The 288,358-nt window shown below is 39.5% G+C and overlaps 11 protein-coding genes and 2 long non-coding RNA genes across 18 annotated transcripts in view; 4 read left to right on the top strand and 9 right to left on the bottom strand.

Moving 5' to 3' along the window:
• Nucleotides 1-4,263, bottom strand: part of LOC119908532 (serine/threonine-protein phosphatase PP1-beta catalytic subunit-like) — a 7,803-nt gene extending 3,540 nt beyond the window's left edge. Inside the window, exons 1-5 of the mRNA XM_038726282.1 lie at nucleotides 4,107-4,263; nucleotides 1,810-1,941; nucleotides 1,322-1,552; nucleotides 917-1,021; nucleotide 1 (exon numbers count right to left, since the gene is read on the bottom strand). The exon at nucleotide 1 is cut by the window's left edge and continues 71 nt beyond it. Coding sequence (XP_038582210.1) covers nucleotide 1; nucleotides 917-1,021; nucleotides 1,322-1,552; nucleotides 1,810-1,941; nucleotides 4,107-4,158 — 521 coding nt within the window. The 5' untranslated portion in view covers nucleotides 4,159-4,263. The remainder of the gene's footprint in view (nucleotides 2-916; nucleotides 1,022-1,321; nucleotides 1,553-1,809; nucleotides 1,942-4,106) is intronic.
• A 3,104-nt stretch (nucleotides 4,264-7,367) lies between these two features.
• On the bottom strand, nucleotides 7,368-34,337 carry LOC119908530 (phospholipase B1, membrane-associated-like). Its single transcript, XM_038726278.1, has 42 exons — nucleotides 34,244-34,337; nucleotides 33,949-34,002; nucleotides 30,223-30,283; nucleotides 30,098-30,132; nucleotides 29,302-29,386; nucleotides 29,156-29,207; nucleotides 28,969-29,049; nucleotides 28,400-28,465; nucleotides 28,239-28,300; nucleotides 27,244-27,319; nucleotides 26,989-27,096; nucleotides 26,139-26,213; nucleotides 25,957-26,028; nucleotides 25,707-25,781; nucleotides 25,168-25,228; nucleotides 24,514-24,572; nucleotides 23,573-23,646; nucleotides 23,365-23,408; nucleotides 23,124-23,232; nucleotides 22,635-22,686; nucleotides 22,356-22,436; nucleotides 22,204-22,269; nucleotides 22,023-22,123; nucleotides 21,814-21,895; nucleotides 21,615-21,719; nucleotides 20,665-20,760; nucleotides 17,441-17,512; nucleotides 17,192-17,269; nucleotides 15,096-15,156; nucleotides 14,621-14,679; nucleotides 14,116-14,183; nucleotides 13,983-14,026; nucleotides 13,083-13,182; nucleotides 12,932-12,983; nucleotides 12,760-12,840; nucleotides 12,599-12,664; nucleotides 12,404-12,498; nucleotides 11,444-11,525; nucleotides 11,251-11,355; nucleotides 11,079-11,174; nucleotides 10,907-10,981; nucleotides 7,368-9,432 (listed from the first exon to the last, which is right to left on the bottom strand). Exons 1-42 carry the CDS (start codon nucleotides 34,326-34,328, stop codon nucleotides 9,175-9,177), a joined length of 3,309 nt encoding a protein of 1,102 aa, XP_038582206.1. The 5' UTR covers nucleotides 34,329-34,337; the 3' UTR covers nucleotides 7,368-9,174.
• Nucleotides 20,227-24,119, top strand: LOC119908533. The gene is made up of 3 exons (XR_005445304.1): nucleotides 20,227-20,349; nucleotides 20,678-20,771; nucleotides 23,602-24,119. It is a non-coding gene; the product is annotated as an uncharacterized LOC119908533 (long non-coding RNA).
• A 1,027-nt stretch (nucleotides 34,338-35,364) lies between the features above and the next one.
• On the bottom strand, nucleotides 35,365-38,795 carry LOC119909153. The gene is made up of 2 exons (XR_005445388.1): nucleotides 38,401-38,795; nucleotides 35,365-37,387 (listed from the first exon to the last, which is right to left on the bottom strand). It is a non-coding gene; the product is annotated as an uncharacterized LOC119909153 (long non-coding RNA).
• On the top strand, nucleotides 37,752-42,669 carry LOC119909152 (protein yippee-like 5). 2 transcript variants are annotated; one of them, XM_038727234.1, is made up of 3 exons: nucleotides 37,752-37,898; nucleotides 40,142-40,295; nucleotides 41,439-42,669. In XM_038727234.1, exons 1-3 carry the CDS (start codon nucleotides 37,882-37,884, stop codon nucleotides 41,658-41,660), a joined length of 393 nt encoding a protein of 130 aa, XP_038583162.1. In that variant the 5' UTR covers nucleotides 37,752-37,881; the 3' UTR covers nucleotides 41,661-42,669. The 2 variants fall into 2 exon arrangements, with proteins under 2 accessions (XP_038583162.1, XP_038583163.1); XM_038727235.1 differs by lacking the exon at nucleotides 37,752-37,898 and adding an exon at nucleotides 38,941-39,110.
• Nucleotides 42,670-43,915: 1,246 nt separating this feature from the next.
• On the top strand, nucleotides 43,916-54,955 carry slc35a1 (solute carrier family 35 member A1). Its single transcript, XM_038726686.1, has 8 exons — nucleotides 43,916-44,110; nucleotides 45,125-45,305; nucleotides 49,289-49,448; nucleotides 51,794-51,946; nucleotides 52,115-52,181; nucleotides 52,493-52,669; nucleotides 52,758-52,892; nucleotides 53,727-54,955. The coding sequence occupies exons 1-8, from the start codon at nucleotides 44,101-44,103 to the stop codon at nucleotides 53,858-53,860; spliced, it is 1,017 nt and encodes a 338-aa protein (XP_038582614.1). The 5' UTR covers nucleotides 43,916-44,100; the 3' UTR covers nucleotides 53,861-54,955.
• A 545-nt stretch (nucleotides 54,956-55,500) lies between these two features.
• Nucleotides 55,501-67,690, bottom strand: rars2 (arginyl-tRNA synthetase 2, mitochondrial). The gene is made up of 20 exons (XM_038726684.1): nucleotides 67,532-67,690; nucleotides 67,269-67,342; nucleotides 67,071-67,173; nucleotides 65,728-65,811; nucleotides 65,541-65,641; nucleotides 65,392-65,447; nucleotides 65,027-65,110; nucleotides 64,865-64,941; nucleotides 64,416-64,574; nucleotides 64,202-64,308; nucleotides 63,379-63,474; nucleotides 63,042-63,102; nucleotides 60,360-60,436; nucleotides 59,457-59,581; nucleotides 58,384-58,451; nucleotides 58,167-58,276; nucleotides 56,961-57,056; nucleotides 56,776-56,850; nucleotides 56,555-56,618; nucleotides 55,501-55,730 (listed from the first exon to the last, which is right to left on the bottom strand). Exons 1-20 carry the CDS (start codon nucleotides 67,565-67,567, stop codon nucleotides 55,644-55,646), a joined length of 1,740 nt encoding a protein of 579 aa, XP_038582612.1. The 5' UTR covers nucleotides 67,568-67,690; the 3' UTR covers nucleotides 55,501-55,643.
• Nucleotides 67,691-73,092: 5,402 nt separating this feature from the next.
• Nucleotides 73,093-79,849, bottom strand: akirin2 (akirin 2). The gene is made up of 5 exons (XM_038727150.1): nucleotides 79,356-79,849; nucleotides 77,930-78,064; nucleotides 76,737-76,886; nucleotides 76,579-76,650; nucleotides 73,093-73,740 (listed from the first exon to the last, which is right to left on the bottom strand). The coding sequence occupies exons 1-5, from the start codon at nucleotides 79,525-79,527 to the stop codon at nucleotides 73,730-73,732; spliced, it is 540 nt and encodes a 179-aa protein (XP_038583078.1). The 5' UTR covers nucleotides 79,528-79,849; the 3' UTR covers nucleotides 73,093-73,729.
• Nucleotides 79,850-81,736: 1,887 nt separating this feature from the next.
• cnr1 (cannabinoid receptor 1) lies at nucleotides 81,737-85,994 on the bottom strand. Of its 2 annotated transcripts, none has more exons than XM_038727221.1 (2): nucleotides 85,714-85,994; nucleotides 81,737-84,833 (listed from the first exon to the last, which is right to left on the bottom strand). In XM_038727221.1, exon 2 carries the CDS (start codon nucleotides 84,786-84,788, stop codon nucleotides 83,379-83,381), a length of 1,410 nt encoding a protein of 469 aa, XP_038583149.1. In that variant the 5' UTR covers nucleotides 84,789-84,833; nucleotides 85,714-85,994; the 3' UTR covers nucleotides 81,737-83,378. The 2 variants fall into 2 exon arrangements, with proteins under 2 accessions (XP_038583149.1, XP_038583150.1); XM_038727222.1 differs by having other exon boundaries at nucleotides 85,719-85,994.
• Nucleotides 85,995-125,026: 39,032 nt separating this feature from the next.
• Nucleotides 125,027-225,779, bottom strand: rngtt (RNA guanylyltransferase and 5'-phosphatase). The gene is made up of 16 exons (XM_038727869.1): nucleotides 225,369-225,779; nucleotides 223,644-223,753; nucleotides 223,450-223,553; nucleotides 223,276-223,364; nucleotides 219,247-219,322; nucleotides 217,752-218,001; nucleotides 213,997-214,106; nucleotides 213,144-213,245; nucleotides 199,563-199,698; nucleotides 190,803-190,874; nucleotides 182,790-182,954; nucleotides 161,383-161,451; nucleotides 144,968-145,068; nucleotides 138,994-139,060; nucleotides 128,967-129,090; nucleotides 125,027-125,615 (listed from the first exon to the last, which is right to left on the bottom strand). The coding sequence occupies exons 1-16, from the start codon at nucleotides 225,430-225,432 to the stop codon at nucleotides 125,455-125,457; spliced, it is 1,800 nt and encodes a 599-aa protein (XP_038583797.1). The 5' UTR covers nucleotides 225,433-225,779; the 3' UTR covers nucleotides 125,027-125,454.
• Nucleotides 225,780-226,436: 657 nt separating this feature from the next.
• LOC119909596 (interleukin-31 receptor subunit alpha-like) lies at nucleotides 226,437-240,953 on the bottom strand. The gene is made up of 16 exons (XM_038727867.1): nucleotides 239,674-240,953; nucleotides 235,456-235,725; nucleotides 235,241-235,370; nucleotides 234,983-235,137; nucleotides 234,760-234,875; nucleotides 233,860-233,883; nucleotides 233,486-233,645; nucleotides 232,256-232,338; nucleotides 231,884-232,100; nucleotides 231,567-231,728; nucleotides 230,329-230,430; nucleotides 230,109-230,252; nucleotides 229,877-230,017; nucleotides 228,883-228,967; nucleotides 228,640-228,721; nucleotides 226,437-227,816 (listed from the first exon to the last, which is right to left on the bottom strand). Exons 1-16 carry the CDS (start codon nucleotides 239,726-239,728, stop codon nucleotides 227,433-227,435), a joined length of 2,310 nt encoding a protein of 769 aa, XP_038583795.1. The 5' UTR covers nucleotides 239,729-240,953; the 3' UTR covers nucleotides 226,437-227,432.
• A 226-nt stretch (nucleotides 240,954-241,179) lies between these two features.
• On the top strand, nucleotides 241,180-244,223 carry rdh14b (retinol dehydrogenase 14b). The gene is made up of 2 exons (XM_038727870.1): nucleotides 241,180-241,685; nucleotides 243,187-244,223. The coding sequence occupies exons 1-2, from the start codon at nucleotides 241,332-241,334 to the stop codon at nucleotides 243,802-243,804; spliced, it is 972 nt and encodes a 323-aa protein (XP_038583798.1). The 5' UTR covers nucleotides 241,180-241,331; the 3' UTR covers nucleotides 243,805-244,223.
• Nucleotides 244,224-252,287: 8,064 nt separating this feature from the next.
• On the bottom strand, nucleotides 252,288-277,138 carry si:dkey-174m14.3 (uncharacterized protein LOC563117 homolog). 4 transcript variants are annotated; one of them, XM_038727446.1, is made up of 8 exons: nucleotides 277,027-277,138; nucleotides 276,443-276,571; nucleotides 267,942-268,146; nucleotides 264,664-264,825; nucleotides 260,875-260,941; nucleotides 259,278-259,385; nucleotides 257,992-258,072; nucleotides 252,288-254,619 (listed from the first exon to the last, which is right to left on the bottom strand). In XM_038727446.1, exons 3-8 carry the CDS (start codon nucleotides 268,037-268,039, stop codon nucleotides 253,207-253,209), a joined length of 1,929 nt encoding a protein of 642 aa, XP_038583374.1. In that variant the 5' UTR covers nucleotides 268,040-268,146; nucleotides 276,443-276,571; nucleotides 277,027-277,138; the 3' UTR covers nucleotides 252,288-253,206. The 4 variants fall into 4 exon arrangements, with proteins under 4 accessions (XP_038583374.1, XP_038583377.1, XP_038583375.1 ...); XM_038727449.1 differs by lacking the exon at nucleotides 267,942-268,146 and having other exon boundaries at nucleotides 277,027-277,135; XM_038727447.1 differs by lacking the exon at nucleotides 277,027-277,138 and having other exon boundaries at nucleotides 276,443-276,575.
• Between the last annotated feature and the right edge of the window lie 11,220 nt (nucleotides 277,139-288,358).

The raw sequence follows: 288,358 nt of genomic DNA, 5'->3' as shown, positions 1-288,358 counted from the left end.
CCTGAGGAGAACAGATGATTGTATTGTAAGTGAGACACACACACTGCATTAAATCCTATGTAAATCAGAATGCACATGAAAAAAATAAATAAATAGTTGACTTTTATTCATCCTGAAGAAAAATGACAATGTGTTGACTTAAGGCGGGTTCACAACAACCCTGTTTAGTCTGGTTGAACGGAGCCCTGGAGCATTTACCCCCTTGATGCAGTGCGTTTGGGTTGGTTTGAAAGCTGGACTCGAACTCTGGTGCGGACAAAACAACCACCTCGAAGGAGTGGGTTCGGAGCACGATCAAGTGAACTCTGGAGTGGTTAATTTCTGGTGTGAACGCCATTCAATCCAATAACAGGACGTGTGCTATTGTGTCATTTTAAATGTCATTTCATTGGTTAAAAAAACTTTTCTCTTCCTGATTTGGTGCCTGGTGAACTAGTAGCGCATTTGCTACCAAAATTTCAACTAGCAGGGGACAAACCTGGACTCACGACGAACTGAGATGACTCTTGAATTTTTCGGCAAAAGAAAATGTTTCTCAGTTACTACAGAAGGTGCAGAAGACACTTGGTATTCAAAATATTCAGTGAAAAATGAAGGAGAATGGATTCCAATGAACAGCTGATCAGCATCGTGTGAAAGTAAAAAAAACTGCATCAAGAGTACATCAAAGTACTGTACAAAGGACCAGTTGGAAAATTTAAACCATGTATCATCCTAGCGTTGGTTTGATTCAGGAACCACCTTTAGTTGTGAACCCGCCCTTACAGGTAATGTACTTGCACATTTTTTATAGCGCCATAATCACAATTAACACCTGTAGTTACTTTACACATATTAACTAATTACATAATGTAACAGTAATATAGAGATTACATTCTAATCAATCCTTTAAAATATACCATTCAAAATCACAAACCTCCATGGCAGCAGAAAATCTTCTCATCAATAATCGCAGCAATGGGCAGACAATTAAAACAGTCTGTGAAGGTCTTCCAGAGCTTTATGTTGAACCTGCGCTTGCCTAAGGAAAAGATAAAACAAAGAACAAATCAGACAAGGAACAATAGTAAATGAGGCTTTTAATTAAACATTCGAATTAGATATTTCTGTCATCTAAATGAACTTTACGATTAACTCTGCAAACATAGTTAAACTAAATGCTGTAAATATAAATCATCAGAGTCTTGAATCGCAGTTTTATAGCTCTCCTTTACCAAATACAAAACATTAAGTAGGCCAACTCACAATTAGCACAACATACAGTGAACTGTATGCACATGTAGCCAGTGCACAACAAAAAGGGTTGTGTTTTCCAACTTACACTCGTCATAGAAGCCGTAGATGCGGTTGATGGAAGCACACTCGTGGTTCCCCCTGAGCAAGAAGAAGTTTTCTGGGTATTTGATCTTGTAGGCGAGCAGCAGGCAGATGGTCTCCAAAGACTGCTTCCCTCTGTCTACGTAATCCCCCAAGAACAGATAGTTGGCCTCTGGAGGGAAGCCTCCATACTCAAATAGCCTCAGCAAGTCAGTATACTGTCCGTGGATATCACCTGGAAGGATATGTTCATCCGTATCAAATGTCGCAATTAACATGAAAATCTCAATAATGTGAAATGAGTGAAAAGTTTATACAAAACACTTATTTTAAGCACCTTACAGTACATTGACTGTGTGTGTTTTTACGATGTTGTGAAAACTGTGAACCCTAGCAAATAGTAAGGGACCTACTCTGGTGGCCTCACAGATAGCCTCCACTGTGTATGTAAACAAAATGAAAGGGGTGGCTGTTGATAGGTGCTGTTCTCACCGCAGATTTTGAGTGGAGCCTCCAGTTCGAGCAGGATCGGCTGACTGAGAAAAATCTCTCTGGACTTGATGCAGAGCCCCCGCACCTCAGCCTCTGTCATCTGTACCACCTTCCCTGGACGACATCCTCGCACTGCAAGTCAAGAGTACAAAGAGGTCAACAGTAAACATGGGCTGATCCTTAAACACGGTCGAGTAAGTATTAGAAACCATACATTAGGACAATGAAGCATCAAGTAACGAATAGGCATCAAATTAAACATAATGATAATTTCAAATAGTAGGCTAAATCAGGACTATTGTGACCATAACCTATAATCTATTGTCAGTACATTCATATATATAAGTAAAGAGTCTGGGTTATAGCTAAAAATTTACATTTTAGGCCCGTTTCACACTGATGCTTACAAATGTATTTTTTTTTAAATTACAAAATACTTTAGTTATAGTTATTATTAATTATAAGTATTAAAATGCCTAACAATTACTGTGAGAGAGATGGCACGTTTCAGTCACGTGCTTTTCTTTCGGCAGTGGGGTTTGCTGTCCTTTTGTTTACATTCACATCAGGTGGGCCATTAAAGACAGCTGACCAGTGCATTTGCTTTGCTACTGCTCAGACATGCCATTTATTCCAGTCAACATGGGTTGTTATGAACTGGCAAGTACAGGAATGAACAGCTTGTTGGCTCAGCTGGAAGTGAGTGAGTGAGGGTGGTGTGATCCAAGCAGACAAAGTCTAGAGGGCAGCTTCATGTATAAAGAACAAACAACATGCTTGTTTAGTAATGTCGTAGCGTTGGCTGTAACCGCATATTGGTGGCTAAAGTAGCTCAAAGTAGCATTGCAGTATCAACATGACAGACCTTTGGCAGGTGTATGAGTAGCAAAAAAAACAACAAAACAAACATTCAAGAAGAAAATTAATAATAAATAAATTAAATTAAATACAACTAAACAATATTGTTTATATATAACGTTCTTTCCTTTAAGCCACTGGTTCCAGTATAGATAGCTGGGAGTGAAAACAGAAAAAGAAATGTGTTTCATGGTTTTAATATCTGTTTTAAGAACAAACTTAAGCACCAAACCTGAATTGTATTCTAAGAAATTTGCAGGTTGTGCATCTGGGTGGGAAATTGGCACTAGCCAAATGCGGGTTAAATATCTGAATGTGCCGGGGAGATTTCAGACACAAAATAAAGATTTAATTTTGGGTGTAGGTCTGGGCGATGACGACCAATGTGTCCCTAAGCAAGACACTTAACCCCTAGTTGCTCCAAAGGTGTGCGGCCTCTGAGACACAGCAATTCTAAGTCGCTTTGGATAAAAGCGTCAGCTAAATGACTAATAATTATTATTATTATAATCACAATAAATGTTAAATAATTATGTCTTTCAAGTTTAAAGGCTGATTTTTGCTCCTGAGTGAAAGTTGAAGAAACCAGATGGTTAATTGTGGTTTTAAACTATTCTTTAGGGTTAGAAACACTGATGTCAAACAGTGGATTACTTAACAAATCAGAGGTAAAACATGAAAAAAAAAAAAAAAAAGATAATTTTTTTCCCAACAAAATTAAAAATCTTTTTTAGTCCCTTTTTCTCAACAAAATATCATTATTGTTTTATTACTACCCCTAACTGGGTGGCTGGTAACTGTTAACGTTAGATGTTTACATTTAAAAAATAAATTCTCACATTTAAGGGTACATATGGATGAATCTAAGGAAAAACGTCTCTGAGTTCTGCAGGCTTAAGTGATTTCCTACGTTCAGTGGGGGTGTGTCAGGGAGGTAGCCGACTTGCTAGCTAACGTTATCTGCCTTGCCACCGACAACAGTTAACGTTACTTAGCAAACACAGCGTTCAATTGTTCATTCCACCTTAAGCATTAATGGGAAAACACTAAAACGTTACTTGTCCGTACTCTGCCACACAGCTGGTTTAGCTGTTAACACGTTAAGTTATATCACTAGTTAGCTCTCTATCAGGCAGCAGCGAGCTGAATTGTTACGCCTCTCTCCCCTTTTACTCAGAGCAACGTTAACTAACAACCCAACATTAGCCAACAGTTAGCTACCCAGGACTGTGACAACATATTTACGTTTATTACTGGATCGGAGAGCTTTTAACGGTTAGCTTACGGGTTATCGATGAACAACACAATAGCTCAGGCTGCAAGATGCTGAAATTATTTTCAACATATCGCGAAGTTACTGGTTACAAAAAAGAACGTACAGTTCAGTTACCTTCTTGTTTAAGGAAGCAGAAAGGCAAAATATCACAATGCTAACCTACCTTCCAGCAACCGAGAGATTATGCTGTCAACGTTCAACTCGCTTTCCGCCATGTTTCTAATACCAACACGGGCAGTTGGCCCTAAACACTGACTTGTAGGCTCAAAACAGGCGAGCCTTCCCAGGCACGCACACAGAAGGTGATATTATCGATCACCCAAGTTATCAGCAGCAGTGTTGGACATTTACCCAAGTATTGCACTTAAGTGGGGCAGGGCAATTCAACAATAATAAATCATAGTATTTTTCCTAAATAACAAATGTTCGATTTACCTTAAAAAAAAAATTATTTATGCATATTTGTTGAAAAAAAAGATTATCAAAATTTGTTTGAATGTTTTACCTCAAATATGTAAAGTGATCCTCTATTTGGCATATTTCTGTTATATTCTGACCATTATACATTTATATACAGCAAATAACATAAAATATGAAATTACACCAGAAGATATCGCAACTAATATCAGAGTTGTGTTGGAATATTGAATTAAAGTGAGGTTTCCATTCAACAGATTCATTAGTACAAGGTACAATAAGTTTATTTATCATTATACAACACAAAGTTGTACAACGAAAAGAGGGTTTTGAAGTCCCTAGTGCTACACACACAGAACTCAACAGATAATTAAATGTACTGTCTATTGAAGTATGGTAATATAAGGAATCCCTAAGGTAAGGTATATTAAGGTAAGGTATATTATAAAATAAAACAAAACAATATACTACAGTTATTTATATACTTATATACATAAACTACTAATATACATATATTATAGGGAATATGCACAACAACCAAAAACCTTTCTAAGTAGAAATACAGGGAGAGAGAAGAGTAATAGAGCACTATTTTTCTGAACTCAGTAATAGAGCACTATTTTTCTGAACTCATTACTACACATAAACACAATCCCAGGTTTCTGTTTAAGACTGTGGATCAGCTGGTAAACCCAACCCCTCCTTGTGCCTCAGCTGGAAGTAATGATGACTGTGAATTGTTTTTATCTTATTTTACCAATAAGGTGGTGTCAATCAGAGCCTCTATTACCCCCACTGCCTCTTACTCAGAGGTTCCTCACCAGCAACAAGAGAGTTTAAACCAGTTTTATCCCATCGACTTGTCTGAGCTTTTAAAAACAGTATCACAAATGAGAGTGTCCTCCAGCCCACTTGATGTAATACCTACAAAGTTTTTACTGAAAGTAATAGATTCTGTTGGGCCCCATTTGATCTCTGTTTTCAACAGCTCCCTATCTACTGGTTGTGTCCCTGATTATTTTAAAATGGCTTGTGTGAACCCACTTTTAAAGAAACCTGGTTTAGATCCCTCCCTCCCACATAATTTTAGACCAATTTCAAAACTGCCTTTTATTGCAAAGATTCTAGAAAGAATTGTGTCCAAACAGCTGCTCACTGTACTGGAAAATAACAAAATATTTGAAAAGTTTCAGTCTGGTTTTAGGAAGTACCACAGCACTGAGACTGCCCTGCTTAAAGTCACCAATGACCTTTTAATGTCTGCTGATGAAGGCATGTGCTCAGTCCTGGTACTCCTGGACCTTAGCGCTGCTTTTGACACCATTGATCATAACATCATGTTAGACAGACTGAGACACTGGGTGGGGATCTCTGGTACTGCCCTAGAATGGTTTTCATCCTACCTGTCAAATAGGAAGTTTTGAGTGTCTGTAAACAACTATGTCTCTTCGTTCTGTCCAGATAAATATGGTGTGCCTCAGGGGTCGGTCTTAGGACCCATTTTGTTTTCCTTGTATCTGCTTCCCCTTGGACATATTATCCATAAACATGGCATTTCTTTTCATATTTATGCTGATGACACACAAATATACTTGCCCGTCAGATCCACAGACCCTGGAATGCTGAGTTCACTTAACAACTGCCTTTGTGAAGTTAAAAAATGGATGTCAAATAATTTCCTCCAGCTGAACTCAGACAAAACAGAAATCCTGGTCATCGGGTCCCAGCAGATGGCAAATCAAATACTGCCATCTGCTGGTTCCCTAGTAAATCACATTAAGCCTGTGGCAAAGAACCTTGGTGTTTGGTTTGATAGTAATTTAAATTTTGAGCAGCACACCACAAAGCTTGTTCAATCATGTTTTTATCAACTTAGAAATATAGCTAAAATTTGATCTATGTTAACTTTTAAGGACACCGAGACCATTTTACACGCCTTCATCTCATCACGCCTGGATTATTGCAACAGCCTTTTCACCTGTTTAACCCAAAAATCTATTGATCGACTCCAGACTGTCCAGAACTCAGCTGCCAGGCTTTTAACCAGAACGAAGAAATATGACCACATTACTCCTATTTTAGCTTCATTACACTGGCTCCCAGTATGTTTTAAAATTTACTTTAAAATTCTATTGATCACTTTTAAAGCTCTTCATGGCCTCTCGCCTTGTTATATTTCTGACCTTTTAGTCCCATACACACCAGCACGTACCTTGAGATCCTCAGGCAGAGGTCTGCTGTCTGTTCCAGAGTCTCGACTGAAAACTAAAGGGGACAGAGTGTTTGCTGTCAGGGCCCCGAGGCTCTGGAACAGCCTGCCTGAGGAAATCAGGTCAGCTGAGTCAGTGAACTCTTTTAAGTCCCTTCTTAAAACATACTTTTATAGGAGAGCTTTTCCCGATCTTATTTGACTGTATTTTATCCCTTTTATTTTATTGTATTTTACTAATTTTATATTAATTTTTCATGCTCTTATCTTGTTTTTTTTGTATTATTCTTTACACTTGTTAAAGCACTTTGTAACTTGTTTTTGAAAAGTGCTCTACAAATAAGGATTATTATTATTATTATAATATGTTGTTTTTAAAGAATGCTGACTGAGCAATTTGAAACACCTCTTTAATCCAAGATGCCAACATGACAAAATCTATTCATTTGTAATGTTATTCTTTTCAATTCAGTCATTATTTTACTGTCCATAATTTACTGGGAAAAAAAATTCCTAGAAGCTGACTTGGCAGAATTCTGTAATTTGGTAATTATTATGGAAATTGATACAGTTTTCAATTAGTACTTGCACTTCAAGGAAATGAATTCCAATTTATTACTGTAACCCTGAGAGTATGTTCATTAAAGCACAGCAGGTCAGCTGAACATGCAAAATTGTTTACAGGCAGGCATACAATTCAACATATGGAGGAACTTCTATTCTCCTTTATGTGAAAGCACATTATGGATGCAATACATTCTTGTCAAGATTGTGAATGCTGCACTCCTTGACCAGGTGGAAGGCCGAAGCCACCAACAGACTGTGTATTCCCTGGCTGGAGGGCAACTGCGTGGACAACATCTTCCAGAAAGGCCAGATCCCCAACTTTGCCACATACCTCCCTGCTTGAATGTTGCCCCATGTAGTGAAGGCCAAGAGAATCAAGGTAATTTAGAAAGAATTAATTTATAGTATTGTCACTGCTGCTGTCATCCAAATAGTCCCTTGGCTAATGTACACAAATAATAATTATGTGTGGTTACAATCTGTCAATCAAGCAAGCAAACATAGCTCTATTTAAGCCATTTTAAACAGCAGTATATAAATGCGAAGAAATTAAAATAATTACTGAGATCCAAACATCTTCAGAAAAAAATATTGAAGTCTGAGTTTTCTCAGTTTTATTCTTATTGCAGCCAGTAGCCTATGTAGTGGCCAAATGATTTACTGCCACTGTTGACTAAAGCTGATGATACACGGAGCAACTTTTAGAGCAATATTGTTGGGCAATCTTGCTGGTGGCAAGTCTGACTTTTGAATGGATAAGTGGAGGAGTAGTGGGGGAAGGGGATTACGGTAGTAATCTTTACTCATTACCATTGACGGGAACATTGCCCAGCACCATTGCTCTAAAAGTTGCTCCGTGTATCATCAGCTTAATAGTTGTTCGATATTATATTGCCAAACATCTGATCATTTATTTCTTGCAAATAAGAGCACATTCTACATTCACGACTAATCATGTTTAGTGTTGTACATTCCTTGTATCGAAGCAGGGAATATTTCAGCAAAACACATATGTCAAAACTAACATAGGTTAAAAGCTGACGCTGCGAGGAAGGTTAGGCAATTTGAATTAATCTGGCATCTTTCTTTCAGGACTTCCCCAGATGGCATTAGTAGGTTTAGGTGTTACATTTTTATTGTACTATTGTAACTGTGCACACGTGTGAATATTAGACTGACTTCTGTACACCAAATAGTGTTCATAAACATTTTAAAAATCCACTTCCACACCTTGTTTGCTTTTGGAAGCAATCACTCCAATAGTTTAACTTTTCACTCAAAAACACAAATGTCAACGCCATGGTGGCGCTATAAGAAAAGTCAGGGGATCACCAAAGTCATTAGGATTCATTGTGTGGGAACCACAAATGTCTGAAAACAATGTCATTGAAAGCCATCACTTTGCTGCTAGAATAGCAAAAAAAAAAATTTAATCACCAAGATAATCAGGAAACACCTGATAGCGCAGGACTTCTGATCATTTCAGTGCCTGGAACTATTGTTTGCAAAGTACCATCAAACCATGACTCAGATGTTGTGGCAATCTTATTTTATCAATAAATAAAGTAAAGAGAAATTTACAAACTTCTGGATTAGACATTTACATATAGAATATTTCATTATTTCTGTGTAGTATAAAAATTACAAATATATTACATACTTTCTGCACCATTAAGTAAGTAAAAAGAGTAGACATTTAATCACTTTAGTCTCTAGAACATGAACAGGCTGCTAGTATTGTCATCCCAACGGAAGATCTGAATCTCAATCTACAACTATATGCAGCTTTCGGTTAAGCTCATTGTTTTGACGGTTTGTTCTTTGAGCGACATGATTTTGTCGAGAGCTGAGTTTCAAAAGCTCACACTGACACCGCTTACTTACTGTTTACTACCTGCCTCAAGTGAAACAGCAGAATTAGCAGCAAAAGTTTGATCTGAAGTCTACTGTCTTTCTGCCCTCTAGTGGCCAACATTTGCTTGATGCTGCTTTAAGACTTAAATATACTGTTGACAATAATTTGATACAAACAGCTGCATTAAAAACCAGTTCCTCTCATTTCTACTGTTTTCTCCACTTTGTTTTTCCGACGCTGACTGCGAGAGAGAATTAGCCAGGCAGCAGTAATGCCAACCAGTAAACTGACAATTCCCACAATCACTGGCACCCACACTGGCATAGAGGAGGGACACTTGGGCACAGGGATGGTTGGTGCAGGACTGGAGCTGATGGTGGGGGTGGGGGTCACAGCTGGGCTTCGTAGGCTGTTGATCTTAGTGAAGATGAAGGGACTGGCCTATAGAAAACAAACAACAGCTCGTTATAAATTGTGTCAAAGAATCTTTTTGCAGTTGTGCCCGAATATACTTAAGATTCAACCACAGAGACCTACACTTCAATTCAGGGATTATGGTGATGCTGATGAGTTGAGAAAAATGGAGACACAAAATTTTCAATATGAAATATATAAAACGTTATGAAATAGATGCTGTTTTGACTAAAATATACATAATATAAAACCATAAAATTGTTGAATAATTAAGCTCATTATTTATGAAATGTCATTTCATCCTGCTTTTTTCCAATAACAGAGTGAAGTAATTTCTGTTTAACTTCTGCTGCTATTGTGAAAAGAAAGCAGTTATGATATCGTAGAATGGTTTAGTTTTATCTTTTTCCACATATTCAAAAATAAAACAAACCTTAAACGGCACATAAAATTAAAAAAGTGAGACACAAGATTTACTTAAAGTTCAAATAACTTATTTCCATAATGGTCCTATTATAGTTTATGATATTTCACCTGAGTTTTAAAAATGTTATGTTAATGGTTATATAACAATTTTTGTCTGTCATAATAACTTTATTATGAAGTCAGCTCAGACTTCTTGGGAAGGTCAAGCCTTACCTGCCCCATAGCCAACTGGAAAAAGTTGTGCATGCCCTGATCACAAATCGCCTGGACTATTGTAACTCATTGTACTATGGCCTTGATCAGTCTTCAGTTCGCCGATTACAAGTAGTTCAGAATGCGGCTGCACGCCTGCTGACAGGGAAAAGGCGCAGTGATCACATCACCCCTCTACTGTCATCTCTCCACTGGCTGCGTGTCGTTTTTAAAATCCATTTTAAGAGCTTATTGTTTGTTTTCAAATCTCTTAATGGGCTGGCACCATCATATTTATCTGATATGCTGATTTTGCACACTCCAGTCAGAGCACTCAGGTCCACTGACCAGCTGCTTTTAGACTGAAAACCAGAGGCGACAGAGCTTTTTCAGTAGCAGGTCCTAAGCTCTGGAACTCTCTTCCTCTCAACATTAGAGCAGCTACCTCTATTGAGAGCTTTAAATCACTTTTAAAAACACATCTTTTTGCACTGGCTTTTAACACATGCTGAGCTGTGACATTTTATTGTTGTTATTGTTTTTAAGTATAATTTTTATCTGTTGTCTGTTTTTATTGTTTTTGGCATGTTCTGTTTTAGAAGGGTTTTATTCGGCTATTTATTATGCTTTTTATCTTATGCTGTTCTCTGTATCTGTACAGCAGTAGTGACTGTTTATATACGTGCTATATAAATAAACTTTGACCTTGACCTTGACTTATTTATTTATTTTATATTCAACAACTTTGGTGACTGAACAATAAGATGATGTTAAAACTCAACTCTAATTGATAAATAATTAGATCCAGTTTTGTAAATCAATCAAAACATGAGTTGTGAGCAGTGGGATTTCATCCCCAGGCTTCAGAAATCTCGGCACATACCTCAGAGGGACAATGAATCTTGGAGCGGTCATATGTGAAGTTGTTGTAGGCCTGCTTTCTGCCTACAGGCTCAAGCTGTCAACACAGGAAGAAAAAATCTGTAAAACCTAAAAAACTCTTGCAAACACTGATCACAGTGCTGCAGTTTGGTCCATTGCTGCGCCATGCTCACCATGTTATTCCACAGGGCAATGGCCATCTCAGCATGAGCTCGTTCGCTGATGTGGAAACAGTCCACAGAGAAGAAACTCGGGTCAGCCTCACCTGCCTGGTGAAAAGATTCGATTTTCATTATTTGTCTGTGGATACCTGCTTGGATACATTTGTATGTCTCTGTAACTTACTCCAATATGAGGGATGAAGAGATTTTGTAAAAATGGTTGGAGGACAACAGCAAAGTCTTCTCTGTCGTCGTAGCGATTTCCAGAAATAAGATGCTGGGTCTCAGCCTGGGAACAAAAAACGAAATTGGAGGTATTAGAGGAAACCCCCTTTTTTGAAAATATTTAAATGATTAAAAGAGGTCTTTGCTTTTACCTGATACTCGTGATTGATTCTTTTAATCTCTTCTAGCTCTGGGGAATTTTCAGCTGGGTTGATAACACAGGGACAACTGGTTCTGTAAAAAACAGCTTCCTGTTTATTCTCCTTTTGCAAAAAAAAAAAAGAGGAAGGATCTTTGCACAGATTCTTTGATTTGGGATCTTCCTTTTTGGTCTTCCTTTTTCATGCCAAACTCCTTGAATTCCAAATTAAATCCTTGACTGATCACGGTTCTATAGTTTGCAGTAACAAGAACTGTAAGAAATAATTGTCTGTGTCTCATAACAACTGAAGCAGATATATTTGCAACATCTCAAATGTTCCCAGAAACCGGGGGTATCTGCTTGGAAGGATGTGTGTATGTGTTATCTTCAAGTGGAAATGAAAACTTTTAGGCTATAATATTGTGTTAACTGCAAATTAATCATAACGTCTACCAAGAGATCAACACAAATATTGAATACCTATAATCTAATCGATAGCGCTTTACTAACTTCTGTTTTACCAATTCGGAAAGCTTGTCTCAGCTTGAAAAAATCTTCATATTTCTGACATGCTCGATAAATAACCTTTGTCTTGACTAGATTTTAATCTTTAAGGGGAAACCACACCAGTATTATTTTTTGGAGGTTTAAACCTGCATCCACTGATTGTTTCCTTTTTACCACTCAAGGGCAGCATAAGCTTTAAACACAGCGCTGGCACATTTTAAGTTGATATTGCAAACCTGTTGCTTATTTAAACATCCAGCAGATACAGACCAACATAACGATCTATTTGGAGTTACAATATGCTGAAAGATGCTAAAACAAAAAAGTCTGTAGAGCTGAGGGGAACCACGAGCAACACCTTTTGCATTACACACACTCATGTGATTGTTAATGTGAAAATATGGATTATATATTTAAAATCAAGTCACCTTAAATGTTCTACATGAAAAACAACAAAACAAACCTCTGCATAAGGGAACAGCCAAGTGTGTTCCTCTTAACTGATTTTAGTGGATCTATCTGCAAGAGCTCCACAACATTAACCAACAGCCTTGGCACCTAAACATACAGAGAGAGAAGAGGGGAGCAGAAAAAACATTACCCACATGTACTGACGAGGACAGCAGATGACAATAACTTGTAGCGTGTAATATCTCACCTCTTTGTATAACATGTCCAAACTCAGCATAAGATTGTGGCTATAGTTTTTGGGTGATAGATTATTCTGCAGAGATACGCAAAGCATGTTTTTTACTGCAGTTCTATAACATACACACACGTGTATTTATGTATAATGCATGCATTTTAAGGAACACTTACTTGGTCTATGCAGTAATTGCAAAGATCATTTCCGCCGACAAATATTGTCACAAGTTTCCAGTCTCTTTCAAAATCCACCTCCTGTGTGGCATATGTACAGAAACAGAACAGAGACTTAAAGAGGTAAACACTACAGCCATTTTTAAATGACTTAGTTTTGGGGAAGTCTTACCTTATTTTCTCTCATTGCCTTGATGAGATCTTGGACTTGCAGTGGGATCTCTCTGGAACAGAACAAATACAGTCAGCAGGCCCTTCAGAGATGACAATGGGTCTTTCAAAAGCTTTACTCAGGCGGAGGTAGTAAACAAATATGCACATACGAGGTCTTAGCTCCAGCTACAGCCATGTTGAAGCCCTTCTGTCTTGATCCCTGGCCTTTGGAGAAGCCCTTTAAAGAGGGGTTGAACTTCCTCAAGATGTCTGAGGTGATACAGAAGAAAAATGATTGAGCACCAGCTGAGAAGTAGTGTACAGCTAGTTTCTTTCAGTCTAGCAGTAAAAGCCTGCTACATTACAGCTCTTCAGCTGGTCAACTGACAACCAGTGAAGGCTGTTATGCTCCCAGTTACTGTGTTATGTTTGTCTAAGAAACAGCAGTCATCGGGCCTCATCCAAGAAATTTTTATTCTTATCTAAAACATCTGCTTGTGTTCCAAATCGGATTCACCAAACGCTCAACTGTACAAATGTTTTTAGCAATAATTGCTTATTTTAAACTGATAAATGCCACCTGAACATCAGTAGGTGCAGTGATTGTGAGATTTAAGCATTAGCAAATGAGTGCCCTAATATTGCTTTATGTTCCGCTCAATTTGTGGGCAAGTGTCCTGATAGATGAATCCATCTGCTGAAAACCAAAATTAGAAGTCATATTAGAGGAACCGAAAAAAAATGGAAAATGTTATTAATTAACAGCTTAATTAATTATTAATTATTAAGTCTAACAAGTCGCCCCCCCCCCCGCCGTGGAGAAAGGCACACTATCTGTACATGACTCACATGACTGATGTGGACCTAAAAAAAATCCTATATATGAGGAACACAACAGATTCTGTTAAATCACACTTACCTGTACATTAAGCACAAAATGGTTTGTGTCATTTAGTAACTGCTCCATATTAAGGCAAAAAATGTCTGATAGATTTTCAATACTAGAAATATCCCTGTCAGATATAGTGACTCAGAAACTATGGTTTGCTTAACAAGTGGCATAAACTCACTTGGTAGTGTTGTGACAGTCTCCAGAGTCTGATCCCCTCCAATGCTGCAAGAAAAAAACCACAAACATCAGCGCAGTTCATAAAAATAAAATGTGATGGTTAATGTAAACCTCACACACAAGGCTTGTCGTACCTCCATGATACTCCTTTATACTCTTTATTGAGGTTCAACAGGTTATTTGCTTTGGCGCCAGTGCCTGCCTGTGAACAGAGGACAAAGAAACCACGTATAAAGACTCAGAAAAATAAAGTCTAAATGCTGCAGAGGACAGTGAGGAAAGTGAAACGCTGACAAAGATAAGTCTTCCATCAAAGACTAAACACCTGAACATAAAAGGGATGATCATCACTGGTGCAAGCTATCTGGCTGATAACAAACTGATTAGCAAGTTCATAGTTCAATGACATTGTATAGTTGATACCAACAGGTTCATGGTTGGTGCTAAATTGCAATTGAATATTTCACCTTCAATTCCATATTATATAACAAAAAACAAATGCCTATGAAGTGCTTATTATCTGTTGCTGCTCAAGTTAGGTAAAATATGTGTGATTTTCTAATATATTAATGATATATTTTATTTATTTATTATTGAAAAGAATATATATAATAAGAATCACTGTGTTACAACACTAACCGTTGAGGAGTCTCCCAGTGCTGCCACCACCTTGATGTCTGCTGGTCTCAGTGTATGAACTACAGATAAAATACATAAAAGAGATTCAGCCCACTGACATCAAGATGAACCATAAAAATGATCCCTATGCAAAACAATACTAAGCACTAAACCAGCTCCTATTTTCAGCATTTGAAGAACTTTGTCTCTGCTTCCTGAAACCATTTTCCCTCAGTTTAAAGCCACTATGTGTGTAATTTAAATATGATTATATTACATTTAATTTATCTTAACAGCAAACGTTTATAAACGTAGCAAATTGAAACAATCCAGGTGACAACTGTTCAATTAGTTTATTTCAGCCCTTTCATTATCAGTGTCACTGGTGGTGCATATTTGTACACCACACTATCTGTGTTCGTATCTTGTTAACTGTAGATAAAAGAGGACACTGAATCTCATATCAACTGTCTGCAGAGACGACTGTCCGTCTCACCTGAAGTTGGCACAGTGTCAGAGGGAGCAAGGTCCACACAGGAAAAGTCACTTCCCCAGTTCTGAGAAAAAGGAAAAGTCAAAATGTGTAAAATGACTTCCTGAAATGTTTTTTTGTTTAACCTTGTCAAATGGCTTTATCTGTTCTTTAGCCTTTCAACAGAATATCCAGAAGCAACCTTTTTTGTTTCTTTCAGATAAGAAATTATATGAAGAAAAAAAAGTCTTTATTAACTGATTTCATGTCTGAAATTGAAAAGCAGATATTTTGTACAGTAAATACATCGATCAGTGTCTAATACAACATTCTGGGGGACTATCCTGCCATTGTTTTTTGGGAGCTGAGACTGACCTAGGAGAGAGAACTGGGTGTAGAGATTACAGAACATATGTGGGAAGAGATCTGGAACAATACAAAAAAATTGCAATCAACAAAATACTATTCGGAGTACTATTTATCGCCTCTCCAAATCTAAGCTCACCATCTCTTTATTGTGCCTTAAATGCAAAACAAATACTGGCAGCCTTACACAGTGTCTTTGAACCTGTTCCAAATGACAAACTGTCCAGAAATGCAGAACATTTTGGGAACTGTGCATGAACTGGATCCAGTATCTCTTCCCATGTACATCATAGAAAATAGTTTAACATCTTGACATTCTGTGCAAAGAAATACTACCTTAATGGATTTCATGTAAGGCTCCCACAATCTATGGTTGGTGTAGGACAATAATGGAGCATATTTCGCTAGACCTCTTGACTTGTCTTATACAATCCAAGACTGCTAACTTAAAAAAATGCGGAAAACCTTTGTTGAAAATGTAAATGTGAATGAATCTGGCATTTTAACAAGAGCTTTTATATGAAGTACCTATATAAGATGCTGAGGCCTACCCAGCTATGGTGGTTATTGTTGGGATTCTGTGATAACTGACTCAAAATGATGTGCAATCTTTGACAGATGTGCCTTTAGAGAATCATGTATTTTGTGTTATTCTTTCTTTTCTTTTTCTTTTCCTTTATTGTCTGTACGGAGCTGAACAGTGTTATGTTTGCAATTGTTTTAGATGGAAAATGGAAAACTTAAACACATTGAGAAAAACAAGTTCCCAGAGAGATGTTTTTATACTGTGTGCTTATTTTGTGCAACCAAAAATCCCAAACCCAAACATGTCCAATTTTTATAATCGTATGAAAGAGAGAATGAGAATGGCCTTTTTCCTTGATAAATTACTTTAACATCATTACACTTGCAAAACTTTTGTTTTCCTTTCTGGCAGTGAGAATAATTATACAAACACTGTTGTCGTGTGTTTATGATGTATGCCTGCAGGTGAGAGCAGTTCAGTAAATGTAGTAGCTACATAGCCTGCTCCAAATATTTTACAAATACCAACCTACAGTAAAAAGCTACACCAATAGTTTGTCCTCGCTGTTCATTGCTTTCCTTTTTCCTTCCTCTGAATGCCAAATTTCTTTTTTATCTGGAGCATCAGAAACTTCATGGACACTTCTTAGATTTTTCCGCCATAGGCTCTGCCATATTCCTAGTTACCTACCCTGTCTCTACAGTTATTCCAGAGCCCTGTAGAGACACAGTTGCATGGCTTGACTGCAGACAACAACATTGCCAAAGAATATTAACACAAACTACTTTATTTTACAGCAATGGCAGATCATGGAGCGCAACAGGGCTCTGGGTTGCTCCCCCCTTGATTACCGGAAAACGAATAAAACGTGCCCGCTTAGGAATGTCTCTACAGAGACCAGATTTAAATGCTCTGGTATGAAATACAGAGATTTACCTGGTGGTGATAGGCTTCATCACCATTATGTAAACTCGTTTAGCAAGGGCTTGAATGTAACAGATGTTTATTTTTATGTAAAAATACTGCACTCCAAAATATCAAATATCAAATTTCTTTACTATCAAGAAACCTAGCAATTAGTCTAATTGCTTAAACACAACTTTAATTCCTGTGAAATGTTAACTTAATTCAGGTCTTTAGTTTTGTTAGACATTACATTACATTACATTTTATTTGTAGCCTACTACCAGTCACTTATCAGCCTCTCAGATAGAGATTACACACTTACTGTGATAGGTCCAGGTGTTGGAGAGGGACCAGCATATTTGTAATTGCTGTTGTTATATGTCCGGATGTATGGTGAAGTCTGTAGACAAAGGAAAGAACTTACATTACATGATGGCAGTCAGTGAATTTGCAGTTTCAAAATATAGAAATGATGACATGTACATTCAAAAACATTAGGCTATATACATTTAACACAGAATTTCCAAAAAACACATTCACCAGCATTTATAGCAATGACACACTTCCCTACCTTGGTAGGACATTTTAGATTTATGTCTGCAGTAAAATCCTGTGTGAAAGTCTTATTGCCCAGAGGTTCCAGCTGGAAAAACAAGAGAAAAGTGACAGCTAAGTATTTTAATTTGAAATACATTGTTACATTAAATGTCATATCATAATGAAAGCACTTTATCATGTTAATAGTCGCTGTATTTTAAGGTAGTGGTGTGCTGAATGTTCAGCTGAAATCAACTGCCACCAGCAGTCAAGCTAGTCATTATACTTTACTGTCCTTTTACTGTCATTACTGTACTTCTTATGGAAACTTAATGTAATGAACAATATTCATGTGAAATAAGGTGGCTGGTAAAAAAACTAAGTCTAGAAAGATTGCCATGTTAATGACTTGCGAACGTTCAGTTCATCAAGATGGTTGTATAGAGTTGGTTGAGCAATACTGTGCATTGACAAAATAACACCATATGCATTAAATTTGGGTTTAATTACACTGAACAACAGTCTTTGGCATCCATATTTTTGGTTTTCAGGCACCTTTGTGTTAATAAGTGCCAAGTTGGATATAGGCAGAGTTTCCTAGACGCGGTTACGTCTTGGAAGGTAACGTGAACGCTATTTACAAGTCAGAAACGTGTTACTAGACCAGTTCATCTTTACAATGCCTATGTCTAAGCCTTGCCAATGGCCTTTACTGAATTGTAACTCTATCATGTAATTTGTTGTCCATTACTGTTTGCACAGTTTCACAATTATTTTCCACTGAACACAAAGTCCAACTCCTGTCTACAACATGAATTAGAAATGTGTTGTGCTTACTGTATTATAGTGCAACTACACACATAGTGAGGGCAAAGAACAACACTTGTAGAGCCATGTGAAAAGTAATCTATAACTAATATGTATATTCACATTATTATGATGCAGAACAATATACCCTGGGAGATCGTCTCGGGTTACATATGTAACCCTTGTTCCCCGAGAAGGGGAATGAGACACTGCATCGGTGCTGACACTATGGGAACGCATCTGGGCGTGGCAGGGCTGAAATCATAAATGAAACTACTCCAATCCTATTGGTGTTGCTAGAACGGTAGCGTGTGACGGCTTAACTGGAGGCATATATAAGCACGCTGGCACACCGGACACATCAGCTCTTTGCTATGAAGCAAGGCACTCCAGGCGGGGTGAGGTGTGGTGGACTGACGCAGTGTCTCGTTCCCCTTCTAGGGGAACAAGGGTTACATACGTAACCCGAGACGTTCCCCTTCGAGGGAACTCGAACTGCGTCGGTGACGACACTATGGGAACGAGATACCCACTAGGCCACGCTGAAACACCCGGCTGCCCCCAGCGTGCAGTAACCGGTCGGCACGACAAAATGGAGAGCGCACGGGTGCCGGGTGCAGAAGGAAGGTCCAGACTTTAAAACCGGATGAAAGTGTGAGGAGTGGCCCAGCCAGCTGCCTCACACAAATCCTGGAGCGAAGTCCCTGCGAGGAGGGCCCTAGAGGTCGCCATGCCTCGAGTAGAGTGCGCCCTTACGGCCATAGGTGAAGGTAACCCGCGCACCTGATAGGCCAGGGAAATAGTCTGAACGATCCAGTTGCTGATCGTGTGTTTGGAAGCGGGGAGCCCAGCCTTGGGGGACCCGAAACTGCTTTCCTCCACCAGGAAGACCTCAGAGTGTAAATACTCAGCGCTCTGACAGGGCAGAGCAGATGAAGTCTCCCGTCCTCCGCTGTCACATGAGGTGGGGGATGAAACGCCTGCAGCACCGTGGACCCTGCCAAACTGGACGGAACCTTAGGGACATAGCCTGGACAGGGGTGCAGGATGGCTCTGACCCTCCCCAGGGCAAACACCAGGCATCAAGGAGAAACCGAAAGTGCCTGGAGATCCCCCACCCTCCTCAGAGACGTGATAGCGAGGAGAAAGGCCATCTTAAGGGTCAGGTGCTTGGCCTCAGCCGACTCCAGGGGTTCGAAGGGGGCCTCAGCCAGCACTTCGAGAACCACTGCCAGGTCCCAAGTGGGAACCCTGGAACGAGTGACGGGTCTCATCCTCCGGGCTCCACGGAGGAAGCGCACGACCAGTGGAAGCCTCCCAGAGGCACTTGAGGCACTGGGGCATCGTCCCACAGCCGAAACCCTTAACCCCTGCAACATCGCTGTAAACCCGGAGCGGGGGAGTAGTCAGACGTGCTGAGAAGGGCTTGCCCCAGGATTTGCATGACTTGTCGTGCAAATCTGGGAAGAAAGGCAGAGACTGGCGCGGAGGTGGCGCCGCAGGAAACGCTCATCCAGCTTACTCGCAGCATGTATGTCTGGCACAGCCTGCGGCCAATCGAGCTGGAGCTTGCCAACTGCCCGTGTCACCACCTCCAAGAGCTCATCATAGCTGGGTGCTGACTGATGACGTTGGTCCAGCTCCCAGAAGTCTTCCTCCTCCATAATGCTGAGCACATCCAGTTCCTCAGAACCAGACAACCGCAGCCTCTCCAGGCTCACACCTGGAGCGGGAGAAGCCGAGAAGCAGGCTCCCGAACGGGGAAGAGGGGAGTCGGAGCCAGCAGACGAGGAAATGGGAAAAGCCTTGGCAGTCCCGATGCCCTCGGAGATGTCGCGCTGGGAGCCCCATGACCGAAGCCGCCGCGCCGCCTCAGCGACCGCAGGGCACGAGCCACGGGGAGAGCGCATCCGGCCGTCTTCGGAGAAAAGAGCCGCACGGGACCTCAGCACCCTCAGGGGCAGGGCCTCGCAATGACTGCAAGCAGCCCCCTCGAGAGCTGCCTGGGCATGCAGCATCCCCAGACAAGACACACACAGGTCATGAGTGTCCCCAGCCGTGATGTAGCGCGGGAAGGGGAAAACCCCACTGCCTGAACTGCTCACAAGCTATCTCCTCTGCCAGACTTCCTTCAAGGTAAGAAAATTCCTCTCGTAGTTGTACTTTTCTCTTCGTAGTCTCAAACATGCCAGAGTGCCTGATGAATAGAAAAAAGCTGATGTGTCCGGTACGCTACCGTTCTAGCAACGCCAATAGGATTGGAGTAGTTTCATTCATGATTTCAGCCCTGCCACGCCCAGAGGCGTTCCCATAGTGTCGTCACCGACGCAGTTTGAATTCCCTCGAAGGGGAACTTAATTTACTGACACTACAATTAGTTAAATGAATCCACAAAAAAATTAAATATGCACAAAATACTGTAAAATCTTTTTCTTGATCTCAGATATTTACCATGTTGTTCCAGAGGGAGCGAGCCATCTGCGTCTGGGCCTTCTGGCTGAGATGGAAGCAGTCAGCACTGAAGAAGGAGCGATCCGCGCGGCCATCCTGTTGAAACGGTATGGTAAATATATGAACCTTAAGGACTATTTTTTATCAATCAGACCAGTAAACTGCAGGGCTACACAGGGGAGAAGTTTGGCGAATGCAATATAGTGCAGGCTACAGCGTAGAGGCTGACCCACGAAAAGTCTTTAAATGCATGGACACAATTTTTCATGAGTAGTTAGGCTCATAAATTTAACTTCTTTTGTTTATATTGACTAGTTAATGCCAAAGGAATAGATCAACATTTTTGTAAATACAGAAATAATATATCTGCCTTTTTGTCAAGAGTTAGCTAAGAGGGTTGATATGGCTGTATGTAAATTTAAAACTACCCCCAGCACCTGGTTAGCTTAGCATAACAACTGGAAACACAAGGAAACTCTGCTGATCAACACACCTGTAAATCTCACTTAATAATATGTTACATCTTGTTAAATACAAATGTAACCAGTACCGTTGAACAGAGCCTGGCTAGTGGTTTCCTGTAGCTTGATATTTAGAGTATTTCTCAAAATGTTGAACGAATCCTTGCTGTCTAAATCTTCCAGGGTTGTTTAGAGACATGCTAAAACAAGAGGCTACGTGTAGTGTCCCTTGTTTCACACTGAAAGTGAACTCAATGTTCATCACAAGTAATGATAAAAACAGAATACCAACAAATAGCAGTTTTTGTTCATTTTAACCGCCTACAGTAAGTTTATATGCTTTATGCTGACACACTGCAAAACATTGTACAATGTAGCAGAAATATTGTCATGGTTCTGGTGCTAAAGCTGTGGTTAGATATTGGATAAGTTGACTGATGGACCAAACTCCCATAAAGTCTGTGTAGTCCTCATGTGAGTGACACTGACCGGCAATCTGGGGACAACGATTTCTCTGAAGAAAGGCTGGATGACCACAGTGAAGTCTGGGCGAGTGTCATAGCGGCTTGACTCCACAACCTCATGCAGTAAACGCTTAAAGAAAGAAAGACAAAGTGTCAGTGCCCGAGGATGAACTGGACTCTTACTTTAACTTTAATCATAGTACAGTTTCTTTGGTCTTTCCTACCTGATAGCTTCTGTTGAGGTCCTCCAACATTTGAAGAGCTTTAGAGTTGGCCTTTGGTAAGATAACGCAAGGACACAGAATACTGGCAAAGGAAAGACAACACGGTGTTTATTATAGTTATATTATTCATATTTATTAAATGATAATTGGTGTCAAAATGGGTGCACATGAGCTTGAATCAAAGACAAACAGAGAAAAGTGGTACTCACTTTACCAGCCAAGTTGGGCATTTAAGGGAAGCATCCATGTGCATTTCTCTCAGTGGGGTTATATGAAGAGGTTCTAGTAAGTTCACCAGAGCCCGAGGCACCTGACAGAGACAAGCTCAATTAATGCTAACAAACAATCAACCAGACCAACATATACCTGGAAAATGTCTGTAGATTTTACCTCTTTGTGGAGATAATCCAGGCTGTCGCGAATATTACGAACATAATTCTCTACAGAGTAGAGAAGCTGTAAAGAGAAGGAACACTTTAATGTGTGACTTTAGGCCCCTCCAAGAAATGATGTGTGAATTTTTACTCCATCTTAATACTCACAGAGTTGTAACAGTGCTCACAGATGTCATTTCCACCAACAAAAATGGTGATCACCTTCCAGTCGGATTTAAAATTGATTCTCTGTACGGGAAATAAGAATGTGAGGGATCGTAGGCAGTATGAAGTGGTGTTTTTTGTGCTAGTCTATGTAACTTCTTTTAAAAAGCGAAAATTTGTTTGCTATTGTTTTATTTAAAGTAGACATAACATTTAAGGTCATTTTATAGTGGAGTTGGCAAGTTTAATAGGTCAAAAATAAACATCTATTTATAAACTTACAGAGTCATTCTTCATCCTTGCCACCAGGGCTCGCACCTGTGATGGGATGTGCCTTAAAACACAAAAAAAATATCACAATTAAATGACAAATATTTATTAAATTATTTATAGATAATTTTCTTCCTTTCAGCTTTAGGATTAATTGTGATTCCAAATTCAAGAATTAACATTGAAATGTATATACAGTTTTTTACAATAATTTTATATTGCTCTTTTATCCTTTTTATGTTAAAGCAAATACTTATATATATATAGATATGTTAAAATTGCAGAAATAATGCATTGTTAACATATGGAAATTTCTCTTGCAATTAACTACAAAAACAGAATGAAGTTTCACACTCAATTAGTTGTATTCTTCTTCCATGAGATTATAAGGTGAGTTTAATCATTTTACTAAGCTTTATTTAATAGTACAAGTTTTCAAGCTTAAGTCAGCTTACAACATAAGCAGGTATTCTGCGATTAAAAACCTCTGATGAGACTCACCTGCTCTTAGCTCCTGCTACAGCCTGGTTGAGGAAAGACTGAGGAGTCTCCTCCTTGCCCGTGCCAACAGAGTAGCCCGTCAGGTTTTGGTTAAAATGTTTTAAGATGTCTGTTATAACAAAGGAATAATAGTAAAAAATTAAGGATTTCATTGTGAACAGTGGCAATGACCATCCCAGAGCAACAAAAATTAATGTTAACATGTTATTTGAACCCTTTATAAGTGATCAGGAAGACTCACTGGGCAGCGTGGTGACGGTTGTGAGGTTTTCATCTCCACCAATACTGCAAATAAACACATAATATTGTGTTGGTGAAATGATTATATAAAACAACTTTCCAACTGAAGAAATATATGGCTACAGAATCTCATTTATATCAACACACATATAACATAAGCATTATGCTGCAATGTTGTGTGATAGTTATGTTGAAAAGTGTTGACTTACCTCCAGGACAAACCTCTGTACTGTCGCAGGACGTCCAGGATGTTGCTCTGGCTGGATGCAAGACCGTTCCCTGCCTGACAGATAGAACAGGACCATGTTTCAGTAACATGATGAAATAAAACAGAAGTTCTCAAAATTTATTGTGTATGTCCTTCCCTGAATAAACAGCAGTATATCAGGGTCTTCCACTGCTGAAGAATAGATATTAAAAATATGATTTCATTATACTGTTATACTACTGTCCTCTGTTCATCTTTCCATTCCTCTAATGTCATTATCTTATGGAGATCTTTGGACTGTTCATAGAGAAGGCAAAGAGTTACTGTTATGTAATTAAGTTTGATTTTTTTATTGATTAATGGGGTCCGTCACTGTATGCCTATAGTGCATATTTAGTTTATGTAAGACTGAAAAAGATTATGGTCCTACATTTAGGATCTATTCTTTCTGTTCAGCTTTATTATGTTGAATTCTATATTATATTTAAGGTATCATGGCTTGTATACTGAACAAAATTACAAACGCAACACTTTTTGCCCCTATTCATCATGAGCTGAACTCAAAGATCTAAGACTTTCTCTATGTACAAAAAAGGCCTATTTCTCTCAAAAATTGTTCACAAATCTGGTAGTGAGCACTTCTCCTTTGCCATCTTAAGGCACACCTGTGCAATACCCATGCTGTCTGATCAGCAGCTTGATATGCCACACCTCTGAGGTGGATGGATTATCTCGGCAAAGGAGAAGTGCTCACTAACACAGATTTTGACAGATTTGTGAACAATATTTGAGAGAAATATGCCTTTTGTGTACATAGAGAAAGTTTTAGATCTTTGAGTTCAGGTCATGATGAATGGGGGCAAAAGAAAAAGTGTTGTGTTTATAATTTTGTTCAGTGTATTATGTTCTAATATTTCTCTTTTTTTTGACAAAATGACTCACTGTCAGAGAGTCGCCCACAGCAGCCACTACTTTGATATCTCCAGGCCTGAGTTCATGGACTGGGAAAATACAGAAGACACAAAACCAAATTAATTACACAGCACAGGACTTTCAGAGAGAAATTCTACAATATGTGTAATTATAATAATATTGCAATAAAACTAGATAGAAATATTGTGGAATTACTATTAAAGTATAAGGAAATGAAGACATTACATTATTAGAAGCAGTTTTATAAAAATAAAGATGACATAAGAGGTAGGCATAAGACTAAAAATGATTAATCAAATAATAAATTGCTATAATATATATATATATATATATATATATATATATATATATATATATATATATATATATATATATATAATAGATTAGTGTCAAATGAAATAAAAACAGTGTTTGTTTTTTTGCTCAAGTCTGTACAATATCAGATTAAATATTTTGTATGTCAGTGTGACACTGCTTAATTATGCTGGTTTTAAAAACAATCTATACATGAAACGTGAAACATGAATACCGTATAAACAGATAAAATCTACCTGACTACATTAATGTCCCAGAAAAAAATAATTTAACTATTTCTAGTCAACTGAAAGTCACCCTGGTGCCTGATAGGTGCCTAACATGTACTGTAGGTGTAAACCATCTTACCTGATGTGGGTGTGGAGGGCGAGGGGCTGAGGTCCTCGCAGGGCATCTCTGTGCCTGTAAACTGACCGGACACACAGAGCACATGCACAGTTAGAATTAAACAGGAGGCGTACAATGCTGCCACAACTTTCCAGCTGAAAAAATGGCTATGGGCAAATCAAAATTGCACAGATTAATGGGTATGCTGTATCTTATTTAATTTTATTTATTTATTTATTTTTTCTTTCGTTTTGTTTCGTTAATTGTATATGGATGGGTGTTTGTGAACTGAATGAATTTTTAAGTTTTATGTGAATATTGTATATAGGACTTTTAATAATTTAATGATAAATCATGCAGATGTAAATTTTATTCTGTAATGTTTTATGACCTTTGTGATCTTAGCCCGTGGGACTACGGATGGAAATTAGCTTGTAGCTACGATCCGACATATTTACATGCATGTATTCCATGTTTGTTCATTAACATGTACTGTCCCAATCAAATAAATAAATAAATGAATAAACTGCCATCTGTCTCAGCTTACAGATAGTACTCACTGGGTGAATGAGAGGAGAGGCATTACTGTGGTCATATGAAGGAGAGTTTCCCTCTGTCCTCAGGAAGGGCCGGTCCTTGGAGAGGGAGCCAGATAGCCGGAGAGAGGAGGAGGAACAAGGAAAAAGAGGTGTGTTAGGAAAGAAGAAGGATAGAACATTAGTATGGCACACTGAAACCTATTTTCAAGACAGTACGTCTAATGACACACGTTAACATGCATGTGTGTGAGTTTTTAGCACAGTTACACACCTCAGTTGGACATGGCAATGCGATGATCTTTACATTGTCTTCCGTGTCTTGTTGGCCACTTGTGGGCTGGAGCTGAAAGACATCATTGTCTTCATGTTTGCGACATAGAGAACAACGACTCTGTATGTTTGTTTGTGTGTGTGTGTGTGTGTCTGTGTGTCTGTGTGTCTTTTAGGCCTCACCAGGTTAGTCCACATCTGCACCATCAGTTTGTCAGTTTGTTGTGATGCTTGTGACTCAGAGAGAGGCTTCCCACTCTGTTCAAAAAGACAATGTGCTATGTGTTAGATCCAGACATGGACTGTCATTATCTCAGAAGATAGGGACTTTTGGTCTTCATTAGAATTTGACATCTAGGCTTTGTTTCCAGAGGGGGACCTTGTTACTGGTAGCAACAGGATGAGCACTAATGGGTGATACAGGATGTTGTCAAAATTTGAGGCTATTACTGATGTTTGTGTAAAGCACTGGGACTCCTAATCTGCTACAGAGAACATAGATGTCCAACAAGGTTCCATGAGGGATCCCATTTTCCAAACTACCTTTTACTTTACTTTACTTTACTTTACTTTACTTTACTTTACTATACTTTATTTTACTTTACTCCAAAGATGCTACCCGTTCTACTTTAGCTTTAGCTTTCCAATAGGACGTTTTCACGGATGACATTTTAACATTTCACAGTAGGAAAAGGGTTTGAAAATTATGACAATTAGAATGGCTGACTTCCATTTAGCTGCTTTAGACAATGTTATTAGTGACACCTGTGCTTTCCTGCTGTAAATCTATAATCATTCTCACCATAAAAACTGAATGTGTCCCCTAATAAACATAAATCAGGAGTCAAGGGGTTGATGAAGCAAACTATCTACCCAGGATCTCCAAAACCTTGTCTCTAAAGTCCATTGTGAAAAATTAAAACGGCGGCACTGGCCTCAGAACCAGTAAGGATTAACAAGAGATGCAAAATGGTGCAAGTGAAAGAGATTATACGATTCAGGGGTTGAGGGAAAGTAACCGCCTGTAACTTACAGCGACAGATGAAGGGTCTGTGATGAAAGGTGCATCCTGCAGAATGACACTAAAGTCATCTCTGTCACTGTACCAGCGCTTCTTTACCATGAGCTCACCCAAGGACTCCTGCTCGTTGAAACAGAGTTGAGAAGAAAATGTTACCAAAAGGGCACTTACTATACACTCACTTGTATCAACTCAGCTCTACAAAGTTTCACAGCTGCTAAAACATCCAAGTACTAGCAGATATTTTGGGATGAATAATGGACAAACCTGCAGAGCTTGACTCCGCATGACCTTTAGAAGTCTGACTTCGCCTTCACTGTATGTCTCCATGCACGGGCACATCCTGTGAGCCAAACAGATTTACTAATTAAAACCTAATGATTACGGAGACGTTCTGTACTGTCATGCTGCTTCATCGTCACTTCAGCAGTTAAAAACACAGTTGGCATATTAGGTCCATTGTAGATTTTAAAAAATGTATTAAAAAACTCCCAATTTCCGGGTTTAAAGCATATGTGATAAAAAAAAGAAAACTCTATATAGAAATTTTTAGATGTGCTTGTTTTATTATAGGCTCTGAACTCTATTAAAAGCAAGGTATATAAACAGCCATAACATTTAAGCTACTTTCACCAGTATTGTGAGAGACTTCCTTCTGTTCAAAGAGATTTGGGGAAGAACTGCAGACATTTATAAATGACTAAGTTGTGACACATGCTTTCAAGTGGCTTAGATGCAGTCCCTCATACCTGCCTGTCTGAACGCTCAAGTCCTCTTATGTCTGCACCTACTCTTGTAACATTAATAAATGAAAAACAAAGTTATTCTCTCGTAAATTTACGACTTTAATCTCAGTTAATTCTCAAAATATAATTCCCCCTCCTCAGGGTCTGTATTTATTAAATCTACGATGGCCCTAATACAGTGTATCACTAAATCAAATAGAATTCTATTGGCAAGAATAAATAATCATGTCATGATATTGATCTATAAAGCTCACCTCAAAATTATTTTCTCATTTAAATGTTGTAACTCAGTTCACAGTCAAATAACTTTTTCACCTTCAACATCCCATATGCTGCGCAGAATAAATTAAATGGATTAAATTACTAAACTAGAGCCATTTTGTAAAACATCTGTTCAGATGTCACAAGATAAAAGTCTTGATGTGGTGTGATACATATAACTAACATACTTTAATAAAGCAGAGATGAGGAAACAATGTTTCACCAGAAATAGTGTAATTTTACATGTGAACTTACTTGTTGTGGAAACTATCATTCTCTACATCCCACAGTGCAACACTGACGATGGTCCGCGTCAGCTGTAACACATTGAGGTGATACAAAATGTAAAACCTGTGAATATTGCAAATACAGCAATAGAGACTGAATGAAAATACTATGTATAATCTGAAATATACCTGAGAGTGCAGCAACTGCAGAGCATCATCCACCTCTTCAATCACTGCTTTGATGACAGACTGAACCTGCAAACAAATACGACATAACTTTTTATCCATCTCTCAAACGTCTCACATGTTTTTTTATAAGTGTCTTGGCAATACTGCTAATTGTTGTGAGGTACTATGGGTGCTCATGGTTCTGACACAACATGGTTCCGTGTCAGGTAATAATTTGTGCACAAGTGAGAAAATATAAGGAAGCAGTCAGTTATAAGGAAGCATTTTTTCATTAATTATTTCCCTGCCTCTGCATGGTTGTTTTAGCTGTTTTGGGCCTTTTAGAAGATGTTGTTGTAATTATATAAACCAAATTACAGTAAATGGTAAATATGTGAAATAAAATACAAGATAGAACGTAACTTTTTAACGACTTAACACTGATAGGAATTAAAAACTTGGACTCTGTAACTTCAGTATTTGAGGCAACAAAGTTTAAAGAAACAAGTGATTTGGCGTCTTAGCTTCTAGCACATTATACATGTAGTTTTTCCGTAACAATAATTTCATCAATAATGATTGGTGTTTACCTGCTGCTGCTCACAGGCACAGAGCTCATTCACCTGAACAAATAGAAGGACTAGCTTCCAATCTCTGTCAACATTAATGACCTATAGGAGAAACACAAATAACATCAACTTCTCATAGATGTAAAAGAGGCCGAGCTGAGAAGATAAGTATCATTTAACATGGGAGTGCAGCCGCTGGAGCACCTACCTGATTGTTTTGGAGATAGAGGGACAGTTCATTTGCCTGCTCCACTAGTGTGCTACAAACCAAATAAAACAAGGAGACGACGTCTTCAAATCACTGGAAGAGTCAAAGTTAGCATATTTCTCATGCGTCACAAGTGCTGTCTGTACCTGTGTTGATCAAACTGAGGGGCGTACAAGTTGGGTTCTTCTGAGATAGGACTGATCAGTTCAGGATTGAAGAGGGACATCAACTCTGAAGGAAGGACATTAACACAAGTTTCACGACAAAACCCGGAGCTTGTTTTCCAATTAAACAAATAGTTGAATCAGAAAATTAATCTATAACAGTTTTGGTATTTGATTAATTGTTTAATTAACTGATTACTTGAAAACATTACTGGGTTACAGTGATAGAAGGGCTGCAAATTCACTTTAATCAGAAGAAATTCAATGTTAAAGCACACTTCGATCAACAAATGTGACCTTTCCGCTTTGTGCCACTCAGTATTTTATCTCTATGAAGTACCGGCAGTACTTTTTATTTCATGAATGGCTTTCAAACAAGATAACAGACCACAGACCAAGTGAATGACAAGTGTATTGGGGTTCACTGTTTCTAATTATCACAGTAAGTGTAGATATCAGTGTAGTAAAGATAGCACACAGTAGTGTAATAGAAGCTCGTATCAACCTCTTCAGATGAATTACACTGTCTAGTTAGACTGCAGGCCAATTCTAGTGAAAGTCACATTTTTATTTATTTATTTATTTAGCACCGGCAAAGATACTGAAGTTTTCCCATCAAGCAGCGGAAAAGAAATTAAGAGTAAAGAGTGAGGCATTCATGGACATCCCAAGAGGGCAGTAATTAACTTTTTAAAAGATTTAAGTAAATTATTTAAGACACATTTTGTATTAGGCCTCATAAACACTACAATCAACAAAATAAAACTTTGAATCTTACCTCTGAGTCTTGATACCACCGTGAACAGCTCAGTGCTGTAGGAAAAGAAAAGACCACAGTGTGATTATGTCTCCTCACTGTTGACCTTGTGGTGCAAATATCACTTGATTGAGACCGGTGCTCACCTATTCACATCAAGTCCAATGGAGGACAGCACAGCCACATCTGAGGGCTTAACGCTGTTAACTGAAGAGAAAAATAATAATAATTTGAATCAAATCTCAGCACAAAGATACAGGAGCATTATGCTTTGTTGCAAATCAGAAATAGCGCTTTGAGGGGAGGCTGATATTTACTGTATGAATGGATCAGTGGTGGAAGAAGTATTCCCATTGTTTACTTAAGTAAAAGCAGCGACGCATCACTAAAAAATACTCCATTAAAAGTAAAATTCCCGCATTCATAATTTAACTTAAGTAAAGGTACAGCAGCATTATCAGTCCTGTACTTAGTAGTATCAAAAGTAGAAGTATGCATTTTGCAGAACAGCCTTTTGATTCATTATTAATATTATATTAAAGGATTTGTATTACTTAACATGTAAGTAGCATTTTAATGATGGTGCTGGATTTAACTTCTTTTTATATAGGCGTGTTGTTTGATCTATAATAATGCATCATATTTTATAAGCTTTTGATCATATGTTTTAAAGAAAGGTTTAATAATAATAATAATAATAATAATAATCTTAGTTGGAGAGCACTTTTCTTCACTTTTCAAGTTACAAAGTGCTATAACAAGTGTAAAGACAATAATACCCAAAAGACAATAATACAAAAACAATACAAGATAAAGAAAAGAAAAGACTAAAATACACATTTAAGATAAATATAAAATAAGTAATATAGAATAAAATAAAAGGGATAAAATAAAGTCAAATAAGATCGGCAAAGGCTCTCCTGTAAAAGTATGTTTTAAGAAGGGACTTAAAAGAGTTCACTGACTCAGCCGACCTGATTTCCTCGGGCCGGCTGTTCCAGAGCCTCGGGGCCCTGACAGCAAACGCTCTGTCCCCTTTAGTTTTCAGTCAAGACTCTGGAACAGACAACAGACCTCTGCCCGAGGATCTCAAGGTACGTGCTGGTGTGTATGGGACTAAAAGTTCAGAAATATAACAAGGCGAGAGGCCATGAAGAGCTTTAAAAGTGATCAATAAAATTTTAAAGTCAATTCTAAAACATACTGGGAGCCAGTGTAATGAAGCTAAAACAGGAGTAATGTGGTCATATTTCTTTGTTCTGGTTAAAAGCCTGGCAGCTGAGTTCTGGACAGTCTGGAGTCGATCAGTAGATTTTTGGGTTAAACAGGTGAAAAGGCTGTTGCAATAATCCAGGCGTGATGAGATGAAGGCGTTTAAAATGGTCTTGGTGTCCTTAAAAGTTAACATAGATTGAATTTTAGCTATATTTCAAAGTTGATAAAAACATGATTGAACAAGCTTTGTGGTGTGACGGTGAAATACATTTGTGTGTCATCAGCATAAATATGAAAAGAAATACCATGTTTATGGATAATATGTCCAAGGGGAAGCAGACACAGTGAAAACAAAATGGGTCCTAAGACCGACCCCTGAGGCACACCATATTTAACTGGACAGAACGAAGAGACATAGTTGTTTACAGACACGCAAAACTTCCTATTTGACAGGTAGGATGAAAACCATTCTAGGGCAGTACCAGAGATCCCCACCCAGTGCCTCAGTCTGTCTAACATGATGTTGTGATCAGTGGTGTCAAAAGCAGCGCTAAGGTCCAGGAGTACCAGGACTGAGCACATACCTTCATCAGCAGACATTAAAAGGTCATTGGTGACTTTAAGCAGGGCAGTGCTGTGGTACTTGCTGAAACCAGACTGAAACTTTTCAAATATTTTGTTATTTTCCAGTACAGTGAGCAGCTGTTTGGACACAATTCATTGTAAAATCTTTGCAATAAAAGGCAGTTTTGAAATTGGTCTAAAATTTTGTGGGAAGGAATGATCTAAACCAGGTTTCTTTAAAAGTGGGTTTACGCAAGCCGTTTTAAAAACAATCAGGGACACAACCAGTAGATAGGGAGCTGTTGAAAACAGAGATCAAATGGAGCCCAACAGAATCTATTACTTTCAGAAAATATTTGTCGGTATTACATCAAGTGGGCTGGAGGACACTCTCATTTGTGATACTGTTTTTAAAAGCTCGGACAAGTCGATGAGATAAAACTGGTTAAAACTCTCTTGTTGCTGGTGAGGGACCTCTGAGTAAGAGGCAGTGGGGGTAATAGAGGCTCTGATTGACACCACCTTATTGGTAAAATAAGATAAAAACTATTCACAGTCATGATTACTTCCAGCTGAGGCACAAGGAGGGGTTGGGTTTACCAGCTGATCCACAGTCTTAAACAGAAACCTGGGGTTGTGTTTATGTGTAGTAATGAGTTCAGAAAAATAGTGTGTTCTCGCATCCTTAACCATGTTATTGTAGTTACTTAATAAATCCTTCAGACTGAGGTAATGGACTTGGAGACTGGATATTTTCCATCTGCGCTCTGCTTTCCTGCATTCTGTTTTGAGGCTGCAAATGCTGTCATTTATCCAGGGTTGCTTACTAGCTTTAGACGTAGGCCTAACCTTTAGATGAGCAGTAATATTTAGTGACGACAAGCAGATATGATTGAAGTGATCGACCTGATTGTTGGTGTTGGAATCAGACAGGTGTTGGCTTTGGCTCTGAAAGAATGTGCAAAACTTTGAAACACTTTGTTCATTAAAGATGCGAGAACACACAGAGCTTGGTGAGGCGGCATGAGTAACAGGCGAATCGCAGCTAAAAACAATACATCTGTGGTCAGATATGGTCATGTCCACTAATTCCACAGAGGAAATGCTGACACCCAGGGTAAAAACCAAGTCCAGTGTATGACCACGGTTATGTGTTTGCCCTTTGACATGTTGTTTGAAGTTAAAAGAAGTGGCCATATTTAAAAAGTCAGTTGCATTAACATTGGTGGGGTCATCAACATGAATATTAAAAGCGCCACAAAGAACAATTCTGTCATAATTTAAAACCAGAGTAGATAAAAATTCAGGAAGTGAGTTTGTTATGGGTGCTGGAGTTGGTGCAGTTGTCCTAATCCTTATAAGATTACTATTATTTCTGTGTGGGATGTGCACATTTCGGTTTACTGGTCTATGCGTGATGATGACAGGAATAGAAGTCTTTGGAACAGCGCTGGGAGCAGACGGCTTTACATGCCAGCAGGTGGAGACAGTTGTTTGTGGCAGTGAGGAAGAGTTCTGTTCAGTGACCGGTGGTGAGTCCAGGTGTGCTGCATGAATGATTAGTCATTCACGTAGGCCTAAGTCCTGAGGGGAGGACCGTACCACATGCTGTATGTGAGCAGCTAACATTTCTGAACCCCGTTTGTTTGGGTGAAGTCTGTCTGTCTTAAAAAGAGACATTCTTTGCCAGAAAATATTAAAGTTATCGACATAACACACACCGTGAGCCTACAAGGTAACTAGTAACCAGAGTAAAAAGTAAAATGTTTTCCTCTGAAATGTAGTCCAGTAGAAGTGGTGTGAAAAGGAAATACTTAAGTACAAGTAGCAAACATTAGTACCTTAAAATTAAATTAAGTGCAGTATGTATATGTATTACAAGTTACATTCCACCACTGATATTCACTGATGATACTGGAATAATAAGTATCCAACTGAAGATTCACCCTCAAAATCAATAATGAACAATTTGTAAATCAAATATTGCAAAGTTTTTCTACTTTGTACACATTCCTATCCACAGTAACAGGGAAATCAATTGAACTTGTGGCCATTAGTCAGGATCTAATAAACTTGGTCTCTATCCGACTCACCATTTAAAGGGGCTGGTTGAGAGGGCAACATCCAAGTGCAAGGCAGTCCGGTCGCTGAAACCAGAAATAGATCAAATTATACATATATACATATATATATATATATATATATATATATATATATACAGACACAATGCACAATCCAAAAAACTGATGACTGTCAAACATTCAGCTTCATTCCCCAAAATGATGATCCTTTACAAGTTTACCACAAGATTCATAATCTTTATATCTATTGCAATGAGTAAAAACGGCAGCATCAACAAGAGTGACAAGAGTCTTAAATGAAGCAAACCTGTCGTCCACGGGAGCCCTAGGACTGTGATCACAACCAGCTGTGAAAGAATCATCTCTCTGATTCTCTCTGATTTTGTCCACATGGATCTTTTCTGCAGCCTTCTTTCCTTTCTGCTCTCTCTGTTCAGTGGTCAGTCTTCTTGCTTTGTGATTATCAGTTATACCTGTCCAGTAAACTATACATATCATAAATATGCAGGGGGGGGGGGGGGGGGCGGGCTTACTTGTCCAAAGGACACTACCATTAGAATATCATAAAATAATGACACTGATAATGAAGCTTTTATTGAAATAATTAGTGAATTTCAAGGTGTTAATGTCATTCTATTTCTGGACTATCTAAGGGTTTTTGCCAAAGTTACTTTCGCTTTATACTTAACGATATTGTTCATTTTGTTACTATAAATATCTAATATCTAAGATAAAACATCTAACAACTAAAGACAACCTGCAGCTAGACTGGAATATACTACTACTACTGCTACTGGACTGTGCTGACATTCAATATTCAAGACATTTAGAGTTGCAAAAGGAAGTAACTTAAAGCTTCCAGCATTTTCCCAATAAAAGAGCAATTCATTATCTGTTCTGCAGATAAGAGAAGAGGCTAAGGTCTTTCACTGTTGGTTTTACAAGCTACAAAAAACACAGTCTCACTATTAATCTGATCTGTAGTCATGATAAAACTACACATCTGCATCTACACAGCATGATTTCAGTTATATAAGCTTCTGTGTCAAAACTGTGTAATTGCATGTGACAATGATTTTATTCTCACTTTTTTTTTAAATCAAGAGGCCGTGCATCTAGTCTGTTCTATGGATGCTTGAACAGGGTCATCAGCTATGGATGCTCAACATATCAGCATCTTGAAGGCGGACAGATGTTACAAAGTCACCCTGCTGCCATCTTAACCAGAACACCTACACATTGTGATTGATGCTTTGATGCCAAGTTAAGCATCAAATGCAGTGTAGACTGAAAACAGGGGAAACAGAAAATCCCTCACCAGTGTATTTTTTGTTACCACCAGATCAGAACTGAAGTTGTTTTATGTGTGGTTATAAATTTTTTGAGATTATTTTATCCTGCTGGTCAAACAACAAGGTGACAAGAAGATACAATAATACAATAATTGCTTTATTTTTGTTGCACTTTTCAATACAGGTAACAAAATTCTTTACAGCAATTAATGTAAAACATAGACAAGTCAAATAAAAACTTGTATCACACACAGTGGTGTACAACAAAGAATATACAAAACATAAAACATAAAAGTCGGTGTATAATTAAAAAAGGAAGTTGCTGTAAAGGTGCTGGTGGCTTGTATGCACGTTTTGTTTCCTTTGGAAAGAGACAGGCTAGCTGTATGCAAAGCTATTCCTTTAACACTTAATACAAGTCCTTGGCATGACCTTGACCTCTCCACTACAACATAAGGGAACAACAGATATACAGTATGGTGTGATAGGGCAAAACACCGCCTGTGCAAGGGGGAAAAGATTATCTTGGTTATTAGCATAAATAAGATCAGCTATTTATTATCTACATAGATTTTATGAGTACAATGAGAGAAAACAATAGTTTTTCCCTCAACCGTGCTCCATGTTGGATTCATGTCAGATGAGTTACATACACTTCCACAACAAGTGGACTAAAGTTTCTTCACACACTTTGATGTTTTAAGTGACAGGGTTAGAAAAAACATTTGGTGTCATTTTGGGAACAAAGTTGAGTTTATGAGTACAGTATATTTCAGAATAGAGAGGAAAGTAGGTGTCCAGTGAGTTACTTGTGTGACACTACAACTCCCCTCTGGACCTTCTGGGGCTTTTTGTCCCATAATTCAATGATACATTTGTATTTACATCCACCTAATGACAGTGGACAGTACCTGAAAAACTTCTGCTCAAAGTCATTTTCTTTTAAATCGTACTGTGCACAAAGATGATTTGCTTACTTAAGATCTTTATGTTGTAATCGCGACAACACAGCCAGAGAAATATGTTCTTTTTTACACAACAATAATGCTCCAGTCCAAAGCTTGACTATCTCTTATCTCTCCTCTGTTTAAAGAGGTGAGGATTGCAAGAAGGAAGGGCAAAGAAGTTAAGAAAACAACTAACCATATTGTTTTTACTACTTATGTCCTTATGTCATAAACCACAGATATAAATACTGCCTCTAATCCTGCCTGCATTAGTACTGTATCAAATCACTTGGACAGTTGTATGCACACCCATAGAAACACACACTGTACACATTTAGAGGACTCAGCTGAGGTTCGGTCTGTTCTGAGATATGTAGAGTCATGATTTCTCATTGTCTCCTTCCAGCAGGTCATGATTACCATAATCCAGATATAAGGTCAAACTTCCTTTACAGTCTGTTATCTTCCCTGAAGGACATTAACTCTGCTGAAGCATGGCTTTTATCTCCCTGATCTATGCTAATCTTTGAACTGACTTAGTTGGGCTGAACAGTTTGTCCTGTAGTTACACTCTGCATATTCAGCAGCACCATGACAGTCATCCTCACTGTCTGTGCAAACAATTAAAAACATTTTGTTTTGCATCTTATGCATCATCACTGTCTTGTGTGATACTAAATTCTTCAGTTTACTTTTCTTTTTGGTTGCTTTTCAGCAAATGTCCTTTTAATTTAGTCCCTATTTTTATATATACTATAAATATTGATATATTAAGGATTTAACAAAACTAAAATTTTACATATGATTTTGCAATGATGAGCAGATCCAACTGGAAAAAGTAATCCTCTGATTTAACATTACATTTCTGTAACATTGTCGGAATCACAAAGGACAGATTTTTTTTAAATCGATACAGAAATTACATTACATTACCCACAATGCAACTTGACTGCTGGAAGGTCGGTCTTACATTCAGGTGTGTTGGTGTTGGGTATTTTAGCTTTGCGCTGCTAGCCTAAAGCAGAGATGAGAAGTTACAGAGGTCTCTGGTAACACCAGATTTTTGCAGTCTTCAGCCCCAACTGACGCTGACTCCAGTGACATCATTTGAGGCAATTTATCAGGTTCGTGCATCATCCTCTGGAGCTACAAAAGGCTTAATATAACTTTTTCTTAAATCAACTGGCAGCTTTGACGAGAGCAGGAAGTCTTCTGGAAAATAGAAGAAAAAAGAAAGAGTTGGCATAGCTTTCTACAAAGATTGACTGAGAGTCATTGCTTATTCAGTCTTTATAGCCCCTATTTATAAAAGTGAAGAATTAAAGGAGGGAAAGGGTGTAGGGAGACAGCACTGCCTTCATATCCCACCAACTGGAGCAAGATACCACCAGATGGATGTATTTGATGCTCAGAGTGCACAAACATAATTTGGCACCAGATGCATTCAGGAGGAGACAGATCTCTATGTGGTATTTTGGGACATTGCTAATGCCTTTGGCTCACTGTCACATAGCGTAAGGTGGGAGGTCTGGTGAAGACATATGAAATGCCATGGGAGGATACAGTGCATGAGGTATTCAGAATGAAGGCAGAAAGCTTACTGAGCTGGTAGAGTTGGAGCAGGACAGTATGTGAGTTTGGATTAAAAGGGTTTGCGGTCAAGCCTGTTGGATTTTCTATTACACCTGTCTTTTTTATTTGGATGTATGCCACATATTACCAGGTAAATCATATAGTCTTGATTTTGTTAATCTTAGCTGTAAAGTTAATCTAGTACTTGATTGTAGGATTTTTTTTATAGTACATGATGATAAGTACTTGGCTACATATTGATGTCTGGGTAGCATACCTGAAAGTGTGACCTGTGGTAGCCTTGATCAATGCTAAATTGCTCTATATTATTCGATAAGAGCACACAATGTGCACTTTCTCCTGCTTTCTTTCTCTTCTTCCCAACAAGCTGATGAATCTGGAGAAGTCACCATGGCTGTAATATATTTACCTTTCGGCAACATTAAATTAATTAAACTAAAATGAATATTTGACATCTGACAAACCAGGGACTGATCTTAAAGGATAAGGCAATAAAAAGAACAATACTAACAATGTGTAAGACCATCTCTCAGTTCTTTCTGACATCCAAAACTTTCTTTTTTTTTCTTTAGGTTGGATCCTTAGTGACATCTCAGTCAACAGGTTAATTCATTTAAACTCAATTTACTTACTTATTTTATCAAGAAAATCCACTCAGTATCACGATTGCTGTCAAGGGAGTGCAGATGAGGGTATCTTGGAATGAATTTCACCATACAGGTGCATTATTGGTAACCATTCTGGTGAATTATCAAGCCACCATATTTTAGTTCAACAATGTTTAAAAAAAAAACGTAGCACAAAGTTATTGCAAGTTATTGCAACATCCAGTCCTATGGTTCAAGTCCATGATGTGTGTGCGGACGTGATCTGCTGCTCCCTTGTGGTCACTATTCAGAGCTGTGTTAAGTTACCAGATGTACACGAAAAACACTGCATTCAAAATAAGAGTATAGATTTTGTAATTGCTGGTTACAAGCATCGAGACGTGGATACTGGTACTTTAGTATGAACTACTATAAAATAAAAATGACACATATTATGATTATGATGTTTATAATTAGGTTGTTACAATTTAAAAAGGCCATGACTCAATTTATGTTTGTAGCGGGAATTTACTTTGAAGGTTTTGAGCGGAAGATCTAGTTGTGATTGTCGCTAACTTGATTAAAACAAACGCCATTGATTGGACCCGACTGCATCGGAGTTTGACAACAACAGAGGAAACGGGGGGTCACTTTAATCACCAGTAAAGACACACTGGTGAATAAACACTCTTCGACGAGAAAAGTCTTCCAACTGCTATTCCGCTGTCTAGTTAGCTTGCTAACGGTTTTACGAGGTGAGAAATTTGGCGTTGACTTAACGTTAACCGTTGTTTGGCCTATTAACGTGAGCTGTTATCTGGATGCCTTTTGACATTTTTTCCTTACAGGGCTTTTGTTCTCCGACCCCTTACTAAGTAGACCTTATTCCTGCTGATTTCCTAAAACAAGCATCTTTTGCTAGTTTATGATATGAAGCTAAACCACAGAGACATTGTTCCTTGTCTTTTACTATCATACTTGGCCTATGTTAATGATGCCTTCAGTGAGCGTCGTAAATAGTATGATTTCCTTTACAGCGAGTAAGCTCACAATTAACCTTAAACTGTAGTTAGTTTGTGTTGCAGGAGCAATAAAAAGGGGACAGTTGACCTCAGAGGTACGGTACTGAACAGATATTAACTTTTGATTAAACAGCACGTTACCCTAAATTTTATTATTTAGAGTTACATATAATGCAAAATGATAATAGGCTACATTACTTTGAATATGCATTTTTTACAGGCTGACATGGTCTATCCCTTTTTTCCATCAGGACTGCTTGAATGTCACATTTTTTAGAAATTGGGTGATAATGTAAATATGGACAAAATCCTCTGTCACAGTGTGTTTAATTTTATGTCACGATATCGATATTGGGAATTAGTCAACTTTCTGGAAAATCAATTGAGATTTTGATAATGTAAAATGAGGCCTAAAATGTCTTTGGCAGATAAGATACCTGAGAAATCAAGGTATTTTATCGCAATGATTCAAATTCAATATTGCCATGAATCAGTCCTGGTTATTGATTTTGCAATATGGCTCAAAATGACCAATACAACCAGAGATTTTTAAGTGACAGTTACAACAGTATAAATTATACAGCAAAGTCTCTGACGTCTCACAGTATTCATCATCATATTGCTCTCCCATAAAAAGAAAATACAAATTTCTTTTGTTGTATTTACTTGGTCGGGCCGTGCAGTGCCTTCAGCTGCTACATGTATGTGTGTTACATCATCTAACAAGGCTACTTTCTTTGTTTGTTTATGTTTTTACCTGCCAGTGGTCAAGACAAAATGGGGCGAATCTTCTTGGATCACATCGGTGGGACTCGCCTCTTCTCCTGTGCCAACTGTGACACCATCCTGACCAACCGAGCTGAACTCATCTCCACACGCTTCACTGGAGCCACCGGCCGAGCTTTCCTGTTTAACAAGGTACCTGCACATCACTTCCTTGGCCTGGATCACAGATAACAGCAGAGTTGCACTTGTTAGTTTATTGATTGGACCATGGTTAAAAGACATACATCTCAGTAATGTAAAGAATCACCCAGCATCAGATAGTAATTTCCACTGTAGTTCTTTGTGGTGACACTGTGATATATGTATAGCTCTGTTGATATACACGTACGATCAGCTACTCATTAACAGATAGTAAAACGTTTTCTTATTTGCTTTTCTGTGCTAGTAAGCATTTCAAAATCAAGTGTGATGCACCAATAGTCAATTAATTGATTGTTTATGGAATTTAAGAATTAGCATAAACATAACTTTGGAAATGGTTTTTAACAAAATAAGAGATAAATGGGTCCTAATTTCAATAATACAAAAAGCTTAAATGATGACTGTGAACGTCATTAGAGCTGATACAGTTCACAGTTCAGATAGTAGTTCACTGATTATTTTGATAGTTAATTTGTAGTAATTTTCCAAACAAAAAGCCAAAAGTATTGTTTCCAGCTTCTCAAATGTGAGGATTTTCACTGTTTGATATCATTGTAAATTTAATGTCTTTGGGTGAAACAATAACAATTTTTTTTTTAAAGACATCAGCTCGGGCTGTGCGATATGGCCAAAAATATACAAGACAAGTTTAAAGGCAGAGTTTTGCTCCTGAGTGAAAGTTAAAGAAATCTGTTAACTGTGATTTTAAGCTATTCTTTATATTCAAGGAATGACAAACAGTGGATCATTTAACAAATCTGTTTGTCAACAAATATGCATGAGTAAAATATGCATGAGTAAAATTAAGTAAAATATTTTTTAAATCAAAAAGATTAAGTGCTTATTCATTCGGGATTCAAATTAATTAAATCAAACATTAATTGAACATTTGTTATATTGTTATTAAGAAAAATTATTTCACTATAATTAATAATAATTGCCCAGCTCTGTATTAATTCTAGTTGGCCTAAAACATAATTTAGATTTATTTATTTTGCAATTAAATCTGATCCTTACTTATCAGACTTTGAAATGGGCAAAAACTGGCTGAAATTTCCTTGAAAAACCAAACCAGTCCTCTGTAGAAAAGCAACTAACTGTTACAGTGACATATGTCTGACTGCTGCCCTCCAGGTTGTGAATCTGCAGCACAGCGAGGTGCAAGACAGAGTCATGCTGACGGGAAGACATATGGTGCGGGACGTCAGCTGCAAGAACTGCAACAGCAAGCTAGGCTGGATGTATGAGTTTGCCACTGAGGAAAGCCAGCGCTACAAGGAGGGCCGTGTCATCCTGGAGAGGGCGCTGGTGAGGGAGAGCGAAGGCTTTGAGCATGTTCCCTCTGACAACTCCTGAGTTCACTTCTGTTGCCTTTACAATGCTCAACACGTGCATACTACAGCTTTTCCTCTAGCAGCAGTGCATGTACTTGCATGGACAGTGTGCCATTTGTGAGTAGAGCTACACCAAAATAAAATCGCAGGATGGGTCTTTGTGGGAAGTTTAAACAAGAAGTGGTGGACATTTTTCCCCCATTACTTTAAACATCTAAGAATTTCTGATCCGAAGGGTGTTGCTCCTCTACCCGTTTAAAATCGCCTGCAGATTCAATAGGTGTTCAACAAGCTGTGATGTGTTCATGTGCTGGGATTTTGGCTGCTCTCAGAGGGAGAGGATTCACTCCTGCTGCCTGACAAGAAGCTCAGACAGATTGACAGATTCTTATGTAGACGTTTGAATATCCATTAACGGCATTGGTGAATTCTGACTCTTAACAGTCAATTAGACCAGTTTACTTAATGAAATCTGTTTGCATAAGGAGTTTGTCACTTACCAAAATCCTTTCCTGGCAAGTGTTCAGTGTGACATATGCCAGACTTTTTTTTCACTTAAATTATTGTTTATTTTGAAGTTACCTTTCTTTAATATAACCTACAGATTATACCTTACAATACTAGAACATTATCAAATTACCTTAATTTTAAAATGTGAAAACCCTGTAATATTAATTTTTACCAGCTGGATCATATTCTCTGTGTTAATAGTACACTGAACCAGGTGTCAGTTTTGACCTGTAAAGAGTTCAGATATCCCCAGTTTATTTTATGTTATGATAAAAGGTGATCAGAACGTGTTCTTACAGTGATGGAAGAGAGGCAACTTTTGTCTTTTGCATTTCAATACACTTTTGATGCCAACATTCCTGCCATGTGCTGTTCATTTTTAGATATTTCATTTAACAGTTTCACAGTGACAGTGACAATTATTCCAATATTGAAATTGACTGGTGGCAATTTATTTGAATAAAACATAGAACATGTTTATTAGTTTTTTTGTGAAACTAAATAAATACATTCAAACTGTGTTTATTCATTGAATCTGTGTTGTCTTATAAGCCTGTCCATACTGAGATTTGAATATTGTGTCCTGCCTAAACTACTTCAAAATATTTATTAGTTGGTTTTTCAGTGCAAATTAAAGTAATTTGTGATCTGATCATTCTGTCCCATTGCCATGCCACTCACCAGTGTTTTTATTAAGCCTAAGCCTTAGTATATCATGGAGTTCATTTATTTCCGTAATTTAAGTCAAAAAGTGAAACTTCAAAAAGTGAAATATTTTTTTTCACAATATCCTAATTTTCTGAGATGCACCTGTATATTTGTTGGTACTACTGTGTTTTTTGAAAAGACTTGTATCATGAAGGTTACCTAAGCTACACATGTGTTCAGACTAAATACTTGCAATTTTTGTGATGACACTAGTTGAATACAAAAGTGGTGTGTAAATATCTGCCAAAAATGGCATCCAATAAAATCCTTAAACTTGCCAGAAACATACAGCTACTACCTTACCGTTAACTGTTCCTGTCCAGAGCAAAGAGCAAAACTTAAGACACCTTACTTTATAAAGCAATTCAGTACAACACCACAAACAACCGCCTTAAAATGACACTTTGAGCTGATCTAATCTAATCTAATAAACCTGTCTGATTCATCAAAATTGTCTGACAAAGCCCCCCAAAATAAGTCATATTCTTATTCTAAATTCTTTATTGGCTTTTTGGTCATCTTAAATAAACAAAATAACAGTCAGGAAATCCCTTCCCTCCACCTCTCAACAAACAAACTTGGGAAGAAAACTCCACAAAATTTTTTTTGCACTAAATATATCAGTTAAGTATAACAAGTAAAGCAAACAAGAAGAAAATGCCCTGTTACTTGTGATTCAGTAGGGGATTACGTCATAAAGGGTATTTTTAGAGATACAAAAAAATCCAGATGTGGATTGTCCTGGCGGGAATGTGCCGCTCCCTTTTTATATACAGTCTATAGCCGCTCCGCGCTGTTATTCTCAACTTCAAACGTTTGGTTTCGGCCCAGGCCAAACATTTTATCATTCCGGATCAACAGTAAATATCTGTGGGAGTAGTTTAATATATTTTAAGATTCTACTGATATCAAGTAAAAAAAACGATGTTTTGATTCTTCACCTAAAGTTTGTGTGGGGGAAATACCGGGAAATAAATAGAGACCGAATGTCAGATAAATGTGAAGGCGTTAAAAACAAACACACCCTACATTACAGTCTACTGGCGCGCTGCATTCTGGGAAATGCAGGAAGTAGGAATCACTGCTGGAACATCTAAACCGGAGTCATCATTTCATCTGTTGTTTTGCTGGTCGGGCTGCGTTCCTCAAATCACACTGGATTAGTGTGTTAGTTTTAATGACATGTAACAAGAGCAGGACAGTTGACTTCTTTGCCACTCGGACGGACACAAAGCAGAGCAGCGATGGGCGGCGGTGAGTTTGTAACCAGTGAACACAGGCTAGCTGAAAAGGCTAATGTTGGTTGTCAAGGACCCTGGTTAGAGGACCACCAGTAACGTTAGGTGGAAGGAGCACAACACCAAACTGAGATCATTTAAACACTAGTAATGTGTCAGTTATTGTTCCGTTTTCACTCAGAATCTAATACGCATTAAAAAATCTCCCAGTTACATTTTAAAAGTCAGATTTGTAAAACGATTCAGACTTACTTTAGCTGTCTTGATAGAATATAAGAAATTGCATGACATTTGATTGTGCCTTAAATTCAATGATATTTTCTCGTCTGTCCTATGGTTTAGCTACCAGGTCTCAGGCCAACAAGTCAGTAATTAAATCTTTAAGCTGTCTTTACAATAGGACCTTGACAAGCTTTGACAAAAAGCAAGTTAGATTTTAAGTTTTTCTTGAACTTTATTGATTGATTTCATTGTGTAAATCTTGAGTTTAAATGTTTAAATGGACTTGCTCCTCAGTCTTTATGAAAAGCCATCAAGAGCAGCTTCAAGTGGCAACTGTAAAGTTTCATTTTGCAAACATCTTTTGCTCAGACTGCCTTTGCTGTGAAAGGAGCAAAGTCTTGTAACTCACTACCTCAACACTTTACAGTCACTGCTGCTAATGTCACCACCTTTTAAGAGAGATGTTAAGCAACAAACTTGTACTAAAACGTACGAATTTGACCTCCTTTAATCTTGTGTTCTTCTGCTAACTTATTGTTCTTGTTTCTTTTTCTCTCACTGTTTTAATGTTTTATTTTTTTAAAAGCCCTTCTAGGGACAGGTGTTGCGAATTAGCAGCTGCTAAAAACGCTATGATACATGCATTTGATTGCTGTTTTCAGTTTATCTATGCAAGCTGTTTCAGTCTCTGCTAAAATAAACCATTAATAAATATCTGTTGTGTGGCGTTATACTTATAGACTTGTAAGGTAATGACTGTTAGCTACATTAAGTTATTGGCACTATTTTCTCCCTTTTCTCTCCTCAGAAAATGTGAGTGTGATCTTCAAAGTGTACTGTCTGACAGTGATGACACTGGTGGCAGCTGCATACACAGTGGCACTACGGTACACAAGGACCATATCAACAGGAGATCTGTACTTCTCCACGACTGCAGTGTGCATCACCGAGATCATTAAATTAATACTGAGTCTGGGGATGTTGTCAAAGTAAGTGTTTGTCGTCGTTAAATGCTCTAGTGTGTACTTGTATATTTTACCCTGAACATGAAAACATGTTTTTGTTATTCCCTTGTAAGTGAAAAAGTGACCAGTTTAGTTGAAAAACAAAGTGACATCTCTAAATTGCTTGTATTGTTCAGACTGACAGCCCCAAAAAGGTAAACCCGAAACATTCAGTTTACTACCGCATAAGAAAAACAGCAAATCCTCACAATTAAGAAATTAGAAGTACTACTAATTAGGTTTTGTATTTCTGCCTGAAAACTTGAAACTCAAAGCAAGTACTATTGGTCAGGTGGCATGTAACAACAGTCAAAAAACTTTATTATCCCACCAGTGGAAATTTGGCTACAGGCAGGTATACCAACACATTCAATCTAGACAGATCACATCAAGGACAGATTACTTCAAATGAAGACAAAAAACATCTGAATGCCGAATGACATGAAGTGCTCAGGTGCAGCAATAACGTGCAAATTCAGGCTACTAATTGCTCAACAAACAAAAGAGGCTTTGTATCTTTTTGTCCAACGAGCAGGAACTTTGAATGGCCTGAATGTAGGAACTCAAACTACCTCCGCAGGGGGTGATCAGGACAGTCCAATATGGCTTGGGCCTTCTTTAGTAGAGGTCAGAGAGCTCTCCCTGATAACTTTAGTGGCCACTTTGGCAAGCTGGCAAAGCCTCTCTTCTTATTGGTCACATTCAGGTTCCCAAACAATGCCACAATACAAAAAGACATAAAAGACTCAGTGGAACCTCCATAGAACAGAGTCATTATTATAGCGTAAACATTAAAATAGTTCATTATTCCCAAGAAGTACAGACAGGGGAGGACGTTTTTATAAATTGCATCTGCATTTGGTTGGAAGCTCAACTTGTTCTCAAACACAGTAACCAACTACTCCACAAGGTCAATTGCATTCCCCTCAATATCTGTCAGTTTTGGTTTGGGTGCCGACTCCCCAACCACGTCCTTGGTTTTAGACACATTTAACTCAGGAAAAGATTTGACACAAAGTCATCAACTACTGGCGCATGACACGGTTTCTCTTCCTACAGGAGGCTTAGTACAGTGTGTTTGTTCTGGTATTGACTTTGGCAGCGGTTTGTGTAAAGAATATAAAAGAGGGAAGACTTGAACACTTCCTTATGGTGAAACAGTGGATAAGTGATGCTTGTCTAAAAGTCTATAATCCGTCCAGTGACAGAAAAGTCCAGGTTAAAGTTGAAAAGAAGTTTCTCTGCCAGCAAATATTGCTGAATAGTATTAAAAGCAGACAAGAAAGTCTACAAACTGAAGCTTAGTGTGAGTCAGTCATTGTATTAGGTAGTTTAGCAAGGTGAGGCATCCTCCGCACTTCTGCCAGCCCTATAAGCAAACTATGGAGGGTCAAGTAAACTCTGGAACAGCTGTAGAACAGCCTTTATAATGTTTTCCTAACTAAAGGGCCAGAGGCCTGAAGTCATTTTAGATCTTTAGGGATCATTTTGGTCAATATTGAGATTACGATTATTTAACATGATTTCTCATTGACTTAGGAAACATCATGTATTTATTGAATTTAAAGTTGAATATATCTTTAAAAACGATTATACATGCATTACCTTAAAAATCCCAAATAGCCCATGAAATAAAACATGGTAAACAGTATTAACTTAAACTTAGACCGCTTTGGTAGGGGCGGATGGGCTCAGAGGGGCTCTATGTGTTAGCGCATACACACAGATTGAGAGGAGCAGAGGAGAGACAGGTGAACTGTAACGTTACATTACCTAACGCTGAAATTCCGCTTGCAGTGTAAAGTGCTGTTGGCTTACATTAAAAATGGTGGCCAACAAGTTATAGTTATAATTCATCTTGGCTTGAGCTGAACTAAACATGACTGAAAAGGGTATCAGCAGCTGTTTTGACACCTATACATATATATTAGAGCCTGACCCATAAATCAGCGTGCCGACATTATCTGTCGAGATGAGCTACAGTCCCCTCCAAAAGTATTGGAACGGTAAGGCAAATTCCTTTTGGTTTTGTTGTTCACTGAAGACATTTGGGTTTAAGATCAAAAGATGAGTAAGAGACGAGTTCAGAATTTCAGCTCTCATTTCCTGGTATTCACATCTAGATGTGTTAAACAACTCAGGACATATCACCGTCTGTTTGAACCCACCCATTTTTGAAGTGAGCCAAACTATTGGAACATGTGACTGACAGATGTGTCTTGTTGCCCAGGTGTTGCCTTTTAGGTTGATTGTCCAAACATTAAATAGCTCTGCATGACTAGTTTTCATCCTTGGTTCAAACCTATAAAGACTGCAATTCCTGTTAAAGAGGATAAACCAACATGAAGTCCAGAGGGGTGTCTGTGGGAGAAAAGCAAGCCATTGTCAAGCTGAGAAAAGAAGGAAAATCGACCAGAGCCATTGGACAAACATTGGGCATAGCAAGCACAACAATCTGGAAAGTCCTGAAAAAGAAAGAAACTACTGGTGTACTGAGCAACAGCCGTCGAACAGGTCGGCCAAGGAAAACAACAGCAGTTGATGACAGAAATATTGTGACAGCTGGGAAGAAACCACCCAAAACATCAGTAAGTGACATGACCCAACAGTGCAGGGGTGAAGGTATCACAATCCACTGTTGGAAGAAGACTCAGAGAAGAAATATAGAGGCCACACCACAAGATGCAAACCACTCATCAGCAGGAAGAATCAGAAGGCCAGATTGAAATTTACAAAGAAGTACAGAGATGAGCTGCAAAAGTTCTGCAACACAATCTTAAGGACTGATGAGACCGAGATTAATCTCTACCAAAGTGATGGAAAGGCCAAAGTGTGGAGAAAGAAAGGAACTGCTTATGATCCGAAGCATATAAGCTCATCTGTGAAGCATGGTGGAGGTAATGTCATGGAACAGGCTCATTAATATTTATTGATGATGTAACTGATGATGGTAGCAGCAGAATGAATAAAAGTGGACAGAAACATTTTGTCTGCCAATTTACGTAGAAATGCATTGAAACTAATCGGGAGGAAGTTTATCATGCAGCAGGACAATGACCCAAAGCACACTGCCAACAAAACATCAGGGGGGAAAAGTAGAAGGTTTTAGACTGGCCAAATCAATCACCTGACCTTAACCCAATAGAGCATGCACTTCACCTCCTTAAGAGGAGACTGAAGGGAGAAACACCCCGAAACAAACAAGAACTGAAAGAAGCTGCAGTAAAAGCCTGGAATAGCATCACAAATGAAGAACGCAACAGTTTGGTGATGTCGATGGGTCGCAGGCTTGAGGCAGTTATTGCAAGCAAGTGTTATGCCACCAAATATAAAATGTTATTTACTTTAAGATTATTTGTTCCATTACTTTTGCTCACCTAAGAATGCTGTGGTCTAATACAAAGGGTGGTATGTCCTGAGTTGTTTAACACATCTAGATGTGAATACCAGGAAATAAAAGCTGAAATTCTGAACTCTTGTCTCTTACTCCTCTTTTGATCTTAAACCCAAATGTCTTGAACTACAAAAACAAAGGAATTTGCCTTACCGTTCCAATACTTTTGTAGGGGACTGTAACTGCAGATAAAGCGTTATCATGTTTATAACAGCCAATAAATGACCATTTAAAAAAGAAACTGAGACAAATACTTCATTTTACGAGTGTTGTAGTTGCATAGTTTGACCAGCAGAGGGCACTGTGCAAGGCTACAAATCCACCACAAAACACAGCAATCAGCTGTACTTTTGTACTATTTATGATAATAAAAATTAAACTGCATTATGTCATGTTATCTTGGTGAGGTCTTGTAACTGTACATAACAAATTTTAGTGATAATCTGTGTTTATGTTATGTGTTCTTGAAAAGACCGACCAATATATTGCATTATCGGATTTTAAAATCCTCAAATGTCAAATTCGGTATCTGTCTTAAAAATCCCATATATATTTTTGATCCTTCCTCTTTCAGAGAAACAGGAAGCCCCGTCAGACTGAAGAACGCCATAGTGGAACATGTTTTCTGCAGCCCAAAAGAACTGCTGAAGCTGAGCGTGCCATCAATAGTGTATGCAGTTCAAAATAATATGGCCTTTCTTGCTTTGAGTAACCTCGATGCAGCAGTTTATCAGGTATGAATTTCAATCTGTTTTCTTCCTGTGTTCCAACAATGGCTGCGTGTGGATCCATTGGTGAATGTGTCTGTGCCCAATAATGTCACAGCTAAATTATCAATTAATCATTTAACCTGTAAAATGTCGGATATGTTGGAATATTTCACACAATTTCTGTCCAAAAAACAGAGATTCAGTTTATTGTTCCCAACCTAAGTTTTAAATTAATGGATTGTACATTTTATTACATTGAAGCAATTCCAAGTTTGAAAATTCCCATGTGTGACAGCGTCCTGATACTATATATTGGCATTTGGCAGAGACAGATGAGTGGCTCATTTCATAGGAGCGTTTGCTGAGTCTGACATGTCACACTCGAAAGAGCCCACTGTATGGAGGGAAAAAAAAGAGCATCTTAATATAAGAATATGAAAATATTCTTACAGGAGCCCCAATGTTTGGAGTTTTGTGATGAAATGATTCATTATCAAAATGGTTGCTGATTCGTCTTGTCTGTCACTCGACTAATCATTGCAGCTCTAGCAAACAAAACTGTTTAAGAGCTTTTTTACTATTGTCTTTTAATACTGTTCTTTCCATTGTGGAAATGAGTTGGTTTAGAGAATTTTATGACTTACTATGTCAAATAAAGCACATTGGCACACTCGTTGCAAAAGATATGCCACGTTGATAGCTGGACAAATAACATCATGCTTATGCTCATGTAATCTTCGGACATGGGGAAAGTAAGTTATGTCAAAGTTTTTCCATGCTCTGATCTTACTGAAATGATGAGGTTGGATACATGACAAAGTGTAGTTTGGCATTTAGCTTAATCCCCCACGACCCTGTACGCAGGATAAACGGTTGACGAAGGATGGAAATGCAACTCCACAGCTGAAGTCTTGAGACTAAAGCCTTTTCAATGAACCACTTTAAAGTTTTGATATTTTTTCTCCTCTAGGCAGCAACAAACAGCTTTTTCTTTATTGACTAATCTGTTGATTGCGGGTTTTTTTTTAATAATTGCCTTAAAGGTTTTAAAGGTTCAGTGTGTAAGTTTTAATGAACAGTGGGTCACGGTGCATTCACGTGCTCCTCAGATGGTCACACACTTTGGTGTGTGATCATGCGCTCTTAAGTCGTAATGTGGAATCAACATGGACGCTCCTACAATGATGTGTTGGATTAGCATCATCAGAGCGTATAAACAACACGCAGATATCTAGTTCACTCTACATGGACAGTAAACAGTTAACACCATATTACAGATTACATGTTTGCAAAATATGTCCTATGTACACTTTATTTCTCTCTTTGCAATTAGGGCTGGGCAATATGTTATCACGACAAAAACATTTCATATTTTTCATTATTTTTGCTCCATAAAGAAACCAGATGGTTAATTATGTGGTTAAACTTTTTTTTTTATGACCAGAATGGGACAAACGCTTGATGCCAAACAGTGGATCACTTAACAAATCTGAGGGAGAACATTCAAAACTATTATGATAAAAAATATTTAACAAATATGATTTAGTAAATCTTTTTTCAGTCCCTTTTCCTCAACAAATTTTTTGTATTTTTTTTGTGATTCAAATGAATTAAAACAAATATTTATTGACGATATATTGAACGTTTATTATATTGATGTGGAGGAAAATTATATTGCGATAATATCATTATTGTTTTATTGAAATAACTCATTCTAAGGTAATAAAAATATAACAGTTCAATAAGGTCTTTATACACTACTGAAAAGATAGTTATGGATATTACATTTCATTTCTGTCTAATAGACCCTCCTAAATATTAAACACTGGACCTTTTTAAATAGTGAAAATGTCTGTTATATGTTTATGTTCCCAGATGCCATGGTGACCTCTTTAAAGTTGTCTAACCAACAGCGAAAAAACCCCACAGATATTATAAAATCCAGATAAATCAATTTCTGACATATGAAAAGCTGGAACCAGTGAATGTTGGACATTTTTTGCTTAATAAATGACTCTCACAATTGATCAGTTATCTGTATAGTTAGATATACACACATTTTCAGTAATTTGACTAATCATTTCAGTACTAGTGGACACATGTGCGCACACAAGACGAAGCTGACAGCCGACTTGGCATTTGGTTTTAGGGTAGAATGCTAACAACGTTAAGCACATTTACAGAAACTAAACTTCCAATACAGAAACATTGACCACTCCAGTGTGCAAAGTTCATGGTTAAATCAAATAGTTGCCCAGTGTTTAATAGTAGTAAACAATAGTTATTCTCAGCAGTTCCCACAACTGTATGTTTGGAGCTGTATCGGTGTGAAAGGAAACGATCAGCCTGACTTGTGTTTTCCTGTGTAGGTGACCTATCAGCTGAAGATCCCGTGCACGGCCTTGTGTACAGTCTTCATGCTGAGCCGCTCTCTCAGCCAGCTGCAGTGGTTCTCTGTTTTCACGCTCTGCGGGGGCGTAACACTCGTCCAATGGAAGCCTGCAGAGGCCACTAAAGTTCAGGTGGGGGTGTTAAAATGTAAATGTTCCAACCATCCTGGTGACTCAGTGATTTATAATCCATGTGCTGTGACTCACACTATCATGGAATCGGCTTTTTTATTACCTGCACTCCTCTGCAGGTGCTTTTTACCATCAGTGTGGTGGCTCATGTCATTTCCTTTTTTACAGATTGAGCAAAATCCTTATGTTGGGTTCGTGGCCATCGCTATTGCTGTCCTTTGCTCTGGATTTGCAGGTAAAATTGGGACCGGATTCTGTGGAAAAGACTGGGTGGCTTCACCTTTTTGTCCTGTGATTGATTAAGCTACCACACATAATACAAATACTTCCAGTAACCAAAACCACTGTGATAAGTGAAGACGTTGTGTGTAATCAAACACAAAACTGATGTCTCTTGCTTAAAGTAAATTATTTTATTTGCATTGCTGGTGTCGTGGAGGATTCTGTCATCTTGTTTTAAACGTATTGTAATTTGAAATATCCAACATTAAATATTTGTGAATATTTACTTGCATCTCACAGCTTTGTGTCTACTTTCTGATTAAGGTGTGTACTTTGAGAAGGTGTTGAAGAGCTCAAACACGTCTCTGTGGGTGAGAAACATCCAGATGTACCTCTCCGGCATTGTGGTCACCCTGATCGGTGTGTACATGAACGATGGCGATAAAATCCTGGAGAAAGGCTTCTTCTACGGTTATACACCCTGGGTGTGCTTTGTAGTATGTAAGTTTGACTAAACCTCAGTGCATTTTCTATTTGATTGCACATTATTTCACAGTATTTAAGCTGACATTGCTCTTCGTGCTTCCAGTCTTGGCCAGTGTGGGTGGTCTATACACGTCGGTGGTGGTGAAGTATACAGACAACATCATGAAGGGCTTCTCTGCTGCAGCCGCCATTGTTCTCTCAACTGTGGCATCTGTCATCTTGTTTGGGCTACAGATAAGTATGTTACTTTGTCGTTGTTGTACTGATTGAGAAATGGATTTTATTAGCTTTTGCGGCCCGTTCTGGTTCATCAGGAAGGTTGTGTGTTTTGTGCCTGCATGGTTGTGGATATTTGCACATTTTTAATAAAGGAAGCCAGCTGCATAACATTTAGCATAGTAGTAAGTAGCATAACTGAAAGTTCTTTCTTTTTAAGATATTTTTGGGCATTTTTAAGCCTTTATTTGACAGGACAGTGGATAGAGCGAGGAAATGAGGGAGAGAGATTATGGGCGACACGCAGCAAAGGGCCACAGGCCAGACTCTAACCCGGGCAGCTGCAGTAAGGAGTCAGCGTTGTACATGGGGCGCGTGCTAAACTAAACGAGCCCGCTGAAAGCCCCCTCTTTCTAATATTTCTACAAAGGGCAGAGCAAATTGGTACTTATTATAGGGGAAATGGAAACCGCCTTCAATTGATACACTTTCAATTAATTATTGGTATATCATGTAAAATGTGCCTACTAGGAAACGATACAACAAATATGGACAATAGAGTTTCCAATAATGACTGTATGAATATTTATTTTGGGGGGGGGGGTTTAAAATGAGCTTTTCCTTGCCGCAAACAACTGCAATAACTTTGTCTCTATTTCCCCTAAAATTATGACCAAATCACATAGTTCTTTCCGCGAAACACAGAAAATGACCTGAATTATTAGGAAATTACAGAACAGTGTCTTTCAAAGCAGACTCATACACACAAGACCACAGATTATTTTATACAATACTGTCTGAAACTTTTGTAAATTGACAAATGTCCCAATTAGCTTTTCTTTCCCCTCTTGTGTAGCGACCTCGTTTGCCTCTGGAGCAATCCTGGTGTGTGTTTCCATCTACTTATACGGACTTCCGAAGCAAGACACATCCACGCTGAGCCGGGAAGACACAGACAGGGAATCCAAACAGAGACTGATCAACGTGTGAGTGGATGACCTGCAGCAGAGGAGTCTCTCTCGCTGGTGGAACACGTCTGTGATGGGCCAAGTCACGTTTTCTGGGGACCTAAATGAGTTCCTGCAGCGGGGAGATTAGGGAGCCACTCCCGATAAAACAAACACCCAGTTCAGTTGACTATGTTCAGTTCATCACATAGACCACAGCTTGTGTGGCACTTAAATTTAGGTCTGTGTCCTCAATCCAGTCCAGTTTCACTCATATGGGACTGGTTACAGTACTATGACTTTCAGTATAATTTGTAATGTTTATAATGTTAAATGTTCTTAATGCCAGATTCAAGCCTTTCAGTTGATTTAAAAAAGACTTTTTTTTTTTTTTTTTTATACTAAAGTATACTTATCACTCCAGCATGGCTTAAAATTAATTACAAAATCCAATGTAGGATTGCTTGGGATTATTTACGAATTGTATGTTGTAATTATAATAGCTATGATGGAGTATTCGGGCCACATTGGGGGGGGGGAATTATCGAGAATAAATTTCAAGTGCCATTTTGAGAATAAAATTGAAATGATGAGAATAAAATTAACTCCATCAAATCACGTTAGACTGTCCACCACACCAGCTGCCGTGTAGGCTACATCATAGACAGCTTTTGCTTTCAGTTAATACAGTTGCACCTCTTCAGAAACTCCCCTTTCCACTCCAAGGATGTTACCATATGTCTATGATGCATTCAAAAAATGCAACATAAATTTAAAAAATCTTCATCCTCAATTATCCTTCCCCTTAACGTGGCCCTAATACTCCTTCGTAGCTAGCTGCTTTTAAAGTTTGTAAATCTGAAGCATTTGGCGAAGTCCTGTATTTATAAGTCCTGAATTTTCAGCCATGCTGGAGTGATAAGTCGTAACAGGACATTGTTGCTTTTTTATGCCTCCATATCGGCTCCTCATCAGTATTACATCTCAAAGTATACACATTAAACAGGATTATGTTTTATACTGTGCAATGTTAGTATCATATGTCCACAGTGTTGATACAGAGTGTTCCCACCTCACATGAAAACTTGGGTGAAGGATGATAATGAATTGCATATGTGATTATACATTTATATCATCTCTCCAGTGTCTTGTAATATTTTAGGCTTTGTGTTCCTCCATATGCTGAAGCAGGGCATATGGGGCTGCAGCAAGAGTGATACTCACACGTTTGGATGGTGACTTTTTTTTTAATCCTTTAGTCTTTTACCACAATATCATGTCACACAACCTAAAAACTAATGCGAATACAATAATCATGCAGTTAATTGTTGAAACTGTTTCAGAGGTGTTCATTCGACTTCATGGTAATTTTGGAGGCTGCAGTTGGTCTTGAACTGTGTTATGTTATACTGACAAGTGTTTTTATTAATGTGCCTGCTAGATTCCATTCAACATTTTACAGTAAACTGGTAAAACTCAGCTGAACCTGTTGTACCAGTCTTACATTAAGTTTCCTATTGACGACATCAGTGAGTCAGCTGTGAGTATAAAAGTTATTTCACTCAACTGATTTAACACATTTCAAAATGGTCAAAAGTGAAACTGACAAGCAACTTTTCCCAGATCACAAGCTGTGCGAGTGTAAAACAACAGAGACAATAACAGGAAAAGCTCATTCTTCTGTGGGTGAAACGGAGTTCAGTTGTTAATACTATTATATATTTTTATTTAAAAATATAATGCATTTAATTTACAGTACAAATTAACTATAGCGGTAGGATACATACAGCTCTGAATTAACCTTAAGTAACAACAACCTTTGAGTTTCACATTTTATCAACCGGTGTGATGCCCAGGATCCTCATCCCGTTGGCCAGGACCGAGCAGGCTCCGCTGAACAGTCTTAACCTTGCCTGTTGACATTCAGCAATATGCGATTAACACTTACATGTACACGTCTTTAATTTGAGATATTAAGAGCATTTTCATTTGTTGGAACCAGTTCATTAACATCAGGGTTCAGGCGTTTTTCTCTGCATTATGTGGCTGATTTTCTGTGCAATGAAGCAGACGTTGGGATGAACAACAAGCACCTGCATCATCTGATCAGATTATTTTCTTGTAGAAGTCTGTACGTAAAGTATGTTTTTTTTATTCTTGGTACACAGATAATGTGTATTACTGTATGTTTAAAGCAAGACTCTCTAACCTTTGAAAAAAAGAGAATCCTTTTCTTACAAATCAAAAGTAGAATTCATAAGCAATGAAACACATCATTTATATTCACTAAAGGGGTTTTGGCAACACCCGTCTTGATCTGGTGTGACCAATAGCTTATGGTGGCTAATGTTAGCAGACATTAGATATTTATTGCAGTGTGAGTCAATTTCCTTGCTTGATGACTCTTCTGTACTTGTACAGCAGTTAATGTTTAGCTTTACCACCACCAATGCAGAACTAGAGTTTAATTGTTACGAACATAATCACAATTTGCAACCTTTTGCAGAAACATAGTATACTGGAAATCTCCATTTGTACCACAAAATAATCTATGCATGTCATAATGTGTGGCAAAAAAAAGTTTCACTGCTGAGGCTGATAACCACATTGGTGATTTTGAGGTTTATTTAAAGTAATTTGTGCCCAATGTCCTTAGGGTGAAAATGATTTTCTGATCGTCTGATGGGGCCTTTAAAGCAAAAACCATGGCTATGTGCAGAAGTGATTTTCTCTCTACCTGTGCGACATCCTCGGAACTTCCTTTCACCGGCAGCTCTCTGTGTGCTGAGGCGATCAGGTGGCTAGAAGAGATTGGAGTGTAAGAAAACGAGTACAAAGTTTAATTTCCACACCACCTTTTTCTTGTTACACTGGCTGTAATGAACCAGGTACACATGGAGCAGCAAAAGTTTTCAGCACCATGACCAAACCCCTGAGGGCTAACATCCTATTCCTTACCACAGCTTCAATAAAAAGTTGACAAGGTGCTTGGGTTGCAGATCCTGGGCCGACCGGTACAACACCTCATCATAACTATAAACAAACGAGTTAAGCAAATATTGACACAACATTGACTGCTTCTTTCATTATCTCATATTTGACGACGTGCAGAGGAATTAAGTGATGAGAAGTAGTTTGCTTACCGAAGGAGGTGCTGCAGGATGGTGATGCTCGTCTCCTCAAGTAGAAGGGATGAATCAAAGATGCCTGCCTCTAAACCTTCATTCCTCCGGATTAAACTGTAGTAAGAACACAGCAATAAATGGGCAACTGTATAAATCAGTATCTTGTATCTCGTTTTTCTGGGAATGTTTGTAGGGTGTTTGTATCCAAAACCATATGGATATTGCTAAATATCGATAGATAAATATCTTGTTTTGTGCGTTTTTAAGACTAAATTCCAAGAATGACTGTAGTAAATTAACTTTTGTATTTTATATTGCAAGCAAACAATTCATTAGAGGAGAACAGAAATTGGCTAGTTTTGTGTTTAAAAAAGAAAAACAGGCAGAATTTTGGTTCTTGGTGGTGCAAGTGTTGAGCAGTGTTAATAAGGAGGTACTTTTACTTGAGTATTTCTATTTTATGCCACTTATATTTCTCTACATTTCAGAGGCAAATTTACTTTTTACGCCTACACTACAGTCATCTTGAGCTGCAGTTCATTGTTACTTTGCAGATTTCACACTCAAAACATACGATTCGTTTTATGTTATCAATTAAATCCAGCAGCATAAAATGAATTATTGATTAAATAGATCACTATAAGCCGATGATTACTATAACTGAATTATTTTTTCTTTTTATTTATTTCTTATGCAGATTACCATCTAATTGACATTGTATATTTATTAACTTGATATAAAGTAATTAAACGTACAGCTTTGCTATTTGACAGTTTCAAAATACAGTGCAGCTGTTTCAAACATGTTTCAAATTACTGTACAAATTAAATCTCTGAACTGTGAAAAATTGAGCCGTTTACAAATACAGTAAATAGTGCAAATAGGCAACTAAGCCGCAGCTTGCTGGTGGTTTCAGTGCATTTCTGAATCTAAATTTAAAAAACAGGTCTGCAAATAAACTGTAGGCTATCACTGTAGAACTGGTAACAGTTTGAAAACAAATGCATAAAATATTCAGATTTTTTTTCCCCCCATATGTTTTTAATGTTTGAATAAAATGAACACTGTAAGCCGACTACTTTATTTAAACAGCATCTGCATAGGAATGAATCTTTCCCAAGTTTTTGATCCATATAAGAGAGGTTGATCACTGTAACCGTTTTCCACTGTACTAGAATTCCTAAAATAGAGTTTCTGTATTTTCAGCTGCTGGTGAGTACAGACCTGCAGAGTCGAGCATGCGAGTACTGGAGGAAGACTCCTGTGTCTCCCTGAGCCTGCAGCATCCTGTCCCAGTCAAACGTGTAGTCGGACTGCAGTGGACCTTTGAAATCCTGAAATAATGCCAATGAATGCAAACAAACTAAGAAATGAAACGGGTAGTAGTCTAATATTTGACTGAATAGTGGAGCCTAGGTGGTGAGGTTTAAAACCGAATTACCTGGACTATTAGTGCACCGATTCCAACTTTCTCTGCTGTGTCCTCCGGATCTTCCATTTCCTTTGTTGCTGTGGAAAGAGCCAAATACAGGTTCATTATTCCCACATTGGGCAGTTTTTCTTAGTACCATCATGCACATTTGCCATTTAAAGAGACTGAGATGGGTAATGTTGGTTTGCTTCTCTTACTAGGACAATCACGGTAGTTCAATATCCCAGCTGAATGAATTTCTAATGTGCCATCACTAAAATGATTCTGATATAATGGAAAAACTAGTTATCCTAAATTACACGGTGGTTGAGACATCTGGAAGCATCCGTGTTGAGCTGTAGGTCTTTGTATGAAAGAGTACTATATACTAATCTAATCTACTACTAATCCTTATAGTGTGATATACTGAATTTGCAGTTGGAGGAGAACATATATGAAGAATATAGAAATGAAGACTTGCACCGCCGCCTGTGAGGCCTCAATCCAACTGTGTATGTGTTCTTTTATTTTTATGAGTTTTGTTACCACAATCCATGATTAGTTTTAATTTCTTCCAGCTGTGAGCAGTTCCTCCATTTTTTTGTGCACTGCATTGTGGGTGAATGGCATCTGTCACCAGCACACTTAAAAAATGTTTTTTTTTTTAGTATACAAAATGAATAATTGTTACTTTTCCAGTGTGAATGCACATAGAATGAGTTTGTAGTGTGTACTTGGGGCACAGATCAAATGTCCCAACACTACTGGAAGAAATTGGAAGAACAGTGCCATCATCCTGTTGTGTGACGCAATCAGAAAACAGCAGAATTCACACCAAATAAGAGTGTGTCTGAGGGAAACTCTGTAAAATGAAGTGTAGAGATGTGTAGACTGCCAGTGCTCACAGGGAGGGTCTCATTCCTAGAAGATGATCTTACAAATGTGTGTAAAACAAATTAATTTGCATTTCAATACCACAATGTGTCCACACTGCATGCGCCAGTGGTTTGAGCAAGGAAGTATTGCACGCAAATGTACTTTTGGAAAAGAGTCATGTGTGCTCTGCATTGCCAAACAACTGCCTAATGTATGACAGGCTTTACTTTTTGATTGGCTCATGTTGTGTAGCATCCTGGCCCGAGCTTCCTCCAGCACATCCTCCAGAAACACCACATCGCCGCTCCGGGTCTTCATGCCCCGTACCAGGCCAAAAGGCACATGCTGACACCTGCAACCAGTGGTGTTATTAATATCCTTTACTTCAGCAAAAGCTATGTGCACCATAAAAATGTTACAAAGTAAAATTCTTCAAAATGTTGCTTAAGTAAAAATGCAGTATTATCAGCAAAAATGTACTTAAAGTCTTAAAAGTAAAAGAAATTATGCAGAATGGTCCTTTTATTGTTTACTGATGCATCAATGTTTAAGCAATTTAATGTTGAAATTGGTGGAGGTTCATCCCTTTAAAGACTGTTGTGTATTGATATACATATATCAATTTATTATATATTTTGAAAGAAAATGTTTAGCTTCACAGTAACCAGTGAATATAAAAAGGTATAAAAGTAGCATAAATGTACATAAAATACCTCAAAATTATGTTTTTTCTTAAATGAGTAAATGTTCATGGTTAAATTTCATCACTTCCTGCAACACTTCAAAGGCCAATGTTTCTAATTAAAAAAGCTGTCTGGGGAGGGCGGAGTGCCGATTTCGTAAAGTATTGCTAAATCCAACTGGATTCACTTACAATGTTTTTAAACTTGGTTACAATTTTAAAGACAGTGAAAATTACAATTTGATTTTAATTCCATCTTAAAAACAATGTGTATTTCCATCAGAGTGAAAAGTTCCAAGACAAGAAAAGTTCAAAGACATTTTGTAATACTACTCTTTGATCTCTTATTAACACAACTACCACTAACCACTACACAACTAACATCAGTTAACAGCACCCCTTAAACGGGTCTATGTCGTGTGTGTGTTTAGGTATTTTTTCCTGCTACCTGTCGGCCCATGAATGTCCCATAGCAAGCAGGATCTGGAACAACTGGTGGAAGTGATTTGCTTGGCTTTTATCTGTCTTAAAGAGAAAAACAAATGCAGCAAACTGATAAATAGGCAGTAACAAAGCATGGATAGAGTGTACAAGAAAACAAGCTAGGGATTCAAGAGAACAATCTGAATCAAGCGTTGAATACGCAAAGTGGGACAAACATATGAACTCCCTCTCCAAAAGGGGCAAGACTCACATTACCATAGACATTCAAATCAGTGATTTTCAGACTCTCGGTAAAACAAATACACACATTCATTTTGCATTTGACATCATCATCATGTTGTTCACAATTTTTTTATGCTATCAACAAAGCAGATATAATGACCGGTTACATGAAAAGCTAATCATGTAGAAAGGCTGAGTCAGCATGAGCTGCAAAGAGATTATGTAGGAAAGAGGTTCCCATCTTCTGCCCTTTAACTGTACTAAACAGATTCGAGGAGGGAATAAGGCAGTACTCCAGAGGTAATAAAAATGGAAAAAGTGCCAGACTAATCACCTGACTTATTTGGGCATTGAAGCATTTATCACCATTCACATAAATGACAGTTATTTTCATCATCTATTGATTTACCAATTTTCTCAATTAATCCATCAGTTGTTTCTAATCTATAATGACCAGAAAAAAAAAAGGTCACATCTACATGTGTGTTGTTGTTCCAAAGATATTCAGTCCACTGTCACATCAGTCAAAGAAAAGCAGCAAATCCTCAAAATTTAGAGCCTCAAACACAGGAATGTTTGCGATTCTGCTTGAAAAAAAAAAAAAGCTTAATTGATAAATTAACTATCAAAATAGTTGAAGATTCATTTTCTGCCGATAGACTCCGACTAATTGTTTCAGCTCTATAAATGAGTGCAAAAAAAAAACCCAACACTGCTCAAAAAAATAAAGGGAACACTAAAATAACACATCCTAGATCTGAATGAGTGAAATAATCTCATTAAATACTCCTTTCTTTACATAGTTGAATGTGCTGACAACAAAATCACACAAAAATCCTCAATTGAAATCAAATCTATCAACCCATGGAGGTCTGGATTTGGAGTCACACTCAAAATCAAAGTGGAAAACCACACTACAGGCCTATCCAACTTTGATGTAATGTCTTTAAAACAAGTCAAAATGAGGCTCAGTAGTGTGTGTGTGGCCGCCGCGTGCCTGTATGACCTCCCTACAACGCCTGGGCATGCTCCTGATGAGGTGGCGGATGGTCTCCTGAGGGATCTCCTCCCAGACCTGGACTAAAGCATCCGCCAACTCCTGGACAGTCTGTGGTGCAACGTGGCGTTGGTGGATGGAGCGAGACATGATGTCCCAGATGTGCTCAATTGGATTCACGTCTGGGGGACGGGCTGGCCAGTCCATAGCATCAGTGCCTTCCTCTTGCAGGAACTGTTGACACACTCCAGCCACATGAGGTATAGCATTGTGTTGCATTAGGAGGAACCCAGGGCCAACCGCACCAGCATATGGTCTCACAAGGGGTCTGAGGATCTCATCTCGGTACCTAATGGCACTCAGGCTACCTCTGGCGAGCACATGGAGGGCTGTGCGGCCCCCCAAAGAAATGCCACCCCACACCATTACTGACCCACCACCAAACGGGTCATGCTGGAGGATGTTGCAGGCAGCAGAACGTTCTCCACGGCGTCTCCAGACTCTGTCACATGTGCTCAGTGTGAACCTACTTTCATCTGTGAAGAGCACAGAGCGCCAGTGGTGAATTTGCCAATCTTGGTGTTCTCTGGCAAATGCCAAACGTCCTGCACGGTGTTGGGCTGTAAGCACAACCCCCACCTGTGGACGTTGGGCCCCATTACCACCCTCATGGAGTCTGTTTCTGACCGTTTGAGCAGACACATTTGTGGCCTGCTGGAGGTCATTTTGCAGGGCTCTGGCAGTGCTCCTCCTGCTCCTCCTTGCACAAAGGCGGAGGTAGCGGTCCTGCTGCTGGGTTGTTGCCCTCCTACGGCCTCCTCCACGTCTCCTGATGTACTGGCCTGTCTCCTGGTAGCGCCTCCATGCTCTGGACGCTACGCTGACCGACACAGCAAACCTTCTTGCCACAGCTCGCATTGATGTGTCATCCTGACTACCTGAGCCACTTGTGTGGGTTGGTAGACTCCGTCTCATGCTACCACTAGAGTGAAAGCACCGCCAGCATTCAAAAGTGACCAAAACATCAGCCAGGAAGCATAGGAACTGAGAAGTGGTCTGTGGTCACCACCTGCAGAACCACTCCTTTATTGGGGGTGTCTTGCTAATTGCCTATAATTTCCACCTGTTGTCTATTCCATTTGCACAACAGCATGTGAAATTGATTGACAATCAGTGTTGCTTCCTAAGTGGACAGTTTGATTTCACAGGATAGTGATTGACTTGGAGTTACATTGTGTTGTTTAACTGTTCCCTTTATTTTTTTGAGCAGTGTATAATGTTGAAGATAAGTGAAGCACCATTATGTACTCACTTATGACTGCAATGCTAATTCCATGTCTTTCACTACTGTAGCTCGTGTTGTAGAGTAAATAAGTCATGTCTTATTTCAACATGTCTTAAAAGGACAGCAATGTAACATTTTTTTAAAATAGATGTAGAGGAGTTTGAGTGCACCAGTTTCCTTACCACGTAAATCATCTCATCAAAATGGTACTTTTCTGTTCGATCGATGGCTGCAGCAAGATCTCTGAAAAGCAGGAAATGAAAATTAATCTATTATCGTGACTTCCACTTTCAAAAGTCATGATTTATGTATAACAGTTATCATTTGATAAATACATTTTTATTGTATATGTTTAGTGTTCTTTCAGAATGGGCTTTTTAAACAAACTTCTATGACATCATATAAACTATGAACCAGTGGGTCGCTTCAGTATTTTCTCCAGGGCAAGACAGCACGGTTGTAAAGTTAAACATTTTAATTGTTTTAGTATTTTAATTGACCACTTCCACAGCTCCTGACCTGGTGATGTAGAGCGTTGTGCCGTCACTGCGGAGCACCGTACAGACACTGCTCATGTCTCCAGCAGGGGAAAGATCCACTACACCTGTTCCTCTCCTGTAAATACAGCAGTAACCATGAGATCCATGTGAGCTCAGGAGCGGCTGCCATTTATTTTATAATGCATCGATCTCAACTGCAAAAAAAGGGCATTCATTCAGTTATTTTTACACCTGTAAAATTATTTTACAATTTAAGTATGGATAATATAAGTAGGCAAACACTGGAAAACTCACACTTCTTCACATACTTTTCCAAATTCTCTATAACTGACCAGCAACTGAAATTTTCCATTTGAAAAAATTTATTTGTCACTGCTCCCTGGTGCGCAAACTGTAGAGGGGACACGGTTTCTAAACTACCTGAAACATATCTTTGGTATTTCTGTGCTGCAGCCATAGACTGTATATAAAAAGGCTGCAACACATACGCTAAGGATAAGGATTTATCTGACATATGCTAAAATCAGCTGATATAAATATATAATGTGGTGTGTAACAAACGAAAGCGAATTCATTAGTCAGAAAGGATCAGGGACAAGAAAATCGTAATAATAATAATACATACATGGTCTGCCAATACTTTCAACACCAGATACATCAAAACACGCACATACAAAATCAGTGACAGCCAACAAAACATTAACATTACTCATTAAGTTATAGTCCAATTATAGTAAAGTAAGTACAAATAGTGGCACTTTAGTGGAAACCCAAATAAACCGACTGGGAGCACATAGCTGGCCTACTAGTTAAAGTGTTCTTGGTTAAAATCCATTACATACTCAGAGGTTTTCAACAGGCCTCGGCTCTGCAGCTGCTGCACCACCTCCTGGGCTTGACTGTGGTGGAAGGACTCCCCGGAGTAAATATCAAAGCGGACCCCTAACCGCTGAAAAGATTTTAAATGAATCATTCATTATAACAGTTGAGTATATTTCTCCTACTGATATTTCAGAGTTTAGGAGTCATGTTGTAATTCAGTCTGGCTGGTTGCACCTTGTAAACGCGCTGATACTCGTCCACTGTAATCTCTCTGAACTGTTGCCATAACGACACAGCCTCGCTCTCATGCTGCTCCAGTTGTCTAAAGAAGTCTCTGGCAGCCTGTTTCATATCCTCATTGTGCTCTGCTTCCTTGTTCACTTTAACATAAACCTGCAAGACAAGAATGCCAAATACTAACAAACCGGCATGGTAATGTTAAAGAAACGCCCTTTTTTTAAACACTATTTATACCATGTGACACGAAAACAGGAGTGGGTTGATGGTGGTGGGGTGGCAGTTCACCTGACACGTCAGCCAAATTTTTTAAGCAAACAACTAACACCATTTTTTGAAACACACACTCATTCCACTTGCCGAATAGTTCCTTGAATAAATTATAGCCACTGCGGCTCTCTGTGATTAGGATTAGTGTGTGTCTGTCTGTCTTTATCCAAACTCACATCAAACAAATGCTGTAAGGGATTCTGTTTCAGTTTCTCCTGACATCCGAATTGGCCAAACGCAGCTCCTAGCAAACCTGAAATCCAAGAGGGAAAACTTGTTTTGTCACTAGAATTGGGACTTTGAGTGCAGAGGACACCTGCTGAGTGTAATTTACTCACCAAACTGCATACCCCAGTCTCCGAGGTAGTTCATTCGAATAACATTGTTTCCAAGGGACTGCTTTAGGTTAGCGATGAAGTTACCTGGAGAGGGAGATGATTTTTTTTTTTAGTCCAGTTGACTGACTTAATAAATTCAAAACGTAAGTTTACAGTAAACCGATAAAGGATTTTTGATATTTATCGTCTAATGTTAAAATTTACATAAGCATTTTCGATAAGGTTCCCTTCATTTTTCTTTGTGCCACTTATCATGATCTGTTTCATGATCAGGATCTATTTCACAGTGTCTCACATGCATATTCATCAATATAACTGTTTTAGCTTCAGGTACTGAATAAATTAACACAAAATCCAAAACTCACCAATAATTGTAGATCTCAAGTGTCCAGCATGGAATTTTTTGGCAATATTTGGAGAGCTGCAACATGAAAATACATTCATTCACAGTCTATAAGGGGAAGACATAACCTGTAGTGTTAGAAAAAGATATGCAAAAACTTGTCAAACATACCTAAACTCCACTAATGTTGTTCCTCTCTTGAGATTATTGAAAAGTTCACTTTTTAAGCCAAATTTCTCATCCTCCTCCTTTCCAAATGGCTCCAACATTTTCTAAAACAGATGTAGCAGATTATAATCGCAGGAGATGCAGTCAAGAAGAGTTGTTTTCACCACAGTAGGTAAGCCAACTGACAAACCTGGACAAGAAGTTTGCGATTAACTTTAAAGTTGATCACACCACATCCCGCAGATATGTCTTCCACCACACTGTCCTGTTTCAACTGGAAAATACAAAGCAGGTTTTGTTGGAGATATTTCTTAGGGGGCTTAATTGATGTAACAGGGAAAGGAAAGACAGGTCAAGCTTGGAGTCATTAGCTGACTCCACAAGTGCTCACTGACCTTCCAGCTCTAGTTATTTCTCACAAGTAGCTATCCTTGTTAGGGAGGCGACAGTTAGACTGATAAGGTAGAGACAGTAGCTCAAGTGTCTAGGCTAGCAGATATCGGTGTTCTCTGGGAATCTTACAAGGTTGAGTGTTACAAGAATGTTTACAATAACTCACTGGTCCACAGATTAGAGAACAACACATGGATAGTGATAGATTCCAATATGACGTAGCATTGGAGTCTAAACATCAGACAGATTTGTTGTTCTAGGCTAAGGCCAGACAAAATCTGACCTTATAGGAACTAGGGGGAAGACAGAAGCATAAAAAGGGACCAAAAGATGTTATCCTTCAGATTTGGTGTTGGCATTTGATGTGTTCACATGCTGTATGCTGGCACTGAATATTCAGTCAACTTTGTGATTTTGGTTGCAGGTGAAACGGCAAAGAAGAGTTTATATTACATACACATTCATACACAATTCAAACTCTGACATGTGTTTGAGCATTCAGAGCTCTACAGACAAGTAAGACAACTTTAAATTTGATTCTGGTGCATTGTGGAAGCCCATTAAGTAATTTAAGGACAGCTGTGCAGTGATATGCTCTCGTTTTGAAGTCCCTGTTACGAGTGTGGCTGCAGCTTTCTGACTGAGCAGCTATTACCACAACAATTTTCTGAAGAACACCAGAAGGAAGGTCATTATAGAAGTCTGTTTTATAAGTTACAAAAACACATTCAAATCTATTAAGTAAGTATCCTCTTAATACGCTGATACTGAAACACTTGGTTTTATGGAAACTGACGTTTAAGTTACAAGGAATCAAGATTACCAGGATGGCTGTAGCTCAGCTGGTAGAGCTGGTTGGAGACCACATGCCGAAGTGTCCCAGAACTAAAACTATGTGCATGCGGAAAAATGTTAATTGCTTTGGATAAAAGCTGACTCCCAAACAAATGTAATGAAACATGAGACCTTCATTTGTTGTTTCTTTGCCTTGTCACAAAAAAACAAAAGTAAAGAAATTGTGCTCAATATGTTGCGTCATAAAAATACTAAACTATTTGTGAGATTACAACAGCGTGGTGAAAAGCACGTCGACATGTCTGATCTGTTTTAGCCTTTAGCTTCCTCCAAGATGAATCATACCTGAGTGGCCAAGTCTTGTGTCTGCAGCTGAATGTCACCACCGGATGGTAAAATCTCACTGCTTCGTAATGCGCTGATTGACAATTTGAAGTCAGCACCAGCACTGAGGAGTACAAGGTTCAGGACAATTTAACAGACCAGCATGAGATGCAATGTTCAACTCAAACAGAATTAATGTTAGACACAGTCACACTTAACTGTTTCTTAAAAACTGGGACTGCTGATAGGGCTGGTATGAAGGCATCCTCAGACTGCTGCAGCGTCCTACCCAGCTACAAACCAAAAAACACCACAACATTTAAATGCACACAAGTGTGATGTAAGTTTATAGTGCATAGGTAAACTGTTATGTGCAAGTCAGTCCTGCCTTTCTATTATTTTCACTTCCTCCAGGGTCAAGGCATGCTGCTAACTTAGCATTAGCTCACAGTATCATCCTTCAAGACTTTCAGCCTCGTTACCTTTTCTGCAATACTTCTTCTGAAGAAACAGGCCATGTTTCTTACACGTGCAGACACAGTATAATAAAGACTTATTACAAAATCTCCCACAAATGCTGTATGATCTGTTCACGTTGACGCAGCTACAACTACTTCCTCCTTTAGCCACGCCGCTTTCCTCTAAACTCCAATCACTGGCTTCGCTCGCTAACAACGTCAGCAACTAGAAAAGGGTTTGCTCGATTATATTCTCCGTTGCTCCCGACAGTATGGCCTCGCCTATCCAACATCCGATTCGGCAATTGAGGAGAAAGTTAAAGGTAACTCAGGTCCAGATCAAATACAACTACAGGTGCTGGTCATATAAGTAGAATATCATCAAAAAGTTGATTTATTTTAGTAATTCCATTCAAAAAGTGAAACTTGTATAATGTATACATTCATTCCACACAGACTGATATATTTCAAATGTTCATTCCTTTTAATATTGATGATTATAACTGACAACTAATGAAAACCCCCAAATCAGGATCTCAGAAAATTTAAATATTGTGAAAAGGTTCAATATTGAAGACACCTGGTGCCGCACTCTAATCAGCTAATTAACTCAAAACACCTGCAAAGGCCTTTAAATGGTCTCTCAGTCTAGTTCTGTAGGCTACACAATCATGGGGAAGACTGCTGACTTGACAGCTGTCCAAAAGACGACCATTGACACCTTGCACAAGGAGGGCAAGACACAAAAGGTAATTGCTAAAGAGGCTGGCTGTTCACAGAGCTCTGTGTCCAAGCACATTAATAGAGAGGCGAAGGGAAGGAAAAGATGTGGTAGAAAAAAGTGTACAAGCAGTAGGGATAACCGCACCCTGGAGAGGATTGTGAAACAAAACCCATTCAAAAATGTGGGGGAGATTCACAAAGAGTGGACTGCAGCTGGAGTCAGTGCTTCAAGAACCACCACGCACAGACGTATGCAAGACATGGGTTTCAGCTGTCGCATTCCTTGTGTCAAGCCACTCTTGAACAAGACACAGCGTCAGAAGCGTCTCGCCTGGGCTAAAGACAAAAAGGACTGGACTGCTGCTGAGTAGTCCAAAGTTATGTTCTCTGATGAAAGTAAATTTTGCATTTCCTTTGGAAATCAAGGTCCCAGAGTCTGGAGGAAGAGAGGAGAGGCACAGAATCCACGTTGCTTGAAGTCCAGTGAAAAGTTTCCACAGTCAGTGATGGTTTGGGGTGCCATGTCATGTGCTGGTGTTGGTCCACTGTGTTTTCTGAGGTCCAAGGTCAACGCAGCCGTCTACCAGGAAGTTTTAGAGCACTTCATGCTTCCTGCTGCTGACCAACTTTATGGAGATGCAGATTTCATTTTCCAACAGGACTTGGCACCTGCACACCAAAGCTACCAGTACCTGGTTTAAGGACATTTATTTGGACACACTGGATTAAACAGCACTTTATAGGTAAACATAACACAGGTGGTTGTGATTACTGTGGGCAACAAGAGCCAATAGAATATGTCATACACTGTCAGAAATATGAGGAAAAAAGAAGGCAACTGATCTAAAATCTCCTAATGGAAAGAATAAACTTTGATTTAATAGAAATGCTTAGAAAGAACTCAAGAAATAAGTTCAAGATCCACATACCAGTTGGTGGCGGTAAAGCACCAATTAGTTGTTTTTCTTTATGGAAATGTAATTGCCAATACAATTCTATAAAAAAGAAGAAGAGGAGGAAAAACACAGCCTGCTTAAATTAAAAAATAAAAAATTCCGATGTTTATTGAAATTATAAACACAAAACAATTAGGGGTATATGTATAAAAGAGAAAAATACATAAATAAAAACAAAAGCAGGATGTAGCAAAATAAATAAAATAGTAGAGTGGATTCAAAATAATAGATCAACTGTCCAAAAGTACACATATTTATTCTTGATTGCCTTCTTGTATGTGTTTTAATTGGTCCTACATAATTCAATACCATTGGCAACCTATGTCTCATAATTAGTGATTTATTGTTATATTGAATATTCTTGTTGTTCCAAATGTAGTTGGTGAAAAATGATGCTTGTAAAATTAACTTCCAGCTGGCCAGCAGAGCTTGTTTATGAAAATTTGATAACTTTACAGGTAGTTAACCAATTTTATAGTCACATTTTAATACAAATTCAATTCCGCTCATTAAATTAAATACATTTTTAGGGAAGGTGTTCCAAATATTATCTTTTTCTTTAATTAACTTAGTTAGCCATTTAATTTTGAAAGTATTGTTTAATGTTTCAAAACTTAAGTCCTCCAGACCTCCATTTCTTTTTGTGTTACATAGGATACATTTCTCTAAATAATTTATTCCTCCATATGAAATTTAATAGAATTTTTATAAATTTTTTTGTATATTTCAGTAGGCATTTCCAATGATAAGGATACATAGAGCATACTTTACCTAATACCACACACTCACGCAAGTACAGTGTGTCCGACGGTGTTTTTATACCCCGCCCCTACAGTCGCCTGCAGCTCAGACTATTACTTAAAATAAGGCATGCTGGTTAGAAATGCTTTTTTCTCTCTCTCTTTAAAAGTATTAACAAGACAACATACAAGAATACATAGGCCTTCAACACATAAGAGATACAGAGGTACATATAGCTAGCAACAATAAAACAAAATAACAGAAAAAAAAAAAAGAGTATCACAGAAAGACCTTCAAGTGAGTAGGCGACAGATATTAAATACCTTAAGAGCCTTTTTGTTTAAAGAGAAGACGAATTGTTCTAAAAGAAAAGTTTTTTTGTTTGTAAATTTGCATTTGTGTATATGAAATTTTGCCAGAAACAACATAAGATTCATTATGAAATAATGGTCGCAGTGGCTGGTTAGAAATGTTTTTTTTTTAAATTGACTTTATTGAAAATGTCAGCATATATCTGCAACATGTAAAGACATACAATATTTCATTCTCCAGGGGTACAGAAATAATTTAACATTCATTAAGGCTTTCTGACTAAAAAGCCCAGGTTAAAGCACTTACTTGAGTTCTCGAGTTCCAATATCAGACACTTCCATGAGGTCACAAGTGTTGAATATAGTTCTACAGTCCTTTGAGCGTTGCAGTTTTCTGAATATTTTATGGAGTCCATGTTATGCTTCTAGTTCATAAAGACAAGGAACAATGGTTTGGAACCAGTAAATTTACATTTGTGGATATGGTATTTGGCAAGTAAGAAAAACAGATTTGTTATGAAATATAGTCCTTTTTTTATCCTCCCTGAAATCAAAAAGACCAAAGAAAACATCCTTAAAACAAAAAGAAATATCCGAAATGAGATGAGTCTGAATGAACTCCAACATGTCTGACCAGAATTTCTCAGTGTGACAACAGTTCCAAAATAAGTTGGAAACATTTTCCTGTGCAGCTTTAAAGAATGAACACTCAGTTTCAACATTCAGTTTATATTTTTTAAAGAAAGATTTTACTGGGTTGGTTAGAAATGTTGTCCGACTATCGCCGATGCTGCAAAACGTCACCATGTCACATTACATTAAAACTTTGCAGGAGCAAGGCGGCTGCAGGGGCCGAGTCCAGCAGCCGCAGTTGCTTTTCTTGGAACCACATTTTTGCCTGTTATTTCAGTGTTCCCTTTATTTTTTTGAGCAGTGTATACAGTCACTATGAGATGTTGAGATGAAGTTGTATATGAAATGCTTTAATTGTTTGTCATTGACAAATCACAAATCTTTCTGAAGAAAAAATTTTCTCTTTATATTCACTGCAAAATATCCATCCATCTATTCATTGTCAACCACTTATCCTGCGTACAGTGTCGCGGGGGGCTGGAGCCAATCCCAGCTGGCATCGGGCGAAAGGCGGGGTACACCCTGGACAGGTAGCCAGTCCATCGCAGGGCCACACATAGACAGACAACCACTCACGCTTAGACTCACACCTAAGGACAATTTAGGGTCACCAATTAACCTAGTCCGCATGTCTTTGGACGGTGGGAGGAAGCCGGAGCACCCGGAGAGAACCCACGCAGACAAGGGGAGAACATGCAAACTCCACACAGAAAGGCCGGGGCAACCAGGGTTTGAACCTGCGACCTTCTTGCTGTGAGGCAACAGTGCTAACCACCGCCTCACTGCAAAATATACAGTACCTATGAACAAATCTCCTCTTTAACAATCACAGAGTTGCATCAATCAGCGAAATCTTTTGGAGACAGACAGGTACTTCTGCATCAAATAAAACTGGTCCACTCTCTCTGAGGACTGCTGTTACCTTCGGGTCAACATGGATACGCTGTACCAACTTATCCTCCTGGACACAAATAACAAAGTCGTACCATTGCAACTGTTGATCTCGGCTTTCCTCTTAGACCTGTGACCTATGTATGCTCCAAAAACATCTTTATCATTTTTAGAGTAACAGGTGTAAAACCTATGAAAATGTGGTTAAATTTGATCAAAATTGGCTAAATATCTGTCTCACATTGGTTATGCTCATCTTTGGTAATTCTTCACAGCATCTCGTGTAAAACAGCGCCATAACCAACATAACCAGAAGTGATGCGACCCGTTTCCCAGAATGCAGAAGTTGGTTGTGCATGACCCCTATTATATGTTTTGATTGAACACACCATGTAAACATTCACAGTGCAGGGAGGAAAAAGTATGAACCCCTAGGCATATGACTTCTCCAAAAGTTAATTGGAGTTAGCCAACCTGGAGTCCAATCAATGACATGAGATTGGAGGTGGTGGTTAGAGCTGCCCTGCCCTATAAAAAACACACATTTTCAATTTTGCTATTCTCACGAAGCATTGCCTAATGTGAACCACAAGTTCTACAGTGTCAGCTGAAGAATTAAGAGAAATCTCTGGAACATGCCAACATCTTTGTTGAAAACTTTGCCAAAACTGACAAACAAAAAATGTCAAACACTAAACAAGAACGGAGTTGGGAGGACACCACGGAGGAAGCCACTGCGGTCCAAAAAACAAAACAAAAAACACTGCTGCACGTCGGAAGTTTGCAAAAGAGCACCTGGATGTTCTACTTGCAAAATATTCTCTGGACAGATGAAAGCTATGTTCAGTTGTTTGGAAGGAACACACAACCCTGTGTGGAGGAAAATGGCACAGCACACCAACATCAAAACCTCATCATCCTATGTTTATCCTGCATTTTGTTGGCAAGTTGTTGACTTAGAAGATCAGACCACACTTTATGACCAAATTATGCAGAAATCCAGGTAATTTCAAAGGGTTCACATACTCTTCCCTGCAACTGTACATTAAAAAAAAACAAAAACAAAGATATGCGCTAGCTAGATCATTTAGTTTCTGACTGATAACATGGGAGTTCCCCAAAACTACTGTATCTCTGAACTCTTTAACCAAACCCCACAGGTTATTCTGTGAAATCTCCTTTTGATAAATAATGTAATGTTGTTTCACTTCCATTCACTGAGCCTCCCCTGAAACAGTTTGGAGCCCCCCTGTGGAGGCCCGCCTCACTTTGAAAACCTCTGGTGTAATCCCTTCAAAAGATGGTGCCAACAAATTAAAAATCCATGGAAAACATTTGTGTAAACACTTTATTAGTTTGCTTTTCTAGAATCAAAGCCCCTTTATACCTACAGCAAATAAAATCATGAAATTTTAATACAATGAACAAAAGTCAAGCAACAAAAAATAAAATACAGTGTATACAAATGTAATAGCAGTAATTACAAGTACAGTTTAAAACAATGATGAAAAAAGCCAAGATGACCGTTCCTGGAGTCTAGTCTCAAGGCAACCTTGGTTTGACCCCTCGTCAACGTTCAATCCCTTTTTCAAAATGTACATATACAGAAGCTGCACAGCTAACATCCTCTGTGAAGTAACTAAATTTGACAAAAAAAAAAATTCTAAAAGGCCATGTGTGTGGTGGCAGTCAGCCTTTTACGAAGGCATCAGAACAAAGCCAAATAAATATTGACATGGCAGTTAAGAGGCCACTGGTAGAGTCACAGAGAATCCTTGAGAAGGGTGGCAGCAGGAAGCCCTCCTAACTCTGGCAGACAGCAAACGTGGATGCCACTAACTGATGCCTGAGGAAGTGAGTCCACAGAGAGGCAATATGGCACAGCTAGGAGAAAAGTCCAACTAGACCCACCGAGTCCCTGGAGTAGCTTGCAGCAAATGGTTTTCCTCGATATCAGAAGCTGATACTCAGGAAACATCTGTGGAAGACAAGCAAGGAGTATATATCTATCATCTCTTCTTTAATAAAAAGGCACACACCAACTTTACTAGATCTTGGAAGTGTGTCGTTGTGGATGCTCCAGAATTTGAAAAAGAGCTTGGTAAAAAAAAAAAAAGGCCACTAGATCTTTTGCTTGACTAAGATGGAATAAACTGCAGCAAGAAGTGAAATTGGATCACCTGATTTCTTTGGCATTTTGTAACATTTTGCGTCCACCGTTAACTATTCCTGTACCTGTGATGATAAACCGAGTTAGAGCCCGATAAATTAATGTGCCGATGTGAGCTACTTGTAGATAAGTCAGTATCAATGATAACAGCTAATAAATGACTATTAAAAAAGAAAGAGATGGAAGACAGATCCTTCAATTAGGCCTGTCTCAATAACCGCAAAATTGAAATACTGAGCTATTGGTCAAGCCTACCCCGAAGGATGGCAATCACCGCAATGTTCATACTGTACACTTCAGGGCATGTTAAATTAATAAATGAGTGCTTCAAAAGTTCCACAACCGTAACAAGCTATTTAACGGTTCAAGGATGGATCGCCATGGGCTGTACGTGACCCGACTTCAAACTCTGAAGCTGTAAGTGCTGCCGATGTTGGACTAATGTTGTGATCCTGAGGGACAGGACCATTACTACAGCTGTATAAACCCAAAGTAAACATTTTGCTGTGATTAAGTAGCAAAAAGATGGGTCAAACCGATGCCGAAATAACTACAATATAATATAGCTACGTGTGAAACGGACAAACTACAAAAAGGAGTTTGCTTGGCAATGTAGTTGACTAGCACGCCGCAGCTAGAAATAGACCATAAAGCCGCTGTTAGCGGCTCGTTGTGCAGTGAGGAGACAGATACAGGCACCCTTACTCTGCTATATGGCACCAAATTACTTAATTGATGAAAGATGCGATAATACCGCATAACGCACTGTTGAGCCTCAACATATTGCCTGACGTGCACCTCCCCAAAAATGCAACTACGTGACGCGGACTGCAAGTACTCTGATTGGTCTGGTGGGTAGCCTCACATTTCCTCCGAGTCGACAGGTAGCGCTCCGTGTTTTCAAGTAAATTTTACTAGCAGCCAAGCCAGTGGTTGCAACACAGTGGATCAATATATTTGAGCGAAATGACTTGTTTCACGATCAGAATGTGATCCACTGGGTCGATAACATTTGAAGTCTAAAAGAGCCGTAGACATGATGCAACAGTATAAATTAAGCTTTAGCCTGAAATAATGTCCCCTTTTCTCAAATTGGTACGCTATTTTTATTAAATCACTACAGCACACATTTGTCTTTGTTGTACTACAATAGGTCAAAACGAAATATTAATCTTGTTCTAAACTGATTTACACAAGTCAGTTAAAAATAAGGTAAAACTTGGACCACGAGGATTTATGACAAATACTGGCTTTATAACAGACCATAAACACCAAGTGTAATGCTAACCCTAGATTAATGTTTTCATTAATGCTGAGCTGACTCAGCAGCTTAACTTGAATTATGACAATTATCGCTGTATCACTACCTATTTGTGATGCTTAGGAATGCTTTTGGCAGCAAGCTACAGGCCGCTGTTAAAAATGTAACATGGGCTTTTACCCAACAGACATAGCAGAACACAAGGACTAAATTTTGCTTTCCTGGAATCAATAAGTAAAACATTTTTCTTAACAAATGTCCAGCTTGATTAAATTTGGAAGTCCGATTCAAATTCAGAAATGGTATTAACACTCAACTTTTCCTAAATGTCTATATTTAATCTGCAAATGTTTGCAGGTTTCTAATCAGCATATATTTATACGGAGCTCCACCCCCTCATAACCAATCTGCAGGAACAGGCATCCCCCTTGATTAGTGACGTCGCTGGCTGAAGGGGGACAAACACAAGCAAGACGGGATGACCCAGGTACTAATTTGGATTCCCCCGTTTGAAAAGAGAGTAAACCAAATTAATTCCACTTGTGTTTAAACATTTATTTAGGCTACACCAACAGCCCACTCACTTCACAATGCTGGCGATGAGTTAAAAGAAATATGACTTGTTGTAAATGACAATAAAATAAGAGTTATTTTTCCATAACGTGTTTTTACAAGCAGCGCATCACATCCACACGCTGGCGTATAGCGTTTGGCTCGATAAGGCAACAAACATCTGATAACAACAGGCAATATGAAACTATGGTCTCGTATTTGCTCGACTGACGCATTGAAAACGGCATCAATTTAAATGTAATTTGTCCTCCTGTTCACCTTATTTATGAGAATAAATTTCAATGCATGCAAGAATTAATGATTCCTGATTAAACTGTCCAACGTGTGTTCTTTTGCAGAAACAGATATCTGTGTTTATCATCCTCAATCATGGTTCTTTTTGTGCGCCGCAAATTATCTTAAATTTAGTTTTGTTTTGTTTGTTTTTTTGTTTTTTTATGGCGCACTTTAGGGAAAATCAATCAAACGAGTGTCTGATTATTTAGAAAGGCTTTAAGCCTATAATACTCAGAGATAATATTTCAATTTATTTTATACAATAGTAGGCCTATTCATTTCAAACTGTTTCATCCTTCTGCCATGTGAATCGCCATTTCTCATTTCTCCTCTTTATGTGCGTACGCACAGAGTTAACTTACAGGATGCATATTTTCCCATCAAGTTTTTTTTTTTTTATATATAGATCACAACCTTTGCTTGGGAAGTGGCGTACGCACGTTTCCAGCCCTGTTTTGTACATACGCACCGTTTATAAATGAGACCCCATGTCACTACTAATGGCGACAAATGTTTGACAATAAAAATATACTCACAGCTGGCAGGCTGCTCTCCGAATCGTCGCATCAGCTGATCATGCGTGAACTTGACAAACGCATCATATTGCTCTGTTGGAAGAACAAACACTTATTGACAATCAGCATGATTACACACCTAAAATTGTTCTCCACACCATTTTAAGACAAAATCGTACCTGCAAGCTTTGTCGTCAGTATCTCGTCATACTCCTCACGGATTTTGTCCTCTCGCTCTTTCAGTAGTCTCTCACAAATCATTCCAACCTGCCTGAGGGAAAATAAAGGCTGCTCTTTCCTGGTGGGAGATGAGGCACCGGAAGACGTACCTGTTAGGAGAGTAAATATCACAATTATTATAAGACAGATGACATTAAGCATAGCAAAAGCACTTAAAGTCGGTCAGTCTCATCAAAATATATATTGCACAGCTTTAACACAGAGCAGGTATGGCAGTATATTCAGAGTATATTGCGAATCATTCCTCATCCTGATGTACACTCCTGATTAGAGCATCAGTCCATTTTACTTTTCTCCCACATAGTGGGGTTGATAAAAAATAAATAAATATATAGAAAGTGGTGACTAACGACTATTTAGTGCGATTTATCAGGCATGTAGTCAGTGTGGCCAGCCAATAGTATGCATGTTGTCATCTTAGCCAAGATATTAACCAACCAGTCCTACTAAACATGTTTTCTGATCACTTAAATTATGGTATATAAACTACATTCATAAGGCTTGTGGCTACAGACCCTTGTTCTACATTACATTTTAAATTCAGAGTTCAAACAGCAGGTTGATGGCAGGGTTTTTCCTGCATAGAGAAATTTGTGGCACCGCCCAAAGAGGTTTTAGCGAGTGGCAGAGGAAAATCCACAGCGCCAAAATGATCAGAATGGGGGAAAAAAAAAAACAACCAACCTTTCTAATCCTCTGCGAATGTGTTTTAATAGCCATTTATCAAACAACGTCTTGTCTTCCAGCAGTCAGCTCTCATCTCATCCACAGCCGCTGTATTTTACACATGCAGCAGGCGCTAATAAACCAGCTGCTGCGTTGGTTAAACTGCGCCTGAACGCTCCGTTACTAAACTCGCGCTAATGACTTCCTGTTATTTCTCACAATATTAAAGCCGTTTATGCTTGAATGTGCTGGTGTTCACCGGTACTATCACTTTTACATTTTAGTCTTTGGCGTACCGACACCAGTTCTCTCCTCTGCCCTCTCCAGATCAGGTTCTCTGGGCACTAAGTGACGCTCACCTGTTCCCGTTCTCGACTGCCTGCTAATCTCCGAATACACACCCTGGATGGATTTGTAAAAACTAGTCAATAACCTCATTAAACATGTGCCACTGGTTGCTACGTACCTGGTAGGGCAGATCCACTGTGAACGTTCTGCAGGTCCAGAGGACAGCAGCCATCTGCCTGCTGGAAAGCACTGTCCAGGTGTCGTCGTTTCTGCAGCCTCTTGTACTCCTGTTTGATGTTGTGTAAAATTTGCTCTGGAACAGAGAGAAAAACATTTGCTCCATTATATAAGTGACATCTTCGCATAGAGGTAACGCATTTGTATGCAGAGACAGCTGTTGCAGAATTCCCAAATTTGATAATTTCATGTAGCCTTGCTGAATTCCTCAGATACATCATGACTTTACACAAAGAAAGACACTACAGGCAAGACATTTTGAGCTGTTTTGCTTCCATTACATGTCATCTATCAGACAAGGAAAAAGAACAAACAAACAGATTTTGGTGTTTATTTAACCACACTTTGTTTATTTGCATCTGTAGTTCTAAACTCCTAAACGAAACTCACCAAAAGTTAGCATTAGATAATGCCTCATTAACATCTGGATCAATAACAATAGACACCAATTACTTTTACAGTCTTACTCGGTGTGAATTTGTGTATTTGCAGGTCATGATGCATTACCTCTGGAGAAACACCTTTTAATGACAGACAAAACAAAAAGGTATCTGAATGAAATAATGACCAAGTATCTGCCACTCTTCCTCCAGAGGTGACTGTGAGAAAGCTGATAAAATTGATAACAGCAATATTAAACCTAGTAACTTTTTCTTCCAATGTGAAACTATCACCTCTGGGAATTCCACATGTTATCAGGCTAAAGCAATCACAAAATAAATTACTATAAATTTAATCTGAATGTTTTTTTGCAAAATGTTCAAAAGCAGCACAAAAGGGACAAACAAAAATTACAAGTTTCCAAATAAAACTGCGTTTAAAAACAATGGTTCCCAACCTTTTTGTAACACTTTATAGCCTTCATCACAGTCTGCATATGAGTAGTTCACCTCACTGATCTTTATTTTAAAGAGACAGTATAAAATCATTCTCCAATTCAGTGAGTAAGTTACTGCAAGCAGCACAACATCCATCCATTAATTACACAGCAGCAACACAAAGCTTAGAGAAATTTTATTCCCACACTTTAACGTTACTTCCCCAAACTGTCAGCAGATACTAAAAATATAAAAATAGCCTACATAGTGTATGCCGAATTTACAACGCGGAAACAGAGATTCGGATCAAATCCATAACAATATGCGTTTCTTGAAAGGCAGCATTGACAACGACATTCATTGTTAGTTTGCGTGTGGAGTTTCTGTTTCATCCCCCACAAGGAGGACACCGGTAACTGTTACAGACTGGGAAAATGCAAAATGCTACTGGCGTTAAATGTTAACGTATCCCAATTCACAATGAGGGATGTTTTACCATACTAAACTTGACATAACAGTGAAATATAAAGTATGGATTTAAAAGCCTACCTGCGGTCAGCCTGGACGAAACTTCCCCGAACGGCGAGGGCTCCATTCGCAGATATTTCTGTGGTGAAGAGACCGGAGACATGATCGGGGCGCACCTCCTTCTCTTAGGGGACGCCTGGCTCAATAGCGGATCAAAGTCCAATGTCCTCTTCAGAGTAGCCCCACAAGCCATCACGCTGAAATGTGTCTAAAAAAACTAAAATGTTATGTGGGAAAGTCGTTGACCTGGGCCCCGGTCTGTGCTACCAATGCTATCTCACGTTAGCTAGGTCAAACGGCAGCAGCGATTCCGGGATGCGGAGAAATACGCACTATTCTCGCCTCTAGTTGACTTCTGCTGATAAATGTCATAGAGTTTGAGTTATCAACTATATTTTGAAATAATCTGGATAAAATAAATTAGGATAAAATTTGTATTAACTCAGATGATTGCAGATGTTATAGCACTAGTTCCGATTACTACCTACAACGGTTCAGCCTAGCTTACCTTTTATTCCGTTCTCCTTAATCGGTTCTGAGCATGCGCAGGAAAACTGCCTCATGCTGGTACTTGTAGTTTTATTCCCGATGGCACCCATTGTTTTCACAGCTCGAATACTACATTACCCGAAAACCTTGAAACTGCTTTTTTTCAAATTTGTTTTGTTTGCTAAAGAAAACCCCCAAACCACCGCGAAGTTTCAGTTTCGCTAAAAACGTTAACATACAGAAACTAATTTTAAAATGTATTTATAAGAAGACTCAATTTTACGTACCGTTTGTTTTTTTAGAAACAAATCTATTACACTATTTGAGGATTTAGTTAATATGAGGAAACAATTACCATCTAAACTCAGCCTTTCTAATTCGATTCATATAAGAAATGGATTAAAGTTAATTGGAAACCAGGCCAGTTTGGATTAAAATGCAAATACAAAGAAGAATTAATCCAATGTTTAGGTATTTGATATTATTAATCAGCAGTATTTATGAGTACCGAATCTACTAAATGTGTATCCATGGTCTTGAGTCTTTCTGGTTCAGAAGAGATCATTATAATGGTGCCTGAAAATAAATCATTTGAAATTATAAGAGACAGAATGTAGGTCTGTAAAATTAGTAGTAGTCAACTAATTGTCTATGGATCAAATTCAGATTTAAGAAGGAAGTAAATTAAGTTATACAAAGACAAATAGTTCTGAAGTGGGGTGATTAGGCATATGATGATTAAGTACTGATCAAATAAAATGACTTAATAGACAAGTACTTGGACTTCAAATCTTACTCCGGCTGCAAAACCCTGCCTGGCTTGTATGTTTCTATTAGAAACTGTCCCACCTCTTTCACACACACAAAAGTTTGAGACATGTCTCTTCCATCAATACCACTTCCTCAATCACCCCTGTACACACACATATTTTGAACTGTACAAAAATGTAGGAGGATATGTGGGCCACTGGTATTTCAACACTTGTTCTCCTGCTAAAATAAAGCATTTATGTCCATTATAATAAAGAACTTCACTACTACTGCCATTATACAGCAGAATAAAGCTGTAATTTTACCAAATCTATTGGATAATGAAAATGATCATTTTTATTATATTTATTATATTTAGAGTTTGTCCTCAACTATTCGTATGATATAAAAATATCAGAAGATCACAATTTCCTAGAGCCTAAAGTGATGTCTTCAAATTGCTTAAGTTTAACCAAACAATCCAAAACCCCAAAGATTTTCAGTTTCCCATCACATCAGACAAAGAAAACTAGTATTTTTTGCTTGAATAATGAATTAAACCATTATAAAAGTAGCCGCTGATTAATCAACTAATTGATAAATCGAGTAACAGTATTGGCTCTAGTCCCAAACTGTGTTTATTCATTTATTTAGCTGTTGTATTCAACCCCTTTAATGCAGCCATTCACACATGGTCGAGTAAACTTGCCTCATGAGTTTTCTTAGTTTGGAGTACTTGGTAGGCTTAATGAACAAAATCCTGTTCACAATCTGTGAGAACAGATGTTGCAATTTCCCATACCCCCTGAGCCAAGAGTTGATAAGAGCAGAGCAGGTGTTGCTTTCTGGGGATGCTGTGGCAGCCATTTTCTTGCAATCTGTCACTTTAAGGGTTACAAGAAGGAACCACAGTAATACTAACAAAGCCTAAAATAAATGTAATGCCCTCTTTCCTCAGAGAGGCTGCCACTATTGACAATGTGCTGTTCCACAAGGGGGCACTAAAACATCATTGATGGCTTTGGGTTGCCATCAGCTCTGGGCTTGGGTTCATCTCTCAGCGCCTGTTCCTCTTGATTCAGGGATTGTTGGATGAATTACGCAAAAAAGGCTGTGACCTCCTGTTTCCCACTATCAAAGAATCAATCAAATAACTGCAGGCAAAATGACAACCAGCTGCGACTTTATTCAAAAGTTTGAAAACAGCAATACTAAAAGCACTTGACTGAAATGTGGTTTCTAAGTCATAGATTTCTCATTATGCCACCACTGTACAGAAGCCACTTGACAGTTGACATTTTGATCTTCAATACTCAATAATACAAGAGGCAGCAAAGCATACTGATTAACAGCTGTCTGGATAACTTTACACCAAGATAAACGTCTACAGAACAATTGTGCTGTGAGATTTCTAGATTAAAAGTACTACATCACATGTTCTCAGATTCTTTTGTATGGTCTGTTGTCGATTCTCCACACAATGCATACACACAGACTTCCATTCAAGTTACCAGCTAATGAAAAGACTCCTGTTTCTTTGTTTAGATAAGTAAAATTAACAGCAGACATATTTTTATTTAGAGTTACGCCAAATACTTCACTAGGCCTGTGCATGGGTTGCTTTTATTTTCCAAAATGATGCCCCGCTGCAACAGTAGCACTAAAACAACTCACTGCAATGATCAAAAGACTTGGGGTTGGAAACATATCACCAAGTCACAAGGTATCATACACATACAAGGCTGAATCCAGTAAAATCATACATTTGTTGAAAGCAGCAATAGTCGGAAACCACTTCAGTTTGTTACAGTAGTGACCAGCACACTGTGTCCAAATTCAGTTTTGAAAGTTCAAGCTTTTGCCCGAAGCTTGCTGTTATTGTTGTTGTGTTGTGTTAGCTATACAGCTGAATGGGTCCATTTGAACACTTTACTTAGCAAGAAAACACTGTACAGTTGTTAGGTATACATTTGAACAAAGACACGTTACTCTACAGGTCTAACAGCTAGCGAGTAAAGAAATGGACAACAGGTACAACCGCCACAGAAAATGCCATTTCAGATATGAAATACTCAAAAGCTGTGAATTCATTTACTTCCATCTCATTTGAGTTTAATTGTGATGGTGATAAATATGCAGTTGTTGTTTTTTTTAATCTTGAGCATGAATCACCCCTCATTTCACTAAATCTCTTCACACATTTGCCACTCACCGAGTGTTGTCAGATGAAGTACAAAAGCGACATGTTAAATGGATTATTTGGATTTTTTTATATATAATTTCCTCAGAGAAATGTCTTTATGCGTGTCAGTTGCATCTACATGAACCCTGTAGAAAGTCATGGTGCGGAAATGTGTTATATTAATGGTGCAAGACACATGTTAGTTAAGTTTAAATTACACAGAAAAACATCTCCAATTAACAATGTCAGTAGCCCCTTATCCCATAAATGAAGATATATTGGTTTCAAAACCTGAATTCACAGTACAAAAATATAATATGCCTCCACTAACTGGATATCATGAAGTCTATGGTAAACAGCAGACTTATGATAGTCTTTGATAATCCTTTCAAATCTTGAGTCCTTTCTATGAACTTGCAATACCATTTGGCACTTTGGCACACTATGTGCTCACACAATGACACAAAATAATGCACCCACTAAAAGCGTCTATGTGAGAATGTAAGTCAATACTTTGAGTAGAGGATTTTTTTTCTCTGGAATACCTAACTTCTGCTTTATTGTGTTGAATGGCATTGTTTGAGAGAAGATGACATTTACACAGTTTCCCTTGTGACGGCCAATTAGACAGCCTCTGCAGAAGTTTCAGTGGACACAGACATCGTTACTTTGGCTATTTTCACAGTGGTCTTCACGCAGCTCTCTGCAGCCCTGTTGGCAGAAATGTTGGCATTTCTGTTCTGGCAGTCTGACTCGAGGCTATTGTCCAACTGCTGGGCATTGCCCCTGCAGGCACGGCAGGAGCTCAGGAAGGCGTGCCGCAGGTCCTTGCTCCTCAAAGCGTAAATGATTGGGTTGACAGTGGAGTTGAGCAGACAGAGCATGCTGCAGAATGCAAATACTGTCTTGATGTCATCGTCCATCTTCCAGAAGAGGTCATAAACCATGATGGCGAGCAATGGGCCCCAGCAGATGACCAGCACCACCAGGATAAGCACTAGGGTCTTTGCCAGACGGATGTCCATGCGTGCCTGCTCGGGGCGTGTGGTCTGCACTTTAGTCCCATCTGCTGAGTAAACAACAAGGCTCTTCTGTGAGGTGCGGCTCAGCATTCGTACAGCATGGTGGTGTGCCTTCCAGAGAATATATATGTAGGCGTAGATAATGAAAAGAACCAGCACACTGGTTACACCGATCCAGAACAACAGGTAGTTCTCATCAATCAGAGGGAATATGTCTGAGCAAACAGAATTGAGACGTTTACAGTTCCATCCCAGCAGGGGAAGCGCTGCGATGACGATGGAGATGGTCCACATCACAATAAAAGCAATGACAGCCTTGGTCCGTGTCACGATACGCCTGTAGGCGAGAGGCCGGTGTATGGAGATGTAGCGGTCAATGGCAGTGAGGAAAAGGCTCCCCACAGATGCCGTATATGACGCCGTGACTCCACCCAACTTGAAGAGAAAAACATTTGGGCCGTCCTTCCTATGGAAAACATGGAAGTCCAGAAAGCTGTAGACAAATATGACACTTCCCAGTAGGTCAGCCACAGCCAGACTGCCAATGAAGTGGTAGGACGGCCTGCAGCGGAGGGTGCGGGACTGAAAGATGACGCAGAGCACCACCAGGTTCTCCAGCACCGTGAAGGTACCCAGAGTCAGAGACATCACAGCCACCGCCAGCTGCTGGCTGGGGGTCAGGATCATGAAACACTCCATGTCCATAAAGTTCTCCCCACATTGTATGTTGTTAGTCTCATCTCTGAACGTGCTCCTGTTGCCAAACAAGTCTGTGGCATTAGTAGGGTAGAACGGGATGCCCTTGAGGATGAGCTCCTCGTCTGCAGGTACCTTGTTTGGGAAGGAGTTGCTGCGGAAAGCGGATAAGGGCTTCTGCAGAGAGAAACTGCCCTTGAAGTCTACATCATTGAGGGGGTCGTCGTAGTTGGCATCATTGGAGCCCAGATACTGTAAACCAGATGTAATAGTCCGGAAGGTGGTGTCCGCCACATCCTCCAGCACAGATTTCATGGCTGTGTCTGAGGGTAATACTGCAGTGTAAGACGCCTGGACAACCTACAAATTGATGACAAAAATTTCAGACATGTTTTAAAAACCTAAAAAATAATCCAATCCATATTTTGACCGCAGTATCTGCCTCAGTGCAATGTTTGATTCCACACCTTTGATTTAAAAATGTCTATAAGAGGAGATAACATTCACATTATGCAAATATTTCTTGTTGCAAATATTTTGAAATATTTGGAATCTTTGATAGTTTTGTGCAACTGTATGTGTGTTTATACATTTTAAAGAGTTGCTGGATTAGGGCATAAACCACATCTGATCTTTGAGAGCTGGTGCATGAAAACTATATCATGCAACCAGCACCTATCAACATGCATAAAATGATTTATCTGTGTGTGCTTACTTTTCAAAACAGAAAACCAACTTAAAATACAAGACACATTAGGCTGAAAATAAAAAAAACGCCTCTTTTTTTCTATGAGGTGCAGAAGCAGACAAAGAATGCAATTCCTCTACACCTGTACAGACTGGAACACTATTGCAAAACAGTTACACTCTAATTACCTCCATATAACAGATACAGTACGCTAAAATTTCGGTAGTCTAATTTGCTGTACTAACAGTTAAGAGGTATTTAACAGCGGCATAGGCTATATGCTATTGCACAATTTAGATGTATGCAGAATTTGCAATGTCATTTTAATATTAGGCTCTTTAGAAAGTCTAATAACCGATGCAGAAGTGTAGATTTGTCGTTAATCTGGTTCAAGAAGCACAAATGTATTCAGGAATCTACACAATAAAAAAAAGAACAAAGGGCTGATACTTCCATGCTGGGACACAAAACATTTAAACTACTAGTATAAGCGGGAAAACAATGTTGAAAGCCGTAATTAAACATTTCACAGAAGAAAAGTTCTTTTTTTACCTTACATAATGTTTTTCCAAGTGCGCACAATGTCCCTTTATCACCGCGCGTTAATCCAAGTCAGAAGCGCATCATCCAACCAACACAGATTTTACATACAAGGAGAAGCAAGCAGCGTGCATGTGTTAGAATAAAACTACCATTATCATGATAGTCACAAATTTCTTTGTCAAAATATGTGACATAAGTTTATCTAATGTCTAAAGCCTAGATGTGTCTTGTCGCTCTTGGAGTGCGCTCCTGCTTTGTGAATGCAGGTTGCTGCTGCTGCTGCTCCAGCGTCTCTCCGCTCTTTTTCTCTGTGTTTTCACACTTATGAAGCCTCGCTCCTACAAGCCCAGTCACGTGTTTCCATATAGCTTCATCTGCCCAACCCATGAAGCTGTCAAGTGCTCTGCATAGGAACAAGGGAGAGGACAGTGGTGGAGGAGGTGGAGGGGGCTTATAAGAAAAGGATCTGGTTTGAATTCCTAAAGCTCCTCTTAGTAGACGATGTGCTTGGACAAAGAAACAACACAAAGCACACAGCAAATAAATTAAGAACAGCTTGGAATTGTTACAGAATAACTGTCTTATCTTACTAATTCATGACAAACAACAATTTCCACAGGAACAAAAAGCTGCATTTGCAATGCAACTTTTTAATAGTAGCACACTGAGCAGGCATTCAAAGACAGATAGAGGTTGCAGACTTCATTGATAGTCAGTGCATGTCTGTTTATTGTGTGAATAATTATACAAAATTGAGAATTGAGAATCTTAAAAAAACAGAGAGCAGACATCATTTTGTTGTTGGCTGAGCTGAAGCCAGCCATCCTCATGTCTTCCCCACCCTTTAATAGTTATTTTTACCTTTTACCTATCAAGTTGTTTACTTTCATGATATTTTAAAACTATTTTGAGTATTTAAAAGTGAGTCAGTGTTTGTATTTGGATGAAAATGCAAAAGAATAGGTATATATTAGCAGCCAAATACTTTATTTATACACTTAGAAATAAAACTCAGAGCGGCTGACTGGTGATGTGACAACACAAGATGATTCATACACATTTTATTATGTTTGTTTTTTTGTACACTTCACAGTCCTCCTGATGTCCCTTGGCCTCAGGATTTACCAGCTAGTTAATAGCACATTCAATCAGATCACACACCACCAAATGAACAAGTCAGATCATGAATCACAATAACAAAGATGAGAACTTTGCTTGGCCTTAATAAAAACAGGATCAATTCACTGATTATATATGATTTAATTTCCATTTATTCATTTGTCCCTATCCATGCAAACATTTTTGTGTTGTTTTTTCCTTCCTCTTCTTCTTCACACAATGGCAGACTTGGTGGGACAGGCCAAGGAGGCAGCAGCTGAGTGGTTGCATTGTTGTAGATAAAATCAGAATAGATTCATTAATGGGACATTTTGCGGCAACAGATTGCCTCAGCAGACAGAACATGAAAACCTTGTGTCAGGACCAAAATGAGGCTATGGCTCTGTTACCATTACAGGTGTAATTATTAATATCGCTCAGCCAGTGCTGCCGTCTCTGTCTGAAAATGAACAAAATGTTCTTCTTCACAAAATGTTCTACTTCACAAAATGAGAATACATTTGTGGTCAGTGAGAGAAATTTCCAAAAAAATATAGATGTTGAGGAGCTTACAGGTTAATTTTTCTGTGGATTTATCTCTCTTTTTTGGCAAAACTGACTGCTGGCATGTTGTCAGTCTAAGCAGATGAGTTACTTGTACATCTTCTCCAAGCTGATTCTCATCAATCTTTAGGCAAACTGATAATGAAGACATTATTTACAGTCATGATCTGCTGGACTAGATAGGCTATAGATAAAAGCTGAGCTCTGCACACTGATTCAAACCTTACAGCGCCCCTCATCCTTGTTGATAACTGATTAGCTCGAGCAGAGTAACTGGCAGAACAATGCCTTGTTGGAAAACATCAAAGGGCTGAGAGGAGGGAAACACCGCTTTACTTCCTCTGCTCAGGGTTTCTGGGATTGAGGCTTGAAGTAATGATCTTCCAGTTTTCCTCTTAAACCCTGGAAGCTGCACTTTCACTGTTGGAGAGCACCTGTGTGTGACGTTTCAGTGCATTCCTGGAATAATGTTTTGATCACGTGTTGTAGTTAACGTTTTCATAATTTTTACTTTCAACACTGCATGTCAACTTCCGGGTTTTGTTTAATATATTTCTGTATTTCTGGGAATATCTACAGAAGTTTCATGAAGCTGTTTCATGCAGCAGCGCACAGCGGTGCTTTGAAATGCTAATATCAGCGGGCTGCAATACTACCATATTGATGTTTACTAGGTGTAATGTTTACCATGTTTGACATCAAGTACATCAAGATGGGGTTGTAATCAGTTTTTCATAAATCAAAGAGTTGGACAAACTGAAATGTTGATCTGATGGTCCTAGGCTCAGGGGATGGCTGAAGATTTACAATTCATCGTGTGGGAGACATAAACGTATCTAAGTTTGTGCCATTTCATCAAGTAGATGTTAAGCTATCTGGCTGGATAAGTGAACATTTTGACTGGCTGGGGTCACTGGATGGGGATCACCACAATAATTAGGACATTTTCATGGCACTCCATCCTAGTTGTTGAGATCTTTCAGTCTAGTGCTGGGCTGAATGACCGACCAACTGACTAACATTACCATCCCAAAACAGGATCTAGAAATGGAAGGTAGGCTACATCAAAAGCTCTTATAATAGCTCTACTGTATATTTTTACAGTGGCAGATTTCATGTAAACTTGATTTATATATTGACAACATGCTGAAATGTGCAGTTTTTTCTTTGTAATTTCTACAGAATGCATAATTAAGAATTTACATCCAGTTGATTGACAACTGGCAGCAGCCAAATATGTCTCTGTGAGACCAATGTCTCTGAAGCCTGCATACCCACAATCCTCCCTGTCACCCGTGGGCAAAGTAATTGATTGTCTTTTATGTTTGCTTAGACATGCAGCGCCTATAAATATAACATACATCTACCATAAAGCAGCTGCAAGCATGGTGTAGAATGAAACATCAGTCATACTCTAAACATAAAGAAACTGATATAGCAAATAGTAAATATTCCAGCAAAAATGAAAAACATAATATGAATTTCATAAGATTATTTATATTCTGCTTCCAGCTACTGAGAATTTGTAATATGCACTACATGGAACAGTTAGACTTTAGGCAGCAGGGTGGCTTGCCAAACTGACTGGTGTACTGTGACAGTTTTTCTGACTTGGTTGATAATAAAATTAGCAAGAAAATAATTTCCCACATTGGCATGCTAACCTGTGAGTGAGCAATGAGTGATGGCTCAAGCAAAGCTCATGGCCATCTGCGTTTCAGTTGTGGTACATAACATTTTGTCCTCCAGTGACTCACTTTGAGTCCATGGATCAGAGAAATGTGCTCGGGGGGACTGCAGTTTTGCAGTCAGAGGAAGGAAGTCTTATCTTATCTGTATTCCAGTTGTAATTAGACTAACTGCTAAATGATCAGTGCTAAATGTCAGACTCCCCAGTTTAGGTCTGTTTGGTACACTTTACTACTATTTGAGCATATTAATATGCATAGATATAAAATTACCTCCATAATCAAACAAAAATTAATTTCTGAACATGTCACCAACATCACTGTGTAAGTCACATATGTCAATATTAAGTTTCAGGAGCCCTTGCACCAGCTGTTTGTAAGTTACAACATAGCTGTAGTAGTAACTGCCAGGTGTAACTGTCGCCTATCTAACTTAACCAACTAACTGACAGGCTGTCACCCTGTGTGCAAATGGTGGGGATGTAAGGGATTAGATGATAAAAACTTTTTAAACGGTCTTCAGGTTACGGGTGGGATGGGTATGAGGTATGAGATGTTAAGTTAAATTGCCTCGTTGTTTTGATTCTGTTTTTTAACGTTATAGAAACAAGATGTCAAGAATTTGTTAAAGTTTGGCCTACTAATCGACACATACACATTTTTGGATCATTTTATAATAGGTTTTTTTTTTTAGCTTAAGTTACTTTTTTTGGACAATGCACATTTGTTTCTGCATTTTTTATTTATTTTTTTATTGCATTTCATATTTTGTTATTGTGCAAATAAACCTTAAAGCATTTTCATTTGTTTGTTAACATTTCTTGTTGCGTGCTATTTTTCAGAACATTTTTAACAAATTATGCTTTCAAAAAGTGATGGGAACAAAATTAGCCATTTCAAAATGTGGTGGGGGACATATCCAGTGTCCCCAGTGTAAATGACACCTATGTAGGTATGTAGGCTATAAAGGTAATTGTTACTAAATATTTACACCTAGTAACCGCCAGGTGTAACTGTTGCCTAACTAAACTAGCTAACTGACAGTATTAATGTTACCTTGATATAGTTTTTATAGAGGTCATTGTTACTAAATATTTAGTAACCGCCAGGTGCAACTATTGCCTAACTAAACTAGCTAACTGACATAATTAACGTTAGCTTGATATAGTTTTTATAGAGGTCATTGTTTTACAAAATGTTTACTAGTAACCGCCAGGTGCAACTATTGCCTAACTAAACGAGCTAACTGACAGAGTTAACTTTAGCTTGCTATAGTTTTTATAAAGGTTATTGTTGCTAAATATTTATACAGTAACTGCCAGGTGTAACTGTTGCTTAACTAAATTAGCTAACTGACATAATTAATGTTAGCTTGCTACAGTTTTTATAGAGGTTATTGTTACTAAATATTTATACAGTAACTGCCAGGTGTAACTGTTGCTTAACTAAATTAGCTAACTGACATAATTAATGTTAGCTTGCTACAGTTTTTATAGAGGTTATTGTTACTAAATATTTATACAGTAACTGCCAGGTGTAACTGTTGCTTAACTAAATTAGCTAACTGACAGAATTAATGTTAGCTTGCTACAGTTTTTATAGAGGTTATTGTTACTAAATATTTACAAGTAACTGCCAGATGTAACTACTGTATTTCCTAACTAAACTAGCTAACTGACAGAATTAATGTTAGCTTGCTAAAGTTTTTATAGAAGTTATTAGTAAATATTTACACATAGCTAGATGAACTGTTGCCTGACTAAACTAGCTAACTGACAGAATTAAAGTTAGCTTGTATTTTTATTGAGGTTATTGTCACTAAATATTTTAACAGTAAATGCCAGGTGTAACTGTTGCCTAACTAGTGAACTGTAAGAATTAATCCTAGCTTTCTCCATTTTGATCGAAGAGTTACAAAGGTATGGAATACCGCTGTCAGATCTAACCTGACACTTGATCAAAATGCTACTTAATAGTGATGCTAACTGGAAAGACTTTAAATTACATTTCACAAAAAACTAAACATACATGAAATTACAAAAAGTTAATAATGTTAGACTAAAGGACCAATGTTGGTCAAGATTAGGTTAGCTTTTAAACTGTATCCCACTTATTCCAAACTGCACGGATACTACAAATTAAGGAAATTTGAAACACACATAGATTTCTCTGTGTATAGGCCTACATATGAATAAAGCAAAGTCAAACAATTTTAAAAGTCAAACAGTTATTTTTGAAGGTTTAGTTAAAGCTAGTTTCTTCAGTGACATCATAGGAAAGACTTGTTAGTGAAGGATTACAGAATAGACCCAATCCAGGAACGCCAGGTTAAACCATAGACTATATAAAAAAACATGAAGTGCTAAATTCTTCCTTGCCTCACAAGGTTCAGATTACAGTGATGCTGGATGAGTGGCTGATAGAAGTTCACTCAGGACTCATAATGCATTTTGCACCACCCTAATATCCTGCCTCTTGCCTGCAGGTTGTTCTACATTAAAGGCTTTTTCAGGAAGAAGCTCTCTCTCACAGAATCCGAGCCAGAATTTCCCAGATACCTCACTAATACATAACTACAATCTCACATGGAGAGGCTAGCTATAAGGTTGAATAAACTAAATCTGTCTTGAATTCTTGCATTCACCTAAGCTTTGGTTCCCACAGGTATTCCCCTGATCTGAATTTTGAAATCTGCTCTCATTGAGAAACATGAGAGTTCAGTTGCTCATGCTTTTACTAAATAGACTAAACTAGTGATTAAGGTTATCACATGGCGTCTGTATGAGTCAGTTCCATCTGAATATAGGCCACATAGCAGGTACCTTTGTCTTTTTGCCACTAAGCAGTGCAAATAACTTAGAGCTCATTTTTCATATGTGGTACTTGCTCATAATTGTGTGAAACACTAGAAAACTATAGAGACGAATGAGCTGTTGTCTAGTGCCTTCATAAATAGACACAATCTAGATAAAGTCTGTGTGTTAATGTTACAGAGCTGCTGCTGCACCTGACCTGGTTCATGACAAATTACAGTTTACTCCTCTTCTACGACGACCATACTGAACTTTTTCTCAATTATGCTAAACAATGAATAATTATAAGCAATTGTGATGAATAGATTTGATTAGTGTTATAACAGTAGTTAGGGGTTATCTGATGAATCTCATCTGTGTCTATTATGGCTGGAGAAGAGGCGTCACCTAGTTCTGTATCAAATTATTGTTAGATGGATGTTTTCATTGTGAGCCCTTCTCCTTAAAAGCCTCTGTAATTTCTCTGTCAGTCAAATTCTGGGTTTACTTATGCTTTTATTTTGTGTTTGAAGACACTTTTTCATGTACAAATCAAACAACCTTACTTCAAAAAAGAAACAAAAAGACAGAACACAACAGAAAGGTTGAAAGGTAACTGAACACCATTTAATGACTCAAATAAGACTTTACAACCCTGTCCTTTATTGTATAGTAAGTATGCTTACAGTTTACACTGAAATAGTTCTCTGTCTTGAAACAATTTTGCACGTTATTAAATATGGTCAGTCCACCACTTCATACTGAAATAGCTCCAATAAACAACTATCGGAAGGACTGCTATAGAAATCTTCAACAGATATTCATGGTACTCAGAAGATTAACTTAAAAGGCCTATTGCTCTCAAATATTGTTCACAAATCTGTCAAAATCTGTGTTAGTGAGCACTGCTCCTTTGCCGAGATAATCCATCCACCTCACAGGTGTGGCATATCAAGATGCTGATCAGACAGTATGGGAATTGCTCAGGTGTGCCTTAGGCTGGCCACAATAAAAGGCCACTCGAAAATGTGCAGCTCCATCACACAGCACAATGCCCCAGATGTCACAAGTTTTGAGGGAGTGTGCAATTGGCATGCTGACTGCAGGAATGTCCACCAGAGCTGTTGCCCGTGAATTGAATGTTCATTTCTCTAACATAAGCCGTCTCCAAAGGCGTTTCAGAGAATTTGGCAGTCCATCCAACCGGCCTCACAACCACAGACCACGTGTAACCGCACCAGCCCAGGACCTCCACATCTAGCATCTTCACCTCAAAGATCGTCTAAGACCAGCCACCCGGACAGCTGCTGCTGTCTCAGGGAAGCTCATCTGCATGCTTGTCATCCTCATCAGGGTCTCGACCTGACTGCAGTTCATCGTCGTCCCAACTTGAGTGGGCAAATGCTCACGTTCGATGGTGTCTGGCGTATTGGAGAGGTGTTCTCTTCACGAATGAATTCCGGTTTTCACTTTATAGGGCAGATGGCAGACAGCGTGTGTATGGCGTCGTATGGGTGAGCGGTTTGCTGATGTCAGCGAAGTGGATCGAGTGGCCCATGGTGGCGGTGGGGTTATGGTATGGGCAGGTGTGTGTTATGGACGATCACAGGTGCATTTTATTGATGGCATTTTAAATGCACAGATATACTGTGACGAGATCCTGAGGCCCATTGTTGTGCCAGTCAACCATGACCATCAGCAACCATATAGCATGATAATGCACGGCCCCGTGTTGCAAGGATCTGTACACAATTCCTGGAAGCTGAAAACATCCCAGTTCTTGCATGGCCAGCATAATCACCGGACATGTCACCCATTGAGCATGTTTGGGATGCTCTGGATCTGCGTATACGACAGTGTGTTGCAGTTCCAAAGCAGAAGTGCTCACTAACACAGATTTTGACAGATTTGTGAACAATATTTGAGTGAAATAGGCCTTTTGTGTACATAGAGAAAGTCTTAGATCTTTGAGTTCCGCTCATTATGAATGGGGGCAAAAACAAAAGTGTTTTGTTCAGTGTATATCAGCGTCTTCAAGACGGCACAAAGTTCTGTACGCACATTCTCGGTTCCCAGATGACATATCCTGATTCCCTGACTTTTCTTCTAGCGCCACCATTCGGTTATAACTTATGGTCTTGAGTGAAATATCTTACTATCCCTTGACCTTTAATTACACATGATTTGCAGTCAAAATCCATCACAAAAACATACATGAAAGGAAATATACATGGAAAAATACTGTCAACCTGTCTGATGTGTTTAGTGTGTACATGTATTCAATGTATTCAGTTTGTCCGTGATGTCCATGTATATACTGTATGTTGTTTCGTTTTTCATAAAGTAATAAGTCAAAGTGGATGTTGGAAAGAGGCATTTTGGCACTGAAGTATGAAACAAAATGCACTACAAGCAGGAAAAAAGGCAAATCAGCATTTGTTTATCTCCCTCTTCCTGCTAAACCTGTGCGAAATGCAATCAAGTTGGGATGTCTCACATGGATGAACACCGCAGCTCTCTGCTGCTGTTTGTGGAGTGATGATACTGCCTTTGGAAGCACTCTCATACACATTTTATGGATCATAAGTCAGAACGACTAAAGTGGGTGAATGTGCTGCACTTTAAGCTGAAAATCTGGAGTGACAAAAAAGGTTCATACCTACTTCACCCTATCGCATACAGGCCTCCATCATCTGTATGTACATTCTATAATCCTAATGAAATAAGCATGACAATCAAACTGGACTTTAAAGGCACAGAAGGAATACTGTATGTTACAGGACTGTATCTGAGGTTGCAATTTTAAGAATAAACATTTATCTTTGGGAGCTCAGAATTGCATGAAGTCTTAGCTGCAAATTAACTTTCACAGTTTTAAAGGAATAGCTTCAACCAAAAGCTGAGGCATAAAAATGGCTAGTTGTGGTTTTACGGCAGCTGGACTATTTCTTAGTTGGGAGCAGTGACCTCCTGAAACTTGTGAGCTTTAGAGGTGCAACTATGTTGGTTTCTTTTACTTTTGGACAGAGCCTGGCTAGCTGTTTCCACTGATTCTAGTCTTTATGTTAAACTAAGCTAACCAGCTACTGGCTGTAGCTTTATATCTACCGTACAGACATCTGCTCATCTAACTCTTGGTAAGAATGTGAAAAAGAATTTCCTAAAATGTCTATTCTTTTAAAAGCAGAAGCAATGCTTCAGCAGAACAAAGGTACATTACAGTCTAAAATGACTAGTGCAGTACATGTGTATGACAACATATAGTATATTTGTAAATTGTTTTATAAAGCTACCTCATCTGGAGATTTCAATCATATTACATGAATTTCTGAAAGCTCCAGAACAGCTACTAAATGGACCTTGAGGTGAGATTGTTTCTACAAATTGATGGTAGTAATAGGTATTGTATTGCATTCGTGTTCTGTTTATAGCATTGGATTCATTGGTTTTTATAGTGTGTGTTTTATGTTCCATCTTGTTTTGTTCATTAATTCCTTTATGAAACATTCCTGATATCCCCTTAATAAAAAGACAGGAAGTGGGGATGTGAAGGTTTAATGACATGCAGGTGGCCTCTCTGCTGATATTTTGTCCTCCTTGCTTTACTGCGCCATAATCCTCTCAGTGCACTGAAGCAGTTTGCATTTCAGCTTGACACAGTTCAGATGGGGATCACCACCTCCCGGAGTCGGAGTTCACAATCCTCCCAGAACAAAGAGGCCTGTCCCATCCAGACTGACTGCCTGCCTGTCACGCAGGCTTTGTGTCAGACTGTGGTGGTGAACAGATATGAGCAGGGCAGCTGGTGAGGATGCCCGCTGGGTGCCTCCTGTCTGGAGGTGCTCTGGGTAAGACTGACTTAGAGGAGACCTCAGGGCCGACCCAGTACACACTGAAGGACTACTTATACCATCTGGACTGGGAATGCCTGAGGCTCCAACTCGTTAAATCTTACTACTATATACAATAGTTGAGTGTGAATCAGAATTTTTTTTAAATAAATCACATTTAAGAACAGATGTTTAGTCCATGGATCAAGGACAAAATAAATTAGTAATCAGTAAAACAAAAATGTAATGCCCGGAGGCTTCTAATATTGATTCATCTTTATTATTACATCACGACAAACATTTAATGGCAGACAAAACAAAAAGGTATCCGAATGAAATAATGACCAAATATCAGCAGCTTTTCCTCCCATGGTCAGAAAGTGATAAAAACATTGATAGAGGCAATATGAAACCCTGTAACTTTTGTTAATATGAAATTATATCACCTCTATCAGACTTTTTGGCTGCAGAGACTAAAGCAAGCATAAAAGAATTTACTCAATTTATTTTAGTTTCATTCGATCTTAATGTTTGTAAAATGTTCAAAATCACCACAAAGGGGTAAACAAAAATGAGAAATACCTAAATAAAAAAGTGTTTAACTGCTAAAATGCATCAGAGCTCAAAATGCACTGGTCCCCAAACATTTTGTGACACTTTATAGCCAAGCAATGTCTACACTCACATCTCTTCATCACAGGCTGCATATCAGTTGGGAGCAGTATTTTTAATGCCATTTTAAAGTCTAGAGGAGATCCAAACTATCCAAAGATAGCAAATATGTCAGGCTGAACTTTGGGGTGATAAATCAACAGTCATTAAAACATGGATCTCATTGTAATCATCATGAAACTTCAGGGAAAAGGTGGGGTAAGCTCATTTGCTAAAAACACAGTGTGGACTAAAAAGGATTTTAATAACCTTAAGGGCCCTGAAAATGTATTTTCATGCTATGAGCATACATTTCTGCCAAAGTTGGACCAGTTTTAGCGAGGAACATTTGAATCAAAATCACTGTCAGTAGGCCTACTGTCAACAAACAAATCCCACCCACACAGATATTTTGAGTGTTAAACTCTTTATCATTAATACAATGTGTTTTTTCTTTAAATCATGAATATTTGATTTCAAAGAGCAATACTTTTTAAGATAACATTTGAAACCAAGTTTTTCGGGTCTTTAAAGGTACTTTAGAGGACATAAAAGGAGAAAGATGGATGTTAGGGCGCTAACAGTCTTTAGAGGACTGGGAGGAAGCAAAGATTTGAGAAAATTCAGCAAAAGTAAACATTCTGAAACTTGTTAATCCTCTTTCAACCCCTATGGTAATAAAGATGATATTAGCTTAATGGCAGAATTTGCAATATGACATTTTATAAAGATGAAAACAGCAAGAGTTGGACAATCAGGAATACAAATGAAGAATTTACAATTAATTACCAATTTACAGACATGTCTAGTCTGGACAGCAGGCTTGTAAACGTACACCAGATCATGCATTATGAAAGATTTTGTATCATTACAAATAACAAAGCACAAAAAAATATATAAATGTACTTTTTGAGTGTACCAGCCAAACCAAAGCGTTCACTCTGACCTACTATGTGCACCCACCTGGCTGTCTGTGAAGCGCAAATCCCATCTCTCCAGTGAACTGGCACGACTAGATATACTGTTGGCATGACAACCAGTGAGGATCGAAATGACTAGTCACATGACACTGCCAAGGTTGAGCACAGACAGAGCAAGAGGACATTATCATTTTTTCCACAAGGAAACACTCCACAACAGTCAGTGTTGCGCCAACAAAGGGGCCAATAACAAGATGTTCTGTGCCAATTATCCCAGGGACATCCAGTAGGTGCAAGGATGCCTCCTCTGCTGCACAGCAGAGCTGAAGTGGGTGTATATTCCAGCCCAGCACAGGATGATCCGACAAGTGTTACTGAGACGCACACAATGGTGCATTACAGCTCTTTGAGGAAAGATGAAAGAACAAAGGGAAAAATTAGTAGACAACTGTAAATGTCTGTTTTTTGAAACATGGCTAAGCTTAGGCATCATTGCAACCCAGTCCCTTTAAATGAGACATTGGTGTTGTGGTCATGTCACGGAAAGCTGATCCCAGCAGGAGTGCGAGCACTAAGGGGCTGCAGCCATTCACACTACTGTCCAGCATCCGTCCCCCCTGACACTTCAACAGAAGACTCAGTGCTACAAGACACACAGCCTTTACTAATGCAGGCCTAGATCCTCAGTAAGTGAGTATGAGTAGCTTTGTTAAAGCATAAATATATCTACAATGCTTGTCCATCAGGTCACAATCCTGATTCTTGATCCAAATGAGAGGATTTAGACGCTGTAGAATAATAACTTTTATAATACTGATCATCAGAATTTATAGCAATGAATTGCAGTAAATTAAATATAATGGACCCTGGAGGAAAACTGAGGTGTGGTATCTTTCTACAACATCTGGAAACTAGATGTTTTGATTTGTTGGTATTAATGAATTAAATAGGCTTTGTCAGGGAAGTGAAATAGAAATTTAAATACATTTTGTTTTATCTTATCCTTCATGTCATGACTTATGAAAGAGGTTATTCAGTAGAACTAAAATAAATATTTTTCTTGAATTACACTGAATGATACTGAGGTGGTCACTAAGAAACAGATGGATTGAATAAGAAGCTTGTTTTACTTGCTTTTCTTTGGTTTAGGTGCCATGTACTGTATTAGTATTCTTTAAAAAATGAATGCACGAACTGCTGTATTGGTGGTATATCAAAATTAATTTGTTGATTCATGTAAGTAATTGCATGTTCCTTAAACATGAACAAAAAGAGTTTCCAGTCCAGCAACATGCATGTGAATATTATGAGTATCTGTTTACTACAAAGCAAATAATGTTTTTCTATTTTTCAAAATCTCAAAGGACAAAAAGCTACTGAAGTTCTGTTGCTGCAGATATTCACATTTCAGAAAATTTCAAATGTTTTAGCACTTTTGAGAATTGCTTTTCAAAATTATTTTCTCAATTGACTTGAATGTAACTAAGTGTATCATATAATTGTTTAATCTCTAATTTATTTTAATGTTATTTAAAGTAAGTTAAATTTAAACTTATCCCGTCTAGCTCTAGACAAGGACACAGACTACAGTGTGAAAGTGGTGCATGAGATATGTGCTGCTTTATTAGCCATCAGGTTTAATATCTAATGAGAAAAGCAGGTGTGCGTGTCTCATGTGCACACATGAAGTTGCTAATTCAACATGAATATGCTTCTCAGTTTCTGACTAATGTTATTCAGCAAACTAACTTAATTATTCTTTTCCCCAAAATGGGAATTTCAGTTTTAAATCACAGGTGGACACGCTGATTATGAAATCTCTAAACTTTGCCAAAAATGCTCATGAAACTACTGGGCACTTTTGTTTCAACTCTGAACAAGGTAATTTTTTGCTCTTTGGCAATTCCAGCATGGAGTAAGAGAGAGTAATTTACAGAGTTCAGTTCCCCTAAAAGCCTGCTGATGTTTACCAGGCTTCTGTGGACAGACCTCTCAGTCACTGCTGCTGGGAGATATGTGTTTCTCTCTAAAGTTTCAGTGTACCAGCCGTCTTAACCAAGCTCCAAATAGATTTGGGAAATTAGAGTAAACGTCTAATATGTCACCTATTTGGGATGAGACGCTGCGCTCTGTTCACTTTGCAGTTAACTTTCTTGAAGATGGGTGCCACTCTCGTGTCTGTATGCTAAATATGTAGCTACTGCCAGCAACTTGGACAGCTAGCCTGGCTCTGTTCAACTTAAAAATGTCCAAATTATACAACACAACAATTTATTTGTCTGTACACTCTACAACGACATATAGAGGTGTTTTCTGATCTGAAGTCCTTATCGTTAGGACTACATCATTTGTCTGTGATTTCCACAGCTGAAAAACAAATCCATTTTGGTTAGGTTTAGAGAAACATTGTGATTTGGGATAAAATGACCTTTGTTGGCATGTACAATAATAAACACGTGATTAAGTTTTGGAAATGATTGTGGTGATGCTTCAAAATAAATGTTGACTGTCAGCTGGAAACAAGTAGCGAGCAGTAATTTTAAAGTCAGATGTGTTGTTCACCCATCCATCCATCCACTTAACCTCCTCCTTACGTGGACTTGTCGCTCTTTAACAACATTATCTGTTATTAGTCTCTTGTGTTCAAAGGTAACAAATTATGCCTCCCAGCACCACTAAAGCTCACTAATTTACACATTATTCTGTGTTTAATCCAAAAAATAAGCATAAAATAGCAGGTTGGGGGTTATTTGCGACTATTTCTTTGCCAGAACCAGTTACCAACCCGTTAAGAAATAGTCCAGTATATAATGCTTCTTATGGATTACAAATACCATAAAGTGTCAATTAGTTTACCTATTTACTGCTGGCTCTAGCTTCATATTAAACATGAATGTGGTATCAATCTTATCTAACTCTCTGCAAGAAAGCCAATAAGTACATTTCCCAAAATATCAAACAACTGATTTAAATTCAATATGTAGAACAAGAACGCTCTGTAGGCATTATGGCCATTAGAGCGACTGTAGAAAAACTCAATAAACATATTTCTGAAGCTGGAAAGCATCAAGTTTTAAGGTGAAAAACTAAAATTTACCTACATAAAGGTGAATTTTCATAACTGTCATTAGTATTCACAGCATCAACACTGTGTTGTGATATGAATGATAAATTATGAAGGCAGATTGCATTTACCAACCACATTAAAATCAAAATTTTCTCTGTTGAAATACAGCTAAAAGATAGGGAAAAAAAACTTTAATTACTCTGCTGCCGCAGTCTTATTTTAATATCACACAAGAAGAATCTGAGCAATAACAATAGTATTACTGGTAGAAGTTTTTATTTCAGTTATTGTCACACACATAAAACACCAAATATACCATTGCAGCAGTGAAACATTTATCAGATGTGAACACAACTTATATATTGCAAATGAAAAATGTTTCTATGGCACTTTTTATATCCAAGGTACACAGTGATTTACATAGGTACACAAAAAAACTAGAAATGCAGAGATCAGGTTGAAATAAGTATGAAAAAAACTATTTTACAACTAAAATGAAAACTGTGCAATATGAGTACAGAGTGAGACAATAAAATCCCTTAAGGAAATGAAAGTCTAAAACAAGAAGTTTTCAAATGAGTTTTGATTAGAGTTGAGAGTTAATTTGCACAGAACAAAAGTAGAGAAAACCTTAATTGAAGATTTAAAAAAACAAAACAAATTAAATCAAGAAATAAAAACTGACATGTTTTCATTACAGGCACCATCATTTTTAGGTGAAGTGGAGAAGAGGTACAAATAAATACAGAATATTGTACAGAGACCAGAAATTGGTCACCTCTTTGCCTCACAGATGAACCCAAAACACTAAATTGTGATGGCAGTGTGTGTGTGTGTGTGTGTGTGTGTGTGTGTGTGTGTGTGTGTGTGTGTGTGTGTGTGTGTGTGTGTGTGTGTGTGTGTGTGTGTGTGTGTGTGTGTGTGTGTGGTTTGTACAGTTACAGTGCAGGCAGTGCAGCAGGAAACATTATGTAGCCTCAGAGGGTGGGAAGTGTTGTCTAAGATGGAGTTTAGGTTGAGTGATGGTGGAGGCTGGTGTAGGAAGAGGATGTGACTGATGGACAAGCTGGAGGAGGGGAGGAACGGCTGGCATCTCCCCCTTATGCTATTTACATCTTTTCCAGAATTTGTGCACACACAACATGTCAAAATATCGACACTTTTCTTACTTTCTAAAAAAAAGAAGGAGGAGGGGGAGGAGGATTGACATAATTTTTAGTGCTCTGGCTGAGCTGACAAGAAGCGAAAAAGTTCAAGGGCGCTCATTTGTCAGGAATCTGAACAGAAAATCGAACAAAACAAAATGTAAGGACATTATTGAGGTATATATGTATTGAAAAAGCACCATGGTATATCCCCAGTAAGGGGGGGATGAAAATATTTCGTCTTCAAACTTTGATTGCACTGATGCTGAATTTTAAGCAAATCATGGCATTTCAAAAAAGTTAAATTAGGTTACCAAAAGAGAAAAGAAAGACAGGAGCAAAAGGGAAACAGGGAAATAGGGTAATACTGTGGAAAGCAGCTGTTGAAAGAATTTTGTGAACACAACTTGCCAGCGGTGTGTCAGAGGGGTTTAATATTGGTATGAAACGTCACTAGTTAGCTAATGCATTGCTTTTAGTTAAAGGAGCTTTTATGTACCGTTTTTCCTTTGTACCTTTTAGATTTTATCTAGATATATGGATTATCTTGAAGTTTTAAGTTTTATTATGCTACTTTTATGTTGCAACAAACAGGGGTTAAGTCTTCTTATGGTGTGCAGTATACTGTAAATACTGTGATGGCTTTGTTTGTATATACTGTCGAACTAAATACTGTTTATGATGTTTTTAATGTATATTGCTGTAAAACCTTATAATGAAAGCTTAACACAGTAATTACAGTATAAAGAGAAAAGTGAAAGAAATTGTTGATTCAATTATTTTTTACAAGCGTTTGTACAATGGGAGTAACCATGATATAGACATCCAAATAATTTAATAATTTTCTTCTTTAAAAATGCATTTCTCACACTTGATATTTTATATATATGATATTTATATATTTAGATTTGCACACTAAGAACATAATTTCGACAACTACACTTACCCCTTGAATTAACAATTTAACCAATGATCTGTGATTTCTCCGAGATAGTGGCTGCCCGTCCATTTCTTTTGGTCTGTTGCTTACTGTTTACTGACTTTAAACATTGTATTTAGAGGTCATTGTTTTATTTAGAAGAATGACTGACCTTCATGATTATTTTAATTTGACACATTGAATATTCTGCTTTTATTCATCCACTGCCGAACATTGCTTAGAGCCCTCCAGAGGACGTGTGATTACACCCATAGTGGCAATGGATTTAGGAGGCCCACAGAGGCCGCATATGTACACGGTCCAGATTTTTGTGCTATGCCACTCCTGAGGATAACACGGTTTCCTGCTGCAGTTTTAAAGCTCAAGTGATCAATTTGAGACTTAAAAAATGTCTTTAGACAAACAAACTGATACCCAAACAAAGCCAGGAGAAAAAGACTGTGTCCTAACAGGTGGCACCGTACTTCAGTTACAGATTTGGGGCTTTAAGACTAGACAGCTCTGAGGTGTTTGTTATCTAAAGCACTGTCTAACTGAGGAGATAAAACGGCACTGTCAATATCTCATTATTCATTCTTAGAGACTGGATTCTGTGGTCTGTCCTGAGCCTAATAGCTGTTAAACAAAAACCAAGCCTCGTGTTTAATTTCTTGTCCCAACAACCTGCAATATTTCGGTATAAATTCCTCATTTTTCCCCAGTTTGCCTTCTCACATTTTTCACTCTTAAACTGTTTTCCCTATTTCCCTTTTTCTCCTCTCCCTCATTACAGAACCTCAGGGGGGCGGAGATGCAGCCATAACATGCCTCATCAACTAAATGTTTCACCCACCCTGAGCATCAGCCCCCCGGTGGTCCTCAACTTTTGTCTGGTCTCGATCCCCGAATCGACCACCGTTTTATCCCCTCCTGTGTGACCCTTTTTTCATCTCTGTCCGGATCTTCATTGATCCCTCCATCTCCACACTTAAATTCAACAAGCTAATCAATATTTTCATAAGTGCATTAAAGATAATTAGTCTGTTTTTTTTTCAAGCAGGGCCTAAAGCTAAACATCCAAGCACCCCACCTTCACAACAGACCACATAACTTGAGGTGCTTCTACCTGAGTATACAGGTGCTTATGCTCTCCTGCAAAGCATAATTAATCATATATTAGTTTTATAAGGCTACTCGGGAACAGTAATTGTAATATTATTACGGCTAAGGGCTGCTACCCTATCATGCCATGCTTGCATATTTTGACCATGGTCTTTGCTTGCTACTCCAGGCCAGTCAGCTGGCCAGGTCACCGCCAGTCTGGGCCTGTAAGCACTGCAGTGCTTCGCAACGTTGTTGGCTTGTGACTCCTTTAATGAAGAAATATCAACCTATGAGCCCTGATCAAAGGTCATTGCTTTAATGTGGCCTGTCTCATCCACTTGTTCACGTCTTTATCTCTTTTTTGCTCTTTATCGGAGGTTGAAATTCTCTTTGCTGTCAGCAATCAATAAATATAATGCTCTGGCACAAAAATGAAAGAAATTGTGTATCTGTGGCTTTGGCAGGACTGTAATAAGCGGTCCCTGAAGTCTTCTCTCTTGTCAATCCAAAAAATTGAAAAATGAAAAAATGCTTTTGCTGGTGGGCAAAGCCGTAATGGGCTTATTACTGCCCTTTAAACTAGAGCTTGGAAAACTCCTATGGCAACTACGGTTGGTGAGAACTGCAGTGGTAGTGGGTGCGTTTTCCTCATCATCCACAAGGGGCAGTATCAATCCCATTCCACACTTGAAAACAAACTTGGCACACAAAGGTGAGATTTATACTTTATCGAAAGTGTTTTCAAACAGTAGCGTATATGTTTTGAAAAGCAAAAAGGATTTAAGGATGAGGCCTACCTTATTGGTTTTGTAAATTGTTCATCTGGCAAACTTCCCCACCTTGGCTAAAGAACAGCGCATAGCCACTGGACCCTGAGCCCAGTTTTTTTCCACAAAAGGAATTTTAGAGACCTTGAGAACCCTATGACTTATGTCCATATTGGACAATTCTTCACCTCATGGTTACCGACATTCAGTGCCAATGCCAGAAGTACTGTGCAGAAAGAAGTGGAGGTTGGGGTGTGGATGGGTGTGTTAAGGTGTCAAACTTCATTCAGGATACCAGAGTTCACGTTCTATTACAGACCTGCAATGAACAACTGCTTTTTAATTAACCTTGACCACAATCTTTCCATGAAAACAAGCACACAATTTGCCTAATTGTTCATGATTACTGGTTGTAATTTGTCATTTTGATTAGTTGGCCAAACATTAACAGGACAGGACCAGCTGTGCACAAGGGCCCATGAGGGACAGCAACAATTTCCATGTGGATCGATCAGATACCGTCACCCATTCATTCATACTGTGTTGCTGTGCTTTTGCTGATTGCTATTTGTTCTGTGGTTATTGACATACAGTTTGAGCTACTTTGTGTTGATTTGTTACTGTAAGCTGGCTAAAGCTATTTCGGTTGTTTGATAGTGGTAAGCTGAAAGATTTGTGTTTTGCACTTTGGCTGCTGTCCGTGGTGCTGATCAAAGGCTGCAGGTTTGCAACTACCTGGAGTCGCATTGTGTGTCTACTTAAGGTCTGTACGCACGTGTGTACATGAACGTGCTTTTTGGGGCACAAGAAAAATTGCACCGGGGCCAGTCATAATTATGTTGCACTTCCTGTCAGAGGGAACTTAGGACAGATGCCAAGGAGAAAGACAGCAGTGAGGAAGAGAGGAGAGTGTGGTGGTTGCCTGTTAACCTAACCACAAATCATTTTACCAGTACTACCTGTGCTGTGACAATGCGAGGTATCCATTATTTCACAAGAAAAGGATCAGAAAATTATTTTTAAAAAGTCCTTTTTATCATCTTTTGCTCAAGTGCACTTGTAGCTTTTGCTTCTCCCAAATCACATGGGAAGAAATAATTGATCCATCATCAAACATCACACAACTGCTGCTATCTAAAAGTATGACAGTATTTAAGATCTGAGAACATCACTCAGCTGGAAACAGAGCAGACTGACTGTATAATATATGGTTTTTCATCTGAAAGATTTAGTTGTTGTTTTAGAAAGGTGGTAATCCCAAGATGTTCTGATACAAGGAGACATTAATACTGTCTATTAAACCTCCGCGGATGCTGAACAACACAGAGCCTGTTTGTTCTGAGGCACAGAGTTAGAGGGGCCAATATTGTCGGGGAATCCAGCCTCTTAAATCCTTACAAAATAATGCTGTAACTCAGATCAGCGGCGCTTTGTGTTGCCTCTGCTCATATAGACAAAGAGCCTGTGCAGCAGTTTCACAAAGACTCCTATTTCAAAGCTCTTCCCCTAGCTCCATTATATCAATTACAAACACCCCCTCACGCCACAATCCTGACTCAATTTTCTGCTCTTGGATTTCAAAAATGCATAATTACAAATAGCAGCTGGGGTGCAATTTCCAATATCTATTTTCTTTCCAGCCTCATGGCCAAATAGGCTGCGTGTCTGATTTGAAGCGGAAATGTCTTTTTGATGCATAGAATTTTGAAAAGTAATTTGTAATTTGTAATATATCTTGTGTGGGTGAATCATTCTTTACAATGTTCAACAGCGTGCAAAAAGGAGTCATTATTTCTGTTTTCTCTAGCTGAAGAAATTACAGAATAAAGACACTGTTGTGTGTTTTCATTCACGTCAATCCCTCTGTTTTAGGCTTTTTTAGAAAAGTGTCAGCATCTATGAGCAGGGTGTTGAAAACTACACCAGCTACTGTAGAGGCACTGTTAGCTAAATGAAATGAGTTTCCCCACTCCAAGTGTCTCCTCCCTGGCTATCAAATACCTTTGACACCAAGTCATGTCATTAGTGTAGCTGGAAGCCGCGGAGAGGCGGAGCTCACAGAAATCAAATAGATCCCTGCGGTGACAGCTGTAGAGGCTGAGCCGAGCTACGCCAGCATGCAACACTTGTGCTGCTACGTTAAGAGGGTTTTCTATTAAAGCAGCTGGGAGGGAGTACGGCAAGACTGTTCAAAAATAAATGAAATAAAGTCATATTTTCAAATTAGAGGCAAGCAAGCTGGCTAATTAGAGTCAAGGTTCAACAGAAACCGTGAAGAGAAGATACATCACCAGGCAAAGTCTGTCAGGTTTATTATTGGCTTTTTTGGCTTAAAGTATCAATTTGGTCATTCTCCATATTTTTCTTATTATTAACAAACCCCATGAAATGACCAAAACCAACAATTCATTTATTTCACTAACAAATATTGCCTGTGTATTTAAAGCCAGGTATATTTTATTCCTCTGCAATATCCATTGTTGTCCAGAAACAAACGCTGTTGCACTGGGTGACATGTTCCTTTATTGTAGTTTGTTTTGAATAAATTCAGCATACACCTCATCAGCACATCAAATGTGCATTAATTAACCACTAACAAAGTCCCCCCCAAAAATTCCTGTTTGAGTAAAGTTGAGTAAACTGCATTACTTTTCCATGCCATGCAGCTAGCACTCCTAACCTAGCTGACTCTGCCAGGAGTGGAAGCTCCCACAGCTGAAACTGGGCCGAACACAGCCCCCAGGATGGAGGTCAGTTTGACAACAGGGATAGTAACAGGGATGTTATACTCCTTTAAACCTACGCTTTCAAATTTTCTGGCAAGGTTCTTGACTTTAGACATTGATATATCCACAGTGGCTGAACAGATTTTTCCTATTCAAACTGCATTTGAAACGTCCATCTCCCTTAAGTTCTTTTGCTGTTTGAACTGCAAAGTTAGCCAATGCTAATCTGCTACATTGCTAATTTATATCAAGAGACACACATGTTCATTTGAGTGCCACAAACAGGGTAGGGCGGTGGGCTAAGTAGTGAGGTGTTTTAGGCTTTGTGACTAAAATGTCTTGCACTGTGGGCTCACAACCTGGGAGCAACAATCAGATAACATGTGTGTCATGATATGACCTTTAAGTTGACAAATTCTGTTGACTCACACTCAAATTATTAAATTCTTAAAGCCATGTGTGAGTCATTAGTTCTCCACTTTAGCTTTTTTCCTGCAATTTGCTCTTGCTGTAGACACGTGGGTGATAACAGTGTGGTAATGTTTGATAGAAGCTGGGCAGGTTTAAAAGCAGTATAGCAACACATTAGCACTGTGCTGAATGTCATGGAAAAAAATCAGCTAAAGCAATTTCAAACTCCACAACATTGTATCCTAAGTAATTACTGGCAGACCTTTCTCATAAACAAACACCAGTTTTTCCTGCCCTCTATGGCTAATGGCTTTCATTCAATAAAAAGGTAAACCTGAAGTCATTCAGGAAAGATGTCCTGATATTTGGTCTTTGCACAAAGGGAGTGCTGTTGATAAGTGTTCTTTATAACAAAGAGATAATGCCTCAGAGAACTGTTGGCACCGAGGTCTGTGGAGTACAGCCCAGTATCATTAAGAGTAATGTTCGTAATGGATGTGGAGTGCCATCATTCATTACCAATGCAGGAAGGAGTGTGTCCTCATATGGCAAAGCAGAAAGTAACAGTGGAGGTGGTGGATGGTCTTGTAGAGCACATAAAATTTTTCACAAGGGTTTTTAAAAACTTTTTATAAAAAGAACATAACCACATTCTTTCCCTAGTCCCAATCAAGAGTTGTAGATGCTATAACCACAATCCTTTTCTAACCTTTAACAACCATGTGCAGATAATATAGAAAGAAATTATTAAAACAATCTTGGATAAGATTAGGTTGTAGTTACCTTTATGCCACCCAGGGTGCACAAACACTTACCACACACCTACCTTGTTTGGTCCGAACTTTCGGACTTTTCAGTTTGATCCGAACCAAATTTGCAGATGTGAAACCTCCCCTGGACCACAGTCCTTTCAGACTATTTTCAGGAAGTTCAGCGGTTGTCATGTAAACCGGAAACAAACAAATGCACAGAGAAATGCATTGAAGTAAGGACACAATTGTAACTCTCCTGTGACAGATCATCTTTTCAAACAGACGGCCACTATAGAAGCACACTCCCGCCCATCTCTTTGGTCTCTCCTGAAACGGAGGTGCAGAAGGATTGCTTGCTGTCTTCTCCTCCTTTCCTGTCAGCGACGTTATAATGTTCACACAACGAGGACGTTAAATTGCAATTTTTTTTACTAGCCTTCAGCATTATTGGTGCTGCAGGTAGTAATGCCATAATAATAACAATACAGCGGCAAATATGCATATGTTCATTTTTCATTCATTCATTCTTGTCAAAGATACCTGCTGAACTGTTTAATAAACCAATCAATGTCAAGTATAGGGAGACGCAGCAAACATAGATGATGATGACAGGATGCAAGTGTGTCATGTAAAGTCCTTTTGTGTGGTCGCAGAATTGCAAAAACTAACAGAATGTATCAAAATGTATCAAAACATGAACTTTCAGGTTTAAAAGCCCCCTAAAATCTGCCCCAATAAGTCCAATGTCATATACGGGTTTTCCAAAATAAGCTAATTAAAAATGATTGAAATTACATCTACACCTTCGCCCTCATTGAAAACTTCACAATCTATGAATAGGCAAATATTGTTCATTTCAAACAAATTGTCTTCTGCTTCACTAAAAAAGTCTAGTCTCAGTCGAGATTTCAAGTTTCCACATCGCACTTGTGTAAGTTGCATATTGAATCATGATTAGCTTTCATAAAATCAAGCATGTATGTACACAGTGAAGGTCAAACATCTAAGTGAAGAACCAATAAGCAAAACCAGGGGACTTTAATACTCAGGTTTATACTTACTTTAGTTTCTTTATCTGTTTGGCCATGAGGGCCTTTGTCTGTGAGTTGTCCGTGTGCAGCCCAAACTTTACAACCAGGCTGGCACTTGTTTGAACTGCCTATGTAGCCACCCAATGTAGTATAAACAGATGAGTTTTCTTTAACTACTAAGAAATCTAATTAAAGCCAAGTCTCAAAAAACAACAACAAATGAAGGCTAGTCGCTGATAAAAGCTGGGTAAAAAAAACAAAATTTTCCTGTTCTAGATTAAGCTACGGTGAATGCAGCTGAAGACTTCCAGTACATTGTTTAAGGCCTGTCTCTAATATAAGCCTGTCCCCCAAATAAAGATCTGGTCTTTCCTCTTTGCAAATCTGCGCTTTAAGGTCAAGTCAAACTTGCCCTATGGTTTCACAGTGAAATCAGCTTTTTGTAATTTGGCTGAAATTCACAGTGAAGATTCAATACAATACTTTTTAATGTTATGCAATCGAGACATTATTACAAACACTAAAGTTTTGATATGGGGATGCATAAACTTAGATAAACTTTGTATTACAGTAAATGGAATAATTACCAGCAGTGACTCATTTCTGTGACTATACATGGATGAAATGGAATAATCAATCCATTCAACCTCACCACAAATGGCCATTTTATTGCAATATTTAATGGCTATTTGGTAACGAGGCTCACTGCTAAAGCACTGATGGTGGAACACCACTGGATTAAACTCGTATCATTATTAGTAGTGCAGAGCTAGATGAATATGCGATTTATTATGCCTATTCTAATGCACTTTTTATTGTGCATCAGTGTTTTGATTCAGACCAATCTGCATCGGCCAGTTGGTGAATGGGCTGTAATTTAAATTGGGCCTGTATTCAGCTTCATTTGTTCATAAAGGGAGCTTCAAAGACAGAGATTGAAGGCGAAATGAGTGTTGAGAGCAGTGGAGACATGTCAATAATGTAAAGATATTTCATCAGTGTTTTGTCTCAGGTAGGCAGTGAGAGTGGCTTTACAGGGAGTACTTCAGTCCTATATGACTTGACAGATTCTCCAAAGACAACAAAGTCTGTCTCCTTTGCCAACTCTGTCATTAAGACTGCAGTCTTGTTCGAGGAGCCTTTGTCGAGTCTCTTTACGGCTCCTCATTGGACACACACCAACACTCCCCACACCTCACTGTCTCCATTTCCCTCAAAAATAATGAGGCGTGGCAAGATGAGACTGTACCTTCTGGCATTTTTTACGATGAAACTTTGTCAAGGAAAAAGTTAAGTTTATGGATATGCCTACTGAGCAAGTACTTGTGCTTTTCCCCCCTCCATTATTTTCGTACACAGCAGCAGCATTACCCAGTCCTGCAGCTATGCCAGGTGAAAAATGATTTTTGCTGTGACAAAAGCTGCCCCCTCCTTCCTGGCATCCACCAAATCCAATTTACTCGTCTCCAAACCACTCCGCTGCCGCTTCGATTATGATAATCTGTAGATCAGCAAGACCCAGTCAAGGAAAGATTCTAGAGATCATGTTTTAGTATAATTATACAGAGAATTTATGATGACTACATCTGGAAATTGTACCAAAAAGAAAGCAAAAAGCTGTTCAGGACAAATATATTTTGTCAAAACAACAAAGCTGCAGGGAAAAGTAGAATTTTCTAGAGCAACATATGAGCACATCATCTACTAAAGAGGACATCACACACACACACTTCATGTGTGTAAACACAGCATATTGTAGAATAAATGTTTGGGCGAGACAGAGCCTCGCAAACTCATTTACTGGAAATTATAGCTGCCACTTTGGTGACACAAAATGGCAGCTGTTGGTAGCTGTTTGGCTGAATCCAAAGGTGCAGGCTTCCCCACACTTTGATGGTGAATCAGAGGTCTGTTCAAATCTACAATTCAGTCCACAAGAGGCCTCAGGCAGAGACTTTCTATGGACTTAGACAGAGACAGAAGCTGTGTCTCAATTCAGGGGCCGCGTCCTTCTAAGGCTGGACCATGCATTGTTAAATAAGACTGTCTGGTCTACGGAGGATTTCCTATTTGCATCACCAGCTGTTCCCGCCCTTAGCCTTGCGTCACGAAGCTCCTGTAGCCTAGCAACCTTGACAGCTGCATGCAAGGAGCCTCAGCTTGAGGATTGACGTTAATATATTATTAGCAGTGCTGTGCATATTGTGGCGATCACCCAAATTATGTTATATTAAAAAGTATTACAGACTTAATGTGATGACAGTTGATGTTTAACTGGCAGATTTTATAGAGCTTCAGTTTAGATGTTTCACTTCCTGTGGGTGGCAAGGATTTCCCCCCTTGTGACTTTTAGAATTTCATGTGGGCAACAACGCCATCTCAATTAGAGGAAAACCGCTGTTCTTTTCTGTCACTGCCTAACTTTGTGAGTTATTCTGATAAGGGGGACATAAAAGAGAAATCCTGCCAAGTGCAGCTTTAAATTTTGAAGAGCAAATCAGCTGCACTGCAGCCTTGTTTACATATTTTTTGTCCTGATTCCCCACGTCACGCAACAGTTTGAAGTTGATTAAAAATGTTCCCATCATAAGGATTTGAATAACAGTCGTAAACTGTAGAAAAAGGATGGAAAATGATGACGACACCAAGATTTTCTGAGTGTGGGAGAATATCCTTTGCTCAGACCCGATTAAATCAAAACCTACAAAAAGTGTTTTTTCTGGATGGAAACGTTCTGACTTTCCAAACACCATCTTCAAATTAAGTTTATTTCAAAAGCACACAAAAGCTCAAGAAAAGTCTCAAGGCAGAGAAAATGAAAGAAGCCTCATCAGTCAAAGTGGGATAACAAATGAGTACACACTGACAACAAATTGAAAAAGACTGGACACAGGAGAAATGTTTGCTGCAGGGCATGAACACAAACCCGGTTAACATTGTTGTCTGCAACATCAAGGTCGGCATTGTAATGACACCCTGCAAGAGCATCAGCGTCACGTTGAAGCAAAGCAGGACAGAGGTTCAGGGGCCACCCAACTGTCCTTCACAACCAAACCTGAAATCTCCTATTAATCATAAATGGAGAGCTTTGGGTTTCACATCAGTGAGACCACCAATCAGAACTGACATTCTCTGCGGGGCTCTGAATTATTTACAGTTCCCCTTCAAACTACTGAACTTTGTACAGTTAGAAAAGTGAGGCGTGAGGCCTTTTTCATCCCTCTCCTCATGTCTTAGTCCCTCCCACCCGAGATCCAAAACGGAGGAGTTGAGGTCAAGACACAAGGAGAGACGAGTCGAGGCATTTAATGAAATGAGACATCCTTGCTTCTGATACATCATTTTAAAGCAACATCAATTAAAGATGAGGTGTGGCCAGAGACAATTTAGAGGAGACATGCCACTCAATCACATCCTCAATACAACTCTATGGGAAAAGCCTGTAACGGTAAAGATGGCGGTTATCTCGCCCCTCCCACTAGAAAGCCAATCGTCTGCTTTTTAACAGCCAAAGCGAGAAACATATTTCAGCTAATCGTGTGGTTCCACTGACGTAACAGCCTGTGTTACTTCTACTGCGCATGGGCAGAAGGGGTGACACATGTGTAATAGAAGCGATTTTTGGGGGGTGGTTGGGGGGTGTCTCCTCTGGATTTTGGTGCCCGGACTGGATGCTTGGTGGTTGTACGGGATCCTGTGTGGGGAGGGATTGTGCTTTGGGGTGTGTCGATGGTTGTTTTGCGATCGCGTCGCGGCCCTCTGGATCGTGGTCGTGTTGTGGGGTGCTGGGAGATTCCTGCCCTTAGGTGGGTCCTAGGGGCTGGGGGCATCTGCTGACTTTCTAGGGCTGAGGGGCTGTTGCTGCTGTCGCGGTGTGATTGCTGTCTCTTTTCTTTGGGGACGGTGGGGGTGTGTGTATGGGATGCTTTGCTGCTAGGGAGGGAAGGGCACAGGGGTGGGGGTCTGCTGGCCTGACCTGGCATGAGTGGCATTGCCTCCTGGGTGTGGGCAGACCTCCGGGTCTGGGCCCTAGGGGCAGTTGGGCCGTTCTGTCCTTGGGCGGGATCTGGGGACTCGGGCTTCTGGCTTTTGGTCATTTCTGGGTGGGTGGTGGGGCCCGTTATCTCCTCTCCTCGCCTGGGCCCTCTTCGGTAGGGGTGGGGCTCCCGCTGCTTCCCCCTGCCGGCTCTCTCACAGTGGGGGCATTTGGGAGTCTCTGTACACGGGTTACGGGTGCCCTGGCTTCTGGGGGTGGGGGTCTCTGGACGCTGCGCGGGTTGATCCGGTTGCAGTGGGATTGTAGGGCGATTGTCGATGCATCTTGATGCATTGTGCTTTTTTCCTGGGCAGGGTCTCTGAATGGCTGCTGGGTGTTTAGTTTGTGCATTGGAGTCCGGAGGAGCCATTTCCTCGTTGCCTTTGAGGGACCAGTTTGCGTTCCTGTTTTGCTTCGTTGGCCTCGGATCCATGCTTCCCCATTTCTCTGTCGGCCAGTTGTTGGACCCCTCTGGATACTGAAGTATAAAGTTAGTTTTCGGGATGTGCAGTGTGGCTGCGGGGCAGGGCTGTGCTCTGGTTTATTCTGGGCTTGTGCCTGGAGTTCTCGGCCCTTGATGGGTGGGTGGGTTGGTGGTGGCATGCAGTTGATTTTGCCTTGTTGCTGGTTTGGCTGGTGATGCACGGCGGCCGGGCGGCCTTAGTTTTTTCCGGCGGTTGGGGGGACGGCGGACTTCTATTGGCGGGTGAACGGTGACCTGTGCGGCGCGTTTGCTGGGACTTGCTGCTGGTGTTTCTCTCCGCTCACTCTCTCTCGTTTGCCCGACCTCGTACGCGAGATTTGCGGGGGGCTGCTGGGCATTGGGTGTCGCCGTGCTTGTGCAGTGTGCGCGTTGGGCTCGTCACTTGTGCATTGGTGTTGAGGATTGCGTGGCATTTGGGCGTTTTGGTTGTTCGCTGCGCGGCGGTGGGGTGCTGGGTGGGGGGGAGCACTGGTCTATGTTGTGTGTGCGCAGCAGTCGGTCCGGGCGCTGCTCTTCCGCGGGTTACGCTTCTTGCGTTCCGTCGGCATTGCGTTGTCAACTGGCATTTGGGTCGGGGTCTTCCACGTTTGCATCGCGGTGCATCTGGGAGTCTTTGTTTTTTTTTGATTGATTTATTCTTTTTCTTTCTCCCACCCCTATTGGCTACTGGGGTTCTTGCCTGCCTGTTGCTGGGGTAGGTGTGGCACAGTCGTGGCGTCCCACTCTCACTAACAACTACAATCTTTAACAGGCTTATGTGCACACACACATACAGACACATTCACCCACACGCACACAGACACAATCAGTCTCACACATAGACACAAACAAACTTAGGTTGTCCCTGGTAGAATTATTCCTGTTACTTATTTAAATTGATTGTTATTATTCCAGCTCTCATGGCTGTGCTGTGTTGCTTATTTAGTGTGTGTGACTGTTTCTTGCTTTCATTTTTCTCTTAGTTGTCTTACTGTCAGCTGTTTATTGCTGCTGTTCGGCTGGTTGTCTTTTACTATTATTATTATTTTTATTGTTTGTTTGTTTGTTGTGTTTTTCTCCTCCCCAAGCCCCCCTCTCTGTTCTATTGCAGGTTTCGTTGCTTTCTGCAATTGGTGTGTCCGTTGTTCTGTTTTAGCCATGTTCTCTGTCAGATGAGCATACCAGCTGTCGACACCAACACATAAAGGCTGCAGATCATATCTTCAAAATCCAGAAACACGTCTACATTATTACATGTAGAAACATTTCAAGGTCGCAATAAACATGTTAGATATAACTCAGAAACACTGATCTCAAATCTTGTCACAGGACTATATTTTTAGGAAGACATGTGCAGCCTACATTATGGGCACAATTATGACAATATGACAACATGAAATACAGCAAATAAAGTGCTGAATTCAGAGGATGTTCTTGTTGACATTACATTCTAATAATTTGACGTCACGCGTGAGGTAATGAATATAGCATTTGAATTGGTATGATGTGCAGGTCGGCTCTGACATTATCTGAATCCCCATGTACACATATATCATAAATCATCCTCCCGCCGCCCAACCCAACTAATTACTTTCTCCGAGCTAGAGACCCGCACCCGCATGGACATTTCTCTACACCTCTACCGGTCCCTGTAGGTTTCCAGGAGATTTCTGTAGTGTGTGTTTTATTGATGTACGAGTGTTTTCTAACGATTATTTTAATGATTAGGCTGCAGTCAGTAATTGTAAACGTTTCCATGAGGGCAGTAATGTCACAGCAAACATTGTAAGAGCAAAACCAATAACTGAAGTAATAAACTTCACAGGAAAGGCTCAGAGTCTTGACATTTGATTGCCCACTTGATCATCTTAAATAACTAATACAACTTATAAATGCAAAAAGACTCTGTAGAGTCCTGCTCCCATTGTGGGTTGTTTATTCCAGCTGTGAGTCACGCCTCTTTTATACATCACAAATGCCAAAAAGACTTTCTCAAAGGATACACCGGTGCATCCTCGCTTATAGCTCCTCCGGTAAGCCTCCTCTCTCCTCGATCCTAGCTCCCCGAGGTGCATTTCAGGAATTCAGATGTCCTTCAAGATGCCGAGATAGATTTCCGGATCACAGGCAGTAGGACAGAGGAGCAACGAGACGAGGAGGCACAAAACAGAGAAATGAGAAGAGCCCCATGTCCAGGACTACTGCTTTGAGAAAAAAACATTACGTGCTTTTGTTATAGATGGAGCAATCTGCAGGTCTGTCGAGGCTCGAGGGTGGCGCAGCAGGCTCCCAAAACTCAGATCAAACTGTCAAACTAGGCAGTGCTGATCAAATATGAAGCAAGATTCTGTTGCTGCATTGAGCATTTCCCAACCTTTATGTGACGTATGATGTTTTCAGAAAGAAATTTTAGTGTTTAGCTGTAATTTGAGAAGGTTTGTGACCAACCCACCATATTTCCTGCTTGAAAACAGACCAAGCACTGCCTCATTACCAAATTGTCAAAATTCATCCTGAGGGAGACATGAATGTGTGTGTCAAATTGTATGGCAATTCATAAAATAGTTGTTCCACAAATGCTCATGGTGACGCTACAGGAAAAGTCAGAGTATGACCAAAGTCATTAGGATTTTTCCAAATTCATGAATTCATGATGGCTTGTCGCTTGGCACAAAATGCCATGGCAATTCATCTAATATTTGTTGCATTTGTTTTAATGACACCATGCTCTCAGAAAAAACAATAGCTCAATTTTCCCCAAAATGCAACGCAATGTCATATGCCATAGTGTTTTGGCCAATGAAATATGTCTAAACAAACACCATATTTCTACAGTTTACATCATGATTTCCAGAGTTGTAAAATTCTGTCTCATTATCACCTTCGGTGCAGTGTTTGGGCGTCTGATGATCCTTCAAACTAATGTATGTGTTACTCAAACCGGACTTCCTGGATCATATTTCATCAACTAAGCAGTATCTTAACTAAAAAAACTGTGCACCAATGCTTTTTTTGTCAACTCCGGTCTGAATGCCAGTTTGTTATAATGATGTAGTACTGATTCTCATGTCTACTTACTTTGAGGTGTAAAATCAGGGGAAAGACTTGTTCTGCAGCATTTTAAAGGGTAGTAGTCCCCACTTTTCCCGTTTGCATCATTTACTCAGTGCCTGCTCTATTAAAGCCCCAGTAACTGGATGCAGAGTAGGAGGGAATGAGCAGCAACGATTGCCTACATTTACACCGAAAAGATCAGGCTATTTTTTATTGAATTTCCCTTTTTTCAAAGATGTCTCCAGCGACTGCAACACACAGCGCTGGTCCTTTAGCAAACCCACCTATTGCTGTAATCAGCATCAAATCACTTTACCAATAAGTTTTCTGCAGTTTCACCAAGTTTCTATCAGTCAATGATTTTTTTTTCTCCCCACTGGCTACTGAGAAGTAAAAACCCATAAAATGACTCCATTAACTTTGGTGCATGTAAGAATGTCAGCAAGAGTTGGAGGTGGTGGACTTATTCACCCGGTAGGCATTATTTTATTTTTGCTTTGTGCCTGACATTTTCAAAATCATTAAGAGTGACTGCAGTTTGCTCTAAAAGCTTTAAGGATGATGTTTAAAACAAACCAGGCTGAATTTTAGCCGCATTTGAAGTGCCTTTCATCATTACAGCGTGTCCTCAAACATTTTAACGCGCTGCCTCATGGCCTCTGGTCCTCTGACCTGAAACCGCTTGTTTGGGTTTATAAACAAAATTCAAAACAACATACTACACAATAACTGCTGAGATGTTGTAATCATATGACATTGTGACATACACGAGCAGCCAGACAAAAATAGGGGTTGTAAACAAACAAAAAAAACAAAACACACTACTTAGCTTAAAGGTGAATTAGCTATGCCTTTATTTGGAGGTAAAACCGAAAGTGAGCACACCTGTAATGCCGTTCATAATTGCTTATTGCACAGGAAAATGTGAGATCACACAACTATAACAGAAGGTAAAATCTGAACCACAAAGTCTGTCTAAGGGACTGTTTACAACAGACAGTCGGGTTAATAATTTTACCATTGGCCATGCTTCCTTTCCAAATACACTTGACTAACCTCTGGGTTTGTTAATTCTATCTTTAGCGGCATCGCCATGTTCCTAGACCTCAGCAATTATGATTTCATTGTTATCATAAATGAGAGAACCAAAGGCCAGAGCTTTTCTCTTCCTGTAAAACATTAAAATACTTTTGATAACTCATCTTGAAATTTATCCAGTCAAATATGATCTGGGGTAACGAACAACATCATCTGTACTTGTGCCGTTAGCTTGTGAGACGTACTAGCTAGTAGAGTGATATTGCAGTAGGTGTATGTTTACATTTCAGTTGGCAAAAACTTTATATTGCACTATACTTTACTTTTGAATGACCCAACTAAGTCTGAAGGATTAATCATAACTGTACCCCTCCCACATACTTAGTTCATAAAAATAAAGATGCTCTAACTGCCGTTTCACTGTGACTTTAAAGCTATTTCAGTGGCTTGGGAGTCTTCAGACATGCCACAGCAGGCATAACTGCTGTTTCTGTCTCCTCAGTCTTAACTTTGTGTCACGTTCATTGAAAAACTGCATTTGAGCAGAGAGATCAGAGTGTGCATTGAACACGACGATGGCAGCCTCTCTGTGCTCCTGTTACAAATGATGCCGGCAGAATCTGTCTGCCGTCACAAGCAACAACCTAATGATTGCTTCTTCTGATGGAGACGGGGAACCAGCGCTGCAGCTTCATCGCTATTCTCCTCAAAGAGGAGTCATTTTCTTCCACACCTGAGAAGGGCTCATGAAGAAAATCTGCAATAACACCTTTTTGGCGTCATGCCTCCGCAACTGCAGCAGCTGAAAAATGTATGCAATTAAACGTATTAATTTCAGTGGGGTGGAAAGGTCAGAGCAGTCTGACTTCATTATCAAGAGCAAACTTGTTATTAAAATCAATCAGATGGAAATATAGATTACCACTCTTTTGCCACACAGATTAAACATAATTTATTGGCAACCTCAAAATGTTGAAGAGGATGTGGTAAAAACCACACCAAATGTTTTTGTTTTTGCCTAATGCCAATGAGAAAAAATAAGTATAGAAATTGAAGAAATAATGTGTGAATGTAGAATTTGTTGGACTTGTTAGAATATAAATAAAAATGTAGTGTAAAGGTTATACAATGTAAAACATTTTTTGCTGTTTTAACTCACATTTTTACAACAGCAGGGAAATGTATTTTTAACTGAACTTAAGTTGAATAATTAATTCAAAGACGTCTCATGAAATATGAAACTGACCCTTTGCTAAGCCCCGCCCCCCTTAGTTACTGTTGCTAAGTCTGACAAACTGCCGGCGCTGCCACTGTCTATTACTGCACTCCCCGGAGAAATATTGTCAAATTTGATGGAAATAGCAATTAGAAGCAGACAGTTTTGCAGTTGCATTGTGCATTTGAAGGTTGTATTCAGGCTGTCAAACTGACTCAAACAGACGTGAAGAAGCGAAGGGTCAATTGTGAAACCAAGTTGAGATAAATTTGATAAATTCAAGATGGTAAGTAGAATCATACTATCAGACATTACAGTAAAATTTGTTCCATTTCCATTTTCTTGGTTTGAAGAGCCACTTCTTCAGTTAACGCAAAGATCTTAAAGCTGCTGTGGGACCACAGTCAGACAACAACAGGTGAGGCTGCTCCCGATAACATGTTGGTTTGCATTGTTTTCATTATTATGAAAAGAAACAACTTAGCTTAAAGGTGCCCTGTGGATATTTCTTGTTCAGCGTTTCTCACCAAAACACATTGCATGTGAGCGTGTTCAATGTAAAGTATTTTCCTTCCTCATAAAACATGTTTTCAGCATTGTTTACATGGCAGCAGTCTTCTTTTCTGCCTTTGTTGGCACGTTGCTTTATGTTACTGCCACATGTTGATCAGTGTGAAACCACTGGTACGTAACACGTCACCCCTCTGCTCTCTGAAGAATTTGAAACAACTCTCAAACAATGCATGCTGGGAAGTCTGCTATGCTTGATTATGTTTTTGTAAAATCTTAATTTGATTTGAATTCAGGTCAAAGAAACGCGTTTATAAGTTAAGCAAAACCAGAAATTTAAATATAATTAACTTAATGACAGAAGATTAGCTGATTACATTAAATTACTCCATGATGTTTTACAGTGTGAATATTTACTTATATTTTTAAAGATTTCCGCTTTGAAACTCAGAAATTATGTCCATGCATCTCTGACTGGTAAGAAATAATTGGGAGTTAAGAGTGAGGAAATGGTTTCATAATGAACGTCTAAACTTACATGACAGAATTTTTTTGTCTTCAATAATAAATATGTATTGGACTTTTAGCATCGTGTTGACAATGACAATAAAAAGGTCAAGCATAAAAAAGTATGCTTTAAGTAGGCACAAACAAAACAGTGTGTGAGCACACAAGCTGGTTGGAGCTCCACATAAAGCCCATCTTCGCAGACAGAAGGAACCACATTAGAAACACATTATTCAAAATGCAGATATTATTGAGATGATAATGACCTGCAAGGCATCTCCGCTGATTTAATATCACCGTGAAGCTCGGCGGCTTCCAGACTCCCAACACCTGGTGCAGAGAAGAGTGAGCTACATCATCTTTGCAGCACCACTTGTGCTCATGCAGAGATGCAAGATGTTTTTGTGTTTACATTTCCAGATCCATACAGTTACAGCGTTGGCCCCTCGTGCCTCCTGCACCTCCAGGGGCACATACACACCCAGATAAAACACCGCATTGATGTTCCCGGATCTGTCTTTTCATGTGTTTGTGTGTGTTTTCTCAAGCTTCCACCCTCGCAATGTTTACTTCTGCAAAGAGGGGACATTTTACTAAACAGGTTTGGCATAAAAAACGGGTTTGGATAATATTAGATCAGGCAGCTATGCAGCTCAGCTAGAGAGGATGAATATATGTGAATGGAATTTAAGAAGAGAAAAACAGGTATTTATGTGCCTGCTGTTGTCGATCCTGCACCTGCTGCATGAGTCTCCGCGGCAGCAACCTCATGACAAAAAGGTGAGCGAGCCTTTGATGAGAATCAGCCAGCTTTCATGTGCAGCCAGAGGGGAAGAGAACCCTGGGAGTACAGCTCATCTATCTCTGCTATAAGGAGAACCGTCGCTTCAGGCGCTAGCAGACAAGAACTCAAAACACACACACACACAGGCCTGATTTGTTACACCCTCATGTGTTATACTCCACTGACTTAATTTTATTCCCTAACTTCAGATCTAAATTCACCAGGCTGCATGACTAACCACTGTCGTCACCCTAATCTTAAAATAAGCACAGATTCTGACACTCGGGCCTAAAAATAATCCCTTTCACGGCATGGGAGCGTAGACACACAGATTTCAAACTTCAACAACACAATTGTTCAGAAATGAAACCCTTTTAGTCAGACAGAAATATTCCCCGAATGGTGAATCATTTCAGCAGCATCATTCACTCTTGGCCGAGAGAGAGAGAGAGATTGTCCCTCATAATAAAACAATAACATAAATAAATGAAACTGATTGGAGACATTATTTCACTCTGATTACACAGTCAAAACCAAACCAAGAATTGAAATGCACTAGTCAATTCTTGTTACTAATCATCTGTCGAGTAAATCATTTCTACGCTACAGTGGGTGATAAACAGTGCAGATGGGTGACTCTCCTAGCAACAGGCAACAACGTGGGCAACAGGGTAAGAAAAAATATTACAATTTTCCCTGGCAACGAGGTTTTGGGATTAAAATAAAGGAGCAACTATGTTGTTCTAAAAATCTAATGGGAAATTACCTTCATTTCTCTGCCCTCCATAGGGAGGTTAGATGTCAGCTACAAGAAGTGTTTTGAGAGCTGGTGGAAAATGTTGCCAGAGGTAATGTGTTATTCCTGTGCCAGACATCTTGAGCAAATGGAAAAGTGGACACATTTCCGTTTATTTTAAGATGATGCATTAAGAGGAGTGCTTTCTCCTCAGATTTCTGTCAGGAGCTAAGTAGATAAACCGTTTTATGTCTGGAGGCTAATCGATACATAGAAGTGAACTTAAATTTGACAGTAAAGTTCTGAAACTAAACTGTTATAAGTTTCATCAGCAGCGAGATGACTGTTAAGCCGGGCAGTCACTGTACTCAATTAAAAAGCCTGCCGCGCTAAATGTTGGCAGGTACGCACTACATGTTTTAACTGCATTATTTTGCATGGCCATCTTTTCTCAAGAGTGTTGTCTTTCAATTTGAGAGCATGACTTGTTGATTTCACATTCAGATTTTGTAATGCATTCCCTTGCACTTATATTTGCTCTGCTTCTGCTCAAACTCTATGCTTCACTTCTTAGAGCGTTCTTTACGGGTTGTTACTCTTTAACCAGGTTCATCCACTCCCACCCTCTGAGGTTTTATATGTACTTCCATTCCTTTCTTTACGACTTTAATGCCACTCGGGATGAAATTTAAGAAATTTCTACAACCAAATTTGAAGAAAAAAGGGATCACTGAACAAAATAGGTTTCCAACTACCTCCTTCGACTTGTATGATTGCCGTTTTGTTTTGAAGGTAGAACTGGACTTGGAAATACCTGGCATTTGTTAGCAGGTTTTCCTATCAATTTTGTAGGGATGCACCGAATGTTTGGCCACCAAAATTAAATCGGCAGAAAATAGCAAATACCAGCACTTTCGGTGTCCTGCCTCAGAAGTCAAATGACCAATTAAATTTTACCGAACAATTTCGTTGACATGTCAGCAGTGTGGAAGCATTTAAAAGTGTCAGAGAAAGACGCAAAAACACATCCACTCCATCTGTAGCTGACTGCTAAGAAAAGGAGTGTGTCTGTTACTTGTTTGTGAGAAGGCGATTAAGCTAGCCGCACCTACATTTGGAGTGCACATGTATTCAAGCCTTTTTGGTAACTGAAACGGACCAGTGCGAGCTGACAGGCAGGTTAGCGACTTTATCCTGTCATTGTCTCTCTTTACAAAGACAAGTGTTGCAGTATGAGAGTCCTACCTGAAGAGAGGCTATTAAGTCTTAGTGTTACGCGATATGAGAACCACATCCAACATTATTTAACTAATTGGGTCAGACTTGATGAATTTAGCGCAAGGATACACGTGACAACGTCTGGTTTTCAAAGGTATAAATAATATATACATGGAAATAAGATTAATTGGATTATATTCACATAAAGTATAAAACATATTACACGTGTACATTTAAAGTAAACAGTCACGTGTAATTTACTTTACCGGAATTTACTTTACCTCTCGGGCCTTGGACCCACCCACCACTGTCTCTCCAAATCCTGTGGGATGAATAAAAAGCTCATTTTGACCATTTAATTTATGCAGTGGCAAAAAAATAACATAAAAAGGCAAAAAATTGTATATGTAATTGTTATGTACTTGTTTGGTGTTTGCATTTGGCAAATATTTTCATTATATTCTGCTACGGCCAAGATTTTTCATTTCAGTGCTTCCCTACCATTTTGTGTTACTCAATCTGCATGTGGGATTCCTCCATCTTTATTCCCATGGTGCCGTGCGTATCCTCGTATGCGCTGTCTTGTACCAGTTTCAGCCATGCCTTGGTTAAATAGACCGTTTTTGCTGAATTTCCCCCTATATTGTTTGGGGTACAGTGACAGCTAGCTAGCAAAGGATTCTCTATTTTGAGCATACCGTCCAGAAACAAAATATGAGTGTTACAGATTCAGAAACATCAGAGAGGTAAATAAAAAAAAAAACAAAGGTGCAACCAATTAGTAAGATTACAATGCAAAGTCAGAATAAAACTATCCAAAAATCCTGCTTAAAATTTAAGACCTTTGAAAGATTGATTTAGAAAGAAATAACTAAGACCTCACATAATGAACCGTTATGTTTTTATTACCTTAGAATGAGCCATTTCTACATACATACACCCCGGGTCCCCCTTACATGAACGAGAGAAGGAAGACATTTTAATACCAATTAAGGCCTTATTTTTAGATGAACTAATTTAATGCATTTAAGACCTTTTAAGGAACAAAAAGGACATCATCTTCATGAGTCAGGAGTGGGAGTGGGAGAGTACTAAGACTAATTGCCCGTAAGGGGCATCTAACGAGGCAGTGATCATTTTATCGGTCACAACACTACACCTGACTTTCTATTGGTTGGGAATTTTGACAGGGTTATTGTACAAACAACCCAGTTTATCCTTTGTTTATTCAAACGATTACCATGTACTCCACAATGTTGACGAAAGTGAGAAAGGCCGTGCTACTTGTTGCAATTCTGCAATTAACAAAAAATATGGAGCCATAGATGGCTGGAAGATGCTGAGGATATTATAATTTGGCGACCAGTGTGGATGAATGTAGTTGTGATGAAAGTTGTTTTCAAGCCCATGAACGGCAACAACTCATATTAAATTTACACATTTGTTTCATCGAAGTGAGAAACTAGAAACTGTTACTGTGGCTTCTGTGCTGACTGAAAGTGACTTTCAGCAGGACAGACACATTCCTCACTACCGACTGATTTGGGGAAAAACAAGACAAAATACCCAATGAATGAAGTAAAATAAAATGGCAGTTCATTCTGAACTGCATATCATTCACTGTATATAAACATACAAAGCAGGATAAAAATGGCACAGGGAAAAGATTGAGTGACTTAATCCTATGATGAAACTTCCAGGATGTAAATCGTCCATCCACAGGTTAATTGGATGGTTCAATCAATATGTAAAGCTTATAAGCCTTCCCTCACCAGCTCTCAAACCAATTTAACAGCTTTTTGTCAGACTTGTTAGACAGCGCTAACAATTTAGGAAATTTCTTTTGGAAGAATGGTGCTCATCCTTCCTGTAGACTTCAGAAACTCAAAGAGCAATAAAGCTGTTCACCTTCCTAAGAGATTTTATGTTGGTTTATGCTGATTTGTCACCCATCTGTAGCCCATTGTTTTCTCTTTTACTCCTTTGTAGTCAAGTTTGTTGAGACTGTGTAATCATGTTGTCATCTCCCCGCCCACCCATGTGGCCTTTAAAACAAACGTCCACACAGATGGGCTTCCTTTGGACAAAATCTTATAAAACAGACAGCTGAGATCTAATCTTTATCTGTTTGGTGACTCATTTGGAAACCCCTTATTTTGGGTTGAACACTGGCAGTAACATTATTCTGTTTACTCGAAACCCAAAACCTATGCTGCTTTGAGTTAATCTAAACGAGATCTCTGATGCAGCAAAGTAAGTGTTGTGTCCTGATTTAAATGCATTCAGACGGCAGACTGAGCTTTGATGATGTTTACTCTTCCTTCCATACAAATAAGGAATTAGCTGACAAAACATAAACAAGGTCGTCACTGTCAGGTGTTAATCGTAGCCAAAACAATGTCCCTGTTAATAAATACCAATTAGCTCAGACTTTAAAAAAGATAAATAGGAAAACAAAAAAAATAAACTAAACATCATGTCATTCATTTTAATAAGAACACCAGCAATTTAAGCTACAAAGTCTACAAGGTAAATTAATGATGTTGAGGCAGTCAATTTAAGTTTTTCTGAAGTCCTTACATGTACAGGCTGATAAAGCAAATGTGCAGAGGGTAAGAAAGCCTGTTGTTCTGTAGGGAAGGTGGTGGTGGGGGGGGGGATCATGTGGCTGGTGATGTAGATGTACACTGACTGTAGGGCAGTTCGGAAAGCCCAACTTTGGGCTACGGGATGGCCCGGTTGGGTCTCTTTGGAGGGGGAGGGGGCATTAGCTCAGAGTCTGGGTCTGGTGGGTGTTTCCGGTTCTGGACTGCCTGAGCACAGCGGTCCACATACTCCAAGAGGATTTCCTTTGTGACGGGCTCCTGGATGCTTTTGCACACAGCTAGGGAGAGAAACAACACACACACACACACACACACACACACACACACACAGGATGAAGAAATTAAATTACTACAGAGACGGTGCATCCTGGCACACAGTGAATTTACATTATATTTTGTTTATTTTAGCACACGCTAAATAAAACACAACTAATTAACTACTAAATACATGACTGACTATTTGCTGAACGCCTCCCCCCAAACAGCAACTCTCCAAACGAAGCACAGGTCAGCTTTTTCAAAACAACCCCCCCCCCCAACACACAAACAACATTGTAAGGACAGAATTAAAAGTAAGCTACAAACATTAGCATGTGGTGACCACTTCTTAATAGAAACTAGGGCTGAGTGATTGATCTAATCGCAATTGTGATGTCGTCATGTGCAATTATATAACCGTAAAAAAAGTGTGTGATTTTAACTTTTAAGACAACAACCTACCGTAACACCCCCCCGCCCCGCCGCTAATCATTCAAAACATAGTCGGACTCTCTACCAGAGCCCCGAGAGAAATGCCGGTGACAGAGCGACGTCGGCAGCAGCTGAAGCGGTAAGACAGAAGAAAACTGAGAGAAGATAAGGAAGATTTGTGTTTGGCTCGCTGGCCATTTAACGTCGGTTGTATCAGTGCCTTTTGTTGTTCAACATTTCACAGAGCCGACGTGCTTGTCAGTGTCACTTTTCGTCAACTGACCAATCACAGCCTGGATGGGGCGGTACATAAAAAAAAAGTTTGACGTGCTACAGCAAATTATTAAATGTTGAACATTATGATTATTGACCAGTTAGTACTTAGCATTAACAAATCAGAGACAAATGTAGAGGTTTGAATTTAACCCCCCCCCCCCACTATATGAAACCGCTATAGCTCCAGCCAGGTATTTCCAACCCTTTTCTCCGTAGAGCAACATGCTTCCCTTGTTCTGGTTTACATCTGTTTAACTTGTTATTGTTATAAATATTGTTATAAATATAAAAGGGCTGTCAAATGATTAATTTTTTCTTAATCGCGATCGCAGAATTTCAATAGTTAATCACGATTAATCGCATGTTTTATCACATGATTAAAATTCTAGTATTATTATTATATATCTTAACTGTTTTAAGTCTGTATTAACAATGATAACAATTCTTGCCAGTGTATCTTGATTGGAAATCAAATTAATGCAAAGAAAGTTATTTCGAGACTGAGGTAAATCAATCAATGTAAATGAAATATAGTCTTCCTTAAGCTTGCTTTCAAAAATTCTACAGCAGAAGTGCATGTACAAAATGTACACACATTATTATAAAGTGCATAACAAACAAAATACTCCACTGCTACATTATTTTTGAATTCAGTTGAAACCAATGAGACAGCACTTGCTTTAAGTAGGAGTTTCAGTTTGACTGCTTTCTCCGTTTCATACAGGCTATGTATGTGTGCAACAATTGTCCCCCGCGACGACAATTTATAAACTTGCACTCTCCAAAATAGTGCTTTGCCTCAGTCCGCTAGCATCAACCTGATTAGCTGTACTAGCTGTATGCTTAGCTCGTTGATGGTAACGTTAGCTTAAGCTCGAAGTGCTTTGATGATATTTTAATTCCATTTCACGCAAGGTGCATACTGCTTTTGAGTCGTCAATGGAGCCGTCTGGGACTGTGTTGTTGTTCATCTCCATGGTTGCAGCAGGAGGTAGGAAGTGTCTGTGGCAGCATGACAACAAGTAAGGGTGCATCGAAGGGTCAAAATAGTAGCAGTCAAAGATATTTTTAGCAAAGATTCTTTGGTAACAGCACCAGTGACTGTGTAAAATAAGAATATTTGACACACGCGATTAACACAATTAAGTTATGATCAATTCTTAATCTCATCGCGGTTAACGCTGACAGCCCTAAAATATGTTTAACTTTGTTCAAGTTGAGAAATAACACATTTGAAAATGTCAGTATTTTCATGCATTCTTGATAATTAAGTAAGTAGATCCGTAGTACCATTTGTTCCATTTTAATCGAATTGCAATATTGTCAACAATAATCACAATATGAGCTTTTCTCCAAACCGTGCAGCCCCAATAGACAAAACTGTTGTTATCAGCATGGGGAGATGCAGTTCTTTCTGTCTAGATTTTAGATAAAAGGTGCTTTTGCAGCCTGCCTGAGGATCTAAAGCTCAATAATTCAGAACTATCTTGTTCTATAAATTCAATTCATTCTTTAAATGTATTTTCTCTTGCTTGTGCTTCTTGTTTTTATAGCTTCAATTTGTATTTTTATGTGCCTCCTCGTACCGCACTATAGAGTCAGCATTTAGATAAGTGCTACACAGATAAGGTTTATTACTGTGCTAAACTATTATTTTTGCATTCTTTCCAGTCATGCTCTCTTTGTTTCCTCAAGAAGCTGTTACAGCTGTGCAATTTTCATTTTCAAAACGTTTGTTTAGAATTCAAATCAGAGTTGATCACTGTTTTTCTTTTATTGACCAGTAAAACTAAAATTATTTGTACGCTTTAAGATGAAATTATGGTGGCCCGTAGGCTTCAGGCCTAATACAAATCCCACAACACGAACACAAAAGCCACAACATGAACAAATGTATTTGTGTTGTGGCTTTTGTGTTCGTGTTGTGGGATTTGTATTAGGCCTGAAACCTACGGGCCACCGTATAAAATACAGCTCAGTTTCTGCATAATTTGAAGAAGAGCATTACCTACAAGATTCCTAAAATTAAAAGTAATCATCAACAACAACAAGTAAGACATGAAGATGATGTTTCTGCAGCTCTGCTTTAGTAGACTAATGGCTGCAAAAACCCTTTAACAATATTTAACCAGGTTTTGTAAAAGCGGTGGACAGAAAAACCCAGTCAATGAGCTGAAAGATGCCAAAAGGATCTTTAAATCTGAGGAGAACTGCAGTCAGGAGATAATTATCTGTGGGTTTGTTGCTATGAGTGACCCCTTTCACATAGATGATATATTAATGAGTGCAGCTTTAACATACAACAGTGCAAATTCAGCAAATGTCAGTTTTTTCAAAAATGTCAAGTTTTTTAAAAGTAAGGATATAACCTAAACGTTTAAAAAAAAAAAAAAAAAAAAAGAGCTTTCAGGGCAGCAAATATATGGCCTGACTGTATGCGTGCATACTTAAAGGCAAGTACACAGTAGAACGTCTGCCTGTCCCACACACACACACACACACACACACACACACACACTAAAAATAGAGAATCAAACAAAGACAGGAGGCTGATGTGAAATATGTATACACATGCCATTAATCACAGGCAGACTGGTTGCTTTTCACTCAGATAGAAGAGATATTAAGAAATAACTGTTGGACAGAGAAGGACAAAGTCTCACCCATCGCTGTGTCGTAGGAGTTGGGGAAGCTCTTGTCCACCCTCTGCCTCATGAACACCCAGCTGTTATTGGCGAAGGTGCACTCGATGATCTTGTTGTCGTACTGTTTCAGCTCTTTAGTGGCCTGTGCAGGCAAAGATGAAAAAGGACACAGATGGTTTGTACTCCAACAACACAGGGTGAAAGAAATGAAAGTGTAATTTTACTTTCTTCTGCAGCAATCACTGCCTGTGAAAACCGCAAACCCTCTAATGGATTTTGTACATGCAGAAGCTATGATGGTCTGCTCTACTAAAGTGTTGCTTTTTTATTTCAAAGTAGTTACAGAGTTCGATCATTACAATGCTGCATTTATGAAAAACAAAATCAAAGATTTGGCACCTGTAACTGCAGCTTTTTCAAACACGAAATGGATACCCTGCAAATGATTCTCTTCACTTTTGCTATCACTACTTACAGTTGATACTTTTGGCAGATTAAAGCTTCAGGCAGTTTTTGAGGGCAACGTTTAGATGCAATAAACGGAATTCACAAAATGGAAATATAACCTACAATGACTGTAGCATTGAAAAACAACAAATGCGCAGCTCAACATGATGAATTACACTGATTCAGGCAGCAGTAGCATTTGACAGCAGTGAATACATTTACTGGTTCAACATTTTCACCTCTCTTAATGGTGAGAGGGGAGAGAAAACAAGCATTACGCTGGTTTTATCCCTTAAATTGGCAGTAAAAAATGGCACTCTGGGAGCCAACAAACGGAAATGAAAAGTCACTGTTTCAAAACCCATTAACCTTTGAGGAAACACAAAACATGTAATGTGGTGACCAAACTGTGCAAAGCCCTGGGATGAGCAATATCAGGACTACAACTAGCAGTAATTTCATTAATGATTCATAATATAATTAGCTGTTTAATTGTTTTAGTCTAACAAATGTCAGACAACAGTGACAATTTAAAGAAGTTAAAGCTACAAATTCAAAATGCCTGTTTTGTTTGAGCAACTTTTCAAAATTCTAATCAATGCAGACTGATATAAAACACTAAATATTTGGCATTCGCCAAAACCATTAGAGTTTGGGAGGCGCCCCGGTAGCTTACTGGTTAAGATGTAACCACATTAAAGTTATTTGTATCTTAATTGACTCAACACTAAACTATCACAAAACCTAAAACACAATAATCGTAACTCAAGGTCCACTTATTTGCCATTTTTCAGACCTTTCAGACTGTACTGTACTTACTTTCCAAAGGTGTGAGAAGATTTTAAGATTCAAAATGTCAAGCAAGTTACTATTTTTATTTGCAATAATATGACAGATCTATCTTAAATGACCTAAATGAAATTTACTTTTCTCTGTTTCAGTGCTACTTTAGGATTTAGGCAAAAACCGGTGTATTTTCAAAATAAATAAATAAGTAAGTAAAAAATGACAGACAAAGCAGTACAGCAGTTCATGCTCCTCCTACTGAGCTACACAGGATCACGGACTTATTACATCATATTCTGTTTTGAAAACAAAATCAACTCTACACACTGAGCACTAGGGCTGTACATAATGATTATTTTTCAAGTCGATTAATCTAACAACTAATTTTGTTTATTCTAAAGAAACAAAAAGTTGCCTATTACTCGATTAACATACCATTTTATCACTAATAAATATTAAAAACAATACGTAATCTAAAACGTCTAATCAATAAATCAATATTTTATTCAGTCATCCTGATGAAGCACATTAGAATAATGACAATAGTAGCAAATCTTAAAATGAATCAAATTTCCACCTCACTGACATGTTTTGATAATAACAAGACATTAATTAGGCTACTTTACTTAAAACTTTAAATGTTTCTGACATTGGATTTATTTCAATATTGAGTAATGCGGTATGATAATCAATGTATTTCTGCACCCGTGTGGGGCAAAGAAAACAACTGAAATGACTCACAGACAGTCAGAGATCGTCTGTAATGTTAGATTCAGCTGTTTTCTCGCTCATACGTGGCCGTTAACAAAAATAAACAGAAAATATGAAACGGCCGAATGTTAGATGAAAAACAGTGTAACATTACGTTACCACGACAGCAGCCGGGAGGAAATTACTTTTAACATGACGGCGATGAAGAAACTACGTGTCGTCGTGCATGTGTGGAGACAGTTAAAATCAACAGGATTTGCAGTGCTGCCGTCAGCGCTCCGGGAGCACCACGCTGTTGAGTGTCTGTCTAAAATACTCCCAAACTTTGGATGGTCGAAGGCGTGGTCTTGTAGCTGGAGATTGTCAATTCCTGATAACACCAGATTCAGCGACGCTTTAACGCACGTTATGCGATTCGATGTATTAACGTAATCGATTACTACTACTAGCCCTACTGAGCACACTGTAACATAGTTAAAGTATACCAAAATGGCACACGATACTGAAGATCAAGAGTGAGTCAAAGAAGACATTTGAGCATCTGTTGTTTATTTGTCGAGGGACTGTGTCTCACTGAGAGTATTCTCAAAAGTGCATCTGAAAGACTCAAATGCAGCGGTTGGCTTTGAAGAAAACAACAACAATACAAGTAGTTATGAACCACTGTTCTGTGATTTTTCCCCATGACCTCGTAGTGACAGGCTGTGCAGACATGGACTGTACTGACAGGGTGTGTGGAGACTCGAGACACAAAGAGGGCAACCTCCAAGGGTTCAGTGGCCTCCAGCCAAGGTCAGAGAGTCACCACGATTGCCAGGAAAGCGCCGGTGTTTGGCAAGACACTAAAACACAAAGTAAGAGCTCATGCGAGCCTGGAGTGTGGGGCATCTGGGCTGACAGTGGGGGTCCAAATCACACAGGAAGCAAAGGCAGAGTGTGAAAAAAGAAAACAGAGAGGGAGAATTCAGGCCAAAGAGAAATATACTAAGTAATAGATTTCAGATAACAACCGTGACAAATCTTAACTCATGAGCATGCCTAATTACTCTGGGTTATAATTTAAATATTCTGATTTATCTCCGCAACATTTGTCTTTGCTCTCGGTTTGAAGAAATACAGTACATTAATAAGACTAACTGTAAATCAAACATGTTTGATTCGGAGAAGAACAGCAGACGATTTAAGGGAGCGACAGAATCTCTCAGCTTTTCCTAAAGCTCAATGCAACAAGCTGCCAGAAAACTGCAAAGGGCAGCACATGCAGGCAGGACGCGCTGCTACAGGCTGGGATCTCTCCCTGCTGGTGAAGGGTGACTTGTTGGCTGCCATTTTTCATCACCACTTGGTGCTTAATCTGTCCAAATCTCCCTCATTATGGCAGCACACGTGTGCTTCCAGTTATCAGGGACTTTGGCAGAGGGACTCTTCATCAGCCAGTGTTGCACTACTGCAGAGCTGTTCAGATTTAGAAACTACAAACAAATCTAACAAGTATGAAAAGCAGTATTGTCATCCTTCCACTTCTTTGTTTTTCCTTTGCAAAATGTGTGCCCTTTACTTGCAACAATGGCTTGTTTGGATGAATATATAAGGACAGAAGAGAAACCAAAAAGCTGCAGTCTACAATTAGTGAGTTCAGTTTGAGTACAAACTCATGAGATTAATAGAGAAAAAAAGTATCGTGGAGGTCAATATTTTAAAAGGACCAAGAGTTTTTATCACTGGGAGACAGTAAACAAGTATGACAGTAATTATATATTATGCAGTAAATCAAAACTGATTACTGATGGTAACTACATACCACTACAAGCATATGGAATCTGACCTTTTACTAGCCTGTGCACAACCCAGACAGTCTACCTGCTTCTTTATCAAATACTGAGATCTGTGGGGAATGTTGTACTCAGTTTATTACAGGAATTTTGTAGAGATAGCGACATGAATGAGCAAAGATTCAAAGTTTGTAATTTCCTTGAGTAGCTGTTTTGTTTTCCCCGACACTGCTCCTCCACTGACCCTTCCCTTGTTTTATTCTAGACTTAATCAGAACCAGCCCGCAGGTCTGCAACACCGCAGCACTCGGGTCCATTTTAATAACGAGAAACTAGATGAAAGACTATATAAATGGGGAGAGGATATAAGATGCAAAAGTATGAACAAGAACAAACACTCCCCTCAGAGAGGAACAGCATAGCTGATGGACAGTAATGTTCAACTTTAATATCCCTTCGAAAACAGAATACATTAGATGTCTTCTGTCCATTAACTTCAGCTCCTACTAAAATATACACAACTACACTGAATGACTCAGCAAACTGTGTGAATTGTAAAGCTAAAATATTCACCTCACGTGTTAGGTCAGTTACAACAATTTGTGGCCTTATATAGCCAGTGTCAGAGAACAAACAAATGGGAGTCCAACGACTCCCCACGAACCCATTACATGACACCAGCATCGGGTCTCTGGTGAATATGTTTAGCACAGATCATTAGCCCACGTTTTCAGATTGACTGTCATGTCAGATCTGAGGAGATACTCAGAGAGAAAAACAAGATAATAATGTGTAACCTGAGGCAAATGATGGGAAAGCAGGCAGTAAAACACACAAGGAAGTGAAAATTCCCACAGAAATGTGTTTTTACCTCCAAACTTCAAATTGATTGGTTTGTTTTGCGGTGCAGCATGATTGAGTATTTTCTGTGTGAAACACATTCACTTACTCTGACAGTATTCATGGTTCGTAATTGCACATCTCATGCGATTACAAAATCTGTAGGCAACAAAACTATTAAACATCAAGAGGAAATGAAAACCTAATCAGGGTTTCCCCTAGGAATTTTTTTCAGGGGGGTGGTAGACCCTCTGAAACTACTAGTGTCGTGGTGCTGCTGTTATGGATACGTGGCGTCGTCATAGACGCGGTGCACACATTTTTGTTTAGGCTTGTATTCTCTGTTCCTCTTTAACATTTTTAACACTAAAGTTACCACCTCCTGATGGAGCTTGCTCCAGTTATACTACATTCACATACTGGGCTTTGACACCATGCACAGGGCCACATGAAATCCGTTTTCATTTTTGCCAGATTCCGTTTTTTTTCTCCAATTTGCGTGTTTTCTGTAAAAACTTTTGTCATCAGAAAGAGTGCGTAATCATGTGGTGGGTGAATAACAATATTAACAATTCAATAAGAAAAAATTACAAATTGAATCAATATCAATGAATTTGATTTACTGCAACAGTGGGATATTAAAATATTATAATACTATTTAAAAGGGGACAATTCAAAATGACTGCTTTGTCTACTGTGAATTGTCCCCTATCAAATAGGTTATTAGCCTCCACATGCTACCGAACACGCAGTGGGTCTGACAGGCAACTTTCACGTGGGCAGTGCTCCACAAAGCATGACCGGAGGTATAATTTTTATTTTTTTCCAACGGAATTTCTGACTTTCTGACAAGTGTATGCATCTGCTGATGTGATTGCACTTTTGTTAGTTTGTTTAAGTGATGAGCTCTTGCTAGCCGTCATATCGAAGACGGCATGTCTGTGTGTGCCAGTGTATAGCCCTCTCTTGCTGAAACATCGACAACGAGGACCAAAGCAGCGCCGGAAAACACCGGAACATTGCACAAATAAAGTTCAAACTACTAAAACTTTTGAGGCAATGAGCCAGAAACGAATTGCCTGTGTGTGTAAAAATAAATTTATATAATTTTTGCTTCTTTTTTTATTGAATCCATAGCATGCCTAATTATATACATTTTTGTCATTCTTTCAGGGGGGGCAGGGCGCCCCCTCCCAAACCGATGGTATGCTATTCAAATATTTTTAATTGCAGTTCAGTGTGAAAGCGTTACTATTTATTAAACTTTACACTTCTGAAATTGTACTTCTAACTCTAACTTAATGATTCATATAGTGTTGTACAAACTGGGGAAATCGTTGATAGAAAGAAACTGTCAAACACATTTTAGCTCTCCGCAGGTGAAGTGTGCACTGCCCAACACCACACAGCTTCATAAAAGAGGCTGGTGTCTAACAGAGAGCTGCTCTTATCTCCATCTCTGGTGACTTGATCTGTCAGGCACCATCCAAATTATTTATGATTAATGATCTGTACTCACAGGCCACATATAGTTCTGCACATGGAGCAGACTCATGAAGCCGTGAAACTAAACCCGAAAGGGGAATCACTAGCTATTAGGTCTACCGTGCTTTAGCTAATTCTACTTTTTCTAGAAGTCAAAACTGTAATAACACAGTGGGTCATACTGAAAACTCCTCCTGCATTCTCAGGAACTATGGGTGTTGTTGATGATAAATATTAAGCCACAGCCAGCAGCCGGTAGCTAAGTTGAGCACAAAGACCGGAAACAGCTAGCCTCACTCTGTCCAATGGTAACAAAATTTAATTAAACAAACAAGATATAGCGTGTTGATAAGGGAGCTTAACGGTGCTAGTGAGCAATTTTGTTACCTTTCGACAGAACCAGTCTAGCTGTTCACCCATTTCCAGGCTGTATGCTTAAGTTAAACTAAGCTTTTACTGCAGCGATATGAGAGTAGTATCAATCTTTTCATCCAACTTGTGCAGGGCTGTCGCGATAACCGCAAATTAAAATACTGCGCTATTTTGTCAAGCCTCCCATGGAGAATGGCAAGCACCGCAACAACTGCAAAGTTCATACTGTACACTTCAGGGCGTGTTAAATTAATAAATTTGTGCTTCAAAAGTTCCACAACAGTAACAAGCTCTGTAACGGTTCAAGGACGGATCGCCATGGGATGTACGTGACCCGACTTCAAACTGTAAAGCTGTAAGTGCTGCCGTGTTTTGTTTTGTTTAAGTGTTTACTTTAAAGGTTAGCTAACTTGTCGTTAGCATATTGCACGGCTAATGTGGCTAGCAGGCTCGGGGATGTTGTGATACATTGACGGTTGAGAGAAACTGAACAGTAAGCCTCATTTGAAGCTCACTAACTAATGAGCGTAGTGTGTTGGATGCCTAGAGCTGCTTTTCATGTTGCTTTCTGTGGAAATTTAGTTATAACATTACTACAGCACAGTGGTTAGTTGTGGACAGCCAATTCTGCTCCGCACCCCTGTGTGTGTGTGTTGGTGTGTGCGCGTTGCTACGGTATGTAAATTGACTTGATGGACATCCCCTGAAGGAACATTACGTGTGAAAAACACACTGTCAAGTTTGCTATGACTTTGCTTGGCTATGTTGTTGACTGGCACCTAGCAGCTAGCTTGCTCAGACCATGAAGCTGCTTTTAGCTGCACGCTGTGCAGTGAGGTGAGATCCGCAGACACTTACTCTGCTATATAGCAACAAATTACTTCATTGATGAAAAATGCAATAATACCGCATCCCGCGCTGTTGAGCCCCAACATATTACCGCGGAGGAAATTATTTCACCACGACAACCCTAGTGACAAGGAATACTGAACTATGCCTTTAAGACTAGGGTAAGTATGGTAGGTCAAACAGGTCGGCCATAGCCAAGAAAAGGAGCAACAAAAATAAAATCTATGATGTAATAAACCATAGTAGTTGCACTTTAGGACTATATGTGGTTTGCTGATCTATGAAAATTGTATATGCAGTGGTAGACTGAGCTTCAGTGCAATATACAGTAAAATATGATCTGATCCAACTGATTAAATGGTATCTATAATATATACTAATTCATAAATAGGAGCTGCTGTATTTAAAAAAAAATTAAAAACCACTAAACACAAATTATCTACACAAAAGGTCTAAAGTTGGTCGGCTCTTTGTCAATAGTTGTTGTTACTGTTTTTGAAAGGCTGAGTGGGTAAATCATCATGAAAGCTCCCTCCCCAAATTCATTTTAGTAATTCCCTGTAGGTACCAACAGTGTAAGGAATTACAACAATAAGGCGCTAAATTGGAAGAATTGAGTCAATAAAACAGGTTTTCAAAAGATTACAACATTTTTCTAATCACAGAAAAAAGTTGGTTTGATTTATTTTTTCCAGCAGCCCGATGCTTTCAAATGAGCAGGCAACTGGCTTTGCCTGAAATTACATCTAATCAACACACTGACATTACTTTATGACTATAACGTGCCCATGAGCAAAGCAATTAATATCAGAGCTACTCTGTGGTGGTGCACTGCAGGCCAACCACACACTGACTGTGCAGAGGAGGCACTACATGTCAGATGTATCATGATTATTCACGCAGCCAGAACCACAAGTCGCCATGTCCTGTGCTGGCATGCGATTACCCTTATTTCTTTGCATATTCACACTAAGACCGACTGTAAAACACATTTCTCAACAAAAATAGCAACATGAAAGCCGACAGAAGTTGACCCCAGGGCTGCAACTCTTGCTCTGTCTCACTGAGAGGAGCTTAGAGACCGAGCAGAAAATAGAGCCTCTACCTTGTTCAGTTACAGAGCCCAGGGCTGATACATGGGAACTGACTGAGGGGAAAGGAAAACCGAAAAAGCACCACTCATTTGCTGTGTTTCTAAACCATGACTGTAACTAATGGAAGGCCTACTACTAAGAGGCATTTAGTGGCAAATATCCATATAGCATAATTGCATTATAGAAATCTGCATCAAAATGGAAACAGCAGAACAAAAGTAATAATTCTGTCACGTTACTCCTCAACCGCAGACTAGTGAATTCACGTAATATGTAATCTAATAGAGATGAGATGCTAGTTAGTGTGAAGTGCACTTGACTGAGTCTGTGTCAAAGGTCTGATGATGCAATCCTGTACATTACAAAGCTGTGCACTCACATAATACACAACAAGGAAAGCACTCACTATGTGAAGTGCAGCTGTTAGATGCCTCTCTGTGCAGCAGAGCTATTACAGACAAAATGGACTTCAAGTAAACAGTCAGACAATAGTAAAAGTTAGCGATCGTGCAGTTAATGATTCCCCAGTTTTCATTATCAAATAATCTGGTAATTATTTTCACGTTTTATTGATTATCCTTTGGTCCATAAAATGTCAGCTAATGCTAAAAAAACAAAAGCTCATCACAATTTCCACTCAAGGCCAATGCAACATTATTAAAAAGCTTGTTTTGTCTGACTAAAAGTCTAAAACCCAGACAAATTCAGTTTACTATCATATAAGACAAAAAAGCAGCAAATCTATCACAATCTTGAAAAAAATTCTTGAAAAGCACAAAATAACTGTTCTGCAGAATGGCTAATTGATTAATCAATGTAACTGTTAAGAGTAGGATTATGATGACAAAATTATTTGTTCATTTAAGATTTTCTTTTTTAAACGTTTGTTGGAAACCCTCCATCTGTGCCCTTTTAAATAGGTCATCTAGTGTAAACAATTACAAACAAACATGCATGTACTGTTGTATCGGTACATGTTCAGTGAGTTAAATGAATTAGCAAATGAGTTTTTCTGTAAAAGATAAACTCACAGTTTACTCACTGTTCACACAAACAGTGTGGTGAGTATGTTGTTGCACTGATGAAATTGTTGCTGTGATCATGCATTTATTTACACATAAACCCAGCATAAAACATAACATGCTGGTGTCAGTGTAGTTTTTATCTCCCCTCAAATATCGGTAAACTGAGTACTGTGCCTAGCGACTTTGAGTTCGTGAAAAGCGCTATACAAATTCAATTTATTATTATTATAATAATATTGTCCTGAATGTGTCAAGACAGCGAGTAACTGTTGGGTCACAAAACATGAAACATTTCTGATAGAATTTAATCAAATTTGTGTGTAAAACAGGGAAAATTAGTAATAAAGATTTGTCTTTAATAAACAGATGTTTTGGTTCTGCAGTTCAGGTAGATAAATGACGCAGCCACTAACTGAGTATTTATGTTAAGTGAAACAAATAAACTGAACACCATTGAAACTGCAATGATTATTCACATTACACATTAATAGATAAAGAAAAAACCTAGCTTGCCAAATGGTTAGAGCATCCCTTTTATTCTTGGCAGTTTAAACTCAGCAACATACTTGCGCCACGCTAAAGGGAAGCTGGAAGAGCACAAGGGGCTTTGGCTTGTTGGCACGAGGATGAATTCAACAAAACCACACTTCTTTTTGCTTCTCACCTTCATCTTTGCAAAGGGCCTGTCATAGTTGCCGACGTACAGCAAGCCGACAGTCTGTGGAAGCAGCCTACGAAGACAAAAAGATAATGGTTAACAACTGCAACACCCTCAGCACAGGATCTCAACACCAGTGTATCTTAGTGTGTAACAACAGTGCAAAGAAATCGCTAACACCGCTTTCATTTTCCAGCTAGTAACAGAACGGCAGAAATGTGAGATTACACCTCCCTGAGCCCTTCTGTCTCTCTGTGCAGCTTGAGGTTTGTAAATGTACAGAGAAAACCACAGTATGAGCACGTTCAGAGGCCAAGGCAATAATAACTCTGTGGAACAGAGAGATTGAACAAAAGGTCATTTTACAGCCCTGCATTGCCGCCCTCTGCACAGTTAATTCAGACTTTATTTGGGTTTATATGCACAGTAGTCTTGTGTGCGTCTCTCAGTACCCTGAACATGTGTCTCATCCCAGAAATCCCACCCAACAGATGTCTTAATCACACACTGCTCCTTGCCTCCCTCTCCACCAAAAACAACCCCCATGTGCCTGCTGTTATTTCCAGACACTATGTCTGCCGTTATGTGTGCCATGGACTTAAGTAACTGAGCTTTTATATTAGTTAACTGTTTTTAGAACGGAAATAAGGGGAGGTAAGGAGCCAAACTGACGGCTAAACAACAGTGCGTCTACGTACTCTGACGCACCCCATTCAGAGATTTCAATTGGAGCTGAAACCGGAGACCATCTTCCCATCCACCAAAAGCCCCCCTACTGTGTAATGATAGCTACCACAAACAGGAAGGAAGCAGCAGTAGACATTAAGAGAGCCAAATAGCCATGCAGTGATGGATACTGTCACGTGCCAAGACCTTACAAAACACAAGTCCATTCTCGTCACTGGTTTTATTAATACCCCTGACAAACGTGTTTGTGTGTCAAATATCACTTTTCTAAACCTGCAGGACTGACGAACAAGACAATTGTACTGATCATGACACAATTTTGTAAAACAGTAAGATATCATAGCAGCGATGGAACAGATGAGGAAACAGATGAGAACATGTATCAAAGTAAAAACAGATTCTTGTTGTTGTCGTGCACAAGCTGTTCCACTCACAATCTGAATGTTTGAGGTCCACGTGTGACTAAGACAATCCCGCTGTCTTAAATTACACTGCAAAATCAATTATTTAAAAAAATAAATAAATGGTATTATGTATTTATAACAAAGCAGGGATTTTGTTAAACCAATCAGCATGCAGCTAAATGTCAGTGTAGCCTTTGAGCAGCACGCAGTCAGACCTGTAACAGTTGGAACAGTATGTCAAACGATTTATTAATCCATAGAAGCAAAAAACCTTGGAAAATATAATGTCAAAAACAAAGAACACGAGGGACTATGTGATATAGGTAGAAGGCCTCGTTTCTCAAGTGAAATAATATAAAAAAACATTTATGACCTGGAGCAAGACAGTAAAATATGACAAATGTATATCATATAGTGCCAACCTGCCTCATAACACACCTGTGGACGTATCAGAGGCATGCTGTATTTCCTTTTTCACTCTCCATATTTTTATTTGTATCAGCAAATCCCATATTGCCTGTGGAGCCAAAGACTGATATCGCCTGAAACACTGATACACATGTTCCTGCATTACTATGAACATGGGCACTGTAGTTATTGAGTCAATCCCACGGATACCATCTTGATGTAAATAGTCAGTTGGGTTTCTGGTAGTGTCAGTGACACGGTGTGTGTCAAAGTGCTCCTTTGTAAATCCAATTTCTGTTCGGGGGATCAATATGTGTAACACCTAGTTCATAGAAATCAAAATGGATCCTGAATGGGATCATTTTAAACTAGTGCTGGGCAACGATAAAAAAATTGCATTGTTATGCGCAAAATTCAATGAAGAATTCTAAAAGTAGTGCATTGTGCACTTTTAATTTAAATGTACTGCTATGTACACAAAAGTGCAATAACATGTGGTTTGCAAACACTTAAAACAAATAAGCTTTTTACCAGCAGAATTCCCTTTACACAGTAGCAATAAAATATTTCTTGTAAATCTCAACTTAGACATTAATGTAATCAAATCAAATGTAAAACCAAAGCTATTTAACGCTACCTTTTATCTAGCTTGTTAAAACCAGTTAAGAGTCCAGAGCCACGATCAAAGGCACCTTCTGAGCAACAGGTTAACACAGATAAATCTGTTTTCTTTTTTTTTCTTTTTTTCTCTGAACAGGTATCAGCAAAAACATTTTTCTTTTATCAGGGAGCAGCATAAACAGTCCATGTTCAGTAGCAACTGTCCCTGTTAGAATGAGGTGAAGTGCTCGCCTCACGCACACAAAGTTGAATTGTCTTGAACTTTTAGTACATGACGCACAGCACAAATCATTGGAAAAGAGACTGATCCTCGCTGTTTGAGAGTTTCCAGAATCTATTACTGTTTACTAAAGAGGACATCAACAGGAGGGAATTCGCATGGCAGAGTATCCCCGCAAAACTAGATGAAGGCCTATCAGGTAAATCTACGTAGCCTATAATTTTAAGGAGGTTCCTAAGACCCATATCTTCCCCAAAACTAATCAGCGTGCAGTGCGGCACTATCCACTTCGCTATGACAATTGATCGCTTGTCTTGCTTTTGTTTATCTACTTCTCCCTCACGCTGCATCCAGCGTAGCCTGCTGAAGCCTCCCTCTGCTGCTTGTTTGGGTGGGTGATTTGCAGGCTGATCAACATCCCACCCCTCCTGTGAGCCAAGGTTTGACTGTATGTGTATTCAGAGCCAGTGAGCAACGGACTTTGAAAAATATATATATAATATAAATAGCCTAATAATTAAAACTGCGCTAATGTGCGATAAAATACTTGTCAGCGTTAATTAACGCAACAACTTTAACAGAGGGATCAGTCAGATAGTCCTGAAGGATCTGTCTGAAGCATGCCATTGTGTTTTATGGTTTAATTTGTCATTGATTGTATTTGTGCCTTTATTTCCTGTATTTTCTTGTTGATGTTTTCAGATGTTTTGTATATAGGCTAATTTAGGAATGACAAACGCAAATTAACTTGGTATGTGGCAGTACTTGTACCTATAAAAATAAACTTTAAATAAATAAATACTGAAGACGATAGATGGACTAATGCATTGTTGTTTTTGGTATTTTAATGGGCAATAAAAATAAATGTCAGATAACATGACTAAGTGCATCCATTAAATACAGTAATGAATGAATACTGTGAGCACAGGCCAAAAAATTGATTCAATTCTGTTCAACAGTGGAAGAATTACACATTCAAATTCCACTAAATGTGTAAGCTGGGATTCAGGCGACACACTCCCTGTGGTAACGTGCCAACTGGGAGACAGCCGGGTCATCTGGGCGCAAATTCTAGATATCTTTGTGTCCATACAGAGAAATCCATTCACGGAGTTCAAAGTCCACAGACGGGCTCCGTGTTTGTTCTGCCGAATCCTTCATGTGTTATGCTGATGGCAAAAATGCTGCGAGCAAAGCCTCCCTCTCGAAATCTCGTATCCACTTGCTCTGAATCATACTACAAGTGCAGTGAATGTCTTTCCTGCCCAAATTCTTCTCTTCAGTGTCTAAAAATGGTCTGCGCCAAGTGTGCATCTTACAATTGACCCAGCAGGCATATTTGATCTAAAAGTCAAAACCCCCTGCCACCATGCAGAGCCTCCAAGACTGTTTAAATCTTTTCCCTCAAAACCACAAATTTGAATGTCACGGTGGCTCTTCATGGTGTCAGGGAGTTTTTGACTTTTGGATACAATTTTTCTGCCGGGTCAATTGTAAGATGCAAAAAATTGGCACGGACAGTTTTTAGATGCTGCAGAGAAACATTTGGGTACGAAACGCAAGTCATGAAATCTATACTGTACTTGAGATTGTTCAATCCCACACTAGGGAATGGCATGGCATGCTTTCTGGAATTGCTTCACCTTTCCAGTTTGTTTTTTTCCACCTTTCCGCTCTTCCTGCCACACAATAATCACCATCTGCCTTTGTGCTGTCAGAGAAGGTAATAAAACCTGCAAGGCTGTGTGCCTCAGTGGTATACAAAGACGTGCTCAAGGATTGATTGTGTGGGCTGATGAATAAACAGTTGTTATCTCCTTACATGTCTGCACATCTCTCTCTCTCTCTCTCTCTCTCTCAGTTACTAAGGAGATGTTTGAAAACCTACACCGAGACAGAGTGAGGTCTGATGAGTGCTCCTCTGCCAGCAAAATTTGTCTTTCGGGGGAAATATCAGAACGTTCTCAAATGGCAACAATATTCGTCTGTGTTCTCCCACGCACGGGGTGGAGTCAAGAAGCTGACTAACTGGCCTGCTGGATGCCTTTAGAGTAGAATGAGCGACTGTGCCGTTCTGTGATCCTCTCAGTCTGTTGTTGGTGAATGGTGGCAAGCTCATGGCTACAAAGCTGGGACAGTCACTGAGGTCACCTGGCTCCCAAAAGAAAAGGCAGCATGACCAGAAAGCTCTCCGCTGTGGGTCTGTTTGACTGCACTCAGAAAACACTCACAGACTGCTCTGATGGAAAGCACGCTGTATGTGCTGTGCAGAGAAAAAACTAAAATATGAGTCTTCAGCCTTGCTGGCAGCTCTGTGGGATTGTATTCAGGGACAGTGTGGTGCTTTGAGATAAATGCGAATGTCAGCATGCTCACAATTACAATGCTTACATGCTGATGTTTAGCAGGTGTAATTTTTATCATTGTCAACGTTTTAATTTAGTCTGTTAGCATGCTAACATTTGATAATTAGCAATAAACTCAGGGTACAGCTGAGGCTCAAGGTAATGTCATTAGTTTGGCAGGTATTTGGTCATAAAGCAAAGTATTGGACAGATTTTAATTTTGACCTTAACATAAATGTCTGTACAAAATTTCATGACAATCCATCCAATAGCTGTTGAGATATTTCACTCAAAACCATGGATGTCAACATCATGGTTGAGCTAGAAGAAAAGTCAGGGCATCACCAACGTCCTAAGGATTCATCCTCTGGGAACCATGAATGACTGTACAAAATTTTGCGCAATAGCCAAAAGTTGTTGCAATATTTCACTACATAAGTTAAAACTTTAGTTTGACCTGCTGGTGGTTCTTGAGGAAAAGTCAGGTGATCATGAAAATTATAAGCATTCATCCTCTGGCACAATGAACATCTGTATCAAATTTCAATGCAATACATTCTATAGCTGTTTGAGACATTTAACTAAAAACCCAAACTGTCAACCTAGTGGTGCCTGAGAAAATGTCAAGAGATCACAGAGGTCGGTAGAATTCATCTTCTGGGGACCAGGAATGTCTCAACAAAACGTATTCTTTCAATGCTGGACGCAAATTTCTTTTCCTTCTATAAAGCAACTTTTAGACAACTACCAATGTTACAACTAGTTTCCATTTCATAATCAGACATCCGTACACGTCCAAAGGTTGTAATGACCTGCAGGAATTTATTGTCTTTTTCCTAGTATTGAATTGTTTTTCTGCAGGGTTCTAATGTTTATACAAGGATAAGGGCTCGGATGAGCACCGGTGGATCTGAATAATTTATGATGCAGAGGATAACAAACTTAAAAATGAGAGAAAAAGGGAATGTCAGCAGTGTTTTTTCTTTGCATATATAAGCAACACCATATAGGTAACATAAAAGATATTTCTGGGATTGGACACAAACGTGCATGTAGTCGATGATGGTTAAAGGATTTTGTACCCTGTAGCGACGATTTGAACCCCAAGGCAAAAGGAAAAGTGATGAAAGGACGGGATAGTGAAGAAAAGATTAATGTCGAAGAAATTCAATGGACTTCACTGCAGCTGTACATGCGTATGGCTGTGGATGGCTCAAAGTACTCCAGTGTGTCACAAAATGATAGGTGCCATTATATTCATCAGGCAGAGTGTTACCCCGGCAACAGAAACTTACCCTTCTCCTCCGACTTTGGTGATCTTGAGGCGAAAGTCCACAGAGTTGAGATTAGGGGGCTTCCACTTGAGGATCTCATCACACCTCCCGGGCTTGTATCTCTGCAGGAAAACCCAATCCCCAAAGAAATTACGGACAGGGAAGATTTGTTGGGGATAAATACATATTAAAAGCTTTAATGGAACAAAGGTGACGCTGCGGTTTGATGAGTAGCATTTTTCAACTCTGCAGACTTAATGGCTGAGTAATTTCTGAGCTGAGCAGAATTTTTAGGCAACAGTCGTAGTTAATGAACTGAAAACCCTCATACAAATTAGGCTCCATTATAATACACTGTTGGTATCTAACCATCTAGAGCAGCAAGACGTGGAAATGAATTGATATTATAAAAATGAGTCTCTGGATATAAACAATGAAATGCAAACAAGAGTTTATTAAATATTTAAGTATTCCACATTTGAAATGAAATGATTATACCTAGAAAACTGCACAGTGGGAGCACAAGGACAGATGTGTCAATATATTATAGACCGACAAATTACGATTCAACTTGATTAATCTTCTCACATCAATACTGTGGTTCAATGTGCAGCAACGTATGGCACATAACCAGACAAGAAGCTTTCCTCAATCACGTTTATTATTTATGCATGCCTGACATTTCGAAGGACATGAAACAAGTGCACATGAGAAATGTAAAGGCATGACGGGTGGAGGCGGGAACAGATGATCAGGCTCTGTCACTGTCAGGTTGCCCAGTAACAGAAGTCTACTCCAGGGAAATGTGTGGAAAACAAGACAGGATTCCTCAGGAGAACGTGCGCTGTCACAGCATAAGACCAAGTAAGGGGTTCCTGGTTCCACCCACGTATGCACCCCATGGCAGGACTTTAAAAAAGAACTTTAAATCATCATTGGCAGAAAGAAACACTACTTACATAAAAACTACATAAAAAACTACTACTCCTCCACAAACACAAGGCCTGGTGTCTGAGTTTGGCAAGCTGTTGGACTTGCTGAATAGCATGAAAATTCACGGTGCTGCACTCTGTTGAACACACAAGAAGTGACAGACAATAGTTGTATGAAGAATGATACTGGAGAGCTTGAGAGAAAGGTCGACTATAAATCTTTGTCGACGTGAAATTTCATTGTCGACGCATTGTTACATAGATGCCGTTTAAGGAACTTTTCTGGTTGTGTATTTCTAACTGCAATGCACTACAGGAAGTGCTGGGGGCAGTTTGGCTTCCACTGTCTGCCATGACTGCTTGACTGTTAGACTTCTCACGAAGATGAAGCATTCATGCGAAAGATGTGAACAGCAAAATGGCTTTTGATTTTTTTAGGTTTTGTACGCTATTAAATCACTAAATACACTTTGAGGCGAGAAATCAACTGTGTAGGATTTGAATATTGGTAGTTTTAACAAAGTTGATGGTGAATCGAAAATGTGCTCAAATGTTTTCGGGGTTGAGAAGCTCCACAAGTGCCGTGAGGTTAGCGGTGCCAGCCGGCCAGCCAGTCACACCCATAGAGCCTGGTCCCAGTTACTCAGACTGCTGCAGCAGCAACAACAGGGGAAAGGCAGTGTTTCCTATACGTTCATTTATTTGTGGCGGCCTGCCACAATATCAACGCTGACCAGCACACACTAATTTTATTTATTTTTTATTTTACTAGGCCTATTTAAAATCTTATTTGATTGCTGATCACCGCCTTAGTGCATTCACGCAGCGCATCCTCTCACTCGTCTCTCTCTCATAAACACCGCAGCACAAATCTGTCCAACACTGGCAATGTCGGAGACCCAGCTTTAAAAAAGTTATTTGTAATGAGTAATGGTTTAAAGTACATCAAGGAACATCTGGCTCGTGATGTAGCCTACAGAACATTCTCCACTGAGTTATTGCCTAAAACTTATAAGCACTTCTGGAAAATAAACTCCAGAAGTATTATGAAAGGGGACTGTTGCTTTATTGTTCTAAATAGACATTACATTGTTAGTGGTTACTGGTTATAGTACTTGCTTTTAATTTGCTTTTATTTTATATAGTTCCAAAGCAAAAATCTTTGTTAAACAGTTACAAGTTTGTATAAATCACTGAATTATACGAGTAGCCTACGCTGTCTTGTCTTCTTCCCTGGTTTCCCCCTGGCGTTCATTCTGAATAGTAAACCTCGTTCACTTCATGGTAACATTAGCTAGTTAGGCTGTGTGTTGGAGATCAGTAATTCACTTGAAAGATATTTAATTAGTTAATCGGTTTGATTAGGGTTAGGGTAATAATTAAATAATAATAATAAATAATTAACAGATTAGTCGACTACAAAAATACTCATTAGTTGCAGCCCTAGTGAAGTGGGCCTGAGTGGTGGTTTTGGAAAGTAAAAAAACAAACAAACAAACAAAAAACGAGGCACGAAGTCCCTGAATATTTCTGATGTTGGAAAGGGGGGTTGCAAATGCTGTTAGATCAACAACCAGTATAAATAATACTTAACTAAAACTTTGGAAAGGGCATTCTGTAGAATGAGTACTTTTATTTTTCACCCTCAAGTACATTTTGCTTCTATGCTTTAACTTAAGTATCAGTTTGAAGGCAGGACATTTACTTACCACAGCAATCACCACTGTGGTATTGCATCTGAGTATTTCTTCTACTATTGCCAAAAACTGCACTGTAAGATACCACTAGAGGTAAGTGATAAACTGTATTTTTTTGTGATTTGGATGAATCTACACAAAAAAAATCAGATGTTCCTACATCACTGAAAAAGCATTTCTTTGCAAATAATTTGTTTACAGCATAATTTTTAGAACAAAGACATATATATGCTAAATCACAGTTCATATCTTAAAGTTCAAATTAAATTTAACTGCTTTAAGCCCTGGATATACTTGCTTTTAACTACGTGTTTGCAAGATTGCCGCAAGATGCAATTCTGCACATGAACGTGGGGGAAGTATGTCTCCTCCAGGTACATGCAAAATATGCAGGCAAGTATGTGAACAATGCCGTTTGCATCGCCGACGCCTGTCCACACCTACACATCATTAAAAAGCAAGTATATCCAGGGCTTTAAGGCCCATTTATACTCCTGTGTAGGGTCTACGTGCGTATCTACGCTGTAGGCTACGCACGTAGCCATGCATTTATACATGTGCGTAGGTGTGTCCGTCATTCTGCAATTACACCCCCAAACGCTAGTCGGTACTATCACTACAGTGTCCTCCTGTGTTAACTTTTGCTGGCCGAGCAGGCTAACTTCCAGTTTAGTGCTCCACTAACATAAATGGGGGTAAAAATGTATACGTGCGGTTCAAGGGGGTAAGCCAGAGAACGGACTGTGAAGCCGACCAAAGCCAGCATGGAGGGATCCATGTAGGCCCAAAACATGACGTCAAAATCCTGACAACGTCGCACATGAGAGATGTAACTGTATTGCTTAGATTATAAAGTCTCGCCAATAAAAAACAAACAAACAAAAAAAAAAACTATCAGAGCAATCAGAGACGCTGCTTTGGTGTTTGGCAGGTGAACCTTGTAGGTGGGCTTTAAACGGTGACGATCCGAGTCATGAGCCATGAAACTTTTTGTTGGCGCATTTATACAGCTACCAGAATTATGGTGTTTCTGCAGTTGTTCTACGTCATTAGACCACGGTTATGCTGCGCGATCATGCACAGTAGACGCTGGTGCCAACAGGAAGCGGACCTGTAGTAGTATTTTATTGGTCCAAAACTGGCTTCACTGCTCTCCATTCAAATCAGCGGGGTGACTTCGTCCAGTAATATACTGTCTATGGTGCGGCTGGTGTAGCCTTTTCAAATGTTACCGACCGAATGGATCACATTCTGATAGCGAAACGAGTCATTTTGCTCGGGTTGCAAAGGTCAAATATATTGATTCACTGTCTGCTACAACATACATATCTGCTCTGTAAAACCACAGTCGTGTTTGCCTTTGAGAAAAAAAAAATTAAAAACCAAATGGGAGATATTTCTTTGTTTCATGATGGCACCCCCTAGATTTGTATTAATTCAATGGAATACCTTTAGATATCAGTCTACGTAGCCGGAGACCTTGTTTTGATAGAGCCAACCAAATCTGACAGCAGCCGGCTAAACAAAACAAAGCCCACATACTCTGAACAACCCACATTAGCTTTCCTGCTAAGGTCCCCTTTAGTTTGCAAGGTAGTTAGCCAAGTAGCTGCTCAGCTGCATCTAAATTTACCTGCAAATGTCACTTCCCACCTGTTGTGGTTACTCTTCAAGACCACTAACACGCTGCCTGCCCATGACATATCGGCTACAGTGCAGGTTTGTTTACTTTCTCTCTTGTTCCTTACTGTGTAACACCAACAGCCTGCCAGCTGCTGTCAATCAAACACACTCTTCAAGCAGTTTTTTTCTTCCTTTTAATGATAACAAACAATTGTTGACGTTATTTTTGACAACAAAAAGGGATGACTAAAAGTCATTTCAGTTAGACTTTATTATAACATACTACGTGGGCACTGCTATGAAATGAAAGATATCAAGAATAATATGAAAATTCTGTCCTGACGGCAAAGTCGAGATGACTTAGACTGGTTGAGTCCAAGGCAGGTTTACTTTGTCATTTTAGGTGTAAAGTGAAGGGAACACGAGTGTGGAGTGTCCTGCTTTTGTCTGCAGTGGTGCTCTCCATGTGGGAGGCGGCCTTCATGTGCCTTTGAAACCAGCACACTCAACAAAGGCTTTTCACCACAGTTAGCTAGGGAGCAGGAAAAGAGGGCATGTCTCTTTTGAAAAACTGAGTACATCTTTTCTTTTGAAAACGTAGGTGTGGAAAGGAACATTCTTCAATGCAGTTAGTTATGCTATGCTGCACAGGCATCAAAATAACCTCGCCAAATGACTTATCCACTTATGTAACAAGTATAATATAATAGTATTATAATAAGCTCTAATTCAAAATGAAATACATTCATGTGTCTAGTGATTAAGTCCTCCACAACTATTGATCAGACATAAATGAGCCAAATAAAAGAATGAAATGAAGTACTAAATTCTGGCTATATATATATAAATAAATGATGTACAGTATTTGAGTAAAAGTCCAAATTTGAGGTACTAGTACTTTACTTGAGTATTTCCATTTGATGCAACTTTATACTTCTAAAATTCTACACTTCAGAGGCAATAACATTAAAACTTTTACTCCACTGCATTTGTGTGACAGTTCCTATCTGGTAAAAAACATGTTGTTGTTGGTGATTTTTATAAACCGAAAGACTAAATGTTCCTTTATGGGTTGAGAAATTTACCTACTTCTTACACTAAGTCAACTATTTCAACCTCCCTTTGAATTAGCTGGAAAATGCAAGGTCACAAAGCTGAAACCGGCTGTTTTTCTGAACTCGTGAAAAATTGAACTTTTAAGAGATAGATGGTTCTCACAGGCCAGTGAGGCTACAAACATATGATGATCTTATAGAATATGAAGGATCTTAATACTTCTTCCACCACTTGCAAAACATTTGTCTGGTTTATGTGCGTCTTCACTGGGGTAAAACAATAACAGGATGGATGAGGATCTGATGATGCTGGTTCCTAAAAATGCATGCTAAAATGTGTGCTACATACTCAAGTAAAGTGAAATTTGCTATAAATGAGTCCAAGCCAGCAGAACCATGGCAACAACCCCATAAAAACCCAATCAGACTGCAGATTAAATAAACAGGTAACCTTCAAATGTATTCCTAAATGAAAAAGTGCTGCCAGTTGCACTCGCGCTTACTATTGCTAGCCATGTCAATAAGTGACTGCACATACAAAACAAAAGCTTTATTACTGAGGTGCAAAACATACCTTCAAACCCCAACCTTGCATTCAGGAACACATCTCTCATCAATCAAACTCATTTTCCTTTAATGATGTTGCACTGCACATAAATTGCTTATTTCAAGTTAGAAATTCAGAGGTTGATGGAAGGAAAAACAGAGTGAAACATGAACATGTGGCTGTATGGTTCAGTTATATATAAAAAAAAAAAATAGAGCATAAATGCCAGAACAAATTACTATGATGACTGTGTAGCAAAGCAATTACTTCAAGTGTATTTAGAAATATGCAAAAATATTTGTGTGGTGATGGATAACTCGAGAGCCATCCCACAACAGGCTGCAAGGTCTAAAAAAACTCTTCAGCCGTCATGAAAGCAGTGACTTTAAAATTGAGTTAGTGAGGAGTGGTTGGAGATGAATTATTGTACCTCCACTATAAATATACCTAAATACAACTGGATAAAGAAAACCAACCCAGTTAAAATTCAGAGAATTATGAGGAGAAGCACTATCTGGCAATGACATTTTTGTTTTTCTTCCCAGACCGGCTCCTTTCACGCAAAACTTTTCACAATTACCCTCTGGGTTCAGAGCTTTATTCCGTTTGTTGAAAATACATATTTTGTTATCTGGGTGAACTGAACCTTTAATAAATATAAGAAGGTTTTCTGACGGCACTCCTCTCGTTCCTGTGGGCATCATTATAGACTTATCATTATAGAAACTTGCTGGTCTGACATCCTATCCTCTCTCAATTTAAGATAACATTTAGTTTTGGTATTACAGAAACATGTTATCCCATCTTATCTTAGGACTGGAATTTAGTTATTAAAGAACTGCCTTAACTGAAGTTAGGCATCCCGTCCTTAATTCAAAATAACTTCCAAAAATGGCACCACCACTGTTGTTATGTCTGTTTGGCAATCACAATGAAGATAGGGAACAACATGAACAAAGAAGTATTATGATTGAAAGGCTACACAAACTGTATGATGACACTTTCCCGGACCATATATCGACTGTCAAGACCATTAATTTGGAAACTGATCAATATGCTATGTCTTCCCAGAAACGTGGGGTTTCCTTTTCCTCCACTGACAAGATTAATGCCTCTGACTCATCGCTAAAATTGTATGGGAGTGCCTCTTGAGGAATTGAGTTTAAAGTTCCAGTTAAGATTTCTTTAAGTTATGATAAGATATAAGGTCTGAGATAGGACAGGAAATAGCCATGGGTTTAGGAATTGCTTCAGTAATAGGAAGACAGGGCTTTTCTTATCTTGGAAACTTCAGGTAAGATGGGACAAGCAGTCAGGAAATGTTTCTGTAATGAGACACCTGCTTCAAAGTTTCAAAGATAAGACTTTCCCTATGTTTGAAACGTAAGGTAAGATAGACAAGCAGTTAAGGAAATGTTTCTGTAATGATTTTCTAACCGGCAACTATTGTTTCACTTTCTCAGCAACTTATATTTGGTTGCTCCTGGCTCCTTGAATGTTTCTCTTTTTCCAGGACTCTTAATTCTGAATATGAGAAACTTAGAAAATTCTGCCACCTTTCAAAAATAACAGCAAGATGTGACTCCAGGCGTGACCACCCGTATAAGCTGTGCAAACGCAGCTCAGCTGACTTTGCAGTTTTCTATTTCTACTTCCAACTAAACCTTTTTGGTGACAAAGATAAAAACTCAAAGTAGTCCACAAAATTGCCACCTAAGACTTTCACAAGCAACTGCATTTTCAAAATACCCTGAAGTGGACACAGAAAATACAAAGCTCATGAATGAAAAGACAGGTCGGGTTCATGTAATCAATCATACATCACATTTTACTGTTACTTGACAGGTCATCAGACAAACAGCTTTAAAACAGTGTTTGTTGATATTGGAAGGACCAAACTGTAGCCCTTCTCTGATGCCAATACTGGGAAACAAATAACCTGGGGGGAGGAAGATCAACTATTAAAATCTAGGGAGAGAGAAGTAGACGGACAATGTGACAAGCTATTGACCGTCTGTAGATCAGAGATTTGTTACCCTTTTAAAGTCCAGGAATAGCCAGGTTGTATTGGATCTAGTACAATCCATATTTCCACAGGAAGAAATTGGGCCCTATTATTTTCACTTTGCCTCAAAGTATGGGGAGGAAAAACGCTGTAGAAAACACTAAACCAGAATCCTAAAATATGGAACCACTGCTCTTTGTACAGCACAGTATATACTCCAAGAAGAAAATAAGGTCAATATGGTCAAATGGTTATTTTTAACACATACTCTTAGTATTATAATTGATTCAACAATCCCTTTTGAGGATATAATTATGATATTATAATCTTAAGTATGTATTTACAAGTTCATGGTAAAACAAAAAGGACATGCAGTATAAGACAAATGAAAATACACATATATGAACAAGGTACACACAGCAACGCAACCAGTGGAAGAAGGGAGGGGGAGGTAGAGAGAGAGAGACAGTTGGAGCAGGTTGAGGTGGATATGGATGTTAATATTGAGGTAAATGTAGCCAGAGGCACACTAAAATGTCAAAACAAAGAGCGGTTTAGCAGCCTGTAGATTAGACGGCATTTACATGGATATAAACAAACCCAGGAAATATCTGCAGCACAATACTTGAGTGTCTGCTTGATTTCAAAAGGCTGATTGTCCATAATTGTACACATGCCATCGTAATTACAGATGTATTGAATATGACAGACTACATTACAAGCCACCGAATGGCAAACAAAAGCTAAATAAATGTAGAAAGTGTAATTCTATTCTGGAAAAATATGCTTGCTTCAGGGTATGCTTCAAGGTAAGTCCTTTGATTACAGTGTTTTTCCAAAGTCTCAATTTCAATAACAGCTTTTTTGCTCCGAGGGAAAATTATTGTTTAGAGTGCTGCAGTAGACAAAATGCTGGACAAGTCCAATAAATCTGTTCCACAGAAAAAAAGGTCCCTCTGTTATAGCTAAGACACACTGGTTTCTTTGAAAGTAACATTGACACTGTGTGTGTTTGTGTGTGTGTGTGTTGGTGTTTTTTTGTGTTTGTTTTTTTTTCTGGGTTTTGGTGTGAATGTGCAAAATGGTGCAGTGGAATAAAATATTTGCCTTGCAATAAACAAGGTTGAGTAATACAGGGACAGGGCAAAGTTAAATTGTAAATCTTGAGGTAAATGGTCTGCAGTTATGACACATAGACACACTGAAGAATAGCAAAGCCCAAAATAAAATGATTATACTGATTCATGAAGCACATAAAATGCACAATAAACCAATGATGTGACCTCCTAAACTCACATATCTGTCTTAGATCATCTTTCACAATATGATTCAAAAGCCTCAACTTCACTGGGTCCAAAATTGATATGAATCGCGCCTTCTGTACTGACTTGGCTTTTTGAGTGTAGCTGAAATGATTTGAGATAAAATAAATACATTTTTTTTTAAAAACAGTGTAAAGAGAACTCAGTGTAAAAAATCTTCTATGTACAGAGACCACCATCTGGAGCGCCATACCATAAGTAATTCCACCATCTGCGCCAACAGTTCTGTTATAAATTCGAAATCTTTCTGATGTTCCCTAAACAAAGAAAACATATTCCAAGGGCACCATGTGTTGGGTGAGATAACACACCCAGTGACTACGGGCTGCTGCAGTGGCAACCTTTGTGCTAATATTAGTGGAGATTCACAGCCGCAAGACAGGGCTGAGATTAACCCCGAGATCACCCTAATCCCATTCACACAAAAAGAGATTAACACTGCGTAGGTTAGTGAAGAGATCGACAAAATCAATGACTTTGGAAAACAATTGCAACGTGAGCGTTATTGGTCCCCTATAAACATTACTGGATGGTGGCAGTTTTGGTGATAAAATAATTTAAACTCATCCTACTACTCTTCTCAAATATTTAGTTTGACGCTGAAACTGAACCAAAGATCAGGCATCTTGTGGTGAAGCAAAACCCTCCAGCAATGACACTAGTTTTTCTCTTCGACCCAAAACTGACCTGTTAAAATGATTCTTGTACTGGTCCTCCTCACGTATCCTTTGGAGGAAATGTGCATCTCTACAATAAATCTGACTTATTTGCAGGTAGTCAGTTCCTAGTTGGCAACACCTCAATGAGAAAATGAGAAACACCATCAAAACATCAAGGCCTGAGTCTATCTGTTAATATTTAATAAATTATGGTAAATTAAAGCAAGCTAAAGGTCAAAAAAGTAAATGCATTTTAAAAAGTGCATTCATTCATTCACAGCCAAACCTTTCTTTAGTTAAAAAGTGCCAAGTAGCTTGAATGGCCCATGTCCCCTCATATGCCTCCAGCCAATGTCCTAAATTCCCCCTGTAAATATTTGATAACCTCTTGGAAAATACTCCTCTAGCATTTCAGTGCTGTTTACTATTGTAACATCACACTTCAACATTAGGTTTCCTTTCATGTTACGGAGTGAGTGGATGCACTAGCAGAAGGCTACAATGCAATACAATGACTGCAAGACTTTTCTGCTATCCACGTTTGTGGTTTTCCATTATACCAGCAAGTAGACAAAATCAAAACACTGCAACATGGGAAGGACTCTTTCATATCTAAAGAAATTCAAACTCATACAGTTAAAAGACAACTTGTCAAGTATGACTCAGATCTCCTGCCACCATTTCTAAAGAGTATCATAAAGTAGTGATGCTGAGGGCTATGAAGGAGGACTTCTATAACAGACATTAGGGCAGACTATTTTCAAACAGGCCTACAGACATTCCTGTTTACATTATGTGTGTTATGGTGTTGTGCCGGTGGTTAAGGGTTATTACTACAATATAAATGCATCTCTGCTGCTGTGTTTAAGTGCATGCAGAGCCTCTCATCATGATACACTTTTGTTCTCAACAGCCAAGTAAAGTTGGATGAATGGGAATAAAACAAATCTAGTCTAAAAAATTGCTGTTGGTCCTGTTTGTTTTAGTTGTCTCTAATTCTTAAGGCCTTCGCTCCATCTATGCCTGATTCCAAAACCAAACCACCCATAAACAAGCTGTTTAATTGTTTAATGTAGATGCTGTAAAAAAGTAAAGCCACACAGTGTTGCATAATATTTTCTTTCACATCAGATGGCCGACTGTTTGCATCATCATTTATCATCTTTTTTTTTCTTTCCTCGACCCGGCCCATTTGTTTGAGCGCCTGTGCAGACAGGAACCAGCTGCTGACCTTCAAGAGTGTGGAGACATTTCCTTCTGTAAGATTCATGAAACTGCTGAAAAAAAATCTTAATAAACCGTGATTTGATCACAGATTGACAAATCAGACACAGCCAGCTTTAATGGGACACATGGAAAATCTGTCTATGTCTTAATTGAACTGTATATCATACAGCCTTGCAGTGCTGTGAAAGGATTTGCATCCAATTCAAATGTGAGAATTATATAAAAGGGCGGTGAAAAAAGGTACCTGCCAACAAAATGGACTTGTCTGAATGACGACCTGTCCATGCAATCCGTTTTATTGACAAAACACCTCAGCTAATTCTATTCCTGCTTGTTGAATAGCAATCATTTCAAAAGTGCAAAAAGCACCTGCCAAAACAAATCACAAACACTGCCTAACAGTGTATTCTTCATACGTGACTGGGATGCGGATGTTGCTGCAATTTCCTCAGCCGGTTCGATAAATCCCACATTCGTCCTTACATCCAAAGGGCCACAGGGCTTTCAGCATCCTCCTCTAGCCCAGTTGCTCATGATCCATCCAATTCACTGAGGATACTGAGGACATGATGATGCTAAATCAAAATGGCTCAAAAGGTGCACTCCAAAACCATTTTCCGGTCAGGATTGTGTATAATGTTCTCAAAAGCATAATTTGCAGCTAAAAAAAGAAACCAATGATCATACCCTGTTTTAAACTAATTAATTTCTCTCCCCCAAACATGCTTCAAAATAATGTTCAGAAATCAACTGTGGAAATAAGAACACAATCTTATTAGCTGCCCCCTTCTCTGGAAGAGAAATACGGTACAGCACTTTTTCATAAACAAGCAAAAACCAAATATATGAAAAACCGAAGAGGAGGGGAGAGATTACACTGTACAAAAAACAAGAGTGGAAGGATTTGCAAGCACCTGCAAAACTAAGGCATTTAAGTTGCATTATTGATCAAGACAGTGACGCAGTGTCGGAGAGACGTCTGCCCGGAGAAGCAGATCATCTCTGCTCAGGTTACAGCTGTGTAAACCTGCCTCCTCCAAAGTTCACTGCCAGCTCTCCTGAGAACAGTTGCTACCTGATGGCTACAGCCACAGTTATATATTGTATGATAATTACTTCACAAATCACAACAAGAGGGAAAAATGCATATACTTTTTGATACTATGTTGATTTGACTAGAGCAGAATAACTAGGAAACCAAGTCTTCTTTTGCTTTAAAACAACTAACATTCATCTTAGGTGCTAATGTGACACCTGGTAACTTTGCATCCAATACATTAAATATGGAGTAAACATACTTTCAGTGCCTCTAAAATAAAGTTAATTAACACTGCATGTTAATGCCAAATTTCCTCCTGTCCTGTCTTTTAGTTATACTCAGTCTGCCTTTCAAAGCTCCTTCTTTTGAGTTTGTGTTGATCAAGCTAGAGGTTTACTGCTGTAATTCTGATATAAATCTACATAATCAATAGGAAGTCAGTGGATTACATATAGCTATTCTAAAAGAAACATCTCCATATGTTACTCCTTAAAGAGTATTCTTAATTAGAAGTTCACCTGCTTATTCTCTCCCATGGAAATTAGCTACATTAAAAGGGTTTTAGCAATCTTGGTAATCACTATTTATACTGGGGGAGAATCAAATCACCACAGTCACATAGGGCAAAAGAGCTCTGCACTGCAAAAACTCCAACCACAAAAAGTCAAAGCAGGTGTCAAAATACCTGATTTAACATCTCTGATTGGGCTGTGGCCAGCGAAACAAGAGACGTGAAAAGCACCATGCCTGAGCGGTAGGGGCAGCAGTTGTAAACCCTGTTAATTATTTACTTTGACTGAAGAGATGTTACATATCCAGGGTCAGAACAAAAGAGAAACATATGTCCAGACACAAAATGTTAAATATTAAAAAAATCCAGAAATCACAATGTATGATTTTTTAATTTATTTGTATGATACAGCTGCAAATAAGTATTTGAACACCTGTCTATCAGCTAGTTAGTTAGTTAGTCTGCCTTCAAAATGTCCACCTCCACTCCATTTATTATCCTAAATTGGATGCACCTGTTTGAGGTCGTTAGCTGCATAAAGACACCTGTCCACCCCATACAATCAGTAAGAATCCAACTACTAACATGGCCAAGACCAAAGAGCTGTCCAAAGACACTAGAGACAAAATTGTACACCTCCACAAGGCTGGAAAGGGCTACAGAGAAATTGCCAAGCAGCTTGGTGAAAAAAGGTCCACTGTTGGAGCAATCATTCGAAAATGGAAGAAACTAAACATGACTGTCAATCTCCCTCGGACTGGGACTCATGCAAGATCTCACCTCGTGGGGTCTCAATGATCCTAAGAAAGGTGAGAAATCAGCCCAGAACTACACGGGAGGAGCTGGTCAATGACCTGAAAGTTTCCAAGGTTACTGTTGGTAATACACTAAGACGTCATGGTTTGAAATCACGCATGGACACGGAAGGTTCCCCTGCTTAAACCAGCACATGTCAAGGCCCGTCTTCAGTTTACCAATGACACATTTGGATGATCCAGAGGAGTCATGGGAGAAAGTCATGTGGTCACATGAGACCAAAATAGAACTTTTTGGTCATAATTTCACTAACTGTGTTTGGAGGAAGAAGAATGACGAGTACCATCCCAAGAGCACCATCCCTACTGTGAAGCATGGGGGTGGTAGCATCATGCTTTGGGGGTGTTTTTCTGCACATGGGACAGGGAGACTGCACTGTATTAAGGAGAGGATGACCGGGGCCATGTATTGCGAGATTTTGGGGAACAACCTCCTTCCCTCAGTTAGAGCATTGAAGATGGGTCGAGGCCGGGTCTTCCAACATGACAATGACCCGAAGCACACAGCCAGGATAACCAAGGAGTGGCTCTGTAAGAAGCATATCAAGGTTCTGGCGTGGCCTAGCCAGTCTCCAGACCTAAACCCAATAGAGAATCTTTGGAGGGAGCTCAAACTCCGTGTTTCTCAGCGACAGCCCAGAAACCTGACTGATCTAGAGAAGATCTGTGTGGAGGAGTCGGCCAAAATCCCTCCTGCAGTGTGTGCAAACCTGGTGAAAAACTACAGGAAACGTTTGACCTCTGTAATTGCAAACAAAGGCTACTGTACCAAATATTAACATTGATTTTCTCAGGTGTTCAAATAATTATTTGCAGCTGTATCATACAAATAAATAGTTAAAAAATCATACATTGTGATTTCTGGATTTTGTTTTTTAGATTGTCTCTCACAGTGGACATACACCTACGATGACAATTTCAGACCTCTCCATGATTTCTAAGTGGGAGAACTTATATATATATTTTCCTCACTGTACATCTACAGCTGCTTTTATCTGGTTCAAACAGTCATAACGTTTAAATACGCATCACTTTATGTCCGTGATAGCAAAGTTATGTCTTTGTGAAACGTTAATGTTTCTTGTAACGGAATAATCACAGTTGAAGTGTTTGCAGTTTATCAGGCCTGACATAACAGTATTATAAGCAATACAATTAGCCTATTGTTGCAGATGAAACATGATTCACAGCTGGGTTAGGCTATAAATAAAATAAAGTGTCTCTCTTGCAATTACCCATATGACATGATTTTTGCTTGCTCTGTGCCAACCAAACCACCTTTTTACCAGTTGAAATGTAGTATTGCACTTGCCAAAAAGACAGAATATAGCTTAACAGTCCTTATTATGTATGTAGGTTTATTGTCACAATATAACAAGTTACATGAGTGAAAGTGAGTTTTGTAACTCCCTTCTGCTACATAGCAGACAATATACATTAATAAAGAATCAATCATGAAAAATGGTAAACGGATACCATCATCACTGGAGCAGTGCTGAGGATGAATTAGAGTTTAAGAGTCTGATAGCTTGGGGTAAAAAGCTGCTCTGCAGACTGGTGGTGCGGCAGCTGAAACTTTAGTATCCTTTGGGCTCTGCGCAGGCACCTCACCTCACCAATATCACTGATGCTCAGGAGATGGATACCAATGATCTTCTGAGCAGTTTTAACCAGCCGCTGCAGAGCCCTCCAGTCATGGGCCGTGCACATCCCATGCCAGTTTGTGATGTTTCCAGTCAGGATGCTTTCTATTGCTCCTCTGTAAAAGCTGACAAGAACTTGGCGTGGGAATTTAGCCTTGTTAAGCTTCCTGAAGAAATACAGTGATTTCACTGTGACGCTGATTCTGATTATTACCAATTGCAATAAATTTAAATGGCCAATACAGCCCATATTGCTAATGCACTTTTTCACTTGCCAGAAAACTGATTCCACCTCCCTACTTGTGACTAAAAGGTTCTCAAAATGAACTGATTTCAGTTATGAGCGTTATATTTCAGTTATGGCTGATTATAGCTCACCCAGTCCTTTCAACCTGTTGAAATACCATTAAAAGGGCCAATACAACCAGTAACAAGTAGTTTTCCACTTGCCAAAAAGTGACTGCAGCCTTGACCGTGTGACTTGAATAAGGAAAAAATAGGCAACAAAAGTTTGTCTGGTCAGTTCCTAGCTGGTCAGTGTGAACTGACAGTTGGTTCTGAACATTTTAAAGACTGAAACCTACTACTGCCAACTTTATAATGTAGGTGTTAGTTTGCCGCTGTCTGAGCAGTGTGCGAGCAGCTTAAGTCAACATATTTACCAGAGATACAAATAAGTAAAATAAAGGAGATGCTTCACAAAGTAGAGGTAACAAGAGATTTTAGATACAGATTGATATACAGGGCGCTTAACATAAAAATAATGTGCCAAAGCTGAGTATAATATGCAAAAACCTTATTCAGGATATGTTTTACAAGCAGCATTAAAGTCAATAGGCACTATAGCTAGCCGCAGCCTTCCATATTTCAAAATACCTTCAATATCACTTATATACCCACCTGTCACAATCCTGGACTAATGTTAGTCTAATGTGTGCTATGATATTTCATACATTACACAGTGGAATAATGTCCCTTGAGTCTATCACTTGAGAAGAAAAAAGGAATAGTATTACTGTCACAGATAAAAGTGATTTTCTGCTGTTCTAACACCAAGTAAATCAGTACTCTTACCAAGGCCGTTTCCGTCGTAACACAACCGGCCATGTGTCCGTTTTACTGTGCAGCCTTTTACAGAGAGGCGTGTGTTTATGTGAATTCATGTAGGAGTGTGGTTCCTTTACAAGAACACAGGGCAAGACTGATACAGAGAGTGACAAATGGCAGGTGGTAGTGACAAGCTGTCCGATTCTTACGTAGGAGCTCGGAGGAAGAAAAAGCTGTGCCTGACAATCAACCTGTGGCAACGGGGCTACGGCTTTGAAAAAAAAGACAGATTGTCATATATGATGGAGGCTTACCCCACATGGCTGGAAGATAAGCCCATCGACTTCGTGGCTGACCTGGGACGTGAAGCTGCCTTCCAGTAGCTGAAAAACAGAAGGAGGAGGACACAGTTTCAGTTAAGTAAACTGATAAATGACAAGGTTCAGCAGGGAACACATGAAATGACATTGATTTATAAAGTCAACTAAAGCTATATAGTGTGCCAACATTACCTAACACTAAGAGTTAGCGAGGTATTGAGTTCCAACATAACTGGAAGGCTTTTCCTTGATAAATCCTGCAGAGTTATAAGAGCAAAGTCAAGATAACTTGTTTTCATTCATCTAGCCCTGAAACTAAGCACTAATCTCTTTGATTGATAATGCATGACTAAGATCAATATCTGTAACTTGACAGCCCAGGTTGAGGACAAGAATAGCAGCAAATCATTAAGTTCCCGATGGCTGAAAAGGGTGGATTTCATCTCTTCCATTACCACCAACCACAGTCAAGAAACCTATGGCACCATATTAGACGAAGTATGCCCAGGGGACGTGGCAGAGCTGCTGTACAATAAAAGCACATTTTCCACATCATGAAACACATGAAAAGCCACGGCAGCTACAGCAAGATTATTAAAGGCAGGACAATAAGGCTGAATATCTGCATATAGAACCAGATGAAGAGATCCCCCAATTTAAAAAGGGGTTTTTCTTTTTAAATCCTCTTTCATTTAACCCCTCTCTTTTATCGTCTACAGTGTTTTCTGCCTTCTTACAATGGAAACTTAAGTGTGTTCATTTAGTAGAGGACATGTATGATATTTAAGATTTTCCCTGTTTCTAGCTACATGAAAAATACAATTCACAAGTTTTCTCCAGTTATCTTCAAGTAAGAAATTTTGCTAAACAGCACCTGTCAAATTTTGTCACCTCAGAACTGGACAAATTAGATGTCACCTTTTAATTCCAAAAAGAAAATATCAAACTATCCTATATTATAAACATTAAACTTGCTTACCATGGGTTAACAAGCATAGAAGAAAGAAAATTTAATTTAGCTGACGCTTTTATCCATAGAGACTTACAATTGCTAAGTATGTCAGAGGTCACACGCCTCTGGAGCAACTAGGGGTTAAGTGTCTTGCGCAGGGACACATTGGTGGATGTGTCACGGTGGGGAATTGAACCCAGGTCTCGCACACCAAAGGCATGTGTCTTATCTACTGCACCATCACCACCCCAAATATCTTGGTTGGGTGGTTGAATATTGAGATTCATGCTACTTCTACTGAATGTCATAAAATATTAACGACTCTAAATGTTCATAAAATATATACTTCAAATCATTTATCACCATTGATGAACCCCACAAAAGGATATTATAGCGTTTAAAAGTATAATTTGGAGATGTATGCAATTCTCTCCATTTTTCTAAGATTAATGGCCATCAGGTTCATGCAACTGGTTTTGTTTATGGTTTGGAACCCATATGTCTTGTTTATTACAGCCATGTGTAACGTCAACTACTGACGTAACTACGTTAGCCGTAGCCTGATTTATTCGCTCCGAACCAGCGGATTGAAACACACATTTTTCGTGACTTTTTTGCGACATTTCAAAAGCACGCTTAAAATTCTCATGACAATTAGATGGAAACATGGCTAGAGATACTGTCCACTTAGGGAGTGCCACAAAGGCTGTTCATGTCTTATGGCCTTCCAACAGCAAAGGCCAGAAAATTCAGTACAACATTGGCAAAAGTATTTGGAGTGGGTGCTACATCTTAAACGAAATATGTTTGCTTTAAATGACAAACGTGGAAAATGTGATGCCCCAACCCCTAGCAGGGGATTTTCAAAGGGCAAATTGGCACTCTCAAAAGCATACTAAATTAGCTATTACCAGTTCATGTTTACAATTTACTAATGGGTGTACAGATGACTATCAATGGATTACAGTGATACTGAAGAAAACCTGATGATTTTGGTACTGGTAGGAAAAAGGCGTCCCTTAAAAAATGGTTTCTTAGCAGATTTACTTAACATTTATTTGCTATTGACGTTGGAGGTGATCCTCGGGAACTGTAAGTCACACTAGTCTAAAAACAAGATTTGCCTTATGACTCCAAAAGGGAGAGCAAATATTTATGCACTTCTTTACTGGGTAAGTACGGCTGTGGGTGTTTTTTGTTGTCTATTGTCTATGTCTACCATTCTACACTATGCTCACTATGTTATCTTGTAGGTTTCCCTTGTTCGGTGTCTGTGGCTGTTTGTATAATAGAAAACAAAAGCATACAGCTCTACCAATAGACCTTCAATAAAATAAATAGGACACAAAATACAGCAGAATTTTAGAAATGGGTAAGCTCACATAAGTGTTGGGGTTTAATTCCAAACCCAGTATGAAAAGAAGCAAAATTGTACAGTGCCAGGAATTCTGTGCTGTCAAGCATGAATATGAAGACTCTGAGGCTTTCATGCGCTTTGACGAGGTGGAGATGTGAAAAAGACAGCCAAGGTTAGTGCTCCATCTTCACTGATATTTGAAAATGCAAGAAAAACTGAAATGCAACACCTTTAAATCAATGTTTTAAAAAGTGAACACAAGACACGAGAAAAAACTGCAAAACTGCAACTGCACGGTAATTCAACCATGTCACATTCACAAAAATAAAACTGTGCATTATGTTTAATGTGATGCTGTGTTCTTTGTGATGGATTAGCATCCTGAACAGAGTTTATTTCTATACCGCATACCGCATGAAGAGAAACCAGCTGTTGCTCTGAAGGTAGGAAATTAATCTAAAAACGTATCACATACCTTGGAAAATGTTCGGCTATAATGGAATACCAAATGCCAAATCTAATAAATGATTGCACATAACTTTGCAGAGAAGATTATGAAAGCTTTTTAAAGTGGAGACAGTTAACAGAGACTGCAGAATCACTGTCGGACTAGGGCTCAAATGCAAAATACTGTAAAAAACAAAAATATGGATTCTACCCATATTTAAAGCTGCAAATACCTATATTTTTTTATGAACCACAATGACTGCAATGTGAGAAAAAAAAGTGCAATGGGAGAATTATCACCCTTCCTCTCTGCTCTACAGAGCATTTTAGAGTCTTCCAGCCCATCGTTTTCTTTTTATGGTCAGCAACTTTGTATCAATACTGTTTTGTACAGCTTGTGAAATCAATTCATGTAGGTTGAAGAGAGTTTTTTAGAAACATCTTAAATAGAAACAATGGGGAAAAAAGTAAAATGATCAATCTAAAAGGGTATCTTTGACACACTGTGGAATCAGTTTGCAGAAAACGAGGATGAGTCATTGGCAGTCAGAGGGGCTCCGTCATTATCTTCTGCTGTTATGTCAGAGGAGGTACTTTTGGCAATCCGTTGTGTGAAAACTTTACAAGTGATCTTTGCTTTTCTGTATGTTCACGCAGAGGGTAAAAATATTTAGGTAGGCAGGAAATGGCCTTGGTCGATAAAACAGAAAGGGAATACATTAGTGCACTGCAGTGGATATCAGGTATCATATCTAAGCCATCAAGACGAACACAAAGCAATGCATTTTAGCCATGCTGGAAGGTTTTGAAAGGTGGAACAACAATATTTTACTGTTTTGGTCAATGGCGGTGGCAGTGGTTTATAACATTTTGTTGTCTCTTGTCTGAATGATGGAGAAAACAAAATGAACTGATTAAATTTTAATTTAACAATGCCTGCAACTCTGTTTGTCCAGCTCTGACAATTCAATCAGCAGGCATGGACATTTTGAGTGCCTATTGACTAGGAGATAGCGAAGCGTGCAGTGGATATGGAGACTGTCAACAATCATCAGAGCAGAGACACATTCACTATGCAAGAGATCATCTGTCCTGGTGCTGCATATAGACAAACCACGATATAACACAAGAAACTTAATGAAAGGCTGGTAAATGACTTCATACCACTGCAGGCTTGTAAGAGACAGTCTCTCCTGTGAAAGATGCCTCTGACCTGTGCAGCATTAGACAAAACTGGTTTGACCCAGCTGCACAGAGAATAACCATCTATGATGACACATTTAGTCTTTCTCAAACAATCTCTTAGAAGTGAGCAGATTCTGCTGTATAACAAATCAGACAATATTTGATGCAAAGCAAGACATTTATCCATAATTTTAAAATAATGAATGGAGATCCAGGGTTTCTGGAGGTTTCACCTAGTCAAATTTAAGACCTTTTTAAAACCACTGTGAATGAAATTTAATACCTATATCACAACATCAAAATAAAAGAAACATACAAAGGAAATCACAAATTTACTTGCAGAGTAAATAAATGTATTCAAATTAGGGTTGGGTGATGTCTACAAAATTGCCACTGGACAATGTCAACAATGAAACATCGGGATGGATGATGATATCGGTAAGTTACGTAATTAACAGGCTGGCATGCTGCATACATGGTGCAGCGAAAAAGGATCACGGGTGGAAAAATCCTGAAAAAAAGACGAGTTCTGTGTCTTTTCGGCGACTTTATAAAACATAACCGGGGAAAGCCGGGGATAGTTTGCAGTAAGAGACCAAAGGTAGAGGTGCGAGTGTGAGTGAGTGCAGGGAGAAGAGAAGTCGAGACAGGTGCAAAACAGGTACATTTACAAATAATAAAAAATAATGTCTGTGGGGTTTAAAACATGCGTTCACAGGCTGGTATAATGTAAAAAATTAAGAAGGTATTTTTGTGTTGGGGGATTGAGGGTCTTCCCCCAAGAAGATTTTTTTATTTTACAATAAAGAAATTCCACAAGAACATTGTTATTACCACATCTGTGAATAATAAGTTGGAAAATCTAGAGCAGATTTTGAATGAACTACACCCTAAAGCTAAACTTGCTAAAGAAGTCTACTGGGTTTGAATTATAACCATTTGATCTGGGAAAATTCATGTGATTAGTTTGAATGCTCGCCACAATATTACATTCATGGCGCAGCACCAAGCGGGTTTGAGCCTCATCACCTTATAATGGCAGGAAAACACTGTTAATGACCTCAGAATTATTACAGATTTTTAACCTGACAATGCTGATCTTTTCCTCTGCTAACTTTCACTGTCATTGTCCGCCGCTCTCTCTCACATTCGCTCGTCCTTTGAGGAATGAGGAGAGGGAGACAGCCATGCGTTCAGTGTTAACATAGCTTACTGAAAATCATTAATGATTCATGTGAAATTTTAGTAGCAGCGACAGTACGCTTCAAATATGTTGCTAGCAACTGGTTTTAACCAAGCCCTAAGCTCTGTTTCTTTCAGGCAAGAGTCGCTAAGGTTGCACTTCCCATAGCTGAAAAAACTTCCCATAAAATCAATTTTTCCATCTGTGGTACAATCTGAAAGAGACTTGTGGCATTAACACGACTGCATGTTGGCCTTTGTCATCATAATACAGCAAATTATATGTGGACATGTGAAAGAACAAACTACAACACCACGGGAGGAAAAACAATCTAAAGCGCTGTGGGAGCATTTCAATGAGCATTAGAGGTAGCATTACACGGACGTTGGAAAATTAAGACCCGTTTAAAATTATTGAATACCTAGAACACAAACTTCAGTGAATTTAAGACTTTAAGCCTTAAATTTAGAAATTTAAGACTTTTAAAAACTTTTTAAGACCCCGCGGAAAACCTGTCCATTGGTCTTTCTGAAAAAATGAAACATGCTCTTGGGGCTTACTTTCTGTTGTCTAAGACATCCAGGTGCTTTGTGGAGTTTTCTTGTAAAACAAAAGTTATGCTAACACTTGTTTACACACTTGTTTACCTTTATCTTTGCTTGCTAGTTTGTAGTCTATTTCGCTACCTTTGATGGTACAGTGTTACAGCCTACGAGTTAATCAAAAAATAGCTGAAATTGGAAGCAGGAATGTGTATGGAGTCACTCACAAGCATGCAAGATATAATCAAAACTGGAACCCACGAGAAAATTGCTCCACATAATGCCCACCAAAACTCTCTTCTGAGGTCTTTTTCTGCTATTTAAAAACACTGAACTGCGGTTTGACCTACCCATAACCTCATGGCGAGCTGTGAAATAACTGGCAGTGGTCTAGGGCTTATGGGAAATTGTGTTCGTTCAACAAAATTCAACATTATAACAAATGTAGTGCAAACTGTAAACAAATTTCGAGAAAATCTGCAAAAGACAATGCGGCAGAGCACGGTGTTGAATGAGAAAAATACCCTCTGTTATATTTATACCACTGGATGATTTCACATCTCTTAAAAGATATGTATCAGGGAAGTGAGTGAAGTCATCAGCGCTTAGATGAGCGCTGCATACATTTATCTAAAGCAACAGAAAACTGTTTGTCTCTGCTGCATCGGCAAAGAAAGCAGAGCAACATCAGTGCTCTCCAGAATGATGAATGAGTCACAGCAGATCACACAAAGCTCGACAATCATGCTGACATGGAGAAGGCAGATAGCCAGACTAAAAAGAACCGGTGCCTTTATGAGCGAACGGCATGTAGGCGGTAAGATCTGGGAGTTCCATTTCAGTTCTCTTGCCATGTTAGCACACCCACCCACCACCTCCGTCGAGCACAGTGAACCTTGGATAGAGAGATGAGCAGAAAGAAGACTTCCACTCACACATCCTCCTACAGTAAGGAAGTTCCTTGGAGCGATAACACAGATAGGGGGCAGCAACCCTGCTTTCATGGTAAACCTTTTTAGGAAGGAAACACAAAGTTGTGCCTAGTTCAGCAGGATTGTGTGGGTGGAGGTGAACAGAACAGCCCCATTAAAAGATCAAGCTTTCACCGTAGACTCCAGGGCAGAGACGGGACAACAGAAGCGCTTGGGGAGAAATATCAACTGCTAACATGCTAAGTAGTGTCTTTCCCCTTGACATAGTGAATGTCAGGGTGATGGAAGGCAGACCATTTCCTCTCCAGTGTTTCATGTTTAAGCTCATTTCACAAAAGGACAAAATGATGAATGATATCCGGCTTGGTGTTAGCCGGAAAGCATGAACACTCTTATGTAGTCTGTCTTCCACATAGCAAAGGCTTCTTTTTATTACTTAATCGCACAGAACATTCACTTGCAAACACATCCAGTAGTCTCTTAATCTTACCTCAATGAATAATAGATCAGAAACAGTAAAATAAAGACATGCAAGTAAAATGTCTTAAAAGAAGAATTTAATATAACCACACAAAAGGAATCCAACAACGTTCACAGCAGTTTCATAATGCCACTTTATTTATTATTTATTATTATTATTATTTATATGATTTATGAAAAACAAAAAAGCACCTTTCATACTAAAGGAACCTCAAGCTTCCACCTCTTGTCCGCCACGTGACAATGTGAAAAGCAACAGCGGGGTCTAAGGCACAGGGAGATGTTAGCAAGCGCTAACTGGCTTCACTTTCCAGCAGTTGTGGACTACTACAAACAGACTTTATTAACGGACACACTATGACCTACACTGTACATTTACTGCCAGACTGACAACTTAGTACTCGCTCACTTTCAGCATCACTTTCTTCCGCTCGCTCTCTGTCATTTGCTCGTCCACTCACTTTGCACTGCAGTTAAAAGACCTAACTTTAACTCTGCTGCTCTTATAACAGCACCTGTTACGTAGATGTGCTTTGATGAATGAGGAGAGGAAGCTAGCAAAGCGTGTTTTACTGTGTTCACACAGTGGGCGGGTGAAAATCATTTGTTCCGCATTGATATTAAATAATTGAGTGAAAGTTTAGTAGCAGTGGTCATAACGATGTCTCTGTATAGTGCGCGTCAACATTACCTTATTAACTAACATTTAGATAATGGATTTGTGAAATCTGTGAATAAATAAAATAGTTGAGCATATTTACAGTACAAACATTGTCAGTGAAATATGAGTGCAAAAAACAACCATAAAAAACAAAATCAATCTTTCAATAATTGTAATTGAGGTGAAATGTTCAATTAATCGTGATTAATTTTAGGTGAAATCGTCCAGCCCTACTACTTAGGGCTACAACTAACCTAGAGCGCAACCTGACCTGTGCAACTGTCTTGCTTTGTCTGACAAGCACTCCAAAACAATAAAATAGAGAAAAAAAACAAAGACACCAGCTAGACATTGAGCTAGGAAATGCCCCCACAGATGTATGAGTATAACAATTACTGACAGTGAATGCATCCCAGAGAAACTAATTAGAAAAAAATCCTATTCAATCACAGTCTGTGCTGATCTTGGTCTGTTCTTACTATTATGTGAAGCTAGTATTGAATAATTTAGATAACTCTTTATATAGAGTAACAATAGGCTTCCATATACCAGAGGCAAAACCAGGCTGACAACTGCAAAGAATAGTCAAACACTGACAAATATATGAAGGTTGGACATTTACAATTTGCCTACTATGGATTTCTAAATGCATTTGGTCGTTTCTTTACCTTTAATGGCTATTTCCCTAGGTTTCTGTTTTCAGGGAGAAAAATAAAGTGTCAGTTGTTGTGATGTTTTGCTGCAACAAAGCCTCCCAGGTGGGGGGAATTACAGTTCTAATTATAGACCTTGACTTTGAATGACCATCTCTATGTGGTTAGAATAACATTGTATGGGCCGGACTACAATGGCTCAACTGGAATACAAAATGAGCAGTAATTAGTGGAATGCAGAATCGGTTTTCTACTCATTTCTAGTCTAAGTGACACCCAAAAGGCCTAACACCAAGTTGACAGCAAACCAAGAGGCTTTCTAATAATCCCTTTATTCAACAATCTACACCTGACAAAACCAAATGAATGAATGAATATCACCACCACAACAGGTGTAAGTGATGAAAACAGCAATGTGCAAAATATCCCACCATGACCGAAGAATCCATTTCTGTAAGCTAACTGCTGATAGGCTGATTGGATTTTTCTGGTTGACTACAGTAAGTGTAATCAATTATATTATAAAAAACAAAACATAATTAATAAACCATAATTTTAGCAAGTGATTTTAAACTTTAAAGATGATTAAAGAACAGAATAATTGGCATGCAGTAAATACAGAGTAGAGGCCTGAGACATGTGTTTCTAAAAGTAATAAGCAATACGTGTGGAAGAAGTAGAAGTTTTATAAAGTCAGAGTCAGCAACTAGTATCAGGTATGTACAATATTTCTACACCTTTTGGACTATTAATATGTAGGACAACACAGCATGATCTCATTACACAAAGCAACGCTGGGGCTCATTGTCTGTGCTGTTTCACCAATTTTTCCTCAGCACACTTGAACTGATCATACACTTTCCATTCCTGAAGCCTTTGTGTTTTTCTGCTGTCCGCTCGTCCTCATTGCTCTGAGGAGGTTTAGGTGCGGGGGCTGAATCAAAGGCAGAGAGGATGGATTGATATTCCAGTCAGACCACAGGGCTGCTGCTGGAGGCTCCTTTCAAGCCTAATGTGAATGAGCCTCTGAAGCCAGTGTGCAGCTCCCTATTAAACGAAAAGCCCACATCAGAGTGTGCAGGCAGTGCTGCTAAACCACTGGCTAGCCTGGAGTCAAATAAGGTTATGCAGTCTGGAGAAGTTAAACGTGTTTGAACGTCTCATCTTTTTGATGGTTACTGGTCGTTTCATAAAAAAAGATTAAATTTTTACACATTCATTTGTAGTGACATTGAAAAGATGAACAGAGACATTAAACCTTTGAGGATTAAACTAATAAGGGAAGACATGAGACTAGAACAGGCAAGCATGATGAAAATATCAAGGCACAGCATGAAATTGAGTTGTGGTACAAAAAGAACCTGTGGCTAACTGGACAGGCGTCTTGATGATTGTCTAGCATTAACAAACATTTATTAACTAATTTTTCCTTTTTCTTTTCATCTCTTGTACCATGCCGGTTACACTAGTAAATCTATAAGAATTAGACTTTGGGGCTTGTTGTTTCCGTTAAATGAGCTGAACAACTGAAATGTGGGGAATCTAACAGATCAAACGATGTGTAGCATGTACATATTGATCATAATTTTAAACATTTATATGCACGATCCAAGCAGCTTAGAAGCAGCTAAAGCAGGCAACCCGGCGGGGTTTAAGAGGTTTTATACATCCAAAGAACATATATAAAAAACAAATTTGTCTAAGGCTACGTTCAGACTGCGGGCCAATGTAACCCAAATCCAAATTTTTTTGCCCATATGTGACTCAGATCTGATCTTTTTAGGACAGTGTGGCCAAATCACATGGAATCTGATCTTTTCCAGTTCGGAATTGGGCCACATCCATATGTGGTCCAAATGCGACCTGAGTCTGGACACTCAGGTCGCATTTGATGCAATTTTGATGTCACTCTAGAGCAGCTGTTGTCACTGTTCTGCTGTAGACGGAGCTGCGCTGAACGAAAAAGCTCCACAAAATGCCATAATTAAACATGTGGCTCTCTTCCTTGCTATCATCTGCTCACAAATTCCCTTTCTTACATCTGAAATCCACCGGACCGCAAGCTCTCTTCTGAGTTATGTGCATACTATTTGTCCGAGCGGACACAGTGGAGAGAGAGAGAGATGGGAGGGAGTGAGTTGTGGGGCAGTTGCGTTGTACAGAGCCAGAAACTGTAGAAAGAAAGAAAGAAAGAAGAAGAAAAGCACAGAAAGTTGTGAACACTTGTCATAATTCAGGAGAAATGTGACCCATGAGATGACAATACAAAACGGGAGTCTCCCGCAAGCTAACCGGAGCTAACCTCTGTTGCTCCTTGTTTACTTCTGTAGCCTGCAACAGCGTGCTGCGTGTCACGTTGTGTTATTCTTCTGCGCATGTGGGTCACTTTCAGGTCGTGGACAGTTCACACTGGAGTCTGATATGGGCCACATTTAAACTATAATGTGAACTGTCAAAAAAAAATAATAATAATATAACGGATCTGGGAATAAAATCGGAATTGAGCATTAAGGCCTGCAGTCTGAACGAAGCCAAAATGTGTTCCCACACCAGGCCAGTAAAGGAGGCAGGTGTATATTTGGGACTATTAAAAGTATTCATGGGGACAGTTCACAATGAATGTATTGTTGCAGTACTTGTAGCCTACTGTTAATTGTCCCCTATTAAATTGTTTCTCATTCATAGCATTCGTTTTGATGTCTCATTATGGGATGTGCCTCTCCGCGTATTCCTCAGAAGCATTATCAGTATCTCATTACGCCAATCCTGATTGGCTGGTGATCGTGGTGTCTGCGTCTAGTGGACCCACCTACCCTTAAATAGCTTACGCTAAAACGCAGACACCATTCAAACACCTCTTCTCACTTCGGAGCATATCTCAATCTGTCGTACGGGCTAGCTAGCTTAACTGTCCACAGATAAGAGCAGACATCTCAGTCGCCGGGCGATAGCTGCCTTCGACACGCTTCGACTCTTCGGTCTCACCACAGACTGGAGCATTACCCGCCTAGCCGTTTTACGGCAAGGTCTTTTGTTTCTAACGTGTTAGCACACCAGCTAATGCAATATTCTTCTTAATTAGCACTCCAGCTAATAAAGATGGACTTATTCCCCTCACAAAAGAGGAGACGGTGATCCAGTGGCTTGGCTCTGCTGCTGCGGGAATAAAATTTCGAGCAGGGACACACACCAGGTCTGCTCTTCCTGCCTTGGGCTGGAACACACCCGCTTGCCCGTTGAAGACCCCGGTTCATGCAGACACTGCGCCTGTTTCACCCTGAAGAGCCTTCGACGATGGCTGGTACACCAAGCTAGCTTGTCGGGAAAGGACCCTTACCTGTCCACCAACGGCTTGCCAGCTGGCAATGAGGGGACCGATGCGGACGCTGAACCGTGTGCTAGCGCTAGCTGGGGCTCACAGCTGGACCTAGCCGTGGTGGCCCCGCTTATGGAGGATCTGCTAGAGCTGGATTATGAGGATGATGACAAGGGCACCTCGGAGCTCCTCATATCTGAGGATGAGGACGAAATGTTCATCCCTTCCGCTCAGGCTGCCAAGCCCGACACTGTGTCTGCCTCTATGGGCGGGAGTATGCCGGCTTCCCCCGCTCCCAGCATGGATATGCAGGACGTGTGCAAACGGGCAACAGCCAGACTGAATATTCCCTGGCCGGCTGTGACGGAGACCACCAGATCCAGTTATGAGGGGAAGAAATTGTCCCAGGCCAAGAGGATGGCCAAACAGCTACTCCCAGTTTTTCCTGAGCTGCTGGATGAGGTCTCTGTTTCATGGAAGGACCACCCGTTCATTAGCAAGACCCCGATACAGGTCGCTTCCTCCCTTAATTTTGAGGGCATGGAAAAGCTTGGCATGCTCTGCATGCCCCCCATGGAGCCGTTAGTCGCAGCCCACCTCCACCCGCGACAGACCACAGCATCCTCCAGGAGCTCCACACTGCCATCAAAAATGGACCGTTTCCATTCTGGTATGACTGAGAGGGCTTACAAAAGTGTCAGCTTTGAGTGTCAGAGCCCTGAATGTCTCCTCCATGCTCACCGCGTACCAAGCGGAGTTGATGGAGGACATGGCCACCGAGCCTGACCCCGTAGTGTGGGAAGAGATGACCATGATAATGGACATTTACCTCCACGTGCAGCGCTGCTTGGTCCAAGCCACAGGTAAATCTATGGGAGTGATGATTTTACAGGAAAGAGAAAGATGGCTCAACCTGACAAACCTGTCTGACAGGGAGAAGAGGACATCTTGGACATGCCGATTGCTTTTTGCAGTGTTTCTTACGCTGAGGCGTTTTCTTCCATTTCTCAGCGGGCATCATGTTCTGGTGAAGATGGACAATACGATTACGGTAGCGTATATAAAACGTCGGGGGGGTTGCGTTTCCATCAGTTGCACACGCTGGCACGCAAACTGATACTCTGTAGCAGCAAGAATCACCTGTCTCTGAGAGCAACACATGTCCCCGGGTTTCTGAACCTGGGCGCGGATCTGCTGTCCAGGGGCACACTATACGGCAATTGGGCTCTGCACCCAGCCATTGTGAGCAGGTGTGGTCGTGTTATGGCCGGGCCGAGGTGGACCTGTTCACATCGAGAGTTGAGAGTCAATGCCCGTGAGTGGTATAATTTAAGTGTGGTGGGGCTTCCTCATAATGTGGTTAACACTATTCAGAGCGCCAGGGCTCCCTCCACCAGGTCCCTTTATGACTGTAAGTGGAGGGTGTTTGAGGAGTGGAGTCTCAAGGAGGGACATGTCCCTGTGCACTGCCCGGTTGGCGTGATATTGTCATCCTGCAAGTCTTGGTTGACAAACAAAAGGCTTTCTCCACAATTAAAGTGCAACTGGCTGCTTTTGCTACCTGACAAGTGGGGTTTGGAGGTAAAATGGCTAGCCATAATCCCTTGGTCTGCTGTTTTATGAAAGGGGCACGCCGGCTACTCCCCGTTTCCAGGCCACTGGCCCCACCGTGGGATCTGGCAGTGGATCTGGATGGGCTCTGTGGCCACCCTTTTGAACCTCTGGGTGAAGTTGACTTAAAACGTCTGTCTCTGAAGACAGTGTTATTGCTGGCTTTGGCTTCCGCAAAATGGATTGGCGACATTCACGCACTCTTGATGCATACTTCATGCACTCAGTTTGCTCCGGGAGATGTCAGAGTGTCGATGAAGCCTAACCCTGCCTTTGTGCCCAAGGTGGTTGGCTCGTGCTCGCCCATTGACCTTAGGGCGTTCTCTTTGCCACCTTTCTCCTCCCCTGAGGAGGAACGGCTGCATGTGCTGTGTCCGGTTCGAGCCCTGCGCTTTAACAGAACTAGGCGGTTTCGGAGAAGTGACCAACTCTTTGTGTCCTGGGCTAGCCCCTGTAGGGGCAAGCCCGTTACCAAGCAACAGCTCTCCCACTGGATTGTGGGGTCGATTGCTCTGGCCTACACTAGTCGGGGTCTGCAGGCTCTGCCAAGCCTATGGGCTCACTCAACTCGCCTTGCTGCATCCTGGGCCCTGTTTAAGGGGATCCCTATCCAGAACATTAGTGCGGCGGTGAGCTGGTCCTCGCCCCTCACCTTTGGGGGGCGAGGACCAGCAGGCCAGCCTTTCCACCCTTGCTGGAACAGAGTGCTGCTTCCTGAGAGCCGGTGGTTGTTGAGATAACCTTGTCTAGTAATTCGGGAGTCTCCATATCCCATAGTGAGACATCAAAACGAACGCTATCAATGAGAACTTCGAACTCAGAGTAGCATGAGAGTGATGTCTCACCAGACAGCCCTTCTTGCTGGGGCAAAGCGAGAAGAGGTGCTTATTTTGAATGGTGTCTCCACGATCACCAGCCAATCAGGATCGGCGTAATGAGATAAATGCTTCTGAAGAATACGCGGGGAGGCGCATCCCATAGTGAGACATCTCACTCATGCTACTCTGAGAACCGGGGTTACGCAAGGAACCTAAAGTTATTACTTGATTATAGATAATTTCTTCTTCTGGATTACGCCCTACAGCCTCCATGCTACTCTCTAATAAAATATCTGACTCTACCCACAGCCAAAAAGTCTTCAACGAGCTTGTGTCTTGCATTTCCGAATGTTTCACTTTTAAGAGTTTAAGTAATGAGCTCTAGCTAGAGGTCTATGAAGATTCTCAGTCATCCAGGTCATAGTTATCCAACGAAGGTTAAAATCAAGGGCAACTGGACTTGGTTGAAGATACTGGAAGACGTTTCGTCCCTCATCCAAAGGACTTCTTCAGTTCTGACTGACTGGCAGGGAAACTCAGCTAGCTAGCATGCTGACTTTGCTGCAATGTAACGGCGCGCGTGTGTCCGCCCATTGGTTTGGGGACTATGGTTTTGAAGCCTCGAGTTTGGCATTTTGGCCGTAGCCATCTTGATTTTTTGCAACCAGACACCAGACATGACGACATCTGGATGAGAAGGTGGCTCTAGCTAGATTAGTTAGCAAGATGCATCCGTAATTCACATTAACGTTGATTTCAACAGGGATGCTAATTTTGGATGGCGAAAAACTTATTTAGCGGAAAAAATTAATAGGCGACTCCTAAAAAGCTTGTTCAACGGTACGAGTTAAATTTACACAGTGCAGTGGATATAAGTTACCTCTAGCCTGATTGTAATTGACATGTCACTACCATGGCAATCTGTCAAAGTAGTCCCGCCCTAAAGAATACCCAGCTTTTTTGTCCCTTTTCCTCTCATTTACTAAATGAACATCATGCTGTATTGAAGAAGACTCAAAATTAATGATTGAGATCATAAACTCATTTAGGAAAGTTGGTAAGTGAGGTAATAAATCACGTGGCAAGAATGGTCATTTTGCCATTATGTCTAATGCGGTCTGACTTTTTTTTTGCAACCAATGGAGTCACCCACTGCTGGTCTTTAAAAAGAACGCAGGTTTAAGGCAATTCCGCATTGGCTTCACTTTTCAGACCCAGAGGTTCCCAATTTGGCTACACGCATAAGGTGTATGCGCACTACGAGCAAAAACACTTTGATTCTCCATCAGGACAGTTGAGGATGCAAAAGCCTGTGGAACTGAATAGTGAAATGTACAACATAGGCAATGTCAGACAAATCAATCATGTTGCAGAGACAAGAGTTTGGCCAGCGCAGGTCTGTGATGAAGCCACACCACTGCCTGTGAGATACATCCACTGTCTGTCTCCAGGAGAGAAAAGATAAACTGACAACCACAAATGCACAGCAGTGCCGAGCACAGCCCACACTCTCAGACACATTCATACAGACAGCAGACAGAGAGTCAGTGTAAAGAGGCAACAACCAGGAGGCAGCCCTTTGCTGGGCTCCAACAGCATGCTGCTGTAGCTGTGCTGTCTAAGCTAAAGCGGGAAAATGAGTCTGCAAAGAGTTAGATAGCACTGGGGTTGGCTGGATGTCAGATGGAAAAGAACGGTTGGTTTTGAAGGTATTCAAAAGAATTTCATTCCTTAATTGCAGTCGGGAGACGGAGCCAACTAATCCAGAATTAGCTGTAGTTTAAGCACATTTATTTACATCACAGAATGTGATTGTAATGTGTATTTACACATGTGTAACAGCTGCATAAACTAGGATATGCGACATTTAAGCTTAAGGCTGCAACTGACTATTATTTTCAGTATTTAACAATTGATTAATCTTTCAGTCTATTAAATGGAATAGAAACATACCATGTGTCCTCCCAAATGTTGCATTTTGGCAAGAGACCGAGGGCTTAAATGATTGGAGCTCACAGACAAATGTTGACTTCCATTTCACACTACAGAAGTTGATAGCGTGTCTCCTAGTTGTGTCAACCCTCAGTCAGTCAGCCAACTGACACCATGGGAAATAATGCCCACTTTCAGCTTAGATGCTGTTTCTACTATGTCCCAAAACTGTTCTATCCTCTTTTGTAAAATTAAATTTTGCGATATCTAGGTTATGTAGCGATATAGCCCGCCAATGAAAGACGGCTTTCAGATTCTTCAGTCATTGTGAAAAGAATTCAGTCAATGATCGAGAATAATCTGTTAACGCAACCCCTGCATGGCAGCAGCTGTGCTGGTTATCCAGAAGGATTTACTGTTGAGAGGGCTGGATGGCAAGGATGTCATGACATCACAACCACATCATGGGTCAAACAGAAAAGGCAGATGCCGGACTAAAGGCTGAGTAGGCGGTGAAACACAAAAGTCATAAGAACATCTGTAGAAAAACACCTGTTGACCTGAGCCAGAGGACACTCGTTCTTTTCGACTTGGAGCCTGGAAGGCAAAAGGGGAGCAGGCGAACAAATAAATGCGCTACATTACATACTGCCAAATATTCACCTGCTCTTTCTCTAGCCAGAGGATCCAACCTTTACTGTATAGATGTGCCGTGCATCATCAGATGTTGCATAATGTCTTGGAGGCTTTGAAGAAAACTAAAAAATTTCAAAGCAACAGAGGTAAACAAACATTAGTCATCGAGTCCATGTCGTGTGTTCTTCCAAGCAGCATAAGCCCTTATACAACAGTCAACATGTCTCCCTCTGTGAGTGGGTGCAGCAGCAGAGTGAGAGAGAGGATGCAGGTGATAAAGTCCAGCTTGTTCTTGAACCTAACCGTGGAAGACGGCCAGAGGTGCAGGCTGATGAATGCTTTATCTCAGTGTATTTCATAAACTAAGCAAGACACAGTTGAGCAGTAAGATATCAACCGTATATCTCTATCCGCCAAAGGATTCCTACATTTCTGCTGTTAATTATAACAAAAATACTGCAGGTTTACAGGTAAATAAGGCAGATGTTACTTCACCAGTCCTGCCATCATCCAGCAGAAGGCTGGCAAACAATATTGTGAAGTGACTGAAACACAGATTTTTAATTCTAAGCACCTATTACATCTTAGTATTTCACAAAATAACAGTTATTGAGCTCAGATTCAGCACAATACCAACAGCTTTTCTTTTGTTAAAGCACACATAAAAAGGAGACTAAGATGATGAGTATTACTTTACCATCTCCAACAGTTGCAGACTCATTACAGCTGACAGAGGTGTGAGGTCAGTGAGAAACAAGGAGCCTACAGACTGACAGCAGTCAGCTAATGAGACATGCTGTTAAGGAGTTACTTTATAAAAAAAAACAAAAAAAAACACAACAGTCCATAACAAACTTGCCCTGACAGGAAAAACAAGACTCTGACTCATCTGTGTATAACAGCAAGAGGAGGATATTTACATTGAGTCGAGAACTGTTATTGACGACTGAGCCCACCGGACAGGAAGGGGAGTCATGAAAAGATATAGAACCTTGTCGTTGCAGTTATGTGGTTCGTTGCTGATCCTCAATACATTTTCTACACAATCGTTTCCCTATACCTATAAGAGCATCCATTCATTTACTCCTTATCTACAAATTTAAACATTGCGAAGCATACCTGGCTTTGCAGAGATATCCGTTTCATTTCGAAAAATAAATAAGCACTAGTTTTTCTTTCAAAATTAATTCAAAAGACAAAAATGTAACCACCGGACTGCTTATCACGTGTAGGCCTCTGGGCCACCCGACATCCACAGGTGACAATCAACACACTGCTAATGTATTAATGATAAGCAAAAGACCTTATGTATAAATTGCCTCTTAATAAGCTTCAAACTAACCACAAGCATGGCATGGAATCAAGTCTGAAAAGTATGTCTGACAGTCTGGAAGTGAGAGCAAACTACCTACAGGCAGGCCTATTAGATCACTTTACTAATTTCTAGAAGGGACAACCTGCCACAACAACACCACTAACAGATATTTCAAGAGAACAGAGCCTCCTTAGCCACTGAAAATAAAATATTACAACCTTACAAATTAACAAAAGGTAAATACAATACATATAACAAAAACTTTTGTTGAAAACATGAAAAAGGCAAGTATCCTGTGGAGCATTAGGGTCACTCACAACCCTTTTTAGACCTTCTGGTGCTTTCTGCTACATAAAACAAGGAACTGGACACAAATGGAAACCACAAAATTTATCAGTTTGTTGTCCATAGGCAGCCGTCATCTAAAAACAATAGCCTACCAAACATCAGCTTTCTTGATTCCATAAAATCAAAAATCTATTTACATTCTCAAGGAAGTCATTTCTTTGGCTATTTGGTATTCAGATCATACACTAAAACTTAATTTCACCCACTGTGATTAGGTTCGAGTTCCATGAAAAGACTGCAATCTTACAGACTATGTAGAGAACTACTCATTAGGTGTCTATCCAAATTCAATCTCAGTAAAAAAGGAAAAAAAGAAGGTAATTCAAGATGAGATCTACTCTCGGGCAAGAGACTAATTTCTTTTCACTATCTGGACTCCTACTCGTACTCTGGGAGGAGGCAGGTGATGGCCTGGGGTCAACTGGTGATACCAGTCTCATTAGGGGAAACTACTCAACTTGGGCCTAATTTTATATTCAGAGATATGATAAATGAGCAAGGGCTATTAGATATTCTGCAAAGGGCAAAGACAAATGAATACTATCTAATTTCCTATTATAATTTTTACGTTAACAAATAGTGAGTTTATTCGGTCTGGATACCTCATGAGTCACAATTAATTACTGTATGCTGTGCAAATGTTAGGCTTATTCAAACAGGCAATACCTCTCTAAACGTTTTTTCAAGTAGTGATAAATGAATTACTCCAATTTAAAATGTTTCCTGCTTTGGAGAAAGATGAAACAAGACATATAAACTTACTTTGTGGATATAATATCCTACATTTACATCATACAGCCCCCAAACCAAATCCCAAATTTCTATAATCCCAGGAGAAATATGAATTTCTGCCTCAAATGGTTCTCTTTGGAGCCAATTCTGCCTTCAGTGAGCAAGAAAATGACCAGAAATTCCAGTCTTGCCCTGATTTCTAATTCCTTGAAAATATACACAGAACATACTCTGGTTAATTTACAAGTGTCCAACACCAGGAGAGACGAATTTCATCCCTATGTGCTGTGAATGCTAGCCATATAATGCTGTGCATATTTAATGTAAAGCATCAGCAAGGCCCAAGTCATATCAAAAGTATTACACAGGTGCACCATTTTGAAAAAAACAAACCCATTTCCTTGTTGGAGGACATTGGTAAGTTGATACAAGATCTTATTTGTGTATGTAATTGTGTGTGTAATGTGAAAAGCTGTCTGTCACGGCTGTCATCAGAAGATAAACTCCACCAGTGATTTTGCCCCGAAACTGTGATAGGAAAGTTGGTTGTCTTTCATCTAGGCATGGACGATGTGTCTCAAAAAAGGGAACTTACACAAGAGGGAAATTCCAAAAATATATTATGTGGTTGTCCGAATGTATAATTTTGGTAATACAAAAAGGGGTCTTTGTAAGATAATTGGACAAGTGGAGGAAGCAAAGAGAATGAATGTTCCCAATTGGTGGGAAATGGCGGCATGAATGTGTAAGTGTCTGAGATGAAAACAACCGAGCAACAGACAAGCCATCACACAAGGCCAGCCTGTGACTGAAAGATCGCTTAAAGGAATTTCTGGTTGATATGCCATGAAGTGGAGGGTTGTACAGCTATGAATTAATGAGACAGATTCCAATTTCCCCTCTTTTAATGTTGCATACAACAGAGATATGACTGTATGGGGAGCAGATGGCCACTGCACAACACAATAGAGCAGTCAGAAACCAGACATTCTTCCAGTGACTTAATTTCTACAGTATCTTCATCATACTCCAACATACCCCACCAAAGGGTGGTGGTAGTGGTGGGGGGTGATCGTTCATAAAGTTTCTTAGAGAAGTTGACAGCACAGAGTTAGACAGAGGTAACCCGGCTATCATACAAAGAATTTTAAAAAGGACAAAAACACCAAGATATCAATGTTGGCAGAGAAAGATGTGACCACAACACAAGAAAGGTCTAAAACTCCCCCCCCCCCCCTATATACTTTGATCATTTGTGAATGTTCAGTGCAGTGCCAAGATTTCTGACTGATCTTGGCCCGAGCAAAACATCAAATTAAATCGCGCGCTGACCTCCCACAGACCTGATATTAAGTGCATGCCTTTGAAAAGGCTTAACAGCTATTCAGAGGATAAAAGCTCTGCTGTCCTCAGCCTGTGAACAGCACAGTGCTATAGCCTGAGGCGTGATAATTTATTTATTATATGACTACAACTACAAGGAAAAAGCTAAAAATATGATCATCTGAATCAAGAAAACGTGACGGAATTAACATAATGCATTTTACACTTAGTCTTGGTATTACTGAGCAAAAGGTTACGGTAGGTTGTTGTCTTAAAAGTTACTCGCACACCGCTCATAAATCACTTTTTCTCATTGCACGTAGGCTTATCTGTTTTTACGGGTAGCCTACATGCGAGAGCCCGATGTGGGCGGAGATAATGAGCAAACTGCAGCGCACACAGAAGACAATGTCACACACACCTTTTCTGTTTTATTAAATCACACACTTTTTGCGGTTATGTAATCTCACATGACAACATCGCGATTGCAATTGCAATTAGATTAATGGTGCAGCCCTACAAGGTATTACTCACAAAGCAGTGGGGGGCCAGGAACTTTATACCCTGGTGCCTCCGGTCAAAACATAGCTAGTTCCTCAGTTTCTAAAAAGTTTCCTGGGTTTCTGGAATTGTTCCCGTCAAAAGGTGCTACATGAAAGACAGAATCAGTGACATTGCTGAATCTTGGTAGAGCCCAAAGTCTACCAAGAATGTGCTGATTTATTGCAGAGAATTCGGACATAGCTTGCTCCAGATACAGTATATAAGGACTGGGTGACACTGGTGAATAGCCATGTCACTGGTCATGGGCTTTCCCTGAGCTTACAATAAAACAGAAAATGGATGGACAAACTCTAATAACTTCTCCAGTGTCTTTGCAAAAGTAAAGAATTGGTCCATTCCTCCACAACAAGATCCTCAATCACCCCTCCTGAATCTAAGGTTTAACAATGAATGGGATGCCTTTGTTCACCTTACCTTGCGTGATGCATGAATGTCAAAGAAGGGCTTATTTCGGACACTGAAAGGCTCCTTGGTTTTGTCAATCTGTCCAGTCTTCATCTTTTCCATCCGGGGAGAAATTATCTCCTTTTCTATGCATAACAGCCGAATATTGAAATCACACTGACCAACAGGCTGTCCCTGAAACATACAAAAAAAGAACAAATTCAGTTATCCCTTAATCTACCATAGTAATATTTAATTTAGACTGTTATGTAGATAAAAAGCATTGTTTTCAATACAATCAATGAACCGAACAGTCTCTATTTAGACTGAACTGTACAATTTATCCATTACATCAAGAGCGTCTAATATACATACTAAAATAAATCTCTTTTGGAAGAATATTAAATTATAATATTATTATACAGATATTAAAAGATTAATGAGTTGCCAATTCACTGCCATGGCAACACTGTTTATCTAACCTGTTGTGAGGTAGAGGGCAAACACTTTTGTGAGTCACATTTTCAAAAAGTGGACAAACAGACTTCTGCAGCACCGTCACACCAACTCTAATGTATCCGTAATGCAGCTTTTTGTTTAAATTCTTTTTAGAGCCAGAAGTCAATAATGAAAATCATCATTAACTGGCACTATAAAACTTTGGCACACACAATAACATCCTCATTACATCAATATATGTAACAGTATCTCTTCATACAGCATGTATTTTTAGTAATGCCATACGTGAGCATTACACAGGTGCATACACTAAGCCCTGGACTTCAAGATCTTGACATCAGTTGAGCTCATGGGATTGGTCAACACCGAAGGTACACAGTACAGTGGAATCAGTTCTTCTATGACAACAGCTTCCTCCCATCATTGGCCCGCCACACACAGTTGTTCTAAACAGATAAACAGCGACCGGAGCCATCACTTCCTCTCGAACAGACAGGGCCACAAAGGCAGAGCAACGGTGCCACCAAACCCATCTGGAAGCCCACTGTGACTGTGGCAGAAAAAAAAAAAGATACAATACTTGAGTCTCTGCCCCTGGTTATTAATACAGAAGCTTGGGTGGAAAATTAAAACACCAAGCAACACATTAAAGAAACATGACTGTTTGAACACTTCAAAGTGTTAAATGGAGGCAGAGAAGTTGTGATGAAACCACCCTGGTACAGCACAGCCAACTGACAGTTACCACATATCTCTGCTGCTCAATTGACAAAGTGATTAAACATAATGACTCACTTTTATGAGCACAAAAATAAAAACTCACTTGAAAGGCTGCCATATAGACACGAACTAAATCTATGACAATCTGACATTTAATATTTCTCACAAGTTATCAGAAAGAGAAAAAAGGAGCTCAAACTCAGAAAACAAGCTGGCATTATCTACGTCACCTGGCTATGATAAGCAAAATAACTATGTAACTAACAGCTTATCAGTTTAAATAGGCATATCTTTGCCCCTTTTTAAAACAATGAACATTTTCATACAGATAAATTTCCATTGTTCCATGCCTTGCAAAGATAAACTCAATTGTCTGTTGAGTAGTTCATAGGGTTGAGTATCGTTTAAAATTTTACGATACCAGTACCAAAACCAGTGCCCTTAAAATGATACCGATACCAATAGAGTACTTCATTTGTAAAATGCCACCTGTCGAAGCCATATTATTTTTTTTTTATTGGTAGCCTATTATTATTTTTATTGTTGTTATGGACAAGCAAGGTTATCTTCCCCGCCAGAGGCTCCGTGAGTGCAGTCAGCTCGGGAACGCAGTGATCGATCAGTGACAACTGATGTGAATAGCAAGTAAAACTGTACAGAGAAGTTTTAAATGATACCTGAAGATGAAACCAATGGAAAGACAAGCTTGTGATGATAAAATTGCAACAGTGATGAACATGCCTGAGACCGCAGCTGAAGGTGCTGTTAAAGTCAGGCATGGGCTAGACATGTGCAGGCCTTTTTAAGGGAAAAAAATGCGTTCTATTCTCTGTCATTTTTTGCCGCGATCTGGCTACAAAAAGTATTGAATGAAGTACTGGTTTGACTAGAGACGTTTCAGTACTACTCGATAGTGGGCTGTACCTTAAAGGTATCCAGTAGCGATACCTATCCATAGTAGTTCGACAACAATATTTCCTGTTCTTATGAGTTTGGTGTCATCGAGAACTCAACTTTAATGGCCCTGGTACAAGTGTTCAATGATATGAACAAAGACTTAGTCAAAGGCATTTTACACAGTTAACATCAAATACTTAACTCTGAGAAGATGGAACCAGAAAATGTTTTGGATTTCGACTATAAAATAACTAAAACAGTTATTCAGTTAAGAAAATAGTTGCAGATTCATTTGCTGTTGATCTACAAATCGACATTTCCCCCCTTATTTTTCCTACACAAGAGGATTATGGATCAATATTCTCTCATTTATATTGAGAGGCATTGAGGCATTTGTATTCTGCTCTGTTACGGTTTGGTAAAGGCCACCTCTCTTCTCAAGAGCTTTCTATGGAATTACTGGGCCATTTTTATAAGAAGTGGACGAAGAGGTAGATGGCCGATAATTTGTTCAGATCAGATGAAATTACTAGGCTGTACGGTGATGTGAATCATATATATATCCAGCATAAAACAAAAGCAGATCAGAGCATTCTTTTAAGTTTGCCATCTTATGTAGGCAAATACGCCAAGCCTTATATAAACAACATATATAAAACCACATAAAATACAGCTGTGCCTACAGTGTGTAGTGATACCAGAATGTGTGAGAAAATAAATTAAATTACTGTTTCTACAATGGTGTGAAGGATGAGAACTGTGTTTCTCATAAGAGGATGTCTTTAAAATACAGATGCAATTTTAAAATGCATGAAAATCAGCATTGTAAAACAATAAGATTCATTCTGGTCATAAGTTTTCAAATCAAGCAAAACATATAAACACACTCTTTGGGAACTTACTCCCAACTATTATCCTAGTTATAGACTGCACCCTGTAGGGGTAACGCCATGATTGGCTGTTGCCTTTCAGGCAATTGCTCCGTTTGACTAAAATTCGTTGTTCCACAGAAAATAAAAGTATTTTGATAAGCAACTAACAATTTAGGTCTCTTAAAGGGGAAAAAAGCCAAATATTATTTGGTTCCAGATTCTCAAATCACAAAATTTGCTGCGTGTCTCTGTTTCTCTAATTCTTATGATTGTAACTTGAAGAAATGGTAATGGCCAGTTTTCACTATTATCTGACATTTTCTGGACTAAACAATTAGTTAAAACTAGAAAACGGTCAGATTTGTCGAAAATGAAAATAATCGTTAATTGCAGCCCTGGTAAAATTAGTTATTACATCACCCTAAGGATTTTCTGGTCCAAAATAGGTAAAAGGGAGATTAGATATTGGACTTTCATTCATCAGGTGGCCTGATATGACTCCATTAGGATTCCCATGTTGCCCTGTGTCTGCTGAATGTGCAAGTAAACAACGGTCTGCCAACACATTTAGCCACAACGACTTGATAAATCGAGCAGCATGGCTGTGTTTGTGTGACTTTGTTTTAGAGTGTGTCTGACTTGCTTAATGCAGCCTTAACAACAATTGGAAAAGTACAATTTGGCAACTACAAATAAGGTTAAAGGCGAATTAAAGTTTAGAAAACACTCATTTAGGCATCACTTTGAGGACTTGTTTTTCTTTTAGGGTGACTGCAAACACCACAAATATACAGTCTCCTGGAGCAACAGCTGGTATCGTGTCCCACACATTCTGCACCATCTGTCAGCTGTGTCATCAGGACAGAACAAGATGTAAGTGTGGATGATTCAAGACATGTGCTGTCCACTCCTGTTCAACAGGAAAACACAGCAGATAAGAATCTTGCTAATCCAACATTACTGGGAATAAATCAATTATATCAGTGGAATCATTGCGGTTCTAGGGGGTAACGCATCTTGACAGCTCACTGTGTGAATAGCATAAACTCTGACTTGTGACTGCTGCTCCACTTTGACTTAATGTCATCACTGTGGGTTTGAACTAAGCTAGAGCCAGCATTTCAACAGAGCACAATGCACCATTATTGTCAAACAACAGCAATGGATCAGGCTTGAAATAACTGAGACTAAATCTATAAATAAATGCCTCTGATAGTGATACACCTTAGGACAGCTCTGCCTGTACAGCCTCCAAGTAATACACATGTACTCAAAAGCTCATATTTTCATTCTGCACTGGAAAACAGAATCGAGACAAAAAGTGAGTCGAGCTGAGCCGTACCATTCAGTGGAAAAGAGACAATGCACCTTTTCCACTGTTAGAAATAATAGTTAGTTGCAGCCTGAATTTTTAAGGGAAAAATGACTAAAGAGTAATGGTTCTAGCTACTCAGATAAATATTTGTTTGTTTTCTTAGTTTTCTATGATAGTAAACTGAGTGTATTTGGCAATTTCAATACTCCAACTTGAGCTATAGTGATGGGCATTTGTCACTATTTTCTGACATTTAAAGCCAAACAATTAATCAATCAAATAACCTGCAGATTCATCAATATTGAAAAGGACAGTTAGTCGCAACCCTAAAAACCTTTAGGATTCCCAAAACCTTACCAAATTAAACCTTTTATTATGTAACATGAATCTAAAGATACATTCATGACAAATGGACAGTCAAAGATTGTACTAAATCAAACAAGGTACAACTCAGTGCATTACATAATCCTATTTCTGGGTAAATTGAACTGAGTGCATAAAGAATCTATATATAAAAAATACATATTAAATATTAAACACCAGAGAGCACCAGAGTCAGAAATAAAGCCTTCTTTAGAGTAAGGCTGGAGCAGTTGAAGGATGAACTCAGAATACAGCAAAAACAAAAATAATAATTTACATTATACGCAGGTGACAAAATCAGCATTGGAATCTCTCTCTGGTTATAGTTATAGTTTAAATCTGTCAAAATCCGTGTTAGTGAGCACTTCTCCTTTGCTGAGATAATCCATCCATCTCACAGGTGTGGCATATCAAGATGCTGATAAGACAGCATGGGTATTGCCCAGGTGTGCCTTAGGCTGGCCACAATAAAAGGACATGACAATTCAAACTATTAATTCCTCTCTCTGTTCCTTGGGGTGTTGGCAGCCTAAACACGGCAGCCTTCCTCTAAAGCCAGAAGATCTTGTTAATAAATAAATTTAGGGCTGTTCCAAAGACAGAATACTCGTTCTTGCTCAATGTAGTCAAGTTTGGAACCAGACCTTACCCACAGGAGAGTCTCCATCTATTTCTACCATCTTCCTCCAGTGCTGAACATCATAAGCTCGAGTTCCTAGTTCTCTGGCTTTGGAAGAGAATTTATTTGCGTCTATAAATGTAGACTGGCAGGTCATAGGCCACAATTTATGACGATTCTATGTAGTTGTACTGTATGTATGTGTATGTGTGTATATATATATATATATATATATATATATATATATATATATATATATATATATATATATATATATATATATAAATAAAATTCTTTGGGTAAACTGTGCTAAAATATATAACTAACTGCATTAGTACTGTATAAAATCCAGTTCACAACACTAAGTAGGTCGTGTGTTGAATTTTTTAGGCCTTTTGGTTAAAAAATTTTAACCAAAACATTACTGCCCCTTTGGCAGTTTAGTACAATTATCCCTATAATAACACCCCCATTTCTTTAATGAATGTCCAAAGAATGCTTTGGATGCATTGTGATTTACGAGCAAATTAAAATAACTCCGGTTAAAGTCATTGTTGGCCACTAGTAACTATCTAAAGACCAATAAAACCTTAGAACTAGAGAGAGACTCCAGAGGAGCTACATCACGTCATCAGAATGATGCTGCTGCTGGTTTGAAAGGAATGATGCAGCCTGGGGCTATTCTCTGTAGGCGGAAAGCCCTGCAGAGCTACAGTAGTGTACCTGCAGACAAACTTCTCAAGCAGAAGTAAATGGAGGGGATGTCAGCAGAGCAGTCTATAGCTCGACAGAGAAGGTTTCTGTGGGCCGCATTGAAAGTTAAAAGCACTCTTTTCTGCTCATCTGATGAAGCCAATTATCCTGTCTAATTCTGCACCTAAAGCGATTATTATTAGCGAGATGAAAGACAACAGGGTCAATCATCGTGTCAGGACGACGACGTTGATGTCACATACAAACCTCCACAGTTTTATTTGAAGATAACAGCTTTCTAAAGCAACATGAAAATTAAAGGACAGATATGTTGTTGTTGTTGTTGTTGTTATGCTTGTCAGTTCCCCCACAGTTGGGGAGCTGACAGTGACTGACAAGCAGAAGCAACATTACAGGAGGACAAAAAAAAATAAAAATAAGGCTTTTCATAATCTCCAGTGAGAGCAGATTGATTGACCCGGACTATCACCCCAAGACATGGAGTGATAGTCCAGGTCAATCAATTTCAAAGTTGGAGAGGTAAATGTACACATCAGTACTTTTAACGTAATAACAATAATAACACACTGTGGGATGACTACAAATATCAATTGCTCCAACATGAAGACAACGATATAATGTTTTATCTCCATCAAAATCCATCAGGTAAGTAAACTCTGACCCTCCACTCACAGCTATATTGTCCAACATCGCGAGAGGACACAGACTTCTCATTTCACTCTAATCAAAAGCATCCTAGCACTCTGGCTTCACCCGACTTTCCAAACAAGTTAGCAGCCACGTTAGGCCATGGACTTAGCAGGTGGTGTGTTTGCCCTCCCGCTGCATTTCCATCCTGAGTCTCAGGACAGAGCCTCGGTGCCAAGGTACAGCCCACCACTGATAATGGGGAGGGCTACTAATGGGCAGCTAAGATCAATACAACAGCGCTTTCCTGATAGCTTGGGGAAGGGAGTCATGTGGAGCTGCTAACCTCTGTACCATCTTACAAAGATGCTCCCCTCACCACTGGATGCTTTATAGAGGTGCTTGCTTGTGGTGATTTGCTGATTGATTGAGAGAAGGAGGCGACAGACAAACATAATGGCCGAAAGTAGCTCCCTCCTTACCCTATTTTATAATGAAGATAGCAGGGGCTCGCTAAAGGCAAACTGTAGGCTCATTTGTCTCTGTGCCTGCCTGCTTGCCATTAGCGGCACACAGATCATTTAAAGGGATGAATTAATTTACAGCCTGTATGAGTGTTGTTAGCAATTAACAGCCTTGTAATGTTGTCTACAGGCTGTTCTTAAGAAACGTCAAAATAATGTAACAGGAGAAACATGCTATTACACATATATAAAAGCTAATTTTAAATGTACAAGTGCACCAGGGCAATTGCTGCTTCCCAACTATAATGCAAGTAATGGATTGATCATCACACGCACACAAAGCTTGGAACAAGGTTTGGATTAATGTTTAACAACATTTTTGTCAATGAAGCGCAGCAAAACCAATTTCAGTAGTAAAAGAACAAAAACTTATAAATATTCAGTAAGGGTCAGACGCAGTTCAGCCCTAGTGTTGTGGTTAAGGTCAGGCTTTAGTAAAGCTCAGTGCGTGACGAGGTGTGGGGTCAAGCAGAGCCATGCTCTTTTCTCCAGCACACAGACTGACAAGCACAGTCATCCTTGTGCAAATACTGCAGAGCCTGGATGAGCGCTGCTCTGCTGGCTGCTATGGTACAGCCTTGAAGGAACTCAAGCGAGAATTTGATTTCTCAGGTGTAAAGAAAAGCAAATCCCATTCCACGTCAATGCTTTTTTCCGGGTTGTGCAGCCCACACACCTTGCTCTGAATTTACATGCCACCAACTGCTGTTAGACCACGGCCACAGAAATGACAATTTCCTCCACTAAACCAGACCTCTTGTTAACAGTAAGTAAAAAGAGAAAGCAAAGAAAGGAGCTGCTGTTGACCAGTGTTAATGGCATTCTTCCAAAGGGATGGCTTGTTTATTCTGTCTGACATCTTCATCTGGCAGATTTTCAGGAGTCATCGGTCAAAGGAAAGACGACACATTCTCAAATGGCTGGGCTACTCACGTTGAATTTGATGATGTCGTATATCAAATAGCGGGGGACAGGGTGACCATTCACCTTGTCGATGATCATCTCCTGCAGAGATAAAGACAAGAGTCGGGTCAAGAGAGGCAGTGGAAAACAGAAACACATAAATACTGAGCTAAAGATATATGACTTAGTGGAGAAGGCGAGTCTTAAAGATGTCATATTATGCTTATTTTTAGGTTGAAAATCTTATTTAGGGGTTGTACCAGAATTAGGGATGCACCGAATGTTCGGTCACCGAAATTAATCAGCCAAAAATAGCAACAAAAAAAGCCCTTTCGTGTTTGGCCTAATAAATCAAAAGGCCGGGGAAAATTCCCCGAACAATTACGATGACATGTCAGCAGTGTGGAAGCATTTTAAAATGTCCGAGAAAGACGCAAAAATCGCCGTTTCCATACACTGTTCTGCTGAATTGCACATCCACTCCATCTGTGGCTGACTTCTTAGAAAAGGCAACAAACGGTCTGAACCGCTTTGAGTGTATGTTACTCGTTTGTGAGAAGGCGATTAAGCTAGCCGCACCTAAATTTGGAGTGCACACATATTCACACTTTTATGGTAAATCCACTGAAACTGACCAGTGCGAGCTGACAGGCAGGTTAGCGACTTTATCCGGTCATTTTCTCTCTTTACAAAGTCAAGTGTTGCAGTATGAGAGTCCTACCTGAAGAGAGGCTATGAAGTAGGGCTGAAAAGATTCATCCATTACTAAAATGTATCGACGCAAATTCTTCGCATCAATACTTAATTGTGTCAGTGTCACACATCGTGCATTGATGAATCGATTAAATAATCTATAGAAGCTTAAAATTAGAGCCCGACCGATTTAACGGCCAGCCGATATGAGCCAATTGAATTTAATCGGCAATTATATCGGCCGTTTAGAACGGCAGATATACAACTATTAAAAAAGAAACAAAAAGTCAGATCCTTCACTCATGTCATGGGTGTTGCATAGTTTGCCCACCAGAGGGCACGCTGCAGCTCCCCTGTTAACAACACTGCCTCACCACAAAAAACACAGAAGAAAACAATCAGCTGACCGGAGTTTACCAGAGCTTACTGCAGCATGTACCAAACACGGAGAGGGCTGTGTTAGCGGTGTGTTGGTCTTTTGTCACGTTAATTACATGCCTTAAATAATAAAAACAGACCCAATCACGTCTCCTCTCCTGAAAACATTCATGACTTGCTAACCGTCCTGTTTTTCCTCTGCCCTCTCCCGGCTTCCCACCGGCTCACAGCAGGTTAATGTCACGGTAGCTGGGTGTTGGAAGCTACGCTGCTGACAGATGGAACTGTAGATTTATTCTGAAACTGTGTGGATGTTCTAGTGAACGGTCCACATTTGTCTCTAGTTCATCACTTCTAAATATTCTCTAAAATCATGTAACGTTACAGCAGCTAACGTTGCCTGTTGCTAAATTAGCCACAAAGCTAATGCCATGTTTATCAGTGGAGGAGTGCTAACATTAATGAGCCATTAAACTATAGTTTCTAACGTATTCTAAATATATCTGCGAGCCGCCTGTCTGCAGTTAGTCGGCATGTCTGAAATGATTAAACCAGAGCGGACATGTAAATAAACATGAGCTGAACAAGAATCTAACACGGCTTCCGGTAGCTCCTCTTTTTGTGAAGTTGAAGATGTGAAACGCTTTAGTCAGAGCCGTAACGGCTCTAGTTGTAGTTATAACGTTAGTTAAATGAAATCTCAAAGTTGCAGGTCCTCGTTGTAGAAAGTAATGTTGTATTAGATGCATTCAACAGCAGCTCACTGACATAGACGGCATGATTTAGACAGATGATGAGAAATGGTTTCTCTTAGCTTTGGTCAGAAGAGTGCTGGTAAAGGGATGAATTGGATGTGAATATGCTACATTGAAATTATGGCAGATTATGTGTAAAGTGAAATACACATGCTTATTCTCTCCGTGTTTACAGATGGCTGAAAAAGTTTCATGTTCCAGCAACAAATATTTATTGATGTGCAATTGTTTACATGTTCACTTTTTGACAGTAATCTATTTTATTAACATAATCCATTTAAGAAAAGGTTTTATAGCCCACATACATACCAGTTTTCAATATCGGCCTGTTCCAAGTGTAGTTTATACAGTAAAGGGGTTTACTATCCAAATCATTCTCTAAATCTAAATATCGGCTCATAAATCGGCTCTTTTTCACTTTAATATCAGCATCAGCCCCCGAAAACCCATAATCGGTCACATGTAATTTACTTTATCGGCCCTCGGACCCACCACCATAATCTCTCCATATTCTGTGGGAGACACTGAGGTAAAAGCTCGTTTTGACTTTGTAATTTATGTAATTGGCAAAATAAAGTATTTGGTATTCAGCAAATTTTTTCAATATATTCAGTTTCGGCTTCAGCCAAAAATTTTCATTTTGGTGCAGAACCAGAACAGGTTTACATGGTTTCATTTTCAAAAAACACCATATTTTTTGTTATACTGCACGTTACTTAAGCTCCTCTTCAAGTGTTCAACACTTCGTTTTAGCGTTTTAGATATGGAGTGATACATTTTACCTCTATAAGATCTTTGTTGGGAGTTGCACGTATGCAGTTCTTAATTAAGGACTGCTAGCCAATCAGAAGCAGAGTAGGGCAGTTAGTGAGAAGCCTGTAAACACGGCTTCAGTTCAGCTGTACATGTTCCCCTTACCAGCTTAGCAACATGGACTGGAGGAGGAGTTTCAGAGTGGTGAGTTATTAATCTGTAACAAATGTATCTTTCATCCATAAAGTTTTAAAGAGGTGGTATTATGCTCATTTTCAGGTTCAAAATCCTATTTAGGGGTTGTACCAGAACAGGTTTACATGGTTTAATTTAAAAAAAACAGCATATTTTTTGTCATACTGCACATTGCTGCAACTCCTCTTTTCACCCTGCGTTGAACGCTTCATTTTAGCTATGAAGTGATACATCTTGTCTCTAAATGATCTTTATTGGGAGTTGCACATGTGCAGTTCCTAGTTAAGGACTACTAGCCAATCAGAAGCAGAGAAGGGCAGATCAGCGAAAGGCCGGTATTTGCCAATCAGAAGCAGAGAAAGGCGGTCAGCGAAAAGATGGTAAACAGCTTTGATTCAGCTGAAGGCTACATGTTGCCGACCAGGTTGGCAATTTGGACTGGAGCAAGAATTTCAGAGTGGTGAGTTATTAATCTATAACAAAAGTATCTTTCATCCATAATAATATAATAATTCATCCATCATTTTAACTGAGCTCTGTCTCTACATCACAGTAACAACTTCATGTCCATTGACTGCTTGGAGGGTAGCTAGTGTTTGGAAGGGAGAGGAGAGGTGTGTGCTGCAGCTCAGTGTTTTTCCACCGGTGTTTTTGAGGGCGTGTCGGACTAGTCGCTCAGCGAGCATTTTGACACGTATTTTCATTGTGACGTAACAAGAAAGAGAAGTAAAGGCTGGACTACAAATGAGCTGTTTTCAGGCAGTTCAGAGCAGTGTTTTCTGTGGGAGATGGGAACTCCCTTTGGGGTGGACTTTGGGCTTTTTCACTTTGCAAACCTAGTACATGCACAAAAAAGATATATAGAACTATATATAAAGGAGAGGGAAAAAGCCAAAAACCATAATACCACCTTTAACTGAGCTCTGTCTCTACATCACAGTAACAACTTTATGTCCAATGACTGCCTGAACAGGCAGCAGGCGGATGTCTTGTGACTGTGTGCTGCAGCTCAGTGTGTTTTCCCACTGATGTATTTGAGGGCGTGTCGGAGTAGCCGCTAGGCGAGCATTATGACCAAAGGGATCAAAGGGAAAAGGCTGGACTACAAATAAGCTGTTTTCAGGCAGTTCAGAGCAGTGTTTTCTGTACCCTTAGGGGTGGCCAAAAAGCATAATATGACCTCTTTAACATCATGGCCTGTAGAAAATGGTTCCTCTTTCAACGTATTAATGCAGGATGGAAACTAAGAGTGGGACACTAGGGGGTGAGCGCGCTCAGGGGGATTTATGATCAGAGAGGGAGATGCCTGCAGCAAAGTGAAGGACAGCAAAGGAATTGGGGAGGTGGGTGTGTGGTGTGTATGCATGGTGGGGTCTGTAGAAGAAGGACACAGAGCAGAAATAGCACTGCGCATGCATTATGCAAGACCCTCAAGTTGAGTCAGGTGCAGCGGTGGTGCAGGACACCCAACAGACATATGATTAGTTTTCAAAGAACTGTTACACAACCATGAGATGCAGTGACAGCAGAGACGAGCAAGAGTCTCCACCGCTGAAGTAATGTAAGAGAAAGTAGGGTCGCAACTCTGATGCTTTACCTGGAATAGATTTGAGAGATCAAAGAGCAATAGATTTGGAGAACCATACTCCTTTCCTTTCCCCTCATAAAATAATTAGGTGACTATCTATGCTCTACTCCTGTAACTGACGGTTAAAAAAAGCAGCAGGTAAGAACTCACTTAAAGGATCAGCTATTACACAAAAACAGTATTTTGGGAACTGAAATCCTTTAAACACCCATCATGCTTACATTCTGACCAAATGAACAAACATGGTGGCATCATAGCGGAGGTGACAGGAATGATGACTTAACAATAAAAGATATAAATTATTTTGTATCATTTCAGTCATGCAAAGTTGGAGAGGTTGATATTTTTAATAGGGACCAGATCAAGCTGATAATTACATTCAGTGGAGTTCCAGGGACTCCGCTTTAGTGATCAGGCCAGATGTCAAACATTAAAACACAGTAGCCTGCATTCCTGACACAACTGATTAATGCACCATTTTCAAAGTTCAGCTACTGCTGTTCCATCTGCGCTGAATGTTGGTACGTCGTCCGGTTGATATAATAATTAAGTTTTCTCAATTAATTCTTTAATGCATTGCGACGTGGACTATTCTGAATCAATTCGCAAATGTCAAAAATCAGTTTTCTAAACGTTAACTGATAATGTAATGTAGGGCTGTGTGATTTGATATTTATTGTTTGACGATACAAAAAAAGTCTATCGTCTACAATTATGTTCCATCTTTTATTTAGTTTTAGTTTGATGTTGGAATTTGACTATCAAATGTCCAACACAAAACTAATATCCAACTTGAAACTAACTTCACCGCGGTCCGTTCTTTCACACGTTCAATGGACGAGCCACACAACACTATCCAGCAGTGCCAAATAAATAATAAATAACTTCCCCACGGACATACAGCTCACTTTATAGTTCACCAAGACATGCTGTTGTTGTGATGTAGTAGCAAGAGAGCTGTGAGCGTCGCTGTCTGGAGCTGCTGTGCTGCTCTGGGACCGTCTCGTCCTCTCGTGATAGCTTTGCAGCAGCAAGTAGCGTCAGTTTGCTAATCCACAACCTACCTAACACAAGTTACATTAATAGCTGTGTTGTTGTTCACTCTTTATCATGGTATTTGTCATGGTGTTGGATTTCTCCAGAATCGCTTACTCCATCTTTACAATGCAGAGAAATATCCCGAGTTACATTTACAAAAAGTGTTCTATGTCGGATATGTATCTTTATTGGGATATGAAAAGACCTATATCGGGATTTTAATTTTTTTGTCATATCGCACAGTACGACGTAATGTTGATGGAACTCGGAAGTGTGACTGCACCCGGACAGTCTATGGCGTGCACAAAATAGAGACCCGTGTCAGAGCAATGCCGCTGCCGAGTGAATGAGCGTCACTACAAGAATTTCACACGATCATTAATATCAATGCGCAGCTAATGATTTTTGAGCTTGGGTGCTGTGCCATGAATGTACACAGTGTGCACAATTATCAGGCAAGTGAGTATTTTGACGATATCATCATTTTTATGCATATTTTCCGATTCCAAGCTGTATAAAGTTGAATGCTTATTACAAGCATTCAACTTTATTGTAAGTATTAAAATATATACAGCTTGGAGTTGGAAAATATGCATAAAAATTATGATATGGTCAAAATCCTTACCTGTAAATAATTGAGCATGCAGTGTAAAATCATTGTGGAGAGTTTCAAGACTAAGTAAATGACATTTCTCAGATATAATGGTTATAATTGCTCCAGTAGAAGTCTTTAAGATGCTTTAGTGGTTTTTTATCTAGCCTTTCCAACTTTTTGTACACAGATATGGAAATAATTATCTGAAATTGTATATTTTTTTTATTGGATCCCCAAATCTGGATGGATCATTACACAAACTTTGCATAAAAAAAAAGTACCAAGTAGTCACATAGTGAGAAAAAACAAATCCTGTATAGAAAAAGAAATCATCTTATCGCAGCCCTCTGAATCGTAATCGAATTGAAGGTTGCGGAGAGATTCCCACCCCTAATATATTGTTGTGTTTTCAAAATAGCCAGATAAAAACTTTATCTGACTATATAAAACTCAACCCACTGCTGATGGAGAAACTTAGGGGAGAAGGCAGGGAGAGATAGGCGGGGAAAGCCAGTGTGTATGGAGTGAGAGACCAGAGGTAAAGGTGTGTGAGTGAGAGCAGGCAGAAGTCGAGGCAGGTGTAAAGCAGGTACATTTACAAATAATAACAATAATGTCAAAGGGGATTAAAACATGCTTTCACAGGGCAGTATAATGTTAAAAAAATTAAGATGGTATTTTTGTGTTGGGGGTTTGGTGGTCATCCCCCAGGAAAATGTTTATGTTTTCCAATGAAGAAATATGCAATTCCACACAATTTTGGAACATTGTTATTACCACATTACCTTATTATTTTCCATATGTGAATAATAAGTTGGAAAATCTAGAGCAGATTTTGAATAAACTACACCCAAAAGCTCCCCCCCCCACCCCCCATTCGCTCGTCCTTTGATAATGAGAAGAGGGAGACAGCCTGTAGAAAAAAAAGTCAACGTAATGACTAATGCCAATCATAGGTTCGAGAAGAGACGTCTTAAAAGAGGAAGGCTGGGTGGAGCTAAGGTTGGACATGGCAATGATATTACGGTCAACCACCACAATTAACTGTGACAGTGCAAGACAACTGTCAGTCAAGCAAACATGCCCCTTCACAAAATTACCTCCAAGACACACGTCAGTTTTTCATCACCAAAACGCCTTGTGAATGTATGTGAGGTCTGACACACTGTCTTGCCACACAAACAAGGAATCAAGGTCATTTATTTGTTATTTTACAACACAAGGAACACAATGGCCTTTTTGGTAGATTTGATTGTACAAAGTGTGCTTGTTAGAAAAACATGTATCCTTGCAGGTTGACAGGATTTTATTTCTTATCTGACAGAACAAAGCACAAAACGTCAACATTCACTTGCCAATACTGGTCTGGTAAAGGGGAGAAAGGGGAGTAAATGGGAGGCATGGACAGCACAGAGAAGAAATGATGTCATTCCAGGAGGCTGCCATCATTATGCATCTGGTGCACTGAACCATTGCACAGACAGCAGCAGCAGATGAATACATTAATGTGACCAAAGGATACCGCCAGGAATTCAATCTACATTGCGCTTTCATCCAAAATTGGAACTCAAGTTGATGTAAAGCTCATTTAAAACTGTACTACAAAACAGCATGTAAAGACAAAGACCAGTGCCTCTGGGCTAAAGATGAAACATATCAGAAACCGCAGCTGGGTTTCTACAGGGCTCACCGTAAACAGCCTTTCCGAACTGAGAGCTAGAAGCATCAACAGATGAATAAACACGCGTCAAAACAAACCTTGGAGCAATCTAAACACACATCCGCCCCACTCCTTCAAAAGGAACACTAATATGCCGCAATTAAATGTCCTGTCTTGGTGAGGAAACTAAATTCACTGCATCAATCAGTAACTGTTAAGCAAAGAGGAAGCCTAGCAAACCTGTTTTACATAAAATTGCAAAACAAAACAAGGCCGGGCACAAAACAAAAACAATCACGGGCAACTTATCTGTTATCTCCAGTACTGGAATAGCAACCACAAACACCGCTAGACATTTCTAATCAAATCTTAGCTGACTACATGAACACGCAGCTGTTTCCTTGCTTATGTTTTCAGTGAGGGAGTGCGATAATGACCAGTGCATGTGCACCTGCTGCTGGGGAGAGCTGGCACCTGTGTGACCTGAATGGCACAAATATGCCAACAAAAGTCTGAGCCTGGTATTACAGGGTGAGGATAAGTCACTGAACCACGCCGCCACCCCAGGGAGCACGCCGCTGAGCGCTACAACACAGCACCACGGTGGAACTGAGAGGCAACAGTGACATTTCTCCAGGACATGGGTGATCATTTTCCTGTCAGCCAGCTTTGACAGACGCTGTCAGACTAAAACATCCTCACTTTCACCTAGGGTTGGAGTGGTGATGGAACAGTGGATAAGACATATGCCTTTGGTGTGAGAGACCGGGTTTCAGTTCTCGACTGTGACACACGTCCCCAATGTGTCCCTGAGCAAGACGCTTAATGCCTAATTGTTCCAGAGGCATGCATACTCCGACATAGCAACTGTAAGTTGCTTTGGATAAAATCATCAGCTAAATGAATAAAAGTGTATAAGGTTTGGCAACTGATGTAAATTATCTGCAAGTATGAGCAGCAGGGGCAGGATGGGAACATTACATGGTTGGAATGGGACAGATGGATGGGATATGCAATTCCAGTCAAGAGAGAAACTGGTCACCTAATGGGATTTACAGTAAGCTACAAGAGAAGTTAGCATGGAACAATACGCCTAAACACATACAGACAAGTAACAGGAAGAAAAATATCTTACCCCATCCAATAGAGTATTTGATAAGTGAACACGTGGATCCTTCCGGAATGGAAACTCTAGGTTCGCTATGTGGAAGATGGTGTTGTCTCTGTCGATCATGAACACTTCATTTTTTCCGTTGATCAACATCATGTACCTGCGGGAGGAGAGGATGAACCATTTTTTAGCTTTAATTACAAGGTAGCAAGTCGTACTTGTGCAGCACACTATGTTAGAGAGCCTCTTGATGGACAGCTACGGGCTAGCATTACCATTAGTGAGCTAATCTGTTAGCATGTTGACTGATTAACAGACCACTATTGGCAGTTATCACATTGTTATATTACAGACCACACTGGCTGTGGGTTTGATGATGTTGTTTTATGAATTTTTATTTTGTTTTTAAATGTTACAAGGGAAACATTTAAGTAGGAATGAATTACTCAAAATTTTTCTTTTACTAGTCTCTAGGAAGTTTTTCATAGGTGACAGACGAACACGTTAAAGTATTTCTCAACTGTATTAAATATTCATGCCTAAATAAGCAACAACCTAATCCTGCCCACTTCAAAGCAGTGAGAGGAGCACAGAAGAATGGGAAATAACCAAAGCTGTTAAAACTTTGGCAGAAAATACTGTGTTCATGTAGGACACCATTATTCATAGTAGGGATTGAGAAAATATGCTTTCACAGAGGCTTTAAATGTGTTTTTCAAAAATCTCACTAAGTGATGTTCGCATGAATACTAATAAAGAGTATAATTTAATACTTGATGTAATTTATTTCCCTCATTGTTTTTTCATTTGAAAGTTGCATTAATTTTAGTCAAATAAAAGTGAAAGGATAAAACAAAAGCAGGATGAGTTTTTCAAGTTTTACAGTGTCTTGTGCGATACTGACTCTTACTTTATAAGTAAATTTATATTATATGCGCTTATTCACCGAGGATGTCCTTGTTCTACAGTACAAGAGGATTCAAGCTAGCAAGGCTCCTGAAAAAGTAGCCGACTGATGCATTTGGTTGTCATGACGCTCACCTTGAGGATCACAGCGCTCTGCGCCTCCACTACGGTATATTAGCAGATCTTGTACAAATACTGCACAAGCGTATCACGTATGTGGTATTAAATATAAAACTAGCAGAAAATGAATTTTTCCCACATGACTGAACATGTCCAGCTTCTCCCTTTCACTCCCTGGATTGTTTGAATGAAGCACACGTCTGTTTTCTCCGTTGCTCGCATCAGCCACTATTCTGCTTTTAATGTGAGGTCTCCGGGTTGGATTCAGCCCTGTACGCGCTCCCGAGCCTCTCTCAGACTACAACACGGCAGCTCACGACATGCAGTCCACTAACACCATAAAACAACCAGCTCACAGCAAAACACAGGCTCCACGTAAGGATACAAAACAACAATAAAGGTCGAGTCGAGTAAGAACAAAGTGAGCATTAGTAAAGCTGGAGAAACACACGTAACGACGAGCAGTTGCTAATGTTATCCGGTGCAAAGTTATATCGCTTTCCACATTACAACCAACTAACGCGACCCATGTTACTATCCTGTGTACCACTGTTGATTTAGCCTGAAAGGATGTAACGGTAAAAAGCAAATGTGGATCGATTTGTTTACTAACGTCGGCCTAACGTTATAGTGATGCAGCCAGGAGCAGCCACATAACGCGGCAACGTTAGCTCGGACCTGCCGTTGTTTTCTTCGTAACGTTCAGTTTATGTTTGTGGTTTTACCAATACTCCGGTACACAGCTTCTCCACTTCAGTCGCTGTAACTAACGTGACCCACATAATATAAAACACTACAACAAAACGGCCACAACAACCCAAAGAGCCATCCACTATCAGTAGTTACAGTAAAGTCACTTACTGCGGTCTAACTGTTATAAAGTGTGACACAATCTCATTATAATATCCATTCCAGCTCACTAACAGTTTCATTATCATCCAATACTTGTAGGTGTGCTGACATTGCTGAACCTCCGGTGACAGATTCACAGATTGTAAAGATGTTTAACGTTACTGAAAAGCAGCAGGCGAGCAGTAAATGTACCGTGATCATGTAACGAGCATCGATTAGTTCAACCTACAGTTGATAAAACGTTGCAGTGGGAGTTTACCTGAGTTTCCAGCTCTGTCTGTTCTCCCTGTCTGTCTATAGCCGCTGTCACTCTGCCTTTTTTCAGGAGTATTGTGCCGATATGTGGCTCGCTGTGCTGAATGAAAGGTACGGCGCCGGTGTTGATCTGCCTCTGAGACAGAAACGTTGAAGTAACAGAGCCTGAACATGTCTGGAGGAAAGCCACAGCCTGCATGCTGGTGTTCCTGCGTTTATTGTGGTATTTCTGTATGAAAGTGGTTGTGTTTCGGATTATGCTCGCTCATGAGTTCAAGCGAGCACGCGTACGAGCACACACCTGGTTAAAATCTTATAACCGCACCGCTAGTGGCCGCTGGAAACTCCATAATGCCCCTTTGATACATCAAGCATTGCTCTGCTTAACTTTCATTCCTCCAGAGAAACAATGCTGCCTATAATTTTCTTAAATTAGTTTATTTGGAGGATTTAATATGGTAATCATACTTTAAAACTAAAATGCTGTGAGCAAGAGAAACATCACTTGAGATTTGGGATTCACTCAGCACTACAAAAACAACAAACACTGGGTTTCTCTAATGTGCAAATTGGTTGCGTTCAATTGAAATAAACCAAAAAAAGGTGAATATGCAAGAGCTTTTATCATGTCTGAGAAAAGAAGAAAGATCACCATCATCATCAAGATACCTGCTAATAACAACATATTACCCAAGCAACCACTTTTCCTTTTATCTACAATAGCTGTGCTTAATGGGAACTATCAGTGCAAACAAAGCAGGATCTGCTTGGCAAAAAATATCCATCTCATTTTATTTATATATATAAAATATACACACAAATGATCTTTTCTAGTGCAATATTCCCCACTTGCCTTGCTGTAACACAAAAAGTCTTCACTTGTAGCATACATCACCAGTGGTTAGGTGATGTGTCTGCATGAACAGGAAGCTCAACTAATCCACGGCCAGCCTTTATAGGTGAGATAAAGACTTGGAAGCAAACACACACAAAAAACTAAAAATAATTTCCAGACTACCACAAATTAAACCTCTGCAGGAGCAGAACAATAAATAATGTACTGAAAGGACACACTGTAGCAATCATTAGCAACTTTAAAATCCCTTTGCCTGAACAAAGGTAATCCAGTGCAGTAGTTCTACAACATATATTATCTTTATTAATATTTAAATTTTTAATGTTGCTCATTCTTGGGGTTATACCTTGTTGGTATTATTGGATTAGACTGAATTATAGTGTGGCGATTCTACTGTTATTTGCCCATCTTATTCTGTGTATTTCTCCATTTTAACTTCAGTATAAGTAAAATGAAGTAGAACCAATAGAGAAACTCCAAAGACGGGATATTGCTGGAAAATTACTTTTTCATCAACGGGTGCACTCACCTGGGAGATTCAAAAAAGTTGAGTGCAGTGACTGTTCGGCTGTTAAAATAGCTGTCAAAATAGGGTCTTATCTTAAAAACATGGGTCTTGATATGAGCATTTGGCTGGTATTAATTTGACTCCACTCTTGCTCTACATTATGCTCACAGGTGTGCCAGGTTGCTGGAGCATGAAGCACAGACATTAAAAGACCCTTACACGTCACCTTTTATCAGCCTTACTCCCCCATCTCCACTCTCAGAAACACTACAGTGTAGGGGGAATATTTTCAAATAATACGAGCGCACACTTTAGCTGTAATCTTCTCTGGAGGTGTAAACTGTTAAAGTAACCGGTTAACAGCTCTCATTCCATGATCAGTTTTAATATAAACACCCCATCTGTTCAGAGAAATCATCTGAAACCAAATTACAAAGCAAAAATCTTTCTAAGCATGACTATCCTAATATGTAGCATAGATGTTTTGTTTCAGTCTGATTGGGGCTAAATTAAGTTATGCTTGATAAGGTACTTGTATGAGGTCGGTTTTTTAGCTCTTACTTTTAGAAAAGTCATTATTAAATAAGGGCTAAACAATTTCTAATTAAGCAAATGAGAAATCAAATGAAACCTCCATATAATCTAAGCCACTGTCAAATCTCAAATGATTTATAATTTTAAATATACAGGCTTGGTGGCAAAATAAAATAGTCCTGAATAATATCCAGAGAGGCACGAGTGCAAGCAAAGCGTTCATACCAAATGTTTTATTGTTTGATCAGCGGAGTCAGCTGATCACTGAGTTGGCAGACATTATGTGCAAATTCAAATTAGGGACAGCAGACAGACAAAATCCTTGATCCTCCCTTCTGCTGCTTCCCAAAGATGAGCTGAGAAGATGGGCCACACCCAAAAACACAAGGCACCATTGTTGCCTTTGTGTTATCCTCCAGAATAGTCTATAACTGTTACAGCATTCACTGCTGAAAGATCTTCATTCAACTGCCATGCTAACGCTGTAATTTAGTAGGATGCGAGCATTTCTGTTAGTCTGAAAATGATCTGGATCGTTATTGCAAATTTAAATGTATTTGGATATAATGCCTGTCAGCATGTTCTTCTGTTGTATCAGCACCACAGAACTGTAGGTTAACGTGTACATATGGGCGTGGTTTTAAGACCTGAATAAATGTGAACCTATACTATAGGCTTCTGGCCCTGTGAGAGGCAGGGGAGACGCTACTACTTTGAGTCACAACAGAGCCTTTACAGTTACGGTCACCATTAAAACTCATGAAATGTCTAAATCTCTGAACAAGCTGCTGCACACACTTGCCAAAGAGGTTTAAAATGTTTTAGAGGCCAAAGTGAAGTCTTGAAATATCTTTTTCTGAAATATAGTCCAAACCCCAAGGATATTCTGTTTTACATATAATTTAAAATATAGAAAAGCAGCTGATCCTAATATTTATAATATAATCTGGACGAAGCGAATATTTGGCATTTTTGCATGAGAAATTACTTAAATAATAAATCAATCATCGTAACTGTCCCCAAACAAAATTCTGTTCGTCAACCATGTCATTAATCAACTGACTGTTCCATCATTTTGTATTCTGAATAATTAGTGAGGCTGGAGTGGGCTTATCTTTGGAAAGTCTTTTGAGGCATGCTGTTGTGAGGAGGAGACGTATAATAGTGTACATGACTTGACTGTAAATGTATAAATAAAACACTATTAACAAATGCACATTTTTTCTGGCAATGCTGTGGCTTCATTACAGGCTCTTATGAACCTAATTACACTTTGAGGGCTGCCTGCTGCTCTTTAAACACAAAATACCAAGTGGTGAATAAAGCAGGATGAACTGTAAATGTCCTAATGAGCAACTGCTGTCCTGCTATGTTTCCAAAGGTTAAGTATCCTAATCAATGCCGCTGAAAACAGAGGATAATCATCATGCAACTTTAACACATTGGGGGATTGATGCCACGAAACTGGGTAGAAAACTTTGGCGGTGTACAAACTCAAGCGATAACAAAAGTCTGGTGACGGAGATGGATTTGAGATTAATGACTTCCCCACTGACAAAGCTATGCATTTCTCATACCTGCTGTGACTCTCCACCATTATCACAAAAGGGATTAGATGTAATAAATACGCCATCAATACCAGCTGGATCAAAGTAGGAAAGTTGACAAGCTGCCAAGAATGAATCTGTGTACAGAATAGGACAGCAGCTGACACAAGCCAGCACTGGTGGCAAAATTGTGCCTTTAAGGAGGGTTGTACTTAATCAAAATTTATTTATTTATCCTTTATTTTCACTAGCGATTCATCTGCTGAATGTCTTCTCGATTATTACATAAAATGAACCCTTTGGTCTATAAAATGTCAGAAATGGTACAAAACGGCCATCACAACACCCCAGAAAGTTGATGTCTTCAGATTGATCTCAAAGATATTCATTGTACAATGCTATAATGTAATATAAATCCTCACAGTGGAGAAGCAGGGGGCCAGAGAAGGTTTGGTATTTTTGCTTGACAAACAATCTAAACAATTAATGGGGAAAAGAATTGCCCTCAAGAAAATGCACGCCGTGTCCCGTCATTTTTGAGGCAGTTTGGTGTGAAATTACTATTGAGTTCTGAAGGAATGACCTCTTTCAGTGGCTAACATGACTGCACAATCTTTTCAAAATGGCAGTGAATATGTAGTTACTGTTTCAATACCAAGTGAAATTGGGTGGGGGGTGACAAGAGGAGAAAACCATCAGTTTCACAAAAAGCTCCTCTCCCTGATAAATGCTCTGCTTTTTACGTGTCTTCAGGAATAAAAAGCGTAGGTAGATGGCACTCCCTTTACAGTTAGCTGATGAAAATTTCAATAAGGGCTTTTGTTTTTATGGAGTGGGTGAGACGCTAGACATAACGTAATTATTTCCATTATACCCAAATGCTTCTTAAGCACATTGGCCAAGGAAAGTGTTAATCATAATCCTCAACGCACTCTTCAGTTAAAAGAGATCGGTGGAGAGCTCAGAGCGATGAGTCTGACCCCACTCCCCCTCCAGTCACGACAGGAGAGCGCAACAAAACACTAGCCTTAAGATATAACATCAAGGTCATCCAAAAGTCTTGTGGAAACTGCAGGGAAAAAACACAAAATGTGGGTGGAGAAGGAAAGAATGGCGAGTGGGCCAGATATAGCTGCCCTGACATTTTCGGGGTGGGAGTGGACACAATGAAGGCATAAATGACCTGAAGGCAATGAAGACTGCACTCAACAAGAAAGGGAACAGGAAATGCCTGGATGGCTCAGTTTAGGCAAATGATGACCCCCCCCCCCTACAGCGCTTAGGAAGATCCTCGTGTGCAAAGGGATGATATCTTATCTCAGAAAAAGGACTAACATCTGAGAAGATCAAACAGATAGGCAAAGTGTCACAACAGAGAAGATCTGTCAGCCTATGAGGACACTACAGGTCTGCATTGAGCAGAAGTGGATACCCTGCTGTCTAATTGGCCATTTAGCCATGGCTAACGCTGTCAAGTACGTTCAGAGGAAAGCAGAGGGAGGCCTTTAGAGCTATATAACTCCCAGTGGTCCTCTCCGTCATCACGTTTTCACCATATCCATCTTTCTCTCTCTCATTATGTTAACAGCAACCACTGTCTTCTCTTACCAATCAGAAAATATTCAATCTAATATGTTCCCTGCCCAATCCCTCCTTTTCTCCTAGTCTCTCATGGGTTCTGTGAGCATCAGGTTTTATCCTTATCCTTGAGCCCCGTCCCACGAGCACTTTAGCCCTAATGAGGCACAGACGGCCATTGTGTGGGCTTTGGCAGTGCAGTTCTGCTGCATGACTGAGAGCAGCTGAGCTCCAGGGGAGGCCTTAGATCAGATCCAGCCGCTTTGCACATCATTAATGGTGCGTCAACAGGGATACTCCTCCGTTAAACCCAGAGAGGACAGGTTGAGTTCTCATTATAAAACAGTTAAGAGTCAAATAAAAAAAAGATCAGTCCATACGGCACATACTATACTGCTCTGCTTGATTTGGTGCTGCTCTGACATATATTGAAAAGGTTACATGCAGAAAAAACACAATGAATTGCCTCGTCTAAAAGAAGAATTTTAACCATACAGGAACATGTGTTTATTTCACATGATAGTTTTGTGAAAGCTGCTGGCAAGATTCTTTTTTTCTTTGATTAAACAACACCTTCCCACATGTCAACTGACAAGTCACCACAAGAAAAACATTTCGCATCCCTACTAATGGGGGTCTAAGCGAATTTGCATAAAAGTAAATCTGGTGTTAGCCCCGTTTGGGACAGTCTCATCCACGGCATTTCCCGTATGCTTCCCATATAAAAGCTTAGGGAAGTGGCTGTGTACATCATCAGAGGTGAGAAGGTTAACCGGACATGTATTTGCAGAAACCACCAAGAGTTTTCTCTTGTAAAAAACAAACCATACTGAAAACACTCTCAATTAGGGTTGGGCGATGTCCACAAAATTTCCATCGGACGATGTCTACAATGAAACATCAGGATGGACGATGTCATCAGGGGGCAGCAGTCTTATATGCACGTGTTCTCGCGCAGACAGAACTCGATATATTGGTAGACTATTAACTTACATTACAAGTCGCGGTGGATGTTCTAGGCACGTACCAGGTAAAGCAGCAGTGAACACACAGAGATGTTGGTTTCAGTTTCAGTGATAGGCTGCGTCAATAATAAGCAGACGTGCGGCTCACCATGGACGATTGCATCATCCATCAGCCCAACCCTACTCTCAATGAAGCATACATCTCACATTTGTAAAGTAAAATAAACGTCCCATTTTTCTGCCAATGAAGAGTCACACAAAAAGGTAAGAGATGTAGAGAAGTACAAACTGTCTCCTGAATAGCAGCTGAGTGTGTGCTCAGCAAAGCTCAAGTAACCTACATTACAGCTTTTGCAACTCATGTCCCAGTGGTTTCTTTGATATAAAGCAGGTGTACTAGTAAACAAATGTGCTGTAATGCAGTTTACTAATTCCCTGGTACACAATTTCTACTTTTGTGAGCCAAAATGTGTCCCGTGTTCATACCTGTTACTGTTTGGAGCCACTTATGCACAAAGTCGCAATAAGCAGCCCAATGTTTTAGTAACAATACTACCCTGAGAGGATGACAGAGTTTTGGTGCAGTCTGGTGTGCACGCGTCATCCACTAAGCAGGGTTCTAGACAACATAAATTAACAGAGACCATAAAACACAAGTAATAAACAGCCAATAAACAGAAAACAGCCATATTAAACTCTCTTTGACTCAAACATCTAATCTGGCACATCAAAGAAAAGAGTGACTGAAGTGGTAGTTAGGGAGACAGTAGGACTTGGAGTAGAAAATTAAAAAAGTTCAAGTCTTTCTCAAGTCCAATCTCTCTAATAAAGTCCAAGCTGAGCAGCATTGTTTGTTTAAAGTCCCATGGACGTAATTGGCCCCTCTCCCTCCTCCTCTTCCTCTCTGGGGCGCAAACCAATCTAGCCCTGACAGAAGGCTCTACAACAAGTTGATTAAAAACCCAACTCATCCTATGCCTCTCCTCTTGGCAAATCCACTGATGTGCTGTCCTTTGGAAAGCCCATTAGAAGACACCTTCTTGGCAGAAAGCAGGCAGTTATTTCACTGTATGACTGGTCTGCAGCATAATATTTTAGGTGAGAGGGGGTTGGTTTAGTACTTTGTCACCATACTGTCTGTTATTTGTGCAACTGAGCAAGGCAGTTAGGCTGTCAGAATTGTTGATGCATTGCTCCGTGGCCATAAGAAGAGGCTGCAGAATAACCCATGTGGGACTGAGGGGAAGTCTGTCAGAGCGTTAGATGTCGTCGAAAACACATTTGCTCAAATAACCCTTTCCTGCTTTTTGTATGAAATAAAAAAGGAAATTACTCATTTTTAAAGTAAGAATGACTTGCATTAGAATGGGAAACTCTTATCATCACCCAAGTAACAAAGGATAAGCTGGAAGGATTTAGAATATGTAATACTTAAATGAGAACCTCTGGCAATATGCAAAGAGAAAAATCTTTCCGGACCACCTTGAAATGGTAAATTTCCTATTAAAAATCCATTTCAGGTCTTAAACATGCCACTGCCTAGAAAGTAGGACACCTAATAAGAAATTCTCTGCACACTCCATGCAATGCATGAGGAGAATGACAAATTAAGATCACACTGCACCACTGAAATCAAGAAATCTCACTGAAAATCTACAGAACCTCAAAACTCATTAATCTTATCTGATGCAGTGCAAGCCCTCCACATATTACAACAGATTTTTTTTTCAGAATTCATACTTTTTTTTAATCATCAGAGAGATTTGAGGATTAATAGAGCCAAAAAAAATACTGATTAAAAGTGTGAATCTTCTTTTATAGTGTCTGCTTATATCCACTGAGCACACATCCTTCTGTCTTGGCTTTAATGCGGCTGTTTGTTGTCCGTTTTTGTCCAGAGCCACACCTGTGGAATTTTAATCATTAAAAAAATCTGATGGATTTCTTAACCAAACTGTCTCTCATCATCACCACTTCTTTTGTGGAAATTGAATTTCACACAAAAGCCAAACTTACATAAAAGATGTGGCTATTTTCTGCATAATTTTAACAGCATAGTGGTTCAGGCAAGGCACTAGAAAGGTAGCCCACTTTATTAAAAAAAAAAAAAAAAAAAAAAAAAGAAGCTGTGATCCATTTCTCAGTTCAGCAGAATAAAGTAATATCAGAGAAGCAGCAGGGAGCAACAGGCTGTCCCTCGCAGACAGAATAAAAGACTCCTCACTATCAAATGCAAGCTTTGGCACAAACTTATTACCTGCATGCAACAGCAAGGCTACAATTGTGTGAATAGCCACATTTTTTGTATAATTCCATTATTGCATGCAGAGTACAATCTTTATATATATATATATATATATATATATATTTTCTTAGCCAGTAACATTTTGTTGTGGATTTCTGAAGGTGATTGGTGTTTAAGGGAGTTTGTCAGAGGGGACATCATTCAACTGCATTATTCTCAACAGTATAACAATAATTATTTAACACTAGCCAGTAATGGTTTTAGATTTGCTGTCATTTAGGATGGGAGAAATGCTGACAAGGCTGCCTGCAGATACTTGTTGTATATTGGCTTTGTTGAGTATCCGCATTGGCCAATGTCTATTATCTCAAAATACCAGATATCAGAAAGATTAATCGATCTATCACTAATAATCACCCAACAGCCCTGCATCTATCCTTTCTGCAAATTCCTTTAGCCTCTGACATACGGCACAGTCGCTGTGTCAATTTAAAAAAACTGGCACAATCCTGACAAAACAGAAACAAGTTTATTGTCTACCAAGTCAAACCTTTTGCAATGTAAATATGCTGAGGTTGACGTTCTGATCTCCGTTGTTTGCACATAGGAGGAAATGAACAGCAACTCCAACTTTCTGTCATCGAGTCAACAAACTTAAAGAACTTGCACATATTCTCTCAGGAGTTGGAAATGTATCTATATTGTAAGATAGGATGCAGCGTTGTTTTACAGCTCCTGAAAAATATATTCGTGTATATGAATCCAAAAACCATTGATGCGACAACACTTTCTATGTTGTTATGGCTTACTGTTGTTTATATGACATAGTGAAGTTTTACTGCACAGCACATCTCCAAGTTTCCTCTTTTTATAAAGTCCTCCAACTGTCTGGAAATCAGTTTCAGCAGTCAAGAAGAATACCGACTGGCAGGAAGGGTTGCATGTATTAGGGCAGCACTAACATTATGTATGATAATGACAAATACGTCCATCCATCCATTATCTATACCTGCTTATCAGTGCAGGGTCGCGGGGGGGCTGGAGCCAATCCTAGCTGACATTTGGCGAGAGGTACAGCCTGGACAGGTCGCCAGTCCATCACAGGGCAAACAGAAACGTACAACCACTAACATTCACATTCACACCCACACCTAAGAGCAATTTACAGTCACCAATTAACCTGCATGTCTTTGGATGGTGGGAGGAAGCTGGAGCACCCGGAGAGCGCCCAGGCAGACACAGGGAGAACATGCTGACTACACACAGAAAGGCCTGGGACGACCAAGGTATAAAGCCCAGACCTTCTTATATTGACAAATACGCTGATGTTTAATTCAAATCTGACTTTATTTGCTCTCAAGAAAAAGTGGGTCAAGGCAGGAGGAGGTATGAAATCACAGAGTGTATCAATACCCTCTCAACGCCAATGTTAGACACACACACACACACACACACACACACACGGGACTGATTGAATTACACCTAGGATTAATAAATTTCAATTAGCCTCAAGCACAATATGTTCCCGTGAGAATAAACTCTAAATTATTATGGTGGCTGAGTATACTCCAATACTAGCTTAGAAAAACAAGTCAGGACTACATCTAGGATAAGAATTCAAATTTGTCTACAAAAACAACAACAGCCATGTTTCCATCTAATGGTCATGTGAATTTTAAGCGTACTTTTGAAATGTTGCAAAAAGAAAAAAGCTGAATATGTACCTTTCCATCAGCTGGTTTGAAGCAAATAAATCAGGCTTCGGCCAGTTGATTCCAAACCATAAACAAAACCTGTCGCATGAACCCAATGGCCACTGATCTTAGAAAAAAAATGGAGAGAGGTCCTCAGAAATGTGTTTCAAGCGGGAAAGTTGCCAGCCATGTCTCCGTTATGGGAATATCCGGTGTTATGCCGAGTTTTGCATGCGTGCCTCCAAATAATGCTTTTAAACGCTATAATATCCTTTGTGGGGTTCATCAATGGTGATAAAATAATCGAAGTATATATTTTATGAACGATCAGAGTCATTAATATTTTATTACACTCAGAAGGAGATTCAGCAAGAATATGCAGTGATAACCCAGAGTAGTTGCAGAGTAGTTTTAAGTATAAGTTTCGCAAACAGGAGTAAATACAGCACTTGGGGACTCTTATCAGGATTTATAGCCTTATTCTTGAAAGGCACAAACGGATCAGGCAGCTTATGCTGTCGGTCTGTGTATCAACAGATTTATGGAGAAATTCTGATTATTAGATTAACAAAAATAACTAGAACATTTCATTTCATGTGTTTCTTGTTTTGAGGTTGACAGCTTTGTTAAATAATGGAATTCCAGGGTAAAAAAAAGAAAATAAAAACAAGGTTAAAAAAAAGATTTACTTTATCGCATGATAAGGTTAGTCTCTATGTTTTTGTAATAAGGCTATCTGTGCATTTTGCTGCGTTAATGTTAAAATTTAAAGACAAAGTAGTAGTATCCTATTTTGCTACGATATGAGCGAGATCTCATATCTAGCATAAGATGTGTCACTGTCTGTTTCTTGTGTCTAAAGAAAGCCTCTTCAAGTAGCTGAAGGGAAAAATGGGGTGAAGGACAAGTGCTCGAGGCAGGAGAAGACAAGCTCAGTATCGCTCTCTATACAAATTTAAGAGCAAAACTTAGTAAAGACACTTTCAAGCACTAGCAGATGACGGCAGTCGATTACACACATCTTGGTCGTGGGCCAGATCTGTACTCTGTAGTCTCACTCTTACAGGAAATTAAAGCACCGATATGTAAAATTGACAGCAGTCATTAAATATTCACCACCACACTGCACATTTGCACCAGCGAGAGATGTAGTGCTTCATAGCAGACTACTGGAATACTAAAATCCCCCTCCAGCCCCTTAATATTAGCTTTTGGCAACAGAGCCATACAACAAGAGCAAACAACACTTTCAATCCAAAATGTGACAGGAAAGAAAAAGAGCTATTATATTTCCTATTCCGCAGCGGACACAATCCTCCTGTTTAGTCTGTGGCTCCATCAATGAAGCCATTTTACCATACCACAGTCCACATCTGCTATACAGTCACCACTGTGGTTCATGTATACATCTCGACTCTCCAAAAAGAGCCTAATGAATGGGAGGAGAAGCCAATCGGTCTGGTCAGAGACGCAAAGAATTATACCTGTATTGGACGAGGAGTCTATGTTTTATTGTAAAAGAAATCCCATGAACAATAGACCCACCGTGTGCCATCGGCTTTCCAGCTGACTTTGTATGGATTCTGTTCCAGGAACCGAAGGTTTTGCCTGTCCATGGACACAGGCTGAGCACCAGGAAAACCAGACCTGCAACAAGAATGAACACACACGTGTTATATTTGTGCTTCTAACTGATTAATTCGATCACCAGACTCTCACCACTCTGACCACTAGTATTAATCTATTTTCACACCCAACCCTCACAAACACATGTACTTTATATATAATATAAAACCTACAACCAACGACAAAAGTCAAAAAAAGACAAAGATACATGGTCTGTCCCAATATCAATACTCCTAATACAACATGAAAAAGTTCATGAAATGATAGATTCAGCATAAATACAATAAGAACATAACATTGAAAATCATATAAAATACATGAACTTTTGTGTAAATGATAACACTTTATATTAACACTTTATAGGACCTCCTCTACAGATGAGGATCACTTAGTAACTATATCCATCTTTAACTCATTGAAGATTTTTAGGAATACTATCCCAAAATTCCTTAATTTGATGTTGTCAGCATAACCGTCCATTAGCAGTCGCAGGTATAATAGAAAAACAACAACTTTGGAAATAGCAGCGTGGACTGTTCCTTCTGCTGTGACAAGACGCAGCTGTCGAGCTGCAGCTGCATATTTCTCCAGAAAGGAAAAATCTATTCCTGACTTCCTGCCTCCTGTCGGAAAGTGTCAAGATCTTAAAAAAAAGGTGATTTACGACGAATGAGTCACTCCCATCACTGTACAGTACGCACTCACACGTGTGTACGTAGACACCCACACAGTTTCCCAGAGGGGTATGAGGAGAGTGAAAGGTGGTTCTTACTTGTCCCACTCAGCCATCTCCTGACACTTTCTTTGGATATCTCCTAGTTTGGGTTGTGTGGTGACCTGTGTGACGCCTTTCACTGTGATGCCTTCAAGGAATACTGCACCCTGGGAGGAAAAACAAGAGAGAAAACAGAAGGTTGAACTTGGATTGAATTCAAATTCCGGCGATACTTTCCAAACAGCTGCTTTTTCTTATTCTAGTGTAAAAAAATTTTTATGTAACATTTGCTATTTGTGAGTAGCATAAAGGGAACTTCATCTCACTATACAACCCGGTGTTGTAAAATGCTAAATAAATCTACCTCGTACCTTATTTGCTTTGTGAATCACCGTGTGCATAGACAACAGCTAGATATATTATGAATTCACATTTCCTTTTGACATCTCCGCTTTGAAAACCCTTCTCACTTTAATTATTTTATGAATCCACCACATAAACCCTGCTCCTCTGCTTCAACTCTACTGATGCCTCGCTCCTCGCCCCCTCACTACAGTCACCCTTACACTCCTTTATGCATCATCTCCTATCTATTAAATTTAAATTCAATTTTATTTATATAGCGCCAATTCATAACAGAAGATATTCTCATTTCACTTTTAATATAAAGCAGGTCTAGCCTGTACTCTAGGGGTCAACCAATAATCAGCCTGGCCGATTATCAGCGCCGATATTCAGCAGTTTTCAATAATTTGCATCGGTCATTTTAAAAACAGATAGCCGATATAATTAATTAATTAAAAAAAATACTAGTGCTACTAGTAAAAGGCTGATACTGCATCAGTACAACAAGCAGGAACTTGTACCAAGCAATATTTTAATTTGCTTTGTCTCATCCACCGCAGCTGTGTTTTGCTTTTACACAAGCACATGTGCTAGCTCGGCTACTAGTTAGTTATAAACAAGCTAAACCCCTCTGTCTGTAGCCTGTTTATAAATGGCAGCAGGTAAAGACAAAGTTTATGATAATTTATCACTCATAGTTAAACAAGTCAATCTCTGGGATGGATCTCTAATTCATTTAATTTACTATTTATAAAGATTAAACATGACAATTAACTTTAATCTTGTTATTTTCAACAAAGTTTTGTGTTGGAGTTTGTGTAATTCCAAATTTTGACATCAAGATAAAATATTTTACAGCCAATGCATATCGGTTCCACAAATCGGTCTAACTGGTTACTAATAATCGGGATCAGCCCGGAAAACAACATATCGGTCCATCCCTACTGTAGTCAGTGCCTATTGTGTTTGTGTGTGTGTGTCTATACAGAGACCCAACAATTCCCACCATGAGTGAGCACTTGGCGACAATGGCAAGGAAAAACTCCCTTTTAACCATGTGAATGATATCTGCCTCGCTCCTTTTTCAACTAAGAATGATTCTTGCTCATTCACTTCATCTCACTTATTTCTCTTTTGACATGACCTTTTCCCTCTTATGCTGCCAAGTCTTGCTAACTGGTATAATATGCTAGTATATGCTATTACAACAGAAACTGATGTGGTATGATAATATGTGTTACCCTAAGTACCATTAGCGCATACATTGGTGTATGAATGGCTGCAGTGAGGAGAGAAATCAACAACAACAGTGTTTTTAAAATCTGGATCACCTTGGTGAAGACGGGGCTGGGTGACATGGATGAAATCATTATCACACTATCGTTAAAAACATTCGTGCATATTATGAGAACAAATGTATCCAAACCCACACAAAATAATCAAACTGATTTTCAAAGAAATTAACTGTGTTCTACTGTTTATATGAGACCCAAGTCTTAATGTGTAATAACCTGTCTACACTTTAAGCATTTTTAAAAAATTTTTTTTTTTACACAAGTCTGTTTTACTCACGAGACTACAGAGATTGTGTGTTGGGCCCCGAGCACTGCCAAAACAGGGGTGACCTACGCCAAGTACTGTGCCTGAATGCATCCTGTGTAGACAAAGACAGGGGACTGCTGCTGCTGCTACTCCTCCAGAAATCTGATTCCTTTGACTCCCACCTCAAATATCTCGAACCCTTCAGGACAAGGAAACTTTCCCAACACAAACTGTAGCCACATGTGCTTCCCTCCCTTGAAGCCCATCATTGATTAATCTAAGCATGTACTATCCACTATAACAGAGCAGTGTTTCTACATTTCACATCAAAACTCGTAAGTGCTTAATCCAAGCAGATTGTATCACTCGGAGGGGTAAAAAAAAGACAGCATAATTTTAATTAAATGTAAAGCTCTGAGGGATCGGGGTTTTTTGACTGTGTGCCACCATTCTTCTACTTTTGAACAGATTTTAAGACAGGTTTTTTTTCATGACAGCCAACTGGCCGCAAACTAGGGCTGCAACGATTAGTCGACTTAATCGACGACGTCGACTATAAAAATTAATTGACGTGAAATTTCATTGACGACGCATCGTTGCATAGATGCCGTTTAAGGGAGAGATAGCAATCTTCATATTAGGAACATTTCTGGTTGTTTATTTCTAACTGCAATGCACTACAGGAAGTGCTGGGGGCAGTATCGCTTCCACTGTCTGCCATGACTGTTAGACTTCTCACGAAGAAGCAGCATTCATGTGAGAAGCAGAAAATAAAGTAGAAAGATGCAAACAGCAGAACGGCTTTTGTTTTTACAAGTTTTGTACACTATTTCGTCACTAAATACACTTTTGAGCGGTTTTGAGGCGAGAAATCAACTGTGTAGGATTCGAATATTGGCAGTTGATGGCGAATCGAAAATGTGTTCAAACGTTTTCGGGGTTGAGAAGCTCCACAAGTGCCCGCGAGGTTAGCAGTGCGAGCCGGCCAGCCAGTCACACCCATAGAGCCTGGTCCCAGTTACTTAGACCACTGCCGCAGCACAAATCTGTCCAACACAACACTGGCAATATAAAAGTTATTAGTAATGAGTAAAGGTTTAAAGTAAAGTGACAAAAATAATCGTGACTAGTCGACTAATTGAATAAATAATTACCAGATTAGTCGACTACGAAAATAGTCATTAGCTGCAGCCCTACCGCAAACCAGTTGGACTCTGAGGTAGGCCACTCAATGAAGAGACAGTACTCGTTAATGACAGTGAAATCACACAGTCTGCTGCTCTCTCAATGGCTTCCTTCCCCTAAACTTGCCTACTGAACTCATACAAAGCAACTGTTACATTTGCCTTGATTGCAAATTCACTGTAACACCAGTGACGAATAAATATTCACCGTCTGTAGATTTGGGCCGATGTAATTGTAATTTGTACAAATACTTTCTGTTTAAACACTGATGTTTTTGTCTTCCCGTTGCCTTTATCTACACTGCCTGCTTGAAATGTCGTTGGTACCGTTTAAACTCAAGCTTCTTTTAACTACTCAAAATCTGTCTGGATGAGAGCATCAGCTCGATGTAAACGGAAGAAAACCTAATTATATGCAATTGGAGATGATCGCTTCTGATGAACGCTTCTAATTTCCCCAACCTGAACTGATGAGAGCTTTACATAAAGATGAGACAGCTTTTATCTAATCAAAATGATGCCTTTGCCAGCAGCAGAGGAGATGGAACATGTCATGTTCTCTAATTCTAAACATTAATTTACTGGATTATTTTATATAGTTAAACACGACTCTCATCGCTTAGAAGAGAAGCCTCCCTTTAGACCCTACATCCCCCCTGCATGAGATCTATGTCGTGCAGAGAGGGACCAGCGGATTTTCTACTTAACAGTCCATTTACTGGAGCTCTCCGGAAGCCTTACCAGTTTTAGCTTCTCTTTCTTTCGTTTGCCGGGCGCTGACCCAGACGAGCTGGGGCCCGATTCCTGGCCGACAGCGTTGCCGTCATCGTCCACTTCCCCGTCGTCATCATCGAAGCACCACTCGGGGAGTGCAGGGGCTGGGGGTGTGTCCTCCTCGTCACCATAGCGACGGAAAAGCTCTTTGAGGTAGTCTCCCTTGTAGATCCCGGGGGCCCTGGCCTGGCTGAAAGCAGCCACAGCTGCCTCGACGCTGATAAGACACAGGAAACACAAAAGGGCAACTTTTAAAAAGCTTTTTTTAAATTATTGTTAGCATCGTTTTATACCTTTTATATACTTCCTATTTTAAACTTTACTATTTTTGTCTTTACTGTGCAACTATTTTGATAATTGATCATTTAAGTTATTTTTCAAGCAACAATTCTCAACATTTGATGATTTCAGGGTCTCAAATGTGAGAATTCGCTGCTTTTGTAACATTACGGTAAACTGAATCATCAAGGATCATTTTCATTATATAATAATTTGACAGTTATTTTCTTGATTTATTGTTTAGTCTAAAAAATAATGACAACTGAGAGAAATCCCCATCACAATTTTCTGAAAGTCAGCAAATGTTTTGTTTTGTCCAACAGTCCAAAACTCAAGATATTAAATTTCCATTAACATAAACACAGAAAAGTGGCAAATCCTCACAATGGAGAAGCTGACAAGACAGAGAGCTTTCGCATTTTTGCTTGAAGATTGTCTTCAACAATTAATTGACTGTCAAAATACTACAGATTATGTTATCAACTAATTACTCAACTAATTGTTTCTGCTCTAAATAGAATTTTTTAGGGTTTCAGGGACTGTGGGTCACTCAAAACCAGCTAGTTTGAGGATAAAAAATAATCTTTAGTTGCCTACTCATAACTCACTTTATGGTTTAGGGCAAGCACTTCTTAATAACTAGCCATACCAATAAAATAAAATAAAAAAATATATATAAAAAATTTACCAGTGTTGCTCATTTGACAGTAAACTTATTTTGCAACACATAATACTGGACGAGGGCTGTAAATGCTCTCAGAATATTCATTACACAGGAAGTAGTAGGCGGCGGGAGGGTTTTATCCCGCCTTCATGTCTACAGCTTCCAGGGATTCTTCTTTCTCAGACTGCTGCTCCACCCCTGACTAAAGACACTTCCTCATCCCCCTCTGCTCGGCTGTGGTAAATTATTTAACACCTCTGTCGTGGGGGTAATGCGCTCGGTCACTGCCAACCAGCCTGCTTCTTTGTTAACCCCGAGTTGATTTGCACTGACAGTGTAACTTCCCGTGCCGTCACACACGCAGAAGCTATCAGGAAGACGGGATGAAAAACAATGACAGGGGTCGGAGATTTTGAAACCAGAGTAATGACGGGGGGGGGAGCTACGTGTTGTATGGTGTGTTGTCAATTGTGACGACTGTGAAACTGCACTCCCAGCAGTTAGAGTGTTTGCCTTTACCTCCAGTCCATCTTCTCCACCAGGTATGCACATATCAGAAAGCCTGTCCGGTTGAAGCCATGCGTGCAGTGAACACCTTCAGGACAAAAAAAAAAAAATAGAAGAATTCAATACAAAGTCAGCAATCAATTTAATGTAGCATAATGTGAGTGTGGAGTCATTATTTCAATAGCACAATCTTATCCACGCGTTCCCCTCTCCCATCAATAACATAGCAGTCCTCTTTTGAGATGTAGTGAGGCTCAGTCCATGTTTTTTAGAGGGGGCATCAGGTCACAAACTCCAAAAGCTCAAGCAAATCCCCCTCTCTGCTGGACAAACACCAGCCACTGCACACACAGACCCAGAGATTGATGAAACGTTCAGGGAGGTAAAGAGTAGATGAAAAGGGCAAAGGAAAACTCTAAAATAAAGAAAACCTGTCTTTATTTTAGATTTCCTGGGAAGAAAGACTCCCTGACGATTTAAGCCATATTTATTCACCTTTTCAAAAACATGTTCAGCTAAAAAAATGTTTTTAACAAAGTGACAAACGAGCAGGTGCACAGCAGGGTTCAAACTAAACAAAATAAACTCTCATATTTCCCCAGCAAAGGAAGTTTGCCTAGCGACGCCAACACTAATGAAGATGAAATGGAGGATGGGGATCACATTTACCAGCCCAACTGTCTAATTTGGACATGTGTACCACAGAGGCAACAAAGCCTAATCGCCAGCTGGCTAAAGACAGGACGTTGCTGAGATGACGTTCGCACGTTCTGCTCTGATGTTCGAACAATCTGATTTACAAGCAGGGCAGCAGTTCGTAAGGAAAGAAAAGATCTGAACAGGATTATGACAAGTTGCTAGAGTGAGGTATAAGAGAGCACCCTGCTGTCACCAGTGTGAAAATGCAACATCAAAATCCATGTGTCCTCGGAAAGAAGGCCACAGGCTGCCTTAAGGCACAATGTCACAGCAGAATATTATTCGAAGCAAGTGACAAAAAGCTGCTTAAAAACAGTGCTGTTGTTCCACTAGAACAACAACTAGAACCTAAGACCCTGAATGAGGTAGAACTTGAATGTTTATTTGGGAATTGAGATCTACATACACCTCTTTTTAACACGTGTATTTGACGCTAGCACAATTATCTAAAAAAAATAAATAAATGTTTCATAAACCTTGTCAATTTAAGGTACCAATTTTAATTGCAGTCCAACAATACAGGAATTCTGAGGCAGATACTTATATCCAAATTTGAGTTGCTAATCATAATTTTCTAACAAACAATCTTGACACAGACCCTTTAGATTTGTTTGATCACTTCCGTTATACACTGATGTATCTGCAATAAGCCAATACCGGTTGATGTATCAGATTTAAATGCGTTGCAAGGTTTACTTTGTCGTAGGGCTGAAAGATGAATCAAAATCATGAAATCGCAATATGGCCTATACTGCAATTTTCAAATCGTAGGAGGGGCAGCGTTTGTTAAACGCAAAATGTCAAAATACGATTTTAAATTAAATATTGTCGTGCTGCAGAAACGTCCTGGCCTACACATCAAGTACAAACTTAAGATCACACCTTAATCAAAATGAGAATAATGATGCAAAATGATCCTTCCCTCCAATATCTTAAATCATATGGCAATTGCAATATCAGTCAAAATGATCGCAATTAGATATTTTTCCCAAAATCGTTCAGCCTTACAATGTAGATATGTCTCCTAGCTGTGTTGGAAACCATTTACACATTCTTGAAGACCGTCAGTGCGGTCAGCATAACATAATGAATGGCTCATTTGTCAGAAATGAATAAATAAATAAATTACCTATTATTAAGTACATACTGACTAACGATAAGCTGAGTGATGTCAAGTGCACCTCTAACTACAGTATTTCCATGAAGGTAAAAATGTAATACAGTTGAAACAACAGTTCAAAAACAAGCCCACATAGAGACACCTTCACAATTTTAAACCACATTTATTTAGCCAAGATTTAGGTGCGGTGTCTACTGATGTCCTTTCACCTAGAAATCACCTACACAGCGTTCAGTGGGAGAAGAGTTCTGGTTCTCATGTCAGACTCCCACACTTCTAAAACCAACAACAGTGACTTGCACGACACGGTTTTTGTTTTGTTTCTGTTGCATTGAAAGTGATGCACATTTGGAAATATGAATATGTCTCCCAGTTTTTAACAGAGACAGGTGTGCAAACCTTGAGCGGGGCATTTAAGTTCCAGCTGCTACATGGAGCTGCACTGTGACCATCAGTAGACTGACTACTGGGAAGCTGTCTGATGTTTAGACTATAATACAGTATAATATATAACTGTATGAATATAAACATGGTTACTGAAAGAAAAAAAAAAAGTGTGAACCTTTTAAAATAAAAACCCCACTTGCAGTGTTTAATTGTTAGAGTAAGGCTGCTCTCTGCTGGACACATAAGGGAATGCTACTAATGGGCCAGTACAGTCCTGAACTCTACGGCCAAACATTACAATAAGTTGAAAATGTAGTTTCACAAAACCATCTAAATTTCCAGATTTCACACTCAATAGAAGTAGTCTGAATTACACATCAGTAACAGAGTAGTAACAGTTGATCAATAACAGTTCACTTTATTCCCCTCCTTATTAACAATATCCCCTGGGAGATAAATTAAGTTAATATTCCTCTTACATATCATAGAAATGTAATTGTTAATGTAATTGTCTTTTTTGTGGTCAGGGACAGGCTGAAAAAAAAGACACATCGCTGCCAGAAATTGTAGGATACTACATAGACGCCACCGCAAATTATAAAATAATATGTCACTGTGAACTACAGAGTATGCAAGCACACTTTTTATAGGAATATTATGTTTCCTCAACAGTAAACCCTTAAGGATACTTTGAAATGTACAAACAACACCCTCTCACAGGACACATTATAACATTAGTCTTTAACGCAAAATAAGAGAGCCGGTTTTAATGTTTTTAGAAATAAAGCAGAGGTGTTCCAGGTGCCCGCACTTAAGATTCAAGGTTTTTGAGGTGTTTCATACTGAGTGGAATAAATGGAAGTGTGAAGGTCTAAGGAGTAAAAACTGTGGGGTGGTAAAATATCAAAACAAAATCTAAATGAGTATATGAATATTGCTGAAGCAAAGCTGTTCCAACAGTCAACAGTAAATTACACATGGTGCAAACTCATTTACAGTTTGAACATCCTTGAAATTCTACTTTCATATTTCTTTTAGGGCTGGAAAAAAAAAAGAGTAACAATAATTACCGCGATATAATTTTTTTCAATAACATTCAAGACAAGTGAAATGTTCAATAAATGTTCACTTGAATCACACAAATTAGGACTTAATTTTTTATTATGATGGTTATTTTGTTGAGGAAAAAGGACTGAAAGCTTTTACTTAATTTTATTCATGCATATTTGTTGAAAAAGATTTTATCAAAATTGTTTTGAATGTTCTACCTCAGATTTGTAAAGTGATCCACTCAAATGTTTAACTGTTGACATTAAACTACATTGAACGCTAATGCAATCCTTTTCTTTCAATGAACAACTGTGGCCATTTGAGTCAGTGGGAAAATGTTTGAAATCTACTATTCTCTAATACTCCACACAAACTGAACTTTACAAACTCTTTACTTCTAAATATGTGTAGAGCTCAAAAATATTTCAAGGGCTGCTTTCATTTCTGACATCTTGCTCATATCCCTTATGTGAGAAAAAATATCCGAAACAATCTATCTGGTCCAGTTTTCATAGCAGAAGGAACTGATCATTTCAAATATTCAAAAACTGGGTATAAACATATCAGCAAAGGTGAAACACTCCTGCAATCAAAGAGGTTCAAACATATCGCTAAGTGCAGTGTTTCCTCTCATGTACTTCAGAAACACAGTATTAAATCTGTGAAAGGAGATGTTCTTATGCAAGTGCAAACTGACAAAGGTAAGAACTGAAATTAAGAAAATACAAATGATTAAACAATTAGTTACTGATGTGACCTGAATTGTTAAGCTGTGGTTTCCTTACCTATCAAGTCTGTGGGATTCTTCTCAATGAATTGTTCACAGAGCCCGATGAACATTGTGGTCGTCTCTTTTGAAGGGCATTCTCCGTGGCTAAAACAAACATGACGACATTGGTCATAGTACATCACTACAATTTACAATTAGTTAAGCTCATGACAGTGAAATGTACACATACCCTTTACACGAAAGTTTCATGTATTTTACGCCGTCTTTTTCAATTTCGCTGCGGTCATAAAAGCGAGTAGTGTTCGTCAAATCCACAAGCAAACACATTTTCACCTGAAGAAAGACACAAAAGGAATGGTGAGACACAGGTTGGGCAATTTGAAAAGGTTCCTTCAGAATTTCAGTCTTCTTGGAGTTACTTACTTTAAGACTTTTTAAATAGTTGGACAGCATGCTTGGGTGAAACCTGTTCTCTTCTGCAACTTGGTCATCATACCTGGGACCCAACATCGTTTTCATTGGCAGGAATTTACCTATGAGGGAAAATACAAGTGACCATCATCAGTGAATGACCAGAATCAGTGTTCTTCAGTATAAAACTTTGGGTAGGGACTCTAGAAAGCCAATTAAATGATTAGTTGGTTCACCAAAAGCTTTATTTTTCTTTACATGATTATTTTATGCTTATTTTAATTACTGAATTCTGTAAAGCCCAGTCTAATACACTGTTAAGTTGTGTCAACAATTACAATGATCACCACACTTTATCACACCAAATCAAAACTAAATATTCAGATTAATCACTTCAGGTTTGGTGTGGTCACAAAGCAGGGCAGGTACAAATCAAGGATGAAGTACGTGCTGTGGTAAACATGGAATTGCACACAAAAGAGTATTTGTTGGCATATCTAATTTGGTTAGAATACAATTAAACTCTGGACCCATCCGAGTGTACTATTGCTAATTTCTTTAAAGTAATATGTTTGGATTTAAAAGTGCCTCCGCCACCAGCTGTGCCTTGAAACTGAATACCTGTCTAAATCCATGGTTCTCAAAGTGGGCTCCGGGGAGCCAGTGGGTCCCCAGAAAAAATGGGGGGAAAAAAAGGGAATACTTTATTTTTGTTATAATTCCGTCCCTAAGTGACACAAGGACAGTATGTGTGACTACTTGGGTCATGGGTTTCATTCACTTTCTGTACTAAAACATCTAAAAGCAAAATTCCTATCAGGTGGGGGACCCTGGGACAAAATCTTATCAAATGGGGGTCCATAATTTGCATCAGTTTATGGGTGCTTGATGTGAAAAGGTTTAAAACCACTGGTCTAGACTACTGCACTCCTATAAAGCAAAAACGTGAATTGAAGATGGTCTAGCTTTGCGAGATCCAAGTAAACATTACAATGGTTTCAGTGGAAAACGACCACCACACAGCAACATGCACAACCAAAGTACTGCTACAGCTCCGGTTTGTTTTGACACGTGATGCTTCGACAGCGATCCTAGCCAACGCAATAGTTACTTTTTAATGTCCTTTTTTCCCCGACAGGAAATACATGAACGAAATACAGCCCACAAACTCATCTTTTGTTCAAAACGTAATAAACGTATTAGCTGGTAAACAGCACGCATGTCTGCGAAGAGTTGCGCTTCAGCCACAGGTGCCAAGTTAGCTAAACACTGCGCGCCTGAATGTAGTGTCAAACCAAACTCCATTCAAAATGACAAGCTAAGTTGGCCTTCGTACACTTACGACAACATGTGAGCATATATACTGTGGTGTGTCTTCCAGTACGGTCGGCTTATCCAGTTCATACCAACCATCGCTTGAATTTTAATAATGTTATTTTGAACAGCACTGCTCGCTAACGTCACTATGTTGTGATGCTAGCCTTGCAATTTTTGAGTGAATGAAAATTGACAAAAATAGCTAAGCCCCAACGTTTCTTGTTGTAGCACGACGTGTGGGAAATTAAAAAGCGAATCATAACGTTTTAGAAAATATAACGTTATCCAGTCATGCTCTGCCAGGAACACAAATTGCAGCATCGTTACATTAACGTTACGTAGCTAGCAGCAGCAAAAGCGCGAACAGCTCCGTAAATTAAGCTGGTTTATCTCACGTAATGTCGTCTTTTGTTTCCTCACCTGCCACAGGTTGTCCTCTTCTGGGACAATTCCGCCATCGAGGAGGGGGTCCGGTGTGTGACATGTTCAGGAGAGGTTCTGGTGCAGTGAATATTACCAGCTAGCCTGTGGCTTGATGGTCCCTCTCAGACCACGTTGATCCCCGGCTGCCGTTCACCCAAGTACCGCGGACTCAAGGCCCTTTAGCTACTAATTCAGGAGAATCATCCAATAACTTTAAGCCCGGTCAACATGCTGACGGGCCGGCAGGTATTTACTCGAAACATGGGTTGTTACGACTCACGGCCGATCAGCATCCCAAAAACGATGTTATCTTTTCAGTCTGTTCTTCTTAAATCCAGATTGTTAGCAATTAGCTAGCACCGCGTCATTACATTCACCAAACGTGCTAGCTGTAGCTTCCCTTCTTCTTCGGGTTGTTAATGTCTGTAGTTCAGACGACGTACTGCGTCACACTGCCGCCTGCAGGTATATCCAGGAAAGGATACAAAACATTTAAAATTATACATTTGATTTATCGTGTGAACCAGGTGATCGCAAGGTTCAGGAATGATATCGGAAAAAAGTGTGTGTTTTGCAATGCTGAGGCTGAAACCATTTGTAATTTATTTTATTATTTTGGTTAGATTTAGAACATTTCTTTAATATGCTGACTGATTCAACTATTAATAGTAGTATATTTTAAACCTCTTTATTTTATATGGAAAATATTAGATTCACAAGTGGAAATGGTCTAAAAAGAAACCACAGTTACCACATTTGAAGATAGAAACCAAACATTATATTGAAACTTTATTTGGTTTAAAGAATAGTAAACCATTCAAAATAGTTAAAATATGTAAAAATTTAAATATATTTTTTCTTTGTCTTTTGGTATTTGTAACACGATACCCATTTTCTTTATATTTGTGCCCTATTATTCTGTTGTTGATTATGTTGGTCATGGGTTTCATACTGTAATAAAACAAAGCAAATATCCTATCAGATCGAGGAACCTGGGACATAATCTTATGAAATCTAATTTGTGTTAAGGTGTCATTGATGTGAAAAAGTTTGAGAACCACTGTCTTATAGGACCAGAATCAGACTAGCTTTATTGGCATATTAGTGTGCATGTACAAGAAATGTGACTCTGGGTTTAAGTTGCTTTCAATGTACTTACATGCAGAACATTATACAGGAATACAAAATAGCCATACAGCTAAAACAAGGACAACAAAGCTGAACAAAGACAGGTAAAAATATATTTGTACATACAGTACATTATGTACATTCATCTGCATTATCCTCCAAAATCTTTTCTACAATGACAGATTTCCCCCAGCATATACCTGGGGTTTTATGAATTAACTACATTACTAATCTGATTTTACTGTTAGTTAAGATGTATATCCATAAATGTATACTCTAATCACAGGCCATATAATCATTTCTCTTTGAAATTGATTACAAGCAGTACATTTGTTTAATATTGTGATTTTCTGCTTCAGAACCCCCGGCCATGTTTGTTGTTGGTGTTACTTGTTCAAAAAAGTAATTTAACGTATATTTATGAAATGTTGTAGTGTCCTTTGGTAATGAAGAGATTTTTAACCATTTAATAGATAAACGTGAAATAAGATTTGTGATGATGCATTAGATTATACCTGTAGGCAGCTTGTTGAGTGCAGTTTTGCCCTATTTTATACAAAAGCACTGTACTTCCCAATTTAATTGCTTTGTAGAAAGAAAATCAATATATCATTAAATAATTGTCATTTCTATTTAAGGGCTCTGTCTTTGCATTAAATGAGACCCAAAACTATTGGGATAAACAGATATCTCCATATAACACAGTAGATGTGTGAAAGATATCAAGTTGACTTGATAATAACAGCTTCCACACAACATTTTGCTATAAATATGCTTGTATCAATAAAGGATTAACAGTAGCAAAATGTACATATATTTACACAAAACATTACATTTTGTTACCTGGGTGATGAAGTCTACAATCATCAATCTTTCTTCTTTACTTTGATTCCACACATATTGCCACACATTACAATGGAAAATGTTTTCATTTCACCTTCCCTGGCCTTGTTCAAACATGTCCAGAGTGACATAAACAGTCAGAGCCTTTTCTTGCTGTTTTACTGGAACTCGCTTACATTGTTTGCTGGTCCTCAGGGTGTGAGTTTCCACAGAACTCTGACTTCGATAAGGGCTTGTCGGGCTGTTTTCTGAAAAAATCAGTGCTGTGGATTCTCCAGGAGAGGGTGGATGCTGTGTCTCAACAGATTTGACGGGGTCTGGTGCTACAACGTATTCCTCTGTCTGTTCACTGGCTGTGTTCCCGTTACAGTCTGTAGCTAGTGGAGAGGTAGATGTTCTCTGAGCTTCCTCTGTGTAAACCATGTCACAAAGGCTTTCAGATGGATTACTGAATGGCTGGAAGGGGCACGCTCCCTATGGAGATATCAACACACACACAGACAGACAGACAGACAGACAGACAGACAGACAGACAGGGTGAACAAGTGTTACCTTTAGAAAACGTAAGATCATTTAGTGGATTTTTCAGGAGATAAAAACAGAATCATGACAAGAAAAGCCTGAGTCAGGAGGTGTTTGGGGTGAATGAAGGGCCAGAAACCAGACTTTCAACCAGGAGATCAGTGTTCATTTCCCGTATGTAACAAGTCAACACTAAATGTATTTATTTAAGTTAAATATGTTATGTAAATTGAGTAAGTTACGCAAGTAGATTTACCCAACTGATGTGTTAACTGACTGAAGTTATTTTAACCCAAACCAAGTGCTTTTGTTGCCTAAACCTAACAAAATTGCAACGTTTCACAACTTTAACAACGTTAAGTTTCTAAATGGTGATGTTTCGCAACGTTAACGTTTTATTTTGAAAGTTTAACCGGTAAAGTCCATACTTAGCTACTGTTACTTCCCATGGGTCTCTCAGAATCTATTAACATTAGTACTTATGGTCTGTGTTTATTCTGCCGACGAGAATTCAACTAAGAGACTTGTTAGGCTACTTGTTGCAAAGGTTTTGATATAGACTGCGTTTTTCTAACCTAGTCTGTTCCCTAAAAGCCACCAATCTGTTCATGGCACTTTCTCTATCCCTCTGTTTGTTCATCACCTGAATGAAGCAATGCCTTTTTCATATTTTCCTCCCTGACCACAAATAAACTAGAAGTGAATCATCTCACTGCCTCAGACACTTAAAAATGAATGAATAAATTCCTTTTAATTCCTTCCTCGCTGAGTTCACCTTTTGACTGCTTGCCGATGGCCACAACGCCACAGAACTGAGGCCAGGGTTTGGCACTGGCTTCTCCTTGAATTTCTTCCACCTAGAAAGCAGATTATCAGCACCATTAGGACACAATTTTCAAGATTTTGAAATGTAGCACAATATGGCTTTTATTATTGTTGACAGGGAAATTTTATGTCACATGGAAATTGTTTCACTGTCTTATCACTTCATCACTGACAAGAAAAGATTGAGACTTACTGAATAGCACACCATAATCCAAGAGATAACACAAGAAATATAGTGATGGATCCGCAGACACTGAGTAGTGTCATGAGCCTCGGATCTGTTAAAGAAAAAATGATATATGTTGCAACATGAAAAATGACTTACTTATTGAAAACTCTACATGCAGTGTATTACTGGATAAAACATACTCTTTCTTTCGCACTGATGGGAGAGGCGTGACAATGAATGATGTATTGAGCAACTGGTAGCTATAAAACAATGTCAGAGTGTAAGGCATCTGGGTTACTCACAATATTGTTTTAGTTAAAAAGGGTATATGGGACTAGGCATTTTGTGCATTTGCTTATGAAGTAACTTTTTGTCAATAAGAGGGAGACTGTGTTCCTTTAACTTTAACAAATAGCATACTCTTGAAAGTAAGGCAGTTGTTGTGTGCATCACAGCAGGCTGCACATCCACCTGACATGCCAAAGCATGCATGCAACACAACCAGTACCAACTGCCAAAATATTGTAGAAAGGTTTGCTCTTGACTGACTGTAGGCTTATAAAGAAATCCTATCAGTTGTTAGTAAGGTAGGTAAATACCACACTAACCACAGGCTTCCCCTGACTTGCCACAACAATCCACTCCTGAAGGGGAACCGTTTTTAAACCTCTTCCCCGGGCCAATCACGTTATGATATGCAGGGGCAACTGTAAGTGTTGCCATCGTTCTGTTCTGTTCATGACAAGTTCAGGATTTCAACATTTTCACTGTTACTTTGTACTGGTGCGATAGCAGGAGGTGCAAGTGTTTGCCTGTGCAACTCTAAACCTATTGAAACTCATCAGAGGGAGACAAATGTGTGTAATAAAATAGTTATGAGTTCTAGTTCTATGAGGACAGGCCTTTTAACCTTGTTATCTTGTCACTCCTATACCTTCTGTTAAAGGGCTGCAGTTGCTAGGAATAAATTCAATTGTGTGTAAACTGTGTGTTTGATGTACACAAGAAGACTACTTACCAAATGTTTTGGTTTCAAAGACCCTGTCAGTGCTTTTGGTAGCTCCGGTAAGAGCTGTGGCCCTGACATAAACGTTGTATTGGGTGTCTGGATTCAGGTCTTCCAAAAGGATGCCCTGCTTCGTGCCATCTACAGTAACATCTAGAAGAAAACCATGACAGAAATGCCATAAAAACGTAAGAGGAAATAAATATCTTTAATTAATTTGCAAACAAGTATGTGGTGTACTCACTGAGCAGTGGCCCCTTCTGTGTATAGTAGAAGATGGTGTAGTTGACAACAGCACCACTGCATGCCTCCCGTGACTCCACAATCCAACTCACACTGGCACTTTTGTCATAAGGCTCAACATTGCTGATATTGACATTCCCTGGATCTGTAGGGATCAGGTTTTTAGCATGTAAAACATGAAAAAACTTTTTCAGAATCTTAAGAAAATTTGAATAATGTACCTCCGATTCTGGAGCAGATCTGAAAGACTTGTGTGCCATGACCTGTCTTGTCACCAAAGAGGGGAGTTATTGTAATATTGTATGGCTTCTTATCCAGGAGGCCTGTAGGGAAGGGAAGACGTCAATAAAAAAACTTTTATAGTAAAGTGGCAAGTGATTTTTAAAAGGCATTAAAGCCATATATTCAATTCTCTTACTACTGGTCCTGCTTAGCTTTTTAGCCATGCTATTGGTTAAAGTTTTAGAGATGGCAATGTCAGCTTGATGGTCCAGACTGAAATATCTCAAAAACTATTGAATGGATTGTCATGACATTTTGTACCAACATTCATGTTCCCTAGAGGACGAAGTCTGTTAACTCGGGTGATGCCCTAAAGTTTGTTTACATTTTGGAGCCTTTATTAGATAGTACCAGTAGAGAGATGACAGGAAATCAGGAAAAGAGAGATGCAATAAACGTCCCCAACTAGACTAAACCAATGTTAAGGATCATGGTCCTAAGCCACATGGACGCCTCCAGTTTTGTTTTTTAGTAAAATGTCTCATTAATGTCACACAATCCTTGACTTTACATCTATCAGGTCAAAATTTGAATTATCAAATGTAAGCATGCTAACATGCTAAACTAAGTTGGGGAAGTTGGTAAACATTATATCTGCTAAATACCAATATGTTAACATTGTCACTGTGAGTATGGTAGCGTGCGGATGTAAGTATTTTTATTTCATTATGGCATGAAGTGGGTGTGAATGTCAGATTGTCAGTTTGGGAAAGAAATGGCTGGACAGAACCCTCCCCAAACCAATGTCAGAAAGGTGTGGAGTGAAGCTCTTCAACCAACTGACAAGCAGTTCTGATGGCGTATACTGGTAGCTTTAGTTGTTCCTTTGTTTGATAAAAGACAATGAAGCAAGAAAGTAGCAGAGCAGAATGTAACATATCCCATAGGAGATGAGTCACAGTTCTCAGAAACTCTACAAAATTAAAAGATCTCTTGACTAATGATTTACCAAGCAGGTTTTAAAGTCTATTTCCACCAGTCTATCCATGACTGAGTGCCACAAATGTATGTGATGGTCAAAGAAGTTAAGGCATAATGCAAAAGTCAGCATGGGTTTGATGATGACACAGATCTACAAGGCTCATTCCATGTAGTGAATCTAACACAGATAAAGAATGTCATCCATACCCATCTTTCTATCTGACATCAAGCATTTCATGTCCGTTCTCTAACCTACCAAATAGTGTTGCGTTAGTATATTTGCTCTCCTTCCAGTAGTAATGATTTCCATCGTGGGTGTAGTCGATCATGTAACCACCGACAGGAACCGGAGCCTTCCATCTTACCAGAATAACCCCTTCCAGGGTTGAGGTCTGGATGTCAGTAACTTCAGGGAGGCCTGCCAAGTGAGATCAAGTGAAAATAAGCTCATTGCTTGATACCAAATCACTAATATGCATCAGATAAAAGCATGGCCCCATTAAAATGAAGCAATATGATCCATAAATTGTGGTTACTCATTACAAAATCAAAATCAATAGCATTAAAACTCACTCTCTCCAATGGCTGGAACATAAACAGAGTCCTCCCCAAGCAGATGTTCATTATCGAAGACTGTGAGATGTAGTCTGTGTGCATCTTGGTTCACATAGACATCACAAGTTGAATTGCCACATATATGATCTTTATTATTCACTCCAGTTGTGCCTTCCGGGTAAGGAGTCTGTTGGATAGTGTAGCTAAATGTGCCTTGGCATGTTGAAGGAATCTCCTGCGTAGACAGTTTGAAGAACTTATGCTCAGTAAGCAATAAAAGGATGTGTATGTCTCTTAGGAAATGTAGGTTGTAAATTTTAAAAGTTGAATTATGAGTTTGGAAATTAAGGAAGTATGCAATGTAAAGGCAACAATGAGAGGCTTCCTTACCACCCACATGGCATGAACTTTTCTAATTCCATTTTTCTCCGGTTCAGCTACTTTTCTCCACAGGCGCAGCTTGACGTCACTCTCTGTAAAGGGTTAAAATATGTCAATACAATCAAATGCACATGTAGAAATATGATGGTGCAGCATTATGATGAAACTTAACTGAACAGTTTTGGTCTAAACTATGGCCAAAAAAAGAGAGAACATGACCAAGCAAAATAGCCTTGAGCTCATGGTAACCTCAACCCATGGTTTAGCGTCTCAAGGTCTACATCTGATCTGTTATCAGCCTTATTATTATGCAGCGTATGTCACACACAGACTCAACTTTTGACTTTGTAGGAGGTGTATCTTAAGATATTCACATTCAAGTCCCAACCTGCAACTCAAATGCTCAAGCCAGTCTGTAATTCCTCTCAGAGCTAGCACGAATGTTTTTTTGATTTAAATCTTTCACAATTTCTCCACAAAACATTGCAAATAAATATTTTGGTTTTTTCATTTGAATCCAGTATCACTTTGTAAACCAGTTATTTTATCAGGAGCACAAATGGCAGGCATGGCCCCATCATTCCCTACTAAGAGTTACAGTTAGCACTTTATATACAGACATTTATTAACAGATATATATTTTTTTATTATTTTTAATTTTGAACCCATCTGGAAATCAACCAAAGTTGATACAATACAATTAGGAGTAGTCATACTGGTATGCTTTGTTTTCCTCACTAGTAGGCAGTTAGTGTGCATAAGAAACAGATTAGAGCTATTCCTGACAAGATCTGTATCTAGTTTAATTTAGTTTATTTGCACATGTAAATAAAAAAGTAAGAATCTCAGTTGTGCCAGTACAGCCAAAGAAAAAGCCACAAGGTTGTGTGGCTCCCCTCATAAGTAATGATTTCAGTATATCTTACTTCATTGATTAGAATTCAAATTATCTAATCAGACATTACACTGAAATGATCTGGATGATTAGACCTGAGGGTTAACCAAGAGGAATCAACGTCCAAACTGTGCTTAAGTGCTTAAAAGCAGAAAATCAGGGTTATTATTGTGGCCTAGGCACATTCACATGTTATCTACAGGCCTTTACAATTATTATAAATACAATTTAAAAAACACAATAATAAAGTAAGCTATTAAGCAGACGAAACACACATAGGTGATTTAGTAGCCTGCTTTTATCAGTTCTGATGCTGATGCAAGCAGTTTTGACATTGTTCTTACTATTTAGTTTGGTAAGAATTGTCTTATTGGTCCACTCGCTCCAAGGGGCCTTATCTAAAGCACAGCGGGCTGCAAATTTGTAGTTACTGCAGGACTCAAATTTTTCAATGGTCACATTGGACCCTCTCTGGTCGGAGGTGAGAGTCTTATTGATCACCCACTAGGAAAAACAGACATATTTCAGTTAGAAACATCCATTCAAATTCAAGGAAATCCACAGAAGGTCCAAAGCTGAATACATGATTTTTCACCACAATACGAAGTTATGTTTATTTACCATGGCTGATTTTAAACAGACATTTTGTGCTTTGCAAAATACTTCACAGCTTTGGTTTTGTTGAAATAAGATGTGCCAGAGAAAACAAGTCTCTTACCTCTGGAGTGCTTTCATTTACTGCCTGGAACAGAAAGGAGTATTTTTTAGTTAATGAAGCGCTACATTTATGTAACACACAGAAGTCGTCATATGGTATACAATGTGTAGGACAGGCTTCACATGCACAGCCCTGTCAGTGTTTCGGTTCAGGCAACAAAAGCACTTTGGCTAAGCTTGTGTAGAGATCGTGGTTTCGGTTAAATGGGCCTCGATGCACCATGATCTTTCTCTAACTTCAACCAACTGTTGCTAGTGCCTAAACATAACCATAAAAATGTAAATAATGCTGTTGTCACTACAAGTGGATATTGTATCTGATGTTTAGGTTTAAAACACATGAAATACTGTACATTGTCAGTGAACATTTTACTGAGATGTTCAGTATCAACATTTGCCAGATGTCAGAATTAACATTTTCTCATTCTGTGCTGAATGGATAGAAAGATAGAAAACGTAGTTGCTGTTGCAAATATGTTGTATATAAACCTATTTTCTAGGAGGCAGGGTTGTGTGAATGCCCTTATGAAAGTCAAAATAACATTAGGATTATTTGTTTTTAATAACGTATATTTTCATTCTAGTAGCCTAGATGTCTGAATCTCTTCCGAACTCTATATTTTATTTAGATTGATTACTGTTTTATTGTGCGATACTGCATTTCTTCCTGGCGTTAGAGAGGATGTAACTTGAGAGTTAGTCCATACTTCTGTGAATCCAGTTCAATTTAAGTGTTCTTTTACCGATTAATTTGACCTTTGGTCTAACTATTGTTAATGGTTCTCTTTTTTTCTGGTTTGTGATCATAGTCGTGGAAATTGTTGCATTCGTTTTCACAGTTGCTTACAATAAATACTTTAAAGGCCAACTGCTGCATTTAGGAGCTTAAGCAGGGACATACCTTTTTGTATTGGACTTGACAGTGACACTTTTTTTGACAGGTAGATGACCGGTTCCACTCAACCAATAGATGATCATAGAAGGTGGTCACCTTAATCTCCGGATGGCTCATTTTCACTGTGGGAAAATTATTATGACGATACATAAGAACGCAGGAATGTTGTTAAATGTTCAAACACAATGAGATCATAAGAAGTCTATTTTTTCCTGCTAAATGTACTTACTTATGTGATACGGGTTGAATGTATAAGTGTTGGAGGAAGCTTCCCAAGCAGTAGTTCTAGCTCTAACAGTAACACTGGAATTTCGCCAAAGAGGTACTGAACCTTTGGCTGTGCATGTTGTTATGGTTGAGTAGCAGATTGTCTGATTAGGCTCACTGAAAGAAATACATGTTTTATATTCAGTGCATAAATCAATAAGACAAAAATTATTGTTCCTGCATTAGTTCTTACACAGAAGGAAGAAACTGTGATACCCACATTAGTACAGTGTAGTTTACAGCCAATGAAGAATCAATCTCATGCTCCCAGTTGCATGTTAACAGCTGTGGCACTCCGCTCTTAGAATATTTATCATAGTGCAAGATGCATGATATTTTGCCGGGTTTTGCTGTGAAAAAAGTCACATCTCATGTTACTGCAGGCATCTACAACCATATTGATTCTCAGAATATAACCCCAAAAATACTTCTTACAGTACGTTCTGATGGTGGTGCCTCCAAGGACCTGCTTCGTATCTACACTGCTGCATTCCAACGTAGCAATGTGGTGAGTGAAGTTCCTCAGTGTCACGACTGTGTGTGAGGAGTTGGTAATGTGTGACAGGCTTTCATCTACGGGTATCTTGTTCAGTGTCCAGAAAACTTTGCCAGGGACACATGAAGTCTGGCACACTATCTCGGTATCGGACCCCACTTCAATGTACTGATCTTTCGGGACAACGTTGCAGGTGGTCTCATGCTGACCTGCAGGAAATGATCATGTTATTCAGTGTCAGACCATTACATTAAGAGACTTGGACATGCGAAATGCGCTTATTTGCTTTCTTGACGAGAGTTAGATGAGAAGATCGATCCCAATCTCGTAACTGTATTGTTCCGAAGACTGGAGACAGCTAACCTGGCTCTGTCCAATGAAACCAAATTCTGCCTACTAGCACTTCAGTTAATCAATAATCACACTGTTATTTGTTGTTTTTACACCTCTGCATTATATGGATTTCACAATTTAAGGCTAGATGTTTCCTCTGTTTTCAGTCTTTATGTTAAGCTAATCTAACCTGTTTTGGCTTTAGCTTCATATTTAGTGTACAGACATGAGAGTGGTATCTGTCTTTTAATATAATGCTTGGTAAAAAAAAGACAACCAAACTAGTAAATACCTAGTAGTATTTCTCAAAATGTTTTCCAAAAACTATTCCCCTTAACCACATTTATTACATTAGAAAAAGTAACATTTACTGATGGTGTGATGATTTACAACTAACAAGTCAAATCCACAACCATGTTGCTCAAAGTTTAATATAAAGGTTACACACGCATAGTTTAAACAGCAAAGCAAAACAAGTCTTGTTCTGAGGCTTTGGAGTTTAGGAATTATATCTTGCTTTCCTGAAAAAACAATTTTTGTGAGATTACAAAAACAGGATAAACTCCACAGATTGTACCTGAATTGTTAAACAATTTAGTATTAACCACCTGTATTCACTCTGTATAGAAAATATGTGTTCAAATGCAGCACAACTAGATTATTCTAGGATATTTGCTAGTAATGTAACACTTATGTTCCTAAAAATAACCAGTGTAACATAGACAATATTTTAACATAAAATAAAATTAAATATTTCTACTATAACTACAATGAAGTCTGATATTAAAAAAAGTGAGAATCTGATCAAGGGCTTCTCTTACAATCACACAGGCAGAAACCCTTCATTTGTTATCTTCCAAGAGGATGAGATACTGTATCTCAATAGACCAGAACAGAACTACAGCGTGGACAATCAGCACCGCATGAAGCACAATGCTCTTTTTGATGGTTTGTTTTGTAATTCAAATAACCATGCACACAGCATTGTTCAGTGTCCACTCTCGTGTTAATTCTCTAGGCTGGAAAAATTTAATAAGCCACTGCTTACTTCACCAGTATCCAGCACAAGAAAAAAAACATCTCGAAGAGACAGCCGAGGTATCTGATTCTGCATTGAGAGCGTTTGATCGGTGCATCGGCTTTTATTTTAATTTTTAGACTTATCAGTTCACTTGTGACTGCATCTTTTCTTCCAGTCTTCTCTCTAGAAGATATTAGAAATGGATCCACCAACAATAAAGTGCCAAAGAATGTCCAAATCTAGGCCAAACAAGGAGTTAGCGGTTTATTACTAACCTTGATGACTCAACATTTCCTGTTTCTGTTTCACAAATGGTTGCAGGTGGAAAGCTTTCCACTTGAAGCAGCTACAGAAAAACTTCGGTTTACATTATGAACACATTAGCAGAGCAACAGGCTTCATTACATACAACAGCAAAGAGGAACCCATTAGAAAACTATTATGCATCCATCAGAAGAGAACTATAGGCGCCACACTCTTACACTACAGAGGAGATAAACTGGCCCCAGTTTGTGCTTCTCGTGATTTTTATCATTACCAGTCACAGAGCTTAGCATCCATTTTTCTGGAATATAAATACCCAGGAAAATTCAGAAGGTCTATTAAAGACACTTCAGGTGTTCTTAAGATTTTTCCAGAATTCTTAAAAACTGTTATAACTACAACCATTTGGATGAAAACAGTTTGGTTTCTGTTGTACAAACTGCTCAAGGACATATGTCACTTCCAGCTACCATTTTTTTTTTTTGGATTATGAAACAGAGTCGCATGTAGGGAAAAAACGTTGTTCAGGTTCACACTGACTTTTTACAAATTAACCAAGAGGGGTAAACATGAAGTCATACAGACTGACATGGTTAACTCGTTGACTGGACACTTTTGGTGATTGTCGTCCTGCATCATGACCGCATTACCAGGGCCCAAATGGGAAAATCAAATTCTGACTGATAGCAGGTATTGCTGCACTTTAACACTGATATGTATTTATGTTCTTTGATGTCACATAGAGTTCATGAAGAAATAACTGATTATAAGCATTATTAGTGTTATTAGACGCCAAATCGACTGCATGACTAACAGGTAGAAAAACAGAAGTCTTGTATGACAGCATTCCAGGGGTTTTGTCACACACTTTTTATTCGATTTAATGAACAGTATTTGGTCTGTTTGTTTTCACACAGCAAACGAACGGCACCAGAATCCTCTTGGATCCGAACCGAGACCCTCCTTTTCAAGATGTCTCAGTTCGATTTAGACCACATAAGAGTTCGACTGACAGCTTTCACATTAGCCCAAACAAACCGCACTAAACGCTCCAGGTTATGTTAACCAAACCAAACAGGGTGGGTGTGAAAGCATCCTTGAAAATTCTGGAAATCTTATCTCGTTTTTTTTTTTTTTTTTAAATTGTTGAATATATGCCCTTCAAAAAATCTGAACCTTAGTATTGTGACTTGAGAGTAATGATAACAAATAAGAGGCATAGACTGGGCTAGAGATAAACGACTGCTAAAAGTTGAACATAATGAGCCTTTTAAAAATTGTTCATTCCTTCAGTGCTCTCCGTGACCACACATACATTGAGACTATCAATTTGCCCTGATAACAACTTAACACAAAATTACAGCATAAAAAATGGATTCAACTGACCCAGGTCTGACCCAAGCTAACGTGCAGTAAATTCCCATTCCCACAATTGCCTGGAAGGGAGCTCCAGCAGAAAACTGGACAGCAGCACGCCACCAACCACAGGGCATCATCATTGGTGAGGTCATGATATTGTTAAAAATAAACTCACAAACTGTCTCAATACTGTCTGCAATTGTTTCGATAGCGTGTGACAGGAACACAGAATTCACAAGGCTTTGTATGACCAAGGACGTTTGCACTTACCTTGTAGTTTATTAAGTTTAACATCTTGTAAAGCAGCAACAGGCACAAATAAGTAGATATAAAATTAATGGTGTTTTGAAAAGGCTTCTGTCCTTCATTTGCAACTAAAAGCTCATAACAATAAACATTATTCATATTAAAGTGCAACCAATGCTACCGGTATTTTCCAGTTGCGGGCACCGGGTGTGATCATAGATCTAAAGTTACAATACATAATGCCACATTTTTTTTGATTCATTTGTAATTGATTCCCCACAACCAACTCAAGAACAGGTGAAACATTCCAACAATCATAAAAAAATTCTATTTAATTTTTTGTTAAGGGCTTCTTCCAGTAATGAATTTGTATAATAGGTCCTACAGAAAAGATGTAGACAATTTTTACTCATGGATAAAGTGGATTCAGATCTACTGCCATTCCACTATGACAGGATCTCACAATTGTCTGGTTGTAGTTTTTTAAACATCTAAAACGATTAACATTGTTATTGTATTGTATTGTATTGTTAGAGCCACACTTGTTATTGTTATGAAATAAGAAATACCATATTTAAATTTCAAATCTAAGAACTCATAGTTCTAAATAATATATTCTTTGATAAGAATTATCACCTGTGAGATAAAGCAGTATAGAAAATACAATAAATTTTAATGCAGTTGATGTAAATTTACAGTAAATTTAAAATAATAATAGATAATAGATTATATTTCTGACAAATTGCAATTATTATTAGTGACATTCAAGACATGATACTGGTCCCTTTTTATTAGCCCATATTAACAATAGTGAAGACTATGTTATGAAACCAAAACAAAACAACCATTTCCCAGAAATGTATCTGACCAGTCAGCAGCTCGACATCATTCCTCACTTACTACAATAAATATCAAACATAAAAAATGTACTTACCATCAGAAATGGAAGGGATTACAACCAGGATAAGTAGTGCTGGAAAGGGATACATTTCTTTTATCTGATTACCAGAAATTGCCTTAAAATAGATTTACAGCTGTGTTCCGTTCAGCTGCACAAGATAAAATAATTAATATCGGCTAAACTGTGTCTGAAATGGCAGACTTTACGCTACAATGAGCCGCATTTTCCTCACTAACTCTGTAGTTTAGCTATTAAGTAACAGGAACTGAAGCAAACCCTGAAATAAACGGGAGGTATTACCCAACTGGAAACACCGCGATCTAAGAGGAAGTGAAGTTATTTGTCGACAGCTTGTAACGAGTGATAGCGTTTGTCTGTTTATTCTCGAAGCAACGTGACAGACGTTAAATCTCTCCGTAAACAAATGCTATGACGAAGTTATGAATCACACGCGACTGTCAGACAATAAATCCTAATTCCCTGGAGCATATCTGCATGTCTAGGATTGCATAAGGATAGGATATGCAACAGTTAAATGGGAATATGATAAAGGCAAGGCAAACACAGGATCATTATGACTGTCCTATTCTAAAATAGAAGACAAATCTGCTCAAGGTGCAAAATTGGCTGGTGGCTGGTGCTAATTTTGCACCCTGGTTTTGCTGTCCCAATCCCCCCAAAAAGTGGATTAACTCAGAACCTTAAACTGCAGGGCACGTATCTGGGATCACCTATGCAACAATGTAAGGAAGGGCGAAGGGAGCATTCAGAGAAGAGTATAGTCGATATAAACTGAGTGAGTCACTGTACTAATTCTTATGCATTTAAGTGACCTCCTAACAAGCCATCTGATCATATCACTGCAAAAAACCACCTGCCCTGCCTCTTCAAGTTAGCAGTTTTACTTAAGGGCTTCTCTACTACCGGCCTTACTGTAGCCTAAATGCTCAAAAACAACTTCATACAACGTCAATGAGCACATTTTCTGACTTTATCAATAATCAATAATCCATATGGGTGATATACCCACTTTTATTGGCTTGCCTTGTGGGTAACCAAAGGAGACAAAATAGTGAGTTTTGTACTCTCACTTCTCCTTCACCAACTGGCAGACAGACAGACCTGGAAACAAGCCTCTTGTTGTGAGCAAAATATCCGACCCACTTTTGTGTTCATAACTCCACCTAGTGGTTAATGGAAAGGGGTAAACTAGGCTGGCTATGAAAATACAATATTTCGGGCGAGAAAAATAATTATAGTAGTTTTAAAAAGTAGCCAACTATTTATATGACCACTAGCCCAACCCTTTAAAAATGAAAAGTATGTATTTTTATGGCTTCAATTAGCAGAAACATTTAGTTCGGTTACGAAAATACCCCGGAAGTAGTTCAATGAAAACCCGAGCCTGTAGCTACGCTGCTAGCTGAGTTAGCCTGCTAGCATTAGCTACATTGCTGCGACCGTTTATCGTTTGTTAGTTGAGTGATTTACTTTCACTCCACTTGTTTCATCAACGTAAATATGTTTGTTATAAATATTACAAATATTATAATATAATAACCACAATATCTATTGTTGTTAACTCGATATATTTGCGTAGAAAGTATTTCCGGGGCAGTTTTATAACTTGGACACATAATAAACCGTGCTACAAAGGTCTTGTCTTCTACCTGTCACGGGTTCTCGCTTTCATGTACACTGCGGTGCTAATTGCTGCTGTTGTTGGTGGTGGGGTACTGCTCCTTGTGCGCCGTTTGTTCCCTCAACAGAAACCCATGAAGCTGCTCCAGTATCCCGCCGACACCATGCGAGGAAAGACTGTCATCGTGACCGGGGCTAACTGCGGGATAGGGAAGGCCCTGGCCGGGGAGCTGCTGAAGCTCCATGCCCGGGTCATCATGGCCTGTCGGGACCAGCGGAGCGCCGAGGAGGCGGCTAAGGACATCAAGGACCAAGCGGGACCAGAGCAGGGGGAGGTGGTCATCAAACACCTGGACCTCGCTTCTCTCAAATCAGTCCGACAATTCTGTGAGGAAATTCATGAGGTAAGTTGATATGTTTACTTAGGCCTACTAGCTACGGTGTCCTTCATCCTTTTAAATGACTGCAGTCTAGTTTATTCCATCTATTGTCATGTCCAATAAAAAGGAGAGCGTTACAGGTCCTTTAGCAGCAAGGGGACTGTCCGTGGTGCTGAACGCAGTCCTTCAACCTACTGTTGCCAGACCTCTTTAGTCTATAGCCAGGATTACAAAATCTGACAGCATGTGTAGCTATAAATCTTCTGCTGGCAGAATGTTGATATGGGAACCTTTTTTTTTTGTTGTTGCAACAAGTAATCAATTTTCAGTTTTCAGTCCGAACAAATCAGATTATTTTTTATCATTAATTATTATTCTGCCAATTATTTACTCCGTTGATCAATTTGGTGTATAAAAAATCACAACAGTGACAAATGCTAACCACACTTTCCTAAAGCCCAATGTAACACGTTCACATGTCTTGTTTTGTGCCAACAAAAAGTAAAAAATCCCGAAATATTTTATTGACTTAATATAAGAACCCAAGAAAAGCTGCAAATTCTTACATTTGAGAGCCTGGAACTATCAAATATTTTGCCATTTTGCTTGAAAAATTACCTAAACAATTAATCAATGTATCAAAATAGTTGATTAGTTTCATTTTCAGTCGATCAACTAATCTATGAATGGACTAGACAAATCATTGCAGCTTTACTCTCGATAAATTTGTTAGTGTAGAGCTCTTTCCATGAGAAATATGTTAAGCATATTATTTCATATACCTTCTTATGTCACATTCATGCACCCTTGATTGTAGTACTTAACTTGTTAAAATAATAACATGAAATGAGAAATAATTTAACTGACTGTTTATTGCGGTTCAATATATAAATGGGAGTTTTTAATTTGCCTCACTGTTGAAGCCATCTCTGTGTTAATGCTTGATCACATACTTTGTTTTTTTAACATACTGTAGAGCAGGACATTGCAAGACCCTTTTCTTCCTAATTACTATATCCCTTATGATATTGTAAGTCGCAGTACTGAAAGAGTACAAGTGCAGTATTTCTGTAAAATATGATATTTCTCTTGGTAACGTCAGCTTGTCTTTTCTTCACCATGACATTTACCTCTCATCACCACTGGGTGTCTCAGGGTGTTCAATATAAGATTTGTGTTTCTAATAAATGGCAAGGTCCTGAAAACATGGTAAATGTCTGTCAGTTAAGGCGGCATATGTTCATAACACACTGACAGCGCTAGAATCACTTGTAAGACAAATGTAGAATATATTGTCTGCTATAGGTGGCTAATTACAGTGATCACTAAGAAAAAATAAAACCACAAACAATTTAAAATTTACTTAAACCTCATATCTTACTTATATTCATATACAGTATTTTACTTAAAGTAGCTTTAGATTGAACAAAGAAAAATCTAAAATCCCTTTCTTTCCTAAAAGTATTTTAGTCATTCGTGTGAGTGTGTTAATAAGCTTAATAATAAAATTTTTCTGACCTTTTAGGAGGAATCCAAGATTGACGTGCTCATTAACAACGCAGGCGTCTACCAGTGTCCCTACGCAAAGACAGAGGATGGTTTTGAGATGCAGCTTGGTGTGAATCACCTGGGTCACTTCCTCCTCACTCACCTCCTGCTGGACCTCCTGAAGACCTCGGCTCCCAGCCGCATCGTTGTGGTTTCATCTAAGCTATACAAGTACGGCCAAATCAACTTTGATGACCTGAACAGTGAAAAAAAGTATGACAAGTCCTTCTGCTACAGTCAGAGCAAGTTGGCCAACCTGCTGTTTACACTCGAGCTGGCTCACCAGCTTGAGGGAACGGGGGTCACAGTCAATGCTCTCACCCCGGGCATCGTCAGGACCAAACTAGGCAGGCATGTTGAAATCCCTCTCCTGGCAAAGCCGCTGTTCTCCCTCGCTTCGCTAGTCTTTTTCAAGAGCCCATTGGAGGGGGCCCAGACTCCTCTTTATCTGGCCTGCTCCCCTGAGGTGGAGGGAGTGTCGGGGAAGTGTTTCGCTAACTGTGAGGAGGAGGAGCTGATGGCCAACGCTACAGACGACCGGGCAGCCAAGAAACTGTGGGACATAAGCAGGAAGATGGTTGGGCTTGCTGACTGAGCAGAGTCCTGTTCTGAGGACAGTACTGGAGAGGCTTAAGTGTTCTTGGACAAAATACTTAATCTCTAGCACACTCTAGACATCACCCCACAGACTCTCACTCACATTTTGCGAGAGAGTGCTCATGAAAAGACTGCTTGCCACCTGTAATAATTAATGAAATGACATACTGTGCCAAAGAAGTGTGTAAATTAAGTGCCCTTGAGCAAGAGAGCGGAGTGTACATTGCAGTGGGTTGATCAGAGAATGTATAAAGCTTTGAATAAACAAATGTTCCCCTTAAAAGTGAGCGTTCAAATGAAGATGCATCATCATGTGAAGTTAGGGCTGGGCGATATGGCCAAAAATGGCATCACGATAAAAAATGTCATCTCATTCTGTCCATAATTATCACAATAAAGTCAACTCATTATTTCTAAGTTTAAAGCAGATTTTTGTTCATGAGCGAAAGTAGAAGAAACCAGATGGTTAATTGTGGTTTTAAACTATTTTAATGATCAGAAAATGACAAATACTATCAAACAGTGACAGTGGATCACTTCCAGGTAAGCAAGCTCACCTTTTAGGCGAAATTTGCTGTTATGAAACCCAAATGGGTCACCTACATGATTTGTGCAGATCCGATGAGAAAATATTGGGGGGTGGGGGCGTCGTTTCGTCGGTCGGTTAGCAACCGAGTCTACTCTGGCATGAGCTTTGCAACTTTACAGCTGCATGTGCCTAAAACAATCTTCACTCCTAAAGGATAAACTTGACAGCCAATCAGAGTCAGAGTAGGGCGGGATTATTGAAGTCCCCTACACCGCGGATGAGTCAGCTGAACACGTGAGGACGTTACTGTTGATCTAGTGAACGAACTGTAAGTCTGATATAAGACAGAAGTTAGCCAGCTTACAATATTAACTTACCTGGCCCATACAGTAATGTTGCCAATTTTATAACTTTGCCCAATAATAACTTACATGTAAGATAAGCTAACGTCAACAGGATATAGAGGTGTCCTCATTGGTGTTGTTTACACTGGGGACACTGGGGTCATATCCCCATCCCCTTTTTGAAATGGCTGATTTTGTCACCATCACTTTTTGAAAGCATTTGTTAAAAATGTTCTCAATAGCTTTCAACAAGAGGACCATATATTTCAGCGTTAATGATTTCTATACAGTAGTGTTAAAATATTGTTCTCATCAATATCGTGTATCATCTCTTCTCGTGAGCTAAGTGTATTGTCACACCCCAATGTGACGCCCTTGCACGTTGTTATATTTCTCTGGCTGCATTAGACAATTGCACTTTCTATCCATACAACATGAAAGCTTAAACAGACTGCTCTTATACTGTCTCTGTGTGTTTCTCTGTTTGTGTGTCCTCACCTTTTTCACCCCTGTTCAGTTTGCATGCCTGCACTTGAATTATGAGGTAGAACACTGAAAACAATTATGATAAAATGTTTTTTCAACAAATATGCATGAGTGAAAATAAGTAAAATCATTTTTCAGTCCCTTTTTCTCAACAAAATAAATATATTAATAGAAAAATTAAGTGCTAATTTGTTCGTGATTCAAATTAATTAAATCAAACATTTATTTAACATTTGTTATATTGTTATTGATGAAAACTATATTGCAATAATTATTGTTTTATTGGCCAGTCCTATGTGAAGTTCTCTCTCCTTTCATCTACATGCTCTGCAGTAACTTTCTCTGACTAAAGTGCGCGTGATGCACGTGTCTACATTTAAAAAGGCAATTTTAAAAATCCTGTTACCCTTGTACATTGCCAAGAAATTGGTGTTCTCCTGGAGAAATGTAACTGGGAAAATCAGCGTAAATTGTTTTTTGGTAATCTGCTTACTGGAGAAAGCTGTAACCAGGTTACTTAAAGGTTCATTTCTGTATTTTGAACCTGGACCTTTTCCCCAATTGGAACGAAAATTATTTTTAATTGGTCCAGTATTCAGCGAGCGCGCTGCAGTCGGTAGCAGTGAGGCAGGGCTGCAATGTAATCCTTGTGGGCAGTTGACCCTCTGCTAAGCCCCGCCCCCCTAAGTTACTGTTGCTAAGTCCTACAAACTGCCAGCACTGCCTATCTATTACTGCACTCCCTGGCGAAATATTGTCTAATTTGTTGGAAAAAGCGATCTCAGAAAGACAGTTTTGCAGTTGCATTATACATTTGAAGGTTGTATTCAGGCTGTCGAACTGACTCAAATTGACGTGAAAAGAATGAAAGATAGAAACTAAAGCCTACCAATCACACAGTACAAGTGAACCACCGCATCCCCCGACGATTGAGACAAAAGACAACGATATTAAGGCTCAACACTGTTCATGTTAGCTAGCGTCAGCTAACTAACATCACATTAGGAACAATCCACAACCGACATTTTTCTGGACTTATTTTAGGTTTTAGAAAGAGAATAAATCGTACTTCTCCCATCAACCTCTCTGGGTAGCAACTGTAACTATTACAAGTGCCCCAGGAACAGCGTTTGACCATATTTTAGAAAAATACAGCCAAAAAAAAGCTAGAAAACGACTCTTTTTGCATAAGAGTCAATGGAGCGCAGCCGTGAAAGTTTCGGAACTCAGTTATAGCGAGTCCTACACTGTGCTGTGATTGGCCAGCTGTATATTCGGGGGGTGGCTTAGCGAAGGGTCAATTGTGCCCCTTCAAAGTTCGTCAACTAAACATGTGCAAACATGTATTTAAACTAAGAGAACATCTAGGCTACTTGAACTTTTTGGCTTTCTAAAAAGACATTCAAGAAGATGGGGAGACATGGTGCTCAATCGTAGATTTTCATGATAAAACTACTTTCAACTCAGCAGTGATGGAAATTGAAAACACATTTCAGTGCAAACAAACTTCAAAATTATTACCAAAATTTGCTGTATCCAACAAGCTTGATCAGTCTGTGTTTATGAATATAAAACTTAGATAGCACCTTGCTCCACGTCTTTCTCTACACCACTGACCTGACCAAGATTCACACATACACACACACCCCCACCCACCAACCCACCCCAAGATCAAAGGGAAAGAACTCATCTCCTCTTTGCATTCATCAAAGCCAAGTTGAGTTGTCACATTTTTCTCCATTTTGACGTCATTGTATTGCTTGTGCTGTGCAAAACCTCTGAGCGTAACCATTTCTGGTTCAGCTGTTGTACCTGAATGCTACATTTACGCATACTTTAGCATGTATTTTGCAGTGTATAAAAAATAATAGAGGTGCGGGGTGTAGCTGTCAATCTAGTTTACCCTCTGTTGATGCGTTTGAAGTGTAAATGCTTTCTGCTGTGTCTGGGGGAGACGGAACAATGAGGTTGACGATGCAGATCAGTGAGACTCGACTGCACTGTGACTCCCTCCCGTGGATGAATTCAATCTCATGTAAACTCTTACCTCTGCAAGGAGTGAAAGGAGATATGGCTGCAATTACAATGTGAAATAAAATACACACTATAAATACAGGAAAAATGAAACTGAACTGACTAACTATTTGCTATAATGCTGAATATAAAAATATAAAAATGAATATAAAAATGTAGTCAGAACAATTAAGGTGACATGTCGGTAGTGTGGAAGCATGTTAAAGTGTCCGAGAAAGAGGCAAAACTAAATTTTTATCCCATGTAGTAGCAAATAACAGCCAGAGGCCTGAGGTTCTTTTCAATGTCTTTAACTCTCTTGTTAACCCTCGCAAATCAGACTGTGTTGTGCCATCTACAATTTTATGTGAAAACTTCCTGAAATATTTTATAGACAAAATTGCCGGTCTTAGCTTTTCACCCACTACATTTAACAGTGACCCCTCTGTCCCCCCCTGTCAGCCCAGATGTCTTCCTGCAGTTTGAGCCAGTTACATTCCCCCTTCTTTCTGACATAGTCAAGCAACCACGTCCTGCAAACTGCCCCCTTGACAGTATTCCTGCACGCTTTTTGAAAGATGTTTTTAACACTGTTGGATCAAGCATTGTCGCCTTGGTTAATACATCTCTCAGCTCAGGGTGTGTTCCAGCTGCTTTCAAACATGCAGTTGTGCAACCGCGTTTAAAAAAGAACAATCTGGATACTTCAAACCTCTCTAATTTTAGACCTATCTCTAAGCTCCCCTTTTTGTCAAAAATCCTAGAGAGAGTGGTTTTTAATCAACTTCAATCATTTTTAGATGATTTTAGTATTTATGAAAAATTCCAGTCTGGATTTAAGCCCCGTCACAGTACTGAAACTGCCCTTTTAAGAGTTTTTAATGATCTCCTTTTAGCTGTTGACTTTGGAAACTCTTTTCATTCTCTTATTCCGACTCTAACAGTGTTAGAGGCATTAGGGGCACAGCCCTCAAATGGTTTCAGTCATATCTGGCAGATAGAAGTTTCTCTGTTCACCTCGGTGAATTGTCTTCATCTGCTGCCCCTCTTTCTTGTGGGGTCCCCCAAGGGTCCATATTGGGCCCCATGCTTTTTTCACTGTACATGCTGCCATTGGGGTCCATTTTCAAAAAACACAACATCTCCTTTCATTGCTTTGCAGATAACATACAAATCTATTTACCTGTAAAATCTAACGACAAAGCTGCAACTCAGTCCTTGCTCAACTGCCTGAGAGATCTTAAAATATGGTTGGATCAGAACTTTCTCTGTCTGAATGAAAGTAAGACTTCTAACAGGAACTAAAAAGCGTGAGCACATTACCCCTGTTTTAGCCTCGCTCCACTGGCTTCCTGTCCGCTTTAGGATTGATTTTAAGATTTTATTGCTTGTTTTTAAAATTTTAAATGGGTTGGTACCTTCTTATTTATCAGAACTTTTACATGTACACACTCCGGTCAAAGCACTGAGGTCATCCAATCAGATGCTCCTTGATGTCCCCAGATCCAGGTTAAAAACTAAAGGTGACCAAGCCTTCTCAGTAGCTGCTCCTAATCTTTGGAATACTTTACCTGTTCCAATAAGAAATGCCCAAACTCCTGACACTTTCAAACCCTTGCTAAAGGCCTATCTTTATTCATTGGCCTTCAAACAGAGTTGAATAGTTTTATTTTATTTTTTACTTTTTCTACTGTTGTCATGTATATTTGTTGTCTATTGTGGAAAGCACTTTGGTCAACTAGTGTTGTTTTTAAATGTGCTATATAAATAAACTTGAACTTGAACTTGAAAGAAAAGTGTTGCAGTATGAGAGTCTGTCCTGAAGAGATCCAATGAAGGTTGAGGTCAAGGGCAACTGGACTTAGTTGAAGAAAAACTAGAAGACGTTTCGTCCCTCATCCAAGAGACTTCTTCAGTTCTGACTGACTGGTAGGGAAACTCAGCTATTTAACCTCTGTGGGATCGTTAGCTATCGTTAATCATCATAGTTGTTAGAACTTCTGAAGTCTGAACGACCATCGTTGGTATCTTCACCTGAGGCCAAGAGGAAATGCTTGTTCAGTTTCCTGGGAAGTGATGAAAGGACAGCATTGTAGGTGGGGGATAAGTGGTGGCGTAGACCCCCTCCTCTGTTCAGCGACGGCTTCTCAACCCGGGTGTAAATAACACCTCTTTCAAACCATCCATCTTCTCTGTCTAAAATGTGCACCTGGTGATCCTCAAACGAGTGTCGGCTTGACTTGAGGAGTTGGCCCTTCTGTGTTGAGCCATGCGTTTGTGTAGTGGTTGTTTAGTTTCCCCAGTGTACAGGTCTGTGCATTCCTCACTGCATTGGACCGCATACACTAGATTGCTTTTCTTGTGTTTGGGTGTGCGGTCTTTGGGGTGTACCAGCATCTGTCTTAGTGTGTTCTTGGGTTTAAAAAACACAGGGATGTGGTGTTTGTTGAAAATCCTTCTGAGGTTCTCTGATACTCCAGACACATATGGAATCACAATGTTGTTGCGTTTGACCTTCTTCTCCTCCTCCCCTGTAGTCTTGGTCTTTTTCCTGGATTTTGTGGCTGTTTTCACAAAGGTTCATTTAGGGTATCTACAGGCTTTAAGTGCCCCCTTCAGGTGGTTCTGTTCCTTCTCTCTGGCCTCTGCACTTGTTGGTATGTGGTCTGCTCTGTGGTGCAGGGTTCTGATGACTCCTAGCTTATGCTCCAATGGGTGGTGGGAATCAAAAAGTAAGTATTGGTCCATGTGTGTGGGTTTCCTGTAAACCCCAATTTGCAGGCTCCTCTCCTCTTCAATGTGTACAGCACAGTCCAGGAACGCCAAATTGTTGTTGTGGACATCTTCTTGTGTGAACTTGATGTTACTGTCCACTGAGTTGAAGTTTCTGTGAAGGCTTGCACTTCCTGGCTTTTAATTATGACCCAAGTGTCGTCCACATACCTGTACCAGTGGCTCGGTGCTGTTCCTCTGAAGGAGTTGAGGGCTTTTCCCTTCACTTCTTCCATGTAGATGTTGGCCACTATGGGTGACACTGGTGAGCCCATGGCACAGCCATGCTACTGTCTGTAGAATCCTCCATTGTACTGGAAATAGGTGGTGTTTAGACAGAGGTCGAGTAATTTACAGATCTGGTCATGGCTGAGGCTAGTTCTGTTGTCCAAGGTGTTGTCTTTTAGTAGCCATTTCCTTACGGTTTCTACTGCCTCTATGGTGGGGATGCAGGTGAACAAAGAAGTCACATCATAGGACACCTTCATCTGGGTCCAGTTGCACTTCTCAAACTTTGTTTACAAAGTCAGTGGAGTTTTGGATGTGGTGGGGCGTGTTACCAAACAAAGGCGCTAAGATGGTAGATATGTGTTTGGCAATGTTGTAGGTTAGGATAATAGGCCTGAGTGGGGCTCCTGAGTTCAACCAAGTCCAGTTGCCCTTTACCTCAACCTTTGTTGGATAACTATGACCTGGATGACTGAGAACCTTCACAGATGTCCTGAACAGAGGCTATGAAGTCTTCATGTTAAATGATACGAGAACCACATACAACAATATTTATCAAATTGGGTTGGACTTGATGAATTTAGCGAGATGAGACACGTGAAAATGTCCAGTTTTCAAAATAAGGTGTCTTTACATTGTGGAAATAAGATTAATTGGATTATATTCACAGAAAGTATAAAACATATTACATGTGTACATTAAAAGTAAATGGACACATGTAATTTACTTTACCAGACCCTCTCGAGCCTCGGCCCACCACCATAGTCTCTCCAAATCCTGAGTAAAAAGCTCATTTTGACTATTTAATTTATGCAATGGCAAAAAAAATGGCAAAAATGTGAATGTAGTTGTGTTCGGTATTCTGCAAATTTTTTCATTGTATTTGGTTTCAGCTTCGGCCAAAATTTTCATTTCAGTGTATCCCTAGTCTTGTTCGACCAACAGTCCTAAACCCAAATATGTTCTGTTTCCTCTTACTGACAATTTAGGAAAGCAGCATATTATTACATTTGAGATGCTGGAACTAGAGAATTTGTGTCATTTTTGCTTTAAAAATACCAAATAGTAAATCTAATTCATTATGTTTCTATTAATCGACTTTCTGCAGCTCTTGTCGGCTGAAAATGCTGTAATAACCTTTCAAACTGTCAGGATTTTATTTTTCTGATTCTTTCTCTGTGCTGGAGTTATTTTAAGAACTTCTCTTAATTATACTCCCACACAAAAAAGCTGTTTTTAATGGTCAAGCAAAGCCTATAGTTTTTCATTATATTCCAATCAAATCTGATGTTCATTTATAAATTTTGCTCATGGATAGTGGTTACAAATAATGATGCCTGTGCATCGCTTTGTACGGCGTATAGGCCTAAAGCCTACATCAGATGGTTAATTTGCCTAATCTTCGCAGGTTTTTAGACCACAGTGGAAACGCACACAACAGTGGGCTGAAGGAACCTTTTAGTTCCTTGAAAAGAGATCCGGGGAATTAAAAGAATTAAAAGTTTTTTGAAACGCGGCTTACTTGTATTAGCTTCACACCTAAATGCAATACCGTATATATTGACTTGAAAGGCACTTCATTAGCAGGTCTCACAAAAGTGGAATTTATTGTAGGGATTGTAGCTTTATATTGGAAGTGTATATTTAGGATGACACATGTCACACTTACATACAGCAGAAGAGCAATTGGTGCCTTTTGTTGAGTATTCAGTGTGTTTAATACCACCGAAACTGACAGCATAACAGATATTTCCTTGTATTATTTTTCATGATGACTCCTTGGAACACAAATAAACTTCCTGTCTGTTTTGAGTTAGCTGATCTTGGCAAAAATCTCTCTACAAACCTATTTTTAAACTCACAACAGTGATAAAGCGGGGCTTCATAGTGACTCAGCAGGCACGCACCACACGGCTGCAGCAATGTGAGCTTGACTGATGAAGAGTCTCCCCCCTCAGTTCAATCACTCGACTTAACACGTGGATCAACAGACATGCAATTATCTTAAAACAACAACCGATCATCTGCTAGTGTACTTAAAATTAATTATCCGTGCACATTTCAAATCCCCACACAGCTACGTATGAACATTAAAGGAAGGCTCAGAGGTTAAATGTATAATTTGTGCTTTATTAGGCAAACAAAACAACCAAAATATAGAAACATGCATCGTTGTCAAAGAAACAGGGTTACAGTGGCTTGATGGGGTGTGGGCATCCAAATCTGAGGTAGAACGGGGGACAGGAAAACCTCTCAGTGGGATATAGAAGAGCAAATATAAAATAATACTGACTGCTAAGACAGATCTCAAAACGTTCCATCAATAACAACATAACACACCCACCGACACTGTCACATTCAATCAACAGAAGAAAAACAAAATGTTTCTCATTGTTCATTTAAGTGATTCATTTGTTTTTGTTGTCCTTCTATGTTCAAGATTCATATTTAAATCCCCGCAAGGCCAACACTGTTTCAGACCACTAAAGTAATGAGTGAAACAAATCTATGTGCAGTTTATACGGGCATCAGTTCTCAATTAAAATACCTTTTCTGACTTTTCGAATATAGGATTGGCAGTTTTCAATTTATATACAAGTTCCAGTTTTAAGAAGAGCTGCGTTTTGTTTGATTGTTTTGGATGTATTTCTTGCTAACAGCTACATACAAAATATATCACTCAATTTTTAGTTATAAGTATATATTTATACATTCGTAATTTAAATACATACACATCCTTATAAATTGTTACGGGCTGCCTGAGCGCCTGTCCTCCAAATATTGCCCCGCGTCCTTTTAACTCTGTTAACATGTCTTCCTCCCTCAGGACAATTGTGGTGTAAACTGTTGCCATCCACCGCCATACGACCAAAGCTTTTAACTAATCATGTTACTGAATTATTTGACCCCTGGCTGAAGTTCAAACCATTTTCTATCAAAATGATTGTGCTAACGGAAGGTGTAGCTGGACATACCAGGGCCTTGCAACTAGCATCCTATCAAAGAATAAACCTGATTGGAAAGTTCTTCAGTTCAGAAGTGTTCCATAAAGCTGGGCCTTGGTCAGACTGTCCTTTCTGGAAAGTCCCAGGGAGCCAAATTTTTGGTTGTACGGAGGAGGAGGGGGTGGGGCCGGTGGTGGTGACTGGCTCGCCTGTGCGGGCAGGCTGTGCATTTCCACTTGGTAGTGCTGCAGTTCGGCAGCCATTTCCAGGGACCTCTGGTTCAGAGACTCGGTGGAGCTGTTCGGGCTGGGGTCTACATAATCTGTGCTCTGGCCGCCAGCTGCCACATTACCCTCCCTGTCTTTGGAGCTCCCTGAGTGGTAGAGGCTGTGCTCCGACCCCTGGCTGTCCTCGGCTCTGTACAGATGGGCTTGGCTATGAGCCTGCCGCAGCCCTGGGCTGCATTCGGGGCTAGGGCTGGTGGCTACCCACACTGGGTCCATAGCACCCCCTCCGTGATGGTAATAGTCAGCCCCTTCCTGGAAGCTGCTGTAGAGCGGCCCGAGTCGGATCTTGGCGGGCCGGACAGAGAAGTGCTGCTCTGAGAAGCTGTACGGCGAGGCCCGGCCTGGGCTGCGGTAGGTGTGGGCACTTAAGTCCTCCACACTAAGCTGTCTCCATCTGCCAATCAGTTCCTCCTCCTCGGGGGCTAATGTGCTGCCTCGACGACTGTCTCCGTAGGCAACACTTGGGGATGAAGAGGGAGGCAGCGGCTCATAGGGCTCACTGAAACAGGAGGACATGGTGCGGCTGTAGACGGGTGAGCTGCCGTTCTGGTGGTGGCTCAGCTCCGTCTGCTGGAAGGGATGAGCATTGGCAAAGCCTCTTGGACTGTCCCTCTCCCAGGATGAGTCACTCTTTCTCTCATAGTCCCCTGCATCTCTCCAGTCCATGTAGAGGGAATGGTGGTGCGGGGAGGAAGCAGCACTGCTAGGCGGGCCGTTGCCTTTGTCTTCAGACCCTCCTCCACTGAAGCTGGAGTACGAGCTGGAGCCTGCACCCAGTGTGGCAGGGAACTTAGCAAAGTGCTCCTGGGAGAAGCCAGCCCTCAACCCCACCGAGCCCTCCTCTGGGTTGCTGTCGGTGGAGTTTTGGGGTCCGTATAACAGCTTCCTTTGACCGTGGAGGTCCATGCTGGGCCTCCGCTCGCGGTGCCGGTCATCAGGGCAGTACAGGGCAGTGTCGCTACTGTACAAGTCAGATTTGTAGGCTGCACGGAGCCCCAGCCGCTCTCCTGGTCCAAGTCTCTCCAAGATAAAAGCATGGTCCTGGTTTTGGGGGCTGGGTGAGCGGGAGGCCTGGCTACTGCTGCAGGCCTCGTCTGGCTTCTCCAGCACGTTGCCAATGAGGGAAGCCGGGACAGTGTCAGGATAGGTGTGGCAGAGAGGAGCGTCCTCCATGTGCATGGTCAGTCGCTCCTGAAAATCAGCAGGCAGCTACAAGTGTCAGAGAAAAGAGAAGGACAGGGAAACACGTGTGATGTAAGTGTTGCTCTACCAAAAGATGGATCTGTACTGTAGCATGAGCTCACTACTTGCTCTGCTGATGATTTTTTGAGGAGGGTTTTCCATACTACAACATTTACAGGCTTTGGAATTGTCATATAATATTCTAAGTACCTTATTTTATTTAGTGTAAATAGTTAATTGAACACTGTACACCCCATTGTACTACAAAAAACTCCCTGGACTATCTCACTACAACCAGAAGGTCTACCAGGCCGTATACATTAAATACAGCTCTGTACATTTATTGCATGTCACACTGGGTGATGGGTCTTATAAAATCTTGGTCACAATGTGTGTCAGACTGACTGACGATTTGAGTTTGCCAGATTCTGCCATGAATGTGTGGTGAATCATTGCACTATGGTGTAAATAGTAAATATTATATGAAAGCAGAGACAAGTCATCAGCTTGCGTTGTTTTGAAAATTCTCTTGCTGGATCGTATTAATCTAAATAAAATTGGGTAAATATCTCTCTTACATATACGTCCCTCTTATAATTTATTTTTAGTCAACTTTGTTGTCTAAGTTGTCTCTATTTATATAAATATAAACAGAAAAAAAAAAAAATAAAATATATATATATATATATATATATATATATATATATATATATATATATATATATATTAGGGCTGGGCGATAAGGCCAAAAATGTTGTCACGATAAAACATTTCAGATCATTTGATATCAATTACTATCACGTAAAATGTCACATCATTATTTATTTCAAGTTTAAAGGCTGATTTTTGCTCCTGAATGAAAGAAGAAACCAGATGATTAATGTTGGTTTTAAACTTGGCAAACGCTTGGCAAACACTTGATGCCAAACAGTGGATCTCTTAACAAATTTGAGGTAAAACATTCAAAACAATTATGACAAAATTGTTTTTCAACAAATATTGCATGAATAAGTAAAATCTTTTTTTAGTCCCATTTTCCTAAACAAAATAAATATATATAGAAAATAGAATAATAAGTGATAATTTGTTTTCTGATTCAAATTAAATAACATCTATTGAACATTTGTTATATTGAGAAAATTATATCATTATTGTTTTATTGCCCAGCCCTAATATATATATATATATATATATATATACATACATGGATAGATAGAAAAATGAAAGGTGATCAGAGTCACCTTCCTTGGAAAAACATTGCACTAATCAGACCATTTCCCAATAAAAAAACCTCCATCCATTATCTGTGCCTCTCCATAGCAACAAGCATTAAGCCAACTGCAGCACATCATCAACGGGGAATCTAGTCAGTGGTTCCTAATTGGCATTGAGAGGCAAGCTAATTATAACTTTGTAGATAGAGAAAAGACAAACACCACAGAGGACATGAAAAGACATTTTTATCGTAACAGTTTTATTACAACTTGGACCAAACTAAATACCACTCAATTACTGTCCACACATTTTGCATTTGGACTTGTTTTGAACGAGATCACAATTAGCTTTTATGTGGCGTTCAGAAATCTGAGCCCAATCATTTCATGCCCTCTCTGTGCTTGTTTTGCAGCAAAACAAACGACTGAAGCACTTCAGTAGGCGCTGGAGAGCCACTGCACTTCTCAAAATGCTGCAGCATCATTCATCAATATGCTTTCGATTAGCTCCCACCCACAGGACCACTAAACTGGTGGACATACAGTAAGTGCATGTATAGCCTCTGACCTCCATTATGTTTGGCAAAATGCCTGCAGAACAGTTTTTCACTCCCTGACAGATCATATACTGTGCACATTGAGGGTGTGTATGTGTTTGTGTGTCCTGTATATGTGTGGGGGGATATTTATGAGCCTTACGCAACCAACTGCAGTTTGCATTGATATTTCCATTCAGCCATATGGGCAAAACGTGGAGAGGCATTCTTTAACCCGTGGACATTTGCCAGTTTTAAAATCCACCCCTGTCACAGGGGCGTGGCACAAGGCCCAGGGCTGATGCAGCGGAAAGTGGCGCCAAGCTGGGCTGGTGTTAAAACACTCATCAGTACCACATGCATCTATTTTCACAAGTAATAATGGGATAGCGTGATGAGGCTGCGGTGTGCGCTCCATTTTCATTTTGCCACATACTGGAGTTTTCGCTGTCCTTCACATTTGTGCTCAATTTGCCTTGATGTAGTTTCTGTGGTGCTTCATGCTTCATCATTGTCAAACAAATACATGATTGCTTAACCTGGTGCAGTTTAGTTACACTCTGACTTAGCTGCATATTGTGTGATAGGAGGAAAAAGACTTGAGAGTCCTGGTTGACTTTAGAATCCTGCCCCACTGATGGGTGCCAACGCAAAATCTGTGTGATTTCAGTTCATTGCCAAAAGATTTTAATGAGAATAAAAGCAGAAGGTAGTTAGAGTGTGGTGGCAAATTGTAAATTCTGAATGATATTTCTCTGGTTTGACATCCAGTAAAAGGGCAAATGTATGATACAGCACCTTAGGTGTTTGGAGGAAAAAATATATTCAATAAAAGGTTTTTATCTTAAGTTAGAGTGACTGTTTTCCTCTGATGTAATTTTCTGACAGTATATTTTGTAATAAACACATCACAATAAGAATAAACTTATAATGTATATTTCAGTAGTTTAGCTCAATACAAATGAGAAAAAAAACATTTTCACTTTTTATATGGTAACCACACTTGAACAGCAAACATGATATATGTATGAAATATACAGGAAAAATGCAGATGATTTTTGACCAACAGCAACGACGGCATTCAAAGCATAACTGTTGCTTCTACAGTAAATGATTTTATGTCTAGGCTATCTCTTTTTTTTAGGAAGCATGTTAATCTGTTTTATATTTGCTGCCAACTTTTTGCCTCTTTCACTTCTCTCAGCTGAAGGTTATTCAGCCAAAAAGCAGCTTTAATTCTCCAATCTCTGCCCTTCCTGCTGTGACCTACTGCCGTCACCGCTCCACCATGTCTTGTCTCTTATCTCTTCTGCCTCACAAAGGGCAACGTGACCTTCAGTTCCAGTCGAGACAGCACTTTTTCCCCCCATCTCATGTCACGAGCTGAAAATTCATCTTAGTGCTGCTCAAGAAAAACACCACTCACATCTCCTCTTCCTCACAAAACACATATATTACACCAAATGTTTCCCTTTTACGTGGTTACCGATATATTGAACAATTCTCAGAACATCTAGGGATTTGATGGGATTGAAATCTTAACGATATTGATGAAACAGGTAGAAGTGTTTATTTGGAAATGGTGATTTGCACTACAAAAAATTAGATTAGAGGTCCACGTGACATGTAAAAGTGAGTGTTGGGCTCACCTCAGAGAGCTGGGCCCTGTAAAGAGATTTGTTGCACTGGAGAAGCTGAGCAGCCAGGTTACAGTCCTTCCTGTACATGTCCTATGGAGCCACAACATGACCACAATTGGAAGACAAGACATATCAATATCCAGCGGCTACTGAATTGTCCCTAGCTATATTTTGATCCAAATATTTTAATGTATCCACAGTTGTCTGACAGTGTGTAGTCAATGTATTTCATACACAAACAGTTAATAGTCAGCAGCAAATTAGTAGGAGAATAACATAAAATAAAAGGCAGAATTGTAGACAGAGTTTTAGGGCCACTGTTAATATTAGTAATCTGAGATTTTGGAAATTAAGAGAGGTTATGAGAAAAAAAGTTGTCATATTTTGAAAATAAAGTCTTAATAGAACAGAATGCTTCAAGTTCGCATGTGCATGTGTGAGTATTTCCTGGCAGTCTCAGTTATTAAGACTTGTAAAAAGTTTGGACTGCAGTGTTGTGTCTTTCCTCTGACCAGTAGTTTGTGTTGCTGCTGTCTCTGCGTTCCCCTCGTTTAGAGACACCTTTGCTATGTTGTCTCACTGCTTCAAGATGATTTGGGGTGAGATTTATGCCTGATCAGAAGTGTTATTTTTGTTTTTCCACCTCTTTGTCTTACAAAGTACAGTCCCTAACGGGGTTCTGTGTCTGTCAGGTGGTCTGAAGGGAAAACTACCCCTTCAGCAGAGGCTCATGCACAGCTGAGTACAGGGCAAGTAGATTTAAAAAAATATGACTTATATTCTCATAGTATTTCTGCTTTATTCTTGTAATACTGTGACTTTATTCTTGAAATTTCAAAGAACATAGAGATGTGGGGAGAAAATTTTGAAAGTGCAGAAAGTTTTGAACATTAGCAGAAAAACTTGCTGAAACACAGGAGCTGTTAGAGTCCTGGAGTTTATAACTAAATTTAAAATGGATTAATTTATCATTGAGGTAAAAATGTGCCACATGTACATTTAAAGAGGTTACTACCCCAAACAAAAGACACAAAGGAGGAGGGAAGACTAAATCATGCTTGCATGTGTGCTGACTCAGCAGAGATGATATTAAATAAGAAAAGTTGACATATCTGAAAACAATACAGAATGCCTGAGAGCCTGAGAGGAAAATATTTCTAATCGTAATGACAAATTAAGCAGATTGTTTTTGCTCAAAGCAGGAATTCATGAGGAGCTAACATGCATTATTTTATTCTCTAGAATAAAGACATGTATTAACAGTCTGAGTAGTGTGACGGTCACCGGGCTCTTACATTGTCTTCTCGCAGCTTCTCAATGGTGAGTTTTGCCTCCATCAGGTGGTTGTTGAGAACGATGATCTCTCTGCTCAGCGCTCGCTTCTCATCATCATGGTGCTGAGACTGACGACAAGAGAGCAGTTTTAGAAAATCACCAGCATGGAAAGAAGATTTTTTGATTTTGACACTGATTTGCTAAATTTTGCATGACTTGTCTTTGTCCAGCTTTATTATCAATATTCCATCACTGGATATATGTTCTGAGGATTTTGTCAAATAAAACTTGTGGATATGAGGCTTTTAAAGAGCAAGTTTTTCTTCGATAACTGGTACCCTGATAAATGTGTGACGTAAACAGGATCTATCTAAGATTGTGAATGAGATCCTGGCTTTAAATATAAATACAGGATAGATACACTAAAGACACACTAAGTAACTTCACACACTGTTGTTGTTTAAGTGGCTGTGCCTATGGATTTATTTGGTTACTATAAACCATGACGTCAGTAGATTTTCTCCTTTTCTTGGCTGATGAAGACAGACATTACTCAAGTTAGTTACTTTTTTGCTTCACTTTGGAAGACAACTTTTCATTTTGCATAAAGTTTTAATTGATCACTTGTTGACTTTTCAAGCTGATTTCCTGTCAGCGGCCGTAATAATGAATTTTATTTGGAATGCACTATATATATAAACAAATCCTAAAGAGCTACAGATTAAAAACAGGAAAGTTCTAAAAATAAAACATATAGAGCATAAGAATAAAAACAATAGGACAAAGAAAAGGGCTAAGAATCAAGCAAAACATTAGTTTGAGGTTAGCATTACATGGCTGCTGCTGTTGTGTTAGTTTAAGTGACCCAAAGTTTTCCTCCTGTAGGCGTGTGAGTAGAAGCACACTCAAAGTATATCACCGTGTTTATCTGTCTTGTAATTACATTCTATATAGTTGTGCAGGGCGATGGGGTCAGAAGGGTTTGTGGCACCTCTGGAGTAAACAAGCTTTACGATTACATAGAGACTTACTCAGCACCTCTCTCACCCTTGAGGAGGAGGGAATACGTGAGATGAATCAATAATAGCTGATGTGGACGCTTCGCAAGAAGATGTTGGCCTTTATTTTACAAAATGACCATATTTCCTCTCACAAAAAGCCGAGTGACCTTTAGCCCCTCTATTAACCTGGTATCTCACTGCTGTTGCATCGTAATCACGACAACGACGGCCGTGATGATTATTATCTTGTACTGTAACAAACCCGTTTGGTGAGTGTTTTTCAGCTGTCTATTCAACGGCAAAGACACCTGATTGTCACACAGTGTTCTCAGGCAGGCTAGTTAATTGTATCTTTCCACCGGCAAAAGCAACGTCTGACAAATGAAGTGAGGTGCGGTGCACTGAGGAACAATGGGTTTGCTATCGCTCTGCCATTGGAAGGAGGACAGCCAATTGTAATAAGCCATAATTAACGTCAGTGGCACCAATGGCAGGGCATATTCATATTCAAATTGGCTCTCTAAGTGTTCTGTACCATGTTAAACCCCATGACTTGCTTACGTCCTTCTCTTTCTTCTGTGTCTACAGGTGCACACACACAGGCTTAAACACTTACATCTCTGTGGATCTTTTCCTCCAGATCTTGGTTGATCCTCTGCAGTGCTGAGTAGCTGCTTTGTATTCTAAACAGCACAATAAATGACATTGCTCACTTGCAGATAATAGTACATACACATGCAATATATAGTAAACTAAGCATATCGGCAGGCTCAGCAGTATGCAAGTCTGGGCTAAATCGCATACCACAGTTTCAAAATATAGCACTTGTACGTCATCCCACTGACCTCGCTCTACTGATATGATGATACAGTGAATGTTTCATTCTATTATTTGTGATCCAGAAGGCAGACACATACTGTATGAGGCAACACATGAGCAACAATTCAGGATAATGTGATTCTCTCACTCCCTATGTCAGTGGATCCCAACCTGGGGGTAATAAGATAAACCTGAGGGGTTACACAATAATTTAAAGAAGAAAAGTTTTTGCTTTTTTATACCTGCAGTTACAGTCCCTCACATGAAACAGTACAACTATTTGGTTCCAGAGCTCACAATTAACTGTATGTCCGCAGTTGGGTCATCACCTGTGACAGAGGGCCATAATTTGACATTGATTTATTTTAAGGGGTTAAATAAAATCATTTAAAATAATACAGTTTTATGAGATAACACTGCACAATTTCAAGATCTCTATAAGGCTTTTGACTTCACTATGGCATTTGACCTAATAAATTCCATGAATTCAAATATTTTAATCTGGAATGTTTGTCTGAGACAACACAGGCTGTCTGCATTCATGATCTAAGGTGTTAGCTGCTGCGGTTTAAATTAACAGAAATAATAAAAAGGTCATGTTTTCCATCCCCCTCAATGAAAAATATGAATATGCAAATTGTTTTCAGTTCTAAAGTTTTACTGGACACAAATTGACTCACAAGTCCTTTCTCAGTGTTTGTGCACTGGAGGTTTCAAATTTACACTCGTGTAAATTGTTTTATTTGTGAGGATGTCTAATATCCAGTTGCAAAGTGTGGTACTTAAGCCCAGAGTGTTAACTTTGCTGATCAGTTTCATGTTGAATGCTGAGCTGAAATCCACAAACAGCATTGTGATGTAAGTGTTGATTTTCTCAAGATGTGTGAGGGCTGAGTGGAGGGCAGTGGAGATGGCATCCTCTGTGGATCTGTTGGTTCTGAAAGCAAACTGGTGAGGGTCCGGGCTGGATGGGATGTTGTTCTTTATGTGTTTATGTGAACCAGTTTCTCAAAGCACTTCATCAGAATAGGCACAGAGAAACTTTCCTCCTTCAGCAGATTAATCTGAAGCTCTGCACATACATCAAGTACCGGTACATCTTTCGGCGTAACATTCGCTAGGGACAGGGGGGGACATGTTTTCAAAATCCCATTTTTTTGACCCGCACATTTTTAAATCCAGTAAAACGCTGTGGTAGCTCTCTAGCGTCTGATATTCTAATGTTGGATCCACTTGATTAGCCTACTACCCCGCAGTATCTCGTTAATTTGATGGCAAACTGCCCAGCTGATGCGACACAAAGCATACGCTTGGATAATGATCAAGTGTTTCTATATGAGACATTAAATTCAAGACAATGAAATGGTATCTATTCAATGTCTTTTTATGTTTTTATTTTTAAACAAGGGAGTCTAAACAGCATGTATTTTGAGTTACAGTGAGAAGGTATAATCATAATGTACTCCTCATAAAGAGTACTAGACACTGGACTGAACATATACTAGACACACCCGTATATAATAGATACACATTAACAGTGATCTTGATAAAACTATTAACAATGTGTGGCTTCTTAAAATACACATATATTTAATATTTTGATGTACATTTACCACTTTCTGGCAGAATGATTAAAATAAGCACGATAGCCATCTTAATCATATTGCGTTGCTTTGAAGTAGCTGGGATTATTATACAAGCATGTAGAAACACAGAAAATGGTATTCATGTCCTTTTTCTTTCCTGGGAGAGGATCCGCAGACCCCCCTTGCATTATATTAAATCTCATGCTATTAGAAAAAGTCATCTGGTCCTCGTGAGCAGCATGGCAAAAATTACATACTGTCCTTTTTATTTAGGCTATGGGGGTCTCCTCCTAAAACCTCCACAGTACATGTCTCCTCAATCTTAAAGCTGCTGTTCATTGGACCAGAACGTAAGACTGGTTAACTTTAGATACCCATGGGTTAATACTGAACTTTGAAAGTTCAGTGCAGCACTTCCTGTCATATAACTGGAGTGACAAATGATTTGTAACTTTATAACTTGAATGTCTCATCACACTGGGTTAATTTAAATGGGGCATTTTTAGATGTGATTGTTTTGGATGCTATATATTTGTATCTATATGTCTCCTGCCTGTCTGTCTATCCATGTTTTCCCTGCTGTATCTACAAGCGATTTCAGTATGGATGAGTTTTACTAGCCTAACTAAAAACAAAAATCTTCTCGCAAACCAATTCCTCAAGCCTCTGAATGTGAGGTGAGCCTTTATTTTCACCGACTTTAATATATTGAGTAGTGGTAGACTATTAGTACATTTACAATTTTGTGGTAGTTGTACTTTACTTGAGTATTTCCATTTAATGCTACTTTATACTTTTACTTCTCTACATTTCAGAGGGACTTGCACTTATTACTTGACTATTCATTTGGCAGGTATAGTCACTAGTTACTTTTCAGATGCAACAATCTCAAAACAAAAATAACTGATAATTTTGTCATGGTTTTGGGTTTGAGTGTTGTTATTTCCTAGTTAATTTGAAGTATCATTCCTCATGTGTCTTGTGTAACTTTTGCTTAATATTTTGTGTTTGATTGTCGGTCCTGCCCTAATGAGTTTCACCTGTGTCTTGTTATCCGCCCCTATCTTGTGTATATATAGCCAGTGTGTTTCCCTTGTCTTTTGTCATTTCGTCCATATTCAGGTCCCGCCCTTCCTCTGTGTTTCCCTATGTTTTTAGGTTACCTGCTGCCTGATTTCCTATACTTCCTTTGTATTTAGATTATTGCCTGCACCTCTGTGGATTAATTCGTATTTTATTGCTCACCTGTTTTGACCCTTGTCTGCGTCCACTCTCCGTAAGCTTGTCCACCATTTTGTTTTATTATTAATAAACACCTTAAAACTGAACATGATCTGCTTGTTGATCTGTGTTTGGGTCCAAATCCCTTGTGTTCTTGTGTCTGCGCTTGTGTGCTCAATATGACAAATATACATGAACACTCACAGTGGCCAAGTATTTTTACTTTTGATTATTATGGTATTTTTTGCTCATAATACCTCTGTACTTTTTACAGGTCTTGATGAGTACTACTGCATATGTGGAAAATGTTGTATAAACCCTTTTGTGACTCCAGAGGAAACTGTGTGAAGGCTGATAAATTGCCTAGTGATGTCACTTGAGTCTGCATCTGTTGGGGCTGAAGACTACAAGTTTGAAAACAAAAAGTAAAAGTGTGGAGTTAGAAAGAAGTGAGTTTACAAGACCTCTCCTCATCTCTGTTTGAGTCAAGCGGCTCAAGGCTATATTAGCCGCTACCAGCATAACACCTGAATCTCTGAGCTAACTGGTGGTCAAATTGCATTGTGGGTAATGTAGGTAGCAGGTTTTGACAAGGAAGAAGAATGCATCGATTTTGGTTTTGACTTTTTTTAAATGTTAAATGAGGGCAATGTTAAATTGGTACTCTAGGTAGGATTTAAAATGACTTGTAATTGAGTATTGTGGTATTGGTACTTCTACTTAATTAAAGGATACTGAGCACTTCTTCCATCATTGTGTTGTACAGTGTGTAGACCTACCTGCGTAGTTTATCAGTAAACTTGTCCAGTTCCTCCTGTGCTCGGCGCAGCTCCGTCTCCAGGTACTGCCGTGTGGAGTCAAATTCGCTCTGCAGCAGCTCCAGTTTGTGTGTCGTGTAGGAAAGCCTCTTCCGCAAGTCCTCCTTCTGCTCCAGCAATGAGCTGCACACACACACACACACACACACACACACACACACACACACCAGATGATTGTGTTCAGGGCATATGGTGGTGCAAACAAGCTTGTAACTTGGGTATACGCGTACCTAAATGGTCTTATAAGCGTCTACATATCTTTTTAATGCACCCCTGAACAGTCATGCAGTGGTGATGAGAACATCATGAGAGGGTGATAAAAGCAGAAAAGTTTCGTGAGAAGTGCTTTGTATGAAGAAAACATGGGACCAAAACACCAGATCTCTAATTAAGAATCCAGGATAGGGAGCTTTTTAAATCATTACATCTTTGAGCAATAGATCTCTTTTTCAACATTAGAGCTCTGCAGCACATGACAGAAACCCAATCATCAGTGAGATTGGTCCCACCGGAAAAAAAAGAGAGGGTGTAATCTGTGAAGAAATATGAGCCAATGAACTCCAATACATCATATGAAGAGACTGTGAAGGCTCAGATTTACGGAACAGCAATACCACCCACATGTAATTCAGCAAGACAGCACAATGATGATTATTTTCAGAGAATGTGCATTACCTGGGCTTCAATCTAATAAAAGGGCAAGTGTGAGTGGGAAAAGAGGAAATGTCTGTTGCCGTGATGGATCTGAGTGTACATGGCTGGGCTTAATGGACCCGGTATTGACACACAGATGGAGGAAGGAGGGTAATGACTCTATCTGCAGCCAGATAGCACAGAGTGGATGGAGATGTGGTCACGTTGCTCTTTTCACTTCCTCTCTTTGTGTCTTTTTCTGTCTTTTAACAAGATTTTAGATACAAAGGGTAGGGGCTGAGAAAGACAGGGGGAAAAAAACAGGGACAGGTTCCTTTCAATGCTCTCAGGTCACGACGTGAAGGTATCATCCAATTTCCAGCTCATTAATATGCATAATGATATTTCTGCAATCAGTGGGATGAAGAGTAGACTGGGTCTGTCCACATTTTATAAACAACTACAAGCCAGAATAAACATTACCAGTCTAGCCATTTCTGACATTTTATCAAACTTTTAGTCAAAATATTTGTCTTACAAATCAGTTTAGATGGATTATTGTTTTACACACAAATATTACAAATAAGATAATATTGGTATGAATTGATTCACAGACATGCCAAACACACAATGGTATATAATGGGTTTGACACACATGTATACAGGACCATGTATTAGCTTGTTCTTTTGTTTTCTCTTGCTTGCCAAGGTAATGTACATGGTGGCAGTAAGTATGTGCTGCTGAAAGACAAATTTCTCAGAAACAGAGCTCCTCTAGCGGAAGAAATCTCCCTAGTTGATTTAAATTTCAGTGAGTGGAGCCAAAGACAATCTTAGCTAGTTCTTCTATCTAAACAACAAATTAAGCCATTTGTTTTGTTGTTTGCATTCCAAAAACTACTCACATAAGCATTTTGTGATCTGATACTGTCATAAAGGTATGACTAGATTTAGGCAACAAATTTTTCTTGGTTAATGTTAGTAAATGATTGTTTTCATAGTTAAATTGATTGCTGGTAAGAGAAGGGATGTGGACCATTGTTTTTAGCATGCTTTGGAGACCTTATGCCTCCCTAAGAGGTTTTGTGGCAACTAAAGGTGAAAATGAAGAATATGTTTGTCTGATTTTAACAATTTTATTCAGTTCAGTCAATGATTATGTAGTTTGTTCATTATTTTTCCAAGCTGAGCAATTGCTGTTTTGTTCAATGCCACTAACCGTTTGACTGTCTTCAGTTCAGTTCAAGCATAATAACTCAGCAGACACCTATCTGCAAATTATCACACTGATTGTTTCTAGTTTGGTCTTTCAACGTGTTAAACAAGCAGTAACTTACTTCGTATCATGGCTGAGTTGACAGTGGTGCTTTCAGCCATCAGTGTGGAGCTCTCACTATTACAAGCTACCTTTTCATTTTGACATCAAAGTCGGAAAAGCACAAGTGTAAATAATAAAAATAACAAAGGCTGAATTCCATTTAGTTTAGTTTCAGGGTCCTGGTATTGTGCATGCTGCTGCACCATCACACTGACATGACTTACTACAGAGCAGAGCCATCGTTACTGTTATTATTAACAGCTGTGCTCTTACTGGTATGACAAGTGAAAATATGTGCTGAGAAAAAAACCTATTATGTCAGTGACACTGATTTAATATAGTCAGATCAGTTTGAAGATTAGGTGTTTAAGATGTGTTCGTACATGTATGACTACTGAACACTGTCAACATCACCATAGCCCTGCATTAGCTAGCTAAACTTACTTCTACGTTAGCTACCTGATGACTCATGCTCAAACAAGTCATACTAGCTTAAAACTTGTCAAGTTCCAGCACTATTTAACATGGTCATGAATTAAAAATAAAGGGTCCTTAATATTTATTTAATTTTGACTCTTTAATAGGATTGCTAGTTAGCTAACTTGTTTTATTGACTCAGTCAATTCAGTATTTCTGCCTCCGTGACGGAGGCAGAAATACTGGACCAAGAAATGTTTGTAGGCCTACAAATAAAACTACAGTCTCTACTCAATACAACTATAGTACTGTAACAAGCCAATTGCTAAATAAGGAAGTACTTTTCTTGGTACAAATTAGAAGAGATAATTTCACACTGGCTCTGGAATATTGTTTATTTTTCATTGGACTGCCACAATTTACGTTGAAAGCTGCTGCATCTCCAACCAAGTCAGTGAGTAAAGCAATACCTGCCTACAGAGTGACTTAATGAATGTCTCAAATGACTGGTTGGCATTTCGGTGCTGCATTACCACAGCTCCAGCTTCTCTTTGATTGGCAGGAATTCACAGGGGAATCCAGGTGTTTGTTGTTCAATATAGGATGAGTTTACGTGAAGTAGCTCCAGGGATGAAAAAATCCCCCATTAGTGACCTGCTCTGTGAACAGGAGCTGAGTCAGACATAATGAGTGCTTTTATTCCGGTGAGATGAGATGACGAGGCAGCATGACTTCTGGGCTCGGAGAGCCAGGATGAGGCTGCTTTAGCACCACAGGGCAGCGAGAGGAGACACCTTGTGGGCGGATGAACGGAGAAACAGATAAAAATGTGGACGGATGGAAAGATGGCATCTGAGAGTTTCACTCTTACCTCTTTTTCGGATGTTTGCCGCCATTTCGGGGGACTTTTAAGGCGGTTTTGCCAATGTATATCTTTTTCATGGTTTGTCTGTGTTCCTTCCCTCTCATGTGTTTATAGGGGTTGACCACAGGGAGCCGTCATGTGTGTTAGTTTCCCAAAGGAGACCAGCTAAGTCTGGCCTGCAGAGTTACTTAGTGCTCTACCTGTGTTGACCCTGCCAAACAAAGCAAACACACAGGTTGGCAACTATTAGTAACTATGATTAAACCAGGACCATTTGAAGGACAAAACTGCTGTATATTTCGTAATGATAGTCATTTAAATGTCATGGCAAATTTCCCCTACAGTTTTATCCTTGGCAGGAAAGGAAAAGCTGAAACAGCATTCAACTCTGCACAAAAATCAGTGTTAACAGACCATTTTGAGGGTCAGCAGCTCTTAAAAGGTTAAAATCCCCCCTTGGCTAATTTTAGCAGAATTTTTTTGGTGTACTTTTCCCTCACGATGTCACACTGTGTTGTTTCCTGCGAAGATACAGTGGAAGTGAAAATTCAAGTATTTTCGACATTGGTTGTAAATGTCAAGTTTTGGTCTCAGTGCTTTAGACTGAAAGAGCAAGGCCTTCTTTCATTTTGCAGCAAAGTTCAAGAATCATATGTGGACAAATCTGTCGAGGGAGAGGCAAGATGTATTCCACAACTTGCTCCTTTGTGTTGGTTACATGAAATATTACATCCAAACAACATGTTTTCCCTTAAATCCAGGTTTCCCACTCCATGTATTCAACATTTGGGGAAACTATGTATTAGAGCCCTTGAAAACTTTTATTTCTCTATAACATAAAATAAGCAACAATTATTTATTAAGAGTTTAACAGTCAACACACAAGTTTGAAGTTTCTGGACTGTGTGGGTGTAGTTTGGTCAGAGGTCTGTCAGCATAACCCAGTAACTGTCATTCGAGATAGATTTAAATGTTTCTTCTGGTGACATCAGCTTTCTCCATCTGAGCCACGCCCACATTAAACGAGTTAAAAGCACAAAGAAAAAAACAGAAAAACACAAATCTCTCATGTGAAATGACTGAAACTTCTAAATTTAGCAGATTTTTTTTGCTTTAATGTAGACATTCACAATCAGAAGCCTATTGAGAAAAGATGAAAAGAAAATGTATTTATAGATTTTTTGCCTGTGTTTGTGTTCTTGGTGGACACAAACCTGCCTCCTATCACTGGTGGTTGATGAAAGGCCTTTGTGACAAGCAGACATCAGACTTATCAGTAAAAACAAACATCCCTCTAACCCTTTTTGCAGCCAAACATCTTCATCTCCTGTATGTCCAAACACAAAGGACGTGAACTGATAGTCCGAATGAAAAGAGTCACGCTAATGCTTCTGTTCCAAACATTTCTACCGTCCCTTCAAACCTGTGTGTCCGCAGCACAGGTGCACCTGTCAGCCCACAGACAAATGGTGCAGGTTATTACATGAGACAAAGTCAAAGCTTGATCAAAGCTCCTCTGATCAGAGTGCCGGACCGTCCACTCGGACAGGAAACAGAGACAGAGCGGGGATGTGACTGCAGTAGGGTGTAGCCAAGCAAAGCATCACGTTTGTGGTGTTGTATCCGAAGATACTGTACATACACATGAGTAAAAAAACAGATGAAATACAGAAACATGTTGATCCTCGGACACCCAGTTGCTGGGAGGTGATTATGCTGCTGGCTGAGGAGGCAGGGAGACATGTACTCCTCCAGATGGTGACAGCTCACCACCGCCACTGGAGCCTTCACTCCAGCTGCTACCCTCTGAGTCATAGCACACCGGCTCTGGATATATATGTGCGTATGTGTGTGTAAGATTTGGTGGGTGTGAGCATGTCTTTGGGCATGTATGAGGCTCTCGGTTTGTGCATGTGTACATATGTGTGTGAGTTTATGCATCTACATGCATCTATACTTGGGTGCATGTGTGCATGTGTGCATGAATCTATACTTCTACGCTCTTGTGCATGAGTGTGTACCTGCATGTCTCTCTGTATCTTTGTGTATGTGTGTGTTTGTGTGCTGCGGCATCAGCTCTGCCCATTCAACCCCCTTCTCCTTTCAGGAATGAAATAAACCAACAGTCTCTACCGTAAAAGTCAAAAAGTACAGCTGTTAGCGACACATCCCAGGTCAAGTCAGGTGTCCGCTGTCAAACCGCCAACTCACAACAACTCTCACTCCCTCGCTCATTCACTCGCTCGCTTCTTCTTTCTTTAGCCGATCCTCACACTGCAGCAAAACCATAGACAGGGCTCGTTCAGATGGCGCTGCCTGCCACCCACTCGTGCCATGCTGACATTTGAGAGGAACTCAGAGCATTGAAAAGAAGAGGAAAGGGGGGTGGTAGAGGAGGAGGAGGACTTTAAAGTTGGGGAATGGGGAAGAGGGGAAAGCAGGAAGCGTTTGAGGGGAAAGCTAGCCAGAGTAGTTGCAATTTAGCCAAAGACAGGAAAGAGGGAGAAGCCATCACCAAATTATAGAGGAAAAACAAAGAGAGTGGGTGTGAAGTCTCCAGTGAAAATCCTAATTTCTCTTTCTTCTTTCTCTCCTCTCCTCTTCCTTGCCTGTTACTCTCTTTCTGCCTTCCTGATTGCATCTACCTTGCAGATAGATTGGCTTTCAGAAAAACAAAAACTTTTCACAGGCATAGACCATTAGAGCGGGGGTAACCTGAGTGGCTGACTCATTCAGCAGCAGCAGAGAAAGAAGGCGAAGAAGACACTCTTTCTGCCCCATATGCCTTCAGACCAACAAGGTAGCTAACCTGCAGCAGTCGCTCAGCCCAGTGACATGTACAGTATAACTCAACCAACTAAGAGAAAAAATACTCTCAAATTAGGGTACTATCCTGTGAGTGTATGTGGGTTTGTGTGTCTGCTGCTTCTCCGTCCAGCACTGATTAACTCGGGAGCAGACACCTAAGTAGTTACACACCAACTACCAACATCATTAGCAGCGGCAGGGGATAATGACCCGCTGAATGGATTTCATGTGCTGCTGATGGCACTCGGCACAGGGGAGTGTGCGATCATGACAACCATCCCGAGAGGATTTTAGGATGAGTGGAAGAGGTGATGGAGGTTAGCTGAGCTCCAAATACAAACAAAAAAATATAGACAGTTGTGTTCTGCTGAAACTGAAAAAAATCCACACAATGAACAAGTTGTACGCAGACATTTGGGTTGAAAATGGCACTGCATTAAAAGTATATAAATGATAATATTGGGAAAAATGCTTATTCCCTTTCCTGCCAAGAGTTAAATGAGAAGATTGATACCACTCTGAAGTCTGTACAGTAAATATGAAACTTTGTACAGCAGACACTTAGCTTAGCTGAGAATGAAGACTTAAAAAGGTAACAAAATCTGATCTTTTGTGTGTTTTATAAATCATGCAAGCTGTAATACATACATGTTTAAAGTAGAGTGGATGAAAGAAAACCCACAAGCCATAAGAGCACTGACATACACACACACATTAAACACATGGACACAAGCACACAATGTCCTACAAAAAACAGCATCCGCCTCCAGACAAGTAAAGCATGTTAAGGTGCCAGAGAATCCTTCTGAGAGCTGCCCTAGCAAAGCCACGGAGACCTTCCGACCCAGAATCCACACACTTGACACTAAAACTTCGACTAAAACCTCTCACTCAATTTGAAACTCAAAAGTTTGAAGTTTCCTGGTGATAACTGTGTTCAAATTCAGTGATTCTGAATTTCTTTAGCAAGTTGAGAGTTCTGAAAAAGCTCAGATCTGTCCATAAGTTTTTGGTTTCTTAAAATAGGGTTTTTCGGTTGTTTTTAAAAAAACATTTTCACAAAAATAAGGCCAGCGTTTACTATCTTTTCAGCCACAACCAAAGGGAGATGGGATGGGAGAAGCACAAGCAGCTTTCAAAAGGGTTCAGCTCATTAAATATAGATCACAAACACACATATGTGCACACACATGCACACAAACATACACGACACACTGCCCACCATCACAACATACTGTTTACAAGTGGAGCTCGAATGGACAGGTAGTGATTAGACACAACAAAGGAACCACCTCTGCAAATCTGCTAGCCTGCAATGTGCTGCTCTATGTTTGTGTGTGTGCGTGTGTGTGTGTCCATACTATAAGCACTCACGCTCTTGTACACATATAGCGGGCAGCGGCTCCGATGTACTTACGGGTCTATCCATGACTCTCAAGAGGCAGTCTAAAAAGCCTCAACTCAGGGACGCATGAATGGAGCTTTTACAAAAAAAAAAAGAGACTATTCTGAGAAAATATAGAAAGCAATATAGCACTAACAGCTTTCCAGCACAGTGCCATTAATGTAGTGGCATATATAAAAAGTGTAGTGTGTAATCTGTGACCTCCAGTTTGGGATCATCACAGGCAAACAATCAACAGAAATCTGAAATAAAGTTTCCTTTATTCCTAATTTCCTTTAAAATTCCCTCACAGTTTGATACGCCTAGGTAAGGTGACTTCAGTTTTACGTTTAAATAGTTTATGTTTGGTTAAAATTAGGGATTAAAACAATAGTTAGACATTTTGGGAAATAGGTATATTTGCTTTGCAGCTGTTGAATGCAGTGAAGCCATTCAGGTATTTACATGGCTGACTGGTTTACTGACATGAAGAATAAATCTGACCCGTACGAACTGACCACTGGCGCTGAAGAGGGCAAAGGGGAGGAGGAATAATGGGGTTGAGACAATAAGATACACTTAATGACCCCCTGAGGAGCTGTCAGTGCTTCACCACAGAGAGAGAGACCTAGACACAGAGTGGGAGAGAGAGGCTGAGTGTTCAGACCACAGAGGAGAGAGGAGTGCATTAGTCTATTAAACCAACACTGTCCACTTAAACAGATCAAAACTAACCTCTAGCCTCTTCAGACCAGCCTCTCTCCCACACCACTTTCATCCAAATGTCTGCTATTGCTCTTCTGTATCATCAGTGCATCTATAATAAAGGTGATTCAATGGACACCTAATTCATCTGGGTTGATACAATGGATGAAGTGTTGAATTATATAAATATTTCCATTAATTGCTTAGTTAGCATGCACTCTGACACCTGAACAGGTACAGAAAAAAGGTTAAGTTTAAATTAAAGGAATAGTTTGACATATTGGGAAATGCACTTATTTGCTTTCTTGCCAAGAGTTAGATGAGGACACTCTCATATCTGTCCATTAAATATGAAGCTATTGCTGGCAGCTGGCTAGGTTAGCTAAGCATAAAGACTGGAAACAGCAGGAAACAGGCAGCCTGGCTCTGTCTAAAGGTAGCGAAATCTGCCTGCCAGCACCTATAAAGCTCACTAATTAACACCTATTTTGTTTGTTTGATCTGTTTAAAAACCCAAAGTGTAAAAATGACAAGGAGCAGTTTCACTGGGGGTTATGTACTGGATTATTTCGCAGTGACTTCCTTGCCTGGTAAACTTACCATGACAACAAAACTCAAGAATTCACCACAATTTTTAATATGGATTAAACAAACCAGATATCGTGTGTTAATTAGTGAGCTTTAGACATGCTGGTAGGCAGATTTCATTTTCCTCAGACAGAGTCAGGCTAACTGCCCCTCTTAATGCTAAGCTGTCTCCTGGCTGTAGCTTCATAATTAATAGACAAACAAATTGAGAGTGGAATTGATCGTCTCATCTAACTTTTAGCAAGAAAGTGCATAATTCCCAAAAGGTGAAACTATTCCTTTGAAGGAAAATCCTGACTAAATGAGTGGAGAAACATAACACGTGCAGGTGTCTCTGCATAGGACAGGTTCAGTCTTAACCCAACTGAACACCTGTAGGAGATTATGAATTGACAGCTCCACTACCATCATCAAAACACCAACTGAGGGAATATCTTTTGAAACAATGGCGTTCGTCCTCTCACTTGGAGATATATGTCGAGCAACACTGAAGCTGTTCTGGAGGCTGGCGGTGGCCTAATACCTTTCTAAAACACGTAATGTTGTTTTTTGATTTAATGTCACCCACCTGTATATGCACACAAGTGTATTTTAAAACCTATTTGTACATTCATCAAAAATAATTTAACACTCTAACTTCTGTTTCCAAGTGAAGATTTAATTTTGAAGATCGAATTTTAAGCCAACATAGACAAGAAGTCCTTAAAGTACCGATTATGTCATGTGCCAGAACAGCTACTGAATCTGGAGGTGAGGTTGTTTTGGTCAAATTCAGACAACCTTCTTCAAACCTTCTTCAGTAAAATATTATTTTTTCATCCAAATGTTATCTCAGTGATGATGGTGATATTCAATCATTTAAATTCTTGTAAAGATTTACTGTCAAAAGTGTAAAGTACCATTTGATACTGTGTATAAGACACACATATTGCCTTTTTTTCTGTATAATGATGGTAGCTTAAAGAAGAATATTGTCGATTACCCTAAATTCTCATCCACCGACTGTATGTTCGATGAAATAAATGAAAACTTGTAACTGTAAAACTTTTGTTTTCTTGCAACCCAAGGACATTATTTCATCACCAGCCTTTCAGAAAGCAGCATTCAATTTTGGGCTGTCAATCATCCAGGAAGAGCAGCGGTGTCAATCTATTTTTTTTTTAAATAAAACACTTAAAGTTGTTTTCAGCAGAAGATCGATGTCTGACAACACTTTAAGAACTCTTCAAAACTTAAAATCTCCTTTGCTCTCATACTCCCTGCTCCAGTGTGTCTCCATGTAAAATTTATATCTCTATCTTTGCCACAGGGGCCCGACACAGAAGCCCGGCCAAAAGAGGGACAGAAAATGCAAAAGAGAAAGAGAGAGCAAGAGAGGGAAAGAGATTTCAAGACATTTCATCACTTAGACTGGGACGCATCTCGGAGATGAGGTGTGGGGGTGGAGGTGTTGTTGGGTGGGATGTAAAGGTGGGGTCAGACTCTCAGGTAGATCCAGAGTCCTGATTAACCTGATTACAGATTCTTCAGAGGCCACAGGTGACCTTGTTTCCAATTCAGCAAAGAGCGAGGAGAAAAGGCACAGGACTACCCCCTTTTATCTCTGCAGAGCTGCTATAATTAAATTAAAGCTGTGACACAGAGGTGAGGACAATTGATATCTGATATTGGAGAAACACCCCGCCAGATTAATTACCCCTCATCGGCTGGTTAAACGGCTTTTAAACTGTAATCTGCTTGAAATCGTAATAATACCATCGGTAATCGAACACAAAAGGGAAAGCTTGGGATCTATTTCCATGTGTTCATGATTAATAACGGTTCATTAGAAACAGTATCAATTACGACATGTCAACTGTAGGACAGTGAGGTAAAAAGAAGAGAGAGGGAGAGGAGGGAGAAACTGCAAAAAAAGGGAGAAGCAAATCCTTTCCTGCATCTCGTCATGTTTGCTTTGCTGCTTTAATTTCCGTGTAAAGCAACTTTAATCAGAAAAGTGGGTAAGCACTTTTGTAATGAGCTCATCAAAATCAGTTTATGCATGCGTGTGAAGGCATTAGTTCAGTTATCACCTAACATTTGACACTGTCAGGCTTATTTAAATACATGCAAATCATTAATTAGAGCTACTATTGCTCAGTTGTCCATATTGGTAAAGCAGCGCTATCATGCAGAGTAATTAATCAGTGCTATAGGTGCATTCCGACAGGTGACTGTCTGAAATCATGCAGAGGCAGGAGTCAAGAGTCATGGATGGACATTTACACTAAACCTTAACACATTCAAGACTAATTAGAAAAACCCTCTTGATTGATAGAGAAATTGCTTTTACAGTAACGACACAAACGCTGCAGTGAATTTTCTAGCCAAGAGATTCCCTGCATACAACCATCATCAAAAAAACACCCTTTTATCTTTGACCAACTATCAGAAAAGCAGATCATTGCTAACAGCACTGCATCAATACACAGAGAGCACAAACTGACAGCGTGAGTGCAGCCACATCACATACAGATGAGCACAGATACACACATTCACAAACACATTTACACAAACACAGCCAAGCCAGCTTTGTAATCCAAATCAAAGATGCAAACGGTGAAGCAGTACCTTCCGCTCACACAGAGCTTCATCCTGGACATGGAGAGATAAAATCCTGCTGCCTGAGCTTCGCCGGGAGAATAGAGAACCCCCCCCCCTGTATATGCAATCTGGATTGGCTTACCCAGCTCTCCCTTAAAGCTCAGAGAAACCCCACCACATGCACCCCACTCCACCACCGCTGCCGACGCCTCCAAGACTACCACGCCACTCCAACAGCAACAGCAGCAGCAGCATCAGCTGAGCCAGGAGGGAAGACAGAGGGAGTGAGGGAGAGAGACTGTGCAAGAGTGGAAAGACAAGAGAGGAAGAGTGGGAGGGAAAGAGCTTAAAGGAAGAAGACAGGGAGAACGCGGGGGCGTGATGATGGAGCGCTGAAAGATATGTGCAGAGAGAGAGAGAGAGAGAGGGAGACGCTTACCTGATAGTGTCTATGCCGTTCATCTCTTCATCAGGCACCTAAAGGAAATGACAGCATGTTAGTGGAGGGGACCCATCAAACTGGCCCAGGAGCTGCCGAGTAGAGCACCGCTGCAGCACCCACACTCATCTGAAAAAGAAATGAGAACATACATATTCAGCAGGCACGCTCTTGGTTTCCCTCTGCTTTTGTTTATGTTTTGTCTCCCCTCTCTGTCTTCCCTGCACCCCCCCATGCAACGCTCATCAGACCGCACATGGCCGTCTACATCTGCGCTTACTGGAGGTGAGAAGGGAACAATCATATCATGTGGTGAGTGTGAGAGGAGAGAGTGAGAAAGAGTGAGGAAGTGAGCGAAAGAGGGGAAGGAAGGAGTAGCAGGGAGGGAGGGAGAGCGGAAACCTCCATTGCAGCCAGACTGCAGATACATGGCAAGCCCCCCCATGAGAGATACTGGCAGCAACTCAATATCCTTGTCGAGGTGCTGAATCAGAGAGAGGCAGCAAAGACGGGGGGGGGGCTGAAAGATATGGAGAAATGAGGAGGGTGGGGGGGAACAGGTGGTTCAATCTGTTGAATCTTACATCTCAAGTCCCAGGCTGTTAGGGAGAATACGTTTTATACGCGTCTGCTGCTGGCCCCTTTTCTGAAGGCGATGAATTATGCATCATCTTGAGATTATTCCCCCAGCATCTTCATTCAGTTTTAGGGTGCAGGCCTGATCGAGTGTGGCATCCATGCCGCTGTGTTATCATGTTTCCTGATCTGGTGAATGCTGGGAAGTAAGCGTCAGTAGTTAGGGGAGGGATTCATGCGCGTTCACTTGTGTTCATTAACGAAGGAAGCTGAGAGAGACCTGTTTAATCCAGGGTCAGTGAGAAACATATAGTCCGGTCAGAATATCAACAACAACACACTTTTAAAGCCCGGGGGATGCTTGACGAATTGAGTTTGCATCTTCAGCGAGTGCACAACAGAAGGCCGTGTGCCTGTGAAGAATGTTTCGTTACCGCGCTTGCACAACGAGTACAAGGACTCGTGTGAGGAGATGAAACTTTGCAGCGACACACACAAACACACACACATTCATTGACACTCACACACTACACTGAGATGAACACTAACCGGCTCACATGCCTGCCTCTCAGCCCCCACACCACCCACCTTTTTTCAAGCAGTTGCTAAGGTGACGGCAAAGGCTGAATCTTAATCAGACAATAAATTAAGGCAATGTGATCTTCTCCTTCATTATTAAATGACAGCGGTGCCGCTTTTCGGAGATCTGTCAAGTATGTTTTGGGTTCGGAGAGAAACACTGGCGGACTTTAAATTAGAAGTCTCAGAGATGCTCTGCACTGTCCAGGGAATGCAAATCATAGTGATGTTGGAGCTTAATAATCCTACGATTTTATGCTTTTTTATTAATTGAAATAACACTTTTGAAAAAAAGAGTAGGATAGCTGGATGGATTGTCATCTACCAATGATATGAATGTCATGCAGAGACTACAAATACTCTCTTTTGATGCAGTAATTGTTAATTGAGCCTTCAGGCCTGTCTTTCCATGACATGCAGGCTAAGTGTGTGTGTGTGGGGGGGGGACAGCACTTCTTTAAAAAGGTTCTCTGCAGCCACGGCCATTTTAGCAAGGTGATGTCTCAAGCTGAGTAAATGATGGATGTCGCACAATAAATGCTGGTGAGTGGGCTGAGTCAGTAAATGACTGCATTGTTCAGTTCAGCTGTTGTGAAGGAGCTGCTGAGGGGTAGAATGCACACCCATAAAAGTGAGTCTGCTCACTGCTCAGCATGAAGCACCGCTCATGTGTGCACTCACATCACACTAGATCACCATCATTATCATCATCGCCCATCTGAACTTGTGGATCAGCGGAATAACTTACACACCATGTTTAAATTATTATTTTTTTCATAAAGACTAAATAATTGGAATGACAGTGTGGTTAAGTGTTTATACAAACATCTCAATTTTAAAAAGCTACTCTAAACTTTTCACCAATTGAAATGGTTTAAAGCTGCACTAAATGATATTTGTGGCCATTTAGGGGACAGTGGAAACAAGCTGTAAACACCACCATCACCTCTATAAATGGATTTTTAAAGTTTTCCTCGCTTGAAACAGCTGCTGGCAGCGAACGAAAACAACACTGACAAGAGTGACAGTGAACTCAAACAGCAAAGTTTGATTATAGCGCCTTCAAATCTTCACTAGTTTGTTCCCAGATGCAACTCTAAATGAACGTGAATGTTGCTCTGTGTGTGCTGGATGTGTGCACAGTAGCGGTGTGACGGTACACTAGCTTAGGAGATGAGACAATACACGATATTGGGTTCCAGAGAACTAGACGATATTTAATAATATTTTTAAGAAAGTACCAATGACGAAATATGACTGGAAAAATTGTCTTTTATTCCACTGAAAGTCAAATAATGCGAAACAATGCAGGTGCATTTTGAAATGTTGTTTACATATTGTTAGTGTCTTTTCTATCACTTTGTCACCTTTTATTTTGGTGCCCAAAATGCACCCTCTCATGCTCACTCATTTCTTTCAGTGTGTAGGACTATATGTATGTGTGTGTGTGTGTATACACACACATGTATGCATGTGTGGGGAAAGGGGCCATGAATGTGTATGTGTATATGTGACCATATGTCTACCATATTCTTTATTGTGTATTTGTATTCGTTGCTGCTGCATGGATTATTTCATGTGTGCTGTTGTTAAAATCTTGATTAAAACAAACCCCATCTGCATTAGACAAAGAATTTGTAACTTTGACTTGAGACTCTTAACTCTCCTCTCTGAATAATAAAGCACAAACTCAAGAAAAGCTCACTCAAATCATCCAAAGACTTGATTCATTCAGATATCACTTCAAACTCTGTGAGAAACAATTTCCGCTCCAATCATAACATATGTTCTGAGGCCTGGCTTTGATTAAAGACTGGGATGACTTTCATCACTCACCATGTTGATGCCCCTGGGCAGAGAAGCAGATCTGTAGGGGTATCTGGGGAAGTCGCGATGAAACTCCGGAAAGGAACTCTTCATCTCAAACCCTTGACAGAACTGTGGAGGAGGTGGAATTACGTCTATTTCCAGATGTGGCAGTGTCTCTACTTTAATCTCCAGGTCCTGTGGCTCGTCAACCCTCCTCACAGTGTCAATGTCTGTCTCCAGATAGGTTTTCTGTGCCGGGTCAAGTGGAGGCTGCTCTTCTTGGGTCTTCTTCTGCTTGTTTTGGGCCATTGAGCAGGGCAGCCTGGAGCTCCACTGTGTCAACTCTTGAATGTTGTCTTCAGGCTGGGTTGGGGTTGAGGTGGTGAAGCTGGAGGGAGAGAATGGTTTCCCATATGCTTGCAGGCTGTTTGGGTCAAGCACATTGGATGTCACCTCATCCAGGAACTGTGAAAACTTCACTTTGGCTTCGACCTTGTCCTCCAGCAGCCACTGTAGTTTTATGCTTTTAGCGCTGGCATGCATCCATGCAGAGCTCCTCCCCTGACACAGCCCACCCGTCTCTGGCCATGCGTGGAGTTTGTTGTCGTTGCCACCTCCTCCCTGCTCTGCTTGTGGATCAACTCTGCCATGAGGCCCTCTGGAAGTACATCCTTCAAGCTTCCCCCACCTTCTTTCCTCTCTCTGTCGAGCTTGAAACACTTCATGGCTTTGCTTCTTGATAGAGCTGTGGAGGAGGCAGGTCACTCCTGAGCTCCAGCTGTACAGGCTACCGGTGCCCTCACTGCTCCTCCTGCTGCCTCCTGGACTGCTGCTGGGTGAGGACTGGTTAAATGAGGGCCCTATCAACTCCTCCAGCCAGACCTGATCACCGTTATATACGGGGGAGAAAACTCCAAAGGAGGCCCAAGATTTTGGTGATGGCTGGCTCTGCTTTGCACAACCTCTCTGTGAGAAGATGCTGGCTGTGCTGCCTGTCCCGTCCATCGGCTTGTGTCCTGTCTGCACAGATGTGTTCTTTCTCTAATTGTTGGCAGATGATCCATGGTCCAGTGGGCAGCTCCGATTTTAAAGAGTTCTACCCCAATCCTGTCTCATTATTGTGCAAGCCTGACCTAGAAGAGATCCAATACATTTCACTCTAGGCTGAACAGATGGCCTCCTTTAGTGCCAGTATAACCCCCTGCTATGTGAAGCAAGGACATCCATGACTTAAAATTTTATGCAGAGAATTATGGAGATGTTCAAATAGGCCAGTCTTACAAAACTATCACAGCTTTTTAAAATTTTGCCCATAAACACCATAATATCTCATTATGCTGGGACGTTCTAAGGCAAAAGTCAAATGCAGTGAAAATGCCAGCTCCTCTGTTGTTAATCTGCAGAAGCTTCAGGTTTGGGTTTAATGAGAGTGAATTTTAGCACAATCCCAGAAAGTGTCTTTGCTAGTCGAGCAGAGCTTACTCCTAGGGTGCAGTTCTTAATTAGACCGTCTATTGATAGCAGAGCAGGCAAAGCTTTTTCAGCTTTTTCCAGGTCAGTGGTGGTGGAAGAGCATTGATCCAACAGAGCACATGGCAGCTGACACACAGACACAAAGACTAATGGACAGGCTTGTTAGTAATGGATGATGGTAATCCGATCAACAACAAAACAGAGGTGTTTATGAAAGAACTCCAGATGTACTGTGTGTTAGAAATGGAAAGAGACTTTCTATTGTGGAATAATAGCTAAGAACAGACAGAAATTGTAATTAATACAACTTACTTTAAATTAATTTTTAAGTCTTAATGTCTCTGCGTTAAGTACAAACTCCCCCTAAAACCGCAAATTATGTTTTTTACTTTACTTTGAACAGTTCCTTGCTTTAAGACTTTATGCTAAGCTAACCTCCTCCTGGCTCCAGCTACATACCAAATGGGGGGAAAAAAGCAGATAAGCACTTTTCACAAAATGTCACACTGTTAATTTAAAGAAATATATCACATTATAGTGTAGCCTAATTGTTTGTTTGGAAACTATTTTTGGTGTTAAAAATATATTCCACAATTTAAAGTCTCTTTTACGAATTTTACGAATCTTATAGTTTTGTCATTTAAAAAATGTTCCAGGCAGTACTGTTTTGTAAATGAAAAATATTGATAAGATCACCGTAATCCATTACTTAACAGACCTTTAGGCTAATTGCCTCCTGGCTACAGCTCTATACTTCGTATTGATCTTCTCGCTCTAACTCTCATTGGGAAAGTAAAGAAGTGTATTTAGCAAAATTGCTAACTATTCCTTTAAATTACATACTAACACTGAATATGGAGGCAAAGAAATCCAAAACTCAAGTTCAGTTCATTTGTTTTAATCCAGTATTATAGCAATGTTTTCCCTTTTTCTACTGTATATGCAACTTTAGAATTATCCACACAAAGTATATACATTCGTGTATTAACACACATGCACGCACTTTTATTCAGGGACTACAAAATGTTCTTAACCTAAATGGAGATGGCTGCGGTTAAATACACAGTTTCACATTTTGTAATGCTTCTTTATCTGCTCCTAATTCTTAATTGAATCATCTCCTGATATGCATGCAATCGGTATCTTGAAGACAGCTTTCACATAGTGAATCGTGTATTCATATGGCCATGTTCATCAATATTCAGGTGGTTACATAACTGCATCGATAGCACCTCTGCTAGTCTGTGCATGGGAGGATTGTAAAAGTTCGGGATTGGCAAGTAAGCGGCAGCAGTACCAAGCTGGGCCAGATGGAGTCTCCTTAATGTGAGACCCTAATCTAAAGCATAAGTTCAAAATGACTTGTCTTCTTGAAGAATCAACACAGTAAACCACCAAGTGCAGCATCCAGCTTCATGGTCTTCTTCAGTGTGCAGTGTGTAACAATGTACTTGTCTGTAATTGTCTTTGCACCACAAAAAATACACTTGGATTCTTGGCTGCAAAGGTTTTAACCATAAGTCTATAAAATTCCAAGCCATTATGAACTGGTTGCATGCTTGAGCATAAGACCACAGAGGATACCTTCAAATGGTCCTACCTATACAGTCTTTCCCCAAGTCTTTCACTTGGATCAGAGAGGGATAATATACTGTACAGTACATCTTGTCATGCAGGAGCCAGACTGTTTCAGTCTCCAGGGGTATCATTAGCGCAGCATCCGATATGTAGGTTTTTAGTCATGACTAGGTGGCTTGCTGTGCGCATGCGTTGCTCCAGACTTGAGCCCCACACCCTGCTGCTGCTACAGCCCAGCCTGCTCACAGGGCACCCCAGGGACCACCCTGCCTGGTACCAGGGAGGAGCACTAAGCCATCAGCACACAGACATATCTATATCATTTTCTCTCCACTCTTTCTTTAGACCTTCTCCATTGTGCCACCATTTCTCACCATTTTCATTCCAGACAGGTTCAGGCTTCTTTTATGATGAATGTCTTTAATAATCTCTTTTCAATCTCAGGAGGAGGAGAGGGGTGGGAGCCAATTTAGAACTATCGCCCTGACGGGAGAGACTGTCAGCCCATGGCTGCCCAGAGGTAATGGTGCTGAAATGGATTCCCGCTACAAGCGCAGAGGTGGAGATAATTGGTGATGCTTGCTTGCTCAGTGGTTGCACTCTGCTTTCCCTCGCTGGCAAGTTGTGTCGCTGTGTGGCTGGGCTGAGCAGGGGCCACATTCTGCTTCCCTTACTAAGCCTGCAAAGCAGACTAAATGCCACAGCTAAACATCTCTGGCCATGAAGAAGTATGGCCTTGTGCTGCTCATCTATCACTATGGCAGTGTGTTTTGCCTCTGCTCTGCCTGCCCTGTGACCAGGTCAGGGCGCTGTTCTCCAGCCTGTCCCCACAGCTTTGTGCCAAACACTGGCTGGACAGGAGGTCAGTTTGATGTTTCTCAGAATGACAAAAGCCAGTTTAACTTGTGGCTGAATTACAGCAAGGAACAGCATGGAACATGTATTAAAGATGGCAGTGACAAAGAGCAGGCTGATCCCTTTCACACAGAGCAGATAAATCTAAAAAGCTGAAAGAAAAAGTAATTTTCTATTTCCACTCTGCACCACTTAATGTTTTTACCCTACAAACTGATAAAATGTGTCAGTGAATTAATAGCTTGTATGAGAGCACCAGAAAGCCCAAACTAAACCTTAAAGCAACTTGCTATGAGCAAGATCACCGCCTGCCTCTCCTGCTCGTCTTTTAAAGCAACAGGCAAAGCAATGATTGATTTCAGATTGTTAGAAGCATTTTCACAGACTTACTTAACCAGTTCCCATGTTTAGGTCTGCATATTGGATGTTGGAGGATGGAGCTTGCTAACTGTGTCTTGCATCTTAACCAAGCCTGTCAATAATGGCTAACAGGAACAGGTGCACTCGTGAAAAGCCAAGATGGGGAAAGAACATGTCATCACATGTGGCATCAGTAATCCATCTCATGCCAAGACACTTGTCAATGCCTCCGGACCTGGGGGGTCGCTTTCAGAGAACCACACGGTGCAATCAAATAAGAATGAACTAAATTGAATAAGAGCCAGCTCATTCTGGAGGTGTATAGATAGGCTTCCTGGGATTCCCTGCAGAACACACAGTAAGGTCTGCAATAACATCAGTCAGACAGCAATTACAGAAGCACAAAATGCATACCACAAGGCTGATGAGCATCTGTTTCAAACAGGAAGCGTGTTAGCACAGACAAAACCAGTTTATATTTTACAAAGCGTACACCAAGAGCTTTGTTCTGGATAGAGACTTTAGGACTATGAATATACTCTCTTCATAGGAATATTGTAGATGTATGGAATCTTAATCTATAGCTTTAATTCTTGTGGGTTAGGAGTGGCTGTACCCTGGATAATATTTCTATAAGGATGTGCTACTGGGGAGGGGGACCAGCTGACCTCAATACATGTCATTATCATACCACAGTTTTCTGTCAACAGAGCCCATCATGTTGTGTGTGCACTCCACCAACTCAGTCACACAGCAAATGGTGACTGTAGCATCGTGCAGCAGATTCAGCGAGTTGTTATCACGAGTGTTGACAGACTTCATGGTTGAAGAGATGATCACATGAGCGCCACCTGCAGAAGCCCCAACTTCAAACGACAGAAACAGAAGAACATATCCTGGTTGTAGCTTCTCTGCAGTTTCTGGGAGGTGTTTCTGTCATTTTGCCTAAATTGGGTGGACAAAATAATTCAACAGCACCAGCATAAAATGCACCTTCCAAAATTATCATAAAGTTGAATCAACCTATCTCCACAAAACATTATGGCCCGTTATTAGACTGCATTAGTTCTAGCTAATGTTTGGTGGCAACTGAGTGTAAATATTCTGTTTGCTTTTGTTTACTTTTGGACTACTATATGTCAAATATTATTATCACCTCTACCAGTTCATCTCATCACGCCTGGATTACTGCAACAGCCGTTTTACTTGCTTGACCCAAAAATCTATTCTTCGACTCCAGACTGTAGAGAAATCAGCTGCCAGGATTTTAACCAGAACAAAGAAACGTGATCACATCACTCTTGTTTTAGCCTTTTTGAACTGGCTCCCAGTGTGTATTAGAACAGATTTTTAAAATTTACTTAATGGCTTCTTTCTGTGCTATATCTCTGACCTTTTAGTACAGTACGCACCAACAGGTACTTTGAGATCCTTGGGCACAGGTCTATTGAAAATTAAAGGGGACAGAGCAGAGTTTGCAGTCAGAGCCCCGAGGCTCTGGGACAGCCTGCCTGAGTAAATCATGTCGGCTGAGTCAGTGAACTCCTTTAAGTCCATTCTTAAAACATACTTTTATCAGAGAGCCTTTCCAGGTTATATTTAATTTTAAATTTCCTATATTTGATTCCTTAAATTTCCTGTTTTTCTTGTTTTTATCTGTTTTCATTTAAAACCTGATGGTTTTACAACTGTGTTTTATTTTTCTGCCCTTGTGAAGCACTTTGTAAGATAGATTTTAAGAAGTGCTCTATAAATAAAGATTATTATTATTATTATTCATAACCATTATTTCAGGCAATGCAAAAATGTTGCTACATGCCTTTTTGTCTTCAAGCACTGTACTAGTCCAATAACCAATAACACATATTCCCTATTTTTAAATGTAACCATATTCTGTAGTAGGTAAGAGTAGCCTCCTGCTGTTGAATGACAGCTTTAACCAGCATACTAACAAGAGATATCAGTCATACAGTCAAATTTACTGATTAGGACTAAACACAGTGGGAATGTCATTAGGTTTGTGGGAATTTTGCTGTAAACCAAAGTATTGGTAAAATTACAACTTTGGCCAGGTGTTGGCGCTAGTTGGAAAGTTAAGGGTTCAGCTATGGGTTCACCAAACATATTACAATTTCATCCTGAAGGGGACATGTAGGATATGTCTGCACCAAATTTCGTGGCAGTCCATCCAAAAGCCACTAGCATAAAGACAAGGCTAAAAACTACTTGACTTTAGCCTGACTCATGTAAACAATAGACAAAGCTTCTGTACATCCCTGTGAAAATCCACCATTTATTAAATAGATATCAATTATATCATTATGTTTAATAAATGTCCCCAAGATATCCAGTATGTAGGCATCAAGACACCCACCAAGGTAATGTTGGTCCAAATAAATTACTTTCAGAAAACATCTACCTACAAGTCTCTGGCCACTAACCAAGAAAACATATTAAGAGCAAATTGCTTGTCAAGAAGATAAATGCAGCAGGAGAGTATGAGAGTACTGTTTATTTTATTAATATATTTTGGTAACTTTTCTTGTGGCTTCCATACACACACACACACACACACACACACACACACACACACACACACACACACACACACACACACACACACACACACACACAAAGAAAGGTTGCCAATTATAGTAACTGTGTGATGAGGTTTCTCATACTGAGCCCCATGCTACCTTTGCCTCTAATCCTTTGTTATTAATTATATCTTCAACAAGCCTACACAGTTCTTGTGGTGTCAGCACTGAGTATCCATGGCAACAGCCAGTTGGTCCCAGCTCTCAGGGATGCGAGCGCACACACACACACACACACACACACACACACACACACACACACACACACACACACACACACACACACACACACACACACACACACACACACACACTCTGCTGCTTGACAAAACCATGCCTTGCTGCAAAGATGCTCTGCCGACAAGTTGAATAACCAAACTGTAGAAAAATACTGTAAAATTAAAATAATTCCTGCCCCCCTGTTGAGCCTTTTAGCACCACAAGCTACTTACAGGAAACAATATTCATTGCCATTACATAGTGACGAAATTGGTAAAAATGCCTGTTGCTAAATTCAAAAACTGCATCAAGTGAAATAAAACCAAGAAAGCAAGACAATCACTAATATTCTGCCCCTCCTGTATTCTCAACTCAGTATACAGTGGTGGAATGGAGTTTTTAAATACTGTAATTAAATACAAATTTGATGTACTTTCAATTGGTCTTTCAATTGGATATTTCAATTATTAATACTCCACTAAATGTCAGCGAGAAATGTTCTGCTTTTGACACAGTTATGTTCATGACAGCTATAGTTACTCTGCAGATTAATACGATGTATGACAAATATAGTCTAATACATTGTCACTGATTACACTACCAAACTGTAGCTATATAGAATTGTTAAAATTAGCTCCACCTCAACTAACTACAAATGCTACTTACAATTACTGCAACAATAATAACATTCCAATAACAGGATATTTATAACACCTTTTTGTATTGATGAGTGTATTTCCTTTTGATGCTGTAACTACATTTTTGCAAATATTTATTAAAGCAACTACTCGACCTACCGATTTCATACATCAAAGTATGTTAACAGGCACTGTGACAAAAGTTGGATAAAGCCTTCTGGAGCTTCAGGGACCAACCTGCACGAGACAATGATAAATTGCCTCAAATGATGTCACTTGAGTCAGCATGGGCTTGGTCTGAAGACTACAAGTTTGAAAATGAAACAAATTCTGGAGGTGTGGCATTAGAAACAAGTGAAAGCTTGCCAGACATCTGTAGCCTCCCTGTCTCTGCTTCAGGTTAGCAGCTTCAGGTTGAAGCTACAGCAGCCGCTACTAGCACACACCTGAATCTCAGTGCCAACCGTTGGAGGTGGAGTTGCATTTTGGGTAAGGTAGGTGCCTGGTTTTGACACGGAAGAAGATATCTCTGGTTCTGTAGCATCAATTTTGATCCACTGTCCATCGTGAGTCTGACAGTGTTATAGAAGTACAATATTAAATCGTTGAAGAACTCTTAAGTAACATTTTTAATGGAAGACTTAATGTAATGGAGTAGAGTGTGGTATTCTTACTTTTAGAATCTGAGTAACGCTACTTACTCCACAACTGACAGTCTGTTATAACTTCTTCCTTAAGAATAACGTTATGAGGTGTTATTTTAGACCAGGAAGGTGAAATCTCTGATATTTCTTAATATAACTGGAACTGCAGGATATCTCATTAACTTCCAATTAGGCCTAATGTTAGTTCACTGAAGGCAGAGAGATTTGCATTTTGTTGTTCTTGCTGTGCTTAGCAGGGATATTACCAGGTATATGAAAAAATGGTATGACTAGGAGCTCAGTTACAAAAAAAATTATAACAATAAAAAATATGAAATATACCTCAAAGCATTGTAAGATAAAAAATGTATTTTGGGGGGTTTCTTATTGTATTGAGCTTTTTGTATTATTTATTTCAATTCCACTTTTAAGTCTATATTATGTTTTCTGGTGACTTGCCTTCCCCCTTAAAATTCTTCTGTATACTATATACTTTAGAAAAGGTATATAAAGGTAGGGGTTTCTTTGGTTGTTCCTCCTCTCTGTAAATTCTAATAATAGCTACATCCATGGTAAAATCCCAGTCTA

This window comes from Micropterus salmoides, unplaced genomic scaffold (assembly GCF_014851395.1).
Source record: "Micropterus salmoides isolate LMB-PRFRI ecotype aquatic unplaced genomic scaffold, ASM1485139v1 Ms_hic_scaffold_18, whole genome shotgun sequence".
Lineage (NCBI taxonomy): Eukaryota > Metazoa > Chordata > Actinopteri > Centrarchiformes > Centrarchidae > Micropterus > Micropterus salmoides.
The sequence above is the reverse complement of the archived record's forward strand: the minus strand, read 5'-3'. Positions and strand labels throughout refer to the sequence as shown.

Bases quoted from the DNA above. Each gene is read 5' to 3' on its own strand.
- LOC119909152 (XM_038727234.1), top strand. The intron at 40,296-41,438 runs GTACCTGCACAT...GCTGCCCTCCAG, and splicing joins GAGCTTTCCTGTTTAACAAG to GTTGTGAATCTGCAGCACAG.
- LOC119908530 (XM_038726278.1), bottom strand. From the start codon at position 34,328: ATGTGGACAAAATCAGAGAGAATCAGAGAGATGATTCTTTCACAGCTG. The intron at 34,003-34,243 runs GTTTGCTTCATT...TTCTGGTTTCAG, and splicing joins AGGGCTCCCGTGGACGACAG to CGACCGGACTGCCTTGCACT. The intron at 21,896-22,022 runs GTGAGTACCACT...TTCCTTTGCCAG, and splicing joins TGCCCAACTTGGCTGGTAAA to TATTCTGTGTCCTTGCGTTA.
- LOC119909596 (XM_038727867.1), bottom strand. From the start codon at position 239,728: ATGTATCCCTTTCCAGCACTACTTATCCTGGTTGTAATCCCTTCCATT. The intron at 235,138-235,240 runs GTGGGTATCACA...TATTTCTTTCAG, and splicing joins GTAAACTACACTGTACTAAT to TGAGCCTAATCAGACAATCT. The intron at 233,884-234,759 runs GTATGTCCCTGC...TTTCTGTTCCAG, and splicing joins GTCAAGTCCAATACAAAAAG to GCAGTAAATGAAAGCACTCC.
- rngtt (XM_038727869.1), bottom strand. From the start codon at position 225,432: ATGTCACACACCGGACCCCCTCCTCGATGGCGGAATTGTCCCAGAAGA. The intron at 219,323-223,275 runs GTAAGGAAACCA...TTTGTCCTGAAG, and splicing joins GAATCCCACAGACTTGATAG to GTGTTCACTGCACGCATGGC. The intron at 214,107-217,751 runs GTAAGGCTTCCG...TTTTCCTCCCAG, and splicing joins AGAAAGAGAAGCTAAAACTG to GGTGCAGTATTCCTTGAAGG.
- rdh14b (XM_038727870.1), top strand. From the start codon at position 241,332: ATGTACACTGCGGTGCTAATTGCTGCTGTTGTTGGTGGTGGGGTACTG. The intron at 241,686-243,186 runs GTAAGTTGATAT...CTGACCTTTTAG, and splicing joins TCTGTGAGGAAATTCATGAG to GAGGAATCCAAGATTGACGT.
- rars2 (XM_038726684.1), bottom strand. From the start codon at position 67,567: ATGGCCTGTTTCTTCAGAAGAAGTATTGCAGAAAAG. The intron at 64,309-64,415 runs GTGCAACCAGCC...AAATCTTTTCAG, and splicing joins AGTATCAGCGCGTTTACAAG to CGGTTAGGGGTCCGCTTTGA. The intron at 57,057-58,166 runs GTCTGTACTCAC...TTCTTACTACAG, and splicing joins TCGCATGCTCGACTCTGCAG to TTTAATCCGGAGGAATGAAG.
- si:dkey-174m14.3 (XM_038727446.1), bottom strand. From the start codon at position 268,039: ATGAGAGGGAAGGAACACAGACAAACCATGAAAAAGATATACATTGGC. The intron at 264,826-267,941 runs GTAAGAGTGAAA...GTGTGTGTGCAG, and splicing joins GGCAAACATCCGAAAAAGAG to CTCATTGCTGGAGCAGAAGG. The intron at 260,942-264,663 runs GTAGGTCTACAC...TGTGCTGTTTAG, and splicing joins TTTACTGATAAACTACGCAG to AATACAAAGCAGCTACTCAG.
- slc35a1 (XM_038726686.1), top strand. The intron at 49,449-51,793 runs GTATGAATTTCA...TTTCCTGTGTAG, and splicing joins TCGATGCAGCAGTTTATCAG to GTGACCTATCAGCTGAAGAT. The intron at 52,670-52,757 runs GTAAGTTTGACT...TCGTGCTTCCAG, and splicing joins CTGGGTGTGCTTTGTAGTAT to TCTTGGCCAGTGTGGGTGGT.
- akirin2 (XM_038727150.1), bottom strand. From the start codon at position 79,527: ATGGCTTGTGGGGCTACTCTGAAGAGGACATTGGACTTTGATCCGCTA. The intron at 78,065-79,355 runs GTAGGCTTTTAA...TCTCTGTTCCAG, and splicing joins TTCGTCCAGGCTGACCGCAG to AGCAAATTTTACACAACATC. The intron at 76,887-77,929 runs GTACGTAGCAAC...CTCTCCTAACAG, and splicing joins CAGTGGATCTGCCCTACCAG to GTACGTCTTCCGGTGCCTCA.
- cnr1 (XM_038727221.1), bottom strand. From the start codon at position 84,788: ATGAAATCTGTGCTGGAGGATGTGGCGGACACCACCTTCCGGACTATT.